The 230,709-nt window shown below is 41.8% G+C and overlaps 3 protein-coding genes and 2 long non-coding RNA genes across 8 annotated transcripts in view; 1 reads left to right on the top strand and 4 right to left on the bottom strand.

Moving 5' to 3' along the window:
- Window positions 1-9,476: 9,476 nt before the first annotated feature.
- On the bottom strand, window positions 9,477-112,238 carry GAREM1 (GRB2 associated regulator of MAPK1 subtype 1). 3 transcript variants are annotated; one of them, XM_084507571.1, is made up of 6 exons: window positions 110,536-112,238; window positions 87,987-88,127; window positions 33,128-33,258; window positions 24,266-25,444; window positions 18,717-18,883; window positions 9,477-15,565 (listed from the first exon to the last, which is right to left on the bottom strand). In XM_084507571.1, exons 1-6 carry the CDS (start codon window positions 110,654-110,656, stop codon window positions 14,650-14,652), a joined length of 2,655 nt encoding a protein of 884 aa, XP_084363697.1. In that variant the 5' UTR covers window positions 110,657-112,238; the 3' UTR covers window positions 9,477-14,649. The 3 variants fall into 3 exon arrangements, with proteins under 3 accessions (XP_084363697.1, XP_084363698.1, XP_084363699.1); XM_084507572.1 differs by lacking the exon at window positions 110,536-112,238 and adding an exon at window positions 98,524-99,225; XM_084507573.1 differs by lacking the exons at window positions 33,128-33,258; window positions 110,536-112,238 and adding an exon at window positions 98,524-99,227.
- LOC311430746 lies at window positions 76,387-77,071 on the bottom strand. Of its 2 annotated transcripts, none has more exons than XR_014689006.1 (2): window positions 76,854-77,071; window positions 76,387-76,605 (listed from the first exon to the last, which is right to left on the bottom strand). It is a non-coding gene; the product is annotated as an uncharacterized lncRNA (long non-coding RNA). The 2 variants fall into 2 exon arrangements; XR_014689007.1 differs by having other exon boundaries at window positions 76,387-76,602.
- LOC311430747 lies at window positions 109,670-149,224 on the top strand. Its single transcript, XR_014689008.1, has 3 exons — window positions 109,670-109,924; window positions 145,916-146,112; window positions 148,140-149,224. It is a non-coding gene; the product is annotated as an uncharacterized lncRNA (long non-coding RNA).
- LOC311430744 (ras-related protein Rab-10-like) lies at window positions 116,851-147,849 on the bottom strand. The gene is made up of 6 exons (XM_084507578.1): window positions 147,639-147,849; window positions 142,474-142,534; window positions 141,154-141,292; window positions 132,063-132,152; window positions 126,534-126,635; window positions 116,851-117,685 (listed from the first exon to the last, which is right to left on the bottom strand). Exons 1-6 carry the CDS (start codon window positions 147,781-147,783, stop codon window positions 117,611-117,613), a joined length of 612 nt encoding a protein of 203 aa, XP_084363704.1. The 5' UTR covers window positions 147,784-147,849; the 3' UTR covers window positions 116,851-117,610.
- Window positions 149,225-179,640: 30,416 nt separating the features above from the next.
- The window catches only part of KLHL14 (kelch like family member 14), a 64,199-nt gene continuing 13,130 nt past the window's right edge, over window positions 179,641-230,709 (bottom strand). Inside the window, exons 3-9 of the mRNA XM_084512089.1 lie at window positions 226,025-226,146; window positions 198,582-198,671; window positions 194,050-194,128; window positions 186,032-186,222; window positions 185,715-185,873; window positions 182,843-183,000; window positions 179,641-182,340 (exon numbers count right to left, since the gene is read on the bottom strand). Of these exons, the coding sequence (XP_084368215.1) occupies window positions 182,200-182,340; window positions 182,843-183,000; window positions 185,715-185,873; window positions 186,032-186,222; window positions 194,050-194,128; window positions 198,582-198,671; window positions 226,025-226,146 (940 nt within the window). The 3' untranslated portion in view covers window positions 179,641-182,199. The remainder of the gene's footprint in view (window positions 182,341-182,842; window positions 183,001-185,714; window positions 185,874-186,031; window positions 186,223-194,049; window positions 194,129-198,581; window positions 198,672-226,024; window positions 226,147-230,709) is intronic.

Here is a 230,709-nt window from a genome sequence, read left to right as displayed (position 1 = left end):
CTGAACTTCAGAACAGAAGAAAATTGCAAACAAATTAAATCAGCACCTTTCATTACTGCAGGTGCAGGAGCCTGCCAGGCTCCACCAGGATCTCCAAAACCACAGGTTCAGGCCATTGGAAGTAGACAAAGTATTACAGAGATACATGCTTGAGCCTTAAAGTTCCCAAAGCTGAAAGGCTCTTGTAAGAAATCCTTTGCATTTAGAGTTTAAGTTTTAGTTTGTTTTCCCATCATTTCCTCCCCAGAATGCTCCCAATTTTTAACAAACTTGAAAATCTTGCACTGCTGATTAGTTTCTAAATTGCATTAGCTAATGGTAAGGTTACACCAACACTACTGGAGTATAAGAAATATTACAGTTGCTCAATTTGGCCTCATACTAAAAAAAAAGGAAAGAAGGAGAAGCTGGCATTTCTAAGGTAAAGAATGTAAACATATATTTAAAAGGACCACAGCTGCTTTCTTAAGTATTTATCTTACTATACTATTTTTACGTAACTACCACCCCTCTAGACATCACTACAATACAGGTAGGTAGTACAGACTTCCTCAGAACCTGCTGTCTCAATAAATTGGAGAGAAATGCTTTCTATAAAACTATATATATGTTCACTGGAACAGGCTGCCCAGGGAAGTGGTGGAGTCACCATCCCTGGAAGTCTTCAAAAGATGCTTAGATGTAGAGCTTAGGGATATGGTTTAGTGGAGGGCTGTTAGCGTTAGGTTGGAGGTTGGACTCGATGACCTTGAGGTCTCTTCCAACCTAGAAAATTCTGTGATTCTGTGATTCTGTGATATTTTTCAAGTTCTTGCTTCAAAATCCTCCCAGAATAATATTTTTACGCTCTTTTTTCTTTAAGATCTCATTCCAAATTTTGAAGAGGTATGTCGGTGTCCAATCCAACACTCTGTTTTATTAAGGGATGAGCTTTTGGCTTTATTAAGCTTTACTAGATAGTCCTTTGGATTACAAAGCCCAGCATGTCATTGGGTGCCAGTCTATAAATGTGGCTCTCTGCACACTATTTTTGGAGACATGGCAAGGTAATTCAGGCACTCAGTGAGCTCTTTTGACATGAAGTCATTGGATAACAACAGATCATGGCAATTTCTGTCTGTACTGACATGTCTAAAATGTAGTGCAGAGTGGATAAAGAGTTGTTTCAGTGCTACCAGTAGGTCAGCATGTAAGTTGTTCTCTTCAAGAGAGAAAGGGAGTATTCAAATAGAGGATTTTGGTTTAGGTTTCTCCCTTTGTAAAGCAAGTTCTCAGAAATTTGACTGAATCTCAGTAGAACTTGATTTCTGCAGGGAAGCCAGTACATCTGCCAGAAGTTTCTCTGTTAGCAGGTTAGCATTGACAGGTTAATGTAACTCAATTATGAGTACTGAACACAAAGCATTTAGAAATGAAGTCACAACTGAACAGCCAACATGCCTACAAGTGACAGAAGCAGAACAGTTCCATCAACTTGAGCAATAAACCAAAGCCCATTCGTGAAAGCAGTGGGTGTCTTGCCCGAATAAACAGTGCAGGATTAGACTCTATTGCACTTCATGCCAACACTAGCTGGAAACATAGAACAGATGTCAAGTAAATAGGGAAGTGTGGGACAAAACAGAAATAATTGTAAAAATGTGCCCAAGGATAAAATAAATTGATCCTAAGACACTAACAAACATTCTTGTATGAGACAAAATGAGTCTTTGTACTGGTTTGGCTTTTATTTTCTTGCTAATATTGCATAACAGAACTACACTGGCATGATGAGGAGGGGGGATAATAAAATAACTTATCAATGCACTATTAACTCTACATGCTCTTACCTAATAATAAGATATTGATGTCTCCTTTAATGCGTGTCCCATTGTTGAGAACTTTCTCATTACCCTGAAGTAGCATACACAAAATAGCTTTTTTAATATACTCATGGCCATGAATGTTTGGTGCTAAAGACTTGCTTAAATGGTCAAAGATATCCTATTTAAGAAACAGCAAACACTTACATTGCACATTACCAACATTAGAGTGGAATCTCATTATCCATTAGCTGATATTAGTGCAATTTATAACTTACTTTAGTCTGAGCTTTGCAGAATTTCTTGATCTTTGCCACATCATCAGCTGAGAATGTGGGTGCTATTTCTTTGCTCATCAGTTTGATATTATTAGCCAGCATTATTGTCCCGGGTATTTTCCTTCGGATTAAGAGAAATGTCTTGAGATTAACTATTATATAGGTTAACTATTAAATAAATACTGGACCATTGTTTTCATGACACCGAAAGCTGCTTAGGAAAGAGAATGTACAAATGGAATCAAATTCAAAGAAATTATTAGGTTTATCCATTTTACTATGGCTTAGCAAGTGAAATACACACTAAAAGAGGATTTAATGAAGTTTCGACATCAGAATTCAAAAGAACCAGAACGATGCAGCACAACTGCAGAGTACAAGCGATTTCCTTCCTTCTGTACCCCTAAATGCTAGCAGATTGGTTATCTGTATTTGGTGAAGCATGGGACATCCCACCAAAGGATGTATTTTGGAGTTAGGGTTAACTTTGAGGGAATGAGAGAAGACAACTGATTTTTTGTTTTGTTTGCAAAAGGTTGATCGGGCTGCTGGGCTTTGTCAGACGCTTTCCTAAACACTGATTGGAGAAGTCTGGTAAAACCCGCAGGGTGAGAAAAAAATAATCATATTGGAAATTTAATTTGTAAAACAGAAAACAGGGAAATGCCACCAATGCCACCTCAGCTTCTGCTTTGTGAAACCATCATCCTGCTCGGGCACTGAGCTTGAGGGACCTGGCTCTTGGCATCCAGGTTGTCCCAGCCAGACCCAGCACGTCACCCTTTCGAACAGGAACCAAGCCCTGTTTCTGGCTACAAAACATATGGGGTCTTTGTGAGTGGGTCCTTAAGAGAAAACTCTCAACGTTTTTTGGTAATAATTGACCTATTTGACACCATGGTCCTCATGGAAAGCTGCTTTGCTGACGTGCCCACCTGCGATGCCATCCGGCAGTGCCTTGGGAAGGGCTGGTCGGCCAAAAGCACCTGCACTCAAGGAGATATTTGTGATCGTGTATTCCTCCTGCACATTCTCCTAAATAAATTTAAAGTCAGTACCTTCCATGCAGTCTGTGCAATGTGGTAAGCAGATCTGGTTGCTCTTGGGATAGGTGATATTCGGATATTTCCCTGCTTGTGTCAACGAGGGCGGATGTCGGTTCCCATAGTTGTGGTCACACATATGGCGAGGAAAGGAGCAGAGCACATGATGGCATTTCAGCTGCCTGTGTTGTTATTTCCATGCCTACATTACCCTGATCTGGAACTCACCCCAGGAACAAAATGGTCCCAAGCCTGTAGGATGCCCTCCCACAGGGACAAATGCCAGCTCCCTTCTTCTGGGTAGGACCAGCGACAGCAGCAGCGCAGATGGAAAGCGCCACACCAACACTCGTTGATTAAAAACCCCGACAAGTGGTGCATATTGCCTTTACACAGCTGAGAGAAAAAACACAGACGGAGCTACAACAAAGCTTAAATCCAAAATAATTACATTTTGTCACAATTCCTTCCACACGGCCCAAGCTACCAAGGAAGCGAGCTGCTGGCGTAGGAGGAGAGACATGATTTGCTCCACAGCTTCTTTCAATCCCAACACGACCATTTCCAAATGTTTGAAATAGGGAGAGACTAAATCTTTTAATGCTCTCTGAAAAGCAATCAGCTCACCGAATGCATCATTCAACAGCCTCCAATATAAAATAATTAAACCATGAAAAGCTGCTACAGTAATCTTACTTTAAAATCCTAAATTCCTTTACATTTTGAGGATCTGATGGCATTGAGCACAGTCAGGCACAGGCAGCCAGCTTCTCCCCACTCAGCTACACACACCTCTTCCACTCCCTGAGCAGAGACAGCTTAACTTTATGAAGATTTGTTGTTGCAGCAGAACTATCCAGGAGATACAGCTAAATCCAAATTCATTTCGTTTCCAGCCAAATTAGATTTTGACGCAGGTCGCCAGAAGCTAATCTTTCATCTCTATTTTTCATATGTGAAAATGAAAAAAAAAAAATCAGATTCAAAAGCATTTATCATACTAAATAGAATTAAATCAAATGGAGAATTGCATGAAGAAGCTCAGTTAAAACAATCAAATTAAAAAGCCCTTTACCTGTGTGAATGTAATCTTTGATTTCTTAGAAGAGAAAAAAACATTATTAAGCAAACTTGAAAGGGAGGCTGGATCAGCCCTTTCCTGTTCCCCTGCTCTTGAACTGTCAGTCTGTCTTCACAAACAGATTTTGCTTCCTGTCTGTCAGGCAGGTTCACTTGCTTGCTTTCACACACTAGAAAAACTCGTGTTTTCAGTATTGCAGAAGTGGTCGAGCTGCACAGCAAGTAGCAGGCAAGCAGCAGATGATTTTTTATTCATGCATTTCTTTAACTTACATGCATATGCACACATACGTTCAGGTGCACACACATACACACACCTGCAGTCAGCAATGCAACACAGCTTTAGCAGAAAATGAGCTAATCAGGGGCCAGCCAGCTTTTATTGATGCTCTGACTTTTAAAGAGCTCTCATGTCAAACAGCTTGTGGTAAGTATTAAAAATTAAGAACTTGCAAAGCCTTCTAGACAAAAACTATTTAAAACGATATCAGAAATAATATTTCAGCAAAATTGAAGGAATTATAATCCATTTTTTCAAAAAAAAAAAAAAATCCGAATCTTCCATTACATCAATTAAAATGCATTTATGAACTTGGCTTGCGGCAAAATGGAGAGCAATAAACAGTGGCTGCTATGGAGAATGGCTCTCTGGAAACAATTTTCCTGATGTATAACACAGGCCTAAGAGGTTCAATAACGTCTTGGGTCAGAATTTGCTGATGAACATTGTTTCAGCTTCTTGGCTGGAATCCCCTTTAGCTTCAAAAGATCCTATTTCATTTCAGGGTGAATTTTGTCAGAGGAAACTCATGCAGAAAGTTTGGTTTCACAAACAACTTGAGAAGTGCTGAGGTTGGGGTCTAGGACAACGTTTATGTTGATCCTTGTATTTGGGACATTTCCTTCAGAACCACATGAATAAGTGGGTATAAAGCACCTCTCTTGAGAACTGGGAGGGCTTTTTTCTCCCCAGTCATACAATCATAGAATCATCTAGTTTGGAAAATACCTTCAAGATCATCCAAACATCAACCTGACCTACTGAGTCCCAGCACTAAACCATGTCCCTTAGTGCTATGTCCATGCGTCTCGGGCTGGGCCTCCATTGCTTCTCCTAGGCTTGTTTTTCTTCTGTGTGGGGGTCCTTTGCACTCAGAGGTGGCAGTGTGGCAGAGAGGTCTCTCATCCCTCTTAGGAAGTTCCTCCTCACTGCTGGTCTGCCACACTTCAAACATAAGACTTTCCAAAAGAAATTGCAAAGTTGCACCTTGTATATGGAAGTCCATGGCTCCAGGAAGGTTCTGGATCAGCCCCGCGGATTCAGGCATAAGAATAAGAACCTGAGGCCTAAATATAACCTTTTCATTTATGTTTTGTCCTTTATTTTTTCTATTTAAAACCGTCAGTTGGAATGATATCAATTTTCATGGGTCATCTATATGGTTTTACTTCAGGTAGATATTTTTTCTTGTAAAAACACTGGTTTAAGGAAATATGAACACAAGCTATTTGGCCAAGTTACAAAAATCAAATTCCAGCTGCTAGCTATCAAAGATAAATGAAGTGATATGTGCTTGTGAAACTGAACACCATGCAGCTAGATGGTAGCAGGGGATGACTCGATATTCCCCAGAGTGGGGAAAAAACAAACTGCTTTCAGGGCGGTAGGAGCAAAAATATCATGCCATATAGCAGGCTTGGGGATGGGTTGATTTTTTACATGAAGAACTGGGAAAGAAGTACTTTTTTTTTTTTTTTTTTTTTTACTGTTTTGTATTGTTTTGTTGCTCTCCCAGTTAGAGGGCTTTGTATGCTTGGTCCACTGCACTCCTGCAGAGGTTCAGTTTCCAAGCCCTAGCTTTTGGCACTGCACAAGCAGATCAGATTGAGCTCTGTTAAGCTCAAAGCTCAGTTCATGGGGAGATCACACTTTCTTCTTTCAAGAAAAATAAAATAAAGCTGTAAAGCTGTATTAGAGAAGAATCAAAAGAATAAACAATATGTGCCTAAGATTTTTTTTTTTTCCAGGAAGGAAGGAATGGTTATTGCAAAGCTTACTGGATAGGTAAGAGAAGACTGCTTAACTGCCATTGCCTTTCATTTCAGGAAAGAGAAGAGACAAACATTCAAGTAATCAATAGTAAGGCAAGAGGACATCCATGATGTAGATGTAGATATGCTAGTCCCTATTGCAGTCCCACCAATTTGCTAACAAAGGGAGAAATGCTAATCCAGTACAATTTTCCAAACTGTTTGAGGAACAAGAATATACCCTTTGTCTTCAGGAGGAACCTGGATGGGAGGCTACAGGGATGGCCCATGCTTTGCCTGCCAGGAACAGAAGCTGTCTGGCACTAGCATTTGTGATCATTTTTATCTGTCAGATGTTTCTCCCGTTTGCAGATCTGCAGTTAAACAAATAAGGTTAGCCAAGATATATGCAGTTCTTCAGGGCTCTGCCAGTGTCAACCCATTAGAGTTTCCTCCTGCTTTCTGTTTGCATGAACCCACTGGAAACCCGTCCCTGGCATCCTGCCTCACTGACCCCTGTATTCATTAAGAATAATTGCTGGTGCTGTGTAATGGAACAGCAGCAGCACAATTAAAACAGATCCTTCTTGTGGCAGCGCATTTATGGGATTGGCAATGAGTCCTGATGAGTTCCCTGACCCCATCTGTCTTTTTCCACCACCCCTACTGCAGGTTTCATCTCCCGGCAGCCGTGTGCTGGTCTGACCCTGCGTGGTACGTACAAGTGATACATGAAGCAAGAGCACGCTTCCCTCCACTTCCTTGCCACCTCCTCAGACTTGGCATATATCATTTTTTCTTCTTCCTCCCGGTTTTCTGTTCTTTTGTTCTTCTTCCTCCTACCCCAGACTCCCTCAGAGGAATGGTTTTCATTTAATCCAAGAGTGTTTGGCACTAGATTTCTTTTGTCCCGCCTGCGAGTCAAGGGCATTTTGAGGTCTCGTTGAGCAATACATAAGGACTTGGGTCATATTTCTATTGCTCACATCGTGGTGGCCTGGATGCCCATCTTGAGCTTTCTACCTTTGAATTTCACAGTGAGAATGGGGAGAAAGACACCCTTCTGTCAAACCCACTCTTCATATCAGTTTTTCACTGCGTTGAGTGAAAATGGGTAGCAATGCTTTATCTTGGCAAATGATAAGCACTGGTTCCTGGCAACTGAATAAAAATATAAATACTGACGACGTTCAACAAAAACTGGCCTTATTTGAACATAGAGGGGGAAGAAAAAAAAAAAAAGGAGAAAAGGAATATATTAAAATTAATCTTGACTTTTTGAGCATCCACCGGAGTTGCCATTTCAATGCCCACCATACAGGCAGAGGCAGCATTTAGCAAGGGATCCCAAGGGAATCCCTAAAACCCATGCTGGAGTGAGAGCAAGGCTGCCAGGGAGCTGGTCCAGCAGCACCAAGGGCCTGGGCAAAACCACCTAATGGCAGCCGCCCGGGCAGCCCAGATTTTCTGCTGTTCATTCAGCAGCTGCAAATCCCACCATCTGCTCGTGGCATGGAAGAACCATAGAATGGCTTGGGTTGGAAGGGACCTCAAAGATCACCTATTTCCAACCCCCCTGCCATGGGCAGGGATGCCACCACTAGGTCAGGTGGGTCAAGAAGCAGAATTAAGGATCACTGTGTCCATGCTTGCAGCTATCAGTCGCACAGGAGAAGGCAGTTGTGTAGGCTGCGGGCGTCTGGAGGTATGCAGCATCTTCGTACCAGGGCAACAGAGCATGATGATGTGTGTCCCAGGCTGGCGATGACCTGAGGGAGCACAGTCAGACACAGAAGGGCACTTGAGCCTCTAGTCATGGCGTGGTATGATGGGACGGCTGGCTCCTGCCACATCCTGAAGGCCACAGCATCACAGCTCAAGGATAGGAGCCCCTGCAAGAGGGACAATGGGTTAACTGTTCTCCTGAGAGACCTAGAGGAGGTTTACTTAGCGAGTGTGCTGTACCAAGAGGGGAGGTATGCCCACAGGTGTTAAGCTTGCACTTCCCCAAAGGAAGAGGGCCACATTTTCAGGTCGCTCCCCAGCCTACAATCCCAACTGGTATTTACAGGTAGACACAGTGATGAGAGGCAGACAGGAGATTGGCGTCAGGGCTGATGACAGCCGTAACACACGTACACAGAAAATGCCTCCCTCCGAACAGCACTTTCCTGACAGGGAGACGGCCACATCTTGCAGCGGGTAGTCTTTCTACTTCATGCACCGAACACTTCCCATCAGACCCTTTCACACAAGCCTGGAGCAAACTGGTGGCAGCATTAAAAAATCTAAATATTTTCCTTCCCCCTCTTCAGAGATGTGTCCTAGACAGCTTTGCTCTTGGTGAGCAAAGAGGTTTTAGTTGACTTCCGAAAGCAGTTCTGCCTCCCGCCCCCACACTGCGCGCATCCTGCCTCCACACATGCTGCTCGCCTGTCCCAGATGTGAAGGTTGGAGGCAAGCAGACCCCATCTGTCTCAAATCTGAGGGCAACCACCGTGGCAGATCCTGCCCTGCTTTATTTCTCATAAACATATATTAACGGGTCCCACCACAAAACCCTCCACAACTACCGCTGTGCTGGAGAAAACTTTTCTTTTGGCCTAGCATCAGTGAGCTTTGTGCCGAAGGGGAATTTGGCACGACAAGCAGCTTATCCGCACGACACATGGATGGCTGTGGAATTGACGTTTTCCCCTGTTGCTGATATTGGAGGAAACGTAAACAGGCAACCTAGAGGAGAACATTGCTTTTTCTCTAATTCTCTCCCCAGCCAATACATGATTTAGAGACCATGCAAATCAGAAATACTTGTACATGGTCTCATGCTTAAAAGCGTATCCAAACTACAAATGAATACATTTTCTAAAATATAGATAATAGACCGAGGGCTCAGGAAAATACTGTTTTAGGTGAGTGTCTGCTAGAAACAGGAAAGCTGTGTGGCAACAAATTCTTCGGGGAACGCACAGCTCTTCTTGATGCGCAGGGGATCAAGTGAAATTAAAAGACAGGGAAAACCAGCGATGCGTCCTGAGAGGTTACACACAGAAGCCTGTTTGCGCTTCTCAGTTGCCCTCATCCTACTTTGTGAACTCAGTGTTTGAGAAGCGGTTATTTCTGACTTACATTGAGATGAGCAGGAGGATAAGCCAGTGAAATTACTGAAGGAAAAACCACCATTTTATGTAGCATGTGCAACCCAAATGATTTAGTATAACAAACTCAGTACACGTTTAAAGTATCATGAAAATAGTGTCTTTAATATACAGTTTATATACTTACAATACACGGTTTAAATTTGTTCATATACATTACAGGGATATTTATTTGCACCTGGTTTAAATAATAATCTGCCTTCAGCCTTACACAAAAGCCCAAAACAGCACAGAATTCCACAAAAACCATGCTTTGTTTTATAACGGAAATGTACTAAGCTGAAGTTTTGGGGCTTTCTCTTTTCTTTTTGTTCTTTTTTTTTTTTTTTTTTTTCTTTTTTTTTTCCCAAATGTTACTTTTTTGACCTACCCAAAGTGAATCTAAAGAACTAAGAACTAACAGATAATTTTAATATAATTCAGAAGATTGTCCAAGTCAAGAGAATCACTCTGCAGATTTTTGCTCTGAGAATTTGGTTATTATGCACAGAAACGGCGAAGTCTGAGCAACTTCCAGATTATCAGAAGCTTAAGACATAACAAACAAAGAGTCACTTATTGCTAGGTCTCGACAAGGGGCCTGAATTTCCTTACTGCCCTGACATCCCTAACACCACAAATAAAATGGACAACCCCTTGCTTCGATTAAGATTTCATTCGTACCTTCCAGTTCGCACACGGAAATGCTGCAACTTGCAGAGCATCAAAGAAACAAGACAGGAGAGCAGGGCTAAAGCCCTTGTCCTTCCCCAGATGGCTGGTGCTTGGATTTTAGGCAGCCTGGCCCATGGGCACCCCACCGGGAACTTACAGCCTCCACTCTCCCCCTGCACACAAGAAACTGGTGCCAGCACGCTTTATGTAGCGGGGAGGCAGTCGAGGAGTTGATTCAAGAAGAAGACAGAGGAGAAAACACTTCAAGTATTTACAGACAGAATGAAAATATGCTGTTTTTGAAACAGTATTGCTATTTACACTGTTTTTCTTGAAGCTGTTGTGGAATAAAGTCAATTAAAATGGCAAATAAAACTGTTGTTTTGAAAAAAAAAAGTGCGATACACATTTATTTCAAACCCTTGCTTCTAGCTGCAAGAACACCTCAAAACACATTTTCCTTCTAATTTTGATGGACCAAATGTTTTCTGTCTCTAAATTTCTAGCCGTAGGCAATTTGCACAACACAGCAAGAATGCAAATAGGCATTTTGAGTTGATGTCAATATAACTTTGGCTAGCCAGGCAGGCAGCAATACAAAGAATCTTAATCCTAGGCACGAGTGTTTAAAGGAAACAAGCATTTCCCCTCAAATTTTCTCCCCGTTCCTTCTCCCTGTTGCCCATTCTGTTTCCAATCCAGAAAAGCCCCTTTGCTAGAATCTGGCTTTTGCAGCTGAGGGCGACATCAGTACTTGTGCCACAAGAATGTTGCATAGAAAGGATGTGTTTCCTGGTGTGGGATAACGAGACAACTCCTTACATAATGACAGGCCAGAATTTTTGCTACCAAGCCCCCCAGACAAGCAAGAACCCTGACAAAAATACACAACTTCAGATACCACTAATGAAATAAGCACCAGAGGCCTTGCGTTTATTTAAAAGGAGGAAAGAAATCCAAAGTTAGGACTGGCAGGGCATCTCTAAAACATGAGGGATTTTCAGCCCACTGCGGCATGACAGGCATTCTCTGAACACAATGGCTACACCTCTAGTAGCAGACCAAACAGGCCGGAGCCCATTTTTGGACCCTGAGGACACCCAGCACAGCTCCCCCACCAACCTGGTTGAACTCCACTCTCTGAAAAGCAAGACTTATACCCCAGGGACCAGTGACTGCCAGCCCCGGGGCTGTGCTGCCTGGGATCACCCCGTGCATGGGCTGGTTGGCTCGCACCAAAGCCATGCAAGAGCCCACATCAGCACCTCAACAGCAAGCGGCTGCCATGAGGGTACCGCTCGGTTTACTGGCACAGATGTAAGCTGGAAGCACTGCTGGTCTTTGAGGTGAGTTACAGACCACTGGATGGCTAGGAACAGAGCTAGTACCACTTGCCAATGACAAACTGGAGTCATTAATACCATTATGAACTTGTGTTCAAAGCACAGACCTGGCTGAGTGCGCTATTCAGGTTAAACACCAACAGGGCCACAACCTGCATCTTGTTTAGACTCAAAACACGTCAGTAACTTGCATGAGTGCACGAATCATTAAATGCCTCTAAAATCATGAGTGCCCTTAAAGGCACGTGTGGAACTAGGAAGCAGACCGGCTATAACCAACACAAGGCGACCAACACTACAATCACCAAAGGCGAGTCTGATCAAATGTGGGGTGCTGTCTCCTGTACTCGCATCAGCTGGCAGAAAGTCCGTACCACAGGGATACTCCTCAGAGCCTGCAGATCTTTCCAATCACAGTGGGAACACTGAAGTGACTTTCCATCTTGAAGTACCGTAAGTAGTGCAGCATTTTGTACCTTTTATAGATTGAAGTCTCCAGGTTTTACACCCCACCTTTATGAAGAGACTGCGTGCTCCTCTGCTGCGGCCTGAAGGACTTCTCTGCTCCTCCCCCATCTCCAAAGTGCCACCTTCTCCTTAACACTAGGGACTTGCTGTAGGACTGATGTAGCTAAGTTGGGCTCCTGTATTCAGGCCACCTTTTACAGTGCCAAAGGCACCAGAACAGAAGCTTCAGTCCTGCCTGGGCATTTGTGCAGGTGGCACGATGCTGCAGTCCCATCATTCACACAACACACTGAGGTTGGGAACACCTAAATAGCTTTAAGGGGTTTGGAAAGTTAAGCTGATGGGCTGCTCAGGGTTACAGTAAATGTCAAATGCTAACACACTATGCATAAAAGTAAGTATGCAGTGCCAAGCCAGAACAAGACTACTGGGAGGACATCGATAGCAAGTGTGCAATTAGAGGTTTCAGCTGTAGTTTTGTAGCTAAGATCTGCTTCTGAAATCGTGATACACTGCTGTGCCTTTCTACAGGTCAGCTTTATTTTGGTCTGTGGATACAGGATGTCAGTGCAGCAAACTCATGAATGCAGATTCCACCAAGGCTCTTTTTTTTTGCATGTTGAATGTTCATTAGACATACTGAGGGTTAAAAAACAAATCGACTTTAATTTGCATGTGCCTACCAACAAGCACACACATCAGAACAGTACTTGAATTTGACTTAGTCTTAATTGAAGTTAAAATATTTTAGGACAGTAATTAAAAAGCATCCAGAAAAAGCTATCGATCTGTTGCTAAAAGTCAATACATTAACAAAAAGATTAAGATTATGAACTCTTGGGGTTTTTCTATTGGGATAGATTTTGGCTCACTGCCTTCTAGTACCCACATCCAGTTGTGCTTTATTCTCTGCTTGGGAACTGGTGGTTTGCATTATTGCAAGACAAATGATGCGTCTTGGCTTCGGCATGGAGACATGACATGAAATTTGCCCAGGCAACAGAAAGCTCCACTTGCTCCACATTTCTTTTAATGAGTCCACATTTTAATTGAGAAAACAGGCAAAATTAGACTGTCTTTTTTGTCCCTGCACTCTATTTTCTCTTGATGCTCCCACTGTGTGCCCTGGAGGAAGAGACACTCTTTGTCCTTCCAAACAAGAAAGGCAGGTGATGGTGTCACCCCAAGCAGGGCTCTGATCTGCAGCAGGTGAAGGAGCCAGAGCAAGGTGAAGCTGCTCCAGCTTCCCTGGCTCTGACTCCTGAGGACCTGGGATATGCAGCTGCAGAAGATGGACTCTGCAGACTTTCCTGAGGGCCTCCACAAATCCTTGCCTTCAGCACTACAAAGGCGGGGGATCCTGGGGTTCTGAGGTTATTTAGACATATTTCTGAGAGCTCTGCCAACCAACAGCAACAGACTATCAAAAGTCAATCCTATTTCTAGCCTTCTGCATGTAAATTCAGAAGGTCTCCAGGGGCAGTGTCATACCCCCTTCCCATGTCTGCCCTCGCTTCTGACTGCAACTTCTGTGTGGTGTCTATTGCAGCGAGTTTTTGCAACTGGGCAATTGAGTTGACACGTCTTAGTGATGCTGCAGTCTTTCCACTTTGACACCCGTGTTCTCCTAGCCCACTGCAAGTAAGACAGGTGAACATCACAAGCATTTCCCGAGGCATGGCCCAAGCTCTCACTTGGCCCCTTCTTATCAGCGTGGCATGTACTGCTTCTGTTCCTTCCCACCTCTCCAACGTTTTATTTCAAAGGCATCCTACAGGAGTACTATCACCTTCCCACACAGATCCGACTCCAGGAATAGCACAGCACATGGAGCACATTTTCAGATGACTGTAACAGCAGCAGAGGAAACGTAACAGGTTTCCTTTGGCCAGTGTGGAAGGGCCGCACTAACAGGCTCCTCTGATGGATGTGCTGGCAGCTGCGAGGGGCAGGATCTGCTGGGAAGGGTCTGTGCAGGGAACTGCCTTTCCCATGAGAAAGCTGCACGACCCGAAGTCGTGCTGCTGACTGCAGCCATCTGACTACAAAAGCAACTTTTGAAATCCACAGGTCATAAACTTTTAATTGGCCAGGGCAGAGTGGCTCAGTAGGAAAATCCCCCTTCTCCCTCCCCTTTGGGCACTGAGCTAAGCAAGACTTTTTTTTTTTTAAACAATTAACTCTTTTTGTTCAAAGAAACATGGAAAACATCCACATTACAGGTAGCCAGGAAGATACTGTTAATAAAAATATGCTGCAAGAGTAATGTATTAGTGGCACTTCACAGCAATTCTTAACATTTTCAGATGTAGTGTCAAAACCATGTTTTTGTATATCTGAACATGCTTTTTGTTAACAGAAAAGGAAAAAAGTCACAGCATGTTGCCAAATATTATTTGAACAGAAACAATCCTGTAAGAAATACATTTTTTTTGCAGTTAACACAAAACTGTAAACTGGATTGGTATGTGTCTTTCAGCATCAAATTGTTCAGTAATAAATACGAGTAAGTCTTAACAGACTACAGAGTAAGTTCCTTTAGTGTCCAGTTTTTAGCAGCTGTTGAATGTTCAGGGATGCACAAGGCACACCTCTGCAGATTCTCTACCTTTATTATCGACATACCAAAAAAAAAAAAAATCCATTCACCACTCAAAAACTTTTATCTGCATAGTAAGAATTTTTCTACTACTATTTACAGGAGGGGCTTTTAGTGCAAAAAACAGGAAGTGATGCATGAGCTGAAGTGCATCTAGCACATCTTGTACAGTTCCACTAAAAACTAGTCAGCATCACATCTTGGGCCTCCAGCCGTTAATGAACTGCAGTATTTTCTTCACCTGCAATTTGCTTAGTTTAAAGTCTTCTGACAGGATTTCTTCTGTAAGCTGAACCAGTAAATTGCCATCAATCTTCTCTGTAACAAAAAATGATATGACATCTTCTGACAGCCCAATGAACCTCAGCGATTTAGACACTTCCTCTATCGAGAGTCCAGAAAGGTCTGTGGGTGGCTGCCAGGGAGAACCATCCCCGCAAGACCTTGGTGCTAACTGGAGGTGGAGGGGAGACGAGAAGGGATAGGACACAGAGAATGTGTCCTGCATGCCCTTTTTAACGAGATACTGATCTTCCAACAGGTCCGGAGAACCAGTTTTCGATTCCTCCTCGGCACCATCTATTTTTAGTGGCAAAGGACCCATGTCTGTAACTGGTTTCTCTTCGCTCGGCTTCGGTGCCCGAGGAGGTAAGGCAGGACATGAATGACTCTGCTTTGTGTTGCTGACTCCCAGAGTTTTCTCATCAGTGCAGTCTAGAGAGTAACTTGCTGACTTTGGGCAGCTGGAGATGGTGTTAGTGAGCTCTGAGGGAGTCAGCTGGGAGTACCCCGCAGGGAGCTCACACCCATCGAAGTCAAAAGTCAAAGGTGCTGGACAGTTTCTCTTTGGCGTGCCTGGAGTCTTCTGTCTGGGGTAACTGTAGCTCCTGCTTGGATCGAGCAGGAAATCGCTCCTATTCAGGCCCTCCGCAGTTCCCGAAAAATGGTTTGGCCAAGATAACCTAGAAGGCAGAGCTTCAGTTGAAGGGCTTCCAAAAGGCATCGTGTTCTCAGGCTCTTTGGATTCGGTTTTCATCATGGTACAAGGGTAGCAGGAAACAGGTGTGCTGCTCTCGGCTGGGTTCGCGTTGTCGTTCTCTGTGACATTGCTTCAGGAACAAAGCAGAAAGGATGTAGTTAGTACAAAAAATAAATAAATGTGGCATTTGAATAAATTCATAAATCATCTGACAAAATCAGAGGGTGGCTGTCACAAGGAAAGAATCTTTTTTCCTCCAGCAAAATGTTTCAGATTTGAATTAACAATACGTTTGAATTCCACGCTGACAGTTCTTTTACTCTTCCTACAAGCCTGACAAGATGCTGATGTACCCAAAAGCCTCATGAGGAAGACTCATGTCTTGCTTCTTCAAGCTCAGAAAAAAAAAAAAGAAAAAGAAAAGATGTCTCAATTCAGTTTTGTGTCATCTCCCAAATATTTTTTCCGCTGCTCAACTCCTGAGGGACATCACTACGGTAAAGGAACAGCCTCATGTATACTGAAGATTTTTTAATCCTGCATTCTATATTTATACTCTGCAGATGTGTCACAGTAGACAAAAGTTCACCATAGGGGAAGTTTACCATTGTGCTAGACACAAGCTTGATTAACCTAAGAGATGACCAGCATTCTGGGGCCAGCATTTTCATTTGGAATTGCACCAGTGTACAGTACAGTAACGCAGAGGACATCGTTGTTTATTGCCAGAGGAAGATTTTTACCCAGAAGGGCAAGTAGACCTAGCTGCATTTGCTGAAATACCAGTCTTTAAGCTTAACCCACAGTAAGTTGTTTGTCCTCATCTTGAAAAAGTCATGACAAAGAAACACTTGCTTTTCAAAGGCACCTAAAGAAAGTTCGCCTGACCTACTTCCAGGCGGTAAATTAAGCTCAGCCTGTCCAAGGAAACTGATGGTTTATATCCAGGTTTTCCCAAAAGACTTAGATGCTAACAGAAGCATGCAATCCGTCTCCAAAAGCAAATGTTTGCTGCTTTTATGCCACTTTCTAAAAGAGAGTCTGAAGGATTTGGTTGGTCTTTGGAATTCTGGCCAATTAAGCCAGAACACCACAAAACCAATTAACAGACTTATAAAATCCTTACCTAACACAACAGAGGGAAAACAACAGTTGAAATAATTGTTTTAATTACTCACCTCTCTATCCTGGAAACTAATTACTCAAGGAATAAACTAGGCAGCCTTTCTGTGGCAGCTCAATGAAAGCTGCTTGAAGAGGGCAGCAGCTTTCAAAAAAGAGCATGGTTTTGAATAGATTGCCACAGCTTTCAGAGAGTGAAAGAGGAAGCCAACCTGGACTTGCCCAGCTCAAATGCTAAGGACAGACACATAAAAGCAGATCTAATCTTCATCACTGGAAAATTAGTCATTAAACTCAGCTCCATCATAGGCAGTTTTCCTCTCTAACCACTCACTCTCCACTCCACGCTCTCCAAACTTTTCTCTTTTTCTTGCATAAGGCTGCCAGTTAAAAAAGTTGAACATTAAGAATAGACCTTTTTTAAAACTCTTACGAAGGATACGCCATCCACTGGTCATCTCTGGCATTTAAAGGCCAGCTGGTGTAACATGCACATTCAAAAGCATTTTTTCACAGATCTGGGTATTGGGCTGTTCAATTCAGAGTAGATAGCCAATGAGGTGTTATAAACAACTAAACATTCAGAGGAATTAAAATGATTGATCCTGCTTCTGTTCTCTAATCCGATATTAGAATTGGGAATATTTAATGATTTAAAAGATTAATGGAATCACCAAAAACTGATGAAGTAACATAAGTAACATTTTCAAAGTGCTTCCTTACTCATCCTCCACCAGAATTAACCCACTGGGACTCAGTGCCAAAGGACACGAGAAACCTTACATTTACAGGCATTTTGGTTGCAACCTTTCATGATCTAGAGAATAAGATCACTGATCAAAATGGCAAGACTTGAAAAGCAACTTTCTAGCAGCTTCATCTGCAGCACTAGGTCAGTGCCACCAAAATGGAGATACGTGGACTGGACTGGACCCAAGCTGCAGATGAACATAATACAAATTTTGTGAAATCACAGGCAAATAATATCACCTGCATTCCTGTGAAACCGTACTTCTCATTGTTTTCCTGGTTTCTTGGGAGGCAGATGTACTGTTAGCTACGAGGAGAGAGAACAGCATTTGGTGGGCCCCAAATTCTGGGAGGTCTTGTGCTCAGCCTCCTGTGGAGTAGACCTTGACAGAACTACCCAACAGACTTTCATAAAAATAAACGAGTAGCCTTGATCTAGAGTGATCGTTGCCAGATACACAACACTAAGCTGCAAATATGCAGTATGGCTTAGAAAGGCAATTCCAGTAAAAGTTGTTATACCAACTGCATCTAGACTGAAACAACTGTAGTGGCACTTCTGATCAATTCATAATACTTGGACAGGCATTATCCTTCTACTTTCTTAGAGACAAAATTGAAGAGGTACCAAAACTAATGGCAGCAAGACATTAAAGTCTAAAAGGAGGTAAGGCTTCAAAAGGCATATACGCTTTCTCAAGGCAAAGGAAGAACACTGCAACGGTAAGGAAAGACATGCAGCCATATAATTCAAAATCCACCCTCAATTTTCGACTAGCCTGAGTGGATTTTCCAGTCTGTGGTTTAAGTTTGTCCTGAAGTGGGTTTGATCTACAGGCTGCGTGGCTGCATTTTGCTTTACCTCGCTTTGCATTCAGTGGTGTCTGCTGACCTCTCTGTACTCCATCACACTCACCTGTAGGTTCACATATAGCTGGCATTAAACATTTCCTGATTACCATGCCCCTCTGTGCCACCAGTTAGCAAGAGCTGGTTGCACTGGATGCATATAGGACTGAATTTCCTCCTGAAAACTACCTTTGAGCTGATCTGGTTGGAAGATTCATGCCATTCAAAAATATACATAAACTGCAAGGGATTTTCCACTCAAACAGTCTCTGCCATTGTATGGTGAGATTAGCTACAGCAGCATGTGCAGGTATTTAATATAAATTGCTATGTTGTATGTAATAAAACATAGTTTCTGCTGGAGCTCTGCTTCCTCTTCAGTTTTTAGAAGTAACATGATAGGTTAACCCACTTCAAGAACAGTCAACAACTCTGCCTCAGTACTGTGCCCTTATAAACAAGCGCCTTCAGGAAGATTCCCCCAGTTTCAATACTGCTAAATGTAACTTTCTCAAAATGCCAAGTGCTAGCATGAGGCTTCTCACAGCTCACACACATACATGTTGTGCAGTCCTGAAGAATAGTAGGACAGAGTAGGGCTGGGAGAGCGGGTCTGTTGTCGTGCAGGTTTGACTGTGCGAGGAGGGATGGAAGGACTGGTGGAGGATGGCTTTGAACTCCGTGGAGGGACAGGGGGAGCATTCAGGAGCCTGCATTCCTCTTTCACCTGTACAAAAGAAGAACACGTAAGTAAGCAGCTAGAAAATCTGGGCAACAGCACTCTCAGCCAGATGAAGCACATCTGGTTCAGGCTTATTCTATGAAAGGAAATAATTAAAAAGGGAGAGGAAAAGAAAAATGATGCTAAGTATATACATTTGCAACAGTATGTGGCTGTCATAAGGAAGACCAAAAGAATGCCTTATTACTAGCAGAGCTACTAACAGTCCTTTTGGGTACTTTGAAGTTGTTTGATATCCACTCATTTAAAAAGCAGCAGCAATGAAACTATATAAAAAAAACCTTCCAGTAACATACAAAACCAGACGGACTGTTCCAGATATTTTACATTCTGTAAGAAGCAATTCATTAAGCTTAAATTCTATTAGTGTTGTTTATTTAGATGTAATAAACCAAGCTTACGTAATGAAAAGATCTCAGCAGACTCCGATGTTTCCTGACTTATTTAACCAGTGATACGCAGCCATCCAGCTCTAGGATAACTCCCTGCATTCCTCCCCAAGGACTAGCACACGCATCACGTATTTACCAGATGCACCCAGGACTTATCTATCTGCAGGAGAGCGCTAAAACAGACTTGATCTTGGTGGCTACTCTCAATTCTTGCCCTTTGCTCCTCCTGAGAGTGCTGTGGTGGTTGGGCTGCTCCTCCCTTCCCATGGGCTGCTCTTCCCCTCCCAGCAGAGGCCACGGCACCACTGGCCGTGCTCCCTGCCCCTGGCATAATTCTAATGCCAACCTGATGTAGCAGGCGTGTGGAGCTGCTTTTCACTATGTAAATTATATATATATATATATATATATATATATATATAAAACACACCACACAACAAAAACAACGAAAAGTCCCTTTTCCTTCACCCCCCTCTGTGTGAGCTCAAACTGGGAGACTGCAGTGTTCCAGTTATTTGGATGCTGGCATTCAAATCTGGAGCTTCAGTCCTTCTGCCACTGCCAAAGCAGTCCAGGATAAGGTTAACTACAAACTGTACAAGGTAAAAGGTGTGGAGTGGAAAAGGCTGCTCAAATAAGGCACCCGAAAGGATTTCAAGCAGAAGGACCTCTTGTTGCTAGCCACATTTCCAGATCTCACAAATCTTGCTTCTTGGTAGCAGTGGATGGTTTTGGTAAAGCAAACAAAATGGATTGGGGACTACAAGGACTTTTGCTGAAAAGCTGTATAAAGCAAAAACTACTCGTGAGTTGCATTATGAAAATAGAGCAGGTCTTCAGTCTACATTCCTTCAGAACTGACTTTAACATTAAACACTAGGAACAGAGCCAACAGGTCTACTTACTGTAGCCAGCTAACTTTCCAGCTCATGACCGTAGACTACAGAAAATGTAGTTTGGTCCTGCCTAGGGAGGAACAAAATGCCAGGATCTATCCCCACAATAGAAATGATGAAGACCTTAATCTTGTCAGGACATACCAAGGAGAGCAGCTTTACTTAGCAGGGCTAGATGTGTGTGAGGGTACTGAGAATTAGGCAGCAGCAGATCTCCATGGTCTCCTTGGTTGACATCATCTCAGATGCACCAGAACGGGGAAACTCTCTTTGAGTTGAAAAGTTAGAGTTTATTTTTAAATTTAACAACGCTGCAGAACTAAAAGTTATCTTAGCAGTTCTGCAACACATAATTGGCGATTAAAGTGATTTAATTTATTTAAAAACAAAATAAATGCGGAACCTTTTGCAATCCACTTCAGTGCTTTCAGAATGCAACAACCCATATAGTGCTTAAGTAAAATGGAAAATCGGGGACTGGGACATTGTAGTACATTTTTCCCTAACTCAGAACAAGACAAAATTAGAGGAACTGCCTGACGACAAAAAATACTGACATAAATCTTGCTCTGAGGGTTCTTATTTGCTCTTTCAAGAAAAAAAAAAAAAAAAAAAAAAGTATCAATTTTATTCATGTTTGTTATTGAATTCAGGCATAAAACTCTTCAACCATTTTAGTGCTGTGCCCCAAGGATGCCTAAGGACTTTTTTTTTTCTTCCCAAGTCAGACTAGGCAAAGTTAATATTGCGTGCTATTGAATATATGCCCATGGGGTTACAGAGACCATTCAGGGGAGCTCTTGGAGCAGAGCGGACAGTCAAGGGGTTAAAGAAATTCTTTCCTGGGAAGACTACTGGCATTCAGAGGTACTGGCAGAGCGAACTGTGCCAAGCTCCTCCGCTGACCTAGATTGCAGATCAGAACTGGGCCGTAAATAATACCAGTTTGCAGTCCCAGTTGGTCCCTGTCACAAGACTGCAATTACAGCTGCCAGGCACAGCCCTCGGGAAAGGCAGCAGAGGATTGAAAAGGAGATTTTGCAGATTAAACCGACAAGAGCAAGGGGAAACTTCACAGGAGATCCGCGCTTGCAGGGTCCAAACGAGAAGTAAGGACACCGAGGAGGGAGAGGAGGGGAAGAGCGGCGGGGTGACATGACGACTGCCTGGGTGACTGCTGTTGCTACACCGAAATGCTCTTTCACCCAGCAGCACTCGATGCCATGCGGCTGCCAGACACAGATAAAGTGCATGTGCAACGATATCCCTGGGACTTTCACTCCCAGCCTCCAATGCTCCTTTCGGTGGCGATCCCAGTGATGGTGATCTATCCCGATGGCTCAAGCTGCTTCAAGGATTGTAGGCAGCACTGCAGCTCGTCTCATCCTCCGGGGTGCCACAAGTCCCCCGGGAGCAGTCTGGGTGACCCCCCCGCTGCTGACACTCGCCTGTGGGAGCGTGAACCTCCGGCACGGCATGCTCCAGCCCGGACATGCCGTAAATCCATCAGGAAAACAGCCTCTGGTTTTATGCAGATTAGTGCTTTGGGATTGCAGCAATTGCTGATTTATAGGCCTGAATTCAGAGGGCATTTTAGTTCTCTCTTCCTCCTTCATGCCACTTTGATTTTCTGAAAGGTATTTTGGAAATACACATTGTATCAGGCCGCCTCACCCAGCAGGTGAGCAGAAAGACAGAAGAGATCCCGAAACACCTGAACCTCCTCTTCTCCTACAAATAGCTCCTGCACGCATATTTTAAATTTAGTGCATTGCAAGAATACAATTGCCTGCCAACCTTTACACAGAAACACTATGGAATATCATTCTGGAGGGAGTGATGACTAAACCTCATGTTCACCAGCAGCTACCGAGATCTACTTATTCTATAAATACCCTGCAAGAAAAGCAGGCAAGCATCTTGTCAGCCCCAGCCCCCTGATGAACTCGGTCTGTCACTGATACTCACTCCAACGCTGTCCCAGGAAGCCACAGAACTGATTCTGAATTATTATCCCATCTACAGAGGCGCGATTCTTACTTCATTTTACGAGGTTACAGCCCTGCCCACCTCTAAATGCCATTTAATAGCGTTAGCAGAAATCAGTTCTCCTGCATGGCGAGGAAGCTGTGCAGAAACTGCTGACAGCACTCACAGCCATCACCTCATCTTTGGTAAGACAGACACGACAAAAATGCAGGAGACAGGCGTGTACCCCAAATGCCACCCTGTGCCCCCAGAAGAGCTCGCTGTGCTGCAAGCCACCGCCTTCCTCCTCGCCCTCCTCTCTGCTCCTCGGCCCTGGCCCTGTCGCTCCTGCGGCCCCACGCCGAAGTGGGTCAGCTCGCAGAAATCAGCGGGGAACTAATCGTTTTCCAGATCCAGACCTGGCTCCTTGCCCAGGCGCAGGGGTGCCAGAGCCAGCGCAAAACAGAAGCCAGGACCATGAGGCTGGGAAAGGAGGAGGAGGAGGAGGAGGAGGGTGGGATCAGCCCCGTGGCGGTTCACATCAGCGCAGGCTGCCGGGGAGCCTCGTCCCGACACGGTGCAAGCGGGCGCTCCTCCAAAACCATCTGGACAAAGCTTCGGCTCAGACCTGACCTCGAAGGCAAGGAAGCACTCTTGCGCTCCAGCACTCAGATGTAACACATAAACGCTCTTTGTGCTAAGAAGACGTAGTGTCTTGACTTCCCTGTCTTTGCTGAAGCTGCTGCGGATGCTTTTTGGGGAAGCTTTGAAGGGCTGCAGTTGTGCTTTCCCCACCTGTGCTGGCTGTTGTGCCTCCCCTCTCCTCACCGCAGCTCCCCAGCGGCTGCACAGCCTGGTGGTGGGAGCAGCACGTTCGTCCACTGAAAGCAAACCCAGCACAAAGAAATAAAACGGTTTTCAGCCACATCAGGTTTTCAGCCTGGCTGTGACCTGCCTGACGATGGAAAGGCTGCTGCCAGCACTGCCGAGACTGTGAGATTGCAACAGCAAAGGGATGGGGTCACCACAGTGTGCTGCGGTTTGGTAAGCCCCAGCTTATTGTTCAGCCATGGTTTTGGAAATAGTGCGAAATTTGCAAGCGGGATGTTTTTATTTAAACTCCATCAAAAAACTGCAAAATTGATTTACCGATTTGTTAAATAATAACTTCTGTCAAGATTCATTTGATCTGAGTGTGTATCATTTAATCTTGCTAAAGATCCCTAGACGCTCTTTTCTGGGGGAAGTTTTCTTCCTGTGTTTTTTTCTCTTTTTTTCTTTTAAAATAATGTGTAGGACAATACCAAGGGACAATGCAATGGGTGGATTTTCCACCAAACCCACACAAGCTCCTATAGGCACAACATTTTTATATTTTTGCCACTGAAGTCTCCAAAACATTTCAGGTTTGGAAAAGTGATTTCTCCCGAGTTTTCATTAGAAACCCTTGGGCAGGAAACACATTCTGTTTAAAACTGAGTCTTCTATAAGGCTAATTTCTGAACTCTGCAGAGTTCCTATTTATACATACTTTCCTTCAATAAACACTACAGAGTGATTATGTTAGCTCTGTTTTGGTAAAATGTGGTTGAGGGTAACGACACTTAGTATTTCCTCAAATTTAGCAGGGAAGACAATCTCTCATTGACAAACATTGCAAGTCTGTAAAAATTCTAGCTGTCATTATTACAGCCCGTTAATCAGAGACGCACACACTAAGGTAACCTGTGGCAGTTCCAAGTGGGTTCGTGTCCCACACACATATTCATGTCTCACACACTTCAGCCATGGAAAATATGAGAAAACAGAACACATATAGAGAGATGATGTTGAAAGAAAGGGAAGGCAGTGACCTTAAAATTCTTAGATCTTGTTTGTAGAAGCAAAAAAGCAGTAAATATCACTTGGAAGTATCAGGTTTAAGATACAAGATCACTTATATTAAATATAATCTGATGCTTTATAGGACTTACAGTTGGTAGGAGAGTGCACATCTCTTACCATTTCCTTGCCCTGCATGTGCCCCAACCCCATCGAAGTCTTCTCTAAAGAATTCCCAAGCAAACATCTGCTGAAAAAGAAACAAACCAACATAAACAACCCTGACTTACTGCTTCAGATTTGGGAGGCACTGGAGGTGGAGGTAGGGAAACATCCGAAGACTTTGTTGTTGCTCCGACGGTCCCAGGCACAGGAAGAGATGCAGTACCGCACTTTGATCGGAAAGACCCTCTGTAATTGTCACATTTGCTCTTCTCACTTAGCGAGCGAATGAGAGGCTGCTCTCCAGGCTTTCCAGAGCCTTGGTCCAACCACAGCTCTTCGTAAGGAAGCTCTGGTTTCGTAGGCAGAAACATCGATTCCTCGCTAACCTCAGGAAAAAGGTAGTCGCTGCTACTGTCCCCAGAATCCTGGTACTGAAGAGCATCGTGAGAGAAGAGGGCCCACTCGTTACACAGATCCCTGCAGCCATGCAGGTTTACCTCGCTATTGCCGTGCAGGTTGTTTCCGTAGACGCACACCGAGAGCCGATGGAAGGACTGCGTGAGCTCGTCCCGCGCGTAGCTGAGCGAGTTGGGCACGTGGGTGTGCCCGCTGCACCGGCTTTTCTTCGGGCTCTTGCAGTCCTCGTTCCAGTCAGCTTTCACATCGCGCACGGCCCGGGAATACTCGTCTATGTCGAACTGTTCCTGGCATATATTAAACCAGTGCTGGATGAGGGATTCATGCCACAGCTCCCCCTTCACAAGACTGTCAGGTAGGGTGAATTTTGGAAGCGTCAAATGCAAGGGAAAATGCATGGGAATAATTTTGTTGCCACGAAGCACGCAACAAACCACCACAGTCTTGGTCTGAATGTTGACGAACTTGTACCTGTGCCCTTCACGGATAAAATGCAGGTCGTAAGGGTTTCTCGGTGTAGGACTCGGCACAGTCACGTTAACAGGCAGCCTGGTTTTTTCTACTATATTGCGAATGGTGTGCTCACCTTCTTGCATCTGCACCTCCAGCGGGCTGCGGGTGCTGAACTTGCCCTTACACTGGAACGGGAGACTGATGCTTTCATTGGTCCTGTGGTTCATGCAGATGAGGCAGGGCATTTTGCCTCTGCCGAGCTTGCTAATTGAATTAAGTTTCCCAATTTTTTTGAAGATGGTGTTGAGTCTGGACTTCTCCTTAGAAGATTTTGCATAAAGGATTTCTGCTTGCCCCATTAAAGTCAGCTCATCCCCGGTGCTAAGGGTGATGTTGTAAACTTCAGTGTCTTCATTGCATTCACCTGAAGCCACCTGCAAAATAACAATAAAAAATTGTTTTTCCCTCACTGAAGACAATATTCCAAATCATATCAAACCTACTAGGACTGGACTTAGGAGAAACCAATTTCATTTGAACAGCTGAGTAGTCAAGCGTGAAGTGTTTAACCCAAAGCTTGGCCCAGTAACTTTTTTATTGTTTTACACTTTCTTGCTTTTTAGTTTAGGAGAAGCAGTCACCTGGAACTGTCAAAGAAGGCATGAGAACAAACATATCCAACTTCTAAAGAAAAGACATATCCCAGCAATTCAAATTCATTTGTATCACACAGCTTTGAGAGAGCCTGTCTGGATTCACTTGCATATCTTTTTCCACCCCCCTTGTTTTTGCTGTAACTTATTTGCCAGGCTCTTGAGGGAAGCAAACATTTTTCTTCCACCATCTTCAGCTCCCTGAGGAGCAGAGAAGGTGATCTCATCATTACAGATGAAGCATATCCCTTTGATATAATCTCTTCCAGGCTAGGGCGAATGACAGATGACATCTAGTCCCTGAAGGAGAAGTGAAAGATATTGGTTCTGTCCCACATGCCTAACTCCCCCTCTGCCTTGCTCTCCCAGTCATAGACTTCCTTCCTCATTTTTTGATCGTAATTACAATTTGAGAGATTAAACAACATATGCACAGCCATGTGTGTGCATTTCTACTATGGAAATTGTACTGGAAAGGAAAAAAAAAAAAAAAAAGCAAAACAGATGTCCAAGGCTCATTTGCTCCTGAAGTTATTTCCTTAACACTGGAATAACTCTTTATGCACAAGATTGCTCTGCTTCCTATTTGAGTGGCTTAATGTGAAAGGCCTTTTTCAGGGACCTAACAGAACTCGCCCAGCTCTTCCTCAGCAGCTGCAGCTGCTTAATCATAAAGGAAGGTGCATCAGATAAGTACTTCTGGCCTGTTACAGACTGTTTTATTCAGGAATACTGGCCATATTAAAAAAAATGCAAGTGCAAAAATAAGGTAGAATAACATATTCCTTCCTCATCTACACCACCACTAGAGACTTAATGTAGCTGTGTGAAGTCCAAATTCCAGCCTTCAGAATTGGATGTCATCACAGGCCAGCCACTGCATGAAATCGGGGCTGTAATTCCAATTAGTTAATAATTGAGAAGTGCTGTAAATAATCTTCCCCTTGTAAGACACGATCTGCATATTTGTAAAGTCATGGTTATCTTCCGGAGACCTCGCCCAGCAAATGGCCAGAAGAGGTGTGCCTCCCGAGCCGTTCAGCTTCAGCACTTCCTGACAGGAAGCCATTCAAGCCCTGAATTATCTAAACAAACACTGGTTGGTCTAATCCAGGAAACCACTAGGATTTTATCGTACATAATACCCATTCACAGCTTACACCACCGGCCAGACAATATATTGAAACGCGGAGACATGAAAGGAAGGGGCTCGGATGTCTTTGCCGATAACAGCGGGATGACGCTTATTGCTGTTTTCTCCCCAAAACCGCAACCGAGCGCTTCTGCTGGTGAGGTGGCCCTGACCTCGGAGGGCTGAGGACACACAGGGCTCTGTGCACGTCCCATTCAGTCCCCCCTTCTCCTCTTGCAAGGGCACGTTCTGTAAGAATAGTGTTTTTTAATAACTACAAATCCCCACAGGTGGCTTCTCCGGGCAGCGCCGTCTGCAATTTTCACACGAGCCAGCAATGTCCTGGCTTCTTCTCGCCCTCTGCATGGAGCGAGGGAGGTGTCACCACCTACAGCTTTGCTGCTCTGCTGCTCTGCTGACTGGTGGTTCCCTAGCAAGCCCCAAACAAACAGCCCCTGCACAAGGACGCTGCCGCGCAGGCAGCGAGCAGATCGACTGGCAGAGCTTCACCTCGAAGGGCTCCTCAAGCGTGGGCTTTATTAGAGGCATCCGTTTCTACCAGCTGGGAGCATGGGGATTTTTACGTTGGACATGTTTAAAGACAAAATTTCTCTAAATCCCCAAATCTGGAAAATATTATTGCTTTTTTTGCAATGCAAAAAAGGGTAATAAGCAAAATGTGGTTGAATGTTACCGTGCTGGAGCAAAAGAAGAATCGTGCCACTATTGTAGTTTGGCACGCTGAGAAAAATACTGTTGTGCACTCTTCTTAATGAACAAAAATCTGTTAGGCGCCAGCTGCTGTCCAAATCTGTAACAAAGAACTGAAAAAGTGAAACCAAAAGTCTACGAGTGCACAACTCTGATTTCACTTTGATTCCCAAAGCCTTGCTCTGCTGAAAGTAAGGCTACAGGTACACCTCAACAGGCCAAGGATATTTTAAAATTTAAGTCCTGAAAGTCCAGCAAGCTAACTCCTCTCTTCTTGTCCGAGGTTGTTTAATTTTTCATTTTTATATTTACCACATGTTAGTTAACATCTACAAACCATTCACGGTAGGTAAATATTTGTTGCAGAACATTAGCAACAAACACATCCCTCGTTCATACCATACATAGCAAACCCTCGAAAATCATCTAAAGACATATGAAAATCCAACTTGATCTGCCTTGCTCACTCAAACATTTTAATTTACTGGTGGCCACAAAATTTTCAAAACTATTAAAAATAGGGCCATGGACTTCAGCACAGGTTATTGGGTAAGACTTGCAGAATCCTCTAGGTCGGACAGGACCTCCAGAGGTCACCTAGTCCAACCTGCTCTTCAAAGCAGCTGTAGTTACAGCAGACTGGTCAGGGCCATGTCCAGTTAAATGTTCAGTTTCTCCAAAGATGGAGAATCCACATCTTCTCTGGGCAACCTCTTCCTGTGTTCGACCACCCTGATGTTAATAATTTAGCCTTGGGAGCATCCTGGAATAAACCCTTCCCCAAACATACTTCTCTTCCCAGTTGTTCTCTCTACAAGTGCTGCTTTACACATCAAACCAGTGAGTCTTTTAGTTTCACTCCTCCCTTACCTCTTTTTTGCCCTTCCCATCCAATCTTCACTTTCTGGTAATAGGTGAGAGCAATCAGTGCTCCTAGCTCTGAGGCAGTGTCTGCCACATTACCCTGCAAAGCCATTTAGAAATCACTAGACGCTCCGATCGATCAACCCCTAACAGAAGAGGGGACCCACACAACCAGAAGCAGCCTACTCCATACCATGTTTACCCTCCACCTTCCAGATGCTGATCCATACTAATGGTCCTGTACCGATGCCAAGATGCTGACCAGAAAGGTTGCTGGCTTACAGATGTCTTGTCAAACATGTTCCAAAGCAGCGGCGGGTTCAGTCACTATGATGCTCTAAACTTGCAATTCAATAACCATTCAGAAGCCAATTTTATATCTACTGCAGAAGACAGGCATCAGCAAAATGATGAATGATTATTTAGGCAACATGTTCTTTTGGGAAAGCTCAAGCATATTGTTTCTTTTGCTTAAGGAAAGGTTAACTCAGAAATAGATTTTGATAACACCTGAGTCAATATCCTGTCTCGAGCTCCAATTGTTCTAATTTGTTATAGTTTGAAGCAGAAGTCTTTAATCACTTGGGCATGTAAGAACTCCTTATAAAAATGATTTGTAGTTTTATACAGCTTGTTATACCTGCTAGATCTTATTAGAGCAACACAAGCATCACATCGCCAGTAAAAATCCACAGTTAGGACTTTTTCTTAGAGCTCTTTCTTTTTTAACTATGAAGCCTCTGATGCACAGTTACTGCATACAGTTTTTACTATTAAAGCCAAGGGACCAATTAGAACTTTTTTTTTTTTTTTTACAGGGCGTAAGAAGTGGATAAAGATTTTAGTTTAATATAAAATAGACAGTGTTCAGAAGACCTATAAGCAGCAAAAATAAGCAAACTTTTTCAAGGAAGATGATTAAACTCACTGAGACAGCATTTTCCTTTCTTTTGTAAGTGTTTGCCTCACAAGACAGAAGCAGCAAGCACAACTCTCTGTGGTAGTGTATGTGTGCTTCTCTCTCAGCTGGCAGGGACTTTGCCCTGATTACTATGTTAAAAGCTGGCTTTGGTGTTGTTTTAAGGGTGTCTCAAACAAATCAATGTTCCAAAATAATGACCTGAAATGTGACAGATAATACTGCAGAGCTCTGACATGACACATCTCTCCACGTGGGATGTCAGGAAGGCCAGCACAAGGCACCACAAGGCAATGGAAGCAGCAGCTCTGCTTCCAAACTGTGCACCAGGCCCTGGAGGAAAGAGGTTGGTAGGCTCGTGACGCTGACATGAATCCGCAGGGCGGTGAGGGGACTGAAGCACTCATTCCCAAGATGCAGTACTAACAAATACCTGCAAACCTGCACACAGGCTGATTTCATCAAGCCACTGTTGCAGCATTTCAGAACACCAGTGTAGGTTACAGTCTTCTGAGTATGTGCTCTTTGGAAGCTCAGGGCAAGTTTATTAGGGCCAGCAGGACTGCAACCAAATCAGGAGATCACCTATACACTGTACGGACCAGCACAGTCAGATGAGTGTGAAAAAAGGATTACATCAAACAAATCAGCTATCAAAGTTCACACCAGCCAAATATCTTTGATGGGAAAGAAAAGAATCCCGATAGGGCTAGTTAACTCAAACTCGTGTATCTTTTCCATCCTGGAAACGCTCTACAAACAGTTTCACAGTTTCTCTAAGGAGATGGAGTGGTATCTTCAGGACAAAAATGATATCCCAGAATATTTAAAGGATCCTGGTACACTGAGTGGGATGTTTAGAGAGCATCTTACATGACTTGTCTGATGTTCTGTCAGACATACAGTTCCTTTTTAGGAGAACTTTTTGTGAATTACCTCAGTATGATTTGCAGTTTTTGTTCTACCCCCGTCTTAATACAAATAGCTTCCTGGATATCTGCACAGACTGCTGTCTATATGGGACCCCAGCATCCAACCACAGAAACCTACTGTTGTTGGTTCAGCAAAAGCAAGGGCCCTGGGGTAGCTCAACTTTCTTCTTTCACTATTTTTCTTCCAAGCATAATGAATTAGAAAAACTTCATCTTTGTAGCGTAATGCTATTATGTAAACAAAATTCCCTGCAATTATGCATTGACTATTAACACAAAAAAGGCCATCAGCTATCTGTTCAGTGAAGAATCGACAGAATGCCTCTAATTTTCAATCAGGAATAGATCAAATACCTATGGACTGAGTGCCATTAGCTTATCCCCAGATCACTCTGAATTACTGTGCCTGTAGATGCCGCTGGCTACCAGGTACTTGAGGCAACCAATTGGGTATACAAGCACAGTACCGATATATATGCACATCCAAAGGAACTAACAGAAGTAGCTCTAGCTGTTACAAAAATGTTGGTTTAATTTAAAATTCTTGTTTGCTTTTTTGTGAAAAGTACTTGGGACTCTACCTTCTACTCCCAGCTCTGCTTGAGCATCCATTACAGCACTCCTTCAAAAATAGCACAGGTCCTAAATGTCCTGCCCCAGCACACTTTCCAGAAAGCCTGCCCAGCTGGGAAACAAGGAGGGAAAGGAGATTCATCTCCTCTGCCTCCCCTAGGGTAAGGTGGCTCGTTCTTCCCTTTAACAATGAATATACAAATTAAAATAAAACCATCCCCATAGAGAAGATGCCACAGCACGTCATAATGAGAAGGTAGGTCTCTAAACTACAGAGCTTGCTGCAAAATCCTGCCTAAGCAGCAAAGGATTTACAAGGAAGAGCAAGGTTCACACAGAGTCAACCACAGCAGTGGCACATTGCCATGTTCAGGCAGACCTCAACAAGCACAGACAAAATTATACAGTGACTGTCCGGTGGCATCCTGTAACTCTACAGGCTCTTTCTTCAACAATTATCCATGGAAGTTTTGAGTGTTTCAGAACAAGAAAGAATTCCCAGACTTCAGGGTTCCTCCTCACCTTAAGTGCTTCATTAGACGTCTTAGACATTTTTTGTTTTTGCATCAGATTAGCTATCTTCTGACATGCTTCTCTGAATTTAAACCAGCACACTGCATTGGACAGAAATCAACTGCACTCGGTATTCTTCCCTTGGCTCAAATCACTTTGACACCATCTCCCTTATACTAAAATTTTAGTGTATGTCATTCTGTTGCATATAAGGAGTTATTAAACACTTAACAAGTCTGGTTACGTTCATTCATTTTTTGGAAGATGACAACCTTGGAATAGACTTTTATGAAACTGGAAAAACTGTCAGGAGAAATACTGCCAAGATAACTGTTTAACTAGGTTAAACCTGGATTATTATTGCTGTTATTTACATGAAAGAGTATGACTATAATATCTTTTAAAATGGATTTGATATCTAACAGTAGGCTATGCTTAATCCTGAGCTTGCTAAATGAGAGAGATTTAAGGACACTTGTGCTAAACTCAAGACACAATGTTTTAAACTTTAAAACAGCCTTATAAAATCATAGATGTGTATTTTATTGTGCCACACTCTTGATTTGGTCATAGATCAACTGAGAAGTATTGGCACAGCACTGGATAGAGCTAGCAGCTCCAAGATAATACTGTTTTCCTGGGTAGAAATGAAATTTTCTTGTTGCCTTGATTTGGCTAATTATATCCTAAAATACAAAATAATTTTAACTTTCTCCTGGAGTCTTCATTTGTGAAAGGCTCTGTTACATGGCTCCAGGTTAATTGACAGCATAAATGAAAACAACCTACTGTCATGAAAGGCACGAGTCTGTGTCACCAAATGAATTAACTAATGAGCTTTTACAGTTACAGCGGTCTTCAGCAATCTTGTTTCACACCTATAAAAATTGCAGACTAGCTGATGTCCCCCAGCTCTAGCAGTGCAGGAAAGAGAAAAAGACATTAAAAGATTGTTATAAAACCCCACATCACTACACAGGAACGAGGAACTCTGTACTGGTTTTGCACCAGCAGCATCAGCAATTTTCCCTCGTGGAGTACGCAATGCGGATATGCACCAGTGCATCCTGGCTCTAAGATGCTGTTCAACCAGCCTCAGGTGGTGTAACAACAGAAGCAAAACAGGTGAATTTGAAGGCCACTCTGCTCTGTTCCCAGAGCTGACCTACCTCGTGTGGTGTCTTACTGGAAATATAGGTCAGGCAAGGGAGAGGAGCATGTTCTGTCATTGTCTTGTGCCACCTCACAACAATGTTTGGTGACAGGAAGCCCTCTCGTGGGCTTGCTGACCCTATGACAAGCCCAAGAGGTGTGTGTGCACAAACACACACACAGAACAAGCCTGTCTTTTTTGGAGTTGTTGTTTTTATTCACAATGCCACTTAGCTGCAGTGATTTTGAAAGAAGCAACCCCATCATTTCACTCTGCAGGCTATCTGAGAATAAGGCTTTCTGGACAGGGATTTGAGCAGCTGCTGCTAGCAGAGAATAAAATTCAGACTGCTGGAGGGGGGAGGAGAAAAGGGGCAACAAGCAACATTTGTTTAAAATCTGGCAGCAGCATCCCAATTAGATGAATTATTGGATAGATCATCAGGACTGCTCCCCGAAGTGCCATAGGATAGGAGAGCCCTTAGAGGACGTGTTGATTTAGCACTGCAAAAATGATCCTGAAGAGCACCACTGCAGAAGGCAGAACTAAAGACTCGTTTGTCTTAAAAATCACACTTCCCACACAGTGCCGTTGCTCACTTGCCATGTATATAAAGGTTGTAACAGTTAATCATTTAGACAGAGATAAATATTTATTCAGGGACTACCTTAACGTTGAATGTTATTTCCTCCATGACGTAAACTCGTTCAGGAAATGCTTTAGCCACCTCCTCCACACTGTTAAAATACTGCACTGGCTCCTTAATATCTCGGTCTTGTTCCAGCAGCTTAAACTGCCCTGAAAACAGATGATAAACAGAAGAGTTGTAAGATATTTACATTGGACAACTGTCACTGTGGCAACTGCTGGCTCAACTTCTTCACTATTTTGCTCGGTCAATTTTTCCGGTTATTAGCAGCCAAAATACGAAATGAAAGATTGCAAAGAGCCTTCTGAACCTGCCATGAAAGGCACCCAGTTCCACCAGGGCAGGCTGAGAAGAGCATGTGGGAGTTGAACTCAAATTTAAAAAGGCCCTTCTATCACATGCTGTCTAGAAATAGTAAATAACTATTGAGGCGTCTGTGTTTGTGTACTTAATTCCCTCTCGCAGTATCTATACAGATAGCATTTTTGGCCCCAAACATTAGAAGCTTTACAGAAAGAAAACACACCCATTACAATAAAACCTCAAAACAGTAAACATATTCCTTTTTTTTTTTTTTTTAATATATATTTTAGCATCATCAAACAGCTATGAAAAAATGTGGGGCTACAGCCCTTTTCCCTTAGGTTTCCCTAACGCTGGAACAGCACTGAGCTTTCCTTGGTCATGAGCTAAGGCCTTTGAGGACTTTTAACACAGCAAGAAATGAAACCTTACACGCTTAAAACTCTTTTGCAGGTGGTCACCTTTGGAAAAACATTAGGAAAAGTGTTCCTCACTGCCTTCCCCCCCAGCAAGGCCATATTCTCAGTGTTGGGAACCAGCAGGGAGGGAAGCACCATGGGCTCGGGACAGCAAGGTACTTCAGTCGCTCCTGGCATGTCATGAACATGAAGTTTAAAAACTTTCTTTTATAAATACAGTGTTAATGGAAAGCTCAGGCAGATACATTTGCTGTTTGTATGATACAAATCAGTGGAGGGATCTTCCCAAGTTCAGAGACATTAGCTACTACTAGGCTGAAGGATGATCTCAGTAATCGAGCACAGCAGGACTCGTTGTAAGAAATAACTTGAGAAAATGAGTAAAAGTCTGACTGAAATTTATGGTTTGCACACCTTCTGTAAATTGTGTTTTAAAATTAGCAAGGCACCCAGCCACTGGATTATTATTCACAGCGTTCAACTCCATTAAAATCCACCCAGTACGTCAGGATGCCAGCCACCTACAGAAATACCTTCTCGCTCCTTCAGCATTTTTGTGCACCACACTCTGCTGCTCCTACGTATCCCCATCAGACCTGAGGACTCACCCACACCCAAGGATTTCGGGAGCTCAGCAGGTCCCAAGGCCCCATGAGAAAGGCTTGTCCCAGCCCGGCCAGGCATGGGCACAGGCACGCACCCGGACAGGCCAGCAGTGCCCTGCTCCTCACCCAGCTCCAGCACCTTGCTGGCCGAGGCACACTTAACTGGTATGCCTGAACGCTGTGGTTGTAGCCTGAATAGCAGCTTTTAAGCCAAAAGACTTCCTTTAATTCCCTTCTCTACATTACTTCTTTCTGAAGTGACCACAGTAACTTTAAGGTATTATTAGCAGGGCTTGGGGTGCTGTATAGAACAGCTGAAGATGCTGACATCTCCCACTTGCTGTTTTGCAAATGTTAATAAGCTTCACCACACTTCAAAAATCAGTTGCCTTGGAGTTTTCCTAACTAACTCCGTGTCTGCTTCAGGACACGCTTTTATTTGAAGTTCAGCCAAGACAACTGAAGTACTTCAAAGACCAACGCTAACGCTTCTGTAGCAGGAACAGGCAGACCTTTGGTCTGACCTGGTGAAGCCATTCCTGTAGTGATCTACATCGCTGTAATACAGCGAGGAATGGCTTCACCAGGTCAGACCGAAGGTTTGCCTTATGCAAGATCTGTCTTTGACAGAGGTCATCAGCAGATGTGCAAGGAGGACTCTGAGAACAATTACTCCCTCTTCCATGCCTCTAGGAGGAACCTGTGGCTCAAGGATGCCCAGAACAGGGAATAGTTACCTTTGGGCTTAGTAGCTCCAGATTTCTTCCCTGTAAGCTTAATTGCTTACTGAAGGTGTCTAAAACTTTCACCATACACGGGCTCTCTACCTGAAAATATTATTGCAAACTCTTCTTCCACAGGCTTTACAGTGCCTCTAACATAGAGGGCAGAAACTTCAGGAGAGCTAATTCTGCCCAGCAGACACTCCAGATAGCCCAAGAAAATCTACAGCAGATGGGCACTTGAAAAAAACACCTCACATGCTCAGCAGAAATCTGTCAGCATCCTCCAGCTGAATTAGTGCACTGCTCTGAGCCTGACCTGGTGCAGAGCAATCGAGGGGCTGTACAGATGCACCCCTGGACAACAAGCAGGGAGGTGCTCTGGCAAGAGAAGCTGAACTTGTGGTGTGACTGATGCACGAGGCGTGGAGAAGGAGAGATGAAGCGAGGAGAACCACACTGTTTAATCTCCATGCCACCATACAGACAAGGCAGGCCTGGTTTGGGGATTTCCCTGTCAGCCACATCCTAGCTAGGAGGAAGATGCTTTCCCCAGCTCCGCAGGTCCTCCTCCCTCCAGGAGGGAGGAGAATTTCCTATAAAGGAAATTCAGGTGTGTGGGGGAACCGAGTGCAGGCACACCTGCATGGATCCAGGACATCACGCAGCAGAGGGGCTATGAGTTGCACCAGGGAAAGCCTGATAGCATAGAAAAATAACCACACCAGAGCACAGAGCCCAAGCCCATATTTCATGGATACTCACTAAGGGCAAGACATTCTTAAATGTTACAGAGGTTGTCACATAGCGGTCTCCATGGGTTGACCAGAGGCTGTTGCTCTTTCCTGCTTACATCTGAATTACTCTTCAGGGAGCACTGTTGTCCTCTTCAGCTAACAACCTGGCTGCGACCCTAACTGACTGCCCAGTTTGGGATCTGGCAGTCTGATTTGCAAGATTCCCAGCTGTAGCCACTATTCAAGGCAAGCTGTGATTACAATTTATAACAGTGTTTTATATTTAAAGTCCCCTGAGGAAAAACACAGACAACACCACTGCAAGTTTTAGTCACCTCAGACAGATCTAAACCCAGTGGGGTACCTCTGATTTAACACCCTTACAGACAGAACTGAGTTGAATACAAGACTGCATGGAAGCTCCAGAAGTTTTTGAAACTGTGAGATATTGCGGTGATAACATTTTAATAGTCCAGAAATGAATTAGGAAGTCTCACTTGGAAGTTGGAATTGAGTTGGGTGCAGTAAGAAGGAATTCACATGAATAATGAAGGAAAATATCATCTTGAATAATAGTATTATCCGAGCAATATTCACCCAGCACTTTGAATGAGGTCTTTAATCCTAGGTTTCCTAGTTCCTCTGTCTGGAAGCATACTAATATTATTTTACTACAACTGTGATGTATTTAACAATAGATAGTTCGGTGGCAAAAAAAAAAAAAAAAAAAAAGGTAGTCAGCCATCACAGCCCAAACTTCTCTACAGAAAGTCCCAAATTCCTCAACACAGAACAAACTCTTTAGGGCTGTGAGCAACTGGGAGCAGGGCCTGCTAGCTACCGCAGACTTGCACATGTCCTCATAAAAAAAAAAATCAGCTGGAGCTTTGCTTCGTTACAAAGAGATGCTCAGAACCATGTATGTAGCTATCTGTGTCATCCTCCCCTTCCTTCAGCTGAGCTGCACAAACACAAAGCTGTCTGTGCCTTCACTGCTAATAAGCAGCAGTTCACGAGGGGGTTGACGACAGAGGAGTACATACAGATCCCAAAGCACATAATAGAAGGGCAGCATTAATCTCCTCCTGTTATGAAATCAAGAAGCATTCTGTGCATGGAAGCTGTCAGGACTGGATGTTAAAATGCTTCGCCTTTGGAAAAGATCATTTATAACTCCAGATTTTCTATAGATGCTTTTTTCAAATTTATATCTTCACTGAAAAAGGCAGACTGTTTTATTGGAAGGAGAGAAAGAAGGGCAGAAGAGGGGCTTGCAACACACATTTAAGCCAGATGTCAAGTAACTAACTAATGGGGAGGAAGGAGACAATTTCTGATTATGTTCCTCCCCAGCCTCTACTCAAAGTGCCATAAAACAGTTTGAAATACAAGTCAAATGGACGCAAGTCTGTCTCGACTCCAAGCTGAAGTGAAATTTTATCATCCTTCACCAAAGACAAGGTTTCATCAAGAGACTTTACAAGACTGACAGCAAGCTTAAACAAATCACGGTACAATTTAACTGTGTCAATTTGGAATTTAACAAAAAAAAAAAAAAGAAAAATCTAAAATCTATACAATTATAGAAGCACCCCTCCCCACTCTTACTGGTAGAAAAAGAGTAATGAAATGTTCCTCTAGTAAATCAGGGCAGGTTCAGAAAGATCAAAGATTTGTTATATCTGCATGGTCCACTGAGCAGGTATGGCTACCCCTTTGCAGCCAAGTGCAAGGGAGTAATGAACTACTACTGCAAGCTTTATATCTCTTTATCTTTCAGTCTGGCCTCTGGCAGACAGGTTATTGGAACAGTTTCATTCTAGTATATATTATCTGCACAGATGATGAAATCTTATTTCCTTGTGAAGGTACTTACAGCAGAGATGGTAAATCCACTACTGATGGAAATGAATATGGAAAGATAAAATGTGGGTAAAGATCTAAACTGGGGCTTATCCCCCAGTTTATGGAAGTGTTTATTAAAAATGAGTAAGGAGATCAGTCCATCTTCCTTCTTGCCACAAGTCAGACATTTGTGAGCAGGATCTGCCCTGGGTCATTAACTAGCCTCTTCCAGACTTTTATTTGCTTCTGCCACTTCCACTGCTTAGGCTCTTGCAAGTGCAATCCATCTCATTCAGGTATTTCTGTAACATAAGGTCTGCTGGTTTTAGCCCCAATCTACTCTTCACACCCAAACAGTCCAGCTGTTATACATGCTCTCACTTGTAAATCCAAAGAGAAAATCGCCCTGTTCTGTAAATAATAAGAAAAAAAAAAAGTAGCTGCATGTCATCTGTAGAAAACATGGAAGGTCACCAAAACATCTGCTCAGCTGCGTTCATGGGTAAATGTTTCTCTAAGGAGGCAGGAGTTGTATTGTCTTTCAGCAGCTTTGGTTATTTAGCAAGTCTCACATCTCTCTATGTGAGACTACACGCACAGCCCCGTGCTTCCCAAGAATGTGCAGACAGCACAGCAGGGTAGCCAAAGTACTGCAGAGGTTTATGTTTCATACTATTTGTTGACTGCTGACTGCATTTCAGTATTTCAAAGAATAGCAGACTTGATTCAAAGAGAAAAGGCTCTCTACCTGCCAGAATACCACCATTTTGGAAAAAGACAATTTCTGTCTGCATCTTTTAGCATTCCCATGCATCACGATAATAGGAAATAACTGTCTTCCACTGCAAAAGGGTGATCTTTGATAAAACTCGGCAGATATAAATAGGATAAAGCTAGAGAGTAAATACGACATGGTAAAGGAGGGTGCACAGAGGTGGCTCACTAGATGCCAGGGAGAACGTCAGCTTATTTACTCACTTTTCACCCCATCAGCTGTCACATGTTAGAGTTATTTGTCCCTACCTAATCCTCAGACAAGGCAGCTGGTCAAGAATGAGCATGGCAAACCAAGACTTTAAAATACTAGACTGAACACAGTCTCAACCCCAGCCACTCCAGCCTCCTTATATAATTTTTAAACCTTTTTTTTTTTTTTTTATTTTAATTTGACAATTGCCCAAATGCTCCTGCACAGAGCCCACATGTTGTTGTTTCAAGGAGCGTTGGTGTGACAGCGGTTGTAGGTGTCTAGACCTTTGAAAAGGGAGAAACATAAAGAACCTGTCTCGATCTGTGATGCAGCTATTGTGTGATTGGAACCACAGTGTAAAGTTAGTATTGTACCACTTTTGGGGATGTGTTACTAAATGAGAAATGGTTTGGCAGACATGCAGAAGTGAGTGGGAAATTAATGCCTTTCTTTGACTCTGTCATCTTCCAGTTTGCTGTAATCCAGAGCTTGTTCACAGTTCCCCACAGGACAGAAGATTACTGCTGGGTTCAGGTGTTGTGGAGCAGAAGAGCCCCCAGACCCCACTGCAGAGGAGACAGCGGAGGGAGAAAAGACTCATTATGGAGAGGAACCCCAAGTATAAATGGAATTACAGAATGCTTTGTTCAACAACGGGAGCAGACAGTAGTCCTCAAGTCAACTTGTTCAGACAGGCTCAAAGCTCAGTGCCCACGGAGAGGACAGGAAAGCTAATCCCCTGCTGCCTCACCTGGGGTTCCCATCAAAGGAGCTACCAGCTTCACCTCAGACTGGGACCTGCCAGCAAACTAACATGGGTATGATGCTATGGTAAGTTAATTGCCTCAATTAAAAAAAAAAAAAAAAGAGGAAGTCAACCTAATGATATGGATTCATCCCTATCTGCCACACTGACAGGTTCTGAGAGCTATATTAAAAAAGGCAAGAAGGGAGGGTGCAAAGAGGGAAGAAGTTTTTCTGAGTTATTCATAAGAATTTATTTATTTGTGTATTGCGGCCTACTGAAAGCATGCAGGAGGCTTTGGAAGGGTAGAGGATACAGTGGGAAAAAACAAGAGTCTCAGGTACACAACTTCCAAAGACTAACAACCGGGCCGCAAACCAGAAAGCTACAATTGATTCTTCCCTTGTAATCACCATAAAATAGCTATCCAACAGGCTTTGAAGTACTGCCTCTGTTCTTCAAGAGCTGCCTGTCTGTACTTTTTCTTGAGGGGAGGAGGGGGTAGCAAAGGACTTCCTGTGTCCCCATCTGTCCCCAGTCTTTTGGAAATGTTGGGAATGGATTAAAAAAAACAACAACAGATGAAACATGAGCTAGGGCCATATCTAAGTAAACACAATACAATTAGAATTCATCAAGAGAACTGGAGCTAAACTTATGGCCCTGCAAAGCAGAGGGCAAGGCACAATGGCACATTCAGTCAGAGATTGTGCAACGCTTTATGGGGAAGGAGACCATTGGATGAATAGTTTTACTTCTCGGAAGTATTATCGAGATTTCGAAGCCTTAAATGCCTTTATTCCTCTCTGTGTTATGTCTGCTGTACAAATACACTTTCAACCATGGCAGAATGAGTCAAGCATCACAACCTAGTGAGACATGTCGAAGCAGAGCATCAGCACACTGACGCATCGCCTGCACGTATGCACACCGTTTGAGAGATCAAGGGAGGGAATCCAACCAAGTTTCCCACACAGCAACACAATGCTTGCATTTCTCATCAAAACCTCTAATCCTGTGCTGCTAAAGTGAAGGAGATGATACAGTCCAGTGTTTTTTTTTTTTTCCAAATCTTACTTCTATGACTCTTAAGTGGAATAACAACAACAAAAAAATCTGATTCTATTGGCAGCATAACAAAGAAAAATCAGTTCAAATGATGACTGATGACACTTTAAAGTAGATTTAACTAACAGATACTGCATGAGAGGGAAATTTAGGTTACTGATTATGTAAAAAGACAGACAGGGAAAACAAGTCTAACCTCTAACCTTTGTTTCGTAAATTATTATCATCACAAATACTAGATTACCACAATGAAACGTTCCATTTTGTGGGGCCACATGTTGGAGTGTCTGGACTGCAAGAAGTTAACTAAATTCAACTTACTCACTGGGTTAGCATCGATCTAACTTGTAATTAACATAATTTCATTCCTTTCCCACGTGCTGCCAACAGACACCATGAATGCTCCATAGGCAGCTTTCTGTCTGCGTGTGAGTTCACACACTCCAGTGGTCATGCAGAGCAGTCTGGTGACTACTGCACTGTCTGACTTTCTTAATTGTTACTAACAAAAGCTGTTGCTGGTTTCCTGTTGAAAAGTAAGATCGTACACACACAAAGATGGCATGCTCTCCTGGTGAACATCAGGGCGAACTCAGATTGCAGCACAACAAGGCATCAAGAGAAAAAGTTACAGAAAGCCCAACTGAAACAACCCAGAGCTTATGTGACACAGTGTTGAGATGACTTTATTTAGAAGCAGATGTCTGTTGACAAAAGCTTTTCTTATGTGACTGTTAGTGCTGCTCCTTCCATGCTGCAGTGGAGGCCCACCTACACCTCAGTTGTGAAAATGGTAAGTCACCAAAAGCTGACAGCTCAGATTACTGCAGTAGCATCCAGAATCTTTATGAGAATGTCTGCTGGAACTGCCTGCCACCAGAGGAGATGTGAAACGAAGGTAAAGACAACGTGTCCCTCACTTAACAGAAGCCTCCACCAAAAATTGCTGTCTTCTATTTGAAGGACTGGAAAATGACTTAGAACCAAAGGTGAAAAAGTATGTGAGAATAGTTCTTACTGTACTTTGAATCACTTGTCTTACTTAGCAAATACATCCTTTGTTTATACATTAACACTGATTTAGGGCTAAAGATCAGTCCTAACGAGTGGTGACTCAGCTCACATATGTCAAGTCGGAGTTTAGGATCGAACCTTGCATTGGATGGCAGACAAGTCCCTTAACAGACTCTTGCTTGGCTCAGAAAATTGAACATGACAGATATGACACTGAATGGAAAGAGAAGAAAAATCACCAAAACACACACACAAAACAAAACAAATCCACCAAAACCCTGTATTAATATTTATTGGAAAATATGGATGATTTTTGAAACTGTAACTTCAGAAACTATTTTTTGCATTATTCTGCCCAAGTAGATTTTTCAATTTTACTGAAAGAAATTACCTACATTTAAAGTTAAGGTGCAGCACAGACTTAATCTCCCTTTAGACTTGTTCTTAGCTAGGTGATCTCCTCCCCAGTCATCAGTATACACCAGTCTCAAGTCATTCATTAAAAGAACAGGGCTGTCTACAATAGATTAACATTTAATTAATGCACAGAAGAAAGCTAAGATGAGAGTAACAGAATAAACTCCTGGTTAACATTTGAAATGAATATTACTAGTTTCAAGCAGGCTTCAACAGGCCATATTAGAATACCTGTTACAAGTTAGCCAGGCATGCTGGTGGTTTTGTATCACAGATGCATCAAAAAAAAAAAAAAAAAATTCTACCTTTATCACAGATTTCCTCATTAACATTGATTTGAGCTGATACTGCCACCAGCAATGGCGCAGCCATAGCTCAGAATCTGTGTGACTCCAAGTAAAAAATGAGTGCAGAAACCCAGCTCTCTCCTTCCCTTCAGAGGACCCCTTCTCATGGGAAATCCACAGGGGAAGAAGTTTTTCTTCCCTTCCACTCTTACCATCTTGGTTGGTATAATGGACTTTGGTTTCTTATGCAACTGAAGTGTCAAGACGAGAAACTACAGTGGTTTTTAAAAGCAGCAGTATTTCCCGACCTGAGCTCAGTTTATTAGTGTTCTTCTACTTTTGGTATCTCAATTTGTTTAAAAAGTGTAAAGAGGAATTTTGTACTGATAGTGAATTAGAGTATTTTAAACACAGACTGTCCTTACAAATAGTTTAATGTATATCCTTATTACTAATGGACACAAGTAAGTGAGAATGTTTATTTGAGGCTAAGAGAAAAGACAGCATTAAAAAAGAATTTTGCCCACCACTGGCCGTGAAGATATCTTATATGGACATATAGAAGAGACATCATTCCCAGAAGAACAACTGAGTTTGGAAAGAGGGCTAATCATTTTAGAGGACCAAAAGTTTATTGCACTGTGGAGAGCAAACTTTTGCAATAGAAACTACCAGGTCCCAGTCGTCGTATGAGGCTTGCTTAGAATTGTATCACAGCTGCAGTTACAAGGAAGAAATTAAGATGTGCTGGAATGAAGAAGCACATTTTTGGTCACAACATGGATTTGAGAGACTCTAAACAAGCAACTTGTGGATTTACATCAGACGCAAGTTTCAGGATGTGGTAGCCATCTCTGTGCATTTGACAGAACTGAAGTGGCTTTTCCAAACCTCATACATGATCTTCTTGGCAAGTCAAAGCTTTTGCTGAAGTAACAGCAGCAACTGCTAAGCTTAATCATTAACTTCTTGTTACTCAAGAACGGTTTTTATTTATTTTACAAAGCTAACGCTCACCAACATGCAGCTACACTGCTATGAGTGTTTCTGCCCCAGGTCAAAGACACTGCCTGCAGTCACAAGCCCACCACCTTCTCTTTCCGCTCCTTTTTCCTTCTGCTACTCCCACACCAGGATCTCAATTTCTATGGCCTGACTTTAACTTCATTCATTGCTATCTCGCTTGCTGAGCAGCCTTTTGTGCCCTTCAGGTTTTGACCCCGTCCCCCTCTACACAGGCCGTGGCGCAAGTGTAGGCCGGTGCGCAGCAAGGCCTCCCAGCTGACAAGGACAGCCATGTAAACAGCCCGGCCTCTGGCAGGCACGTTCAGCGCAAGACACAAAGCTAAAGAAAAACTGCATTCACGGAGCAGAAATCTTGAAAATGTACATAGCCCAGTACCGTATAAAAAGTGCTTTTGTTTCATGTTCAGGAACAGGTTTTTTAATTAACTGAATGGGAGGAGTTTTAAAAACCAGGAACAATGACTGAGTCAGCAGCTCCAGCTCTTAGTAACTTACAGGGCTTTTTATGAGGCAGAATAAACATATTTCATTCAGAGTTAAGACTTTTTTTTTTTTTTATCAATGTGGAGAGAGACTTCAGAGCTTGGACTTGGTAGCCTGAAAGAATGTCTGTGCATTATAGAGCAGCTTATTGTTTCAAAGCTCGTATCTCATTTACTCGCTGAATACACATGTGGTTTACAATCTCTAGCAGAGTCTCTGCATTCCACCCCCCCCTCCACCGGACCCTAACTTAAATCTACCGAAATATTTCACGCAAATTACTGGAGAACCTGTTGCTCAAACAGTTCCCAACATTTGGGTATCAACAACAGAAGGCAGGCAATTTGTTTTTCTAGGCAATTTTCCTATGAAAGACACTATCACTTTTTATTTTTCAATGTCCAGCACAGCCTGTATCTTAGCTTATATATTTACAAAGTGTATAAAATAGGAGAGAATGCAATTTATTATAGTTCTGACCACCAGCAATCATGAGCAAACTCTGAAAAACAAGTTCACTTCACTTCTGGAACAAATTAGACAAAATATTTCAAACTGAAAGGAAGCCAATTTCCAAAGAAACTCCTTATTTACACAATAGATCTGGTTTATTCAGCTGAAGTCTTTTGTCAAAGAGAATATTCAGTGTTAAATATATTAATACTACAGCTAAAACTATATTACAGTGAATTTAAACAAGCGTAAAACCAAAATAATAGACAATCTGAAAATCACTGTAATGAAATACATGTAATAAAAATTATGCCCCAAATATTTTGTTATCCGTAAACTGTAATATCATCTATTAAGCATGCAATGTAACTTACAGCAAACATTTCTAACGTTTTTATTTACAATCAGCAGCCACATTTACTTTATCACCTCAGCTGAGAAGCAGAAGGTGCTTTGCCACCTTGTATTTTGCATGTGGTAAGCCATCTTTTCAATCACTCTGTATAGACGCAGTAGAGTCTGTCAGAATCGTTTGTCTGGTTTCCAGTATAAGATAACACAGATTCAGGGTTGTACAATTTATATACAAAGTCAAGAAAGCTCAATGAAGGCAGCTTTTAAGAATGAACATTTTGGCGTATGTTCACAGCATGTATGAAAGTGTCACCAAAAAAAAAATATTCATATGGGCTGAAAAGATGGGTGTAGAGATGGTGAATAAGAGCATACTGCTTCAGCACTGTCACCTCACTTAATTTCCATTTCTCCTTAAAAAAAGCAATGAAGACAATAAATCTAAAATTCAGATCTAGGCAAGATATGCATCTGCCACAGCTCTTCTGAATGCATTCCGTCACACACATTTTAGTTCATTACTTGGTTCAATAAAATTTCTTAAATAAGTTGGTTACCATCTAAAGCTCTCTTTTGCAGTTCACATGATTATAGCTGAACCCAAAAGGTTCAGCTACAAACAGGATGCCCAGCAAATTTTTCCTTCTTGTAAGATGTCTGCCAACTTGCTGAGAGACAAATGAAACCAGTGAGCAGAGTCAGCCTGGCCTAAAACTGCTTGACAGAAAATAAATGCTACAGACTACACACTGGGTGCTTTAATTTTTACAATTGCTTTTAGAAAAGCACTCAGGTGATTTTGCTTTTTCCATGTAAATGATAATTCATGATTTAAGAGTTGTACTATGCCTTGCTAATGCTTTCTGAAATTATATTGAATATTTATCTTGTCTGTATTTCCAATGAAACCTTTTCATTAATACTGGCTTGGGGCATCTCTGTCTGAAAGCCATTTTTGCACCAGTTCCATTTTGTAGTCTTTCCCAGAAAGGGCTGTGAAGTGGTAATTATCAAGGTGGCTGGTCCCCTACTTGTCTTTGAAATCACATGGACTTCCCCAGCTGCTAGACTATCATGAGATATGTTATTACATACTAATTTCTAAGTACACAGGCTAACATTAGCAGCTGCAAATACTCTACAGAAATTCTGTGCATTAAATTTCTATGAAAGAACTTTTCCTTTAAAACAAGGTAATCCTAAAGCTACCTCTTGGACTACAAGAAATACTATTAATACCTTTGGATTGCAAAAAACGTTAGTCATGGAACAATGAAACAAAACCAACACTAGGCAGTTTGTGTGAGCCCACAGATTTAAAGTGGTGAAGAAGCCATGAATGCAGAGGGAAAAAAAAAATAGAGTAGGATTTCAGACACTTAGAATTGGTTACTGTATGTGTTGTGAGAGAGAAAGAGAGAACAGGTTATGTTTAGAGACCAGAAAGACTGGTACATCAAGCTAAAAGCAACTCAAAACACGGAACTGTCAAAAGAGCAGTCTTTACTAGTGTTATCGCAGAGTATCATAGTTTCCTCACCAGCTTAACGCTCCTTTCAGGAAAATGACTATTTCAGTTTAGTTTTCTGAACATAGGGAGCAGAGCTGCAATGACACAGTAAGAAACCATATCTTTCAAGTGATATGAATTGCACTCCTCGAAGCAGTAATTTCATAAAAACGTCCTTTCCTTTCTTTTTCAAATACACTCCTGCACATCCAGCAAGAGCAAAGCCCAACAACACACGTCCTCCCACGCACTGAGTCTCCACAGACGTGCAGCAGTACAGAAATTACCATGCTGAAAATCATTTGGAGAAGGATCACCTGCTTCAAGAAAGCACCCCAACACTTTTCTCACAGTTTCATAGAATCACAGAGTGGTTTGGGTTGGAAGGAACCTTCAAAGACCATCTAGTCCACCCCCGTGCCATGGGCTGGGACACCTTCCACTAGATCAGGATGGGGCTTTGAGCCCCATTCAACTTGATCTTGAACACCAGGTATCCAGGGATGGGGCATCAACAACTTCTCTGGGCAACCAGTGTCTCACCAGCCACTGAAGAATTTCTTCCTTATGTCTAATCTCTTATCTTAAAACTGTTACTTTGTCCTGTTGCTACATACCCTTGTAAAAAGTGTCTCCATCTTTCATATAAGCCCCCTTTAAGTATTGAAAGGCTGCAGTGAGGTCTCCTCAGAGCTTTCTCTTCTCCAGATTGACCAACCCCAGCTCTCTCAGCCTTTCTTAGTGGAAGAAGTGCTCCAGTCCTCAGATCCTTTTTGTGGCCTTCCTCTGGACCTGCTCTAATATGTGTATGTCGGTCTTGTGCTTAGGGCCCCAGAGCTGGATGCAGTCTACTACACTGAGTAGCCTTGGCACCAAACCCTGCCATTGAAAGTTAGTCTACCACCAGTAAACTTGGCCAGCAGTACTTGCTGGGTTCACAGAAAGTAGTCAGAGGCATGGTAGTCAGTTAGCATGGCCTGTGCCTACGGCCAACAAGTTTATCAACATACAGTTTTGATGTCCATTTAATTGATTTAATTTTACAGCATATTTAGGTCGGTCACTGGACAGACAGTGACCAGCTCAGCTAAGTCAGGTACAGTCGGACCCGTGTCACCTTACGAGCAGGATGCTCTCTGGCTGAGGGAAGTCAAAGGGGGTAATTCCAGGGTCCTCACCTCTCTTCCTTGCAGTCGCTTGCTCTTCGTGCACATTATGCAAGCTTCCCCAAATACTTTTTAGTCTGAATTGCCCAAGTCATTGGGAGACTAAATACCTTTGAAGTTACTTAAACTCTTATGGGTTTTTCTTCATCATAGCCTGGTGTTGTGCTACAAGCTCTTCACAGCTGACCATGCATCTCAGTTGGCAGCTCCAAGAAGGCTCAGCTGAGCCAACGTTCACAAAGCTGTATGCCAGCTGACCCAAGATTTTTCTTGGACAGGAGTCAGGAAACCACTCTATGTACTTTCCATCTGATTCACATTAAACGAGCCTTATGATAGCCCAACACCACAAAGTGACAAACGTCTGCAATGTGATAGGAAGGTGGCTATTTTCCATTTTCCACAGCAGAGATGACTGGTGTATCTCAACAGATTGAAGGCATATAAGCGTCACATACACTATCACAGACATCTGCTTCCCTGAACTAGCATGCCTGACAGCAGCAACGCAGATACAGCAGCACGGACTTTAATCCTCAGCAGTGCAGTCAGTCTTCCAGGGACTCCAGGCATGCAGACCCTGGTTGCTACCACACACTGAGCTGCTCCCGCTTCACCACTATTGTGAACCAGGCAAGCCAGGACATGCTGTGATCTTCAACGTTCATTGTGCTGTGTGGGCAGACCCAAAATGCCTCACTTTCAGGTTTTACCAGGGGAAAGTCTAAGGCCACATCAGAAAACTGATCTGTAAAGCCTGCACACATCTTTGTGCAGAGCTGAAGGCTTATCACTGCCTTTTATATGCTACTTCTTCCCTGAAAGACATTATGGGACATGCCAATTGCCCCTGTTGCCCCTCTCCCTCATGCAGAATTATTTTCCTCTGAAGAAAATGAAAAAGTAAACAAATGAGTATGTTGAAAATACTGTCTGTGATCCTCCTCTAGAAGGTGTATATCTGGAAATTGGTATGACACAAATTTCATAGTGAAAGTATGTAAATGTATGAAATTTACAGTGAAGAAATCTATGCCACTAAAAAAGTTCTTTCTCATTTACTATTAAAAAAGTTTTAGAGTTATTATTTCTATTGAGAGTAATAAAAATTAAAAGGCTTTGTTCCCAGATAATAATAGAGAATGAGTTTATCTATGACCATATCACCCTGTAATGATCAACAAAAATAAACTGAGCCAGATACTAATCCTTCACAACAGAAGACCTACAGAATTAGCAGCTTACATACAACAGAAATAGCAAAACCACACAATTAAAGTCTTTATGCAAGATTATAGCACGAAGCACTATGGGCTAATCCAGGAACACCAAATAATATAATTACACTTTCTACTGAAAAATTAAACCATATGCATAGCTCATAAGATTAAGCTTTCTAACATGTTTCTGCTTTTGATATCCAACATCTGCCTGAAAATGAGATTTTCACTTCCCTTATGAAATCTGATCCCACCTCCACGGCTGAACTCAGACAGGGTTGATGGAAATTACGTGAGGGAAAATGAGCAAGTGCTGGATCATCTGATCTATCCTTACAGCAGAGTTCAACCTCTAAATAGTAAAAATGTGTTAGAGTAGGACAACTCTTTCTGTACAGGCGAAGGCACTATGGTGATGCGAGAATAATCTGAATTTCTTTCCCCCGATATCATAAATTTTCTTCAGCTTCTTCCTTCACAATTAGGAGCTCATTCCTCATTAAGTAATTCCTCCAACACTATATAGTGCTAGCTCATCAGTTCAGGCTGTGTCCTCGAGAAAAACATGTAGAAGGACTGCACATCTGCAACGTAAAGACAAGAAAGAGAAAACATTTCTGCTGGATCAGCTCACCCGTCATCCTCGAGACCTGCTGTCACTGACCAACTTTAGAAGCCTTCCCATCATGAGGGTCTGGGCAATGCACAGCACTCCAGCTCCTACGAGCTGAACACCCACACTAAGGTGAACCATATGACTAGATTCAACCAACAATTCTTTCTGTAAGTATTATTTTTACAAAGTTTCTACACCAATAAAAGTAATGTTTTTCTGAGGGAGAAAAACAAGCCTGCATATCTCATCTGTACTTTACTCTGGCAATTTGTTTGTCCAGTTTTTCAGCAGTGTCCTTCCAAAGGATCTTAAGCTTCCTATGAAAAATATTTTGCTGAGTGCACAAAATTCAGGAGCTCAGTTAAATGTTTCTGCCCCTTGTGCAGATGTGAAGTTTTAGTGTTCTGCTGCAGAAAACAAACTATTCTGAGATGCCTTCTCAGTCCCCACAGAAGAGATGCATACTTGCATGTGCACTTGGTGCCCCCAAGTAGGGCTAAATAACTTTAAAAATTGTTGAGCAAGTTGCGTTTGCACTACACCTGTACTGTTTGCTTTGAGATGGCAATTTGAATCTAGTCTCTCCCATCCCAGCTACAGAACCAATCTTTCTGCCCCAGTCAGAACCGTATATACACAAATAGGGAGGGAGAACTGCTCCAAATAATCCTTGGGGTAGAGCAGCTGATTACACAACCTTATGGTCAGGGAACCGTGAATGTGGGAAGCAAATTTCAAGGCACTGCTTCAAATGCAGCAGGGCAGGAAATGCCTGAGTACAGACATCTTACATGTTACATGCAGCTTGCAGTCACTGATTATTGTGTGGAATTTCTATTATGGATCTGAGAAGCCTTTCGATTAAGATGGAAACAAAACAAACAAACCAAAAAAAACAAACACCCACCCAACTTCAAATTGAACTCAATACGGTCCTTCAATAGTTTCAACAGGCCAGCATGCCCCCAAAAAGATGGTGTGGCTGAAATTAATTCTGCCAACTCCGATTTCAAACTGCTATGAAGAGATCATTATGTATGTTCACTCACAACATTCACCCATACTTACACGAATAGCCTGCATTTGACTACAAATTTCCTGGTGATGGAAATGCAATACAAAGCAACAGCAAAACATCTTACCCATGACGCTGTTGATTTAGCAGAAAAAAAAATTAACCTGCATCCCTCTGGTTAAAGAAAAGTTTCATCAATACATGTCAGGCAGCAGTATCCAGAGCTATGTATATGTTCTTTTAATGACTTTCAAGTAGTGTTTGCTCATTACAGTAATTAAAATAATAGTTCAATCCTCTCAGGGTTGACAGTTTTCTAAAAATTAAACTGCTTTATTCCAGCACCATCCATTATCCAGAGTAGGAGATCACTCTTAAACCAGAAGGGGGTTCCTTCTCACCAGGCAATGTACAGGATAATCCTCGGTTTTGCAGCGCGAAGAGCAGGCAGCCAGCACAAGGGGGACATTGTTAGAACCCCCCTGCCTCGCAGGGGCACTCTGGCTCCCCTTGGGGCAAGGGTTCAAAGGCCTTGTACAAAGCAGTGGAAGGGGCAAGCTGCAATTCATCCTCAGCCCTGCTTTTCTCCTTGCTCTGGGTGCCAGAGCTGACGCCTTGGAGACAGGTTTCAAGGACCAGGTCTCGTCCTCGACTTTCTGGGCTCTTCTGACTGGACGACAAACTCACCCCAAGGCTGGTGGCAAGGAGAGGGCTGTGGCTGCATCTCCCACCCTGTCAGGACTCGTCCTGCAGGAGCAGAGACACGGTTATGCTGTTACACACACCAGAGTTTTGTTTTCACTTGGCATCAGAACTGATATGGAGAATCAAAGGGAGGAACAGCACTGAACATTTATTTGTGTATCAAGGGGAAATCCAGAAGCCACCGAAAAAGTTTAAAGCAGGCTGTAAGAATAAAAAAAAGAACAAGCATTGCACTGACAGAGAGCATTTGTAGTCTAACCTCAATGCCTTTACCCTAGTTAAGTTTCATTAACATTTACATATCTTCCCAGAATTTTATTCCTAATATTTAAAATCACCAAATAATGAAGGTTTCAGAGAAACACGGGTCATTGTGACTGACTGCCACATTCCCCCCATGCCAACTTTGTTCTGTGACTGAATTAAATTTACCTGGCAAAGCAAAACAAGGAGAGACACTTTTTATTTATTTATTTAATAAACTTTGAGGAAAAATGTTCAGGGAGCATGCCAAGTGCAGTCACAACTGCAGGGAAAAAAGCAGCAATATACAGCAGAAAAATACAGACAAAGAGGAGAACAGAGTAAAAGGTGGAAGTAAAGGATGCTGCTGCACATCCCCAGGGCTTCTGTGTGACCGTGCTCCACAGAGTCCCTGCAAAGTTCCTGGCTGCCAGGAAGAGGCAAGGGAGAATTTTCAAAAAGGCAAAACACCTCCAGTAGGAGAGAGTGTGTCCAGCCATGAAGTCCATCACCTTTTATCCAATCACTTAATTCTTCCAATTCCTCCTACATAAACTCACCCTGGCAACGGCGATACTCATTTGAAAGCCTTGTGCCTAGGAAGGTGATGACAAACCACAGCAAGGCATTTTTCCATACCAGGTACAAGAGGAAGCCAGAAGAATGTGTAAAGGGAAGGGCTTTCAATAGTCTGTAGACTTGTTTTAAGACAAAGAGCTATGAAAGCTGAAAATATCCATCCAGCAATCGTATGAATTAAGAGTTTACCAGGCAAACACTCTCTTTCCACTGTCTCATTTTGTGATTTTCTTTACTTCTGTATCAATGCATTACCTGCTACATCACTGACAGGTCTTTTCATGCACTAGGTATGAACAGTGTAGAAATACTTCACATTTTCCCCATCCTTCATTATAGCCACCTTTTCATTCACCTTAGTGTAAGGTCTGTATCTCAGACCTGTTTGATACTCTCATCCCTCAAAAACAAAACAAAACAAACACCACAAAAAGGTTGGGGGCAGGAGATGGGGAAACCAGCAAGTTTTTGAGTCTGGCCTTTTGGGTTCAGGTGTCGTTCATGGGACCCAAAACGCAGCATTGCTGGCAGCTGCACATCCAGGAGTGTCAGCGTGCACGTTAACAGCAGGTTGAGACTTCGGATAAGATGGCTGCTAATACTCACATCAGGCTACTCACACAAACATCCCCTGCCAAAGAACACAGGGCTACAAACTGAACCTTCCTATCTTGCTGCAGGAGGTAGGAAAGGACCAAAAAGCAGCACCAAATCTTTTGCTTTTGTGTAGTAGCACTGAAGCTAAAAATAGATTTATATAATATTTATAATCCTTAATCTCCCTTCAAATCAAAGTGATGGCTAGATTCACTAGCGATTAGAGACCCCCAAGAGATTTATTTGTAAATGGCTGGCTCAGATGCTGCTAAGTCCTCCTTGCTTCTATTTAGCCAGTTTGCTGACCTGGTAAGTATGCAAAACATAAATTTTAATGAGAAAAATATCCAGCTACCTCCACCACAGAAAGCCTCTGTAACAAACATTAATAAGGGAAAAAAATAAGGTGTGGGTTCACAGAGCACTACTGGAGGGGGAAGGGAGAGCTTTAGCTGCAGTAGCTGAATTCAATGTTGAGAAAAGGCCCAAATCTTCCATATAGGCAGTGTATTTAGTGGTTCCCTGCACAACTAATCTGTTGTTACTTATTCTTTTTCGTTCAGTATAGATGGACCCTGTGTAGCAGGGAACGGGCTCCGGAGAACAGCCCTCATTTTGTTCAGCACAATACAGCCTTCTGAGGCCTTCGCTGCCACTTGAACTGTCAAGTTGTACGCAGGCGAGAGAAGGACAATTTTGAAAGGAATGAAGCAAATAACTCATCTTAGTCCCATTGGGGCATAACGCCTCGTTCCTGCTAAGGGATGGTAAAAACTTTTTACTTAATTATTTCCACTCCTGGTAGTTTATAGAAGCATGCAGTATGGGCATTTCTTCGCTTTCCAGGAAAGAGACAGTTAGCAGCATACCGAGCAGATTCCCAGTCAGACGTTGGGTGAAGGTCGGAGAGGAAGGCACCAAGGGTCTGCTTCACAGGGCTCATTAGCATCCACTGCAGCCTAGTGGATAGCTGCATTTGTCTGAGCACAAGGTTTTAGGGTTCATCAGTGACATTTTAGATGACAGTCAAGGGAAGCTTGCTGATCTCCCATGACTCACACAGATTAATATTCCCCATAGCAAAGTCAGTAATACAGAGAGAAATGTAAAAGCACCCACAGGATCCCAGAGAAAAATTCCCACCAAAATCCATTTCTGGTGCACGTCAATAGTTTTATATCTAACGCCCAAGGACACAATTCACATACTAAATGTGTTCCACTTCGATAAAGTTTTAGCAGATTTTTATCCATCAAGGCCCAGAGAAATGCGAGCGCAATTCCCAGATGATGAAGGAATTCTCATTCTCAGAGCTGGAAGTGAAAGGAGTGGGCTGGAGAGGGAAGTGCCTGTAGTTAAAATTGTCAAGGAGCCTCCAAGAATGAAAATGCATTGCCTGACCTGAACCTATTCCAGTTTCACATGGTACGAGAACAGAACATTTGTTTCCAGCTGAAGAACAAAAAAATAAAATGTTTCCATGGCTTTGCTGGGTAAAGCTATATTTGAATCTGTTTTGTGATAGGACTTTTAGTAAAATGGTTCAGTTAATATTAAATAGTTCAGGGCACTTCTAGACGGTAAAGGCTAAAATTAGACTGCCGGCTTACTAAAATGACACTGCTTTCAAGTACCGTACAGTAAACAGGTAAAAAATAATAATCTTAATTTCAAGCAAAGAAAACAATAATTATCAGGAGATCTCTGTTCATACGTCATTAAACAAGATGGAAGGTGCTGCTCAACAAAAAAGTTCAGGATGTCACACTTCTGCCATTTGCTGCAAAGCTGGATTTTGGTGCACAAAGCAGGTGTGAGGCAGTGAAGAGCTGTTCAAGCATGCTTAAAGCAAGCATGTCCCGTGAACGCCTCCTGAACACCGAGAGTTCACTTAAGAAGCTTGTCATCTTAAAGTGGTGCTTGTGAGCTCCAGGTTTCAGAGCCCAAATGTGCCAGAACATGGTTTTGGCACTCCACACACTCACCTCAGAGGAGGATGTATGTCTAAGCGACCCCATAGCTGTGAGACATGGGGCAGCACTCCAGAGTTCACTCTGCACTGAGAGATATTTTGTCTTATTTTCTAACAATTTTTAGCAAGTGGTGTTACCAGCACTGTAACAAAGAAATCGTGGAAGATAAAAACAGATAAAGCAAAGATTGGGGATATTATTGGTAATACCCAGCAAGGAATTAAGTTCACAAACTAGAACCTTTACTATGAAGCTCTGAAATAACAATCCTTCAGCTTACAAAAGGGAAGTCTACACTGCCTGGTGGCAGTACATCTATCATATCCCAAGGGACAGGGCTAAAAGAGAGGTGAGGACTCAGAGGAAGGAAGCTATTTGGCATCTCTTCCAGACGGCCACTGAGTCTTCTCCTTCCACGCCTGCCTGAAGCCCCAGGCCGCCAGATCACACTGACGGGCTCCCAAGGAACTATGTTATGTCCTTGTTTAAGGGAAATACAGAACAGCAAGGAAGAAAACCAAGCTCATCGGGACAACTGCTCGGGTGAGCCTGAGTGTTCCCGAGTTGGGTGCTGGAGGACGTAAAGCCGCAGGATCCAGCTTTCACAAGTTAACAGCCACGAGCACCGAGACCTTTCGGAGAGGAGGGGAGGGAGGGGGAGGAGAGCAAGCAAGTTAGCCAAGGAAGGCCATCTGTTGAGTGAACCTCAGCTATGAACTCGAGACCTGCCCATACTAGGCTTAAAACATTCATAGAAATGGCTGGAAAACACCAACGGCTAAGCAGAAAAATTCCTTTACATCAACAAAAGTGACTAAAAATCAAAGCATCTCATTTCAAAATAGTTTCGCCATGTGCAATAGCCAATTAGTCACAAATTACATAGAAAATAAACCTTACAACAAACTTCAAAATGAGAACATTCTTAGTATTTTTAAAAGCATATTCCTGTCAATTAGGAATAAGCGAACAGCTAAATTATATGCATATGCCAAATTTTCTCCTGGCAGCATTTGTAAACTTTAGAAAGTGCTATTTGGGAGGGATACAAGGAAGGAGAAGGGAGGGGGAGAGAAACCTCCCACACAAATCCCCAGCTCCTAGCAGAAATAGAGAAAGAAAGTGAATCTGAACACAGACACGTTCTCATGCATCACCTCTTCACTGCGCACCTCTGAGAGGAGCCTGACTTGGCTTCTCTACAACCCCCCTTTGGCGGGTGGAAGACCACCCCCGACCTTCCTCTTCTACAGGCTGACTTTCCTCTGGCTTTCCTCAAATTTCACGAGCTACAGCCCCTGGCTATCCGACTGACTGTCCTGGGCTCTGTGGGTCACTAATCCCAGGCACACTAAAATCTGTGGAGAGCTCTCCATGGCTAAAGAAGCTTGCCAACGAGATTGTTTCGAAGTCAACAATCTTCCTGGACATCCCCCAGTTTCCTTTATACAGTATGTTGTTGCCATTTCCCTCAGGATGAAGTGGTCATAATTTCATGCTTCTATCTATAAATGGTTAACAAACACTGGAAATGTAAGCCAAGCCTCCTCTACCCCAAAATAAGTCATGATATATATTTAACATGAGAAATATCCACACCACTGACTGCTTGGTTCCAGGTTTTCTTTAATAGTTTTTTATTATTATTATTATTATTTTTTTTTTTAGCTTTCATGGTGCATTTGTACAGTATTTTCTTGCTTTTCTTCATTAAGAATGATTTAAAACTTGTACTGGTAGTTTCGTGACTCCAGAAACTGTGGTGTTAGACAAAGTAAAGAATGAAACAATTATTGAAATTAAAAATAAAATAAATAAAGCAAGAGAGCTGACAGGAATTTCTTTGATGGTAACTGAACAATCCCCTCCTTGCTCTAAGAAGAAAAGAGCGTAAAGATGCTCCTCTGACATCGCAATCAAAAAAAAAAAAAAAAATTACTTAAAAGTACAAGCAGAAAGACTGAAACAGACACTTTTAGAGAGATATTACAGAATGCCAGTCATGGGAAAACCCTCTTTCTACTCTCATGAGAGCTCCTAATCTCTCATTTAACTCCCCCACCATTTTGCAAAATAAATCATGTAACCAGAAGGAGCCAATGTAATCATCTAAGTCTAATCTCTTTGATAGCAGAAGCCATAGGATTGCAATGAATTATTTCTTCGGGGTTAATGCTTATGGATTTTTGCTTTTTCCAAAGTGGAAAAAAAAATTCCTCCTTCAATTCTGATTGAAATATTTCCAGGGAAGGAAGTTCTACACTCAAAGTCACATTTTTTTCAAGTTCATTGCTAACATTTTGTTCACTTTCACTACTAGTTCTGCCATGACTTGGTGTAACAGGCACACTCAGCTCTTACATTACATAGCTTAATTTCACAGCTTTGATAAGGGAAAGCACTTGGAGACCACAGCTAAAGAAAACTAACTTCCCTTCCAAACCCCTGGAGTCTGCAAGCAATGTATTATTTTCCAGCCTATCATGTTTATGCCTCTTCTAGGAATCCTGCTTTTCCCCCAGTGTCTCTTCCACTGTGAAAATCAGCCATAAATTGTATGCCAGTTGCAGTCACATTGGTCCTAAAGAGAGAAGGAGATTTGTGTATGCCTCTGTTTTATATACCCATTGATTACATTAGGGCCACTTACCACAGAAATCAGACAATGTCACAGTGGGTAATCAAGCCGTTTTTGGAACTGGTGCTTCTTAAAATAGCGTTCCACTATTCTGTAAGCATAACTTGCATTTCTTTGTTCCTGGACATACAATTTTTATATTTGTCTGTACTGAAATAAATACTGTTTTAGTGCAGATCGATATGTAACCTGATTTCATTTACTTCTTACGTCCTGTTCCCCAGCCATTAAATTCATTCATAAAAAATACTAAAAACACAAAGATGAGAACGAATGGGTATAAACGCATCTTTATAGAACCCCAGTTCTTAAACAACAGAAGACTAGATGTCTACAGGTTCTCTCTTCTATCCTTTCACTTCCCTCCCTTCTCTCACTTACAATGCAGAATTTATTGTCTCTAAATTAATTCTGGTAAAAGTTGGACCTCTTCTTAAAAACATCCAGTATGGAGCATTTCTCAAACTGTCTAGACAATTCATGCCAGTATGCTGCATCATCACATTTGGTAAAGGTTTTGGAATACCTGGAATAACTCAGTTCCATCTCCCTTGCTAGAATTTAAGTCCTCTGTGCTGTCTTATGCACAGCAAAAGGAAGGGGTGGGGGAATAGTTCCTCTGACATCCTTGAAGCCTCTTCACAACTCTCTCCTTCTCTAGAAGGAGCAAGCCAAAATCTCCCTCAGAGGTTGCATTTCCTAGTCTGTGATTATCCCTGCTGCTGTGTTCTGGATTTTCAGTTCTCTGCGTTTTTCTGGAGGTTAAGTGTGCACAGTGAACACGCTACTGAGCTGATGCCTTGCCAACAGCGAAGAGAGCAGAATGATATCATCCTGCAAACCAAAAGTTTTATCTCAGACACGTCACCCCTCCCCTTTCCTTGAGGCAACATCACGACTCCGTTGACTCATGTTCAGATTTATAAACAGAAGTAAACTATTACTGAATTTGTTTTCCATACTTAAATATCCAGCTTAAAATAAGGTCTTTGAAGTCTGCTGCCAGCAATGTTCTTGAAGCCTGCCTTTCAACCTTTTTTCACGCTCTCGTTCTAAAGTGGATTCCCTCTCAGCTGTCAACAATTTTCCAACTGCAACCATCAGTGACTGGGACGGCTGATTTTCAGACATATCAGAGGGTCATTTTCTGAATAAATAAATGCATAGCAGAGTGGTAGACACACACCACAAATACTACTTGCCTGAATCCCAATTCTCTGCATGGGTGAAAGGGAAGGATTTACTTTTGGTTACCCGCAATCAGCTCAGCATGGCCAATGTCTTTGACACTTCTTAAGGAAAAAAGAAAATTTACCATTTAAAACAAACAAACAAACAACTAACAAACCCAACAATGCAGCAGCTGATGGCAAACACAGCTTAAAAACAAACAAACAAACAAAAAAACTCAAGTGTTGTATGAAACAGGAAAAGAAATGTGTTATTTGCCCTATTCTTTGAAGTTTCAATGAGGTAGAACATCTTAGAGAACTGGACCATAATTGGGAAAAAAGTCACCTGCAATGATCACTCTGGTAAACAAGCAAATGGCTCAGTTGCACACATTGATTTCCGTCTTTGTAGCAATACAAAAATAGACTGTAAAAACCCAGTCAGGGAGCACTCAGACTACAACTCCCTAAAACATTCCTGAGTTTAGACAGCTTCCTTATATAGAAGAACAACTGTCTTCATCCCACAGATACTGCCCATCTTTTAGAAAAGCTTATAAATAATATTCACTCCAAAACTATTTGGTAGAATAGATGATATCCTTGATGAGTATCGCTACAATAGTTTTCCATACGGGGTGCCGACACACAAGAGCAGTGAAGGCAACACAAGATGTGTAGGGAGCTGAGGAGGAGCCAAAGGAAATGTTCCAAAAATGTGAAGCAATTGGGCAGGAGAGAGATTATGCATCTGTTAGTGCAAGGGTCCTGAAGACCCTAAAGAACAGATGAACAAAATCTAGGAGGCAAGTCTTAATTTTAATAAAAAGGTTCCTAATTTTTCTGAGTGCAGTTGGACAGACAGACTGGTAGTGAATGACAATCTGTTGCTTGAAGTAGTCAAATATATGTCTTTACTTGTCACCTCCTAAGATACACTTTAAGCTCGGACACAGGCCTTGAATTTCACAAAGTAAATTAATAGAAGAAATCAAGAAAACAAAGAAAGCTCTGTTAATATCCTCCTTCTGAAAGGTGTCAGGCAAATATGTTTCTTTTTCCCCTCCTAAGGAAAGAAGTCACAAGCAGCATTAAGAATACGTAAGAGTTTATAGAAATAAACACTGAAGTAATACCATAAAAGGCAGAAATGAGCCAGAAAATTAAGAACTACAAAATGTGACATCTCAGTGATGCCTCCCAAGTAATGATTAATCTTTTCCTTGCCTCATGTATCTATCGAAGCTTTGGAAGGTGCTCTGTGCCAGGCTGTAGCCTTCTTTCTGTAAAGAAATAAAATCCCTGTATTTCTCTTTTAAAAGCAGTAAGCCAGAGGAGCAGGAAGGAGTGTAAGTGAGTCAACTCCTGCACTTGGTACATTGAGTGCAGAGGCCATCCTTAAAACAGCTTGCATCTTCAAAGCTGCTTTCAAATATTAGCAATTAGGGTCGTAGTCCTCTCGATTCCAGAAAGGTACAGCATTTAAGAAACAGTTCAGCCCGGCTGATTTCTGAATGGCTAATTAAGGCAAACTTCATTGAATAGCTCCAAATAGAGTATTTCATAACAGCATTCAAATCTGACAGGGCAAGGAAGGGCAATTTTAAACCGTAGTAAATCCCATTAAAACCATACTCATTCATAATGGAAGATGCTACTATCTTACGTGAGAGCAGCAGACATGAATTGCACTTTCTGTCAATGAATGTCATTTATCCTTTCTCTCAAACATGTTTTTCTGCATGTTACTAAACACTGCTTTCTACTACAAACATAATTTTTCCAGTTTGCTTCTTGTGTTCCCAGGCTCAGCTGTAGGACAGGAATGACCTAACTTTAGCTAAGGTTTCAGAGTCCTTCATGGAAGCAATGTTATTTTGCTAAGTATACCAAGAGAAACACTTTACTAATTTCAACAGCAATCCTCTCTAGTAACAACATACTAAAGTGCTCTGAGTTATAAATATTTATAGATGGCTAGCCAATATTCTTGTAAATCAAGCGATTAGCCCCCCTTCTTTCACCTCAAAATCCATCAACAACAAGCATCTTTAAGAAGCTTTAGGCTCATCAGATGTTTCAGGATGCTGCCTAAACTTCAATACGACTAAACCTACGACTCCCAGTAAAGACTAATGAAAGAAATCTAGAAAGGTCAAATACTTGCTTTCTGGCATAGACTCACGGCTGTGCTTTTCCCTGTATGGATACGTTAAGTAGCTCTATATGCCCATAATGCATCTTTACACACTCATCTTCTACTGCATGCCCAACATATCATCATTTCCTTCATTCCCTCGTACCTAACGCTTATCACAGCTATAGTGTTTCCATTTGAATTAAATCAGAAGTAAAACAGTGCTAGGGTGCTATTTAGAGAACTGAAATTTTCTTACAGTAGATTTAAGTTCAGACTCATTAGAAGACACCAATAAGGTTTTTCACAAGGTTAAAGTGCCTAAATTAAACTCTTGCATTTGTGGCCTCTTTAATCCAGATTAATCAAGAGATGATGAATGCATGCAGTGTAAGATCATGCACCTAGCTCACTCTATGAGCCCTTCTTTTACTGGTAGCTAGTAAATGAATGCTTTTGAGAAGTCCTTGAAGAACAAAAGTCCTCTTTAACCCATTCTCAATCAGTTAAGTGTAAAATTAAACTGTAAACAACCATCTTCAACCTTCTGAAGCAGGAAGTGGTTTAGATTAGAGGTTAGGAAGGTACATCCAGTTAGACCAGGACATATTACAGTACAGAGATAGACTAGTGGTTGTTCCCCCTCCACTCCCCCAAAGCTATTAGAATTAATGAAAAAAAAAAAAATCTCTAACTTCAAAACCAAAATATAATGTGGTTATTTCTAAGAAATCTTCACTGTATGTTTTTACTACAGCCACTGGGTCCCAAATCCTACCACATCCTTCCTCGCAGTACTTAGATCTGAGACTACAGGCTACATCCCTCTTCCATGCCTCTAAAACCAGGCAGTCAGTAGGCACACCTGCAATACAAGAGGTCTACGTCTCCAGCCTGCCAGAGCAGGGACTGTGATGTAGATAACTTGTGTTCAGGTAAGCACTGCTGGCTACTCTCTACAAAGGTCTCTAACAGGGCTTTTTTCCTGCCCATAAAAAAAGGAAGCCTCCCTTTCTCTCTTCCTCCCTCTCACAAAAGAAAAAATTCCCAGATGTCAGAGCACCAAGAGTCAGAGAAATCCATAGCAGAATGCACTACGACAAAAATAAGGGGGTGTGCAGAGCACTGACCTGAGCTCTTTCCAAACTGCTGTCTGTTCAGTAGCAACAATGACCAGTTACACAGAACCAGCGTCAAGTCTTACCCTTTAAGATGGAGATTTAATTTAGGTATCTGAATTGGCAGCAGGCACGTTTCATTGCCTCTGCAAGCTGTACGTACCCACTGGCACCACCACGCATTCCTCCACTATCTGACACCAGCTCTCTGCATGCACATTCCCAAATTTCCAGAGGTCCCCCACGTACTCCTTGTCTCCCCCACCATGCAGTAGAGGCTGTTAGGAGCTCTTAATCTTCCTAAGCCCTCCTTTTCCCTCTGTATCAGAGGCTACGTGCAAGCACCTCTTTTTCCATCTCCTTAATGCTTCCATCCTCCATTTCTTCCTTCCACCAAGGACTCTGTGTGCCTCATCCCACCCATGCACAGCAAAAATAGCTGTTCCTCCCTAAGGACTGTGTGCCCAAAAATCTGCCTGCTTTTTCCAACTGTATCTTATGCAATTCCAGCTGGTCTAACAAAAATATTTTGCCTCACTGCCTAACTTGTTGTTGCAGAGAAACAACGTACCTACAAACACTACAGCTACCAGCCCTCTTCTGCTTGTATTTTTCCTTCCTTCTCACTCTTTCCACAGAGAAAGAAGAAAGAAGTTGTTCCAGGGTATCCACGTTTTAACTTTGTTAGGGCTCAGAATGCTATGCAAAAATCTGTCAGCTATTTGACCAGAGAGCATGGACCAAAGCTGCTCAGAGCGCTACCCAAAGGCCTTCTGCCAGCTGTTACCTCAGGCATCCACCAGCTAGATGCAGCATCCACAGAAACACGGGGCTGAGAAGAGTCACCTGAGCCATTAAAAGTTCAAATCTTTGAGCAACTATGGAGCATCACAGCATCGTAGCACCTGCTTCTCTAAGACCAGCAGAGAACTACCCTATAGTTTACAGAAGGATCCAAATGATTCTCCTGGTCATTTTGTTGGAAAGCGTTACCAACCTCTGTTTTCCACAGAGGTAATTAGGGGATGTAGCTCTCGAACAGGGAAGTAAATGGCTCAGGTTTATGCTCCAAATTTCAGAAGTGTATCCCCCCACATTATCCCAAGGAATCTCTTTGCCTCCCAGAGAGGAGGAGCACTCTCCCTGCAGAGCCACAGTGATTTCACGGCCTGCCTGTGAGCAGCCTGCCAACCCTAACTGTGTGACCCTTCAGAAGGGGGAGCCGACCAGGGTTAGAGGGTCCTTACGGTAGGGTCCCTACGGTAGGGTCCCTACCACTGTTACCAGACCAGATGTACCTCCCTAAGCCTTATTTTCACACTGACATCACTCTTGTCCTACAACCAGGCCAAGTAAGAGTAACCTGTCAGCATCCTGAAGTCTCAGCCCCACACATAGGGCTGGAGTCTCTCCTGTGACCACAGCAGGCCAAGACCTCCTCACCTCTTCCAACAAGGTGGTGGCCACCCCTCAAAGGCTTATTTTCCTGTTAATATTCACTATGGCACATATTCCTCAATCTGGTTCACCTGGACAGGATCTCCAGCCTAAGTGCATGAACCAATGCATCACTTTCAAGCCATGACCACCCAGTTTCAATTCAGACTGAGGACAATCAGTGAATTTAAGCTCTTTGTGGATGCTCTAACAAGTCTACTTATATTTATCCACCCATGCAAAATTGTTAGACATCTTTCTTATTTGCTGCAAAACAGTTGTAATTACCTATAAACCTTAGGTCCTTAGATAGATTTTAATTAAATGTGTTTATAAACTGATTTATAAGACTACAGACACCATTTCAGTCTCCAGCAAAGCCCTTAGCAAGCATTTAGTAAAGTAAGAGAACTCACAAACAAAAACACACCTGGAAAAAGCTAGATAACAGTGTTTTGGCTGGCCCCCAACAATTCCTTTTACTGGCAGCAATCAACATACACCACAGACTGCCTCATCAACTACACCTTGAAAGTCATAAAGCCAATCCAGTATCCACAAGTACCACCTTCAGCTAAAACCCCTCTCAAATGATTTTTCCAGAAAAACTCTGAGCTAGGAAATGTACCCTTCTCCATTCCTGTTAAGTAAAAGCTAGCACACACACTACAAAATCTTTATGCTTCAGAGTACTGACGTGACAAAAATCAAGTACTTGGTAGTTAAAGCTATCCTTGATTAGTCCGGAAGTAATATGCAAATACTTTAATTTGGTATAGTGTCATCTCAATCAGCTAGGCATAACTGAGTCAATATGCAATCAAGAATACTCATAAACAAAAGTTTCATGATCCAAGACTAGCGTAATCCTTTTCTTGATGCAGGCACACTTCAGCCTGCACAGCAGCTACAGTTTTGATATATTAAATACTCTAAAGAAGAATGAACTCTACATCCTACTCCCACAGTAAGGAAGAATCAGACTAGCAGAGAGCTTGACAGCAAACAACATATTTAGCAAGTGAAATCTGGTTCTGTCCTCCTACTCTGCCAGGCTTCCTATTCTCACCATGTCAACATTTAGTATTGCCAGTTTTTCTCCATCTCCATCACTATCTCAACTTGATTATCATTTAAATTCTCACTTTGATACAGTACTGTAGTGAAAATCTACCCAACGGACACAGCTGGGGATGGTTTTCAGGACTGTCTAAAACTAAATAGCTCACACCTACCACAGGAGAACAGGGGGGAAAATACCCTACTTAACTGGCTTGAGGATGGGCTGATGAGTATCATGTTGCTTAACGATAAAATACTTGTTTCAAGTATGCTTAATCAGTGAGGTGTGACCCTTAATTTTTGCTTTGTATTTAATTTTCTACCAATTACCTATATTCTGCTGCAGAGGCGTAGAGAAGATGCTAGATGGGAGCACGAACAGTTCAATACACAAGTGAGTTCTAAGGAAAAGGGAAGATTTCCAAGTTTGTACTGTTTGCAACAAAGGCTTTTAATGGTCCATTGGCCACATTTAAGACAATTGTGAAAATCAGTTTTTTTTTGTGTCATTAGGCCTAAACTATCCACAGAAATACCAGGATCTTCGCTGAAAAATATTCAGATAGGTCAACAAAGACACAACATTAAGAGGAGAATCCTGTACAACTTCAGCAGCAGGTAAGAGGTCAGGCCATGCTGGTGAAGTTACAATAGCCATATCCAACTCCACAAGTCTGCCCGCCAACTTAATGAGTTTGCTGTACTGAAACAGCCTCCTGGGTGGCCCTCACGGGTTTGATGAAAGATGCTTTTCCTTAGAAGGGAAGACAGGCCATCCATGAAGGATTCACAGGATTAAAATTATATGCATGAAAGTCAAACAATTCACTAGCTACATTGGGCAATGGTGTGCAATCGTCTTACAATGGTAAAACGGGCCAATGCCACAAAATGGGTAATTGCTGAATGTAGAAAATTATCCCAGACCAGTTTCCTATTGCTATCTTGTAGAATACAGCAAGCATAGCTGCCACTTACAGGTAATGAGACAACAGCACTACTATTAACCTCCAAATGTTAGGTAAAGTTTGGAAACGAGGAACAGAATGGTGTCACCAACCTGGTAACTCTCCAGAGACCACCAAGTCAGTGGTGCCACAGGCTGTAACTTGAAAACCTTTTGCTTTGGAACCAACACCTCCCAGAACTAGTTAACTTGGTAGATTTGTGAAGAGTAGCAATGAATGAACGAAGTCTAAGACACCCGGTTCCACATAAGCATAATTAATGTATCCAACTATCATGCTTAGGACTGACATTATCTTGGAAAAACTCCAAGGGTCACAGGCGTGATACAGGAAAGGAAGCTACAGAAGGAGCCACTGTATTTGCTTACTAAATCTACTGCATAGACTGCTGTCAGTGGATTTTGTTCCAAGAAACTATACAAACAAAACAGTCTTTACAGACAGAAGAGAAGGAAGGGGGTGGGAGAAAGGCAAGAAGGATTTGATCTCGTGATCTCTAACAAAGTTGAACAGCTGAGCCATTCACAGACAATGTCTGTGGAACTCACGAGTTTTCCAAATTATTGTGACAAACTTCAATTTCACAACTTGGAGATGAAGACTACCAAGATTATTTTTTTTTCTTTTGAAAGATGTCAAGCAAATGCCACAGTTTGTCATTTAGGCATGAGGATGTCAATTAAAATAACACTTATATTTTGTTAAGCTGTTTGCATTATTTGGTATATTTTCCATCTTTTTTCCAAGTTAAAAGTCATTCGCTCACTGTCTTTAATAGCTTTCCTAATGGAATAAATGGACAAATTTTATACAGTCACCTTTAAGACCGGTGGAGAACTTGAAACAATCTAACATATGGTTTTTCACATTACTTACTCAAATCATTTCAGTTTAACTAGTACACTTAACCTATGTTCTCTCTGCACAGAAAAATAAATGTTAAGCATAAAAAGGTGTCTTCATCACAAGACTTCTTCAATTTAAGACCGCATACACTGCAAATGTAAGGGTGTCTAAAGACTAAAAAAAAAATTCCTCTTCAGTCAGCTGTAGAAGTGACAAAAGTGCCAAAGAATAATCAGTTTTCATTATATCATTCAGCTATGCTGACTTGCAGAGAAATTTAGCTAATATACCCCCAAATTGCTACTTTCATATCAGACTTGAAAGTCTGTTTGTAGGTGTGACTCTTCTAGGAGTCACTGAAACCCAGCCTTTAACCTTTAACTAAATTAATTTTGTACAAATAGGGTAAGTGCTAATGGCTCTCCCAAAGTAGTGCTGAAAAAACACTTCAGACAGAATGCTCAGAAGTTCTGGTAGATGGCAAAATTCTGCGTACTGCCAATTATTAATTGAGGCTTACTTTACAGAATTAAGCTCATATCCAAGTGTCTTTTGTAACTCAAACTGTCTGCAACGAGGCTTTAGCATGTGATTCTGCTGCTGATTACCTTCCCAACAGCTTTAATTGTTTTACAGAAATACTTTTTTCCTTCACTTGTTATTATTAAGGAAGCTCTTGGTATTACTACCCTGTTATTTGTCAGTTCTCTGTAACAAAAAATTGGTCTTCAGCAGCAGCATCACACAACTGCAAACTGCTAAGGATCGCTAAAAGAGGTTGCAGTAATTAGTAATCATAGTTACATATATATATATATATATATATATATACACAAACTTAGATATTTTTATATATGCATAAGCATATATACACACACACATATATATAAAAACATAGACCTAGCCCTTCGACCAAATATCCGACTTCATAAAACCCTTAAAAAAAAAAAAATCCCCCAATTTTTCCCACCTCCACACCCACCATGATATGCTTAATTCATCTGTAGATGTCAGAATAGCATATCCCTCCCTCCTTCAACACATAACCCTGACCCACTTCACTGCAGCAAGCTAGTGAAACAGGCTCCAAATATTTCACTCTGCAGCTGGTCGTTAAGCCCTAATAACCAAGGGAGGTTGAAGTCACTCTCTAATCTCCTAATGTGTAAGAATCAACAGAGCTCCCCTTTGAGCACCCAGCCTACGCCAGAGCACAGAACAGATTGTGTCAAATGACAGCTGCTTTCTGGCAGAACACACAGATTCCCTACCAAGAAAGGGAGGCAGGAAGCATCACTCAGTTGTTGAAGAGGTTGCCAGCTTTAAAAAAAAAAATATTTTTTTTTTTTTATATCAAATTATACAGGCACTCAAACAAGATCTGCGCAGCACCCAGAGCACTACATTGATGTACTCTGTTGCCACCTCCTCTTCCATGTCATGTGCCTTTAGTGGGGTGGACATTTCTCACAAGGACTATTTGCCTGTGTATCTGAGTGGTGCTCAAGATACGGCTGCTCCACAAGGACTATTTGCCCATGTATCCAAATGGTCCTTAAGATGTTATGACTGCTCTGTGAAGACAAATAATAAAGCTTTGTCCAACTCTCTACTAAAATCCAGTTTGAAATCAGATGTGATACAGATGCTCACTTCTCTTTAAAAAGAATAACTACATATTATGGCACAAAGGGTCCACACGTCGTTAAAAACAGCTTCATAGCTCTATCTTCTAACCCACTTGTGAAAGTACTATTTTAATTTGAAAATTGCCACTACATACAAATTAAGACCACTCACAGTTTAATTAAAGAGGTTTCTGAAGGTACATAACCATACTTTTCCAGGCAGCCTTAATTTTTCACAGCACAAGGTTAGAATGTTTTCAACACTGTATTTGTACTTCTGGGCGTATTAGGTTCCAAGCTGGGGGGAATAAAATCTAGCCCAAACACCTTTCCCGTTAAGGATAATCCTGAACTTTCTGTTGTAGAAATAAAGAAGTTCCTCAAGAAAAACTTGCAAGCAAATCACCAACATTTTTTAAAGGGTTATTTAAAAATTACGACTACAACTTGACACCTTTTACATTCATATACTTTAGGGTATGATTTAAGCCCTTGTTGGGTAGATTTTAGCACTGCTTAAAAACTTTGTCAACATGTTTGGCATAAGGCAGGCTGTAACTAACTGCTACATCAAACAGTTTTTTATTATTTTTGCAAGTGCTCCATACAGACCCGAAGGCTTTTTACTGGCCAGCTTCAGCAGGAGGAAGAAAGGGATGGAAAAGGGTCTGGAATTAAGTATTTTTAGAAGAAATTAACTGTCTAGATTATTTGTTATTCTGAAAGCAGAATGTCTTATATATCAGACTCAAACCAGTTCTGAAGCTACGTGGTTGGTGGACAATGTTAAAACGCAGACTGGAATCCTCCAAGAACTCAGAAATGGCAAAATGGGTGTAACCTAAACACACTAGACATTAACAGTTTAATTTGTGGATGAAAGAAAAGTTCCAACCCTTCAGAATAAACACACCTACAAACAGATGCTGTAATAGGAACAGTTTTGCAATACAAGATAATACTAATAAAACAGGAAGCACGGTTACAAAATCCCCTCTTGTATGCGTCCTCATTACATCATGAATTCAAGATTATAAATTATTGTCTTTACTACTTCCTCTAGTGATTTACATTCTGTTTACCAAACAGAAATAGCACACGAAGGTTTTGTAACAGGTGTCCTACTCCGGGCACCTCTGCCGACCAGTTGCTGCAGGATGCCGATGGAGATGAGGCGCGGCAATGGAGCTCCGATCCAGACCCTGGGGCTGCACAGCCAAAAGCTGCTGCTGCTTTTGAGATGTTGGTGGCTGGACAGACATTTTCTTTCTCAGCTATGTGATGACAATGCTAGTTTTTCATTTGTGTCCATGAATGCTCTGTGACTCGGTGCCAGATTGTAACTGCTCTCACAAATATTCCCCTCTAGACTAAGCGCTTCTACATCAGGTCTCCATTCAGATCAGGCTAGTTTAGTTGCTATCCTTAGTTCTGGGTCTCTCCAGCACAAGCACACATAAATACTTCAGTTTAAAGTCAGAAATTCCTTCTCATCTTTCACCACCTGCTGTACAAAAATACAGCCTCTCAGCCTCAAGAAGCCACATCTCTAGATATGGGTTATGACCCTCCCTTGCTACAAAAGTCCAGCCTTAAGGGATTTCAGTTTCGTCCACCCTCTTGCTTCCCCTCGAAGTTCTCCATCTCCTCCCACTGGCTGAGACACATCCACATCCAAACCTCCAAGGCAGGCTCCCCGTCAGGAAGCAAAGCACCCGGCAAAGAGCATCGAGAACGACCCTGTCCCATCCCTGCAAGACTGCACCAACAAATAGTCTCTTACTGGAAAGCCTGACAAAACTGAACAAGCCACGGGAAACCTACTGACAACATCTTGGACCTGAGCAGGTTTTATTCTAACACAAAGCACCCTTTAAGACCATATGCCTGTATTTATTTATTTATTTTTATTAGGGAAGTAATAATGACCTTTGCCCAAATAACCTACAGGTCTCGTTAACTGCACAGTGAAAGGGGGAAGTGTTTAATCTTTTTACACGTGAGAGCGGCCTAGAAACCACTCTCACACTTAACGGCTATTCAGAAAGATCATTAAAAACTTCTCTAATCAGCCACAGTGTAAAGATATTATTTAATCTGTGACCTTTCACAGTTCTCAAGGTAATGCCTTTACTTAAAACCTAACCAGTAACGTACTGAACGTGCAGGATGGTGGTGCTTAAGAGATCACAGCAGAACATACATCCCTGAACGATTTCAAAACAAACAGGAGAGAACAGTCTAAAAGTGACTTTGCTATATTTAGGAATAGCACAATCGATACAATACAGACAGCAACTCCACAAATATAACTCGGGTCAGTCGCAGATGCCTGAAGGCAATACAACTGCAGGGAAAAAAACAAAAACAAAAACAACAACAACAAAAAAACAATCTGATAGCATAAGGTGGAAAAATTCTAGTAAAAGGGTCTGCCAAACAGAAAAGAAAAGCTTTCTTTCTTTCGAGATATTTTACCAAATTTCTATACAAAGTCTAGCAATCTTTTAGCCATTCTTCACATCTTTAGCTTTGTATTAGTTAACATGAGGTTGTTGCACAGTCAAAAACGTTCACGTGATACCACACACATGCTCAAAATGACAGTAAAAAAAAAAAAGCGATAATCTAACAACCTCTGCAATAAAATAATTCTGAGTTTGCAGCTCAAAGGGGTATGTTGCATTATAATCTGGATGTAATCAAATTTTTGGTGGGATTGTAAATCACTACAAAGAATAATCTGTCTGGCTGTTTACACAATTTAAAAGAATACTGGTGTCAACACCCAAAGCTTGATTTTCATGTTAGTGTGAACTCCTGCATCTGTGACTGTTTGCAGACAAATTTGTCATCTTTATTAGTCAGACATTCTGGAATAGTCAAGCACTGTATTTATTAGGTGTCCACAAATTGAAACTCCAAAAGATGTTCCTAATATAATAAAAGTTCATAAATGAAACTGAAAATATAAACCCAAAATCTCCATCCAAAGATCTATCATCAGATTGAAAGAGGTCTATGGAAACAGTACTGTGGGATTTTACATTTACTGTCTAATAACTTCTGTATCAAACACATTCCCTTCATGATAAAATTTGTAATAATTTACATGGCCATGAAACAAGCAGATTTGACTACTTATGTAAAGCACCATTCTGGCATGCCCCCCCAGTTAAAGAGATACATCGAAATAATCTTTATCACCTCATTTTAATATGTGCAATTGCATCAACTGGAAGAGAGGAGCCACAACAGGGGAGTGCATCTGTTTCTAAATATTTGATTGGATATGGTTTAGTCTGCAGCCCAACCCTTATGAGAAGAGGTGCTCTTACTAAATAATAAGAGTCCTTTATACATGCTGTTGCACCTGCTCTTTTCCATGGAAAATACATTTATTCTTCACTCCTAAGACATCTCCAAGCTGCAGAAGCAAGAGTAAGGAACATAGATTTGGTGCTCCAGAACGTAATACCCAAAAATCCATGACTGTGGGTTGTGGGGAGTCACTAATTCAGTGCATTTAAAAGGAATAATTGTACTTAGTTTGTAGGCACACGTTTTTCTTGTTGCCACTATATCTGAAATGCATTTAGCATGGAATCAGCTGAACAACTGTATGTGTATTTGCTACACCCTTCCTTATGCATTACACTGATTAGCTACAACTTATTTCTACACAGATACAGATGGACATTCTTTTGTAGCTTCTAGATTAGATCATTTTAAACTTTGAAGTAGTAATCTGAAACTTCAATTAAGTTTCAAATCTTAATAGCTTCTCAAAAAGATTTGAAAACCTTCTCATTCATAACCTCTGCCCTCCTTTCATGGCAATAAGCCCCCAGATCCAGGGCAGCGTGTTCAAATAACCGAAAGGCATCCACATTGCTTCCTTACATTTCTCACTTTCTGAACTGTAGTAGTATCACCAGAATGCCAGAGAACTCAAGTATTTTCAAATACTCAGAAAGAAGTTCTTCTTGAGAGCCCTTACTGGTGACCTAGCTCTGCTCCCAGGGAAAATAGAGAGACTTTTCTTACTCTATTGAAAAAAAAAATATCCATGGCTCAACTCAGGAAACATACTTCTGTAAGATTACTTACAAGAGAGGGAGTACAGAGAGCTTTCCTCTGACCTGAGAAGCCAGCTAAGAGCTTCATCTAATCACTCCCTAATGCTGCTTATTTTTTCACTTACTCCAAATATTATCCAAGAGTTCTGCCATGAAGCATGAACCATAATCACTCTCCTCCTACAGAAGAAAAAAGAAGAATTTTCTCCTCCAAAGAGGAATGACCAAGATAAAAGACACATGAACTATTTAAATGAAGATTATACTTCATGAAGAATTACCCAACGAGGGTTAGTAAGCCCTAGAACTACAAAAACGATCATTCGATTTCTGAGTTACAGCATTTATTAATTGTAGACAAATCATTCATGAAACTTGTCTAAGAAACCGTGATATGGCATGTGCTATCATGCAATAACACAGGGCTGTGGCTGCATACAGAGAACAAACCTCAAATAAAAGAAATCAGCACACAAGGTTATTTTAAAATCAGTCTCAAAAAAACACAAACACATTTGAGGACACTGGTAACAACGCATCTTTGTATTCATTTTAATGGTTCCTCACATAAAAGGGCACATTTCTTTAAGAAAAGCATTTTTGTTTGTTTGTTTGGTACAGAGAATTCCTGGAGGGGAGACCACCACTTATAGCAACACTAGTCACAAGTGTTCTCAGCTCCCAAGATCATCCCTCCAACCAAGGAGAACAACAAACAAAAACTTCATCTGCCAAAACCAGCTAAGTCATTTCTATTGTTAATTTCTTTTGAAGTCGATGACACTGCAGCCTAAGGCAAATATTAACCAATTAGTTCCCACATTTTAGTCTTCCAAATAGCTATCCAGGTAAGATTTTGAGCTTTGAAAACACCTAAACCCACGTTTAAAAAGTTTGCTTTAACCTGATCCAACTAAACTATGACCATGATCAAGTATTACTCTAGTGCTGCCTTTCCAAATACAATAGCTGAAACTTGCAATTCAGATTTTAAAGGCTTTTTTTTTGTTTCCAAGGTAAGACCTCCATCTGTAGTTGTAATTTTTCTCCTCCACGTTATCCAGTATGCTGAACTATTAAAAACAATCAGTAGTAACCATCAACACAGATAACAGTGAATATCAGATGGCACACATTTGATTCCTATGATGCCCATAGCCCCCAAACACAGTAATTAAGTTCTTAAAGTTTTTTGACATTAATGAATTTTAGGATTTCATTTAGCTCCAGGAGTCTGAAGAACTGTAGTTTTACTGAAAACTGCATATCAAAGAGACTTCTTCTGGTTATTTTTGAGTAACCACAGATACAGAAAATTTAAAAGCCTGTTTTTGTATTGCATTAAGTTTATCCTGCCCTTTTCAGATTAATTTAGGGCAGTGGAAATAAACTACTGAAGCTTCCTGATTAGTTTATTCCAGAGAGGAAAGAATCAGTCACTACTAAGACTTTCTACCACTTAGGTTACAGTAAGGATGTAGCAACTCCTCCTTGATCTTATTTAACTTATCTTGCTATCAATGTGTACATTCCCTTTATGGTTTACAATGGAACAAGAAGCATTTTTTTAATAATAAATAAAAAAAATCCTTACATGCATCCCAGCAAAAAAGCACAGTTCATCTCAGCCACACCGGCAAAATTATGTATTGCTTTGTCAATTTTCCCTAAAAGGGAAGTGCGTAACTTCCTTAAAAACAAAATTATTATTTATTTATTTTTTATAAACACCTGCCCCCGTCTCAGTCCCCCAGATCTCAACCCACTGACACTGGATGTTTTTTACTGTTCAAGCATGAAGAAAAGGTATCTGGAAGCAGTCCGCTTTCTGGCATACGGATACCTTGGAAATCAAATCACAGCGCGATCTGGCATTTGTGTGTGTGTGTATATATATAGTGGCTATTACTCACACCTTACTATGATAATATGACTTGGCAAATAGACGGAGTCAAATGCCTTCCCCCCCCTCCCCTCCGTGCTGCCCTGCTGTAATCGGTCACCAGAAGTTTGAAGCAGCAAGGGCTGCAAGTACGCGCACAGCTGGCCCACAGCCAGGCAAGGTCTGGGGAGGCAGAGCTGAGCAGCACACAGAAGTCACATGCAGCTAGAAGAAAAGCCTGCGAGGCTGCAGATTAGCAGCCTCCAAGAAAAACAAACAAACAAACAAAAAACAACAACATACCCAGACGGTGTTGGCCAGCTGAAATCTCGTCCTCAGCTTTCAAAGCGGTCTGTCAGACGCTAGCCCTGGCAGCATCTGAGGCCAGCAGCACAGCTCCGTTCGCAGGCTGCTCGGATAACAACTACAGGGCTAACAAGATGGGCTCAGAGAAGTTATTTTGAGTTGCAACAGCTAGTGCCTATCTTATCAAGGGAGCGGGATGCGCACAATCACCACTGTTAATTGCTTCACATCTTCTCGTGAGGGAACAAAAAGCATTTTATTCATGGCGCGTACTCACCAGTCACCCAGCTCAACTCCACACCTCTCCTTCTTCTCACAGGCAGCTCCACTGACACAGGTTTGAACCATAACTCTTGTTTTCTTGTAAAAATACCCACCCAGGCTCTTTCCTAGCAGTGACAAAGGACCCAAGTGAACCGCCATGTGGTGGCACTGCTCAAAGCTGCAGCCTGCAAAACAAGTCCTCCCTTTGTAGCCGAGGGCTGGGAAGCCCCCAGCTGCAAGCAGAAGGTGGCAAAGTACTTTGCACTTTCAACACAATCCTTGAGAGGCAGGGAGAAGTGTTAGAAACCACAACCAGAAGGAAAAGTGACATTGTTGAACCTTGGATGAAGCTGTGCTTCGGAGGCAGCAGCAGGGTGACGGAGCATGGCATTCCCTGTTTGTTCCACACAAACTCTCTGCACTTGGAGAACAAACTCAGATCCAACACTAAAAGCCATTGCCATAGCGTGTGGCATACTGAATATTCCTCACCAGGCAAGGTTAAGCATTGAGGGACAGCCTGACCTTGCTACAAGTTCAGATAAAGTCATAAGGCCGAATGAGGAAGCTTGGCATAAATAAATAAATACGCTGGTACTTGCATGACTCCTTATGCAGCTACACCTTGGCAGTGGATTGCTCTTAGCTCAGTCACCCAGCTATTACCAAAAGCAAAGAATGGTCATCATAAATCTTATTCTCCCATACTGGTGGCACCTATAGTTTAGGAACAATGGTCCCATCAATTTTCCACACCCACTGCTGTCTAACAAATACCATATTTTCCATTAAGTACTTCATGAACTGATTTAATATGATTCGATAGACCAGCTGCAATCCCATAGCCCTTTTGGACTACCATGACTTTCAGAAGTCAGGCATTATGTTACTTATTTATCATTAGAAAACCCCACGTGCTGTAAAAAGGTACATACAGTACCTGACCATCAGTAAGAGGTAAAGAATAGGTGCTTTCCAGCTTTCTAAACTACACTCTGGATTTTTTTTTTTTTTTTTTTTTTTTTAAATAGTTTGGGTAGTGAATTGCTGAAGAAGCTAGTATGAGGCTTTGTTTCCCTCTAACACATGTATTACGATCTGTTCCCCCTCTTCCCAAAAGAAAACCCACCAAAAGGTTGCAGGATTTTTTTTTTTTCCTGGCAATAAGACACTGCTCTAACAGTGCCACACACAAACTGGATGAGCAGCCAACTGCTGAGTGGGAGGCTCATTAAAAAGGGCCATTTGCTTGCCATATGTCTCTTTCTTCTAGACGAGACTAATTCTAGTCATTAGAGCTCCAACCAGAAATAGAGATTAGCAAAGCCACTTTTTGTTAAAATGGTACCAGAAAAGAGCTTCAGTCCCACCACCTCTTCCTGCTCCTGTTCTCCATCGCCACCCAGACTGCTGCTTTGTCTCTTTCCACCACCACCACCACCTCCCTTTCATCCCTCTCCCTCCCCAGTACCGCTGTAGCATTTCCCCTGCTCTTTCCCACACCCTGCACGATGACTGCAGCAGTGTAAGCCAACAGGATCAGCTGAGCTCGTCTGCCACCGAGCAGCCTGCACACTGTGCTCCCAGCTTGGGAAGGCAGCACAAACACATCTGCTCCCAACCGTGCACCCAGAGCAGCTCTGGTGGGCCTTCAGGTCCCCCCTGTGCATCTCCAGCAGCGTGGGTACCACCACAGCAGCGGGGAAACACGGGTAACTCAGAGGCATCCATAGGATTGCTGCAACTGTCAATTATCACAAATAAGTGTCAAAAAGAAAAATTAAAAAATTAAATAACAACAACAGAAAAAGCGTAGAAAATCCACCCTAGGATTTCAAGTACATCTCTAAGCCTCTTTTTTAGATTAAGACAAGGCAGTTTTTCAGATAGGAGCATATGCACGCTAGATCTTATTATAAATGTCAGTCTCTTCTATTTACATACTGTTTTAAGACACTGCCAGTCTGAAGTCAAATTCGGGTTCTCCATCAATTTTCAGTTAGCAAGTTTGTCTAAATTCCTGTTATGTCTCTATAGCAACTGTCCTCCTGGAGGATCTGAAAGTGCTTCACAGGAAAACCGATACCATGCACAGCTACAAGAAACAACCACCTCACCCATCTAACATCTCAGCAATGTCTAGAGAAGCCGAGAGCTGATTTATTGTCACACTGAGACTCCAACTCATAGTATTTCTCATCGCACACCACAGGATACACTGCTCTCCCTCCCCTCCTCTGTGTGAGGAGCACATCCTTCCTAGTAGCTGGATCTGGGTTTCCATGTCACACCCCTAGTAATCTCTCAACTCAGACACCAAGGTCAAAGGCAGCACTGCTTCATTTTTCTTTGGCGATGCCATTTGTACAGCAAGCGTCACAGTGTCGTAATTCCCCACCCCTACTCCCCTTTGAACCCCAGCAATGAGCAGGAACACAGTAGCTAAAGAACTGGATTATGCAAGCTCCCCTGCACGCCCATCTCACCAACATTTCGTTTTTCCTATCAAGCTTTGCAGAAGTCCCACTGAGCCTACACAGCCCTTATTTACATAGCAGGGGCCTGGGCAGCGTTTTATCAGAGATGGTTTGTATTTTATCAGAGATGGTTTCCCCAGTTGCAACTTCCTCCTTCCTTTCTCCCCCACAGATATACATCCCATACTCGCTTCTGCTTAAAAGTTTATTAATGCAAAAATAAAGTAAAAAATTTTCTCTTCCAGCAGAAGATGACAACCGTGGTTCCCATCATTTCGATGAAGACCTTCAGAAACCTTCAGGTGTGACTGTGCACCCTAATAGCCTGTTCCTCTTCTTTTCTTCGGCACGTGTGCAGCCACTGTGACAAAAACAGGACCTTTCACGTGGTGAGCTGGTCCACACACCTGCTAGGAGAGGGATCAGGTGAGCACGGTGCTACAAGGCAACAGTGAACAGCCTTGAATTGTTCCAGCCACCCAAAGGCAGCCAGCCCTGGCTGGCTATTCCCAGTCTATTGCAGCATGAAATTCGTGTGAGATGGACCAGAAAAGGTTGAACAAGTGACAAAGAGACTGCAATGAAGGTGACTCCCCTGAAAAACATAACCTTTCTGGTAGATGGTCCTTCTTACTCCATGTAGGCTACGGTGGCTTACCAGGCAGGCATTCCAAGTTTGAGGACCCTCGTGAAAGCCCCCATACCATATATACAGGTGCTTTGTGTTTCCTTCTTTGTCCTGGCTTTGCTTTCCTTTGGGATCAAACCGCACACTCTGGTTCACAAGAAAAGTTAAGTCCCATGGCAGAGGAAACAAGGCACAGGCTGCAGTTTCCAGCTGTTGCTTAGGTCCCTCAGAAGTAGAAGATAATTACCTCTGTTGCTCCCAGTCAGGTAAAAACGGTCACCTTTACTAATAGCTTTAATAGCTTCCCCTCTCCCAGCACACCCTGGAAACAAGTTAATCTCTGCCACCTGAGAAGAGCGAGTCTCCACACAGCGGTTCACAGCAGAGAAAAAAGCCAGTTCTTCCACTCCTCGAAGTGTCAGAGCTCACAGCAGTGCCTTTCCCTGACACAGCAGAACTACCGCCTTGAATCACAGGCTAAATTAAACACACAAATTACATTCTCCATATAAACAGAGTTATACAGGGCTTAAATAGCACGGTTTTATTTTACTGTTGGCACCAATAGGTACAGTAGTTCAGCCGAAGCCCAAGCCGTCCGTGATGTCAGTTGCTTTAATAGGCAGCGCTGACGCGACCAGTGTTCGCTCCCAGACATGGAGTGTGCTGGTTTCCATGGGGAGGATGCTGACCGAAGAATTCCTACCACACTTCCTATCAGTTGTTTTGAGCGGCAAATACTGGCTCCAGGGAAAAAAATAAATGCCTTTTGGCATCCCGAAATTCACAAGATGACATCATCCTGTGCAGCATTTTTCTCTGCTGCTCCCCCCCGAGCGCGCACAACCTATCGAGAACCCTGCTGCAGATTCCTGCCAGCTGGGCTGTGTATTTAAGGAAGGGAAAGACATTCATATTTTCTGGCTTGCTTATTTGCCATGTTAGCTCAGCTACAACAGTTCCTCTCCAAGCCTGAGGAGCAAAGGGACACTCAGTCTATAGGATCTCCTAGACTAATCGCAAAGCCTGACGGCAATTTCTTCCATCCCAAATTCCCATGCAGATTTAGACTGTGCAACAAATCAGAATATCAGCAAAAGGAAAAGAGGGGACAAACCTGAGGCAAAGTAAAACTATGTGCAGAAGAAACAGCCAAATAAAGTTATTTTTTGTTTGTTTAAAAAAAAGAAGTATACAATAAACCATATCGCAATCCCCTAAACATTAAGGATTGTACTTCTCTGCAAAAATTTTAATCTGTGACCAGCATGCAGTATGATCCAGGTAAGATTAAGAGTCATGTGACAGTCGAAATGGTGACTGCATCATTCTTTGCAAGGATTTTACAGCAGTCATGCGTGCTTGCTTTCTTCAGTCTGCACCTGCTGCTCTAGTCATACAAAAGCACAGAACCCAACTTCATGCACTGGAGTTAAGAGATTAACAAAAGACATCATTATCGAGACAAACTATCAACTCAAAACATACCAGTTTTCAGCTGAAAGTCTTTTTTAAAAAACAAACAAACAAAAAACAAACAAACAAAAATTCAAGTTTTGCACAGAAGAGAAGGTAAATGTATTTTACAGATTAAACTGTGACTGTGCCTTTACAACTGACTTCTCTTCATTCTCTTCTTTCATCAAGGGCCATCCATCTTTGAGGCCAGATAGATGGTATAGAAAAGTTAGGTGCCTATATGAGTCAACCACGTGCCCTCATGGCCAAGAAGGCCAATGGTATCCTGGGATGCATTAGGAAGAGTGTTGCCAGCAGGTCGAGGCAGGTGATCCTCCCCTCCACTCAGCCCTGGTGAGGTCTCACCTAGAGTGCTGGGTCCAGTTGTGGGCTCCCCAGTACAGGAGGGACAGGGAGCTCCTGGAGTGAGTCCAGCAGAAGGCTACGAAGATGATCAGGGGAGTGGAGCATTTCTCTCATGAGGAAAGGCTGAGGAATCTGGGCATGTTTAGCCTGGAGAAGAGAAGACTGAGAGGGGATCTTACCGATGTATATGAATATCTTAAGGAATTGCATCAAGAGGATGGAGCCAGACTCTTTTCAGTGGTGCCCAGTGACAGGACAAGAGGCACAAATTGAAACACAAAAAGTTCTGTCTGAGCATGAGGAAAAATTTTACTGCGAGGGTGACAGGGCACAGGCACAGGTTGCCCAGAAAGGTTGTGGAGGCCCAGAAGGCCTCTTTCTCTGGAGATATTCAAAGCCTGCTGCTTGGACCTGATCCAGTGAAACGTGCTCTAGATGACCCTGCTTGATCAGGGGCGTTGGACTGGATGATCTCCAGGGGTCCCTTCCAAACTCAGCCATTCTGACTCTGTGATACATTATACAGGCATGCACACACACGCGTGCATGCACTCTTCTACTTTAGGAAAACTAGTGTGAATTACAGACTAGCTTCTCTCTTTGAGCTTCTAATTATCCTTCAAGTTTTCTAACAGTATGGTTAAACCTGCCTAAAGATCTACTTCAGGGTAGGAAAGGATGAAACAGCTTCGCACTTAGTTCATGTCTAGTTCCCAAATGACGCCTAAAACAGACATTTTTTCCACCTATCCCACTCCCAGGATGCAGGAAGGAGGTATTATGGCAAAGAACATAGGGTCCTGCTTTGCAGGTGTATCTCCATCTCCAGCTGTCCTATCTGGAAACCTATGCACATCCAGAAATGCTTGTCCCTCCCCAGCTTAACCAGCAGGAGGTTAACAACCAGGTAGGCCGCAGTGCTCACGTACCTCCTCCCTTTTAAAGCCTTAATTTACAGCTCACGGAAGAAGAGAACAGCTTCCTCTTGGGAACTCAGGAGCCACATTCCCAGCTTCCTTGTAGCCAGTACTTTGGGTTGTCTCAAGTGGTTGGAAACGTGGGAGCAGACCGGAACCTCCAGCATAGCCCTAAATACACCCTGAAATTTGGCATGGATTAGCCTTTTCCCCTGAGCTTCCTAGCAGTTGTGTTAGGCAACTTTTAAGAGCACTTCAGCCTTTCTGTTGCCATGCAGATGAGCCCAGTGCTCCACCATACCAGCCAAGAGCTAGGGCAAAGTAATTCAAGCAATGCTGAGCAAATCCTGTGTGATTTAGCCCATCTCCCAGTCTTCTGGGAACCAGTTTCCTGGCTGCTGTTCTAACCTTCCCTCAACTGCAATCTTTTAAGAAGTCATCCTCCCCAGTTAATTTCTTTTGTATAAGCCTCTGGAGTTCTCTCCTAATTGATGCAGCTCCTATCAGCTTCTTTGCTGCCCCCAGAGATCTGAAGCAAACAAACAAAAACCTCACAGTGAATGCTTCTAAGGTCACAGCTGAATTTCAGCAAGCAGCTAGTTTGCAGACTTGGAGTAACAGCCAAGAAGCGTGCAAGTCTGAGAAGAACATGTGATACTTCAAATCAGCAGTTGTAAAAGCTGCAAGTTTTCCTCTCTCCTCCTACTCCCTTTCCCTCTCACCAATAAAACATGAAGTTCAATGCCGAGGCAAACCTCAGGCTTTTTAAAAAGGGTAAGGTTGCACTCAGAAGACAAAGTGGAGAAAAGGAAAACGGCTAAAGACAAACACCTCTTTCTGCCTAATATGCCACTGAAACACTATAGAAAAATATCACTATCATCACAAGTCTTTGTTTCTTTTGAGGCACAAAGCAAATCCCATGAAACAAATTAAATTTGATACAAACTTGAGTCTACAAAACACAAACTCTTCTCCCAGGTTGGAAAGGAGGACAGAAAAATCAGGTGCTTTTTCTCTGTGAACTTCTGGGACATAATCCGACTCTCCGTCCATCCCTGGCAGAGATCCCACCCCGTGAACTAACCCGATCTTTTGGATTGCACCGCAGAGCAGCGATGGCTGCAGACTCCACAGCAGTTTCAGATGTTTCAGCTGGTCCAGGTAGCAGGACTGGAGGTGGATGGGAGCTCAGGCAGAGCTGAAGGGGGTTTCACCAATATGCTGAATATGAACTTTGATACTTCCATCAACCACCCTGGAAATCAAGTGAAATCTACAGATTCTGTAGGTGAGAGACTCCACAAGTCTCTCATAGAAATTAGATTGTATATATAGAAAGAGAGAAGCAGTCTGTGTCACGGTCAGCCGATTTTAATAAGGATGATAATTTTAAGGAAACTGGACACTGCAAAAAATGCTGGCTGACTTCAGAGATGTGAAGTTGAAAGTACTTCAGAAGATTATCAGCAGTTCAACCTGATGAAGAATGGTGCACTGCTGTTCCACTAGAAGCTGCATTTGAACTATCTCCCCACACAGAAGAGGTATTTCTGATCCACAGAAATACCTCTGCGTGCATCCTGGGAAGCTGCCAGCACACGATACTAGAAAGCTAGTACTGTACATGCTTAGAACTAACTACTCGGGCTCAGGACATACAACTGCTCAACAAAAATCAATCCAGCGTGAAAATGTAGTGTTAAAACACCTGTACATACTCTTAATAGGTAAAAAAAAAAAAAAAAAGAGATTCTCCAATAAAAGTGGTCAGACAAAAGGGGAATATTTCATTAAAACTTTTGTAAAATACTGCTACTTCATTTGCCTGGGTGCTGGTGGGCCGGGGAAGGATGATGGAACAGGGAGAATACGATCCTGGAGGTGTGAAAGAAATGGGAAATTTTTGCCAGAATTTTCTGTGCCTGCATTTTTTATCCTGTGACTTGACATTGCACTGATGGTCAATGGAGAAACATCTGCCAAAGGTTAAAAGGCACAGAAATGTAGAATAACAAACAGATAGGGCTGTGGTGAATCATGGCAAGTCTGACATCAGCTTAACTTTACGGTAAGTCTATGGAAGAAAAAAAAAAATAACACCATAAAAATTAAGAATATAGAGATTTTTTCATGTATGGAAGAGCAATTCGCACATTATTCCTCAATGACAGATTTAAAAAAACAGGAATATGAAAACAGTTGACAGACCTCAAGGCCTCGATTCCCTAGAATAGAAAAACAGAGTCTTTGGCAAGGAAAAAGAAGAGAAAAACTAAATAAGAAAACTAAGTAGATAAATACAGATTAAGATAGTTATTGCCCTGTCAGAGAAAGCAGGGAATGGTGCTCTGTGAGCAGTGTTTTGGAGACTGCTGTTCTCAGACTAACCAACAGAAGAGACAAACTCTGCAATACCCAGGCACCATTCTACAATGACACTTTTAAATGGATAAGGAAGATACATTTTTCTCTTCAGTTATGGGGATAAAAGGGTCGCAGTTCTCAGGAAACTTCACAAAATCAAGTATCTAGTGTTACAAGCCTCCTATTTCTGTTTTAAACCCATGAAGACCATGTGCTGGTGGCAGTGTTTTTATTAGCAGTACCTGTGAAAAAAAGCTTTCATACCTCTGACTGCTTTTAAGATCAAACAACCTTTTTGAAGAAAACAAAACGAAAACAAAACTTGAGTACCGGGAGGGGGGGGTTAAACGTGGGGGTTGTTTTTTGTCTTGGTTTTCTTCTGAGGACACACACTCATTAATCATTCACCAGCCCATACACACATGGCAGCCTGCCTCTTTCAGAGCTGCTGAATTCAGGCCCTGTTCTCTAGAAGCCGTATGCCGTTGTACAGCATAAAAGCCCCAGAACTACGTAACAGTTGGGTGCCAGGTTAAGTTCAAAGCAAAACACAAATTAAAATGCAAAACACATTTCATATCAGGGAGTGGTGTACCTGTTTGCTGGAGAGGACTCACCTGAGTAAGTTCCCTACTCCAAAGCAGTGTCCCTCCCTGTTCCAGCTCTCGCCCACTTCTTTGAACTTAAAAGTTACCCCATCAGAGCTGTACTCCCCCACTTACACAAAAGAACAAGCTTACCTCTTCCTGACACCATCTTCTGTTTACAGTGAGGCAAAGGTGAGTAAAAGGGCCCTATGTCCATCACTACCCGAACTGAACTTAGGCCAGCAAAGCACCCCATCTGTCCCCAGAGGGATTCAGGCTGCCAATAGCTACCCTAAAGTCATTAAGCAATGAATGTTCACCAGTCTAGAGTCTGCTCTTCTCTCCAAAGCCATGAAGAGAGCCACAGAGCATGAATAAGCAGAACTAACATACCACTAAACACCTAACAGCGTTTGGCATCACAACACTCTTCCACATCTTGGGTAGAGGAGATTCAAGGGTTGACCTGTTGTCAACACCTCAAGACAACTAGGAGATGCCTAACTCACACCACACTTCAGCACTCTCCTGTGTCCATGTCCTGACCATCCCAGAGCAGGCAGCAGGCTTGGTGGCACTGCACAACTGCCTCAGAGGCGGGCATGCCTTGGGACAGGAGGCAGGAACTGCTGCTGCACGTTGCAGCATCTCAGGGAGTCCTGCAGCTCTGCAGCTGCAAAGGCAAGTTCACTCCTGAGAAGACCTGCAGAGAGAGCCTTCCTCCGTGCTAACAGGATGCAGCGAGGCACAGCCATGATTAACAAATCAAACTAGTAGGAACAGGTTTCAGTAGGATGTTCATTCACACTGGTTCAAAAACCAGAGAAGGGATTTCTGACTCATTCCCACCAGCTGCCCCACCTGGGGAAGGCTCACACGATGAGGCCGTGTATTTCTTCATGTAAAAGACATTAAGAAAGCTATCGGTATTCTTAGGCAAGCAGCCGGACAGGGCACAAGTGATTACTCTGTATTAGTAATTGTACACCTTCACTTTGTGGCTGGGAGGCATGAGGTCACAGGAAGAGTATTTCCAACACCCCGGATATGTTACAACACGGCACACCCTGGAATAGGGTGTTACTTTCTAGTGTCTTAATAGAAGTATTTTCTTTATTACTTGCCTTGTACGAACACACAGATGGCAGCACTGATGCAAGAGCTATTTCCCTCCAAACTCTGGACAAAGCTGATTAGAAGAAAAATAAGTGGTAGGGAGGCTGAATTTTTTTTTTTTAAAGTCATCATTTTGATTGACAGAAGGGAAAACCCTCTAACAGACAGGACAAGAGGGCAAATGAACCATCAGTTACAACAACAGAGATAAGGCACTAGAAAACAACAGTAAAGGCCCTGTTATGATTTGATTAAACATGGGAGTATCTAGGGCAAAGTAACCTCAGTGCTGCCAGCTCATCCCACAGTATTTCTTCTTTCACTGCATATGGTCACCAATATTAGTTCAGCCTCTGAAAGAAAAGGCTGTGCTCTGTAGATAAGAGTACGGACATGCTCGTGTCTCATTCCGCTGCCCTCCGTGCTGCTTTACCTGTACAGCAAGTTCAGGTAACCACATCCAGCCCCATCCAACTCCGAAGCAGTGATCTGCACCCAGTACAAACTGTGGCCACGTAGCACAGGCACATACAACAGCCTGAACCTGGGCTCTTTAGAGTCAGAGCAGGGGACCTCTGGGGCTTGAGCTGATAAAACCTCAGCTTAGGGATATGGTTTAGTGGGGACTGCTAGCGTTAGGTCAGAGGTTGCACTCGATGATCTTGAGGTCTCTTCCAACCTAGAAATTCTGTGATTCTGTGATAACGCTTTTGGTTTGAGCTCTGTAGCCCCAGAACCTGACACAAGAAGGATCAGACATCACCTGAGGCCCATGGTGTTCAAGCCCTCTGACGGAGGCTTCAATCACTTTCAGTTATCACAGAATACATGCAAGCAGCAGCCACGAACGCCTGCAGCTCCCCACACAGATACCTCTGCACAGAGGATAAGAGGCATTTGTCTTGACAAGAAGCAGTACAGCGAACTTTAATTCTGTAAGATACCAAATTCAGATCATACAACAGCATTTTTCTGAGGTTACTACAGGAGACGTTTATCTGTGCTGCCTCAGCCTGAACTAGTGGTAACATTTGTTGTCAGCTGGAGGGTATAGATGATGCACACATTTCTGGAGTAGAAATTTAATATTAGGGATATAGTAGCAGGAACGATATAAAGCTAGCTCAAACAGCGAGCAGGTAAGGCCTTGTTAGAAGTATCAGGTGTGAATTACGGGAACTTGAGGAGGGAAAGTAAAGGACACCCAAGCAACGCCTGTACGCCGCAGTGGTTTGCCATGGACTCTTGTGAAGTCTGCTCTCTTACAGCAAGGCAGGAGACTACCAGGACAGTAATTTTGATCCACTCTTCATATCACATACACGTGAAGACCTCCTTTGTTTTAGGAGTCAGAAACACGTTAGCCATTCATTTTTAATTACATGAGAATTGAACTTGATGCTACATTGACTTTAGCTTTTACTCTAAAGAGAAGCAGACTGGAAAGAGTATTCAAGAGGGAATGCTTAGACTAGCAGCTGTCATATATGAGTCTTCTCTGACAGCAACAGCAAAAATTAACTGTATGTAAGTCACCCCCAAATGAAACAACTGGGGTAGTAGCTTCCCAGTAACAGGACTGCAGAACAGAGGTTCTGCTAATGAAATTTCACATAAATGTGAAATACAGCATTTTCTTTCTTTAACAAGGCTTTATTATATTTAGGTCTAATAAATGTACCAAAACCCGATTTAGCAAATAGCAAAATAAGATTTACGTTATACTAGTATTTATATATGAGACTGACGACTTTGTGGTACTTAAACACATAATCTCAGGGGAATAAAATCAGTTTCAACTTCCCTTTCTGCTAAACAGTAGCAACCACAATGATGCTACGATCTGCTACTTTAAAATCTGGAGGGGAATTAAATTATTGTATTAAATATAAAAGAAACCTGGAAGGTCATTTAATAAATGTTTATGTTCAATGTCTAAAGACCTTTCTGGTAGGCAGTATAAGCAACAATGCCAACTGCATGTTTGTAGCTGATGTCTTACTTGACAGAAGTTTAAAGTGAAAGCGTGCAAAAAAAAAATCAGCAGTCATAATCCAAAACTTATAGGCAAATGTGTGTAAACTGTATTGTTGTATGAAGACAAAAATCCCACCCCTAAAACCAGATACTAATGGCTGAACCCCATAAAAACAGCTTGTCAACTGTTCCAGTTGTGTTTTCTTCAAAGATGGGGAGTTCTTGCATGTAAACGGAGGGCTGTGTCAGCGAGCTCACAAGGCTCTGGCCAGCTGAACATCCAGCCTTTTGGTAGCAGCACATCCTGCTCAGATCCTGTCCATGATTCTGGAGCGCTCCCACTGCCCAGCCTTCTCATGGCTTACCACAGAGCAGATGCCCAGCCTGGCTCCTGAGCTAGAAGCATAAATGTATCAGGGCAGTCCCCAGCCTAAGAAGCCTTCTGCAGCAGCAACATGAAGCGTGGCCGCTTTCTTGTGGGGTTCTGGATCCCAAAACCATGCTGTGAGGCACTGCACAATGCAGCCCTGACAACTCACTTAGCGTTACCTTACAGAGCCCTGTATCATATTCCACGACAGCATAAATTTTTAGTGTATGGAAGATACCTCTAAATGCTTTTGGAGGTTAGCACCCAAGCACCTGGTTGCAGTGCTCTTCTAGCTCAGCCTTCACATCCTTAGACACATCTCTCCTTTCTCAGAGGCAAACTTGTATTGCATGATCTGATACCTCAAGTTAGCCCTGAGCATTTCTGTGAGGTTCCTTTGGCAGCACCGGATCGCACCACTTATTTAGTATGAGCCTTTACTACATGGCAACTTCTGAAGTTTTCCTGTATTTTTGTCTCATAAATGAGGAGTTTACAGCAGGGAACTTTCTGGAGATCGTTTGACAGCAAAATGTGTTCTGTCAACTAAACACACTCTTCCTGCATTAACACAAGCCAGGAAGAAAACCACATCAATGGCTTTTGCAATATCCTAAGGAACAGACTTTGAGTTTACATAGATATCAGCAAAATCAAGCCAAGCATGAACGAAACACGAAGAACCAGGAAACCCTGCCTCGCAGATCTTTGTTAAGTTCTTTACAAATTAAGAACCAAGCTTTAGTAAACCCCTTAAAAGTCCAGCCTTCTTCTACACCAAAAACCAGTTTATTTTCTGTTCTTCCAGGAATCAGTGAGAATTTTAAAATGCACCATTCAGTCTGAAAGAAGAAAGGTGTTTTTCTGGCCATGGCACTGAAGCTTATGGAGTCAGGAGGTGTGAAAAAAGAATAGTTACTAAGCACATACACTAGAAACTGCTTATACTAAAAAAGTTAAATTCATAGAATTTTAATGTCCATGTACATTATGACGCTGTGTGCTAACAGACCGAAGTTTTTAAACATGTCTTAAAACATTTAACTTTCCAGAAGCCAGCTCCAAGGAAAAACAGTGCAAGTTCCATCACCGAAATACAGTGCATCACTGCAGTTGCAGCACTGGTGCGATTAAAGCAAATCTCAGTCAGCTCTCGTACAACTCATCCCACCCTCATTACACCAACATCTAAAAAAGAGACAGCAAGACAACTGAATTGATTAATCAATTGACAACTGGCCGTATGGAAGACAAAGAGAAAGCACAGTACTAAGCACACACCTTTGCTCTGTAGCCATGGCTCCGTGAGTTTACACTTGCCAGCCTTTTACATTTTTGCATCTTAACTGCAGCAAGATAAGTACATCCCAATCAGACAGTACTGCTCTATTCAGCTTGTCAATAAGGACATTAAGCAGTGGGAAGTTATTAAAATAATTTCTGAGGAAAGGAAAACTAATTTGAAATTGTAAAATAAATATTGATTAGTGGTGCCATACCTACCTACTGGGAACAACGGTATTATTGCATCATCCAAAAAGGCAGGCAGCAACAAAGAAATGTCAAGGAGCGCCCTGCAGTACTGTTATGAATGCTCCCTACCTTTTAACACAGATATATTAAAAAAAAGTAAAAATCTCCTCCAGCTCGAGTATGTAATTAATCACAACCCCCATTCTATCTATGACTGATATTTCAGTGCATTTTCAAACTTCCATACTTTTGCTACCATGTTCACAGATGAAAAAGGCTGGCAATTTGTTATGCTCAAGTTAAACCCGATTACTCTACATAGCTGTGTTCTCTAAGCATGCTGCCCAATGACAAACATCTATTTAGTATCTCTGGGAGTACATCAGTTTCTCTTGTGCTCAGTAGCATTATCAAAAGGTCATGGTCACCGATACCAGAGACTTAGCTTCACTCCAGCAATTAAAGTGACCAATGTAAGTGGTAGGTGATTCACTCTCTTTGAATTTGTATTTCAAGTTAACAACAACTTTACCTGCATAATGTACAGGGATTTCTATCTTTGGCCCTATGACATAGTGGCCCTCCTCCAGGCTGTGAGCTGTGATTGTTGTCCACTGCCGACACGAATGAATCAGAAGGTAATCACTCTCTCGAAGGCCTTCTACAGTTTCTCCTGCAAAACAGATGTATTTTTTTTTTAATTAATTACATATAGAATTAGGAAAACTTCACAAGAAGCATTTTATATTCTTATTACTGCACATTTTTCAGACATTTTGATATTTAAAAATCCAATTAAGTTTAATTCTAAGCAGTATTCATTTTGCAGTGTAAGCATTTTATCTTAAGAGAAACAAACCCAACACAACACAGTGCCTGCCTACAAGCACCACAGAGATGTACTCTTGATTACTCAGCAGTGGCTCTCAGGCTACTTTTTCAGTTTTCTGCATGAACAGACTTTTCATATCCCTGTTTATGTCTGCCTATCTCGCTTAACACATACTCGAGACTTCTTAACTTTCAGATAAAGGAAAGCTATAAATAAACATATCAGTTATGAGGTTTTGGAGGTATCAAGAGGAAAGTACCTTTTTGTATGTTAAAAGATCGGCACCACACTAACCTATAGCCACCTGAAGCCAAACCTTGTTCATCACTACTAAGAAACTGGGTACCTAACCTGCAGATACAGCGATCTCAGCTCTGTCACTAGGTAGTCAGCTGTTCGCATATATCTAAAATTAATTAAGGGGGCTTATAAAAAGATGGAAGGCAACTTTTTGCTCGGTCAGATAATGATAGGACAAGGAGGAGCAGAGGGGGAAATGTTAACACACCAAAGTCGAGATAAATGAGAGATAAATGCAACCCAGAGCCGCCACAGATCATGCCTACCTCACCCCTGCAATGCCCCTTCTCATGCTCTGGTGCCTGCCAAGTCCATCCCAAGCACCACAAGACAGAGGGCTCTCCTTTATACCTATCTGTCCCAAATCTTTTGTATTTCCACAAGCACCTTCCTCTTCTCCTCCACTGACTGCAGTGCCTAACCTGGACAACACTGCTTCACTTGGCTTTCCAGTGACTGCAAGGGCCACGTTAGACTATTCAAAGTACTAGATATACATACCAAGGATGATACAGGCGCAAAATTTTATAGAGCAGGGGATACCATAGCAGAATGCTCTCCTGCATTCCTGGTCTTTCACATACAGACTACAGGACACCTTTCTCAAGGTGTCTTGAAAGCACTCACATGAACTTTCAGAAACACTTGGTAGACACTAACCACAGGCCAAGAATAACAAAGCCTTAGTTTTTATTTTTGCTCTCCCCCACCGACCCTTTGCTGTTGCAGCCAGAAATAAAGCAAGCGGTTTAGCCCTGGCATCACAGTTGGACAAAACCCATTCTCTTCAGCTGCCACAGCAAACTGCACTTCTTCCTCCCTGTCCTCCCATGTTTTTAAGGCAGAGGAAGAATCAGGCTTTCTGTCTCAAGCAGCAGACGTTTCCCCGCTCGGGCTCGACACCAGGAGAGAGACTTCCCATTGTGCTCCTTCTGCCCACACCAGGCAATCTTTTCCCCCGCGTGCGGCGGTTACTGCACCCTCCATTCCTGCCTGATTTCATGCTCTCATTCTACCAAGAAATGCCCTCCTACACGAATCAAAACACGGCAGCTGGCGGGTGTGAGAACTGCTGGATTTCACATCATGAGAGACCACTGCCACCGACTGCTCTGCTACCCGCGGACCGCCAGGTTCTGGCTGATTTCTGCAGAAACGTGGATGGGGGTCACCTAAGGGCAGACCCGTCTCAGGGCTTCCCAGGCTCTGCTAGACCTTAAAACAAGTTGTTCCCATTTTGCACATGTGGGGCTTCAACTTAAAGGAGTGGGTGGGCAACCCCAAGGCACATGGAGCTCATCAGTTCCAGTTACTCTTTGCCCTGTGGAGGTCCCACTTCCAAATTTGCTCCTTTTTGACAGTGCAGCTTCCAACAACACAAGCACAATATTTCATGAGCTGGTTTCCAAGAGCTATTTGGGACCATGTCTCCACACCGGCACCCTCACCGTGCTGGGAGCATGGAGGGGACCTCGGAAAGCCTAGGGCTGAGTGACAGAAGGGCTAGGCAGCACAGGAAAGCTCTGCAGTCCCTCCAGTATCTGGAAGGACGGTCAGGTACTTGTTAAAGGAGTCACACACCTGCTACATTTCACCAAATCACCTGCCTTTGAGCATCTTCTGCTCTCTGCTCACAAGGCGACTCCTAATAGATATAAAAAGTCTCCTCGTCTTACTGCAGCACAGTCGAAATTTTGTCGGAAAACACAATGATAATAATACATGGTGTTACTTCAAACTCCTGTTTCAGTTCAGAGACTTACGCTCCTGCTTTCTATAATCCATGGCAACAAGTAATTATTCCATCCCACAACAAAACAAAACCAATGACACCTAAGGGAAGAACTAGTATTTTACTAGTTTCACTGACAATGGTAAACAAATTTTGAAGAAAATACAAAGCATCTCTGGTATGCTTTTCCATGCCTTACAATTTGTAGTTGTAATTTCAGGCCATTACCTAAAGAAAGGCTGAATTGTACCAGCCAGGATTGCAGGGAAATAATTATAGTATGGGTCATCCTCCAAGAGTCTGAGAAAGACGTTCTCAGGAAAAACAACAACAAAAAAATACCCATTATGAAAAGGAACTTCCAGCTGTGGCTCACAAGCCATGATCTGCTTAAGTGGTTACTCTGAAAACTGGGTGGGACAGGTGAGTGTAAAAAGATATTAACAAGGCAGGCCCACGAGTGACTACCTAATGAAGTCTGCAGCTGGAAGTAGCTGCATTTTTTTTTCCTGTTTGAACCCTGGAAACCACAATTCCTGTTACAACAATCATTCGCTCACGCTGATTAAGTCGGAAACGAGTTCTGCACTTTGCCATGGAGCTGGAGCGGAGGAGGGGGGTGGATGCAAGCCTCCTGCACAAGGGCAGGTCTGTCAGTACCACGTCCTGATATCCTGTAGCTGTGGGTGGACCAGCTGCCTGGGGTGGCTTTATAGAAAGATGCTCCTTGTAGGGATTAATGGACTAGCAAAACCACAAGTACAAGGAAGAGTTGAACATGAATGAGACAACAGAGTGTGGCGGTGCAAGCTCTTCTGTTTTCTTCCGTTGACTTGCTCAGTGCCTTTAGACCAGTCTCCTCCCAGAGAGATGAACCTTTCAGGCAGGAGATGTCTCTGAAGCAGGCTGTGCTGTTCAGGTCCCGGCTCAAGCACAGCCCAGGCTTCGCCCTCTACACTTCTCTCAGCAAACCGTACCTTGCAAAACAGCCACACGCATCCAATCTGATCTTCCCCCGTCTCAGTAGCGCAGGTTATGCAAGCCTTTCATTAATCACATTTCAGCTATGTGGGAGAGAAGTCAGCAGGCTTCCCATCCACAAGCTATGCAACTCGGCTCTCACCTATTCAACATCCTCCTACACGACTGCTTACATAAAGCCAGACGCCATGAGAAAATAGAGCACAGGCCACTCATCTTTAGTAACAGTTTTGTCTCTTATGATCAAATATGGATTAGCTGTATCTCCTCACCCTCTCCTCCCCACCCCGAATGCCTGCAATATAATTAAACCACTACAAAGAATCTACAGGCAAATACTTGAGTACTTTTTTTTCTCCCAAATAAAAGTCAGAAGCAATGAATTATCACATGCATTTCCCCACCCCTCCTCAAGTTCCCTACCTTTCCAAAACATGAGTCACCTATATTCATAATAATGCCCGACACTAAGAAACCCATGATTCGCTAACACTGTGTAAATCCTAAATAAAGCATCGACACCCAACTGTGCCTTGCAATAAGAGCCTCACACCTCTGAGCTGGGAAGTTAGCCGGTGTTCCTAAACAAGCTGTCATCCTATAAGCGCTGCGACTGAGAGCAGGATGCAGGCTATTTCATCACAGATCACCTAAGCAGCATCGCAACAGCTGCTCATTTATTCATTCTGAATCAGGCATGTTGCCATTTTTAGTTATATAATTGGCAAAACTTCATTTCCGCACAGTTCCTGAAAACCATAAATACTGCAAAGCACGCTGCTGTTCAAAGGCTACTGCAGAGGGAATGCTGACCACGGAAGGAAAATTGTTCACATGTTGGCACAGTTGAAAAACGAAATAATAATAATAAAAAAAGGTAATTGCTTAATCTAGATTCCCATGCTTATTAAATACCACCTACATTAAATGCCAATACACCTTTCATAATTCTTTCCAGTTCCAAAACGGTATCATCCGCGTTTGCCAAAGCTTGGCTCTGTCACTGTAAACACTCCACTCTCAGATGAACAGTTAAAAGCTGAGCTATCCTGCTCCAGGTCTTGCTACAATCTACAAGTTCAGAGATGAATTTCTGTTCTCACTTGCAGTTTTTCAGAACCAGATGAGGAAACAGTAGCTGGCTACGTGCTGGGCCTGACCTTGTACGCAGCAATGCTGAGGCACACAAGGAAGCACCGACCTCCCTGCAAGCTGTAGCAACCACTTACCCTCTGAGGATGTGCACTTTTATTTCCTTTGGCATTTCCCAATTTCTAAATGTTTAGGGTAAAGGCTCTGAGGTAGAGCTGAAGACCCGCCAGTTTTGAAGGGTCTGAGCACCCCCATCTCTTCTTCACCTCCCTCTGGATCAGCAACGGGCCAAGCTTTAAATAAGTCCCATAAAAGAAAATTCACCCTGGTTTCACATAGTCTCATTTGCCAAAGATAGCAGTGACTTTTCAACACTAACCACTAAAGAAAAATAATGAAACAAATGAAAAACATCAAACAAAAAGCACCAGAAAAAAAAAAAAACAACACAAACTTTTAGGGTTCTCATTCTAGTATTGAGAGGCTGACATTTAAGTCACTGCAGAATGTGCAGAATACCATGACTCATTCACTCACAGAAACTATACTTCTAAAAATAAGCAGCAATCTACACGAATATAAACATTTTTATAATGCCACACACTGCCATCCTGGCTGGGAGTTGACATCACTCCCTTTAAAACACAAGCTTTTCATCAGGAGGCATGAGAATAGTAGGTAAAGAGCGATTCAAAGAAAGAGGAAGTCCATGCAAGCTTCCAGCAACATAACAGATAGCATTTACACATGCCAGATGAACTGGATACCATCAGCTCCTGCCAGGAAGATGGTTACGGAGACATTCCTCTCATCTCATTCATCACAGAGGACTGTAAAGCGAGCTTAATGCTGTCCCTTGCACATTAGTTCAAGCATGCAGAATCTGCTCTTCCTGGAACAAAAAGGCTTACAGAAAATAGCTCGTGACAATCTTAAGATCACTTCTGTGAAATAGGTGGTGAAGAAGATGCCTGCTAAACCCCAGGGAAAATTCATCAAGACTTGGTGCCATGTGTTTTCATTAAGTGTGAACTCCATCTGCATCCAGGTAACAGCTGCTGTACAATTAAGTGCATCACCCAGGCTGCCTTGGTCAGTTAAGTAGGTGGTGGGTTTTAATTACCCCATCTAATGTTCCACAATCACATAACATAACATTATACAGGAAAATCTCAGCAACATTAAAAATCACTTCAGTGGGTGCTCAGCCAGGTAACTACAAAAAGACACGCAAATGAGCAGCTTCAAGTGTCTCTCGCTGGAGCTTGTACCAGCAGTTGCTAGGACGGAGGGGTCAGTTTGAGGAAAGCGAAGAGGTGGCTGCCTGGTGAAATGTGGTTAATGTTTGGACTTGATGATCTTAGAGGTCTTTTCCAATCCAAATGATTCTATGAAATCACTAGGAAGACCTGTCAGCACGTGGCTAATTTCATGAGAGACGATCAAATAAGGCTTATTTTGCCACAATTGGAAGCTAACAGAAAGCAGAATGATTAGAAACTGGGAAAAAAAATAAAAATAAAAAGACAGGTGTTTATTTATTTATCATGCTATTATAGCACTGAGGAGCATTACTTGCACGGTATCTGCTGCACTGGACAAGCAGAAGGGACTCCTTCCCTGGCTGAGGGCCAAACAAGAAGCCATGTGTTAATATACACCTCAACTTTATCCTACAGCACCACGGAAAAACAAAGCATAGCTCCAGCCAGGATAAAATGAAATTATAATCCATTGTTATTAAAAAAAAAAAAAAAAAGAGAGAGAGACCATTATTGACTTCATGGCTCTGCACAGAGATGTTTCAGGTCAGAGGGAGGTCACACTGCTAGCACAAATAGAAATGCCAGCCCTGCTTTTCCACTCCAAAAGAAAGAATCTACAATACTGTACGCCAGTCAACTAGTAAAAGTTGTCTTGTTTTTTGAAAAGGCCAACTTGTGTTTCTGCCAATATTTGCTAGTCACATAGCTCCTACAGAGGCAGCATCCTAAGATGAACTTGGTTTCTTTTTAAGTCATTGGCAGATTCACAGCAGGTAAAAGCTGCAGCTCCTCCCAGCACACAAGCACAGTGCTTCCCACTCCAAAGATGGTTTAAATACATGCAATGGAGGAAAAATAAAAGAAATGAGACGTGACAACTCAAAAGACGAACTAAACTACATGCTACTGGTTATCCAAATACCTACAGTGCTGTGGTGCATGATGATCTGAAGGCAGCTGTCAACAGACCATGAAGGTGAGGAGAGAAACAAGTGAGCAAATGTCCTCTTTGCTTCAGAAGCACTGACTTCACCTGAAGTCATCTCACGGTCATACAGTTTCAGACAGACTGAAGCTGTACCAGCACATGGGACAGATCAATCCAACCTGCAACCTACCACAATGCTACCACAGCATATATTCTTTCATCCCCAACTCTCAGTCATATTACTTTACTGGAACAGGTGCCTCTTCTCCTACAGTTAAAGCTTTCTTCTTTTGTAATGCTGAGTTTGGTCTTTACATTTAGGGGAAGAAACAGAGACTCCTTGTTAAGTCTGAATATTCAAATTAGGATAATGACATATACATACACATATATATTTATTTAAATACCAGATCATGCAACCTGCTCACCGAAATACTCCTCATGGCAAATAACTTCTATCTGAACTTTGAAGGAGGGTTGGGGAAGGAAATCAAACATTTTGTTTTCTGCATGCTGCATCATACTCTAGCCTATCTGTTCGGAATACACCTATAGGGACATAACTCAATGTCAAAGAGCAGTAAGTGTTAAGTTAGGGTGGTTTGCTTGCTTTAACTTTGGCAGTGTATTTGGTTACTGAGTCAAATCTCAATGAGCTGTTCAGCCTGCCAGTGCTATTCTTTCCGCAAAAATAAAACTTGTCTAAATGTAGGTCAGAGAAAAAAAGTTCAATAGGATGAGAACAACGTCTGAATTTTCCATTTTGAAGCAGCAATAGGGTTTTGTATGGAAAAATTTCACATCCTTCTAATTTTTCTTAACAAAGGAATGAAAGAAAACCTCACAACTATTTTGGTACATGAAGAACTCCACTTTTAACAACAGTAGCGAACAGGAAATCTACAAGGATTGAAAATGTTACTTTTTTTGTCACTATGACTGAACAGAGGCTTGGAAGAGTTACTGTTGCATTAAATGTGTAATAGAAGAAAAGTAAAAGAGCACTGAATTGTAGAAAACACTACTACTGGGAAAACAAAACAAAAACACACCTTCCTTGAAAGCCTCTCCATGTTATCAGTCTCACTTTGTCATTCCATACAGACATCAAAAAAAAAAAAAAAAAAAAAAGTAAGAATTATCTAGCTGATCAGATAAACTTCTTTGTTTAAAGAGAAGCAAAACAACGTGCATGGGGGTGGATCATGTGTAATCTTAATGCAGACTGCCAGTGAGTTAGAAGGGTAAATATTGTAGTTTCTGGGAGCAAGGTGGAGAAAAAAACACACAACAACAACAAAAAAACACATTAACATTTAATCATCTCTGGGATATAAAGTGTAGTATACTAAATTTTTAATTTAAAGTGGGCCAATTCATTAGGGAAGCCTGACTGTGGTCTCATCTGTGTCTGAGCACAGTGGATGGGAGTAGAGGTCTCTGTCCCCAGCTGCACAACCTTCTGAGCAAGCAACACGGAGATCTGGAATAAAATTTGCAGTTTTATCAAGGACTGTTGATAATCAACCTCACTCTTCAGCTTCCTTTCTTAATTTGCTGAATAGTTTTGATGATGTTTCTGTTCAACTGTTTCATCCCAGCAGCACATTCATTTGTGCTGGTTCCTGTTACCTGGACCAAGCACTATTTCTGTCATGATTCAAATTCCTATCAAACCCCTCTTTCTCAAAAGAAATACAGTGCTGATTTGAAGTGTCGTCAACTGCACAGATCCACATCTTCCAGCAGCTCTTCCAGGCTTCCCCTGACAGCACAAGAGCAGCACGGCCCGGTACCAGCAATGACGCTTCCCTCGGCCTCGGATGGCGGAGGAAGGGAACCTGTGTTCGTTTCACAAGCAAGGCACAAATAAGCCAAGAGCTCAACAAGCTGAATGCCAAGTAGTGCCTGGTATCCATAATCCCAAACCCAATTTTAGCAAAGGCCACAAAGCTCAAACACTGTGCTCGCTGCCAGGGAGGCTATGGAGGGAGTGCAGCAGGCCAAGGCCTGGCCCACAGTCAGTCAGTGCTCCCAGCACACCGCTCCTCTGCAGCACGGTCAGACAGCTCCGAAGCTGTCCACGGCAGGCTGCACCCACAGCACAGCTGGGAACAGGCCACAAAAGTCTCTCTGTCTCTCTCTTAATGCTGGATCAACCCGGCTTCAAGCACCACAACACACAGCATCAAGGTGAACGCACACCGCACAGCGATGCTTCTCTGTGGGAGGACAGGCGCCGCATCTTCCTGCTGCTTTAGGACAAGCTCCCCAGGAGTTTTGCTTTGGCTGGAACAACTGTTGCTGGCTACAGGCGGCCAAATTGCAACAATCTTTGGCGGTATCCCAAGAACAGGGCATCCAGTTTGCCTCACTGACCCTACCTGCAAAGCGAGGGGCAAGGACAGCCTTGCCCTCAGACTGCCCAACCACTTCTCGCAGCGCTTCCTGCGTTTCTGTAATCCCTCAGCCTCACAGCACTGTGATCAAACACTGCTTTGGGTGACCACTAAATATTTCACAATCAAGAGAAAGGAGATAAGGCTTTGCTTCTGCAATTTCCAATCCCTCTGCAAAAGACAGATACAATCAAATTGCTTCAATCCAACTGATGCTGAACTCAGGCTATCATCCACTAATACCCCAAAAGAGAGCAGAGACTCCCATCCCCCTATTCTTTTTATGCCTGCCAGCAAGAAGACAGATTTATTTCTTCAGGATTAGCATTTTGCTATTGGAACAACTAGATATACCAGTACTGTTGCAACAAATCAGCATAAACCATAATCTTGTTATAAGGCTACGGGACAGATTAATCCACTGAAAAATCCAGTTTGTTCCAATACAAGCTTTCCTCTAGCTGCAAATGCAGAGAGGCATCATCTCAGAGAGTCTCAGAAAACCTGTTCGACCTACTGCGGGGAAGAGGAGCACAAATACTTCAAATAAACACAAAGCTGAATGCTGGTGGCACTGCCACCGGTGAGGAATGCTCCACTGACTTCATCACTCCCACAGATTGAACCTTGGCATGGTGCTTTCTTTGTGTTCAGAAAGAACCAGTGGAAAAAAAGAATAAGGGTAACACCACAGATCTCACCGAGTTTTGTTTGCGTTTGTTTCAAGCCTTCAGAGCAAACATCCCAGAACAAGAAACCTTACTTTTTATGAACTGCAGCCAAGCAAGCCAAAGCACATCTTTCAACACAGCCTGCTCTCCACCCCCACACGGGGGAAAAAAATAACAACAAAACAACACTCAGAACAACAATTTCTTCACATGTGCATTCCAAAACACAGTAACTTTCTGTCACTATCGTAATTACTCTTATTAATGCTGAACATCAAACATAACTGTATATTTGTTGTACCTGCATCACAGATTTAGCTGTAAGATTGATCCAACAGAGCAGCCCATTACCCTGGTTACTTATGAACTACTGTAGAAAGCCTCAGCAATTCTTTAAAATGCTCTAATACCCAAAAACATGTGAAGAGTGCTAACTATTTATCATTGTATTTTAGACTTGAAGGGAAAAAATGATCTGAGAATTACCCAATTAATTGAAAACCAAGATTCTTGCGGAAGAAAATTTTCTGTTTCACAAATCTGAAGCTGTAAGACTAAGAGCAGAGAACCCTGCTTTAACTACACTTAAAACATTCACAGGTTCATAGTACTGAGAATGAAAAAGCTGAACAATTTTCACTGCATGCAAGGCAGGCTCCAGCCTACTTTAGTGTTAGTATAGAGACAAGGAGACAGGAATTTAAACGTAGACATAACATTTAGTTTATTTTCCCTTTTTAATTCTCATTGACAAAGGAAAGGAGATTTAAAACATTTGCTTTGCAATCAGGCAATCTATAAATTGAGACCCCAAACAGTAACTTTCACAAGCGATCTGATCAGTATGGTTAAGAGAAGGACAGCACTACCTGACCAAAAGCAAAGCACGGCAGCAATGGGACATCTGAGCAGCACGGTGCCATCCAAAGCAGCTCCTTTAAATACCTCATTGAGAGAGCTGAGGTTTTCCTTTACTAGAGGCAAGCACTCCTCATGCTAGAAAGCTCCTGCTCGGAAGCATCTATAAATATTGAGAGGGCCACTGGAGGATACACTTCCAAGTGCCTGTTTAACATCGGCTGCCTAGTTGGAGAAGCTTAATACTTAGAGGTGGGAGGTCAGCATTTAGCATTGCACTACACGCTTTCACTAGCTTCCTATTTATTTCCAAGTACAGCAACAAAATGGTTGCTTTAATTGAGGAACCAAAGGCAGCTGCACAACTTTGCTGCTGCAGAAGCTGTCTCTCCCCAGGTGGGATGGTTGGAGCCTCGTCAGGGAAGTCTGGCTAGAGCTCTCTAGGTTCAGGGTGCCCACAAAGAGACCTTTAACCCTGCCAACCTCTTGGCTTTAAGATCTAGAATGTGATTCTAGATTGCCCTGGCAGACAGAAAAGCAGCCTATTCATTCAGACTTTTCCTGGGCACAGCATGAGAGCCAGGGAGCTGCCTATTGTCAGTTATTTATAATTAGATGATATTTTAAAATACTAGCCAAGTAGGCATGCTCAGTCCTCTCATTATCTATCCAAGCCCTAAAGAGACACTGTACTTCTTTGTGCTGCACGGCAGTGATCCCTGTTTGAACTTCGGGCATCTTGGACAAACTCCCAATTAAAAAGCAAGTAGCCAAAACGCAGGAGCTGCTCATGCATAGTTTGCTTTGGCTTTGAAAGAACTCATCTTCCAATTTGCCTCCGATTTCTGCATCCGGGCTAGGGACAGGAATAAAACCAGCTGGAAGAAAGCAAGCAAGAAGTTCAGCTCCATGCCGAAGCCGGGCTGCCCGCTGGCCGCTCTCCAAGCCGACCGCCTCGTCTCCCCGGGCATCGATCGAGGGCACGGACGCGGCGCCCGCTCGCTGGGGGCTGCTCTCTATCTCTGTGCTTCAGCTCCGTCAGTCCTGCTCCTCCTGGTAAAACACAAGAGTCACCAACAGCAGGGCAATGCCTCCTCTTCAAACCCGGACTGACCGTGTGCAGAGACTGTAGGTGTTCGAGGGTAATTAGGTACCCACCTGCTCGCTTTGGTTACGTGCGGGTACAGGAGTATCTGAGCGATATGGGAACGCTAACGTGAGAAAGGCAGTCAGAGCTGCACCTCCTTCTTTCCCGGCCAAGAACAGTCCTAATCCTGAGCACAATTAATTCTTATTGTGTCAGAGAAACCTACACCAACTGTAAGGCATAAAAAGAATGCTTTTTTTTTTTTTTTAATAAAACATAAGAGATAAGAGAATGCTGTCCCTTTGGTGATACCTTGATCATCTTCACAATGCACAAAAAGAAAGAATGTACCTCCCGTGAAGAGGGAAAGCTTCTAGGTTTGGCAAGCAGCATACAGAAATGACAGCGAAGAAAACCCCATCATGCCTCACTTTCCCCTTGAGGATAAATTTATCTTTGCCCACAGGCTACACAGTCTTAAGATATTTCGTTACATATTGACAGGAACACAAATGATACTTGACAATACAACCCATAAAGCACGCAACAAAGATGATCTTTTCCTCTGGATTGCCCTACATTCAGCTGCAGTGGTACTGCAGCTTTGCTATTTGTCTGCAGCCACATCCTGGGTTCGCTGACTGCAACACCATGCATATGTAGCTGGTCACATTTTGTATTTTCATACACAGCCCCAACAGCTCTGCGACTCACATATACAGCAGGAAAACACAGGATGTATCAGTATAATGCAGATCCATATTTGGAGACAAGGGCAGGAATAGTCCGACCATAAAACAAATGACATAAACCCATCTCAGATAGGAGCACGGGAATTCGCCAGTATGTGTGTTGATAGCCTCTTGCAGAGGGCAAAAGGGGCGTTTTGACCTTTTGCTAAATAGATGCCTGAGCAGAACTGTTAGGAAAGAAGCAGGAATAATTGAATGTTTTAGTAACCGGCCTCTCAGCAATGAAGAGTGGTGGCTTACACACACCAAATTCTCCTTCCAGCCAGTCACACCACATAACAAATGGACCAGGATTAGTACTGCTCTTACAAACACACAGTTATCTCCACTCGCTCACTGCAGGTCAAGCAAGCAGCCAGTGCTGGCTGAGAAAAGGAAGCACAACATGCAAAACCTTCCAACTCATGCTTGAGTCCTGCCAGCAAAATCGCCTTTACTACGTTACACCAAACAGCAGGTCAACATATGAAAAAGAGTAGAAGCCAAGGGAGATCCCATGTTATCTGCACTGATACATACCGCCTCTCTGCTGCAAGGTCCAGAATACTTGCTTCCTTCCCACAGCAACCAGTTGAAGGTTGAATTTCTGGTCACTGGGACTAGAAGCCTTCAAGTTTCTAGCAGTGTCTGAAAGGACTTTCCCTGCACGCTTTCTCACTTGTGGTAGCACAGGCACAGCTATCACCCCTGGTACACCCACAGCCAAGCACCATATTGCTGCCTGGGCCAAGAAACAAGTTCTGGATGCTCATCCCTGATCTTATCAAAGCTGGAGGAAAAGATGAGGGCACAGAGGGAATAAGAAGCAGAGTTTGCACAGGAGCTGTAAGAAGCTGGAGGACAGGACAGGACCAACAGCAATGTACCAGTACTGCTGGAAGAGGTGACAAGGAGGAATGTCCTATCTGGAAGCAAGAGAGGGCAACAGAAAACCTGCAGCAGCTCCTTGCACTGCTCCATTCTGCTACGGCTAGACTGTACTGCTTGTTTTGTCTTACAGCAACCCTGGAAATGCCTGCAGATATCTCCTAACACCTACTGGAAGCCCACCAGTGCAGGACAGTAACGCAAGGCATAGGTTGAATGGTGCTGACAGGAAAGCCAGCAGCTCCTGGAACCCAGCCATGCCCTGAGATGGAGCCATCAGAAGAGGCAACAGGATCTCTGGACAAGAAGGAAAGATCTGTGCACATATGGCTTTTTTTCTTAATACCTATTAAGGAAAAAAGTTCTTGCTTGCAAATAAAACGTTTCCTTTAGGCATCTTCCCACAAACACAACCTTCCCTCTTTCATCCTCAAAATGCTCAAGTGCCAGAAAGCAACACAAATATTCAGTGCATGCTTTTATTGGGACAATTATGTGAAAATTGCCACTGGCGGGGGGGGAAAAAGGCAAAAATAAAAAGGTGCTAAACAGAAAAACTAATGCATGGCAGGGGGTATCTGAGGATGTATGGATTACTTTAAAATAGTTCCTGGAAGTAATCTAGTAATTAAGTATTTAGACTACATGATTCTTACAAACCTAGATGTAAAGAGACTGTGTTCTGTTTGGGTCCAGCAGCCCAGCAGCAGGCTCAGCAGCCGAGTGAGGGGCACAGGCTCCTGGATAAGGCCAGCAGGCACAACTTGGAAACAGCTGCCGAAGGCACACACAGCTACCTTTCTCCACTTACACTCTCAGGTCAGTTTTGGGCATGCACGGTCTTTCTCCTCAGGAAAGAGGCCAACAAAGTTTCAAAGCGATTGTTCTTGAAAGGCGGACTCATAGTACAAGGAGATTTTCCAGTTCACAGAGGCTGAACACTTCTTCATTCCATTCCCAGCGAGCTCTGGACATACTATCCTGTAAAGAGGCCAGCACGTGCAAAACTATGGCACGTCCACAAATAATTAAAAAAAAATCTGATCCAGGACCACAGTGACCCACAATGAGCATAGTTTAATTTACTGTACTCATTACCCAGGGAAGCCAGTCACTCTCCACTCTCCTACAGAGTTGAGAAAGTGTTCTTGAACTGCCCTAAAGGATGAGAACCACTGTGCAGTTATGGAGTGGCTTTTATTTTATTACTTTTTTTTTTTTTTTTTTTTTTAAAAGCAGAGAACTTGTCCAGAAAACCACGGGCAACTTTCTCACCTGCTTCGTTTGGCAGACAGCCCTTTAAATATCACATCACTGAGACGTTCCTATTACATGCTGCTCAAAAAGCAACCTAAGACCTCCAAAAAAGAAACAAAAAACAATATGGTCAAACACGTTCTTTTCTCTTTTTGGGACTCTCAAGGCCTCACAACACTGGGACAGAGGCCAGGGGAGAGCAGGACCCGGGGTGCACCCAGAGACTCACCCCGAGCGCTCGGCCCCTCCATGGAGGAGGGAGAAACACACCATGTGTGCCCTGAGCACCATCCCAGCACAGCAGGATTCAGCCTTTTAGCACTTTGAAAGAATTTCTAGAAGTGGTTAATGTTTAACCTAAATCTGAATACAGCTAAAGCCCTCTCAGTTCCCTGTGCCATCCTACAAAGACCAGTTTATTCTTTTTTTTCCTGTACCAGCAGTGCAGAAAACATCTTGTGAATGAACAGCTCAGGGCTGTTACTTCCCCATGCTCTCCGATCAGCCCACATCCTCCCCAAAATATCCCAGTTGCCTGAGTTGCAGAGCGGAGCCATGACCCGGCACCGCATGCCCTTGCACAGCACCCCGGCACGGGCAACTGCTGTTCAGCCAGCGAGCAGCCCCAGCCCCGGGGTCCTTTTTGGAAAAGCTGCAGCCTAGCGAGTTATTTCCTCGCCCAAACCAGTTGCAAGTTTTGTCCTGACTGCGCAGACACAAAGTGGAACAATGCGTGATCCCAAGGGATCTCGGTCTCTGGGTTTGCTTGGGTTCCCCCATTTGGGCTGCCAAGAGAAATCCCCCAGCTCCCTCGCTGCCACCACTAAAGCTTCCCCTGCTCTCTTTGCAGGTATTCTTGCAGCGTGCTGTGTTTTAGATAGTATCTATGTTTGTGTCACTGAGATTCAGCCAACTTGTGAGGCAATTCCAGGATCAACTTCAGCAACCAAGCGAGCTCTCAGGCATTTCCAGCCTCTGAGACAGCGTTTAAATCTTCTAAAGAGAACCAAGGATTCATGTCTCTTCTCAATGGAGCCCAATGACATGCTCACAGGTCACGGAAACACACGTAAGTCCAAGCTCTCTGTGATTACATCTTGCACAAATTAGAGCAGGAAGGATAAACCCAACAAACAACAAGCACTTTTAAAACAATTTTGCATTTCCTGAAGATGAGCACTTGGAGGAAGCTCCAAGCAACCGTACACTACCACCAGAGCACCTTCCCTGTTGTTCTTCCAAGACCAAACCTGCCCCTTTTGGCTACGTACCCAGAAGCAAGGTCTGGGCGCAGGGGAATAAAACAGGGATCGGAGGCAGCCCCACGAGAGCAATCGGCACACGCCTTTCCGCACCAGAAAGCCCAGAGAGCAAAGAGCACAAGTCTTCACTGCACACCTTGCCACACCAAAACTCCTCACAGCAACCTCATCAGGTCCGTGCCGGGGCCCGATCCAGATGCTGAGTGTGTTTTGCAGGGCTTGGAGGCATCGCTTCTCAGACAAGGGATATGGTCCAGAGCCAAATCTTGTAGGATACAGGATTTCTTCCCCACCACCTGCAGCCTCCGTAACAGATGCACTCGCGGGGTGCTGCAGGTCTGGAGGCAGAGCAGCTCTTCTGGCTGATGCCGTGCCTCACCCAAGAGCTCAGGTGCTCTGGCAGAGACACAGCATTAAAAGTTTTATGCTGACATGCATGCACCACCACGAAGACTGCAAGGCAGACGTGGCCCTGACTCTTCAATCTGCTCATCCAGCTCGATTTCATGCCCCTGCACCGTGCCTTCAGATCCCAGCATCAGCTGCTCTAATGAGCAGCCTTGGCTTACAGGTGAAGGTGCAGCGAAGTCAGCTCCCCAGGCTGCTCCTGCTATAAATGGTATGAAAAAAGCAGGCTGAACATGCCACATAAAACTCATTCCAACGGGGAGCATCATTCCAAGCCCAAATTTCAGGCGTGAAATATTGGCTCACTGCGTTTTAAGGAGGTTGGTTTTTGACTCATATGCAATGCACACTAAGCTGATGAATATTTTCCTATAGGGGAGAGACTTAAGCTTCCCTAATCCAACCGACTTACTGCTCCTAATGCCAAGAGGAAATGCAGCAACACCCATGCCCTTTGCTGCTGACAAACCACTGCAGGAATGACTGGAACACAACGCAGCTCTCCTCCCAGGTCACATCGAATCCTGGAGCACCAGACCACGTTGTCCAGTATCTCTCAGCACTACTTCTTGGCATACTCCCTTGGGATGCCTTCACTGGGCCATTACAGGGAGTGCCAACCCGTGTAATCACTGAAGCAGGAACACCTAGTCCCAGAACAGCATTTACAGACAAAGCATAAGAAAAAAAAAAAGCACAACAAAGCCCTTCTCTCCTACACCAGCCGTGTACCATTCCTCACTAGCTTATTTTGTAACAACAGCGTATGATTCATCACACCACATTTGTTTTAAGATTAAGGGTTTTAGTAATCATTTAGGACACTTTAATTATTTTCATTTTATGTACGTCTTGTGCCTTATCTAAAAGCTACAAGTAATTTAAATTGAAAAAAAAAAAAAAAAAAACAACAAAAAGCCAAGACACTAAGCTTCCCCTAGGACTTCAGCCAAGGATTGAAAGACACGGGTCTTGAACTCTAGTTAGGAAAAGAAGAGCAACGCTTCACCAGCCAACACCTGAACTGCTTAACTGTCCAGGAAGAGTTTTCTCTGGTACATATGCAGAGGCTTTGTCTAATTGGGTCAGAAATCTGGAAGCCAATATCAAGATCATCATGCACATCAGTAAGAAATCTGGACATTTATTAAGTCTGCCACAAGAGGAAGGCAACTGTTTGCATCTTAGCAGCCCTACAGCACGACCAAAGACCTGGTGCAGTGCAAATGGCACAGTGGCTAGAGAGCACACAGTACACGTGAAACCAGTGCCAAACATGAAAGCATCTCAAAAAACACCACAGATTTTTAGGTGTAAAACAGGTATGCTGCTGAATTGTTGTTTGCCTCACTTGGAAGCCAGCGTTACTCCTGGGAATGGGTGTTGCCAAGTTACTGGACTCCATCTCCAGGAGGGCACGGTAATTTTCTCAGACACCGTTCGGTAGCTGCAGATTTTAAATGAATTAAAAGCTTTTTCACTAAAATGTTTCTGGAACACATCTCTGCCAACCGGAGAAAAGGGAAGGAAAAAAAAAAAAAAACAAAACAGTAGCAGTGGTTAGTGGCAACCTGTCAACTGTTTTTTTCATTCAATTGTCTTGATGGAGACACAACAGACAACAAGGTAAAGTAGGAAAGAAGAGAAAGCAAGAAAATGATGATCCGAAATGATGCTTTAATGGCAGAACATACAGAGCAAGCAGGTGGAGATTCAAAGCTGCTCAGCACAACAGGATGAAATTGAGCCTTATGGATAAAACATACTGTGAGATCAGAAGGCTACAAAAAAAACAAACAACAACAACACAAAACCACCACACAGATAGGTATTTTGTCCATCTGCACAGTATACGAGAAGTGTCACCTACCAAGATAACAGACAGCCATACCCAGAGTGGGAAGTCAGATCGTGGCATCTGCCCCAAGTCTGAGCATATCTGAAACCTTCTTTTGGTCTACTTGAAAGCCTCATCCCACCCCGGCGTGATTCCTACCCCCTTGTATCAACAGCAGGCATACTGAGACACTCGGTAACAGCTTCTCGAAAGAAGGAGGTCATTCAAGACAATCAGAGCACGGACAGCAGCACCCAGACCTTAAAAGAATAAGATTCTTTGTAGTTTCCAAGCATTGTTCAGCTGCACAGATAACCCGCGTTTGTGGAGTCACGCAATATGAAATTTTCATTATGTGCACGGCCAAGCTGTCCTCTGTAGTACGATGTCTTTGATAAGATGCAAGGGTGCTTGGTTTCAAGATATTTAGAACTGGAATAAGCCCTACAATAACGTGCTGCAGGGAACAACGAGCCACTGAAAATGCCTGGAGTAGACAGATATCACAGTGAAAGGAGAGAAAAAGGGAACCTGAATACCTACAGTAAATATAATCTCTTTGTGGCAAGCAGCACAAACTCACTATTCACCCCAGCACTGCTCTTCACAAGAGGTTAGTGAGGGGTAAGAAAAAGAAGCCACCTTTTAAAAAATAGATTGTCACCTATTGTATAGATCTTTTCTTTTTTTTTAAATAGCCACTATTTCTGTCATTTCGTCTTAAAGCAAGCACACATTTATGCCGCAGAGAAAAGAATTTCCTTTGGAGTCTTAATGGCTTGCAGTGATCCTCAGTCTCCCTTCCAGAAAAATTCACCGTCATTTTTTCATAGCGCACAGCAGGGAATCACTTCTCCACAAGCTGAGGTCTTCCCCTAGGCAGCTGAGTGCCACAGCGTCTGATCCCTACAGCACTGGTTTCCCAAGCACATTTTTAGGGCATGTACAAATATGTTTAAGCCCTGTGAAAAAAATAAAATACCAGAGGATGCCCTCTTAATCCCATAAACTTTAGCCTTCATACACAAGGCCCGAACTCTTCGTAGCCAATCTGTGGGTCAAAACTATCTTCTAGCAAAGTCTGCTTTTCAACTGCTTACAGAAACAGCAGCAGTGGCAGGGTGAAAGGGAATCCCACCAAGTACAAGAAAACAGACTCTTGGAGCCTGAAGCAGGGAGCTTACAAAGAAAAGTTTGGCCTGAAGGTCAGCTCTGTGCAAACGACATTTTCCAGATCTTAACTGTGATAGCATTTCTCTTTTACCCTCCAAAGTTATCCTTAGAAAAATAATCATCAGAAATTTAAAGCCTTGAGATAATCATAGCCAGCATCATTTCAGCATTACAAATTACCAAAAAACAGTCATGTTTTCACTTTTTGCCTTTCCTGCCGACAACCTGAAGACAGCCAGCCCAAGCCTGCACCCACGTCCATGCCTTCCCAGGGACCAGCTACATGTACCTTCTGCCCTCCTGCAATGGCCAAGAGCTCGGACAAGAGCTCTTTTTGCTGCAGGATCCCAGAGCAAAATCCTTTCCCTGCTGACCCTGGACACAAGCCTCTCAGTGTCACTGGGGTGGGACTGCGCTGTGACAATGCAACTCGGGGCAGCCGGGGGAAGAGGGCAGGAAAAACACAGCACAAAGCTCGCTCGCCTCTCGCTCTTTGGATCTTGCTTCTTTTCATCTGCAGCAGCCCGCTCTGAATTATGCAGTGTTACATAAAGTTCATTCATTTTCTTTCGGATGGTGCTTAGTACTCTTTCAGCAGCTTTGTGTTTGAGCCGTCCCCTGGAAATATTTAAGTTGTTTATATGTTGGAAAAATATTTGCTTCCTCTCAGGAGTGACAGAATTTTCATTTTGTACTCTCTTTGCCCAATTAACATAACGATATTCACCAGCAAAATAGCGAAACACAAAGCTGATTCAAACAAACTTGGAGGCAAAGGCCGTCTTCAAAATGGCCATCTCAGAAACTTATCTTGGCATCCAAACGAATAACCTGGAACCCAACTGTACAGTCCTAAAATTTCACCTGAAAAACAGCAGTTCACGTATTTATCATTTATAGACAGATAGGTAGGCACTGCTGCCTAATTACTTCCAACTGTACCTTCATGTAGCACAAGAGAATACTTCCTCCCAGTCCTCCCTTATCCCATATCATCAAGAAAAATCCTCCCTTCTTAGCAGAGGACCAAATTTAGTGCACATAAATATTTCATAACTTCATTCTGTCAAGAAATCAAACTGAACTACTTAAGGGCATTCTTCCAGGAGCTGCACATCCAGACTCGAAGTATGAAACTGCATTCATCATACCCATCCTCCCCCTTCAAGCTGAAAGGCCTGAAGGTGAGGCAACGGTGAAAAAACTGAGATCTTGCGTGCATATTATCCAAGAACATTACCCCTACACTGCTAAACTCCGTTAAGTATGGAAACACCACAGCAAGGCTGGCCTCTTCTTAAGAAAATATGTCTCCAGTTTTTCAGTCCCTGTCTACACCCTGGTCCTCCACAAGAAATAAGTTCTGACTGTCACAAAACCTCACCATGACTGAAACAACCAGTCTCGAAACAACCTGCTGCAGCAGACAGGGTAGCCAGCTACAGCACCGAAAGGTGACTGAAGACAGACATCTACAGGTGGTTTGACTTCCAACAGCACCGAACACTTGCAGCGTCCGCTGGTCTCAGCAGGAATTCAGTGCTTAAAGCACAGACAAGGCCACTTCCACACAACTAAAACTCAGGTGTGTTGGTTATCTGCAAGCTGTGCCTTCAGCAATGTGGAGACCAGGGCTGTACCCCGACAAAAGCCGCAGAAGACACTACTTTGTTAATAGGGGTAGCCCTAAACTGCTGAAGCATTGCATGACATGCACCTGGAATGGATTTGACGTGTGTTTCCTTCAGTACTGCACCAAGCAATTCCCAACTTGTCTCCTTTGGGACACTATGCGCTGACTCGTGGCTGCTGCCTCTTATTGCCAGACAGCCTCCTTTGGAAATGGGAAAAGCATCCCCTTCGCACCACCGAGACCACGGCGCCTATGTTCTCTACGAAGTATTGATTTGTCTGCCGTCTGTAGTCCCTTGGGTTATAAAGGTATGTCTGTACAAGTAGGTAAAAGCAGACCCGGGAACCTCTGCCCATGCTCTGAACCGGCCACACCTCGGCCAGCTCCAGCCCAAAGCCAAATGTCACGCTAGCTCCATGCTCTATCCTAGCAGGGCTTAGCATAGGGTCAAACTTCATTCACAGGACAGCTCACCAACAGCTGCCACCCGTCTGGCCATCCCAGGACACAGCCAAAGAAAGCTAAGCGTGCTTTAAGCGTGGCACACCAGGAGCAAACAGCCCATACACAAGCTCAGCAACATCGTGTCTCGGTTCAGAGACATTCCTCTCACTGGGTCTGACACTAGACCACCCCCCCCCCAACAAAAAAAAAAAAAGGCCATGTAAGGGGCAGAGGGGAGAAATTCCTCTCCTCAAAACCCACACAAGGCTCTTCCAGGTCCCTCCCAATGAAGGGATTCAAGAGGAGTGGGGAGACTGGGAAGAAGTCTAAGACACAGAGAGGCAAATTAATAAGTCATCAATATACATACACCCTGTCAAAGCCTGAATCACTGCCAGGAATCTCAAGCGAATTGACAGCCTGAGTGCAGTGACTGGAGGCCATCTTAGCTGTTTCCAGTGACAGGAGGTTTTACCAGGAGGTCCTCCTTGATACGGCAGCTTGGCCGCTATTGCCGGACAGCACAAGCTCACCGATGTGCCAAAACAGCCGGCTGCAGTTGAGATGGCAAAGACGCCTTCCTTTAACCTGCTCCCGAGCACCAGCTCTGAGGAAACACCAGTACTGCACAACCCAGGGACAAAGTCACCAAAGCCCTGGCTGGGATCGCCCACGGATGACGGGAGCTGCAGGTAGGCAATAAACCAGCCCAGGGCTCGCTGGCACAGCGGGCAGCAACAGGGGACAATGCCCACACTCTCCTGTCACTTTGCAAATGAAGAGAAAACTTTATCAGGGAACCGACCCACGGCAGCGGGCACCGACAGGGCCACTCCATCGGGTACCCCCCATTACCAAACCCGGCCAAAAATCTCGGTTTTGAGTTATCGTCAGCTTTCTCGCAAAGACGGGAGGGCCGGAGGGGTTTTGGGGAGCCGCCACGCAGCGCTATCGCCAAGCGGCCGTCTGAGTTTTTGGGGAGAGCCCCCCCAGTCCCCCGGCCGGGCTGCTTCCTAAAGCAAGCACCCGGGCTGCCGGCTTACGTCCTGGAGCAGCGAGAGAGACACACGCAGACTTGGAAACTGCAGGTGGGCAGCCACGCCACCGCCGACAGAAAGTTCCCGGGGGCTCCTCACGCCGCCCCTGCTGCTTTACAGCCTCCCTCGGTGCGGGATCTGCCGCCCCCCTGCAGCATCCCCCGTGCAGCACGGCGGCTGCCGGGCACCGCTGCCCCCCGCTGCTCCCCCCCGGCCATCTCGGTGCCCGATCCCGATCCCGATCCCGACCCCGGCGCCCCACACACCGCTGTCCAGCCGGGCGAGCTGCGGCAGGCGGTAGGTGCTGACGAGCAGGTCCAAGGGCACGGCCACCGCGCTCCACTTGACGTCCTTCAGGCTGAAGCCCGGGCAGGGGCCGGGGTCCATCTTCCCACCCGGAGCAGGGCGGGCAGCGCCGGCGGGACGGGAAGGAAGGGAAAAAGGAGTCGGGAGTGGGGGGGGGACGGAGCTCGCCTCGCTCAGCTCCGCTTGATGCGGGACATGCCGGGCTAGGGGAAGGGGGAGGCCGGCCGGGCGGCTGCCGCTGCTCCCGCCGCCCCTCGGCACCGGCTGGGGCCGCCCGCTGCCGCCGCCGCCGCCGCGCCTGGCCCAGGAAGCGCCATCCCGGCACTGACTAATCAACAGGGTGCGAGCAACGCCTGCGCAGCTGCCGCTCCTCCCCGCTCCGAAAAGGAAAGGAAAGGAAGGGAAAGGAAAGGAAAAAGTGCCGGCCCGGCCGCACGGCGGGGAGCGCGGATCGCCGCCGCCGCGCTGAGCCCAGCCGAGCCCAGCCCAGCCCTCTCGCTCCACCCTCCGGGCGCTCCCCCGAGGCGCAGCCCCGCGAGTGCGTGTGGGGGTGGTTTTGGGGTGTGTGCGAGTGTTTTCGGGCGATCCCAGCGCAGGTCGTGGCCTCCTTGGGGCTGGTGGAAAGCCCCCTGCACGCTCGCATCTAGCAGATGAAGCGCGTTTCAGGGCGATCGTGTCAGGAGCGCTGCGCCTCGTCGCCTGGCTGCTAAGGAAATTTAGCTGCCTGGTGCAGGAAGTTGACCTGTGAGATTCACCCTACCTTCAGAAAAATCCAACCACAAGCCAACCTTGATTGCTAGTTTAGTTTTCACCCATGAACCAAACGGATATTGCAGGTATGAAGCACAGAGGAAGGAGCATCTTTGGCTTCTCTGTACCACTATTACCGCACGTGCAACTATTAAACATATTCCCTATTTGATGCTCTTCAGGCCATAGGGAAACTGAACACCAGCTGCTGGTTCTCCTTGCAAGGTGGCTTACGTGAAGAGGTCTCACAAAGCGCTCTCTGTCACCATTTTTTATTGCCATGCAGGATCCCCAGCAGAAACCGAGGGTACTTAAACAGGAGCGAATAACTCACAGGTGGCTACCCTGTACTGTGTTCAAGTTTACTTTATTCACTTTTGTGTCAATGCTATTTCACGGCAGTAAAACACTGTATTTAAGGCTATACATACGTATACATTTAATGGCTCTAGGTGAGGCTGTACCACTGACTAGAAACGGCGCCTCCCAGTGATTTGCAAGACGACAGCAGGCATCCCCAGCTGAGGTCTCTCTCTGGGATCCATCTCCCGTGGCACCTCTCTCCAGGATGGCTGGGTGAGCTCATGAGGAGCCGTGGCAAGCAGCCCTTCAGCCACCTGTGCCTCCTCATACCCCTTAGTAAGGGGCTGACTGCCACTGCCTGCTTTGTGGCGCCGGGTGCCAGCATGAGGAGGGCCAAGACAGATCCACTCTTGTTCTGGTCTGCTGCAAACAGGCCTCAAATGGACTGTGGAAGCCGGAGAGGATGACACAAGCCCAAGTTAGCTTGCTTTAAATGGGTCTGGGTTGCTTTGAACTGCATACTGATGTGGGCCTGTACTTCAGCTATGCAGTCTGTCTCTGGGATTTCCCAGCCCTATGAAAAACCTTCATGCTCTGAACTCAGTCATGGTGCTGTTAGATCCTACTTACCAGAATTGCTAGCTTTAAAAGACAATGTGGATGATTTTTTTTTTTTTCAAAGTCGATTCCTCTTTATGAAGTTTGCAGAATGCTTTGAACTCCTTCAGTGAACTGAGCTATTGAAGTGCAAAGTGATATAATAGCTAAAAGCACTGCTGTTGAAATATGGAAAGCCAAAGAATGGTTTTGACTTGTTCAGGTTTGATGAGGTTACTGGACGCAGTGTGCAAGGTAAAGCAGATCAGGTCAGACTGGGATTCACCAGGACCTGGAGCACTAGTCTGTCGAGATGTGTTTCTAAACGCCATCTTAGCCAGCATTAATTTCAGGATAGATATGGCCTCGCGGCGTATGCTGCTCCCAGGCATCATGCAGTTCTGCTATCTGGGAAGAAACATGTCTTTCACACCTGAAACAGTTACTGCTGATTTTTCATTAAAAAATCGTTCCTTCTTCTTCGGTGTAGTCACACGTCTTTTAAGCCTGTCTTCAAATATAACCCTGTTTGTGTTTTCCCTCACCAGTGGAAGGATAGCCTCCTCTAACCCATTCCATTGGAGCAAGACACATTTTTTTAAGTGCAATTTCTAGATCCTACCTAAATTTCATTTAGTTATTTCCAGGCAAAGAGACATCACAAAGCCTATTATTATTTAAATGTCTCACTTGAGCTCTTAAATTGACTTTGTAATGTGTCCTATCTGTACTATAGCTGAACCTTTTTGAAAGATATTATTGCACACACAGTATTCAAATCACAAGAACATGCGAATCTCAGACTATTTCGTACTTTAACTGTACCTTATGTATAATTAACACTTTAGATATAATCATTTCTCTGATGTTTAGCGATGCCTCAGTCCTTTAGTATGATCTCTTACTAAAGTCTCCTCCTGTGCAAAATACTAATGAAGCCATCAGGCCTCTAGAGAAATTAATGTTAGCAAATCTGCTTCAGGATCAGGGCCTCAGTTACGCAATATCATAATTTTTCTGCATGGTGTTTCAGGTGGCATTCTTTTTTTTTTTAATGTCTACAGGAAATTGTAGCCATAAAAGCGTAAGCATAGGCAGGGGGACTCAGAATAATTCCTAAAACTAGTCTTAAATGCATTTTGAATTGATTGGGTCTCATGTTGATTTAATAACACATTTACGCAGCAGGCTGCAAAATCCCCAGTATATTTATTCTATTGCTAATAAAATGATTTTTAAAGCACTTCAGATCATCATCAATTCATATCTACGCTAACATTTGAATTGGATGTGTATGAAAAAAAAACAAAAAACACCAGTAATTTTAGTATGAATCTGCTAGTTTGCTTTACACTGTAGAATGCATACACCAAATAAAATTCTGAGCCTTATACAGTATGCCTCATCTGAAGCCATTCTAGTCAGCATTTCTTTAAACTCCCCCATGAATTGGCATTCCTTCTTCCCATATGTGACTTGCCTTTATATGAATGGTCTAATTTTCAGAATAAATATTTACAAATCCAGTGGAAAACAACAGGAGATGCAGTGATCATTTCAGAATCAGATGCTAAATACCTACCTTTCTTTCAGGTGAGGGGGGAAGTTGAAATAATATATTTGGTACAGGTGACATCTGTGCATCTCACATTTTCAAAGAGAATGCAGTTCCTGCCTTAGTGGTAAAATCCAAACAATCTTTGCTTGTGCAGGGTATTGTAAGGAGATCTGAGCATCCTGGAAACATTTTTTGTTGCCTGGGAACCTAACTATCTGCACCTCCCTAAGGTGGGCCAGCGACTGGATAGTACCTAAGCCACAAGTAATAGAAAACGCTATAAGAAGGCGTAATGTATAGAAGGAATTCCTATTATACAGAAAAGCAAACAAATAAAACCCTACAGATCAATCTGACCCCCTTCTATATATTTGTTTGCACTGTTAGGAAAAGGAGGAGGAATTAAATAGAGACCTAAACACGGAGAATCAGTAGCAAAATTTGTGTGAGTTCAGGACAGCGTAAGAGTTTTTTCAAAGGTCCACTGCTGAAGGCAACACTGCACAATTTGGTAAACACACAGGAAGGTGAGGAAGTGAAATAACAGACTAGCTTGGCTGAATCATACAATCTTCAGTGACATGAAAGAAGTAAAAAGTAGGTCAAATTACATATAGAACATGTACAGACAACACAGAAAGATAAAGTCCCAAAATGTTAAACCATTGGAATTAAAAGCTAGCAAGGAAGCTGGAAAATGGCATAGTGAGAAGACCAGGGAAAAAACTGTTCTGGAATTCCAGAGAGGGAGAAATCTATTTAATCATCATCACCCAATCACTGATGATGCTGAGACACCTGTATTCCTAATGTTATTTTTTAACCTTGGTCTTCAATTTAAGAAAGCAGATGTGATTTCACTGCTAGCACTATTGACAAAGGACTAAAAGCTTAGGCAAGGAAAATGAAGAAACTGCCTGGAAGATACTTAGATAAGTTAAAGCTTTTTGGATAGACTGGACCTGATGAAATTCCCTTATGTTTCAAGCAGTGTTAGAGCTGCAGCTTGTTTTATCTCTGAGAATAAAGAAGAATGAGGGAGGTTCCAGAAACAAACAAAAACAAAACTGATTTGGACAGGCAATCCAACCATTTTTAAGCATACTGAAAGTAAAGCTATAAAATATTAAGCTAGATACATAAAGATATAAAGATATAAAGATATAAAGATATAAAGATATAAAGATATAAAGATATAAAGATATAAAGATATAAAGATATAAAGATATAAAGATATAAGTAGCAGCATGGGTTTGTCAGTAACAAGCAAGAGCAGATCAATCTAGCCCACTTCTACCAGATGGTAACAGGCTTCATGGTCACGGATAGGCTGGAAAAAGTGAGCATCATAGGGTTTCATATAAGTTGCTCTTACATGAAAGGGAAAAAAAATGGTTTAGAGAAATACATCATTTGAGTGCAAAATGATTGGGAAATAATTGGTACTCCCAAGCTGAAAGGATGTTTTGAATGGGATTTCATGGAGATCCATCTTGAATCCAGAGCTACACGGCATTTTCATCAATATCTCGGATGACTAAACAGAATGTACTTATTCACATGCAAAGACTGTATCTACAGGAAGAGGCTCCAGCTATGCTGGCATACAGCATTACAATTCAGACGGATGCTGGCAAATTAGAGAAGCTGAAATGCCACTGAATAAGGAGAAACAGAAGGTTCTACACATCCAGAGGAATAATCAACTGCATAAATACCAGGATGGAAAAGCAGTCCTTCCGAGGAGAGATTACGGATCACAAGCTGAACAGTTAGCAGCGTTAGGCTGTCTTACATTATGCTGATGCTGGAATGCAGAAGTAGGTGTATCAAAGATAAGATAACGAAAAAATCATTTTGATCTCTCCAGCCATTGTTACTTAAACTGGAATAGTTTGCTCAGTTTTCAGTCCTGCACTCCAGGATAGTTGAAAACCAGCTCGAAAATAAAGAGGAGAGCAACAAAAATTGCAAAAGATTTAGGAAACCCATCCTACAAGGAAAGGTCAAAGGGACTGGTGTTCATTGGCCTGAAGAGGAGAGAGAGGGCAGACAGAGGTATTTCATGTACGTAAAGAGGAAAGAGAGAACGAACTTGCTTTCCATGTCTACCAGTTAGGTTAGGTATTAGGAAACTTCCTGCTTGCAAAACCAGTTCAGTAAGGATTGTACATTACTCAGAGGGACCAAAATCCCCGTCACTGCAGGTCTTTAAACATCTTCCTGCAATACAGCAGGGACAGCTGATCCGCACTTGAGATAAGAGGAGGAACTAGACAGCCTTTCAAAATCCCTTCCAGCACTATTTTCTTCATCTGCCCTGGCTGTAACTAAGGCAGGGATTATCCTTTGTTCTTTGTTTTCAGATTTTGCTCTAAATACTAGGTTTAGCGACAGGCCATGAAGAGTAGTCTTAGGAGCAGCTGTAAATACGTAAATCTTCTTGTCTTTCATGCCCCTTCTGCAAGCCTATAAACTGCCTGGTGGCACAGTAATTTAACAGTACGCATACTAGATCCCATGTGCTTCAGAAAGCAATTGCCATTTAAGCTCCCTGTCTCGATACCAAATTTGATTGGAGACAATCTGAAGACAGCCTTCAAAAAAGAAGCCCTTTCAGAAGGGTAGTGGCATTCCACAACTGTAAGCCGATGGAGTTTGTTATCCCAGATGTACTGGGATGGCTCACCACACAACCTTGCACACCAGTATTATCCATTCACAAATGGTGGTAGAACAATTACATTTAATAATCATCAAGATTCACATCTCCCAGACCAAAAAAAAAAAAAAAAAAAAAAAAGACAATATAATCCCAACACTTCTTCAGATTTCCCAGCTAGCATTTGCTTTGTGTGTCTCCAGAAGGTTTGATTTGTGTTCGGTTTGCTTTTAATTAAAGAAAAAGAAAGTGGCATCATGATTCTGCCCTCATTCAAATTTAACTAAAATGTGGTATCCTCCCCTGAAATTAAAGCTATTATACACCAGTGTACACAGATCCACATGAGCAGGATCAGATCCCTGATGTATTTATACTTTACGAAAATAACATAAATACCTCACATCAAACAAACACTGCATACCCTTTTAATATAGTGATCATTTATGACAAAAGAACTTGGAAATAAAGGTATGCTGCTAAAACCTGCATAAATTATTCAACAGAACAATAAGGCAAGATAATTATCACTGGATTCATTCAATTGTTCCGTGTTTTCTGCTTTCCAAAGAAGGTTCTGCAACATATAGAAATTGTTTATTCTTTTATCTCAGCCCTCATCTTTGCAGTCTCCCTGTTCAAGGGTTTTCAAGTAACACATACATTTCTGAAATGGACAGAAAAGAAGCCAAGCAAAAAATTTTCAGAAAATTATCTTAGGAGACTACACTAAATATCAGCTGCCTGAAAAGATGTTATCTTGTGAATAGCATAAGTGAGTTCTTATACCAAAAGCTTGTCTGTGTGATGTCAATGTTCATTACATTACGAATCTGATATAAATAACACAAAAAATGTTAAGGTAAATGTTTTTAATACAAGAAAATTAGTGCACTTAGATTTCATTTGTACAAACATTTGTATGCAAATGCAGTCCTCCTGAGATGCATCTAATAATTCCAAAGTCAGGTAATTGTTTTAACTTTATATTAAAACTATGAAAATATAATATAAATGTGTCAAAACATTTGGCAGCAACATTTGTGTAATAAAAAGGATGCTTAAATACTGTGTTCTGTGATTACAGGCTCCCTTTTACAATCTTTTATGTTCCTTTGCAATAGTTAATATTTTCTGAAGAGGAAATGAAATAATAAACAATATTTCAGAATGCACAGCAGGTTCTCTTCTTACTTTCATTTAGATCCACAACATCTAAGTCATATAATACACAGGACTTCTGTAAAACAAATAAAAGCAAACATTTAATTAAGATAACTGCAGTACAATAGTTGAAAAACTTGAATTTTCACATATTTTAATATGCAAAAGACTCGATGGGGTCACTGGATATATTTTTCCTTTAAATGTTTAAATAAAAGATTGGAGTTTTCTAATAAATTAGAGGGAGACTGATGCCCATGCAAGTCACAGCTCGATGTATTTAAATTCTATAGCTGCCTCAAAGGTCTCTTCTTATTCTGAAGGTGACAGAGGATAGAAAACATCTTTTGAGGAGACACTACATACCATATGAGCTGATCCTGTAAATTTTTACTCACGTGAATTATTTAAGAGGTACAGGTTCTTCTGATGACTGCACTGATTTTCACTGATTTGGTGTTAACTACCCTAATCTTTGAAGTATTGAGCATGAGGTGCAAAAATCCAATTGAAAGGAATAGGGAAATATGGATCAACAGTACTCATTAGAAAAAGGCATAGATTATTATTTGTCAAAAATGGTATTGAACTGGTTTGTGAAATTCACTACAGTTCTCTACTTTGTTACTTGTGTTTTTGTTTTTTTTTTTTAAACAAACAAACAACCAAAAAAAAAAAAAAAACACAAACAGAAATGGCTCCAAATGGAAGCAACCTAGTCTTTATCAGGATAGAAGCATCAAAATAGCACTCCACCCTTGTAAAACATTTATTTACAGATTGCAAAAGAAGATTTAAAAAAATAAAATCAGCAAAACCAGCACTCTTCCTTTCGGCAATAAACTTAACTAGATAATTAGTGCTGACCAGAGAAACAATCAAAACCAGTTGTGCAATAGAGTACTAGTAAATGTTGCAACTTTGGACTCTAAAAATATGAATATTGAATCCTGAACTCACGGACAAAGACATTGAGATTACTGTCACATGCTTTGAAAAAGGAAAAGTCCAAACTTTTCTACTTGCCATTCTGCTGTATGCTTCTTGGCAGGTTTACCCAGTGTATAATGATATACAGAGAAGTAAGCGCAACCACTGGAATCACTGCATTCCTCTCTCAAACCAAACTCAACAGCCATAAACAACCATTTCTCACAATAACAAGAAGGTTCCAGAAAGGACAGATATCTGAGCTGGAATTCATGAAATTCAAAGAACAGGAAAAAAAGGAAGAAGAAAAAAAATTGCATCATGTAAGACAATGGCAGTCATGATTTACAATCCAGAAATTCCACATACAGTGTCACAGAGCAGGCTGACTATATCCAGAAAAGTTCACCGAAAATTATTTAATTGAATCAAAATGAGGGGAAAATAAAAGTTTCCTCATGTTAAAATAAGTACTATTCCCCTATAGCTGAGAATATTTAACACTAACTAAAATTCCAGAGAAGATGCATAATTTTTTTTTTGTTTGTTTTCTGCTATGTAGGATGCTTGAATACATACAGTGGCGATTAGGTCTTGTGCTAGGTGGAGACTGTATTTGAGAGTTTTCATGTGTAGACTGTAAAGTATGAAATCCTTTTCAAAAGAAGGAGCAAGGCAGAAACTAATGTAACCAACCATAAACTTGTCACCTCAAGAACATGACACCACTCTGGTTCAGAGATAAGATAGGGAGAAAAAAAGATCTGGAAGATAACAGTACAAAAAGAAATTTAAAATGTGCTCTGTTGAGAGCAAGCAGTAACGCTGAGTGTTGATTACCGTGGACATAAGCTAAGGAGGTTTCATTTCACACCTTTCTCTTTGCAAGGAAAAAATCAGTCTAGGTAGTAAGAGTGTTCCAGAAAAATAAATATTTGAACAATTCTACTATTCAAGTTTCACTTATTTAACTTCAGAGGAAACAGATAATTTTGAAGTGTTGAGGGTTATATCTAACTTCATGCTTTCAGTTAAAGGGCAGTGATTTGCATATTCCTTAAACACTGAAAATGCTTATTTGCAAATATTGTACTGCTGGATAGTACTTTTGGGTGGCCAGTAATAGGTACAGCAAGGATCCTCAGGTGATTAATAATGTTGAAACCTATTTCACAATGAAATTGTTCATACCACCTGTAAAATCATTATCTGATAGTAGTTAATCAACAAATTATCCAGGACAGAAAGACAAGAATGGCCTCTCCACCAATAAAGAAGAGGTGACAATTTTGTTTTAAAAGTCATTGAAATGTTGAAGACTTTAAGGATCACTTCAGTTTGATAAGACTCGTAAAAGATCTTCATCAAGCAGACAAGCTTGGGATTCATTTAAGCAAATATGCTAGGCACACATTTTAAAAGTACATATTCATAACCCAAAGAGATACGAGTCCTGCATGAGGAGCTGAAGCAGAGACAGTAGTCCTGCGTAGTGCTGAGATCCAGTCAATCTCTGTGAGAGGTGCGGCACCCTCCTCTCATGAAATTAAGGAGGGCAGGTATGCAAATTTCCCCCATCTCAGAGAACAAGGCAAGCAACATTCCTTGCTCTGGGCTCCCTCCCTCTCAATACATCCTCCTAGATCACATTTCAGCTCAGCCTGTTGAAACTCACTTCCCTACAAGGAAGCCAACAAACAACAGAAAACAGTGAAAAGGTGAGAATAACCAAAGCGGTATCGAGAAGCTCAAGTTTCTGCTGCAGCATCTTGGGCAGAACAAACTTTTGAACATACCACCAAAGAAACAGACGCCATTCTACTCCACAGTGATTTCAGTAAGACATTGAAACCTACTGGTACAAAACACTAGTTTTTCCTGCTAAATACCATAGCAGACATGTCTCACCCAACAGACAGGCATCTCTTTAAGTGTTTTGAGCTCACTGCCGAATCAGTGGAGAAAATCAGGCAGAATCAGGTGCTGCCCGCAGCCATCTGTCTCTCCTCACTTGCTCTAAGCAGAGGTTGTATCACTCACTGACTTACAGTACCTGACCTCGCTGGAAATCTGCTCAGATTAACAGTGTTAAAACAAGTTGGATTCCCCTACTCTTGGCAACAGTTCTTGATATTTTTATGCTTTTTTAGGTATTTTGGAGACGGGGTTCACCATGGGTTTGAAGAATGATACCATTTTTCAACATTTCAATGCCTCTAGTGTGTCTGTGGAAAACTATTGGCTTTAGAGAAACAAGGACAAGGGGGAACAGGCTAAAATTGTGCCGGGGCGGGGGAGGGTGGTTTGGTTGGATATTGAGAAAAACTTCTTTACTGGGAGGGTTGTTAGGCATTGGAATCGGCTGCCCAGGGAAGTGGTGGAGTCACCATCCCTGGAGGTCTTTAAAAGACGTTTAGATGTAGAGCTTAGTGATATGGTTTAGTGGAGGACTGGTTAGTGTTAGGTCAGAGGTTGGACTAAGTGAGCTTGGAGGTCTCTTCCAGCCTAGATGATTCTGTGATTCTGTGATACACAGAAGGGACTGTAATTGAAGATACTATTACTTGTAACTTCTTGAAATTCTGACAAAGATTGGCAAAGCATAGCAGAGGACCTTGTGCAATGAACTTCATTGGACTTCTGCACCTACACAGCCAAAAGAGAGAGCTCAGTTGTTAAGATCTGTCCTACTATCTCTTTAACCTGTCTTTTCTGCAATTCTAGATTTGAAATTGCTTGTTCAAAATTCAAAACAGTCATCTCCCAACAGGAAGGGCACAAGCAGTATCAGCAAGAGCTGGAGATATGTTAGCAGGGAGAGTGATCAATGTTGGGGCAGGGACAGGAGTAGGAGAGGACCAAGAGAGGATAAGACACAATGGGATTCCACTTCTGCAGAACACCTTCAAGAGATGGGAATGGAAGTCCTTGTTCCCAAATCCTACTATTCCACAATGTCCAGGACACATCTAATCCACTGGCAAAGTGTGGATCTCTATCTCCCTCTTCTGTTAATAACACATAGACTCTAACAACATTGTACTGCAATTATTTCACAAGCTTAAGAAGACAACTATGCTGTTACTCTAAGAAACCCCAACCCTACTGATATCTGTGTAAGGATTAATATCATCCAACCTCAAAAGCCCTATTTAAGAGAGCAATCAGGTTGCAAAGTCACGATCTTGCAGAAGCAACAAATTCCAGAAGTAAGCCAACTGTGTAACTTTACTTTGGTTTACTTGAATTTATTTAACTTCAATCATATGAAACCATAAAGGCTGTGATACAGAGTCCTCTACAAAGTCCTCAATGTAGAGAGAAAGGCACCTCCAGAACACAATTATATCTGAAGATGTATTTCATTCCATTGAATATAGATGATTTGGCCTTTGAGCAACCTGGTCTAGTGGGAGGTGTCCCTGCCCATGGCAGGGGTGTTGGACCTAGGGGATCTTTATGGTCCCTTCCAACCCAACCCTTTCTGTGATTCTATGATTCTAGACTACATCAGACTTGTCATTTCAACTGCCTAAGGTTGCTCACTAAGATGAATCTCATCCTATATGCTCAAACACTATGATTAAGATCCAGAGATTAAGACTCAACATTTGATTCACATGACCTAATTACACGTTACTGTTTCCAGAAGAATACCTGGCTCATTCAATGTTCAGAACAGACCTTTTTGAATTAAAGTAGGTGTAGAGCAAAATTAGTCCTTACATTGCTCCAATGCTATGTGAGTTGGTACCATTTATCCTTTTTGCTTTAATATCTGTACCATGGTTCCCATGTGTGCAATGCTGAATATACTACCTACTGTTACTAAGAAGGTTATGAAGATAAAAATCTAAAATAGATCTCAAATACAGCATTAAGAGCATTATGAAAAACCTCACAAAGAAATTAATATTCTGTGGTCAGTACAAGATAAATAAAGGGTAAATAAAGCCTTGGGCTTCGTGCATGACTAAGGATAATAAATAAACACTGAATGTGCACTGCTTGAGACACAGGGATCTTTAGGACACACTAACAATTCCCAGAATCTCAGCAATAATGAAGCCTGATTTCCTATAGATTTGTGTCCTGCACTGAATTAAATTTGATATCTACAATGCGAGCTCCAGCTGGAGTAGCTGGTCAAAGCATTTTTCAGTCTCTCTCTGTGTAGTTACCTCTGTCTAATACTGTATGAACTATTGCCGAAGACCTTCTTTCTGCAGAGTGCTCTGACTCTCCTTCACCCAGCACCTTATTTTCAAGGAAGTATAATCTCAAAAATCTTGTTGCCTTGGAAAGGAAACTAAAGAGATCAAGGAAGAATAGAGTTGAGGCCCACCACCTTTGAATATTCATCTCAAATTACATCTAACTGTTACACTTTCCGTGTTAACCTCAACAGCACAAGGAAAGTTCTTAAATGGGTTTTGGCTGTTCTGTGCTCAGAAGATATGTATTTATTTAATATAACATTAAAACAATCTTAGCAGTTGATCGATTTTGGGATGTAGGCAGAACATAAGTTTCGGATAGTTTTATAGCAGTCTTCAGAAAAGAGCAAGAACTGCATTTTTTTTCTTTTCTTTTTTGTTGAATACAGTTTCCATCCTTCTGCTCCTAGTTTAGAAAAATACCAACCACCACACCCACAAAGACAGAAACACAAAGGCTTGTTACATTTTTTTAAAAGCTAGTTGAAGAGAGTACTGCTCGTCAGCCATGAAACCAAACAACACAAAAGCGCAAATGCTAACTGCATTCTGGGTGGTATTTCGGGGCTTTGGTTGTTTTTTGAGGACTGACTCACAGGTACAAATAGTTCACTGGCAACCTGAAGAACTGTTAAGGAACAGCTGTCAGCAATTAATAAACAGGTTTAGGCAAATCTTAAACTTGCAAGAATTGTGAATAATAACAATAAAAGTTATTTGTCAACGTGTCTAAGCAAACCTCTGGAATAAGTTGTAAGTGCCATTAACATTTGTTTCCACTACAGCCTTTCCAATACAATCAAATCAGTTATTATTTGGGGTTTGGAACTAGATGATCTTTAAGGTCCCTTCCAATCCAAGCTGTTCTATGTTTCTATGACTCTATGTTTTTATTTTTATTAACTGAGAATGATTGAAAACTGAGTTAACTATTCTCAAAAATATGTCATGACTCCACACCTGGAACCAACGTAAGCTTTCAAATAATATCTGATTGTTTTAATGAGATTTTCCATGCAAATTAGAGCTGTGGGTTTGAAACTCATCAGAGAATGTTTTTCATGGATTATAAATATCTGAAAAGTTGACCAGTGCTTTAGCTATATGAATCACTGGGACATGGAAGTCTTCTCCCTCCCCTAAACCACATAAAAGTAAAGCCTCAAAAGAAGACATAGCATGGTCTTATGTAAGTAGTCTGTAGGCTTAAATCCACACTCTACAAATAGGAAAATACAGGACAAAATAATGACAATATAAATCTGCCCTTTAGGTCTGTCACATTTTAATGTATATATATATATACATTTAATTGGGAACTCCTTCGAACTGCAACTTGTTCTAAATTTCAAGAGAATAAAGAAGCTCATTACTTCTATATGACCTCTACATTTCCAGACATTGATCTTCCCCATCTACATGTGTATTTGCTATATAACTAGTTAATAAAGAAACGCCTAGATTGTAGATGGTGAACAAGAATGTATGTAGAAAATCCTAGATTTCCCAAGATTAATGTAGCCTACTACAATGGATCTGAAAATGGTCTATTGTCTGCCTGTCTGCCTGTCTTACTTCTGAATGGCCTAAGCCCACTTCCAAAAGACATGGCCATACTAGACTTTTTAAGAGAGCTCCTTCAAACAAGTTTTCTGGTAAAGCAACGGCATGCTTCCACTGAAGCATCTCATCAGTCTGGGATAGATGGTCCTACCACAGAAGTAAGCAAGGCCCTGCTACCTCAGATATATGTGTCTTGGGCCAAAATACTGTGCAATGATGTATCTCCTTTTTACAATCAGCAACTACGTATTTTAGCATTGCAGAATGGATGTATGACTGAAATCTCAGACTGGCAGCTATCATGTCATTTTTCACAGCTACTAGTCACACTTCCTAGCACATTTTTCCTTCTCCAAAATTTCATCAGTTAGAGGAAGTTAAAATTCAAGTAGTACATTCAGATTTCACAGTTGTGTGAACAAGCAAATTATTTTGTTGAACCTGAAAACCGTGATGAGACTGTATGGTAGATTTATTTATTTTTTCCCTGTGAATTCTTTCTTATCAGGCCAGTGGCAAAACCAATTGGGCTAAAGGAGTCCTTGTTTAAATCAACAAATGTCTTTCACTACAAATAACAAATGACACATCAAAGTAATGGCAAGTGAGGCCCCAACAGGGATTGCAAACATTTCTAGATGGAGCAAAATGTTACTACAGACAAACTTGACAAATTCTCATGGACATATTTTCCAAACACGTGTACACAGACTGTACAATTGTATTTTCAAGCAGTTCTAATTCAAGCCATGCTGGAGTACAATGGTCTGAATTTGTTTGCATGTCCACACTATAAGAGCCATGGATTTTCATGAAGATTAGTAGGAATACTAAAATTACAACTAAAGTATAATGAATGCAGACAATCTTGGAGTGAGAAATACCCAAACACCTTTTCTGCATGCTGCAGAGAACTCTCTCAGATCTTATCCAAATGCAATATGCAGAAATGTTAGCTTTGCAGATATTTGTCTTTGCAGCAGTTATGATCATAGCTATTGCTTTGTATCTTTCATGCTGCATACTAACAAATATACTATTTATTTACAGTAGAAAGTGTCTTTTTCATTTACAAGAAATTCAAAGTTATCTTGAGACTTTTTCTCAGCTATTCAAAGACCTGCCATTCTCCTCTTCTAAATGATATTTGGCAGTTGAGTTTCATTTTCATGCTAAGGGAGTCAAAATCATGTATTTTAAAAACAAAACAAAACAAAAACAAAAACAAAAACAAAAACAAACAAAAAAAAACACACCCACAGCTTGTGTTATTGTATATTGTATAGTAGGACAGGACCTTGATTTAGAAGCAGTCCAGCCCTGAGCTATTATTCTGACCATCCCCTATGGCTATTTAATCAAAACACTGCAACTTGTGACTTTGTCAGTAATTTTGCTCATTTATCTTTATTATGCCTTCAAGAGTATTCGGAATGGAAGGCTAGTTTTGTATAACTAATATTGGTGATGAATGGCAATGATAATGCATTGCATGAAGAACATCCATTAATGTCTAAAATAATATTCTACTGTCTAAAAATAAATTGCAATGCAAAACATTTTCATAGCTAATTAACAATAATTCAGTCCTACAAAAGAGTTTTGTATGGCAACTCTGAGTAGCAAGGACCTTTACACCAACACAAGCTAAGTGGTTAGAGATGCCAACTCTGACAGCTACAATATTGATTCTACCACTAATTAACTCAAATCTTTAAGTTCTAAGATCTTCAAAAGCACTAGTGTAAATCATCCAAACAAACAACTATGATCTTTGGATAAAACATTTGATTGCTGTACATAAAAGGTCTGCTCTTTCCATCTGCATGTGACCTCTTCACAGTATGCATATTCTGAGGAAACCTACAGAAAAAAATGAATCTTCCTGGCACAGAAGTGGAACTACAGTGTAACACTCCCCCCCCCCCCAAGTATTAACACTTCTGTTGAAGGAAACTGTGGGAAGGAAAACCACTAATGCAGATTTCCTGAATTTTCACCTTCTCCTTGAACAATATTATACATGTTTCCTTCTTCTGTTCTCTCCTCCCACAATTCTTCTTCCCCATATCCTCCCCATACGTCTACAGTTACAGGATCCCCCCCAAATATAACTACATAATGCAAAAACAGTCCTGGTTGTGCTTTGCTAAAGCTATCCTGTGTTTACAATCTTGTTTACCCGATCTCCCCTTTTCTTTCTGCTCAGCCTACCTTTTCCAGTATCTCCTTAGTCAAGAGTGAAAATGCATCCTCAATGTTCACATTATCTTTGGCACTGGTTTCAAAAAAGTGTATCCCATGTTCCCAAGCAAGCTGAAAAACAAATGTAGGCAACAGGATAAAGAGTCTTTAGGAAAAAATAAAATATTTACTGATACCAATAGCAATAGATATGTAAATGCTTCTGACAGTTTCTAACATGTTATATAAATGTTATATTTAATGTCATGTTATATTAAGTAAATGTTATATTAAGTAAATGTCAGCTCAGTGAAGTACACTGTATTCATTCTCATTTCATAAATTTCAGGTAAGTCTTAAATCAGTCTTCTTAAATTTCTCTATTTTCAAAACAACTTTTTGATCTATCTTGTAAATAAGAACAAACTGTAGTGGGTCTCTTCTCAATGTTTTGACTGATTTGGAAAATGAATCATCTCCTAGGCAATTATTTAGAGGAAATTAATGGAATGCCTGCAGAAAAGGATAGATAAAAATGTGACAAAAATGTATAAAAACAGTCATGATGAAATAAAAAAAGAGATGTAGCATTTCACTAAAGAGGCAGAATAGCACACAGATAACAGACACACAAAGAACTGATGTGTATGTGAAAATATATTATGGTAATAGGAGAACCAAGAAAATACTTAGAATAAATCTACAGTACAGATATTATGTTGGTTAATTTTATTTATTTATTTATTTTTAATTATTTTATTTTTATTTTTATTTTTATTTTTATTTTTATTTTTATTTTTTGTGTCCCCTCAATTCCAGCATACCTCTCTTACAGCTGGATGGATACATATTGGCATGAGGAAAAAGGAACTACAAAATTCAGAGCTTTTTAAGGTCCTGAACTTCTTCTAATTTATACTGTCAAATACATGGAGAAAAACAGTTGACCATGGGGAGAGGCTAAGTTGAGAATATTTGCCAGAAAAAAAAAATAAAATAATAATAAAAAAAAAACTTAGTAGAAGGCCTATTTTATTCCCTTTGCAATGAAAAATCTCTAACTACACATCTGGAGAAGGCAATCTCAGTGAAAGAAAATACTCCTACTGCTTATACTGTATACAAAATCCTGTAATTACTGACCACTTAATTTATTTGTAATGTTCTTCATTAGGATAAAAAGTCTAATGCTGGCAGTTATACTTGTGTTCAATGTGCTCTAGAGCTAACTTTAAAAAATTCAAAAATAAGGCATGAAAGCATAAGAATTGATATGCAGAATTTTAGTAATGTTATAATGAAGGCTATTTTAAAGGTGGAAAAAGGTTAGCAAAATGGTTTATTTTCCAAAATACTGTAATGAAATATAATTTTGAAAATGAAGAACATTTCTGTTTCTTAAAACAGACTGCTTCATGAGAGATTCGAAACTCCTGCTGACTGCAATGAACAGTTTTAGATACTGTAGCAACTTGTAGCAAAAAAATAAGATCACATTACTGTTAGCAAGTGTCAATGGTAAACAATGATTCATTATGGTTCATAAGGAAAAATACAGGTAGTTAAAATACTGGGCTAATAAAATGGGGAAGACTGCTTCATAATTTATAAAGTACATGGGTTCTACTATTAAATATTCCTTTTTTCTTTCTTGTGTCATGTAATAGACATCTACAGTCTACCTATGTAGAAACTCTGATAGACACACACCGTTTGAATCGCGGAATCACAGAAATCAGTTGGAAAGATAACCCCACTTGAAATGGGACTACTGCCCATATAACATAGGGTCAACCATAGCTTTGCCTACCTGACCCTTGAAATCCCCCAAGGATGGAGATTCTGCAAGTTTTCTGGGACGCTCTTCCATGGCTAGACCACCCTTTTAGTGAAATTGGTTCTCCTCATCTCCAACCTGAACTTCCCAAGCCAGGATCTGTGTCCATTGCCATTTGCTTTATTGTCTGCCAGTATTCAGAAGAGTCCTTTTCAGCCATCCTTTTAACTACACGTCAATTGCTGTAGACCAGTAACTGCTCCTCAGCATCCTCTTTACCCAGCTCCCTCAGCTCTCATGCGTTGCTTCCACTGGACCTCAGTTATTTGTCTGACCTTCTCTACTATCTCAGCATCATTCTTGAAACGGGGCAGCCCGAACTAACTCAACATTCCATGTGGTTTTGACAGCACTAAAAAGACAGGGGTAATAATTTCTCCAGATCTGCCATCCATTATCCTCCTAACTGTAGTCCAGCATGCTTTTTTGCAATGCGAGGATACCATTGACTTATATTTGAGCTGGTGTTCATTGTACATTGTCAGTGCTCTGAAACAGAGCTGTAATTCAGGCAATCACTCCCTGCTTGTACTGATGCCTGCGATTATTCCCTTCCAGGTGGCAACCTTTGTACTTCTCTGTACTGAATTTCATCAGGGTCCTAGAGAATTGAAGTTCTACCATTTGGTGTGCCGGTAACAACCCTAAATCTCATATCACATGCGAATCTCCTTCTGTCATCAGATCACTGATGTAGATGTTGAACAACCAGAGTCCCACCACAGACCTCTGATGTACTCTGCTCATTAATACCAACTACACAGCCTTCAATTACTACCTTTTGCATCTAGTCCACATTTCCTAGCTTTCAAGTGAGAATGCCATGCGAGGAAGTGACAAAAGCCTTATTAAATTCAAAATGTATCAAAACCACTGCTATTCCCTTATCCACATCCTCATTTCCTGGTATCATAAAAGGCAATCAGGGTGGCTCACAGGATTTGCCCTCTGTTGAACATTTCAGATCACATCCTTGTCCTTTAAATGGTTGGATAAGGATTTAATAAATCAAGAAGAATGAATAAAGAACACCGAATAGAGAAGATTAATCAGAGAATCACAGAATGGCTGAGGTTGGAAGGGACCTCTGGAGGTCACCTGGTCAAACCTCCTTGCTGAAGCAGGGCCATCTGGAGTAGGTTGCACAGGACCATGTCCAAATGGCTTTTGGACATTTTTGAGCCAAATGGCTTTTGAGCCTCTCCTCCAAAGAGGGAGACTCCACAAATGTATGCATTAATGTATGTACTGTTCCAATTCTACTAAGTATAGTGGCAAGCAAGTTGTCTACAAATGTACATAAATGAAAAAAAGCAACCCACACCATCAGCCCAGTATTAATGCAGCAGCAAGTATGAGCTTTGGCTAATCTACCTCAAACAACCTGGAAAGGCACACTCTAAGAATTTTTACCTTTTTTTTTTTTTTTTTTTTTTTTTAACTGTCAGGAATATCTTGAATAAATCTGTAAATAAAACTAAATACCAAACTGGTGGTGATAATGCTACTTGGAAACATTATTTTATATCATCCTTGAGAACAGTTTGGAGATCTCAAGTGAAATAAGCTCATGTCTCACAAAATAAATAAACAAACAAATAAATAAATAATTGCCAGTATCTCTTCCAAAGCTAAGTTTAATTCCAACTGTTTATTTCTTTTAACTAAAAATATGGTAATTCCTAGTAAAATGCTGCTATGATTTCTTAGTGTTGAATCACAGAGATTTGTCTGTAATATTCCTAGCACTGTGGAGTATTTTTTTTTCACGCATATTTACCTGTAAAATCAGTTCTGAAGTCAGGCACATGAAGAGCAAAAAGGAAAACAAACAAGCAAACACATTTGTCTATTTCTGTTAGAAAGATGTGACAAGAAAAATGGGCACATTCTACCAAATTATGTAACCTTCAGCTTTTTTACTTATTTTTCAATGAGAAAAATAATGTTATTGGTTTGGGGAAGAGGGGAATTGGAGGAGGAGCCCCAAAAAGGTTGAATTCAAACTTTTCTCAAAATGAATAAATAAAAGTTATTAATCTAAGAAAATACTTCATAGTGTTAAAATTAAGTATGTCAACTTATGAGTGACCAAAATGATACAATTACAAAAACAAGCTTTAAAAATATAATTTCTCTGTATTAAATTAGTTTTTACACGGGCATACCATGACCACTCAGTTATGACAGCTTGTTACGGAAATGCCAAAATCCATGGTAAGATTCCCGGAGAATCCTTTGATCTGTGCAAAATTCTGAGCAGAACAATGCTTACAGCTTATACTCACAGGGCAATAAGAAATATATAAGTGCGAATTATTATGTGGCAGAGTTTGCATTAAACCATTTTCCCCTCTTAATATGGTATTTCCTTTCTCGGAGTGAGAGAAGAATATTAGCTTACCCTCTGCTAATGCAATCTTTCTCCAGCTAGCTCAGTCAGATTCTCTAGCATTTTAACATCACATTAAAAGAAAAATAGTATAACTGAAGAGCTGCCTCAGAACACAGGAGAAATCTGGAAAGCAGACACAGTGGTGAGGGGGTAATGACTTGTTTCTCAACAAAAAGACTGCATTAAGAGAAATTTTGATTGCATCGTTAAGGATGCAGAAGTCAGAAAAAGTCATTGTTAATACCATATGCAAAACCCTAATACTGCCCTCTTGTGCACATGCATCCAGTGAGCCTTCAGATTTATAACATTGTATTCCTTGAGTTAGAGTATACATATATTTTTCAGCAACCTTTTTCCGTGTACACAGATACAGTACACCTTATGCTATTCTTTAAAGTTTCTTAATCTGGAATTATATAATTGGCAAGAAATTATCAGTGTTCTTTTCCTCAAACACAGTATAACCTGCTGACTCACCGTGCCTAAATGCATAGTAGAAGGGTTTGTTCCAACATACATACAACAGATGCATACAATTTTCAGCTGCAAAAATTACTGGTATATACTCCAAGCTAAACTGCAACATTAAGTCAGCACCACAGTTTCTTCTGCCACTGCATGCCTCCTGGATTTCCTGACAGGTTCTCAGTGACGGTCATTTGCCATCGCCTTTAAAACAGTACTCCCCACTTACCAGTTCTTCTTCTATAGTCTAAACTATATTATACTATAATTAAACTATAATCTCAGCTGTACAGCCCACACAATTAGAACTAGGAGGGTAGCTGGATGTCCTCTAAATGTATCTGTACAGTATTATTTAGAGCTATTTATAAACAATGAAGATCACAGTGCACAGGCTGCCAGAATAGCTCTTTACAGTCAGACTGTAGCAAAAAATCATTGATAAGTACATCAAGTACTATAAAAATGATGCAGAATGTACTTTGCATTATATTTTAGCATTCCACATTACAACAGTACTCTGGAAATGTAGATTCTAAAATCTTTGTAAATATAATTTGAAAAATACAATTTCTACCATAATGCCTGAAACTATTTAAGTTCATTGTAACTTTTAAAATAAGAATCAGTATTCTGAAGAGAGCAACTAGGAGATATTTAATGAATTTCTGTACATATATTTAAAAACAAACAAACAAACAAACAACAAAACACAAAACACAACGAATGACATTGTTCTTCTGGAGCTATTTCTAACAGAGTTTTTGGAACCCAGGAGCCTTTTATCACTTTCAGTGTAGTAGTTCATAGTCACATACTAAGATACTCAGCAGAAGAAAGCACCAATGATCAATGATACCTTTTCTCCTTTACGTTTTGGAACTACACGTTCAGACTCCTTATCACACTTGTTGCCCAACAGTATTATGTCCACTTCATCACCTGCTTTCTGAAAGAGAACCAGCATTAGTAAGTGTCATGTTAGGAAAAAAGCAAACAACGTAAGCCTTTCACCTTCAACTCACACTAACCTTCAGCACTATTCCCTTGAAAGTAAAGGCTAAATTCTGTCCTGACCTTTTCATCTGTGGAAACATTTTTCATGAGTTCACAGGATTCTGAGGAAAACATCAAGACTGCACGGAGCAGAGAAAAGCCGCTTACAAGCACAGGGCATAATTTGGAACATCTTTCAATGCGGTATAAAGTATATGGTGCATGGGTGCTGTCTTCTGATGAATGCTTGATCTTGAGGTTTTAAAGTGACTGGAAATGCCCCAAAGTCGCAGACACTGCCCTCCCTGAAGTAACGGGTTCATGGATTAGCATGTTAGTCAGGTCTACATCTGGCACTCAAAGGGAAAAAAGGAAAGAATTTGCTGCACCTGAAAGAGCACCTCTCTGTACTTCACTTTTGCACACAGACAGTAAAATTACATTCAAGGTGCTCAAACTCAACATAAAAGTTTGATTATTCCAAGACACTCAGAAGAAGGCAATAGATTTTTAATGAAGTAAAAATTTTAAAACCTCATTGATTTCAGAAGGAAGAAAAATCTAGCTTTTTGACCTTGCCTCTATCCTTCGTTCCACTAATCCAGTTACGTACATGATGACTCTGGATGCTTTACATCAGTGTTATTTTAAGATAAGCCACTGTAACTCTACATGACTGGAATAATGACAGGGAAACGGAACAGTTCAGCAACAGAATGTGGAAATTGCAAACTGACAGTTGTTGTGAAAAACACAGTATTTAAAACCACTTTTGATGCTTCAATGGAGGAAGCTGAGGGTCTTAGTCTAGAGACAATGCACATGTGATCTGATCCCATGACATATTCTGAAAGTAAATGCTCTCACAGCTCCTCTGACGATTCAGATAGTTTGATCTCATGCTACAGATCTCTCTACAAGGATGCTGATGAAATCTCTGATCCCTAATAAATTCTTAATTTTTATAATACTAATAAAGCCGTAGGGTGTCTCTATCTCTTTCAGAGAGGATTAAAACTAGCTAATAGCTTGAAAATTTTTCTGCGGAAAGACTGAAAGGAACAGGTATATGTAAGTATATTCACCTACCCAATGTGACAGAAGATGCCTCATCTCCAAATAAGCAACAAGAGAACACTGATAATTCATCATTACAGCTGCACTACAATTCCGGTATCAGAAGAAGCCAAACACTTTGAGCATTCACAACCACAATTCTCAGAATCTGTACCATAAGACAAAAACAAGCACAGACAACCCTCTTCCCCAGAGCACTCACAGCTGCACATGGACACAAGTACCCCCGACAGAGAAATTTAAAGAAAAATCTCTATTCATTAAAGGATGACAGAATCGTTATTTTTTGTCTTTTTTTCCCCTCTCTTTTACAACTAAGTTGCCTCATTTGAAGAGTACAGCAGTGGGCACAATTTATTATTAAGGAACACCATTTCACTTTTTTAATCCACTCTCATTTTAGAGTCAGCTAATCTCATTTCATAACCACAGCTGATGTTCAAGACAATGCAGTATTAAAATGAAGTAAGCTCATCATAAGAGTATAAAGTACAGGCCAAAAATAATGAATCAGTCTAACCTGGATTAATAGACCAAAATGTTGGCTGTTCCAGAATGCGCTGGAGCTTTACTCATTAAGGTGAATGGTTCTCCTACATAAAATTGCATACATCAGTCCTTAAAATAGGGTAGAGTAAATAGACAATTTAATCTCATCATGTAATCAACTTTTTATTTGAAAGAAGGCTGTATGCAGCTGAGGGTTTTACCAGTGACATTTGACTTCACTCTGAAGCAAAAGGTCAAAAGAAAATGCTAGCATCCTTTCTGTGCAAAAACATGAAATCCATCCTGTTGTGTATTTCTGCACAAACAGCACAACTTTTTAAAGTGGAAATGTTCTTTCTACACAATTTCAAATAATAAAAACATCTGAAGGGTCTAAATACCATGCCTTTCAGTATTTACTTTCATAAATAACTGTATTTCTACATTAATACAATTTCATTATGAATTTTCACTTTGACTGGATTTTTTTTTAAGTTAATATCTTGAAGTTTCTTCCTTTTAGAAAACTAAAGGATATAAACAAAAATTACCTTAATTTTAAATTTTGAAAACTGATTGTGCAGATGAAGTCTTAAAAAAATACCTCAATATGAGTAGGCAGAAGCTTGACCATGTGCTCAGTTGGCATAAAAACTGCAGAGGTACACTGATTTCCATTGGCCAAAAATATGGCTCTTCAGTGCTTCTAAAAGCTCACTGTGTATTTTCATCCTCTTTTATTTATAGCGTAGGAATAAGCCTTGCAAATGCAAAATCTATAGCTAAAAAGAGGATGATTATTTTACAGTTGTTAAGACGCTATTATGTAAGCCAGCTAACGGAGTCAGGAAGCATTTCTCCCATGTCATGGAAAAGTACTATCAAAATTTAATCAAGGCAAAAAAAAAAAAAAAAAAAAAAAAAAAAAGAGAAAATTTCTTTTTTTGAGCAGTGAAAAAAAAATGTTTTGTCTTGGTATTTCAAAAATACATCCAGAGTTTTGGTTGACTCTCCTCAGTTTTTATTCTGCTTTTAACATTTCAAAGTTCATATTCCACTGAAAATTCAAATTAAAAAAGTACGAACTTGGAGAAAACCTAGACTATATATATATATATATATGTAAATGTATTTTATGTCCAAAAAGGCTACATCAACACCCTATTTTTCTTTGAAATTTGAAGTTGTGAGATTTATTGAGGCCAACCAAGTGTTTTGACTAGTTTGGAAGAGTTTGGAGTTACCAGGTTTTGGCAAAAGCTGGAGTCAGGCTGCTGCTTGCCAGCTGCTGTGTTGGGTGGCCACATGAGGGAGCAGCACCATAGCCACAATCTCAGTGGTGCCACAGACCAGACTAGGAACACGGCTCACATCAGGTAACACCATCGTGTGCTCATGCAGCCTGCTCCAGCAGCAGCCATCCATCCCTGGCCCTAAATAACTACAGGACCACTTAACTTTTACCTAACCTGTGTGTTCAACCTGGTAAATGCATATTCTAAGTCACCTTGACTATGTAGGTAGTAAGAGAAACCAAGAGTGCAATATGGAGAATGCCTTGCTCATTCTTTTTGTATGTATTCTTTTTTCTTTGATGTTTTTCTGCACTTTTTCTCATTCTGCAGAGAAACTTTTCACAGACGTGTTGTGAATTTATACGTCAAAAGTAGCACAAACATCTGTTTGGAAAGAGAACGGCATCACATGTGTACTTACAGCTTACTGGGAGACCATCCCTGCACTTAAACGGTGAGCACAGACCCTACCGTGAATGGGTGGCCTCAGCCTGCCCCCTGCAGCATGCTGAGCATTATTAATCCAAAGCTCATCCAGACTCCTCTTTGCATCTATCCGGTGAAGCATTACTTTTTTCTCAGAATCACCACCTTGTCCTTCCACCATGTTTCCACAGCATAGCTGTACAGGGCTGCACTGTTTTGGTAATCACTGATTACAGCTTGAAAGGGAAATGGAAGTTTGCTTGCAGGTCCAAACAGTGAAACAGAACCCAGATCTGATAAAAACACTATTGTAATGCTTCACTAGTTTGTATGTAAGGAAAATGAGTAGCATTAATGTAATTTTTCAGATATGAAGATGAGATCAGCATGCAGCGAGATGAAGGCAGAGCTGGGGAAGGTCATAAGGCAAGGAAGTTTCTTCCTCCTACTTAATAGACAACGATACAAAGAACTTACCCCTTCTACTAATGAAGAATAATTTGTTAAGAATACAGTGTCCCCACATTCTCTTTGACAGTATCATTTGCAGTGTTCAAATGACGATTCTCACAGATAACTCTTTCCACATATTTTTCCAAGGGCCATGTTTTGACCTCAGTTACAAATGCCTCATTTCTGAGTTTTGGTGGAATTGTACAAGTGGTAGAATTGGTTTATCTATTAACAAACTTAGACTTGATTGGACATAAACCAATTTATCCTCAAACCAATCTGGGATTAGAGATAGAGCAATTTAGCAAAATGACAAGGACAAGAAATTTTCAGTTCTAATCAGAGTCGTAACAACAAACTCATCTACGAATTCAATCCTTTTGGCACCAGGCTTTCCCATCTGAAGAAGAAAAACTCAGAGCAATTTGAAGTCAAACTAATTTACATTTGCAAAGCATTTTGCTGTGGAGCTTTTATTTAAATATGATGCAGATATACTTTCCAAGATCCTAACTCTCAGATGCATCGCATTGCACAGAACCAGAAAAGGTTCTGTTCACCACACCCATACATCCAATATCCTGGTTGAGGGGTCACTTATTTCAGATACCACAAGAAGAAAGCCAGTGTATTATAAAAACACCAGATTACATCAACCAGTTCTTGAACATGATTTCCAGCACAAAGGTAATTGTTAGGAACTGGTAATGCCATCTTCATGGCCACATCAGGAAACTAGCACAAAGAAAACCAGGGCCTGCCATCTATGTCAAAGTTTCTGGTGACCCATACCCCATGTGTGAATCATGGAGTGATTCAGGTTGGTAAGGACTTCTGGAAGTCATCTGGTCTAACCCCGTGCTCAGAACTGGCCCAACTTTGAAGTCATGTGATGAGGTTGCTCAAGGCCCTGTGGAACTGAATTTTACACATCTCCAGAGATCCAGATGCTCTCTGGGAACCTTTTTAAGGATTTACTACTGGGAGTAATTTTTTTGCCATTATGTTAACTGGGATCTTCTTCAACACATCCTGAAAAGAACTGCTTTCTGCAAATGGATTTGGTACACAGTTACTTGTATTTGATTTTTAACAGCCAAATAGAATCAGCCTTTCTGAACTCAACAGTCTAGAGGAAAAAAAAAAACACAACAAAACAAAACAATAAATATGGTATCACCTATGAATAAAGAATGGTTGCAGGTTCTAAAGTAATTTTCCTGCAATGATCATGCTCCTAATGAGTGCATTACAAATCCAATATACCTGTACTGGATTTGTCAATGAAGTCCTACAATGCTCAGTTGTGAGTATATTATTCTAGTAACCTTTTTATATACAATCCTGTTACTTAGTTCTGCTCTAGTACTGAGCACAAATGTTAGAACAATACAGGTACAAAACTATAGTTATGTCTTGAATTTCCTTAAACAATAATTCATTTTTAATAGGAGAGTTGCCATATTCCAAACTTAAAATAATTTAAATACAATGATAACATTACTGGCAATCTGATTGCAATAGCACTGACTGACCAGTTTTTCTAAAATCAGTGGAGTTTCTAAGAATGCTAAACTGCTTAGATTTTTACAGCAGTTGAAAATAAAAATAGCTTAGCGCACTGAACAGATTTTTAAAAATCCTTCAATTTAAAAGCTCTGTGTAAAAAGAATTAAAAAGCAAGAGTGCAATTGTAATAACTGAATCACCTCAAAAATCCTGTTTGATTGGTTCAGGTATAAACTTTACCTAACAATCTGTCTTTTAACAAAACCTGTACCTGTTTCCTTTTTTATTATTTATTTTTTTACTATTTTTATTTTTAAGGATGCTGTAGTAACAGCCACTTTGATACTGGGCATCTGTGGGGAATTAAATACTGGTTTGCATGTACAGACCAAAGCAAATTCAAGGAATATTGATATGCTCCAGCAAGTAATTAATTTTCATGATATGCCCTATGTTGTAACAGTTATTGCTTAGAAACACTTCTTTTACAATGAAAAGTCCCACATATTTACACCAAGACAGTTCAGAAATTGATACTACACTATGATTAAATTATTTTTTATTATTATCTAGCTCCATTACAACACTCACTAACTGCTAGTTTTAAGATTGGTACAATCAATCGTGCAATTTACATTCCTAGAAATTGTTTGATATATTTTTTTTTTATTTTAAAATAAGGAAGTAATTTTGGGGGTAAGATTAAACAATGCAATTATTAATAGCTTGAGCATGTTTACATGAAAACTTTTACATGTCATGACCAGAAAGCAGGCTCATGCAGGTGTGATTTCCTGATGGATTCGAGCAGATCTAAGCTTTACCACTGTAGGACTCTGGCTACAAGTGCTCTTCCCATCCTTCCCTCCCCTTGTGAATCAACTATCTTGTTGATGTATTAAAGATGATAGGGCAAAATGACCCCTTTGGAGGCAGTATGAAGTTAGATAAATATTTCATACATATATATGTGTATATATATCACAGAATCACAGAATGGCTGAGATTGGAAGGGACCTCTGAAGATTATCTAGTCCAAACCCCTGCTGAGCAGGATCACCTAGAGCACGTTGTGCAGGATGGCATCTATGCTGGTTTTGAGTATCTCCAGAGAAGGAGACTCCACAACCTCTCTGGGCAATCTGTTCCAGTGCTGTCACCCTCACAGCAAAGAAGTGCCCTGCCATATTCAGCCAGAATTTCCTGTGCTTCAGTTTGTGCCCATCGTCTCTCATCCAGTTGCTGGGCACATGACCGGCTCCATCCTCTCGACATTCTCCCCTCAGATATTTACATACATTGACGAGGTCTGCCCTCAGTCTTCTCTTTTTCAGGCTAAACAGGCCCAGTTCTCTCAGCCTGTCCTCATACAACAGGTACTCCAGGCCTCTCATTGTCTTCATAGCCCTCCTCTGGACTTGCTTCAGCAGTTCCATGTCCCTCTTGTACTAGGGAGCCCAGAACTGGATGCAATACTCCAGGTGAGACCTCACCACAGCTGAGTAGAGGGGCAGGATCACCTCCCTTCACCTTCTGAATGCAGCCCAGGATACCATTGGCCTTCTTGACCACAAGGGCACATTGCTGGCTCATGGTCAGCCTGCTGTCCAGGCTGCTCTCTCATTGGGACTGCTGTGTCAATGCTATCCATGGAGATATATCAATGGATATATATGGATAATCTACACTTTCAGCTTCAGGTAACAGTAAGCCTACTGTCAGATTGTGTGCTCAGTTAAATCATAGCTCATCCAGTTGTTACTTTTGTTGGTTTGCCTAACAGAAGGGAACATGCTTTCCTTAACATAATGATAAAACATGTGTGAAGTTGTGTGCAGACAAGCCACTTAGGCTATTTTCATCAAGTCTCCTTTGTAAAACATTATTTAAGTTACACTCTGTTGACAGTAAGACTTCTAAGATAGCCATAAGGTCAAGGATAATATTGTACTAGGTCATCATAGATAGTAATGTTCTTAATACTGAAGCAATGTAAATGCAATGTCCTACCAACAGTATAAGATACCCAAAGTACGTATTATGGGATATATGACCATACATAGTTCATTAATTCATCTGTATACTGAAGGTGTGACAAGAGAAAAGGATGTCTTCGATGTTTTTCTTTCAGAGCCTGCTTTTCCAAGATGAGCTCTTCCATCCATCCATCCATCCATCCATCCATCCATCCATCCATCCATCCATCCATCCATCCATCCATCATGTCATATTCCTACCAGTTTGCAGAGGCTGTAAGTATTATAAAAAAACCTGCCTGAATGTTTACTTGATTTTAATCAACAAAGAGCATTATCTTGTTTGGATTCTTACGCAGCCATACTAACTATAAACTTTTTGTGTCAATACATAGAAAATAGACCTATCTCTACCCAACAGCACACATCAAGAGGGACTGAGAAATATTATTCAGGCCGCTAATGGCAGAAAAAGGGGGAATGGTTTTAAATTAAAAAAGGGAAGATTTAAATTATATGGAAATTAGGAGGAAATTCTTCACTCAGAAGGTAGTGAGGCACTGGAACAGTCTGCCTAGAAATGTTGTGGATGCCCCATCCCTGGAGGTGTTCAAAGTGTTCAAGGATGGATGAGGCCCTGGGCAACCTGGTCTACTGGGAGGTGTCCCTGCCCATGGCAATGGAGTTGTAGCAAGGTGATCTTTAAGGTCCCTTCCAACCCAAGGCGTTCCATGATTCTATGAATACAGGCTCCTGGCACTGGTTTACAGGCAGCTCAGTGATCTGATGCCTGACAATTTCCTCCCTAGCTCCTTCCTGACCTTGTTCCCACACATTCTTCTCCCAGCCTTCCTATTCCTCTCCCTTATGACAACTCCATAAACTGCCAGACCTTTCTATGAACCTCTTAAGCTCACTAACACAGCGGAAAACTACACAACTGTTTTTGCTGTGTTAATTTTTCACCACATTAGTGAGGTGGAGTGAAGCTCAGAGGGGTCTAACAAGCTCCAGAAGCAGCACAACAGGAGCAAACTTTCACATGCAGGCAAGTTTGTAGGAACATGCTCCCTGCCTGGCAGTCATGCACTGCTGAATCCCTTCCTATGTCACATGCAAACAGACTTTTCTGGCTGCAGTACCACAAGCAGATGAACTAAACCAACAGTTTGCTGCACCAAAAAAGGGCTGACCCTGCTCTCTGCTATTTCCTCCCATTCTCACATGGGAATATACAGCAAAGAAAAACAGGATGTTTCATTTGATTTGCTTAATATGATTTTTGGGATGAGGTGATGACATAAAAAGTAATGAAATTAGGAAACGGCAATCACTGATTATTATATGGAATTTTGACATTGAAGCTAATTAAAATCCTGGGAGAAACTCACGGAGATTGGCTTGTAGGTCTTGTGAACAGCCACACCGGTGACAAGAGCACTGTAACATAGTATATGTGAAACTGGATTTGAAGATGTGTTTTAAACGTACTTCAGAAAACACTCCTGTATCAGCAAGGGGTTGCTCTGGATAATCTACACGGTCCTTCAGTTTCACATAACATTAAGCTTACTATCATACCATGTGCTGAATTAAATATAAGAAATTGTGGTTAGAAACATACAGCTCCAAGAACAACAATAAATTTTGTGCAGTCATTTAAAACATTAACTGCAGTAATTCATTAACTACCTTCATTAAAAGGTCAACTGCTGTGAAATATATTTACCTCATGGATATCTTTCATCCAGCTTGTGATGCCTTGAAAACTGTCCATATTTGTGATATCATATACAAGCACAAAGCCTTGTGCTCCACGAAAATAGCTAGTACTAAGCGTATGGAAACGTTCCTGGCCAGCAGTATCCCTGAAAGAAACCATAAAAAGTCACCAATAAATGCATAAATAAATTTAAAATCAATGAATAAACTGTAGAACCCCTCCCTTCAAGAAAAATCACTTTGTTTTCCAGAGCTGAATACATTTTGAACCGTGTATGGAAGGAACAAGTGAATATAAGGATGGGAGGAAATCTGGGTGCCAGGTTTCAAGTATGTTTAGCAGTCAAAGAAATACACTGAAGTTTAGGTTGAGTAACACAGCCCTACTAGGAAAGCTAACCCAGTGGCTGAAGTCTGAGTGTAACTTCAAGCTCACCACTTTATACACAGTTCAAGTTCACTTCCTTGTACATAGTTAATCAGCAAGATGAGTTCAACTCAGGTGGCAAAAAAAATAAATAAAATCTGGAGTACAAGCACTGCAGGTGTCAGATGACATCCTACACTCTGACTAGTACTTTGTAAACTGTGACACAGAAAGTGATCTGGTTTAGATGGAAGACAGGTATTTGGAATGAAACGTAATATACTGGGATGCAGAGATTCCTACACACAATTATGCCTTGAGAAAGCTGCCAACAAGCCTTCAAGACTTTTGTATTAGAAGCTGAGATGGAGTAACTGAATATCTAACACTGGTCAGATAATTCAGATACAGAGTTACTCCTTGAGAATTAAATACTGATAACTATAGATAACTGTCTGTATTGGATGCCTGTAGACATAGCTGTCTGCATTCCTATATACCATTTAGAAAAGCCTCAAAAACAAACAAACAAAAAAGGAGTGTAAGTTCCCAAAGATTCATCTGAATAGTTTTCAGTCATTTGAGCCTGCATTTGTTGGGTAATGAAACATAACATTTTCTTGCTTTGTCACTTCCCTCAATGTTCTCATACAATTAAATATACTTAATATGGTTTGTAGATCTGCATTGTGTGCATGCTGTTAACAGCAAAGTTTTATTGCTAAAGCAATCTAGCAACAACTCTTTTTATCTTACTTTAGTTAAAAAGAAAGTTAATGCAAAAAAAAAAAATTTAGTTAACGCAAAAAATATGCTCCCCTATCCGAAATTAAAATTTTAAAATGACCTGCTACATAACAGTTGCACTTAAATGCAGGCACACACATAAAAGCAGATGAGATTTTTCATGTGGTAATGCACGTTAATTGGCTTTCATTTGTGATATAAATTAAAACTTACCATATTTGAAGTTTCACTCTTGTATCATTAAGCGTTATAGGCTTTACTTTAAAATCAATGCCTAGAAGAAAGAAGAAAATCTGTAACATTTCTTGTAACATGGATTTGCTTTTGAAGAATGTTTCTTAGCTCTAGTTATCATGCAATTTTGAACGGAAGGTGAAAAGGAACTCTATCAAACGAAGAAAAACTAACCATATACATTCAAAATGGAAGTTGTAAAAGGAAATTATTCAGTGGTGAAGACAACCACGTGCCAATAAATACAATGGAGGGGCAGGTCAAAGCAAAGGTGCAGGTATTCTGAAACGACATGTGCTTATTTCCATTATTAGACAAATGACAGGACAGCAGTTGCATGGCTTATGCACAGTAATGCTTGGCAAATACATTGGTGATTTCAGTTGTTTCCAGTTTCATCAAAAAGGCTATATATAGTTGGCAACAAATGCTTACAAAGCTGTTACACGCACAATACCATTTCTCAGTCTTCAGTCCCAAATCCCTAAAAAAAATAATCTAGGGTTACATGAACAGGAATAGAAATTATTTGCATTAGTTAAATGCAAAGACAAGCATACACTGGATTTCATTCAAATCAACAACTGTCTCTGCTTTCTCTGTAGTCTTTATCTCTGTGTATCTCAAAGCCAGAGTGTTAATGCTAAAATCAGCCACTAGCACTTGAAATCACTGCTGAATATCATCTCTACATACATTACAAATCCTTCCTCAAAGATACTTTCCTTATAATTTATAGTGCTTTATTATATTATCAAATTAGGATGACAAGTGTGGGAAATCACACCTGGATTCGTGCCTTGCTGAAGCTCCAAACTTAACATTAGAATCTGTTTGCTATCACCTGCTACCTTGGAGTGATGTATTTCCTCACTATCCTGCTGAAATTTGAAATACATTTCACTGATTTCTCTCTTTCTCTTTTTTTTTTTTTTTTTTTTTTTTTTCTCCCTGAAAATTAACCAGGCAATTCAGGCAATTACATTAAGTCAATTACATTAAATAAAGGTAAGGTAGCATTGTGGTAGCTGGCCCTACTGCATTCTCCATGGCCAAGAATCCACAAGGTCAATACAAAAGGAAAGCATTCATGGCAATAAAATATCAATGCAGTGAAGGAAATGTTCCCTTCTTTTTATTTCTGAAAGCATTTTGTGCAAATCTTTGCAGAGTACATGTTCACATGCAAGATTCCAATGGTAGTAACATTTTCATGTGCATGTGGCAAAAGAGTTTAAAATTATTATGATAATCATGTCCTTCACTTGATGAATTTTTATTGAAGCTTCAATAGCAAGGGAAGATGAAATAATATAATTGGTATCTGTAATTAATATTACACAAAGCTTCCTTGATGGAATTAATAATAATGTCTGGAAAGGTAATTTAAGCCAGATTTGCTCATGTGCTCATGTCAGTTGAAATTTAAACGTTACAGAAAACATTTGCTCCTGAAATTCACATGGTTTTGTTTAATTATCTGTATCACTTTCTACAATTGATGTTAGAGCACTTGAGAAGGACAAGGCACTTACTGGGAGGCTGGAAAGTCACTTTCAAATGGTGCAAAAAATTACACTCCACCTAGGGATTCCCACACCCATAAGAAACAGTTTTTATTTGACATACACTTTAATAATAAATTGATATAAGATTTTTTTTTATTATTTATAAAAAGGGAAGCAGAGTGCTGAATCAGACTAAAACTTAATCTAAATTAAAATAAGGCATATTGACTTCTTAAGTCAACTTCAAAATTTATTGACCTAAAAGGTCAATGAATGTTAGTGAAAAACAGAAGTCAATATGTTCTGCATGCATGAATTGTTCATGTCTTTATATGAAATTTCATGCAAACTTAGCAAATTGAAAAGACAAAAAAGAAAAATGAGAAATAAAATGCCAAAGACAGCTCACAGATTTCAGATGCTTTTAGGCCCGTGTACTATACAATATGATCAACATAACGAAGCTAGCATTGATTACTGCTCTTGAGATGAACGTTATTTGAATACAACAGCTTGTACTTGCTTCTTCTAAGCTGTCAAATAAAACCAAGAATGGGTACACGGGGTACAAGCTCAAATTCTAGTTGTTATTTCCAAGTTTTATATGCGTATGTTTTATAGCCATGAGAATAATTTCTTTTCTTTACTTGCAAAATAATAAATGTGGACGTATTAGGACTGAGAGACCTTGAAGACAACTAGGTCTAAGAAGCATTAAAATAGTTGTCCACACAGGAATTCAGCTGTGAATTGCCCATGTCCTCCCTCAGCATCTACGAAACAGTCTTTGACCATGTGCAAAAGTCCTCCTCAGAGACGTCTTCTGCAGCTGGCCTACAAAATTACAAAACACTTTTCATCCCAATATAGCTGGCAAGGTCCTGATATAAAAGGCACAAAAATACGTTTATACAGATTAAAATGTGAGTTTGAGCAACTCAGACAGACAGCAGTGTACACCCCGGTGCAGCTCCTAGCCAGTCATACAGCATCTTCAGCTTTCTCTGGGAAGAGATAAGGAGCTGGTATCAACTCCCAAGCTCCCACTGAGATAAACATAACGTGTTTACCTTCAATGTAATTAATTTCTGTTGATAAACTCTACTTTGTTTCCTTGTAAAGTAAGAATTGGGGTATCGACACGTCAGAACTGGCTGTCATAGTGCATTGAAAACAAATGCATAAATCACTTCAATTTGCAATTTCACTCTTTGGTCTTGTATTTTAGGCATAACAAATCTTTATTTATTTCTTTATTTTTTAATATGAGCATTTTGCATTTTAATATAAGCAAAAGTTGTGTTTTGAATAAAATTTCAAAATGAAATTATCTTTTTCTTTTTTTTTTTTTTTTTTTTTATCCTAAAATGGGAGTTGAACCACTTTCAACTATGAAAGTCTGGAGTGACTCACAGCTCTACAGAAGTTTTTCCCTTCCTGTTTGACCACAGCCACTATAATCCAGCAAAATAAAAACCTTACAACTGGTGAGATCACAATCCTGTTCACTTGTATACAAGAGGGTTTGTTTTTGTTCATAAACTTTCCCTATGCCGTTATATGCAATGCCATTGTTTAAACAAAAACATTTATTCTTTATAGTCTACCATTGCCTACTATTCATAATACAATGCATCTGCCTTATGGTGCATATAAGTTTAATTAGAAAACTATAACTGCTTATAATTTACCCAAACTGCATAATTGAGGAGGAGGAAGGGCACCCATCCTTGAGCATTTAAGTGCCACATAAACTGCTTTCAATGAAAATTTACTGTGGATACATTTTTTGTTTCATTTCATAAAATACATTATTTTAGAAAAATTCACTACTGGAGCCTACCAGAAATTTTGTAATTTTGTTTCCCTGCAGTAACAGTAGTTTTTGTTTTTGTTTTTTTTTTTCTTCCTAGTAATACAAACCCGTGAATCATGATGACAAAGAAATGAGACTCTGCAGTTCCAAGACAACCTTTAACTTCTGTGAGTATGACCCTCTGTTGCCCAGGAAGGAGGTGACATATGATTTTGTCAGGAAACTCAGATGGCTGAGAAACCGAACAGCCTGGATAATCTTCCCTCTACTCTAACCAACGTTCCAGCTGGACAGGTAGGGTGAAATATCAATTAACATCAGACGAGCGTTCAACAGGCTGCATGACAGATAGGGTTCATTTGGCTGAGCTTGTGTGAGACAGGCATGCAAGTGAAAACAGTTATTTTGATAGCATAGAAAAAGAGGAAGAAGACATCATGAACAAAAAAATCTGAAATGTTGCGATGAGTCTTCTTCCTTTACACCATTACCGACCACAACCATGATGCAAAGACTCAATTTTCTTGGTCGTAGCTGTCCTTGTGAGCAAGGAATTTCCACCTTCAACATCGCCACTTCGATAGCCCTCACCCACAATCATATTGATTTTAAAAGTCCATACTCTAACATGCTTCATAAAATAGAATTAAGTGGGATGCCATGTTTCAGAAATAACTTGAAAAATCACATGGAGTTAACAAATACTAAATTTGGATGATTCATTTATATTTCAAATAAAACGCATGCTTTAGAAGTTTTTAAATAACTCAGGAATAAGTTTTAGGAAGAAGTTTTATTACTATAAAACTAAATAAGGTTAATCCTGGTCCATAATGGTTACAAAGCTGTTTTATCTTTGCTATTCTTTATAGTCCTTCAACCCACAACTGGGGAAATATATTCTTAATATCATGATATGCTGGGGTTTTTGACTCTGTGATAGATTGGATTAAGAGTACAAAAAAAATCTGTATCAAAATTACAATCAAAAATCTGTATCAAAATGTATCAAAAATCTGTATCAAAATTACAATCTCACGGTTACGTATCTAAGTTCCAATAGAAAATGGATTAAGAAAACTGATGTTTATGATGTCCATGATGTTTCTCATGGATGTTCCGTGAGACTCTTTCTTTTAAACCTCCTGTAAATTATAAGGATCAATTTCACTACATTTCTGCTAGTTGCATACTTCTCGTTTTGTCAGTGTTGATTTCAGAAGATGCTTTGCAAGAAGATGCAGGAAAATAAAGGGTGGGTTTAGCTTCGTCAGTGCTCATGTGGGCAAGTCAAGTAATTTCATGTAAGTCCAGTATTCCCTGTTACAAAATAGGACCAAATGCTGCCATAGATACTACCTATTATTTATTGAGTTAAGCAAACCCTTCCCACACTGAAAAATATATAGGGCTGGGGATGTTTGAAACATAGGAAGACGCAATTTCTTGTGCACACTTTCTCTTAAAGAGCACAGAAAATGGGTTAAAAAAATAAAATACGGACACAAAGACTTTTAAAAACAAAAATTTCCTGCTCAAGGGACCCGTAAAATTTCTGTAAAAAGCAAAACCACTGCAGCCCCATGCAAGCCTTCGCACCGATGACCACCTGCAGCACGAGGAGGGCCAGCTTTGCTGCTCCCCAGGCGCTGTGAGCCGGGACCACGGTGGCAGGGGATGGCTCCTGGCACCCTGCTTCTGTGGGGGTGCAGGGTTGGTAGCATGGGGACACAACCCCAAATCCCCTGGGTCTACCAGCGCCAACTGCTGCCGCCTACAGCGCTGGCTCCGCTTTAATAACTGGGCGGGCGGGCACTCACCGATCGTGGCCAGGTAGGAGGAGGAGCAGGCAGGCGCGCCGGGCTCCGTGTAGCTCCGCACGATGGAGGTCTTCCCCACGCAGGACTCGCCGGCCATCACCACTTTGACCAGCAGCGCCGGCTGCCCCTGCCCCAGCACCGCCATGGCACGGCCGGGCCCTGCGGGGGCCGCGGCCGCAGCTCGGCGCCGCCACGGGGGCGGGCACCGGCGTCCCTCCGCCCGCCGAGCCCGTCAGCGGCTGGGGGCCGAGCCGGGCCGGGAGGAGGGCCGGGAGAGGCGGGGAGGTCGGGCTGAGGGGTCGGGGGTGCTCCCCGTGCCCCCAAAGGGCTCCTCTGACGGGTCGAGGTGCTGGCCATTGGGGTGGTGGTGCCTCCACCGCGAGGCTGGGCTGTGGAGCAGGGCTGTGTTAAACCTCCTGCCGGTACCACGCAGCCTTGAGAGAGCATTATGAAATTCTGGAGAGTTGTTGTGATTTATTTTGCCATGTGGTTTCATCACAGGGGATGAAAGAAGGAACTTTCACAATGCCCCGTAACACTTCCTCAATGAAGCGCAGAAGTACACTGTCTGGTTTGTCTTTGCTTCCTAGTGTTAGAGACAGAGGAAATAACGTTTAAAGAATTTCCTCTCTTTCACTTTTGATTTGTCTGTCACGGCGGCTTGTGGTATAAAGAACAAACATCTATCGACCACGTGGATTTGCTGTTTATGTCTGGATGTTTTAACTCCCATACACACTGTCCTAATAGCAAGGCCCTTAGCCGCTTGCTGATGCACACACGGGTGTGATAGACTGAGGAGTGGGACATGCTCTGGACTAAAAGTGCTGTTTACAAATATTTGTCTTTATCTAAGCCTGTAATAACTCCTCAGACATTTTCATCTTCACCCCTTCAAGCAACCTGCAATCAATTCACATACCACTGAACATCAGATTCAACGTACTCACTTTTTTTTTTGTGGAGGACAAATTAATGAAGCACACAAATTAATAAAGCACAGTTTGGGAAGTCTTCTTATCAAAGGCCCCATCGGCCCCCTCTGAACCACATACAAACCTGTATCTCTGCTAGCCAGAATCAAACTGGTTCGCCACAAACCTTTAGGACTTTGTGGTAGCAGATTTCTAAAGGGGAGCAACAGCTTGTTTCTTGATCTGTGCAGTTCCTGTGATTGCTAGAAGAATGAGAATTTCTGCAGTGATTAGCAAATAATCAGTAGGAAATGACTGATAAAAACAACTGCTGAGTTAGCTGGTCTTTTCAGGAGTCATTTCTGAGACATGACTGTGTAAAAAAAACACCACTGCCAAAGAAAGTATCTGTCCAAGTGTTTCCATGGGGGACAGAAAAATACTGTGCATTGATAAGACATTCTTGAATGACATTTCTGGGAAAAGTCTTTATGGGATACTTTCATCTGGCATGGTCATATGATGAAAGCATTTGTAGAGCTCTTGCAGTGCAATAAAGCTGCAAGTATATGACTTGTTCAACAAAGTGAAGACTTGAGGAGAACAGGATTTCTGTCTATCAGGGATTAAACAATAAGGATAAGAAAAAAAAAAAAAAAAAAAAAAAAAAGCTGTTTAAACAAAGGATAATAGAATGAGCAGATACACAGTGACCATGAATGTGGCTGAACTAAAAAATATGAGGTTTCTAATGAACATTCTTTCAGCTGAGGTAAGCAGGAGATATCTTGGTAGACGGAACATGATGGGCCTATAAAGGATGTTATAACTTCCAGCAATAGGGGAAAATTGGGCTTCATGAACCAACATACTTCCTATGAGAAGCATCCCCTACTATCTAAGCAGTTTTGTAAAGTTCTGCTTCTTCATTCAGAGATTTGAAGCTGCTGTTGATTGTCCCAGATCTGAACTATGGTGGGGTTCTAGCATCTTCTGGTAGCTCTCATGGACCAGAGACGGTGATGTGTATGGGGAATCTGTAACATGATTCTATGATTTGTGGATAATTTAACGTTTGCAACACCAGCTACGTCTCTAGTCAGCTATGAATCAATACCACTTCACTCCCTCCACCTCCTGTCTGGCAGGGATCGGCAGGGAATTCCCCTGCCATCCTGCAGTAAAACTACCTTGCTGCATTAGAGCAAATTTGCCCAGAAGCGGAAGAATTTAATCCACCTGTGCTAGATGTATAGCTTGCCAGGAGCAGCACTGGCCAAAAGCGAGGAATCTTTAAGACCACAAGTTCTTCTGCTAAGTGGTCAGAGTGACTAAAGGTTCTTCTACAGCGCTGCCGAGAAGAGCAGGACGGTAGGGCCTTTCACTTTGGTTTCTGGATCAGTGCCTACCCAGCACCTCGGTTCAGTGGTGTGCTAAGGGTCTCCAGGCAAATCCTCCTGAGAATCAAGAATAACTGAACAGAGCCATGCCAAGAGCTGCTGGAGGGGCTGCAGAAGCGAGGACAAGGGTGGTGAGTGCTCTGCCATGTAGACTGATGCGCTGACATGATGCATGACACGCCTGTGTGTGCAGCACATTAGTTTAGAGATATACCTGAAGACTTTGTCTTTATGGTGGAGCCTTCTCCAGTTCTCTGCTCTGAAGCTGTCCACAAAACTGCCTTCTCCAGAGGAGGGTAATGCTGCGCTGCCTGAAGCAGCTAGGTTTAGATGGTAGCGTGGACTGATGGTGTTAGCGGTGATGTTACGTTAGCTCATTCTGTACCCTGTGTTGTCTGTCATGCCAACCTATTTAAATTAAAAAGTATCTCCAGAAATTTTGCACTTTCGAGTGTTGATTTATGAGCAATATACAAGGCTGAATTCTAATTAATTTCTTAATGAACTGCCTAATGCCCAAGGTTACCATTGCTGTCAGTGGACTGCACTATAGCTTTCCTCACATTCCTATCCACAAGGGGACAGTCTTTCCATCTCTTACCACCGACTAAAACAATTTAAAAGTTAGCTCCTTGAAAAGCTACCATGAAATGAATTGAATCTCATTTCTTTTAAAATAGATGTTCATACCTTATAAAACATTCCACATCTTCGTCAACTATATGAAGTTACTGAATTTATCGAACTAGTCATAAGTAAAGTTAGTTTAATGAACCTAATGACTTGAAAATAATGAGTGTACAGCTACAAGACAATCAGTGCAAAGCACAAAATAAAGTTGCCGTGATGTACTTTGAGATATTCTTGGAAAAAGATGTCTTTTCCTCTCATTCATCTCTTTTTTTGGATGGGTTACATACATTTCTTTGATGCTATCTTCCCAATAATGTGATAAATAGTAATAATAATATCAGCAGATTTTTTAATAGAATTTTAATGGGAGACCTTTTCATTTTAACACAGAAAAATGACTAGAATTATTAGAAATTAGTTTTATAAAGTGTTAGATTATCATGATATCACTTTAATTTCTCATTAAATACTCATGAATTGTTCGTATTAATAACAATGATACTTATATCTTTGTTTCTTATAGGAAAGGTTCAGTTTAGGAATATCTTAGTTTACTCCCATAGTAACAGCAGGCTTCTGGCGTATTTTTTAATTCTCAGAATGCTTACATACAAATGTTGGGATTCACCTCCTAGTTTGCCTTAGAGTTTCCTACTACACAGAATGTGCACTAACACCAGTCTCTTATGATGAGCCAGAGACTTGTTACAATAGCTGATTTTTAATATAGCCAAATGTCCGCAAAAGGTGGGCTAACTTTTCACTGCAGTTACAGAAAGTACTGTAACTTGCTCTGAATGTAAGGAGGAACCTAGTGGTACCATTACAGATGCCACAGCCTCCTTAATGAAATAAAGCTTACCAAGTATTGCAAAGAGGTTAAATATTATTTTCCATTTGAGATTATTTTGGTGTAATATTAGAATACTAATTCAATTAAACAAATTAGCAACATATTCATGTACTTTTCCCTGAGCTCAAGGTCTAAGATACAAATGGTAATGAGAAGAAAGAGCAAGGTTTAATTTGGATTTTAAATCCTCAGTTATAAGTCACTGCTCATTCCAAGATTACTCACTGAATAGATTCTGTTAAGTGACAAAAGTGAAACTCTTTGATTTCATTAGTGTTAAGATAAAATCACTTCTGAGTGGACAAAAGTGAGGTAAATTATTCGTGTTAGGCAAAACAGGGTTCACTAATCCCTAAATTAAATTTCTGGGCAAACTGTAAAGTATCTTAGTTATTTAAGAGACAGGATTCATTCTTATACTGGAGCATAACTGGAGTATAATGTTCAAGATTTCATCAGAGAACAGTACGTCTCTCAGTCAGAATGACTCGAATGTTGGGTTACTGATGAAAACTGTTGAAAAGTGATTACGGTGAGATACACGTTCTTTATAGCTGCTTATGTCCTGTTGTGGAGTTGCAGGGTCTTTTAATTTTATTTTCCTTAATAACAGAAGTCATCGTTACTTGTTGGGTTAGCTTATTACCCTCAGTTAGCCCATCTCTTGATACCTCCTGGTTCAAAGTCACAGGTGTGACTTAGTGATAAGGACAGATATTAACAGAACAAAATAAAATAGTGCAAGACCCCCTTACATCAGGGGTCCTGACCTCTTCAAAAACTTAGAACTGAGACCAAAATAATGTTGCCCTCAGTCTAGACTCAATGCCATTTTTCTTGGGCCCACAAAAGTTGTTACTTACAGATATTTAGGGAATTGCTAATAACAGCTTCAAGAACTGCTTTTATAGTTTCCATATTAGAAAAAAAAAAAAAAAAAAGAAAGAAAAAAAAGAAAAAAGAAAAAAAGTACTCTTCCTTCTGCAGCTCCTCTTGCAATGTATGATTTTTTTTTTTTTTTTTTTTTTTTTTTTTAAATCTGGAGTAGCAGAAGGACTAGCTGTTTTAGGAGAGCATAATGACTGCTGTCTGTGTAGTTAATAAAACCCTGATTGTACCTGAGGTTCACTCAGAAAAAATCACAACATTATGGTAGGTAGAGGCACAAATGTTTTTTTTTTTTTTTTCTTAGCTTGAGCCTGCTTCACCTCTAATATTGAACTATCAGGACGTGGTAAGTGAAAGCTGAAACTTCTGACCAGTTCTGGTGTCTCAGTGATGGACAGCTGTCAGTCACTTACTCACTGTCAGCCTTGCTCATTGAACAGCCTGAGAAGTGAGAGCTTTAAATATGAACACTACTTCCAGAGTGGCTTGGACTTCCCTGTTACTCTAAACTGTGCTTTCTGTGGGTCATGGGTTAATTATCTGTCAAAAGATTTTCAAAATCATTGTTTAGTGTTACATTTCTAAATTAATTTATAGGAACCTAGGAAGTTATCTAGCTGCACAAATGGTAAATGGAAGCTGCTGGATCCTCAGAAATTCTGTAATTAATTTTGCTGCCTACATACAGCTTTAGAAAATAACCTATTAGAAACTAATTCTTTAAAAAATGTAGTTACCAGAGATGGCTATACTTTTATTAGATAGAAATGTTTGAAATTTTCCATATGCTAGGTTACCAGTAATTATCTCTGTGCAGGTGCTTCCCTGAGCAGCAGGAGCAGCGTCTCAGGGCAGCCAGTTGCCCATCGTCAGGAGTGAGCAGCTCCAGCAGCCGCTGCACAGCCCTGGTGAGCACTTCCAATTACACACTCCAGAGTCCCCACACCACACCGCACCGCACCGCTGATAAGTCTTTCAGGTGTCTCAAGCAATATATGTACGTCTCATATATATTATATCATATTTGCTTTCTCCCCTCCCAGGAATATCATCAGAGTGCATGTAAAAACACACAAAAATACAAGGAGTGTTGTCTGGGGTGCTTTCCTGTTCAAGTGGCCACTTACTGTAATGGGAAAAGGAAATTGTGTTTGATATGACTTGTCCTTGGCAAAACTAGGTTTTCACCCCTAAAAAAATATTTATTTCCATTTTTTGGATGTTGAAAGTGTCAATTATCTATAATTTGGCATTTTCACTCTTAGTCTTTTTTTAGATGCATACTTTGCCCATCTATGGGATGTGAGTTAGCAGCTTCTGTTTTATCTAAGTTTCTAGGGAAGTTAGTTAGGTTGTTCCTCCTAAGGTCTGCACTCAGTTCTCTGTATTTAATAATAATTAAATGTTTTGTTAAGAATTACCAAATAAGCATTTTGAGACTCTTTGAAACAAAACATATTGTAGTAACAACAGGATTCACTTGGAACAACCAGGCCTCAAAAATTTGGTGAGTGCTAGTGTTGTGGGAGGAAATACATTTTCAGAGAGAAATGCTGACATGATCATTTGATGCAGGGTTTCTTTGGGTATTTCCAGGATCATATTCATCCTGAAAATGATTACTACAATAAGGAAACTACTACAAGAGAAAACTCAAAGACAATTATTTAACTAATACTGATGAAACTGTGTGGTATCATGCTAGAAAAGTAGTTGAGGTTTTCACAGAATGTTTATGGGAGGATCACAGGCTCTATTCCTTACTCTGTAATACCAGTTTTATTAGATGGTTAAATAAATTATATTGGCTCCGAAGTAATAAAAGGCACTTCCTAGCAGAAGTAATGCTGCAAAACTTTACAAAGTACAGTTTATTTGGAAGGCAAATGAATCTGAGTAGTTAAGAGAGTTAAACGCAAGGAATTCAGTCTGGTTCTGTAATAGGCATGCAGTGCACATTAATATTGTCTCCTCAGTGCTTAGAACGTGCTCAGGTCTACGAGAAGAAATAAACACCTCTCGTGATTATACAGTTTACGGGCTGAAACCCAGAGACAAGGGGCTGTGGTACATTTGAGACAGAGCTGCGTGTGTGTAGGAGCAGAGCAGGTCAGAGCCAAGCGAAGCACGCTGGACACATCCCAACACACGGCTGCGGGAAGGATGCAGGGGAGATGAGAGCTCAGTGGAGCAGAAAGCCATAAGGGCTATTTGCCCTTGATTATTTCAGAGGGACCGGGAAGTGTTATTAAAATATACATGTGTTATTAACGCATTCCTCTGGCCATAGTGAAAGCAGTGATTTTTTTAGGAGAGATTTGGTGGGTGAGTGGCTTAATGAACTGGAGAAAGGAGAATATTTTGCATAGAAAGTACTGTTAGCAGTAGAATGCAAAGGGTTGTGAGAACAGGGCAGGTTAGAGGCACTTACCAGTTCTGTGGAGGCAAAGTCAAGAAGTCAAAGCTGATAAACCAGGGAGAGTTCCTCATTGTGTTCAAAACAAGTACTGCAGTGATCACAGTGACAGACAATTTCAGCTGATTGAAGAGAAGTAATACGAATAAATGAAAGACAGGAGGATTTCTGTAACCAAAGTGAAAGACAACCGAGGCAGAGAGAAATTAAGAAAATAATTTAAGGTATAGTAGGAGTAATTTATAACCATGTGAATCCCTTAGACTCAAACAACTACAGCAATTTATTTATTTCAGCAATTCAGTTTATTTTGGGTTTATGCTGATGTGTGTGTATTATAAAAGATAGTTTAGGACTAAAATTATGCATTAGTTTGGCTTGCACATTGAAAGTTACCACCCATATTTATCTCCCACGTCTCCTTAAATGAAAGTAAATGAAAGTATCCTGATAAACAGCGTCACTGCCTGTCTTCGTGTCATTATTTTTTAGCTAATTCTCATATGTCTGACTTCCAGGTAATGCTGGCTATGAGAAGCAAAATCTGAAAGTGTTCTTACTTATGCAGCCAAAAACATCAGCCATCCTATCCCAGTCTTTTCTTGTAGAAAATGTCTGCTGAGGACTTTGCCACAGGAATATTCATTATTTGTGGGGAAAAAAAGGGGAGGGGGGAGAGAGGGAGGGGCAACAATCAGCCAAAGAAAAAAAAAGGTGGAATAGTTTTCATTTTATTTTTAGATGACTGTTTTCTGATTTAATGGATGCTGCTGTTTTTACACGTTTTCACCAGTTTGAACATATTTTGCTGTATATCAAAAGCACACAGAGTTGTGGCTAGACCTTCATTATGTATCATATAAATCTATTTAAGTGAATAAATAAATAAACACTGCCATGATGGACTAAGAGTGAGAGATTGCATTGATGCTATTAGGAGTAAAAATGTTTTGGAAGTACCACTATCAAATCATCTGTGAAAATGTAATATAGGCACATGCACACACAGCACCTGCAGAATTTTTTCCTTAAGATAAATGTCAAAAACACAGAAGTCCACTTTCATTTGAGTAACCAACTGACATGTTCTTCAAACCCACAGAGAGCCTGGCAGATAGCAGTGCATCTTCCATTACTCCTTAAATTTTGAATATCAGCTTATTTAGTATTCTGAAAGCACAGTAAAAAACAATATGAGTATTCAATGTCTAGATCTTACAAGGTTCTTCTTAGAAAAGAATGCTGTAAGAATAAGGCTAAATCAGTATCAGCTAAATCTGTGGTAGATAATGTAATTTATGTTGCTATGTATCATGTTAACGACTCCAAAACAATGTGCACATTATATTTTTTTCATTTGCAATTTAGGATTCTCAGCATAGTGATGCAGAGACAAGGATAACCCATGTTTTCCATGAGAGATTCATGGAAACTGAAAAATAAGGTCTTTTAATAGTTCATGATAACTGTTTTTCTTGGCTTAAGTGTAGGTTTTAAAAAATGGTGCTCATTGTTTTGCTTGTAGTTCTTTCATGCATGGACAATCATGCTGATGATGCATTTACTTCAAGTGAATTTTCCAATTGAAAAAGTGCTCTTGAGTAGTTTAAGTACTATGAATCACCAAAAACTCATCTAAGTCCCATAAAAGCGCTGGCTGCAAAAACCAGCCCTGAAAAGAAGACATATTGGGATTGTTCTGCATGATTCAGCTAAACAGAAATATATTTTGTCGACACAGAAGAATTTGAAGAATTTGACAGTTCTGTAAAAATGAAATTATAATCTGCTAGAAAGACAGAAATTAACTCTTCTGGAACCCCCTGGTTATATCCCTCAGTCATTCCTCACTGGTCTGAAGCAGAGATTCTGGATGTGAGGACTTCAGCCCTTGAAATACGGCATTTGTATGGGATATATTTCATTCCTTATGTCTTTCTCTACTTTTTAATTTGGTATGGTCTCTCTTCTTTCTCAGTTTTCTTTGGCATAGTCTGATTATTCGAAGTCTTTTTTTTTTTTTTTTTCCTTGTGATCATTGCCTGCACCATTTGGATAACCAATGTTTCTGAGACAGTGTCTGGTTAGTATGAATGCAATTTATTTATTACATATATGATAATATTTCCACTGAAACAACTTTGAGTCATAGGTAGTTGTCAGGGAAACATTACTGATTTTCAAGTTATTATTCAATTCTTTTGTAATTTTTACTTAAGACTACCTTTGGAAGCAGATAAAATTAGTAAATTATAGCACTCAAGCCTTTCAAAAATGTAAAATATTTATTAATAATTTCAAAATATTAAGCTCTTGTCTTAGATTTTTTTAAAACTTATGAAATAGCTTAAAGTTGCAATTAAAAAAAAATAAAAGCAATTTAAATATACCGAGAATTTTTAAAAAGCTGATGAAGCTTTACGTAGCTCGGATAACACTGTGTTACCTCAGGTGAGCAACGAAAGTGCAGGGGCTTCCTCGTGGTTGGAGTCTCTGTCAAGATGAAGGGCCCTGGGCCCTGCATCCAGTCACAGACTGCTGGGCCCATGTGGTGCTCCTCAGGGCTTAGATGGTCGCGGTGGTTGCAGCATGTTTTCTGCTTGCCCTCACTTACACAGCTGTAGGCCACCTAGTATTGTGGATAAGTTTATATATATATGTATAAATCAGTCCCTGGGGGCATTTAAGGAAAGGTTGGACCTGGTGCTTAGGGACATGGTTTAGTGGGTGACATGGGTAGTAGGGGAATGGTCGGACCAGATGTCAGCGAGGGGAAAAGAGCTGTCTCAACCCAGTTCTGCAGGCTTGGCGTTCCTCAGGTCATGAAGTGCAGTCCCACAGAAAGAAAGTGCTCAGTCCTGAAGCACGGGTGCTACTGCAGGGATTGGGAAAATTCTCTCATGCAGATATATCCATAGGCAATCACAAAGCCTCTGATAGCTGCCATCAGCACCACTCCCGTTGCGGTAGGCAGGGCAGGTGGCAGGAGCATCCCTGTACAATATGGTGCTCTGAGGGTTTTGATCCATACTGTGCCATCAGAGGGAGCCCAGGTGGGCCACAAAACCCACGGGACAAGGAGCCTGAGCTCACCAGCCGTGCCGAGCCTGTGGCCACCCCAGCGTTGAAGAGAGGTTGAGCCCCAGATGGTTCGTAGCAGATATTTTCCCCAGGAGTATTTTCAAGCCAGTGTTTGTTGTAGATGGCTTTTAAATTATTAATCAAGTAGCCAGGAAAGGCCTAGATGAAGTTTTGGAACTGAACTTTGAACTTGAGGAAGCTTTGGAACTTTTTTGAACTTGCCGAGGCAATCAGCTCCAGGGCAGACACGTTCTGAAGCGGAGCAGAGGATTGGACAGGCAGGGCTAATTTTTCCGGCATCGAGCCCACTCGAGGGAGCCACCAGGACCCGGCAGCCCTCACGAAGGAGGCAAATGAGGCGTGAACGAGGCGTAGGCGGAGCCAGCATCACCCCCTCCCTGGCCATTCAAAAGCTGCCCCTAGGGAGCGCGGGCAACCAGGAGCGCAGTGAACAGGACGGGCAAACAGGGCATGGCGCAGCAGAGGGCAGTTAGTGCAGGCAGGGCGAGCAGGAAGGGCAGAGCGCTCCCCCCCGCCCATTTGAACACCTCCTCTAAAGGCAGTCTACCGCTAGCTCAGCTGCAATGGTCTCCACCAGGCACAGTGCGCTCTTCTGGAAGTCTGTACACACCCAGACTGACTGCACACTCAAAACTGCGTCAGTTCAGGTCTCTGGGTGCAGGGAGTGCCTGAACCTGTTGCTACCACCTGCAGGGGGCACACAGACTGTGTGCGTGAGGTGCGAGCAGCTGGACGACCTGGTCTGCCTCATGGCAGAACTCAAGGAGGAGGTCGAGAGGTTGAGGGATATCAGGGAGTGTGAGCAGGGTTATCAGAGAGCGGGAGATAGACTTGTGGAGCAGCTCCCTGCAGGGCCTGAAGGACAGGTACCGGGGTGAGACACCCCAAATGGGGGTGGGCCCCCTGCCCTGTTGCTATCGGGCAGAGGGAGGGGACCTAGGGGTTGAGGAGGAATGGAAACAGGTCCCTGCTCGACATCTCAGGCGATGTCCCCCCCCACTGGCCCCACCTTCCCAGGTGCCCTTATGCAACAGGTTTGAGGCCCTGGAGCTCGAGAGACTGGTAGCTGAGAAAGAGGTAGAAAGTCTCCCCAGGAGGATGCCTAGGGCGAGGAAGTCAACTCCATGCCTCAGGACTGCCTCCACCAGGACAGAAAGAAGGGTGATTGTTATGGGTGACTCCCTTCTCAGGGGAACAGAGGCCTATTGTCGGCCTGACCCTACCCGTAGGGAACTCTGCTGCCTCCTTGGGGCCAGGTTCAGGGACATTGCCAGAAAGCTTCCCAACCTGGTTCTCCCCTCTGACTATTATCCTCTTTTAATAGTCCAGGCTGGCAGTGATGACATTGAAGAGAGAAGCGTGAAGACTATCAAATGGGACTTTAGGGGACTGGGATGGTTAGTGGATGGATAGTACAGAGAGGACCTGGAAAGCCCACCTGATAAACACGTGGCTCAGAGGCTGGTGCCAACACTGAAATTTTGTGGGTTTTTTTGACAATGGGGCGCTTTACTCGGCACCCAGCCTGCTGGCCGCAGACGGGTCCCTATATCTAAGGGGAAAACAGATCCTAGGCCAGGAGCTGGCGTTGCTCATTGAGAGGGCTTTAAACTAGGTGAGAAGGGGGAAGGGGCTGAAACAAGGCTTGTTGGAGCTGTGCCAGGGGGAACAATGGCAAGGCTGGGAGAGAAGGCAATGGCCCAACTGAAGTGCATCTACACCAATGCACGCAGCATGGGTAACAAACAGGAGGAGCTGGAAGCCATCGTGCGGCAGGCAGGCTATGACTTGGTTGCCATCGCGGAAACGTGGTGGGACCACTCTCATGACTGGAGTGCTGAAATGTCTGGCTATAGGCTCTTCAGAAGGGACAGGCAGCACGGAAGGGGTGGCGGTGTGGCTCTCTATATTAGAGGCACTTTTGACATCGTGGAACTTGAGGCTGGGAATGATAAGGTTGAGTCCCTATGGGTTAGGATCAGTGAGAATGGCCAACAAGGGAAGCATCCTGGTGGGGGTCTGTTATAGACTGCCAAACTAGGATGAGGAGACTGATGAGGAGTTCTACAGGCAGCTGACAAAAGTTGCGAAATTGTCAGCACTTGTTCTTGTGGGGGACTTCAACTTCTCAGATACATCTTGGAAGCATAACACAGCCCAGAGAAAGCAGTCTAGGAGGTTTCTGGAGAGCGCTCTGCACCTGGGGCACAACAACCCCAAGCAGCGCTACAGACTGGGAGATGAGTGGTTGGAAAGCTGCCTGGCAGAGAAGGACCTGGGAGTATTGGTGGATAGTTGGCTGAATATGAGCCAGCAGTGAGCTCAGGTGGCCAAGAAGGCCAGCAGCATCCTGGCTTGTATAAGAAGCAGTGTGGCCAGCAGGGCTAGGGAAGTGATTGTCCCCCTGTACTTGGCTCTGGTGAGGCTGCACCTTGAGTACTCGAGTAGTGTGTTCAGTTTTGGGCCCCTTGCTACAAGAAGGACATCGAGGTGCTCGAGCGAGTCCAGAGAAGGTTAATGAAGCTGGTGAGGGGTCTGGAGAACAAGTCCTACGAGGAGCGGCTGAGGGAGCTGGGTTTTTTCAGCCTGGAGAAAAGGAGGCTCAGGGGCAACTTTATTGCTCTCTACAGGTACCTTAAAGAAGGCTGTAGTGAGGTAGGGGTTGGTCTATTCTCCCACGTGCCTGGTGACAGGATGAGGGGGAACAGACTAAAGTTGCACCAGGGGTGTTTTAGGTTGGATATTAGGAAGAACTTCTTTACTGAGAGGGTTGTGAGGCATTGGAATGGGCTGCCCAGGGAAGTGGTGGAGTCACCATCCCTGGAGGTCTTTAAAGGACATTTAGAAGTTGAACTTAGCAATATGGTTTAGTGGAGGACTTGTTAGTGTTAGGTCAGAGGTTGGACCCGATGATCTTGAGGTCTCTTCCAACCTAGACAATTCTGTGATTCTGTGAAGAATGTGGAAATTTGGCTGGGTAGTTACAGTCCCAAATTCTGGGAGTTTGGTTACAGTTTCTTGCAAATCTGGAGTAACAGTGTCTGAAATGTCCTTCAAAGGTGAAAGAAACTTGAGAAAATTTGAGCATTTATCCCATGTTTTATTATTTGCTAAATAAGCCAGTTAGCCATACTTTGAGTATTAACATTCTCATGCTGTTCTTTGAAATAAAACACTCTATGAAGGTGAAATGTAATTAAGTAGCTCACACCCTCTGATGAGCTATGAGAACAGTAACTGTAGAATAAGCAGGAATAAATAAATAGTCTTTTGGCCTCTACAGCTTCTTAAGCAACACAGATGATGTCTTCCTCTTCCCCACTAAAAAAAAAAAAAAAAAAAAACGTTTTAAAAAAAATGTTGGGGGAAGATATTGAGGGAAGGAAAGCTATATGAAATGAATGGTTATTACCCCTTGAAGAGACAAATAACAGAAGATGCATTTATATCACAAAGTGAAAATGATCAATGCTCAGTTCTAACTCTGCTTCATCATCTTGAAGACATGACTCTCTTAAGTACAAGCTCTGTTTTAAATCAAGAACATTTGCTTTGATTTGCAGTTAAACCAAATCAAGCTTCCATCTAGGTCTACAACGCACCAACCCCCTACTCCTCCCCTCCTCCCCAAAGGCAAAAGAGTGATTTTGCATAACATTTGAAATATTGATCAAACAATTAAATGGTATTTGGGGAGAGAAAACAAAACAAAACAAAAAAAAAAACGTTGAGAAAGGCCCATATGAATTGTTCTGCAAAACTCCTACACTGGGGCACAGATTGTGCAACTTTATGACAAACTCACTTCCCTTTTCAACATAGAACAAAGAACTAAATTTGTTTTTCTAAAATGTTTCTCTTTGCAGTTTGCCTGTTAAGTTTGAATATTGGCACAGAATATTCAAATGGTATCAAACTAATGCTTTTGGAGAGAAAAACTTTTTTTTTGGTTTGTTTTGTTATTTTTTGGTGGTTATTTGCACATCAGGAATTTTGAGGTCACTGTTAGGACTTTCCGAAAGTCGAATGGCCAAGAACTACTTTTTGTGCTGTCCAGTCACGTGCATATTCCCTCTTTCCTACTCTGCACAACTCTGATTACACTGTTTTCACAGCTGCCTCATCCGTCATCTCCCAACACCCTTCCTGGGGTTTCCACCCTGCTTATCTTGCCAACATTGTGCTTCACAGGGCCAATAAGGTGGAAGAAACCAGGATGGGTGATGTAAGGGCTGGAAGGAAGGGGAGGATCCTCAGTACTGATACCTGACATGCTCCTCTGGATGAGCAGGGGCTTCACGGTAAGCGTATTATGGACTGACATCTACATGCAGGACTGTACTTTTGTATTCCCAGTCTTCCTGCCTGAGACTTGGTTTGTCACCTGTTCACTGTCCTGCTTCACTGCTTTTCCTCTCCACTACACAGGCCTGCTCCCCAGCACCGTATATGGGGAACAACTGTGAGTTAGAAGGAGAACTGAAGCAAACTGTGAAACCCCACTCTGCTATTATTTGCAAGCTGGAGTTGTTTGTGCTATGTTAGGGACATGACTTTTCTTAAATTAAATCAAGACCTGAGAAGTGACATACCCCAGAGATGACTTTGTTTGAAATTTGGAGTTTGTGGCTGCTTAAGCTGAGGAACAAAATTACTCCAGACTGCTTCAGGTTGTGGCTAACCAAATCATTGCTGACAAGTCAATGGTGGTGCTGTGGTTGTGGAGACTGAGGCAAGTATGGTGGTAGTTTATCCACAAGCGTTTGTCCACAGTGGTTTCACTGAAATAAGAGTAGTTAGCACTAAGGGTGCACTTCAAAGCTCTTCTGGAGCCATTTGTAACACACATTATGCAGGCCATAAGAGTGTGTCAGCTTAAAAGAGTACTGCAGAGAGGCTGACCAAATCTCGCCTTCCAAATAACCTAGAGATGAAAACAAGTAATGAAACACGTAGCAGGTAAGTTACAAGGGATAAGCCTGGAAAATGATAAATACAAGGTTTATCTTTAGAAAGCAGGGAAAGGAAGAGCCAGAGACTTATAGAACAAATAATCAAACTAGCTGCAAAGACAAATTGGGTTATTCAAGTATACAAATTGTACTAAACCAGCCTAATTTCCTTCTATGACGGGATAACAAGACTTGTGTATTAGCAAAGAAGGAATAGAGTCCATAAATCACAACTTTGCTGAAGCTTTTGTAATGGCTACATATGGAATCCCCTTGAGTATATAAGGGAAATATAGTTTAGATAAGTCAGTGCTAATCCATTTTGAAACCTAAAGGATATGGTTATTAATGGTTCACTGTCAAACTCGAGCCTGGTTCAAGGGGGAATGTCCCAGAGGTCTGTCATGGATCTGGTAATACTGAGTTGAATATTCATTCAGAATAAATTTCAGTAACGACATTGTTGGTGAAATAAAGAGCATACTTGCTAAGTTTGCAGCAGACAGCAAGCTGAGGGAGCTGCAAACACTCTGAAGGGCAGAATTAGGATCCAGACTGTACCTGGCATTTTGGGGAATGTGATAAGAACAAAACACTGTATATCTTCATAAGGAAAAACCCTACACTTATCAAGGAAAAATTGTACTCCAAAACCATAAGAAAGGGAATAACTGGCAAGGCATAAAAGCCACGGGGAAGATCTAAAGTTAAGTCAAAAAGTTAAACATTGTACTGGCCCGTATAAAATAAGGCATTTTGTCTTCAACATACATGAAGTTTTCTTCCTCTGCTCAGTGCAGGTGTGGTGTCAGCTGGAGAATGGTGTCAAAATGTTTTCAACACTTCAAGCCCTTATAGAAAGATGCAGGTGAAGTGAGCTGGATCCAGCCATTTTCCTTTTCGCTCATCTGGACTCACTGACAAATGAACTGGGCTTGTTCAATCTAAAGAGTAGAGAAATGAAAGCAGACAAATTAACCATTTTTAGAAACATAAATAGCAAAGCGGGCAGGAATAACCTCAAAGAGGTCAAACATAACCTGTCAACAAGTAGTAAAGAGTCTACAATGCATCATGAGAGATTTACTTTCAGTGTTAGGAAATGTCTGAGAGCTACAGCAATGAGCCAATATTATACATTATCTAGGCAGATGCTGGCATCATCATTGTAGGGGTTAGGGCCTGGTTAGAAACTGCTCAGGAAAGATTAGGTATAGCTGATGAGTGGATAGATGGCCTTTCCAAATCCCTTCCTGTGTACTATGACCCTATAAATGTGTTGGATTAAATATCAGTGTAATAAAAGCAACTCAAAATAGTCTTCAGCCAACAGATGTGATAATAAGATTTCAGCATCCCAATTTCAATGTTGTTCTTTCGGGTCCTCAACAAAGCAGGTCAGGACTGGCCCTTGGCATAAGGGCCTGTCTAAACCATCAGATCACTGAGACCAGCAAAACAGCACAGTCCTGCCCTGTGTCCTGCTTATGCCTCAAAAGTCAGGTTGGAAAGTGTGAGATCATTAGACCAAGCTCATGTTGAGGTGAAGAAACCTTTCCAGGAGCACCATCTCTATCCTCTGGAAGAAGAGAGAGTGGCAACACCTTGGCTCCAATCCAGCACTGCCCTGTTCTTTCCCTTTATTTTATTTTATTTTTTCTGAGGCAGGAGTAGAAATGTGCTTGCATTTTGCTCACCCTATTGAGCCTGTGCCATCCTTGCAGAAGAGAGCGATACCAGTCCCAGTAAACTTTCTGTGACTATCTCAAAAGCCCAAATTTTAGTAATTCTTTAGCTAAAGTCACCTTTGTCTGGGGAATACAGACATCTCAAGAGAGAATTTGAGGATGTATAATGAAGTCCTTGTGATCATCTGTTATAAGCCAACTGGATTGTGAATTGAAGATAATTGGATGCACTGATATAATGAGCTGAAGACCCATGTGACAATTAATAATTCTATCTAAATAAAGTTCTAATTCAATATTTTTGGTAATGTAACACTAAGTGTAATAGAAGAGAATAATATCTTCCTTCTCAGTTTTTCACAGATGAGTTAGACTGCAAACTCCTGCCTGCATGCTTAACCTGACTTTTCCAGAGCTGTTGGCACATATGTGGTCTTAAGTGGATGGACAGGCAGGGATTTAGAAGGGACACTGACAGGTGTCAGTACAATAAGGTAAGCACGTTCTTGTGCCCTGTAATGTGTCAACAGTCGTATAGCCATATAGCCCCTTTGCACTTCCCCTTTTGGTCAGAGGTGCAAGTCTTCATACGTACAGTAAATTTACTTAAAGTCTAGCATCACTAAGCTGTGATCTGAACACCTCTCATCTCTAAATAAAGTGCAGGCTTTTCAGCAGAGTTCTCTCCTCTCTTCTGTAGCCACAAACATGGTTCATGTTTGTATTGCAGTAATATGGGATTCCTTGGGTCAGAGTATTGCAAAGAGGGATAAAAAAGGGATCCGAAGCTCATGGTTCTAGTGGTTCCCTGGTGGAATCACAAGACAAAGAGTTTAAAGCCCGAATAAATTTTAAGTTTTTGAAGTACCTACTTGGTGATTAAACATTTCAGGTTTTCACTAAAGCTGTGGATAATATTTCTAACATCAAAACTCTCTGAGAAAGATGGATATGTAATGGATCAATAAGAGGAATGACTGTCACATTGCCAACCTGTGCTTTACAGTCACATGCTAAAGATGAAGTGGAGATATTTTCTATCAATCCATTGCTTTTGAGAAATTGCTCGGCCTCCACTGAGTCACTTATCTTTGTGGCTGTCCCATCATTAATAATTATATGTAAATAATATAGATGCTTCACTCATGCAAAAAGAACCCCAAGAGCACGTTAAGCCTCTCCAGTATTCAGTTCCCATCTTCTATCATTTTATGTGCTGTGTAAATAAATTCTGTTCCACATAAATACAAGGTTGAACACATACAGTCCACGATTCAAAGATGATCTGAGGTGCATGCTTCATACCCAAGAGTCCAGCTCTTGAGCAGTATTCCTTCCAGCAGACCCAGATCACGTGCTAAGTAACTAATAGCATGATACATTTCTCCTGGCAGCTCTGCACCCGGGCACGCTGGATGGCAGGACACATCAGTGCTTGCTGCTGGTGCCTTCTGGAGGGCCATGAGGAGCCCGTGGTGGCTGCAGTCCCACCAGATATGATGGGAGCAGGACAGGGCAAGGAGAGAGCAGCAGGAGGTGAGTGGGGAGAGGAAGGGAAAACACTCACTGCTCCCCCACCTGTAACCCCTGCTGGGCTTTAATTTGCCCTCAGTCCTCTGGCACCCCAGCTGTGCTCCTTGTTTGTAGAACCTCCTTGCTGCCTCTGTCTGCAGGAGCCTTCAACCCCATTGCTCTTCTTCTATCAATCACCATGCCTCCTACATCAGGCAGGCAGCAGGCACCCAGCGATCACCTGCTCTGCGGGTGCTAATTATCAGCCATCACTTTCCACCTATGCAAAAGGTAGGAGAAGGAGCAACACCACAGCTCTTCGCTGAGCACAAGTTCAAAGCTGTTCTTTCCAGGGAAGCACTTAATGAATCAAAATCTCAAGCAGGAGAGACAAATTAAGCAGAATGAATCGTATTGCTGTGAAATTGGTTCAAAATTGCAAAGAAAGGCAACACAAAATACAAACATTCCTTCTTAATGCTAAAGTAAGGGATTAATATTATGAAAGGAGTCTAAGGAGCTATTTAATCCAGGGCAAGTTTTTAAGTCACCTGTTACCATTGAGAGTTTGGTGACTCCACCTTCTGAACAGTTAGCTCAAGTCCAGGAGAAGCACATCAGCTCCTGCATTAACAAGACTTTATTTTGATAAAACACAGTCTAACAACCACTATTTTGATCTCTTTTATCTAGTTATTTAGACTTGAACTTGTGCTAAATGTAGAACTGGGAAAATTTTAAGTGCTGAGTCAAGTTCATAATGAGGAAAATAACAAAAGTAGTAAAGAGGAAGAGTCCTCTCTATTGTTCCTTTGTAGTAAAACTTTACTTTTACTTACAGTAAAGACTGGGGGTAAATGATAATGAGGATGTAGCACTGCTGTTTTGTGGCATGGCTGGGTGGGGACAATGCAGCTGGTGCACAGAGACTTCTTCATCCTGTGGCTGCTTCCACCTCTGTCTTTCCCTTTGCACCGTTCTGGGGTGATGATCCCTAAACAAAATTATCAGTTTCTACAGCAAGCTGATGCCTGAGGAACAAGGCACTTCACAAGGCGGTGGTGGTGCTCCAACTATCTACACCCTGGGGACTGTTTTTGTGGAGCAAAAGGAGTCATCCTGTGCCCAGAGTAAGGGCTTTGCCCTGTGCACAGCAGCTCAGCGTCCTAGCTGGTGCCTGGCTCCTCCTATTCTAGGAAGCCAAAGCAATATTGCTCTCCACTGGTCCTGAAACTAGTTTAGCTGCTAATGTAAGTTGTACAAAATCATTGTCTATCCCATCAGGGGTGCTTTGGAAGCCAGGCTGGGCTTCCCGAGCTGTGCTGGTGCTGTTCTGTCTCTGCTAGGAGCTCTCTCTTTTTAGCACCAGTTGCAGCAGTGGCTGTGGCATGGCAACGCCACTGGAGTGGGCACCCACACTCTGCAGGAGGCTTTTGGTCAGGGGATTTGTTGCTCAGCTTCTGCTCAGAGCAGGTGGGAGCTTTGTTCAGAGTGAGCTCTGCAGTTGTCCACCACAAGCCTCTCTAAATAATGGATTTGCTGTCATCAAACAGCAGTGTCTCTATCTCAGGAAAAACCCCCTAATACTTCAGGTCACTAAGGCCTGCAGTATTATGTACGCCTTCATTTTAATGTATTACATCCGTTTATCCTCACTGGTGGCAAGGAGGAGGTGAGAGCTTACCTGTAATACCTCTGACCACACCCTGCTGGCACTGGCTCTAAGGCAGAGCAAGGCCATCATCAGCTTTGGCTCTGTGCAATTCCCGAGTAACAGAAAGGAGATAGCTGCATGCTAAGACCAAGGGAGATGAAATATTTCCCTTGTTGTACTGGAGTCTTTCACTTGCCTGCTGGTGACACTGGGGAAGCAGCTAGATAGGTATTTCTGGGATGGTGATCCGCAGTGAAATGATTAACTGTCCTGGCATTTAAGTGGTCATAATTAGGCTTCCTGAGAACAACCCTTGGAGATAAATAATAGAAATTCACACCTATCTTGGTCCTACATTTTTTCAGCCTATTTGGAGGCAGGCTCAATGGGAGAGTGGGAAATTAGGTGTGTAAATCTCCTAGAGCACCTTGGGCACTCAGCACTTGTCCTAAGGAGCTTTGGCAGTCGCTATCTTGGCCTCACTCATTCAGTCTTTTAACCTGCTGTTCCCAGCATCACCTCCTTGAATAAAAATGTTCCTGCCTTGCAGTGCATGCTTCCCTGAGGGCTGCTCTTCTAAAGACCAACAAATCTTACTTCCATCCTTATGTGGATGCCTCTGAATATGGCTTGGTACACCTAGAATATCAGTGGGAAATGAGTTCAGGACCACAGTGTCTGGTTGAAGTACAAAAGATTTTAATATCAATACACTTACTGGAAATCACCACACATAAGAATAACTTCTTTAATTTCCACCATCATTTTTTTTTTTCAGTGGAGTTTGAAGAGATGCATGAGAGCAGCTTGGATTCCAGAGAGGTTTCTTGCAGAGTCGAGGACTTAATTTTAGAATAATTTCCAATAAGTCACCAGGAAAGATTATGAGCTGTGAGGTCTTGCAGGATATTAAGAATTATATCACTCCTTCCAAAGTTATAAACAAATCCTATGTTGGTGTGATAAATAACCCTATGGTTAACAAAAGACAGGGAGCAACAAATGTCCTTGCAAACTAGAAGAGGTCTGTTTTCCAGACACTGAGGTAGTGAGAGCTACAGTTGTTGTTCTAATGCTGTTAATGGGCGACAGTATGCTAATTAGTCAGATTAACTAAGCGGGTGAGTCATGCACTAACCCTTCTTGAAAGAAAGTGCCCATTTTGAGATGCTAAATGAGAACATAAATGCAATCAGGCATACAATTCTTGAAAGATAAGACGAGTGCAGACCTGCTTGTTAATGTAGCCGGTGAAATTAATTCTGTTTTGAAGAGGGGTGCACTTTTTCATATTCAGGGTTCATTTTAATGGGAAAGGGTACAAAACCTTCAGATACATACAGTGCATTTCACTCAGGTCTAAGTGTCTTTAATGACTTAACATTACAAAGATATTTCTGATATTCTTTGCTGTTTGCACCTTCAGAAAGACTTCCTTTTTTTTTTTTTTTTTTTTTTTTTTTAATTAGAGGCATTCAAATGTTTCAAATGAAGACAAAACTATAATATCTGAAAAAACACAGAGCCCTCTCATCCATAATTGACTCAAAAATCTTAAAAATGTTTATTGTGAATGCTCAAGACCTTATGCTGCATAAGTGCTGTCTCCCCACATTTGAAAAAGTGGCACTGATGTGTGCAGGGACTGAAGCCGTGGTATGGTCATGGTGCCGAGTGAGGAAAGGTGCTGAGTGCCACCCCCACAGGGAGGATTGGGTTGTCCTTCTGTGGAGGAGGTTGGTGCTGTTTTTTTTGGTGTGTGAGATCCATCCTTTCTTGGTGGCCACCCACTACCACTACATGCATGTTAGCCTATTGTAAACTTTCTCTTCATCGCTCACAGAATCTCAGAACGGCTGAGGTTGGAAGGGACCTCTGGAGGTCATCTGGTCCACCCCCCTGCTCAGTCATGGCCACCCAGAGCAGGGTGCCTAGACCCATGTCCAGGCGGCTTTTGAAAGTCTCCAAGGAGGAGATCCACAGCCTCTCTGGGCAACCTGTGCCATTGCTCCATCACCCACACTTAAAGTGCTGCCTGGTGTTCAGAGGGAGCCTCCTGTGGGCCAGTTTGTGCCCATGGCCTCTTGTCTTGGCACTGGGTACCACTGAACAGAACCTGTCTCTGTCCTCTTGGCACCTTCCTTCAGGTATTTACAGACTAAGGGGGTAAGCTCCCCCCTGAGCCTTCTCTTCTCCAGGCTGAGCAGTCCCAGTTCTGTCAGCCTCTCCTCATAGGAGAATTGCTGTCATCCCTTCATCATCTTCATGGCCTCCAATGGACTCCCTCCAGTAGCATAATGTCTCTCCTGTATTGGAGAGCCCGTAACTGGACACAATACTCCAGTGCTGAGAGGAGGAGAAGGGTCACCTCTCTGGACCTGCTGGTGGTACTGTGGCTAATGCAGCCAAGAAAACACTTGTAATGGTGTGGGGATCAAGAAAACATATAAATGTGTCGTGGTTTTACTCGGGTGGGAAGCCAAGCTCCACTACAGCCACTCTCTCACTCCCCATCATCAAAGGGAAAGGGGGAGAAAATACAATGCAAAGGGCTCAAGGGGTGAGATAAGGACGGGGAAAACACTCAACAATTATTGTGACCGGCAAAACAAACTCAGAGCAGGGAGACAGTAAGATGTTTGCCTATTACTAACAAGCTAGAGAAGTGAGAAACAAAGGAAAGAAACCAAAAATGCCTTCCCCTCATACACCCTCTTCCATCTCCTCCACCCAAGCAGTGCAAGGGAATGGGGATTGGGGGCTGTGGTCAGTTCCTAACGCTTCATCTCCACCACTCCCTCACGGTCCCTCTCTGCCCCTGCTCCCCGTGGGGTCCCTCCTATGGGATGCCGTCCTTCCCAAACTGAGCCTGCGGGGACTGCCCACAGGAAGCAGCTCTTCAAGCACTGCTCCCACACGGCTCCGTACCATGGGGTCCATCCCCTAGGAGCAAACTGCTCCAGCACGGGTCCCCCACGGGTGGGCGGCAGCTCCCCCCAGACCCCTGCTCCTGCGTGGGCTCCTCTCTACGGGCTGCAGCTCCGGCCTGGGGCCTGCTCCTGCGGGGGCTCTCCATGGGCCGCAGCCTCCTCCAGGTCACATCCACCTGCTCCACCGGGGGCTCCTCCACGGGCTGCAGTGTGGAGATCTGCTCCATGTGGGACCCATGGGCTGCAGGGGGACAGCCTGCTCCACCAGGGGCCTCTCCACAGCCCACAGGGGAACTGCTGCTGCATGCCTGGAGCACCTCCTGCCCTCCTGCTGCACTGAGCTGGGGGCCTGCAGGGCTGCTTCTCACTCCTCTCTCTCGGCTGCTGTTCACCAGCTTTTTTGTTTTTTCTTTCTTAAATCTACCTTCACAGAGGCACAAATAACATCACTTATTGCTTCAGCTCCAGCCAGCAGCAGGGCCCTTACCCAACACGGGGCAGCTTCTGGATTCTTCTCACAGAAGCCACCCCCATGGCCCCCCTGCTACCAAAACGTTGCCACATAAACCCACTACTAAATGGCACTAGCAGCCATCACACACTGTCAATGCTTGAACTAAACACGGTATCCAGACAGAAATCTCTGTCAGTTTTCCAAGCTTCTGGCATGGAGACGGGAGGAGGCACCTGCACGCAAAACTGTGGGCCCAGCTCTTAGCACCTCTTCGGCCATCACACCTGCAAGTGGTGTTTGCTTGTGCCAGCACCTGCAGTAGGCCTGCTTCCTGGTGGGGTTGGCAGAAGGACACCTTTTGGGATGAAAGCTGTGTCTCTGCATGGGCTGGGCAGTCAGACAGTGCTGTGAGGAATATTTACACTGTGCAGCTCTGTGGGAACAATGCCTGTGAGGTTTCTGTGGCCATCAGGACCCCCAGAAGAAAATGAAGGCCTCACCAGAGCTCCAATAGGCACCGAATTCACTAGCAAAATATTCTGCCTCACGCTTGGTTTTGCTTGTGTTCTGTCACTCATCATTTGCCAGAATTGGTCATTTTTCTTAAAGATTTCCTGTACTTCCAGTCTGATTTTGAGACAGCTACTGGGCAGTAGGATTGCAGGAATGAGGGCTCCATCAGTCTTCTTTGCCTCCTAACCCCAAATATTTCCAGTGCCGTTGTAATGGCTACTGTTCCCATCCTAAAGGTGGCTGCACTTAGGTGACTGGCGAAGTGATCCCCATATATTTTTGCAATTCTCTGAAGTGCCTTGAGGCTTGCAAAAGGCACTATATAAATCAATTAATAACAATATCAGAGGTCAGTCAGCCAATAAGAATACAATTTAGTTTAATGAGAGATAAATAAGACAGACAGAGTGAGAGGGGAAAGGAGCTACAATGCTCCGTGCTCAGTGCCAGGCTCTAAATATGCTAGCTCCTCGCTTTATCACAGTGATCATCAGAAACATGAAAGATAATTGTGTCATTGCCATTTCTTAGTCCAGTGTAATATCTATTACTGGTTTTGATGTCTTACTCAGCTCTGTGCCAGTATGATTTTAGGAAGAGTGTACATTATTTTCATGAAAACAAATATGAGCATGAGGAAGCATTTTTCCCTTGCGTGCAATTCCTACTAAAGAATTTACATTCTTCTAATTTACTGGTTTACTGCACCACTTAGTGCACTCCTGAGATGTGCAGAATGTCCTCGCAGTTAAGAATGTGCAGATGAAATTTACCCTTTTTGCACTGAATCACTCACTCTTCCCTTGGAAGTCACCATGCTCTTTCCTCCCTCTAAATCTCCTTTAACTGTTCTAGTGAAGAGTAGATTATTCTGCACAGTCACAAAATGGATCCAAAACACTGGCTGGTGCTTTATCTGGAATTTAAGACAGATATTTTTGCGACCAATCTGGTTTTAACCAGGTGAGTGGAAAGACATTGCTTTACATTTGATTCTTCCTAATATATGGGACTGCAGATGTAGAAATAAAAAGTCTCCACTCTAGCCTCAAACAAAAAGCTGGGCTGCACCATCCTCATCAAAAGCACTGTTTGGTTGGACCAGATGATCTTGGATGTCTTTTCCAACTTTAATGATGCTATGATTCTGTGATTCTGTGATTTAATAAGTTGTCAGATGCAGAGGATATGGGGAAATATTATCTAATGGGCTAGGGGACAGGATGGAGGAGGCCTGCGTGGCAAGAAGTGGAGGTGCTTTATGTTCGTGCCCCACCAGCACACAAGCTGCAAAGCCTCTCAATGTATCCATGTCCGCACAGACCTGGTGGGATGTGCTGGATGATGCTGAAGAGCTGCTGGGGAGGTGGCAACTCCTGCCCAGCTCCTGCACGTGCCCTTCATGGGAGCACCCTGGGGCCCTGACAGGGTGGGAGCTGAGAAATGTTCCAGGGCTCGGTGTTACAGAAACTGCCATTAGCAGCAGAGCATGAAACGTGTGTCTAAAGCAGAATGAAGCAGAGAGTGAGCCCATAGCTATAGGGCAAGGCTGACTTGGGCTTAAATTTGACACAGCTTCATGTGGCATCATTACGTGCAGCTCTGCTCACCTGGCTGTTCGCAGAAACCTCTGCCTGTCGCTGCAGCTGCGCTCACTGCAGGTCTCTGGCAGATATTGCTACATCCTGTGATAACAGGGGTCTTGTTCACACCCTGTGGCCATGGTCAAAGGAGGCAAAGAGTGGAAGAGATGTTCCTAAAGCTCTTTGGCAAAAGGTAAAGCCAAATGGAGCTCACCATATACATTAGCACTTCCAAGGTTGCATGACACAAAATGCAACTTTTTATTAGTGTATTTATTAGTGTCTTTTCATGTGCCACAGAATAACTGCCCATGCAGACATGGGGGGCCTGCTTCACACTTACTTAATCCACATGCAAGCAGCTCAGATTTAGATATGAAAGCATTGCTTCTGCAAGAGAGGCTGCTTTTTGTTATCTGTCCTCTATGCCCCCCTCCAAAAAAAAACAGCTCCTGGAAACTCTAACAAAAGATTAGCTCAAGCTGAGGCCAGGCTGTAACGTAAATAGCCAGACAGTGAACAGAATGGCTTCTTTTATCAAACTTAACATCCCAAAGCTCTACTGATTTCACTGTCATTATGGTAGTGATTAATTTGACCCAGAGTACTGCCACCCACTGCTAAAGCCTTCACTGCATCCCTGTTGATAGCTCTCATGACAGAGATTACAGTCTGCCACTGTGCTGTCCATAATTAGTACTTGTCAAAATGAGATTTGCCTGTGGTAGCCCACTGCCCATGAGAAACCCATTCAAAATTAGACCATGCTTTGGAAAATAGAGGACAGTTCATCCTCTAATTGGAACCAATGAGTAGAGAATGAAGACTCTTTTTCTCATCTATCAAATGTTCTTCCAGATCTCAAACATGATATTTTTGAGTCCTCTCTGTAGCTGTCAATACCTGTCCTCTGGCCCAGGGAACACCTCAAGCAGGGGTCACACCACGTGGGGCACTGGGGAGAGCTGCACATTTCCAGGAAGTGGAGGAGGGAGGGGAGAGGGAAGCTGTGAGGTACCCACTTGCCTTCAGTGCTAGTATAGGAAGGTAAGGGTCATAGTGACTGGGATGTACGAGTCTGAGACTTCATTTGTCAGCATTTCGGGCTGGACTGGAAATGGAGTTTGATAAACCATTCACTACAACCCTTTATTGCTACTACCCACTGCTAGAGGAATGGGAAGTGCTGCAACCCTGAATGCAAAGGGTCTGTAACTACAGTCAGTATCTCTAAGGGCTGTGACAAAAGTCTTTTGTTATACTTTGAACTGCAGGGATGGCGCATGGTAGTTGCCAACACGAAACATGCACTGAGGCAGATGTATCTGGTCTTGCTATTGGCAGGTCAAGAAGTTCACACATGGTAAAACAAGGGATGAACAGAGAAGGGAAAACAGGAAAAAAAAAGCAAATAAGAATAAAATATGATTCAGCATCTTGGTTACATGTAACTCCATTTTTCTCTAGTACAGTAACTCAGCAACTACAAATGTACTTTGGTCTGACCCAGCTTGAGCAGGGCTGGGCTTTGCTTTATCTGAAATAAAGCTGTCCCTTGGAGAAGGACGGCTGCCTTTCCCTGCCAGACCTTGGGAAGGGAATGGAGAGCAATGCAAGCGTTGGCAGGTATGTGCGTGAGGCTCTGCTGGCATCAGGCACCATTTCCTTCGAACAGCAATAGTTTACATTTGATGGGAGGAACTTGGGATGGACACAGAACTGGTAAATGAATAAGCAACCACAGTGGGATCAACGTCCAATGATGTTTTCCACAGAACAAGCAGGACAACTGGTATTTTTGTGATCAGAAGCATAAATCCATATGGCTACAAGACTTGTTCTCACTCGAGACCCAATCTAAAAATAAAAAGAAAGAACCCAGAGAATGGCAGCCTTGTGCTTGCCAAAGTAGACTGCTGTCGGGAAAACTTTCTGTCTTTTCATTTCAGCATTGACAGTGCTCAGAAGCTCTTGAAACAGATGAAGAATGTATCATGGCAAAAGTGAATCCTTGGAGAGTATTTCACAAGAGGTGGTGGCGTGCCAGACATACTTCTTCACAAATGTTTTTCATATTTTTTCCACTAAAAGAAGCAGAAGAGCTCAAAAGACAGCAGTATTTTTTGCTAAGTGCCAGTATTTTTTTGCTAAGTGCCCAGCCACTGATGAAAGTGCCACACTTCCCCGCAGCAGGTGAATCAATCTTTGTGCAGTCCTGTACGTAAACACCATGCATTAAGCTTATCATGCTGGACTCTGTTCCTGAATCCTGCACAGCCAGATGATGGCTTTCACCCTCATCACCAGTAGAAATGCTCTTAAGAAGAGGATGTTCTTCAGTGCCACCATATCCTTCTGATCAGCTCTGACCCAGGTGAGTTACAGGGAGACTCACTGCTAAAGCAAAGAAAGCCCTCACTGCAAAGCTGCAACCCATCACAGCTCTGCACTGTCAGTGAGACAGAAACCTTCTGGCCAAAGCGCAGCTGAAGGTGTGGGCCAGCAGGACATCATCTAAAAAGGGAAAAATCAGACTGCTCTCAGATGTAAAATTCATAATCGGGGAGCAGAGACTGAATCACAGAGAAAAGGAAAGTCTAGAGAAAAGCAAGGTCTGGTAGTCCTCAGGTTTGCAAAAAAAAGCTATTGCAAGAAGAGTTGGAATAAGTTTCCTCATCCACTGAGCTAAAGTAGCTTTGAAAGTTGTGCCATTTGTGCAAGTTTTAGATGATTTAATTGTGTGCTTGATTTTTTTTTTTTTTTTTGAAAATAGTTGTCTTCTCTTTTAGTGTTTTCCTGGAATCATCTCTTTAAACTAATGAGACATTAAAGCCAGACATTAGGAAGCATTTTCTAACGATGACGCCGCCTGTATCCTGTCACACATCGCTACAGAGGCTGGCGAGTCAGCAAACGTCTGCCGGGGCTGCTCCGGGTATCGCCGACCCCACCGTGGCGTGGGGAGACCTCGGCGAGCCCCAGCCGCTCCTTTCCCTATCGCTTTGGCAAGTCCAAAGATTTACTTCCACCCTGAAGGCAATCACTCAGTCGTGATTTTGACCTACAGCTTAATGTGCCCCCTCGCTATAGTTACAGCCGTCCTCCTTCTGGTTATGCTCCCTGCTGTGACTAATGGGATCTCTGCAGTTAAAGAGGTGATTTTTAAAGAAAAAGATCCAAGTTGCAGGGCTGTTACCAAGTTTACAGTTTTAGTGAAAACAATGGCACAATACTAACGATAGCAGTCCTGACTATGGCCTATGAATTTGACATTTTTAGGTGTTCATTTATACACCTCTCTCCAGACCTACAGACCCCTAAATACACAGGAACAAACGATCTTTTGTTACTGTTTATGCTATGGACAGTGAGTACCAGTTTAGGTATTCACTATTCACAGTGAAATATGCTTAAAGGAGACATACTCCTTTCATATAAAATATTCTTAATCAGCCAAAGTCTTTTTTTTTTTTTTTTTTTCTTTTTTAAACTGAGTTGCTTTGCACAAATGCACACAAAAATGGAAAGCAGCTTGCAAAGAATCGTAAAATACCACAGGAGAGCCTGAGATACAAAGCCAGCTTTACAAACATGATTCTTCCAGCACAGTTTTCTCAAAGATGTTTAAGGGTGCTACAAAAGGGACCATTTGTTAAAGACGAAACCGTAAGGACTATGAGGGTATTTTGCAAAGTACATCTTACCTCAGCCTTTAATAAATATTCCTTTTGAAAACACGGCAATGATTGAAGAGTTTTCCAAACAGAAGAACATTTTTTTTGGATTAAGTGACGATGCCACTTTAAATAAATCCAACTGATTTTCTGTGTGCGTGCGTGTGTGTGTATGGTGAAGGGAAAGAAAAAAATGGGAAAATTCTACCTTTGTTTAAATCTCCTTCCATTGTTTTTACTTTCTAAATAGGTTCCCTGTATCTATTCACTTGTAGGGACAATTAAATTCAAATGCAACGGATCACAGAAGCAAATGCTACCTGACCAAGACCCTGACCATAGCGACCGCACGCTGTGTGGCAAGAAATTTGGGAAAAAATAGCTCAAGTTTTGCTTTTCTGTGCTCAGTAAAGCTGCAGGTGTCAGTTGGATGCTAATTGGAGTCACTGTAGAATCGTGTTAGATGCCCTGTTCTCGTTCAATATCGTAGCAGGTAACACAGTACCTGTGTTCTTCAAGAAGGGATCAATGACACGAAGGTAGTTCTCTGCTGCAGGGAGAAAACAGACAATTAGAAAATCACTATTTGTATTCAATTTCTGTTTACACTGGTTGACCACATCTCTTGTAAGCGCACATTTCTCTCCAGCTTCAGAAATACACAAAAATATCAGCACCAGAAGTCTCCTCTCGTTTTACTTTGCAATTCAGGAATGCTTTATTAATCAACGCAAGATGCATTCATTGAACTGGATTAATCCTGCATAAGTAATTTTGAAATTTCCTGCTGAAGTTATTTTTCATTTCTGGGAACAAATCATTTATTTGGATTTTCATATATCAGGATCACAGAGATTTGCCACAGTCAGATTTTAATTTTAGTTACATCTGAGCTGGCTTATATATTAGGGCATATAGTTTTGCATGAGAGCATCTTCTAAAATCTGTAATTGGTGTGGAACACTGACATGCACAGAATACATCTGACAAGGTTCAGAGAGTTAGGTTCAGTTTCGCTGATCAACATCTATGCTGCAGATTAACTGAATCTTTTATGGCATTACAACCCCTCCAGAATTCATTAGTGTACTTTCCCTTCCCGCTAACCACTCTGACCTCCAGTGCTGCCATCGCTCCTTCCCCAGGCTGAATGTCCGGGACTGGAACACTGACGCTTTGCTGCTGCTGCACTGGCGACAGAAATGAGGACGCGTGTCTCACAGTGCTCAAGAGTTCATGAAAATTACCACCTTGCCCTCTTCAGCAGTCATGTCTTTGTGATTTCTGCCTCCTTTGTCTGTACCTGGAAAGCTCAGTGTAAATAGGAAGCTGAAACACGGTCTGTGCCTTAGAAACAAGGCAACTGTGGTATTCTACTGGTGAGTGATTACAATATAATATAAAGGGGTAAATATAATGAGGTCTGGCGTGGATTTTTCTCATAAATTGGCTCCCAAATGCAGTTTAGCATAATCTATCATTGTATTAAAAGCAGGGAAGAGGACAAACAGGAAGGAAAACAATGCCAGCTTTTGGGAGGTGGGGGGCACAGTGCCTCTGAAGACAATGCTATCATCACCGAAAAGCCTATTTCTGAATCTCTGCCCTCCTTAAGGATAGGTGCATGGATTCGGAGTCAGCAGCAACCTGACCTTCTGACGCTTCTTGGGCTGTGGATGGGAGCAGCACTCAGAGCCGGGCACAGGGAGACAGCTCCATTCACTAGCTTATGGTTTAGAAAAACCCAGCTCCACAAAAGTACTTAGGCAAGTTTGTCATGCTGAGGAGGAAGAGAAGATCAATGCTTGGCAGGAGTGGTGACAGAGCAGGAGGAGCACAAGAGGAGCAAACCAGGTGTTTAACTCCCAGAGAAGACTCTCAGCTGTGAACCAAAAGTGGAAAAGATGTTCCCCTCCAGCCCAGTTGAGAGCCGGACTTGAGACACATCTGCTCTTCTTGTGTCTTCCTACCAGAGGGAGCTCTCCTCCCTTGCCACAGATGCTGGCTTTAGCTGGGTGCTCATCTCACCCTGAGCACCACAGACTCAGGGCACTCCACAAGAACTTCCCACTTCTCCTCTTACACACTCGTTTTCTAACCTTCATTCTTACCTCTTCTTTCTCACGTAATTCCCTCCCTTTGTAAATCATATCTCTGCCCGGTGCTTCTAGCTTCTCCCCTTCCTTTTTCTCCCACATTACTTTAAAACATAAGCACTGATCTTTCTTCCTTCTTTAATAAATTCATTAAAGAAAGGCCCATTCACTGTGCTGCCTTACTGTAGTTGCTGCTGGCTTGCCTCTCCCTTCCCCTTAAGAGATCTGAACTGGGTTGATCCCCTCTCTTTAGTGCAGACACTTCAAACTCCTTCATTACGTCTCCAGCCATGCCCCAGCACGTCTTACCTGCTACAAACAAGGGCGTCAGGACTGCCTTTGTGTTTGCTCAGTCTACCTGCTTGGTCTGCACAGGAGGGCTGTGGCCCATGGCAAAGATACACGCGTTCAGCACAGCTGATAATGTCCCACTTGCTGCTAAATGCCTTTACCTTTGTCTCCTCCACCATGACTAGCATTATCCCCCCAAAGTATGACTGCGTTTGACCAGGCAGCGTCCTTTCCACAGGCAGAGCAGGGCATGTGGTGCTCCCCACAGGCACACAGCAACACCTGCAGCCCTGAGGTCTGCCCCTGCCCGTGCCCAGGGGAGGATGCTGCTCCACTCCATTGCCACTGCGCCCCTGCAATACCACGCACAAAGTAATGACACCTGGAGAACAAACAGGCTGTTATGTACGGCCACAGAACAAAGGAAGTTTACACGTCTACATGATAAAAAAAGTTCCAAAGAATTTAATGTAGATATTATTTATACATACACTTTATAAGTAGGAATATGGCAGACAGTTGAATTAGTACATAAAGTTTTATTTAAAGTTTCCCCCCTACGAGCAAGCTTCATTTACACAGCCTAATACTGTACAAAATTTACATTCTTTGTGTGACTTATTCAGTTTGCACTTTCCTTGGTCATGCCTTCCTGAAAGATAGAAAGATTTACATACAGTCCTCATAAATCTTTAAATTATCTTGGTAAAAAAAAAAAAAAAAAAAAAAAAGAACCATTTAAAAGGACAACAAATATCCTTTAAAAATGGTACGTTTTAGTAGACGAGTGACAGTCAGTGTTCAATGGCAGACCTTATCCTGATCTTAAATGTCAGTCGAATTTTCCTCATTTAGTATCTTAACAGTTTCCTTTTTATATATATTTATATTTATATACTTTCAACAGGAAAAAAAAAGTCATGATTGCACCAAATATATTTTACAAGGGATCCCTTGGATCTGAACAATATAAATAAATACAAAACCAACTAAGATTGCACTATATAGTAGAAATGGATTGAGATTTCAGGATATACACTCCACCTTTATGAGTTCCTTAGTGATGCTCACTGGAAAACTCCCCAACGACACATTCAAATATTAGCATCTTCAGATGATTATTTTTTTAAAACATTTTTTTTTCCCCACGTGCAGCTACCCCATCAATTGGTTTATTGCATTTGTATGGTATCAGTCTTTACTGCATTACTCCAGTTTTATAACTGTGTAATTCTGCTGCAAGCACAGGAGTTGTACTGCAATAAAACTGGACTGATGCCAGGGAGAAACAGTCCCATGGTATTTGCTCTCCATTATTTATATTGCTCTCAAGCTTCAATATATAGTGTAATTTCTGAGTACATTCGTCCTCTTTCTATTTTGCAAAGCAAATAATGAATTCTTCCTCCCATCTACTGCCTCTGCAGTAGAAACCAACCTCCAGTAGTCTTCTCCTCCTTGCTTAATGCACTAGCATTAAGTCCTAACATAAAAGATATGCGCAAGCTTGAAAATACAGGATCTGATTCTGCTGTGCCTTTTATCTGGTGCAGCCAGTTACAACTAAGCAAATTAAAGGCCTGATTCTTAGCTGACATAAGCCAGAAGTACACTGAAGCTCGTTGGCTTCAATGGAGCAATGACTCCGGCAAAAAAGACGGTCCTGAGGGTAATGAATGCAGCACAAGTAAACCACAATGGAAGAATTCTGCATATAGTTTGCTGGAGTGTAGACAACTATGTTAAATACAAGGTGGTGATGAATCAGGCTTCAGATTTTGTCACTGCTTCTGCAATGCCAGCACAGAAAGACATAAGCTTAAAACATGGACAACCTGATTTGTGCAAGCAACTATGAGTTCATAAAGAGAATCCTAAACGCAACCGGTCCCACGTGGTAGCATTCTGAACTCACTTTGCATTGTGTAAATAATTACACAAGCTGTAAGGCAGTGGAAAGTCTAGCCTCATATTACTTTGGATCAGTATTAAAAATCTTTCACACTACATTTTAAGATCAGTCACACAAGAGTACTTTAACTACTTAACAGTGTCTCTCCAAAATTGTATGCAATCGTTTAAGAGTCCAAAGTAATACATTTACAGTTAAGTGCAGCCTTCTTGTCTTTGGAAGCAACTAGCACATGTGCCTCTACCTAACAGGTGAGTGAAAAGTAAGGAAGGGTTCTGGTGCTTCGTTAAATGGTCATAGAAATAACTTACTGTATGAACCCAGAATTTATGGTGTAGGACCATATTTCAGTGAAACTACTTTGACGTTACAAAAGTGTGACTAGAAGAATTTGATCCTAAACCCTGAACTGCTATTGCAAGAAGTGCTCTGTGAAACACGGATTTCATTGTAGTCCACTCTTTGCTACACTTACATGTGGGGGACTTTGAAGGCAGAGTGTATTAGATGCCAAGCTGTGCAAAAAATGAATGGTATTTCTTTACCTTTTATCATCTTCTGATCCTGGGTTGCTTGCAGAGCATGTGAAGTAGCTGTAGGTTAGGATTACAGAGGAGGAGACAATTCTGCAATGCAAAGTGAGCTTTTCACTATCTGAATTCTGAAGCATTCATGACAACAACATCCTCATGACTTCAACACAGATCACATGCAGGTAGATACAATGCACAATACTGATCTTGTCTCTTCAGGCTGTGTTTGAACATGTAGCCTTCATTTTTTTTGAAGTTAAATTTGATGTGAGGAATCTTTCTGCAGCAGGAAAAAGTTAAAATCAGTCTGAAATGGCAGTCTGTCAGCATGTAATATTCGGTGTGTTTTAGCTACTTGCTTCATAAGACACCGGCATCTATCTGAGATGGGACAACACTTCGTTTTTGTTCTCTTTTACTTTGCTCCTAAAGCATTAGTGTGGGATAAGGGGTCAATTATGGTAGCTTTGTTTTAACAGGAATCCTGTTCTAATAAAATATTTACGTCACCCGTCATTGTTTTCCCAAATGCAATCAGTGTTCATGTCAGTGCTCCTTGACTATCACTTGTTGTACGGTACACAGGCTGGCAGTATGACAGTTGAACAAGCAGGACCTGCAAGTGGCTCAGCAACATCTCCTTCTAGTTCTGTCCAAGTCCCTTTCTCAGGACTATAGCAAATAGTGGAAGATTTGTAGGCCCCCTGTAACAAAAAGAGAAAAGTCATGTTAAAATTGGCTCATGTTAAAAGTGAAGCTCAAGTCACCCATCAGCACTAAAGATGAAAAGCCACTTCTTTTCACAAGTAACTCATGGCTTTGGGCCCTGATTTAAGAGCCCTTAAAGAGGTTTGATTTTCATAGAGGCAGAGCACCCAGCCTCTGCATATCAGGCTCCTTTACAAAGTACCTGATCAGCAAAGCTATGGGCATACAGTACCATCAATCACTTTGGCCAAATTGCATCTAATTTATATATTACCCCTTAACGGTGAGTGCAATCTGATAATAACTCATCTAAATAGAGAAGCACAAAGGTAAAAAAAATACTACGTGTTCTCCACAAGTTGAAAACCAAACCAAAGCCTGCCCCTACAGCTATTTCATCCCTTACTACTTCATCCTCTGTCCCACCTGAGTAACATACACAGTGGCTGCAAGAGCTTAGAAGGAATGGAAGGGTCGCTGCAGAGAGCAGGTACGCACCATACTCCAGCTGTAGCCTCCTACAAGGTAAATACTGTCATCAAGGACTGCACAGCCAGGGCCACTGCGGCCCTCCAGAATAGGAGTCTGGAGGATATTCCACTGGTCACCTTTTGGATCGTAGCATTCCACCAGCATTACATCGAGATGAGAGAAACCTGAGTAATGGCATCGAGAAAGGAGAATGTGCATTATGGCATACCAATTAATGGTATTTTATGATTTGTTTTACTGTTAAATTTATTAACCTACAGTAAAAATTACATTATTACAAATATAACATCGTTGTTAAGGTTTCTTCTAGAAAATATCACCATATACGCTTAAGCCATCTTCTGTAAAGTTAATATCCCATTATTTCAGTTCAAATAAATCTATTAAAAGCTTTTACCATTAGTTCTATGATTCTCTACAAATCATAAATACAAGTCCATATAAAAGTCGAACAGATCAGACAGTAACAGTCAGTAATACCCTAACAATGAAGAAAGCAGATTCAAGCTGTATTCCTCATATATCGGTGCTAATATGAGTTTGAACATGTAGGAACAGGCTGTCCTGGCAGTCTTTCTCAAAGGTCAGCAGACCTAATCTATCCAAAAGTCAACAGATTAAATCTCATTTAGAAATCAATGTCTCCCAAGTCCAGGTGGAGTTTAGACAGCTGGTGCCACTCGGTTCCAGAGGGACATGGTGCTTAGCATGATGTATGTGATGTTCAGGACCAATTTCAGTTTTCAAGCTGTTTAAGGTGTACCCTAAGCACGCAACTGTGATGTGACAACATCCTTATGGCAACAGAAATGTAATCAAAAGAACAGTGGTGACAATATTCCCTGTCTGAGACAGAAAATGGCTCCAAGCAACAGCTGCTTTGTAATCACCAAAGGGTAGATACGTCTGAAGTCCCTCAAACTGTGTCACTCAGTGAAAAGTAAGTGAGCTCAACATAGACACAGAACCGTTGAGTCCTGGTTCCTGCTCAAATATTTAGACATTTCTCTATCTCTTATCAGAGCACTCCAAGAAGATTATGGCTTTCTTAATCTGCTGTGATGCTTTACTTGACATTAGTGTCTTCTTCATCAAGGTCAAAATGGAAAAGAGAAGTTCGATTTTCTGCAAAAGGGCATTTGGTGATATTGGTACTTCGAAATGAAGCCGCTTGTAAGAGTATTATTTACGATGGGAATGAATAGCTGTGATGAAATAATTTTTTGTTGCTGGAAAGTTTTCAAGGGGCCATAGAGAGGCCACTGCTGCATGCCCAGAATCTGTCAATGAGCTCTGTAATAAACTACAGTGTACAGATGACTAGTTGTGTTGCAGCAAATGCACTGCTGACACTGGCATACAGACACAGCTTCACAAAGGAGACCTTGGCCATAGAGCCATCAGAGAGGCCTGCTGTTCCCACCTGGTGGAGAATTTACTACTTCATCTGCACTTCGGTCCCCTCTCTGCTCACTTAACTTGCAGTTCCTCTCTTTGCTTCACTTTACAGAAGAAACTAGTTTCCCAGACAGCCCTTCTTTCAGAGAACAGAAGACTTTCCGGTAGTCTAGATGTTAATTAAATACCTCTCACAACAGCAAGTGCTTCAGAGGCAAAAATGCAATGCTTATTAGAAGTCCCTTCTTTCCCAGAGGATGTTAGGTGAAACTGGGTGAATAAAGGAGAATGCAGGATGGAAGCAATTCAAGCCTATGCAAACCAAGGCATGTGCTTTACCTATCAGAGAGCTGTAACGTGGAAAATTTGTTACTTTAGTAAGAGAAGAAGCCAACACTATGGTGCTCTGCAACCTCTACAAAATTTGCAGATGTTCTGTCAGCAGCTTTTACCCTCTTCTCTGTTTGAACACCCAGGAACACCCATCACAATTGGGTGTGGAGGATGGAGGCACAGCAGCCCAGCTGCAAGGGTTTATGCCCCAGTGCTATTCAACAAGGCAACTTGACATCTGAGACTTTGTCCCTTATAAGCACCTTGGACACTCTGATCTTCAAAGGCAGAACAACATTTCAGAGTTTCATTTGGGATTTGGGTGCCAGAATCATTCAGGCACATGGCATGGTATCAGTTAACATCACTCTTCCTTTTGCATTACAATTTTCTCTTTTGTTGTTGTGAGGCTTTTTTTTTTTTTAAGAAAGAAAAAAAAATAAAAAAAGAATATAACCTGTCAAATATTATCAGAGGACAAAGAAGCAGGAGCTGTGTTTTTTGCCTAACTGGCTGGATTAAACAAAATCTCTTTACTTTAGCAGGAATAGCAACAGCATGTAAGTATTAAGACAAAAATACCAGGTGCCTAAGCAGTAGTTATTTTAATATGAGACCTTTTCAGAAGATGAAAATAAGAGACCTCTAAAAAGAATTATAATTAACAAGCTATACTTAATATTAAAAAGGGATCTAAAGGGTCTAGTCCTAATATTTAATGGCTTTTTTTTTTTTCTTTTAATATTTCATTAAATAGGGAGCTTGTTTTTGTGCATTGCTCTGAATAAAGCTCTCTCTAACTGCACATTTTGGAAAATGATTTACAGAGGAAAATATTGCTGGTACTTTCGGGTCAAAGAATAATCTGTTTGTTTCATTGAATTCTTGGTAATGACAAATTGTCCATGCCTTTGAGTAATGGAAGCTCCCATTTTTATTATCTAAAGCATTCATTACTCATATATTTAATGTACTGTTATAATTTTAAAATAATTTGCATAAAATGTTTTTAAAATTGCTGGCTCAAGTGTCCTGTTAAATTGTGTTGCCTGGTTTTTAATGTATTTAACAATGACTGTCTAACAAAAATATTCTTTATCAGGAGATGGGGGACACTGAAATGCTTTTTCGCTATTAAAAATGTGACCTTTCAAATGGTTTCCTCCAATTGCATACAGTCGATCATTCATTACAGCCAAAGTGTGGATTGCTCGCTTTGTGTTCATGTCCTGTTTTCGGGCCCAGACGTCCATCACAGGGTCATAGCAGTACAGCCAGGGGACATACTCTCCATTATGAACACCTCCTGCAAAGTAAATGTACCTCTGTTAAGTAATGTAAATAAAGACACTGCTCTGCAGCAGGAATTTAGCTCCATGTTGTTTTTGTTTGTTTGTTTGTTTGTTTGTTTGTTTTAAATATACTTGTATGTACAATATATAGCAGGAATTATAAGACACTGGCCTGAAATGTATATCTTGCCATTGTGAACGGCTCCTGCATGGGCTGCCAAAGGTTGTGGTAAGGAAGACACGTAACGCCATTCATTTGTCTCCAGGTTATAGCATTCCACACTGGACAAATAGCCAGTTTCGTTTCTTCCACCAATTACATATAAGTTCTTGTCCAGGCGGCAGGCGTAGAAACTTGCTCTCCTGAAGGACAGGGTGAAAGAAAACAAAACGAGCCAACAACAAACAATTAGCCACTTCAACCATTTTTTAAAATGCAGCAAACTCCCTAAACTAGGACGGCTGCTACTCCAAATGCTACTTTAGACAGAAGTCTCCAGAAGCTTCACAAGCTTACATCTATCCTAAAGACTGTCTGCTTTGCTAATCAAATACATGTTCTACATCAAATGAATACTTCATTTTTGGTGTCAGAACGATTAAGCACACATAACTCTGGCAGAAAAAAACCTTTTTTCAAAGCCGTTTGTTGCTTTTTCACACCCGTGAAAGATAAAAAGGTGCTCATTAATGTTTGGGGTATTACCTTGTAAGGGATATAACAACTCAGTAAGACAAAGTGAAAAATGAGGTAGATAATGTAACAATAATAAATTATCTTGACATTCACTTTCTTTATGGTCCTTCAAGGGTCATTGTTCCCAATTTACTAAGAGAACCACATCATCAAAATTTTTCTTCAATTATCATTTTTTTCTTCTTTCTGCAGTACTGCAAATAGAACAACTTTCCTTAAGCTAGGCGCAATATTACATTTCTGCCCTTTAACTCAAAAAAAAAAAAAAAAAAAAAAAGGTCTAGCTTCATTCAGCTAACTATGGAAAGTTTGAGCCACCTGTTTGTTTTCACATGCAACTTAGGTATGTGGGGAAATTTTTACTTTTTCTGGTAAACATTACTAGACACACAACACCTTGTCTTTCTTGTGACTCCAAAATTACTGGTGTCTGTTACTGAAGTAAAAATAGAGCAGAAAATGGTTTTGAGAGAGCCTAATTGGTTGAGAGACACTGCTTGGTGTAATCCATGGTCAGGGAGTGCTCCCCCAATTATTCAGTGGTAGGAAGATTTCCTAGGGTAGAGGCCTTTAATTTTAAGTTGTGATACTATAAGAAGAAGACTGAAAAAGAGCACAACTAGATGAAGACATGTACAAAATGCTGAGTGACAAAAATCAGAATAGAATCACAGAATCATCTGTTCTGGAAAAGACCCTTAAGATCACCAAGTCCAAACATCAACTAACATAACCAAGTCCACCACTAAACCATGTTCCTAAGCGTCACATCCACATGCCTCTTAAATACCTCCAGGGCCGGTGACTCCCACTTCCCTGGGCAGCCTGTTCCAGTGCTTAACCATCCTTTTTGTGAAGAAATTCTTCCCGATATCTAGAGTAATACCCTGCCCCCAGCACAACTTAATCACAGAATCACAGAATCACAGAATTTCTAGGTTGGAAGAGATCTCAAGATCATCGAGTCCAACCTCTGACCTAACACTAACAGTCCCCACTAAACCATATCCCTAAGCTCTACATCTAAACGTCTTTTAAAGACCTCCAGGGATGGAGACTCTACCACTTCCCTGGGCAGCCTGTTCCAATGCCTCACAACCCTTTCAGTAAAGAAGTTCTTCCTAACATCCAACCTAAAACTCCCCTGGCTCAACTTAAGCCCATTCCCCCTCGTCCTGTCACCAGGCACGTGGGAGAACAGATCAACCCCCACCTCTCTACAGCCTCCTTTAAGGTATCTGTAGAGAGCAATAAGGTTGCCCCTGAGCCTCCTCTTCTCCAGGCTGAACAAGCCCAGCTCCCTCAGCCGCTCCTCGTAGGACTTGTTCTCCAGGCCCCTCACCAGCTTCATCGCCCTTCTCTGGACTCACTCGAGCACCTCCATGTCCTTCTTGTAGCGAGGGGCCCAAAACTGAGCACAGTACTCGAGGTGCGGCCTCACCAGAGCCGAGTACGGGGGGACGATCACTTCCCTAGCCCTGCTGGTCACACTGCTTCTTATGCAAGCCAGGATGCTGTTGGCCTTCTTGGCCACCTGAGCACACTGCTGGCTCATATTCAGCCGACTATCCACCATCACTCCCAGGTCCTTCTCTGCCTGGCAGCTTTCCAACCACTCATCTCCCAGCCTGTAGCTCTGCTTGGGGTTATTGCACCCCAGGTGCAGGACCCGGCACTTGGCCTTGTTGAACTTCATGCAGTTGACCTCAGCCCATCGGTGCAGCCTATCCAGATCCTCCTGCAGAGCCTTCCTACCCTCAATTAAGGCTGTTTCCTCATGTCCTATCACTTGTCACCTGAGAAAAGAGACCAACACCCACCTCACTGCAATCTCCTTGTAGAGAGTAGTGGGGCCTCACCTCAGCCTCCTCTTCTCTGGGCTAAACAACCCCAATTCTCTCAGTCACTCCTCATAAGTCTTGTTTTCCAGTCCCATCACCAGCTTTGTTGCTCTTCGCTGAATGCCTTCCAGCAACTCAGTATCTGGGCCCAAAACTGAACACAGTGTTGGAGGTGCAGAATTGTTGGTCCCAAACCTAAAATTCTTGCCTGGGCAAAACGTGATTTGTGTGTGAGCCCAGAGCCTGGCAGGCAGGTCAGGTCTGACACCTCCCAAGCCCACCTCTGTAGCTAACACAGTGTTCTCTAGTTCCTGCTCAGGCACCCAAGTTTGAAGTGGGGAACCTCTGAATATTGCACCAGCCATCTCCTGAATCATGCTGGGCAAATCTCAGGGTCTTGATAGTCACTTGCACTGCCAAGGGCTTGAACGGGAAGACTGCTCAAGGCTCGGAGGATGAGCAGTGGATGTACAGAGCACAACACCCAGCAATGAACAACTCCTGTGTGTCCCAGCTTCTTCACAGGCTTCCCTACAGTCATACCATGGCCGGGTCAGCTAAAGAAGCCTGGTGTGCTGTATCTCTAATGTGCTACCTAGCAAGGCATGCATTTTCGTGGGTGTTCAAGGAGCAGATCTGATGCGATGCTACCTATTTCTGGTCTTATTTCTAGATTCAGTGCATACCTGACAGGGCCCTGGCTGGTGAGGAGCTGCGTCACTGAGCACCTCCTGTCTTTTTGCTTTCACCTTGGCTGTATACAGACAAAGTGGATAGAACAGGGTGGCAGACCTTGTTGAGCAGGAATAGAAACACTGCCCCAGGAACAAGGCTACAGGAAGAAAAGATGCAAACAGGAGGACAGGAAAGCTGCTAAATGCCTCCAACTAAACTGACGAATTAAATAAGATCATTTAATTTATCTGTCAATGGGTAGATAGAAGCTGATGACATATATTGCTCTGCATGGTCGGGCAGCAAATTGTGCATCTATGTTTTTAGCCCGATTTTCTATGGAAACAAAGCTTATTTGATTACACTGTATGTGCATCCATGTCTGTCTGAGTGTTGTTCTCTCAACAAAAACCTGCTGGCTGATTTCACTCTAATTTGACGGCGGGTAAAAGTGTTAGAGGCAAACAAGTGTCTATATGCTTCCTGAGAGTACATGACAGGCAACATAACTTGCATTTGTTCACAAAGGAGGAAAAGCTGCAGAGGTCACATCAGAGAGCCTGCACATGCTGAGAAATGCTCAGCCAGAGCTCACATCTCCTCTGACCCTCCCACACCCAGCACAAACCTGCAGGGCGCCTGGTGGTGATAGTTGGGCTGCTCACTTGTCCACTTGTCTGTCCTTACCCACCTCCTCTTGCAAACCCGTGAGCAAACTGCTCTCAGCACAACTATTTGGTCTTTCCTCAATGCTGCTGACCAGTGAACACCTCACTAGGAGCCCCTTCTTTTCCCAACCTGCAGCACAGCATCATTTAACAGCTTTACTGGGCTGTGTGCAATGTGGAATAGGAGGTGTTTGCTGCCAGTTTTGAGGGTTTCAAATTTTAACAACTCCTGACATATTTTAGTCACATTTCCAGTAATAAACCTAATAAAATGTGCAAAAAAAAACCAACGAATTTTCAAAACCAAACTCAACTGTATTAAAAAGATATATACTATTTTATATGAATATCAATTTCTCTCTTTTATTTAATTTTTTAGTTCAAGTTTAATAAACAGAGATAGATACAACTGACAGACACTGCTATTTTAACTATGATTCTGTTAACATTACTCTGTATGTGTACTCCTGGTTTCATCCACACAGTGTCACTATAAGGAGCAAAAATGAAAGCGTCAGCATCCTTCACTCTTCTGCTTGGACATGGCTATTTACCCAGTAGCTCCTGCCGCAAATATTTTAAGGTTTTTGGTTTTTAACTTTTCAGTGATACAGTGTGTGAGGGATGTGCTGTTAAGTGAAAACCTTTTAAATTGCTGTAAAATATGATTCAGATTAAAATGTAAGAGGCCTCACATGGCAACTTTTCCCACAGAACTGGGAAGAGACTCTCCATTCTAATTAGATAGCAGGAATGCACCTTAGGATGTGAATATAGACAATAAGACAATTACTTTTGGATTTTCTTCAGAGCATGTAAGTATTTGACATTTACTGGTCTCTGAAATACTTTTCCTTCACCACCCCTCACTCAGTAATCAACCTACCTAACTCTCTCATATATAAACGAAATGGGAAACATTTCTAACATTTCTTTCTAATTTCCACAGAAAATGAACTTATGCCGTGAAACATGAAATACCAGTCTGAGGTTTAAAACTGTGAATGCTACCAGTGATCATTATGGTGTCTGGACCTTATTAAAGGGATCACTGTTAGAGTGCTCATTCTGCTTTTAAAAACCTGAAGTCATCTTAATAAAGGTTAATGTTATCATTAAATAATAGAGGATAAAATAAAATATGAAATTGTTTTATCTCTTTTCTTGTGGCTTCTTTTATCAGTTCAATCAGCTTCAGTAAAGATGGTGGCCTGCTCAGATCCACTTGTGCTTGTTCATGCCCTGGTGCAATGCAGTATTTTTTGCAGGTCTTTAAATAAAACCTTTTAAATTGGAATGTAAGAAAAAACAGAAACATATAAATGTTCTGCATCCCTTGTCCAGCTCTGGGCTGGCCCGTTGTGATGGGACAGTACTGGATGGAGGTGTCTAGCTACAGCTCACTCCAGAAGTTCAGGTATGTCTCCTACAAGGATCAATCATTTAGTAGGGATGTTGGTCTAACTGAGCTGCTTTAAAAACCATCCCACTGTTAACAGCAGCAGCACTGTTGCATGGTTAGGCTGGTAAGTATTTCAATACCTGGTAAGTCATTTGTTGTTTCTCTAAATGACACACATCTGAAAACAGTACAAACTTATCCAAGATGACTATTTTTGAGATGTGCTTCAAACCAAAAGAAGCCAAATTTGGCTTTAAAGAAAAATACGCTGACGGCTCTGAATCCATAATGGGATTAGTCTTTTCTTTATAGCTCAAACAGTAAAATCAATCAGATATGGATTTTACCCTACGAGATAAAAGTTTACTCATCAAATATTTCATACAGATTTTCAACTTGAGAATATACTGCCTGTGAATGAGACCCACATTTACCTGACAGTCATTTCAAAGGAGCTATTACAGTCTATCCAGCCAATTATTCTCAGACTAAAATTCCTAAGTGGGTTTTGACTTGATGGACCATAATGACTCAGAAGAACCCATTAAACAGTCTGTCTTGTCAATGGTGCCTGCATTTTACCAGCAGATACAGGGCGTGACCCTGTACTCCTGAGGGGGGAAGTAGCCTATTGACTTCAATGGAAACTTTGACTAAGGAGCTGGGAAAAGAGACTGCATAAAAGCTCCCTCTTGTTTGTATGATCTTCTTAAAACTGTATGGGCCAGACCCTACATCTAAAGGCTGCAGCAATGCTAAGGAAGTCACTAGGGATGAGCAAATAAACCTTTAAAAACATTTCAGAATTTTGAAAATCCCTGTTTTCCAAAAACAACCCCTATAATTAGGAGCCTTTATAGAAAAATAATGGGCAAGTCTATGAGCTATGTATCCTGAACAGAAGAGGTGACAACTTATGTTGCCATAGGAAGGCCTCTAGCTGAAGGAACTATGTACAAGCGGACCATTACAATGAAATAAAACCGTAATGTGCCAAGATGTTAATACATTACAGTTTATTGTTGGGCAGCTGCTAAGCAATCATAAAGCTCAGCAGACTTTCTAACTCTTGGCTGAAGGCGGCAGCTTCCACCAGAAACAAGCTGTATTCAGCACCTGGGATTATAAACTGTATTTTCCAGTACAACACAACTGGCCAATGCAGAGGTGAAAAAAATTCTACTGTCTGCTTTCTCCAATCCTCAACCACCTACTTCTGCCTGCTGAGCTTTGTCAGCCAAACAAACCCAACTGTTCATCCAGCCACACATGTCCCTTGAGAGTTTTGCTTGCAGATAATCATAGAGCCTAATCAAGACACAGATTAAGCTCCAGAAGAGCATCAGCCTCCATAAAACCACTAGTCAGGCCCCCTGGTTCACTGAAGAAGACCTACATAGCAATATGCAATTTCTCCCATACTTCCTGCTCCCCCCGTGCCAATGGCTGGGCTGGCAGTGACTCAGTTTGGGGAGCTGAACCAGAGGTGCCCTTGTGTTTTTAGGTAAATGGCCTGGTTGTGGGGTTGCCCTGCAGTGCTGGCAGTAGGGAGGGAACAGTGTGGGGGCTGCCAAAGCCTGGCTAACTCAATAGCAAGAGCTTGCTATTGGCCTAGCCCTGCTATTGACTAAAAAAGTAAGAAGTATTTTAATGCAGGATTTTTAAAGGATGATGCTGTTAATGAAAGCAGACTATAATGAACTGTGAACGTCTTTTCTGTCTCTGTTTATATGGCTAATTTTATCAGTTCTCTCTGCTCTAACAAGGCACTGACTCACATCTGTCCCACTTGGGCTTCTCCATGCACTTGGGCTTCTCCAAGTGCTGGTACAATGCAGCACTTGGTGACGAGCATCATGCACAGGTCTGCACATGGACCTATGTCAACCAAACTGAATCCTGGAAACGGGTCTTTCAAAAACTCTACAGACTCGTATTTTGCCTCTGAAAATTTGAAAAAACAGTCACATTTCTATGCATCTCCTAACGCACACCTCCTTCACTGGGTCGCACTGAGTTTAATACATTTATGACTGCCAGACACCTGAATACTGTAGGCAGATGACAAAAAAGGGACAATACAGGCAGAAAAGGGTATCAGGAGAGTGTCTCAGGGAAGCAGTGTCAGATATCTTGTACATTGGATCCACAAAAAGGTGGATGCTGAACTGAAGGACGGACAGTCCTTTGAACATTTTTTCATAAAAATAACAGGACTTGTACCTTCTGCCTGTGAGACTCTTCCTATGAAACACACATCATTCAGTTCAGGTTTGGGGGGCTTTTTTCCTTTCAGGGTCGGACTTGGGATCCAGAGTTAAGTTTATGCCATCTTTACAGGTCATTGCAGTTCACATGCAGCTGTGCTCTTTGATACACAGCAGGATTAAAACGTGTGCTACTCTAATTCGCATTGGCTGACAGCAACTTCATTCGAAGACCACCTAGAATTATGAGTCCTCTGACAAGATAAGTCATGTTGAGGGGAGCTTTTCATGGCTGGTGTGGTGAAACAGGTTGGAGTCAACATGTGGAGGCTTCAGTTCTCTGTAAGATACCTGACTATAATTACTGCCTGTTTACTGCAAATTCATCATGACGCTACAGTGTAACATGACAGGATACTATGGAGACTTCAAAAAATCCTTCAAACCGCGCTCAGGCAACCAGTAATTGCACAAAGTCCATGGTTATTTTGCATGAGTTAGCACTGCAGGGTTTGGCGTGTGGAGTTTTGAATTTGGAATGTTTAAAAAAATTAGGAGACAAACGGGAAGCAACAATACGGTGCAGTTTTAGCTCAGTATTTCCAATGCTTCTGTAGGCCTTCTTACTCCCAAAACTAACCCAAACTTTTGTTCCTAGGATGATAAAACATACATTGAAAAACACATAGTAGGTTTTTACCTCTCTTGCATGGGTGGAAGTTGTATCCAGCTGTTAAACCTGGGATCGTATCGGCTAACAAAGTTTGTACTGTGTTTCCCTGTAAAGATAGATTATTTTGACACTCAGCTGTTTGTTTCATGTATTTAACATCATGATTGTAATATATATTACATATATTTCACAAGTTGACAGCTTTTATGAAGGGTTCCCCCTTTTACAACAATGTATGATTACGCTATGTGTACAGTAATAATTCAACAAATGGGGCACTACAAGGTTTGAATTAGCAATTGTTAGCAGTAAAAGCGGATAGAGATTATTCTTGCTCTCTGTAATAAGATCTTGAAAATGTGTATTTAAATTTACTTATAGATGCTGTGGAACTTTCACAGCCACAATAAATCATAGCACTAAACAAAATTACTGCCCAAAACAGGGCTTCCCTGCAGTACTTTTATGGCTAGAGCATTTTCTGTCACGTAAAAAAATCACAGGGAGAACCTGTGCATTTCTTTCTCTTCACTTCATCTCTAGGTGAACACAGTAAAAAACGTGCAAACAATCAGAAGCTGCATAAGCCATCAGCATGGGGTATGCTGTATTTGCACTAGATGGCTTATTCTACCATATACTTTCAGTGCAAGTTAGGAGGAGTTACACATGTGCATCGAAGGGGGAATACACTCTTAAGAGTCTTATTCCAAGTGTGTTACCTAAAATATGAAACATGAGCAACATACATCAGCTAACTAGCTTATCCATGCTGTCAAGCCCAAGAACTGTATTCATGTCTTCACGATATTAAGATTTCATCTTATTTTACATGCAGATTGACAACAAAGCAAGAAAACTGAAGCAAGAGAGTGTATGGCAATTTCCTGTAACACCTGAGACTTCAACAGATGAGGACCTCGGAAAAAGAAACCTTTGTTTATGTAAGTGTGACTAAAAAATTGAATTAGAGGCTTCAAAGGACAGCAGAGTAACCCAACTGCATATGTCACAGTTCTACAGATGGTCACTGGATATTGTACAAGGTGAATATTTTTGCATCAGAAAAGCCTCTGTTGGATTGGCTCGCTTTGCTTGTTTCATTCTACACTTAATTCAGCATGTATAAATAGACCATCAAGACTGGAGAGAAGAAAAAAAAAAGATATAGCTAGAATTTGTATTCATAAAAATTTAAGATCATGCTTTACAAGAAAGCAAAGAAAGAAACCATTGACCACTCTGTCTGGAAACAAACTCATTCTCTTGCCATGTGTAAGCACGTTCCAAATCCAGTGTGGTGCCTAATGAGGACTGAAATCCCTGCATGATCAGCACTGCTCAAACACATCTCAAGACACAGGGTGAGAGCCCCAAATGCTAAGGGCAACTGGGCATTTTGCACTGGGTTTAGAGAAGCCTGACTTTGCTCTTGGTCCCTATCTGAATTCTTTTAATATATAACAACAATTTAGAAGAACCGGCATTGGTAGCTAGAAATTCAATACACAGTAAAACAGAGGGCAACTGACCAGCTCTGGGTATCACTGTTTAGGACATTTATTAACCTATTTCAACTGTAAAAATCAGGATTACAAAGCAATGCCAGTATTGATCAAAAGTTTGGACTTCTACAAGATGGTTTTAATGCTGCTGTATTTTCTGCATCTTCAGAGTTACTTGGGGCTTCAGAGGTCATTGGTTACATGGCAGCTTCTTCACTGGTGTCTCACAAACCTCTAATCTGAGGACTGTGGTGACCCAACATAGTGTGCATAATACACATCTTTGCTACAAATATGTGTGTAGAAGATTGTATAGCATGGTGTAGAAAGTGAAGATGTTAGTGGGAACAGGGTGGGAAAACAGGATACAGATCTGGTCACTTCACAGGAAGGGAGATGAAATCAGACTAGAACAGGCACAAAGAAGAGCTGCTAGGATGATGGGAAGAACAAAAAGGTTGTCTTATTGCAGGAGACAAAGAACTTGTCTTGTTGCACCCAGCAAAACAAAACCTGAAAGGGGACATAAATGCTGCATATAATACATGAGAGGAACAAATATCCAGGAGGGAAAAAACTATTAAGCTAAAGGCCAGTTTTGGCATGAGAACAAGGTGATTTAGACAGTCAAAGAATACATCTTACTGGAAAGTAGAATAAGGCTCCTAGTCACTGGGAGCAATTGGATTCTGTAACAGCTTTCCAACAGGAGTAGAGGGGGCTAAAAATCCAACTGCTTTTCAAATGGAGCTTAGAAAATTTACAAAATGGGACTATATGATGCCTGTGATGGCAGGGAAAGGACCTGATTACCTCCTTAAGCTGCCTGGTATAACTGGTTTTATTCCAATCTCATTTTGGAATTCAGTTTAAAAGACAACTGTATCTATTATTTTGCCTTGCTCATCAGTCAGGAAGGTTGCACATGTTATAAAGCACTTGTCAGAATGTAGGAAATGTGAGAAGCAAATAAAAATCAGGATTAGCAAATCAAGATAATGGGAGAAAAGGAAGCAGATGCTGCTCTGCTCTCTGCAAGAAAGTCTCTGCACCCATGCCAAAAAGGTGAAGGGCTCTGAAGGTTATGAAAGTTTGTCCTAAATCCATGCCAGTGTTCTGCAACCTGCTCTCATCAATATTTACTCATTCAGGAATCCCTTGTGACTGGAAAGGAAAAGTCATAAGAGGATGTTAAAAATGAGAAAAAATGTCTCCCATGCTCTCTGGGTTGTCAGGAAGGCAAAGGAGCAGCACGGAGTGTGCCTGGGCACACCTTGTGGTCGACTTGGCTTTTTGAGAATCAGCACAATCCCCAAAGAAATGCGTAATGCTCCTTCCATGCCCCCATCTCAAAGATAATCCTTTTCACTGACAAGAAAACACTTGTCACATTTTCATTCAAGTTGTAATCTTTGAAATGTGTTTGCAAAACAGCTCCAGTTAGGTCCATTTGAAGTCCCTTCTTTACTGCAAGGACAGCAGGCAAGGGCCTTTACAGAAATATAAGTGAGTATGTGTGAGTAGTTTCCGTGTAGCTGCAGATTTAGAGCAAATCAGTTTCAAGAAAGAACTATTCCAACACAGAATGTAGTTTATGATTTTCAGGTCCGCTTTTTATGACAAGTAGGATCCATTTCACTTGGGGCCAATCTGTAAAGCGATCAGTATCGGTAACGCTCCTACCTCTTTCATTCATATCTTCTCTACAGACAAACCACAGCTCTCTGGTATTCACAGATCAAGGAAGCTGTTTGATGTCTGGTGCAAATGTGTTCAGCTCAGGAGCTGATCTAAGCAGCCTCAGAATTAAAGCCCAGTCCACGTCATGAACTGTTGTGCTCAAGTCCTGTCTTGGTCACAGGGTATTCAACCCTTACGTCTCTCCGTTAGCTTGTGACTCAGTTTCCACATCTTTCAATCGTGGATAATTATACTTCTTATTTCTTTCATCCTTCATATGACATGGCTATTTAATTATAAACTGCCTGGAACAAGGTCTGCCTCTTATTATCTATGCGCCTACCACCAAGCACAACAGGAGCCCTCAGTTGCTGGCTGCGGCTGATACTACTACTGCTAATTGTCATTAATGATACCATGCTACCTCCTGCTTAATATAAAGGAGGTTCAAAAAACAGAACTGAAAGGCTCTTCTCCTAAGACATTTAGTGATATTTTTAACCACACCGGAAATATGCTTATAGGGTGGACTGGATTGTTTGTCTCAGGTTTTAGGAAGTGAACAGATGTAACAATTTTCTATAATTTGGTTTAGTGCAGATGCTGAAATGGGGCATTCACAATAAAATATATGCAGTATATGTAATTTCAGCTGGATCCTCTAGTGTTTTAAAGTAAAAATGTGTACCTGCAAGCTGTTTTATGGTTTCTCAGTCATAATTATCTCTGTTACACAGACTGCTACAACTACAACTCTTTCTTCGTGTGCAAGCTTTTTAACAATGTCTTGACAATTCTGTGAATTTTGCAAGACATGGTATTCTCCTTTTGCTTTGCTCAGAAGCCTGTTAAATTGTTTAATTTCTCTTTGCGGTAAATTTATGAAGTAATCAAATCAAAGAAGGTAGCAGCAGATAATCTATATGAGAAGCTCTTGCACAAGACTAAAAAAAGGACCAGTTTAAGAATCTCAGTCTAGATAATTAACACATTAACAACTTTAGCTGCAAGTATCTGGTTTGAAAACAGAAAGGAAGCATTCATCTACTGCAATTGCATTATTATATTATGACTGGAAGGAGACTGGAAATGAAGGTTAAAATTCTTAACAGCTGCTGCCTGGTGCATGCACTTGAAAGAGTCTGTTCTGCTGCCTGTGGCATTTCTCAAGGGATGTGGGAGCTGATGAATGACGGAGATGTTAATGCTGAAGTACCAGATATTTATTACATCAATATGTAAAAGTAGCCTTTGGTAGTTCAACAATTAGGCTACAGGTCCTCAAAATCACTTACTAATGACCACATCAGCTGACTTGACAGACAGACACAGGAAGGAAGATGCTGCCCACGCCTTTAAATATTCTATACTTACCATTAGGGTTCCATTGGTCTTCTCCTCCAAGCACAAACAAAAAGTTTTCCACTTCCACAACACAATGATGGGCACTGTTGTATGGCATAACTGCAAGCAAAGCAAGAATTCTTTATCAGCTCAGGGCACCGATTCCACAAAAAAATTCAAAGGTACAAAACACAACACTGGCATTAAATCTGTATGAAATAACAGGGGAATGCATCACCCCAAGCATGTATACCCAGTGAATTAACAGCAGAAAAATCCACTTACTAGTAATTTCACATTATTTGACCTTGCAGGTATTTGAGGAAAAAAGCTGGAATTCCAGTCCTTCAGTGCCCCCCAGAACAACTGGCATATATGTTGCTCTAAAAAGAACTTGTAAAAATGGGTGAAGTTGTCTCATATTTTCCTGAGAATAAGCAGATGCTAGGGATCCTAGCAGGCTAGGAAACATTAAAAAAAAAACTCAGCCCAGCTTTGTTCTGTTGGTAATGTTTCCACAAGAAGAGTCAGTGTGTTCAGTAGCTTTCTACAACACAGCAATGAACAAGCTGCATTTCCATACAGTTTTAAGTTTTTAAATTAAGGTCCTGCTGATTTAATGCCTTTTCCAAATGTATACGCTTAATTTCCTGTACAATGTCATTAGCAGCACAATCACACATTTTCTATTCATCTAATCAGGAAATCCTTTGTTAACAAAGATCAAAAGTGTGGCATTAGGTTTGCAATATCCTTTTTTTTTGGAGGTGTTGGGATTACTATAGACCAACCACAGTTGCAATAATCTATTCTTTTTTAATTTACATTTCCCACTGCAAGTATTAAAACACAAAAATAAGGGCTTTTGTATACAGAGCATGCACTTCTTATTGTGCTGTGCCATACAGCACCATTGTGATGTTATATGGTAAATGTAAACTTACACAGCATTAGTTATCATACCACATACAGTAGTTTTGGCCCAGTGACACCAGTAGGAAAAATGATGTCCTTGTTCAGCTCATCATATGGGCACCTTAAATCTAGGTGAGGACAAATGGGGAGGTGATGTGCATGTACAGGCAGGGAACTTATTGCTTGACACGGATCAACAGAGCACTTAGGAAACCAGTGCAGTGGGAAATCAATATGACTCAGGGCCAGCTCTTACTTTGTGCTCTTTTGCCAATGCCAAAAAAAAAAAAAAAAAAAAAAAAAAAAAGGCAGCCTATCTCACACTTGGATTATTTTGGGTGATATATCTCTCATTTCATTTGTTTTATTATCTTTTATTTTTCTCAGAATGCAGTTGTGCAGTATAGCATATGCAAATAATAATAAGAAGAAATACGCATAGCTTTGTTATTTAGGACACATTTTCTTAAAGATCAAGTGGGCTCATTTAAGCTTCTTACTGAAGTTTTTGCCAAGGCAATGATGAATAAGTAAGGTTCGTTTTTAGTAAAGGTCGAATATCATTTTCATAGTCTGTGCTCTTATAAGTCACGTAAGTGAAGCAATTCTTAAATTGAGCAGCCAGGTACAATGGAAGTTCATTAATTACAGTTATTTGTTACCAGTAAACTTTACATAACCGGGAAGTAATCCTATACTAGGCAATGCATAAGAATTTACACTACCTACAGATTCCTACAATGGGATCAAAGAATGAAGAAGATTTTTTATCTTCAAGCCCCCACAGAACATTTCTCTCAGTCTTTAATCTCAAACATTTTCCCATCTTGAAATTTCTCTTGACCACTGAATTTCCCTTGATTATGTGGAAGCTTGGACTACAGAATACACGTGGGTCTTCCACAAGAAATCTGCTGTCTTCCTTTGATGCCTTCTGGGACCCCTCCTTTGACAAAGAGGTTCCCCAGGATCAGTCTGCAGCATCTTCAGTTCTTACCTAATCCAATGCTATATTACATTTTCAAATCAGGTCCAAGACAGTGGTTGAACCCACAGCCAGGCTCTTCCCTTAGCCGATTTGAAGAGACAGCTTATAGCAAAGAACTGTGCAGAGACAGCACACATGCATATTTTCCACATGCTGTGTCTCCATTTTTTGCAAATACTTTTATTTATCTTCCATATTGACACAAACAGGGCCAGCAGAGGAAGAAATTATATTTTAAGCTTTTCTGCTGTTCCCATGCATATGAACTATGCAATAAGACTCTCACACTTATGATGATAATTAAACCTCAAAAACTAAGGGCTTAATCCTGGCTCCTACTTAACTTGATGGCAATGTTCCCACTGATAAGGGATGGGGCCCAAATGTCCTGAACCACCACCCGTACCTCACAGGGAAGCTAAAGGGAAGCTTGCCCAAGGCAGGATGGTAGTATTTGGGCCTGAGAAGGAGGGTGACTGCAATAAAATCCTGCAGACCTTTATCACGACCTCTGCTTCTCAGAAAGCTTTGGGCAAAGCTCTGTTCTCAGTCTCATGAATCTGCCCACCACCGACGGGTTGGAGGGAGCTGGGCAAAGCAGAGAGGACAGAGCAATGCCGTGAGCACCTAAGAGGCAGTTTCTGCATTGAAATAGTGAAGTCATCAACGGCACAGCCTTTCCCCTTGATCATTTTCAGGGTCCCTCGCAATCATGAATTACACACAGCAATCAAAACTATGGGAGTGAACAAGACTGCTATAAAATGAAAGTGCCTGAAAACTTCTGTTGTAAGTCATAATTCCCTATTAACACACATCTGTACAGGATCTACCTTTTCATAGCTACAGTCAAAATTACATGGCAATGAGCATGCTAAATTCAGCTTCTCCTAGTGACAATCTTCACAGGCTCCCTGGGCTTGCCAGGGTGTAACGGGCAGAATTTGGCCCATCATGCAGGCTGCCCAGATTGCTGCTTCCATTAATTTTATATGAGCCTTTGTCTGCTGTTTTGCTTTAATCATGTGAAAATCACATCCTCTCATTTTTCGATTCCCAGCCCGTGGAACACCTGCCTGCCCCGCAAAAAGGGTATTTGAAGAGAAGTTTGTACGCCATGCTCAGACACAGCCCAGTGTGAGTTTTTAGCGTGTCAGTCAGTGAGTTAGAGGGAAAGGGTAAGGAGAAGCTAATCAGGATGAAATGAGATTAAAGGCTGTCTAATTTTACAGCAACTGTGATCCATCAGCCACTGTGAAAGTGACAGTGGAAATGAATGATGGAGACAGACAGGTGGGGCTGTACATTTCACTGATTTATCCTCAAATGCACTGGGCCTTATTTTATTGAGTGAACATGACCGCATTTATCATGACTGTCATCTAAACCCACTTCCCTCCATTTAAAAAGGTCACTTTACTAGGAGGGAGTAGGATAGAGGCACTTTCAAAACAGATTTAAAATTTAATAACACATGTTTATAAAACCCTGTGCAAGAATTCTCAACTTTATTAAAGACCGATTTAAAAAGAAGAAGAGAAGACTATTAAACAGAGGAAATGATGAAAAAAAAGCCATGGTCATCTGAGAAACATGCTTAGCCACCAAGGTGATAGGCGCCAGAGAATTCCTTGAGACAGACTGCCTACATGGATTAGCAGGACTAGGCAGAAACCACCTCTCCTAAGCCCCTGCCCCTCACACACCTTCCAAAGCTGGAGGCCTGCGGTTGACAAACTTGTGCTTTCCTGGACCAAGAGCAGAAAAAAGTCCAAGCATTCCTAGAAAAGACACTGTCTCCACCAGCCCCCTTCCCACAGCAGCACTCTGCACAGAAGGATAGCCTTCCTGGGCAAAAACTCCTTGCATATGCCAAACCTTAGTTAATAAAAGGCACCAGATAATGTCCTGGGACCTACTTTCAAAAATAGAGTCTACAGCTTATAGCCATGAAAAAACCCTCTCAGCCATAATGGCTGTGAGGTCAGCCAGATGCAATGATGCTCCAAAGGCACCTCCAGCTTCTGAGTGGCAAGGACAGTGACATACCTCACTTAGCTAACAAACAATAATGCACACAGTTTGCCTTATCTATTTTTATTTAGTTTCTGCCAACAATTGCACATTTAGGAAATGGCACCTGTTTGTTCTCCATACATTACCCAAGGGGTCACTGATTGCCTCGTCTCCCTACAATTCACCTTCTCCTGTCTATCCTCACTGTAACACTAACTAGCAGGGGAGAAGAGAGTACAGGAACGGCATTTCTTGAGACAGAAAGAAGGATTAGCTCTGGTCCCAGGAGATCTGAAAGTTGTGATACGGTCCACAGCCATTCCCCCGCTCTGCTGAAAACTCCTTTCAGAAACTGTATTTGATTCTTCTGTTCAAAGTTAAAAAAAATAAAATCCATAGATTTTTCACTGCCTTCAAATGTTCAGCTGCTTGGGATACAGGAGGTACTGTGATGAAAGCCAGGAAATCTCTTTCTAAACTACTGCAAAGCTGAGTATAGCTCCTTCAAGACTCAGCACACACCAAGAAGTCACGCTTACCATCTCTAATGACCTGTGCAGATGACACAAGAGAAGTGTGTTTCCAGGACCAGGATGTCATTACCAGAAGATATAAGGAAACAATAATGACCTTCCACAATATTAGCTGCCTAACTTGTTGGCAACATAATATTCAACTACTACTGCTTAAAACCTGGGTATTTCCACAGCTCTTCAGTGGGCAGGGTAACATGAGAAGACATTTCATTCCAGTACAGAAGGCACCTACAAACCCACTTTGGAAGACTGATTTGCTCAGGGCAGAGACATTTCATTTCCAACCGTCTCCCCAAAATGTTAGCCAGAGTACAGTTTGTCCAATTATTTGCTGTAAGCAGAGTATCAGATATTGTTTGCCTCGTCTTTGGTTCATAAATCATTTGCACAAAGTCTATACATTTACTACTGCATGTTACTTGTTATTACTCACCAAGGGGGTTATATAAATAAATGCTAGAATTCCTCTGAGAATTGTTCACTTCAATTGCTGGTTATTTAATAACTGTGGGGAAAGACTGACCACAATAAGTACGAAATTCTAGCCTCAGTGAACTGATTTTAAAGGTATCGGGTTTTCACCCACTGGTATTTTCTGAAGCAAATAGCTGTAAGTATTTCTTCTAGTCACACAGCGGTGTCAACCTTGAGTCTGAGCTTAACTCAGTGGAGGAAGCCTGGGACAATCCAACAGCAGCCACCAAAAGCAGAAATCCTAAGATCATCAGGATCAGGAAGCACTGTGCCTCAAAGTCACTTTCTAGGGTAACTAACAGGAATAGCTATGGTCCAGCTGTACCATAGAGAGCTCCATCAGTTCAGCTAGACACTTCACAACCTCTTCATACCCATGCTGGTTCTGAGCCAACTGCTCTCAAACCATCACAGGTAAAATGGGCAGAGGCCAGTTCATCTAGGATACAGCCCCTAGTCCAACTGAGGCTGCAAGTAAGCAAAGGTAAAATGCTACTCAAACCTACCTTCAACTCAAGATAACATAAGGATGAAGAAAAAGTTATCTGAGTGGGTGGAAGTCCTCTGAACCATTCTCAACATAGTGAATGATATTTCATATTAACAAAGATATTTCATATTATAAAGTTATTCCACATTAATGAAAACTTTTTTCATGCAAATTTCAGGTTATAATTTTGATACTTTCTTTGGAATAATACTAGCCAGGCTTCTTCAGTAGGGTTCTCAGTTTAATGGCTTTAATAGAGTAAATCTTTCTTAAGTGAGCATCTAAAACAAGACACATTCATATTGAAGCACCAGATCAGGCAAACATAATATCAGGAATAGCTCATAGCATCATGTACAGTTCCCAAAAAAGCAGATTGTTTTAAAGTTACCTGGATGCAAGTTCTGGGCACAGACCTGTCTATGTCCACTGAGTCCTACAGCAAAAAGGTTTGCTGGGTTTTCAGCAGCACATATATTTGATTGTTTGGAAGAGCAAGTTTTATCCATATATTTTGAAAGCTGCAAGCATTTATTTGTATTTCATTTGAATAATAAAGTAAAGCTGTCTACTTGGATCAAAACAGTCTGGAGAAAGTAGGAAAATACTGCACCTCCACCTTAGTAACTGTTCCTGTACACAATCCTTGCTGTGCAGCATTTACCAAATGCCTGCAGAGGCAGTGCCCCTCTGCTCCCTCTGGAATGAAGTACATCCCTGCAGCTGAACCACCGATGCGGCATCTGAGAAGCACACGTAAACCAATACACCACACTTCTTGTCATGAAGTGGAGCGGTGGGATATAACGTACAGTCCTGCGGGAACGTTAAAAATGACAGTTTTAGGAACCATGAGAAGTTCCTCTTGCTTTGTTATCCCCTACTTACGTGCTGACCTGCTGAAGGCTGCCTGTGGCCACCCAAGTCCCCTCACTGACTCATGCAGCCTGGCGGCAGGCAGTTTATCACACGACACTTTTTGTCCACCACAATGAGTTATGCAATGTTACCTCAGTGACGGTTGTTCCCCAATAGAATATGCTGTATACTTACTCAGGCCTGGATTTATGGTCTCTGAAGTAGAGCCCAACATATATTACTGGGAAATGACATCTCGTCACATCGTAATAGTCTCATGATGAAACATTCATGTGTGACATTTCGCACAACAAAATCTCCTCCTGGAGGAAATGATGAATAGTCCCTGATGGGATAAAACCACAGCAGAGTTGCGAGAAAGCTCCAGAAAGAAATACTATTTTGTCCCACTGGAAGCTTTCAGATACTCCAAGATAGCTGCTCAAGGACATGCACTCACTTTTCTAGCAGTGCCACAGAAAGAAAGACCTTGACCATGAGTGGCAGCTTATTGCCCAACTGCTTGTGTCTGGTTTCATCTGTTTGTGCCTCAATTTCTATCTGACCTTGAGATACATACATACTCCTAGTTTCCTCTGAAGGTATTGTTCCAAGCTCAGAACAACCACAGCCACTCCTAGTGTTTTCCTAGGGGGATCCTGTCAGTGCTGTTCTTGGACCTATGTCTTCAAAGGAACTCATTACATGCAGAAAGACCTTACTCAGCCTCCACTGTCCCAAAAGTCAAATCGTTTACTATTTTCTCCTCTGTCTCTGTATGTCCTATCCTATTCTCCACTTACTTTCTACTAACACATTTTCTGGAAGACCCTACATTTTCTTCTTTCTGCTAGATCTTGAAGTTATTCTAAGAGAAGAGGACATGGGAGAGGGGCATGCTGCTGTTTTATCATATTAGCACTGTGTTTTTCATACACTTTATTTCATTCATCACAGTTCGAAATCTTCAGAACAACACTGCTAAGAATTTTGGGAAGTCAGATACCTACAGGTATCTGAAGCAAAGTCTGAAACTGTCAACTTCCCGCATGCCTAAGCACAGTATGCAAAAGCAGAAACATCTATGTAGCTTCAAGTTAATGTATCTAGGCTGCCTAAAAAAAAAGTTCAGGAATCCCTGCCAGCAGCTCACAGGAATACTCTGAGTTTATCTTTAATGGGCAGGCTACTCAGACAACATACTGTTAGGGTGCTGAGGGCACCGATTGGACTTACTGGCCCTGAACAGCCTGGGGTCTCCACTAACATGGCTGCCCATGGGCCGAGGAGCCCCATTTCAACCCAGGTCTGGGCACACAGATCTGACCTGGGCCTCGCAGTCAGAGTGCTTGCTTCCAGTCTCCTGGATGGACCTCAGACCTATGCTGTAGGTAGCCCATGTCCTGGATGGACCCTGTGTAGGTAGACGTTGTAGCCTGTCTCCAGTTCCGTGTTTAGCCTTGTCTCCTGTGTGGATTGGACTCATGTTGTGGCTTGTCCTCATGGAGCCACCAGCCCTCGCTGCACCCTGACACGTACCCCCTAAGCAGAAGTCTTCCAGTCTGAGCAAGGACTGCAGCACAGACCTCCTGGTTCTGCACATCCCTACTCACACCATGAAAAAACAAGGCTCTGGAAGAACCTAACATCCTCATCACCATCAAAATCAGGTTCAAACACCTGAAAATGAGCATCTTACTGTTGACACTTTTTCATGTCAGACAGAAATAAATATAATTTTTAATATTCTTCTTGTTCAGGATGGATAAAAGAGCCCACTCTAAATTGTACTAAATATAGAATGATGTACAGGAATCAACCCACCTTCAGGGAATGTGAAAGACTTTTCTCCAACAGAAAACAGGTAGAAATGTTGCTCTCCTAGACCTCTCCCCCCAGATGGGATCCAAAGGATGGCAAAATGGCAGACCCATGGATAATTCAGAGAAGGAAATTCGACATGGGTAGCAAATTCATTTAGATAAAATTGGCTGAGTCCACTTATTTTGTAAAAGAGAATGTGAAATGAGAATGTATATCTGAAAAAATCCATGAACAGATTCTGACTAAATTTATGTTAACTTTATTTTGCTTTCTATAATAACAGCACTGTTTAACATTTTCAGAAAAACTGCTATAAAAATGTGTTGTGATGCCTAATTGTGAAGATTAGAAAAATTCATTGCATATAAGCATTCATTCCAGAAATTGTGCTCTGTCACCTCAAAGACTCTGAATGGATTTAGAAATCTTCCAGTCAGGAAACAAGCAAAACAAGGTTTCTTAAAATTAAATACCAAGGCTGAATATCACAGCACAAGTAGCTGCTATTTAAATCAAGTGGTGTCAAAATTCATGGACTGAACCATGTTCACATAGAATCACCAATAATTCACAAATCACACACTAGTGCATGGTCACGGACTGTTGACAAATAGGATAAAAGGTTAGGTTAATTTAAATCACTGACCATGCTGGGACTGCAGGATTGGACACACACAGTATAGTAAATTAAAGTCATTTGCTGTGATTAATCACAAATACTTGAAAAATACATAGCTAAGGATCCTCATGTGGCTTACATTCCATGTTGAAGAAGCTCATTTTGCAAACTTGTTCATAAAGCTATGATTTTTAGTTAGTCTGGTGAAGGGAAGAGAGGACTGAGACACAGAGACTGCAGGAATGAAACCAGGACTCAGTCGCTGATAATCATGGCTTGGACTAGGTGCTGGCAGAGACTGAGATGAAACTCAAGAAATGAATGAAATTGAAAAGAACAGAAAGGGAAGGGTGAAGGCAGGTTGGAGGGCATGTGGCAAAAGGGACCAGGACCAAAAGAAGAGATGGCATATCTGCAAACACAGCTGCAGGTACTGAGACAGAGTACCCGATCCTGGACTCCAGACCCTCCTCTGCTGTCAGCAACTCTTGGGGAAAACTTGTGTTGCTTGCATTCTCTGGTTTTCAGGGCATATAGCATCCATCCACTGTCACAGGTAACAGCCTCAAATCAGAAACCAGAGGTGTGTACAGAAGATCTACAAAACCAGCCTATATGGTGCACCTGTTCCTCAGCATACACTGAGAAGGCAATTTCACCTTCAGGCCTACATACATGCTGAGGAGATGTGGGGCCGTCAAGTTACTGACCCATTATGAGAGGCTGCAATGCACATTTCCTCCAGTACCTCTCTATTTATGCTGATACAGTCCTTGAAGAGGACTGTGATACCCCCCAGTTGCCCATCTTGCCGAGGACTCAGTCCCACAAACACCAGAGACATGCAGAAGCTGCAGAAACTGCCACTACAAGAAACATTCTTGTCCTCTCTTGTTCCCTGACCCCACATACTGTACCTCTCTCCTGTAGTTAATGCATGTATGCAGCTAAGCAGTAAACAAGCAGGAAACCACATCTTTTTATTAAGGTGCATGGAGTTTAACACAGATCTGTTTCCCAATAATTTTCCCTGCCTGGCCTGACAAACTGGACAAGGAGGCACCAGAGCAGCAGTGAGGCCATGAGAAGAAGGGAAAGACAAAACTATGTGAAACTCCAGCCTCATCACACAATACCAAACCTTTCAAATGGACCTCACCCAGTGTTGTTGTGGTCCTGTCTTTCTCACAGCCCAAGCAATCTAAGGCCTTCCTCATGCCAGCACAGTTTCTCCTTGGCGCCCCTCAGTGAGCCCTGTCAAAGCAATAATCTGGTAGAAAAATATCCCAGAAAACAAGAGAGTATATTTTCGTTTTGGTTTAATGCCCTAAGCAGGCTCACACAGGAGTTGAACAAGTTCCAGCACTGACGCGGAGGAGACAGGATCACGGGATGGGGTTTGAGTGCAAAGAAAGTAGAAACAGCAACAGCTTTATCTACCATATAACCACAGCCCATGTGCAAGGGATGGGGCTACCTTATGAATGAACCAGGTAATACTGAAGAAGACTTCTGACTGAAAGATGTTGCTTCACTTCTGAAGGGATGGGACTATGTCCCTTGCCACATATTCTTACTGCGGTGCTAGACAAGTCCCATAAGTGGACTTTTCCCATAACAACCAGCTTCCCTTCTTCTGAGAACACCCACTGTGTGCGTCTGATCCTTGTGTCTGGTATGCTGAGGTACTCCGTGAAGTAGGTGGGAGAGGCAACTTAGAAAGCAAGGTCTGAGGGGGTTTTGAATTGCTCCCCCAAAATAATGGATACCTTTGAATTGGACATCAGTGCACCTCTGCTCCTTGTCTGCAAAATGGAAACAGTGACAGACTATACAAAGAGGATGATGCCAAAATACAGTAACAAGTGCCAGTGAAGCAGTCAGACCCTGTTGTTGTGAACACTGGAAAGGAAACCTTGGGAAGAAAATCTGTCTTCAGAAGATTTTAGTTGCATGTGATAGACTGGATCTACTTGCTGAACAACAGAGAAGAAACACTGAGAGCAGAAACTCAGCACGGTCCCTTCTGTGCACTGACACATGACCAAGAATACTGTGTGTTATCAGCAGAGATTGTATCTTAATGCTTATGCAAACAGAGGCTGAATTGAGGTTGCAGAAGCTGCTTAATTCTCACATTTCCTAACTCCAGAGGGCTCGATGTCACCGGCTTTCTCATGTTCATTTCAAGCCACCAGTGCTCAGTGCAAGTCATTTGTGTGTGATACACCCTTGGTTTGACAGACAGCTGACTCCTTCTGTATCCTGCAGCTGCTCCAGCTTTTCTGGATACCCACCTAATGCCTACCTAGTTCACAGCAAGAGTTGCAGGAGCCCTCCTCCTCCTGTCACATTTCTTTCCTGCCTCCCTTCAGGCCGGTAGTTGTATGCTATGCCACTAGATGGTGTGCACTGTTCTCGCCTTCCCCCTCCCCCTGGGAAAGCATTTCCATCATATTTTGGCTTTAGGTTTCACAGCCAACCAAAAACAAAGAGGTGAAACACAGCACAAAAAAAAGACATAGCCAGCTTCCTCCCAAGCAGTTAACTTCTGTTTGTTCCTCATGTTCATTGTGAAAGGGAAGAAATCAAATGGAGTACAGACAAAAAAAACAACAAATGCTTTGCGCATCGATCCTGATAGATGCTGAGTCCTTCCACTGCCACTGGCTGCAATGGGCACTGGGAGTGCTCAGCAGCACTCAGGCTTTGGCACAGTTATCAGTCATACCTGCTTTGCCTCGTCTTGTCTCAGCTCCCCGAACCCAGACTGCATGAGAATCAGTCAGCGATTTCTCTGGCAGTCCACACACATCTGCTTTTCTACTCCACACACCAGTCCCAGTGAAATATAGCAGGCACAGTTCCCTTCCCTGCCAATACACCGCCAAATCTCTCTCCCTCTCTCTCTCTTTTAATAATGATCTGGAAGCCGGGTAAAACAACATGCTTGCTTTTGACAAAGAGGGTGCTTCCTCATTGTAAGAGTAAGGAAGGGGAAAGAGGCTGTAAAGGAGATTGTGAGACAAAAAAAGTAACCTGCTGAATTGCTGGGGGAAAAAACAAAACAAAACAAAACAAACAAACAAAAAAACCAACACACAAAACCCACCCCTCTAAGACAGTCACTCCTTTCCAAATGAAACATGGAGCTGTCCTGAAGGTTAATCCCAAACTGGATTGCATAAAGGTAGCCATATTACACCTATATTCTCATCTCCCTTAAGAACATTTCTGCTAAGGCACTCAAAAGCTGAAGTGTGCCTGTTCCATAAGGAATGTGGAAAAGGAATGGTATTTTCTTGTGCACGCACTGAAAATGCAGGTATCCTGGATCCCACATTCGGCACCATATCCCAGGCTAGCCCTGCAAGCTCCTGCAGACCCATCTTCTGCATGGTCAAGAGAAGAGGAACAAAAAGCCATGCTTATTTTGAAGCCAGTCTTTTCTTTTTCTTCCTCTTCCCACTCAGCAGAGGAAGGCTACATGTACCAGAGGGCAGCTACTGGGGTCTCTACCACACAGCTGCAGTAGGGACGGGGGTAAGCACACCCTCGGTTCTTCTCTTGACCCCAGTGGTAGGATAACTTGCATTTTTCATCCTGGCACAGGTGGCCCTGTGCTGTCCCAGATCCATGCTAGTGTCTCAAAAGCAATCTTTAAAGAGCCACACAAAGGTGCACACCCAGGTAGCAACACAGCACTTTAAGAGCAGGATTGCACCGTAGCTGTGTTCTGGGATATGCGCATGAGCAGATTTGTGCTGTCCAACAGCATGTCCTCTTCCACATGCCCTGCAAGTGAAAACTCAACTCAAGCTTCATCCCTGATGAACTTGGATTTTTACAAAGAGGAACAAATGAAAAATTGGGCAGAAGAAGAACCACAAAGGAAATACAATAAAAAAGTGCGCTTGAATTCTTTTATTTCAATTTGTTGCAAAAACACTGACAAAACGCACGTGCATCATTATCAGATATTAAAGCAGACTGACCCTGAGAAGTCTGCAGTTTTCCCATGAATTACTAAAACCAGGATATAATCCCAAATACTGTGCATTTGGGATTATATGTTCACATGGCCATTGGTCCGTATCTGGCTAAAATAAATATTTTTACAAGAATTAGGTTACCACTGATACAAATGGTTTTGATTCATCTTACAGAGTATAACAAGATGATCAGTGCAACTGCTTTGGTTTAGCATAATGCTTGTGAAAGTCAGCATTTACCAGCTGAACTGCAGTAATTGCTTCTAGACTCTAACAATTAGAAAAAGACACTAGCTTAAACTACCTTAAAGCTCTGATTAGATTGTTTAAAAGAGCACATTTTACCTTACATTTGTAACCACCTAGGAGCATGAGTACTAACAGGCATTGTGGCTCAACTAGTGGCTGCTACCTTGAAGAAAAATAGGTGAGATGGATCTCCTGCAATCCTTTGATGATAATATAATTATCAAAGGATTTAGACTCAGAAAAAATCCACAGATAACAAACAAGCAGTAATAGCAAATACTCTGAAAATGAGCTAGTGAAATCAGCCTATTCCTCATGCCAGTGTACAGCATTTCTACAATGCAAAACCACTGGAATTTTACACTAACATATCCCAAGAAACAATTACAAAATATGTGAGCAATTACAAAAGCCCATCTGGGACACTTGCTGACATCAGTGTCACTGAAGGTTCAAAAACACATTTATTCCTATTGCACTACCTAGGGTATATACAGGTTTGATAAACATGATTAATATGCATTTTTTGCAAGAATTTTGTCTTCAAATCACATCACAAATCTTGTGGGCTTAATCATTTGCTCTTTACTCTATGGTACAAGTGCTGATAACTCAGAACATTTTCAAAAATTACAATCCAGATCACTAAATGCAAGACACTACAGATGCTTGATACCCCTTCAATTTACTTTCAATTTACTTTCAATTTTCAACCATAAGATCAAAGCCTCCCATTTCAAAAACAATCAGTTGAATTGCAAAGCTTTGTCTTAATACACTAAATGTGCAAGATCAGAGATAAAACTGTTGGCAATGCTGCTAATTTAACTCAGCTGCAACTTCCTTTAAATAATCAGAATTAGGCTCTCCGGCTTTATTTAGACTCATGACAAAGGGCAGTATTATTGTTGCTCTGTGAGGGGATGCTCCCAGGGTAGAACTGTGAGTACTGAAATTGTTACGGTATAGCTTATCTGAAGAAATTCCGTGTGACTGACTTAGCTCTAACCAGTGTACTCCCAGGTTCTTCGTTGTTTTAAGGTCCCAGTCAGTCCAGGTCCCAAGTTTAATTAATAGAGGCCACAGGTGGCAGAAAACAACATGCTACAAAGGCATATAGAAACAATCAACAGATGGGCAAATCAAGTACTTCTTTCTAGATTTTTAGTATCTGTCTGCGGGTTGCTCCAGAGGATGACTACAAATCATCAGGTATTTTTCATTCACAGATTTCACTCAGCAGTATGAATTTGGTGCATACAGTTTACTTTTATTACCTCCAGAAGCTCAGACTCTCTTGTGCTTGTGCTTTTTTCACTTGCATGTTATTTTTGTACCAGTCTATACTGCCTATCCTGAGTAATTCCAGCTGGGGACTCAGAAGGAGGCTCTGGGATCTGCCCTCCTTGGGGCATGAAATCAGCCAAGGACTAGTATCATGCCTCTACATTTGATGGAGGTTCCTTGTACCCAGAAATACTGTCAGCAATCTTTCAGTGCTTTGGTGCTACCTTTACAGCCTTCTTTCTGCAAAGAGGAAGAGACTTTCTGCACCTGTACCAGTAATGGGGTCCCAGGCAAGCCACAGGCACACGAGCACCCATGGACAACTGCAGGACACTGCTCCTTCCTTGTTGCCACCAGCCTCCCACAGAGCATCCTTTTCTGAGCCTTCTCATGAGTGCCAAGGAGGAATTCATAGCACTGGGGAGTGCATTTTGTGTAGTGCAAAAAGGTAGTTAGTGATTTCAGAAGAAGAGACAAATAACCATGGTGCTTTATGTTTAAATGGCCAGCCCTGAACATGTTTTTTTTTTTTGGTCAAAATCAATAGAAGCAGATAGATCAATTGAAGTTTTCTGTATAAAAATGTTTTCTCATGAAACAGCAAGTTTAGCATTATTCAAACAAATTATTCTGTTATTTAAAGATGTATCTTCATTTCTGTTGAACACTGCTGTTTTGTGCCTGTGTAAAACTAGAGTTCTAGTCTCTAAGGAACCAGTTATTTTCTCTGAGCACAATGAATTGTTTTCTAATATTAAAAATTTCAAATGAAAGCCCTCAAGTGGCTGCAACTACTTAAGGAAGGCACTAGTGGTGTTTTACCTGGGGGAAAACCCTTTCCATGGCAGCCCTTCCTCTGTGAGAAGAGGCCAGGCTGATAAAATGAAGCAGTTGGGGTGAAGCTGAATCTTTCCTTCAGGAGAAGGACTTTATTGCTGTTGTAAATCTTTGCAGTTAAGAAAAATCAAACTTCCGAGTGCTTTAAATGATTATTTCCCTGTGTGTGCGCTGGAGACTGCCCATGAGTTGGTAGGAGAACAGTGGCTCCAAATTTGCTGTGTGAAACTGGCTCTGGTGCAGAAAACCCCTTGAAACAAGACCTAAGCTGGAGGCTTGAGCACTATATAAACCCTTATAGGGCACACCTGTGCCCTGGACATGTCCTTCTTTCTTGGAGCTGAAGTTACTGGGAGCCAGTAAATGCACAGCCAATCCCAGCAGCTGTGATTCTGCTGAATAAAACTGAGTTGAAATGAGCTTGTGCAGACATCAGTGGTCCTTCAGCTGAGAGATGAGGGCTGCACAGGGACCGGCCAGAAGGCTGGGCTGTGGACACAGCTCTGTACTCCTGTCTGCCACAGCTCTTAAAACAATATTAGTCTTCTGGAGATAGTAGATAGATAATCTCTGTCCTATGATAATGCGCAGTCGTATAGAGATGTTTACAGACGGTACTTAGTAAAGTACTTAAGCATGTATTTAAACACACTGCTGAACATCAGTGTGATTAATACTTTGCTGAATTAGAGATATGACACGAATACATTTTTCTGCTGTTGTAATTTTTCATTATATACGCTTATAAGCTGGTCATAAGGATTTTCTTTCAGTTTTGCATCCAGCAAATGAGTTAATTTGGGAGTCAAATTGTGCCTTAGTTATGCCTGCACAATGCCCTTCACATGCATGAGGGCAGAAAACTGCTCCATGACGTTTAATTGGACTTTTCTGTTACTCTTTAACAATTCATGTAGAAAAAAAAAATCTGGTTCTTTCTCATCTGGCAACTGTTTGACATTCCTTTCATGTTATTGCAATAATCAGAAAAGTATATCTTACATATGGTGCATATTCTTGTTAAGGCTATGCATATATAGCAGCTATAATTCCTGACCAGTAAGCAAGCAGCTGCTGATGAGTGAAGATCAGACCCCTATGCTCGGTTCTTATGCGTGCAAAACTGGGGGGAGAAAGGTGGCTAGTACATCACTTATCATGGTAATTTAATTAAAATCTATTTTAACAATTACTATTTTAACGATTGTATTTCTTCTATTTTAATGATTTCTATTAACATCATTTGCCGAGGCTCCCCAGGTGAAAGTGAAAGCTCAAGTGCAGCTCTTCCTGACTTTGTCCTTTCCTGCTTAACCCAAAGAAGAGCATTTACCATCTCCTAGTTTCAACTTTTCAAGTCTAACCTTCTGTGTTTTTTGGTTTAAGTAGAAACTGAAAGCATTGGACTACCCATTTGCATTAAGATGCTGGTTATTGTCATCACTGCAAAACAGTTGCTTCAGTCATATTTATGTAGCTTTCACACACAAGAAAACAGGCTTGATTTAATAGTGTAAGCTCCTGGCACACACCACCCCATGGCCAAAGCCACCCCATGTTGGGCTCTTCCACTTGCCTCCCTACGTAGGCCGCGTGCCCACACTCTCGTTACACAATGTACTGCATTCAACACCCTGCCTTGGTGCCCAATAAATAGATACCTCTCTGGGAGACTGTGACAGCACCCTCCCACCCTGTGTCACACACACTGACTTAAAATGTCTCCTAAAAGCATTGAAATGTCCTAGGGCAGCCCTGGAAGAGACCCAGGCAGAGGGTGGGCCTGAACACCTCCCACAGCAGAGCCCCAGGCCCAAGGTCCCAAGCCAAGGCCCCTGAGAAGTCAACCCAGTGATTCTTCAGGTCAGCTCTTGAGGGGACTGAAGCCACAACAAGCTTTATTATTTCTATTTATTTATTATTATTATTATTTATTTATTTTTTACACCTGGGGGTGATCTATTCACTAGCAGATGGGGCGCAGCTATGGGCAGCTATGGGGCAATGTAGGGTAGCTCACCCTACACCTGTCCTTGTTGCTCCTGCTCTGCTCAGTGCATACTGGAGGGCATCACTTGTCTAGGTAGTCAGGAAGGCATATTTTAAAAACATTAATTAATTTTCCCCAGACAATTGAGGCCAGGCCAGGATTTGCACCTTCCCCAGTGCTCAGTCTGGTTTTAAGCAATGGGATTTCCACCATTTCCCGTGGGGGATTATTCCACAACCTAATAGATCTCAATGTCAGGAAGTTTTTTCCTGATACTCAGCCATAATTCATATCCATGAATTATGAGCTACTGTCGACATCACACCCATTGAGGCATTCCTAGAGCCTGCTTCATTTAAAATTATATGCTCTAGTTATGCAGGGTTTCTGTGTACTAGGGCAAAATGCTTTTTCTGCAGGTTAATTCATTACTATTCAATTTGTTAACACTTTTTTGCTCAGTGTGAACAGTCATTTTGCAGTTGCATACCCTATAGTAGCACAATATCCATTTGAGAATAGAATCACAATATATAAATATGACAAAACAACATAGCAAAATCCATCCCTGTAAAGACATATTAGTCTGTTCCTGCAGATACTTACTCCAGCATTCAGTTAAATGAAAGCAGTAGCTCATACAACACCTGGTAAGAGACAGAAAGCTTAGAAAAAAAAAACCTCTCAAGTCCATAATGAATTTTATTTCTGTCCTTAACAGAGGGAACAGGAGGGTAGGGAAGCAAGTTGGGAAGGGAAGAGGGAGGAGGAAGGGAAGGAAGAAAAGAACTTAATCCAGCTGTGAAAAAAAAAATAGAGGAAAATTGAAAAGAGAATGACCTCCTACAAACAGTAAGCCACCTCAATGCAACTGAAACATACAACAGTGAAAACAATAAAGTTGAGGATGCAAAATGTACACCTCTTCCCATTAATACCAATTATGAAACTGAAAAAGCTAAGGCAGGTTTCTGAAATCTGTATTGCAGAAAACTGTATACAAAACTTCTTGGAAGGACTCTGCCTTTTCTGTTAGGAACATTTGAAAGAAGAAAATTTGCAAAGCATGTATCTATTTCTCAAAAAGTCAGAGGATTTCTATGAGAATTGTTTATGATTACATTTTGCCCAGCAAGTGGTGCTTTTGCCATCCTGTTTGCAACCCATTTGTACATAAATAAAATGTCACAGTAGATACCAGAAAAGGGATTGCTTTCTAAAGTAAGCAAATAGGAACACACCAGAGTTCATTTTCATTTCCATACATGCCTAGCTCCCATTAATGCTACATAAATCCCAGTGCAACTAGATGAGAATAAACTCATAAATTTTACCTGAAATCATCTAAGAAACAGAAAGCCATGTTTGCAGTGAGCTCTGAATTCACACAATGCCACACAATTTTGCATGGTAGCTGTTCCAAGTATTTCATTTTTTAGAGACAGCGGCCAAATAGCTTTAAGGGACATACACAGAGCTGGTGAGAACATTTTTGGTGATATTTCCTTACACTACAGATGATGTGACTTCACTGAAATCTGTATCTAGCCAAATGGGGCACTTTCTTTGGTCAGAGGACAGGACAACATAGCTTCCAGTCTCTACTCTACCTGGACCATGGCATGTGCATCTATAGCAGACACAACACATCCACAGGCTAAGATAACTTGAAATGCTGCAGATTCTTTAGGACTGCATTAAGCCCAGGTAAACATGCTGTGCTACCCACTGGTACCCACTGGTTTACTGGCAAAGGCATGGTAATTTGTTATTTGTATCCGTGTTTCTGGTCTACAGCTAGCTTTGCACAAATCGTGGTCAAAGCTCTCTCTGGTGGGGCTGTGAAATACCCATTGGGTCATATTTGAGGGACTCAAGTTAAAAAAATTGTTCCATCTTGGGCAAGGTAGGAAGTTGAACCTCAGTTGGCTGCCTCTTCCCAGCCCCACAAGAAGTGTTGATATGAGACAGGATATTCTGATACAATTCTGGTTTTGCAAATAAATAAATAAAGGAAGGAATTTGTTTTCATTTTGCTTTGGAGCTCATCGTAGAAGTTGCTGCAAAATGGAACTGTCATCCTCAAGCCATCTGGAAAGATGAGTAACTCAAGTTGAAAGATGAGGTAGAAAAAGGTAAGTTCTGTGATCCAGGAGGAGGGTTGTGAGTCAAAGGTTTTGATTTACTTGCAAGGATACAGCAGGGAGCAGCATCTCCACGTATCAGCAGCTTTCTTTGTAAGACATCTCCACAGAAGCTTGACATCAGCATCTACTGTGGAAATGGCACAGATCATTTGGTAATTCATGTTGTCTTACACCTGTCACCTTCTAACTTGGAGACACACACCTCATCTCTGCACTGTCTCAATCCCCTGCCTAAGGATGTTTTGGAACAGGTGGAACAGGGTTGTGTCCTGTTCTTCTGTCCCAGTCAGGTTTTCAACCACAAATGGTCCTTGCTTAGCACAAGCAGGGAACAGGACATTCAGGTAACAGTTCGGGACGCTACCTGAGAGTAACTGCTGGTGGAGTTTCTGAGGATGAAGATGAGTAGATTTGGGCATGCTTGTGTATACAAAAGAAAATAAAACATCTTGAAAGGCATCTTTGTATATGCAAAAGAAAATGAACAATTTCATACATCCACGTTTCCAGAAAGGTGGGTGTTCAGAAATCTGTAATAGAGTGCAGAAGGCAGCCAACAGAAGCTGAAAGACTGTTGAGATCTTTAGCACAAACAGACTTCATCTGGTCTAAATAAGATTTAATAATCTTATTAAGACTAGCTGTTTCAAAGATATCATGTAGAAAAATATAAAGTGACTAGGAATATAGGAAGAGAAAGCTATCCACTACCTATGATGCACCACACTTATAAACAAGGGGGGGATATGCAGAATAATATGCTTTATGAATAAGCAGAAAGACTCAATTGAAATTTCACAAAAAATTGTGAATAATTTATATTAGCCCTTCATTCCCTGAGGGTTTCAGCTGAAAGAAGGCAAAATGAAGTTAACAGATTGCTTGGTCAAGCCAAGCACAGAAAACGGAAGTTATCACAAGATACACAGTCAAAAAACACCTGTGTAAAAGCAGACGCTAACAACATTGTAATGAAAAAGAAAAATACACAGAAAAAGGGTTAACATTTCTTGAAAGTTATGTCAAATAACTTGCACAAGAAAATAATATTTAACAAATGCAGCATTCATTGTGAGAACATGCTACATTTTCACTCATTCTTAAAGCTCTGTCTTGCTCTTAGATACGCAGGCATGCATCATTAATGGCACTTGCATGGTTGAATTCCCATGCATCATCCTCAGAACAGGAATTGCGGCTAACCTCTACTATGTCACATACAAAAAATATTCTTTACTAAATTTCTGCTCGCCACTGTGCTCTCATACTTCCCTGTATGTGAAGATCATGTATCTTATTGGCAGTGTGTCTGATCACATTGAATAAATCTCCTAAATCCAGCCTTAATGTTGGATAGTTGTACCAGTCAGTCAACGTTGTGACCTTATTTCCTGTTCTTTAACTTTTTAAATGGGGATAAATATGGGGACGGAAAATACCAATAGAATTTATGTTTAAAATTATCTTTTAATGCAATACGTGCATCTAAAAAGTAGAATAAATATGAGCATGTGCATACGTGTATATGTACTTGCACAGCTTCTACACATACCTGCCACGTTTATTAAATCTGTCTAGTAGATAATATCAAGACTTCTTCTGCCTTAGTAATATGCTAATGCTTGCTCAAGCTTTTCAATGCAGTGCTGAAACCATCCTTGACACAGCACTAAAGGAGAAGCTGCAGCATTCCAGACTGCTGGATAAATGGAGTAAGAGGGAGGAAATTTATTAGGGCTGCCAAGAACTGTTCATCAAGACACATTTTTGATTAACGTAAGTGTGTACTATTTTCACAGGTGACAAAAGAGGGTGAAGAGATTATAACTGGCATATGTCAAGAGATTTAACCAGTCCATCTGACTCAACTCACTTTTTGCAAATACCACTTCTTTTACACAGTTTGCCTATTGATTAGAGACAAATTGAAGGAGGAAACTCCTGCTTCTAACACACTAACCTTCTTTTAAAAAGTAAAACCTCTACAGTGGATGAATTTCGTACTTAAAAGAATTAAACATTTCCAAAGCCAAAATATATGCTAGGCATCTAGCGGTACATAAACTAACATTTATGCTTTTGAAAATGTCTCCCAAGAACCTCTGATGTATGCATATAAATCATACTGTCTGTCTTGTAGTATTTTCTTGTAGTATCTGTCTTGTGGTATTTTCTTCGAAAAGAAGGGAAAACTGGTTTAAAGCACTCAAACACGGGAAGGACCAAGGAACTCTTAGTGATGCCAAAGCTGTTTCAGGAAAACAGCAGAGCAAAGGTTTTGTTATGAACATGCCCAAGAAGGACAGGGCACCATTCTGCATAGGAATGGCTGACACAACCAGGTGTTACAGAATTGCCAGAGGAAGCAGGAAAGAAGAAAATACCACCTATCCCTGCAGAAATGGTGTGGGCTGGGAAGGGGGTGACCCAAGTTCTCTGATGTTATGACATGAAGCAAACCAGCATACCACTTAACCTTTCTATCATTTGACTTCTCTGTATGTAGAATGTGTAAAAAATAATGCTTGTGCAGCTCTGAAAGGTTTTGTAGAACCACCAGCACGTGTAAGTTCTGATTGACATTCAAAATGGTGTTACTGAAGATGGAGGACTGTTGTCCATGAGGTTGCACTGTCACAGAACACATTCAAGGGAAATTTGAAAAGTCGAAATGACAGAAGCAAAAATAATGTTGATAAGACTGCCTGAAGTGGGGACTGCCTCGTGTGAAAACGGAAACACAGCTAACTCGGGGAAGGAAGATGGACAACCTTTGTGAGGGCATCATGCATGAAAAGGTTACTGGCTACTTGTTACAATCAGTCGGAGGAAGACCCGCAACTGACAACACCTTGATGTGTCAACCACTTTGTGGTTGCTGCTGGCATGGAGAAAGGTGGAGAAGGAAATTGAAGTGCCCGATTCACTGTTTGTCCTTACACATTGACCAAACACAGCATACTGAAACAGACCTAGTAAAGAGCAGGGAGTTCACAAAATTCAAGATGATTAAAATAAGATTACAGGATAACTAGGAAAGGAGGTAACCAGAAGTGAGTGCTAGTTATTTTGACAAAACTTTTAAGTTTGGTGACCTTCAAGACATTTCCCCTTCATTCCTAACCAAATATATCACCTATGCTATACTTCTCATTAGATAATGACATTGGTTTTTACATTGGTTTAAAATCCAAATCTAATGCAATACCTAAGCATGAATATATTATCACCTATAAATGTATTTTGATGCTTATTGTATCCTCTTCATGGTTTACACAGATGATGTGGTTATATCTAGGGAGGTTAAGGAATGTTACAATTAGCATCTTCTTAAAAAACAAAGTACTGATATGGAAGAAAGAACTGCTGCAGCTTCACATGATGAACATGCCATGTAAGAGCTCAGTAACATTTCCAAGTATTTTACCCCTTTGTGCTTTAGATAGAAGAAAAGTTCTGCATTGAGAGGAAGATTCACTATATACCTAGAAATCTGTAAGAGACAATTTTTCTCCTACTTAACACCTATAATCAGACAGATGGATACATTGTGATGGAAAAAAAATACCAAAAAGGAAAAGGAAAAAAAAAAAAAAAAAAAAACAACCTCCAAATAAAACAATGACTGCATCATTTTTATTTATTTCTTTCATTCTCTGTTCAGGTAGCAAGAAATTTAATTCCAGTTGGATCAGTCTCTTGTGATATTTTTTTCTTTCATTTAATATATTTTTAAATGCTCAGAGGCATTATGACAGAAAAGCATGTATTTTTTGCCCTGGTTTATACCCATCATCTTTACTATTACAACAAGACAAAAGCATTAAAGTAAAATTAATCATGTCAGAAGATTTTAGCAAAAAACAAGTGAGACCATGCATAAAGCATCGCTTTGTCTAGTGTGAAGTCACGCTCTGATTAAAAACATATAATGAAAGTGAAAGTAATACATCATTGCCTTAGCAGTAGGGTTTTTGGGAGAGCTATGCAATTCTGAGCACAAAAAATCTTTATAGGCTCTGAATTTCGAAACTTGCAAAGATTACAGAATAATTCTAACAAACAAAACATTGTTTCACTTCTTTAATTAATCTTAAACGTTGTAAGTAAAGCAAACAACCAAAGGAGCTCCATGATTAAACAAGGACTCCTGGCAGAACTGTAACTCAAAATTAAAAGAGAAGTAGCAATAGCTGGTTCTGGCCAGGGAGGGATGAGGTTGTGACATGGAGACACCCCAGCTGTTCCAAATCCAATAAGTAGTTTTGAGGACTGCAAAACATCATGGAATAATGAAAATCCCTTAACAGAGCAGAACTTTCACTGTTAATACAGACCCATCAGCTTCAGTTTGTGTCACTGCCAGTAGCATCCTGGTGCTGTTATGTGACATAGGTAGCACCCAGTTAAAAAATGAACTGGGGCTTGTGTATGTGTAAGCAAGACTGAAAAGAAATCACGCAGTAAAGAGCTGTTCACTCTACTTGGCCATAGAGTCTATAAAATTCTCTACTTTGCTCAGGCATGACTGTGCAGTAAGAAATCTTTCAACTTGTACAGCCATGTGCACCTTATGAATCTTAGGTTAGGACTGTGACCCCATCAAATAAAATTAGGCTTGTGAAATGCCACTTGCTTTCTCTCTCTTTTTCTCTCTCTTTTTTTTTTTTTTTTCTTTATTCTGTCTCTATCCTTTGTTGCCAACATTGAAAAAATAACTCCATGAGAAACACCAGACAGGAAAAATACACAGTAATACTAGACTGTGAAAAATCTACTGATCCCTTGAGCCATAGCATTCTTGCCTATAGATGATGACATTAAAAAATTGGAAATGGCTGCGCGCTTCCCCTCCTCTTCTGGATCTATGAACAAGGCAAGTTGTTTTCCTGATTCCTTTAGAATTACGCCCATTAGTATTGATGCGTTTGGTGCTTTGGGTAGCCAGGCAGAGAGAGGTGGGCAGTATCCTCTGCCAATAGATCTAGTCTCGCAGTGGGAACAAAATGAGATTGCTACTCTGCTGAGCTGTCATACTCAATAGCTTGTGCTGTTCCACCTGTACGGCTCTGAGTGCAGAGCCATGGCTTACATGGAGGCAGTAGCTCTGGTGGCTGATGTTCTCGTGTTCCCTGTGCATCACACAAGGCAGGGCACAGAGCCCTAAGCAAATGAGCCACTCTCATTTCAACAGCCACCATCCACATGGAGAAGAAAGGAAAAAACACAGCAGGCAAGCAGCTCCCTTTCACACTAGTTTGCAGTTCCTGATGAGTAACTTCTGGAGCTCCTCTCAGTGGAGAGTGATGAGAGGAGATCGAATCTCCTCCTCAGTGGCTCTGCTGCTGCACCCAGGACTAAGCCTGTGAGCTTCTTTCCCACTTTCACTGCCCCTAAATGCCACTGGCACAAAGAGCAGAACATAAGTAATGCAGATGGAAGAGGAAATGTTTGCTCGTACACGAGGAAATGAAATACACCTCAGGTGATAATGAGATACAAACACCCTGCAGTACCAGACTACAAGGACTTCTTTTCATCACAGAGCCTCACGAGCAGGACATGGTTTCTACATGGCTTTCCCTGTTCACCAGGAAGAAACTCCTCACTTACCCTGAAGAGTGGGGAGTGATCTGCAACCTCAGGACCAACAGCAATGCCTAAACAAGTGAAAAAGAAACAAACAAACAAAAAACCCTTTCCCTCCCTCACTGCTGACTGTAGGATAGAATAGGATAAAGACAAACAGATCAATTTCCAAAACTGTTGACTGGGACAGAGCTAACAGTAAAAGGATAAAGGGTGGACATTAATGTACTTCTTCAAAATTACATCAAAACCAAAGATAGCATTATGTCCCCAAATTCCCACATATCAACTAAATGTCACAGTACGTAGATTTAATACCAAGAGTGCACTATACTGTTACCATGGTATACTGTGACTAGGTTCTAGTCTTCCCTAAAACAGCTCAATCACAGTTCATATCTTTAAGTCCAAGCACTCTGACACTATAGAGTCATTCAATGTCTTATGGAAAGGACAGGACAGAAGTTCTATGCCAGCTTGTCCCTGCTTCCCATCCTCCTTTATGGTAAATTAGAAAATAAAGCAGGAGAATACAAAATCTCCATACTTGAAACTCTTAATTCATCTTTAAAAAAAATAATTATTGCTACTATTTGGCAAATATTAATATTTTCCAGAAAATCGTGCTTGTTAACACTGAGTCTTTTTCAGTGTGAAAAGAAATGCATTCTTCTCAGTGTATCTACAATACTAGCCCAGGCAAATAGGGCATCCTTCCTAGATATTTTTTTGGTAAAAACATAATTGTTTGTGTCACCAAAGGGCTGTGTATTTGACAGTCATTGTGTTGGCCAATACTGAGAAAGATCCGGGGCTGAGCAACAAGTGCTTGAACATGAGCTTGAACATGAACTGTAACAGATGCAATACCTTTTAATAACAGCACAGAAAGTAACGTACAAAAACCAAGATGGAAAGAGAATTGTTGTTTACTATCTGTTACAGTAAACTAGAAAAGACTGCATTATTTTGATAAAATTATATAAAATGGTTCACAAACACCTTTTAACACTTATAACAATAAATGGTTGTGTTATTCAAATACAATGAATTCAATGAATTCTTGAAACTTGAATTCTGTGAATTCGAGTCATTATTTTTAAGCACATTTAGGTATCACGTTTCCAGGTAGGTTTTGCCACAGTTTTGGAGACAGCATCACATTGTAAGTAACCAAGAACTGAATAAAGTTATTTCTTACAAAATCTTACATATCTATAGATATCTAATTCAGAATAAAGTTATTTCTTTAATTCAGTGGAGGGTTCAGGTCTTGAAGCAAGAGTTGCATTTCTCTTGCCTATGAGGGTGAACCACTGGATTAGACACAACAAATTCAAAACTACAAAACACTTTGGTCCTACATAATATTACTCATTTTTCACTGACCATTTTTAGAATTTTCTTACAGTAGTGTACATAGGTAAGCATCCTATTTCATGATTCTGAAAAATGTGAAGTGTAGCATATCCCACAGTATAGATGCTATAGACTTTTCTAATAGTTCATACAAACTTTTATAATTGCCATTCTTACATTATACCCTCAACTATTAATCCTGGCATCTATATCAAAGAGGTCTTTATGTTGAAGCATTTTGAGAAAGGCTCCTAAATTTTCTGTGGGAGAAGGCAATTTGCAGAGGCATTATTTCAAGTCCTGCATCACACCGATCTTAATTCTTTTTCATCCTAACCTGTGCATATAATATAAAGGTGGATGTATCCAGTTAAGAGGTTTAAGATAAGTGATGAAGAACAGAATTCTGTAAAAGGTATTTTATTGGGGAAAAAAAAGGAGGTCTATCAGAAAAAACAGGTTTTACCAGTTGTCCAGTTTTAGAAGTATGGCTTTGATTTATGGATCAAAATTGCTCATTTATTATTTTATCTATACTGCTTTGGGCAATTTTGACAGTTAAAATTTAGTTTTATTGACCAATGCAGCCAGTTTAGCCACAAGGGGACTAATGCACACATAGCCTGCTGCACTCAAGAAGTGATGATTTGATTCCATGACCAAGTTAGACTGGGAATCGCAACCAACAAAACACTAAGTTCCAAATCTCAATGCTCGAGGCAAAATACTTGCTCTAAAACACAACCAACCTTTAAAAGAAGGTGGGAAGGAATTTTGTGATAAAAGCCTCCATGCACTGTTTCCTGTAGCTGACATATTCCACCAATGCTTCTGTCAGCAGTGGATTCAGAGCAGTAGAGAAGAAACCTTTCTTTAATGACTGTGGACAACAGATAAAGCTGGAAGAAGGAAATGAAGATGCAGAGGAGAACTGAAGATGTGCTCTAGTATGATGGCTTACCACAGATCTGACAGAGAAAACGGTCCAAGAATTGTCTTTTTTTTTTTTTCCTAAACTAGATTTTATTCACATATACATAAATATGCATGTATTCATGTTGCAGGATGAAAGACTTACAAGTTTACTTAAAAAACTTACTGGAATGATTTTAAGCCAATGTTAATTTAGGCCTATCCTATTATAAAATTAGCATCTTCTGCAATCTCAATTTATTGCTCCATTGTGAAGCCCCTTGTGATACATAAACAAATCTCTGAAGAGAAACAAATCAATAAAGTGTCTAATTTGATTAACCATGTTTTTAAATTCATCAAGACAACTGCACAAAAATAAACCACTTACTTGTCAGTATTTTCCACGTCTTCTTTTCATCATCATAATACTGAACCAAATTGCTGGGTAGCCGGTCAGGTCCGGGAGGCAATCCTCCAACCAATAACAGCATTTTCTTATTGGAACGAATTCTTCACCCAAAACAAGAGGAAAGATGAACAACCACATTACTGAAGAGTATTTTTAGTGGCAACAAAATCATAACCATCAAAAGAATGTTCACTGCTTGCAGTTTCCTATTTCATTTTTTGTGTTTCTTTCCCCAATCGTATCTTAACAATTTTTTGAACCAAGCAGAAAAATGATCAGAAAAGCTGCATATCTCTCTACTCACGGAATAATAAGCTTCCTTTATGCAATTTGTTAGAGGTTCATTCTAGAACGACCTTTTTCTTATATTATCCCTTTAAATCATCACTCTTTACAGCTGAATACACATGAAATGCTCTGGAGTTGTACTAAGGTTAAGCATTAAAGTTGCATGTCAAAAATCGTATTAGTCAAAATCATTATTATAAGCCATTCTACACTCAAAGAACCTTGAAAAAATTAAGGTTATGCAGAGAGTTTGTGAGCCAACTCTTTAATCACACGCTGAACTTCGGATACGTAGTTTAGCACAATTAGCAGCACTGGGCTAACAGTTACGGGTTAAATGCTCCTTACAAGCACTTTTGTTTGTTTAATTTAGTCCAGGCTCTTGCTTTCCCTCTCCCCCACCTCTCCCCCCCTTCCCCATGCTCTCCCCCTGTGCACCACTGGCTATAGCAACACCAATTGGTAAAAATGAGACTGTGATGTTGTTGTGAGCCTCCCCAGAGTGGAGCCCTGCCAATGCTTGCCACTGATCCAGCGGCATGAACCTGCTCAACTGTGCAAAGTCACTCTAATTCCCTCCCTCTGTTTTTCTACCTTCTCCCCCAGGGGGCAACCACTGAAAGGAGTGACTACCCACCCATCAAGAGCTGGCAATTCGCTGCTATTAACCGTGACCGTGATTCCCAATCTGCCTGGCAGTTCTTAAGAACAGGACTGCAATGTCTCATATGCAGTAAAAGCGGTTATCTGCACCCTGGCCTCCAACACTCTACCTGATGAATGTGCGATTTCTTTGCAACATTAAGGGATTGAGCACAATTGGAAGCAAAAAGGGGAGGGCAGGCCCAGACCCCCGGATGAGTCCCGGTGCTTTAATAGTCACTTCACATACAATTGAACTTTCATCAGTAATACTGAGCTTGAGAGTGGTAACACTGAAATAAAGGTGTAGGCTCAAAGCGTTCCTGCTGTGTAGGAAGGTGTCGTAGCCTGGAAAATTTGCACCAATACAAATGAACGTGCAGGAGGACCGTGCACTTGGTGGAAAGCACCCTCGCCAAACACCAACATTTTTCCAGTCAGAGCAACATCACCGCAGTGATCTGTACCTCAGTGTGTAGGAAACCTTCCTGGTCAAAGAAGGCTGGAGAAGGCCACTGAGCAAAGCCATGAGCACAGCCTTGCGTGGTGCTCGGGCGCTGCAGTCTCAGCAGCGCACTCAGGAGAGGATGCTCGGCCACCGAGACATACCAGCGGCTCAGTGCCACTTACTGCTGAGAAAGGGCACCAGCGACAGACTAATCCATGTCTGTACCAGCACTGAAATGAACTGAGTTGTGCTTTAGAGGCGTGCAGCCACACAAAATGACCTTAATTCAGGAAGGGAGCACGCAGCTTGGATATCTGACCCAGACGATGCTGAGGAATGAAACCTTTCAAATGGCTCTGCAAAGGACAGAGACAGACTGCAGCTCCATCTATCACAAGGATGGCCAGGGAATTCTCTGGCAGATGGCCTTATTTGTTTTTAAACGAATTTAGGGCTCACAGAAGGTCCCGAACTGGCCGTGGGGGAAGTGGAGGCCCTCATGTGGCAGGCAGGTGTCACACTGCACAGGCAGTGGCACTGCAGTGCTCTCCAATGCTGTCCCCACACCTCGTCCCTGGCTTGCAGGGAGCCCCTGCAGCCCTTCAGCCTTCCCGACAAGCCAGCCTCTGACCTCGGTACTAAAGCTGCTACTTGCTGTCAGATGATGACTGTTACCTGCCCACCAGACTATGTCTGGGTATGGGATCGGGAGCTGTCTCGCGATTGCTGTCAGCACGGACTCAACGCACTGAGACCAAGCTCTGGGGAAAGCTTTCACAAACACTGCCAGCCTCTTGAAACGTTCAATCTCCTCAGTAAAGTTTTTAATGAGAGAGCATTTGATAAAAACTACGCAACACAGGAGCATGATAAACTATTTTTGGTACGAGTTAGGGATGGCTGCACATGTAACAAGTGGCGGAGCAAACCAGGGCCATAACTCAGTTATGCATGGCCATCCCTAACGATAGAGAATAAATTGTTTATTCCAACCCCCTTGTGTTGTACGTTATATCACAATCAACTCCCTGCGTATTGTAAAATCCAGAATGCCCTTGCAAGGTTTACTTGATAAAGGAGTTTATTTTGATTTTCATCTTTCATCTGTGAAACTCCCTTCTAACTCCAAAGCACTGTGAAAAACCAATGAATGGCCAAGGCTCAATAGTTAAGGTGAAGAATGAAATGTCAGATGTAACTCTGAGTTTCCAGACTTTGGCAGCTGCAACTATCCTTAACATTACTTTCTCAGCTAAACAATCTGAGAATCTGCTATGCCCTGAGAAGGATTGGCACTGCTATATGGGAATGTTTAGAAATACTTAATATTTTTAAATATTTATCGTGGGAAGTAGCATGAACAGAAGTCCTTAATTAAAGTTTGATATGAAATTAATAGCTAGCATAGTCTCTACCAAAAGCACCGGGAATTCTCACATTACGAACCAGAGATGAGTTGTCTCACTCAGAAACGTACAGTATCTAGCTAATCTCTATCAAGAGCTTTTCCAGTGAGCCACGTAAAAATAATATGGTGACAAGCTATGCATGTTTTAAATTGATGCATTTCCTTGGAACCAATTCTGCTTTTTAAGTTTTGATGTGAATGCCTACACTTTAGGTTTTGAAATAAAAATTTCTCTATTACATTCCATTATGTCTGTGTTTGATAACACACTGAGCAGTCCTGTTAAATCTTAGTATACATCTTAACACACATATTAAAATATGAAAGGCATGGAAATGATCACTGCTCATATGCAGAAGCCTTTTCCAAACATTAATAAAAAATGTAATTCAGTGAAACAGTAAGATAAATGCAGAACTAAAAAATACGTGTAAGATAAACTTTCTCCCCTTCTTGCATTATTACATATTTGCTGTTTGGATACCTCGATCTTGCCCTGTCAAACACTTGGTGTTGTATCTGAAACACTCTCTTTTGATAGTCCTTACTTCACAGTGTAATATACAGCTTGGTCACATACTGTGGTTCACGGTGTCCCTAGCAAAGCTATTATGATCATCTTGTGTTCAATTAACAGTAGCAGGTTTCAGTCAGGGAAGGCTAAAATAATGTTAACCATGAACATGCAGGCTGATGACACACGAAAAGCTGAGAAACACTTATTGATATCTTAACCCAAAAGTATTTAAGTATTTCTTCTACCAAGAACGCAAAACTCTGGTTCTCGTTGGGGTACATACACGTTATTATTCTGCACACACTTTGCAGGTTTTGTTCTGCAAAGATTTTAGAACACTTAATTCACCTTAATTAAGTTTCTGGGTACCCCATGTGGTGTGAAATTTGTCTACTTAGAAGGCTGTAAAACAAAATATATTTTAAAGTCAACATTTTCCAACTTGTATGGTTTCATTAAAGCACACAAACCTAGGAATTTAACTCAGGTAAATGACTTTGCTGTCAGAGATGTTGAATACCCATCAACATACCTAAATGCTGCTGATTTCCAAGGTCACAGGAGATGTGCATCAGCTCTAAAATTCAGGTCACTTATTCTACAGTCTAAACTAACTGCAAATACACTGGACAAAATGCTGAGCCCAAGGGAATTTATCATCTTATGAAGAATCGGTAGAGAAGACAGTGACAGATCTCAATAATCCTGACAGCCTTGTCCACCCAAAGCTCTTTTGCAACCTTGATAGCTTCATGTTAATGGAAAACGCATTAATGGGAAATATTCTTCTTGTACATTGTTTTTCTTTATTAGCATATCCATCAATCTTGCACTGCTGGGTTTTCCTCATCTAGGGCACTTAGTTGAAGTTCATTCTGCAAAGGCAGGCAACAAAACAAGCCCCACCCATGACAGCTTTGCTCCAGATTCTTTAAATTTTTTAAACCATACAGTAAAGCTCCCCTTTCTGCATTGCTGCCTGCACAGAGAATAGAACGCAAGAGAGGAAAATGTGGTTCTTCATTCCTTCTGTGTAGTGCTACACCAAAAAGAAAAACGCATCTTAGACATGAAGGTGATACTGGTAATCCATGAAAAATATGAAGACTATTTGAAGTCTACTTTCCTGTTAACTCGAGACTACAAACACCTGGACCATTCATGCTCTTTGAATATAGGCTGCCACCATGGCTTGAGCCAGGTGACTCTTAGGACCAGGAAATTCACATACATGGGTTGCCTTGCTCCTGCTTGAGCTCTGATCTTTTATGCAGCAGAGCCAAACCAAATTGTAGATGTTTTCTCATTAAACAGGGGCTTGAGTGCAACTGCCAAAAGACCAGCTCACATTCAGCAAGAAT

This window comes from Aythya ferina (genome assembly GCF_964211825.1).
Source record: "Aythya ferina genome assembly, chromosome: 2".
NCBI lineage: Eukaryota > Metazoa > Chordata > Aves > Anseriformes > Anatidae > Aythya > Aythya ferina.
Note: the sequence above shows the minus strand (reverse complement) of the source record. Positions and strands in the feature narration are given on the sequence as shown.

Excerpts from the sequence above, each read along its gene's own strand:
- GAREM1 (XM_084507571.1), bottom strand. The coding sequence starts at position 110,656 with ATGGACCCCGGCCCCTGCCCGGGCTTCAGCCTGAAGGACGTCAAGTGG. Across the intron at positions 25,445-33,127 it reads AAATAACATTCAACGTTAAG|GTGGCTTCAGGTGAATGCAA; the intron begins GTAGTCCCTGAA and ends GTTATTTTGCAG. Across the intron at positions 15,566-18,716 it reads TCTTCAGGACTGCACAACAT|CAATGTCACAGAGAACGACA; the intron begins GTATGTGTGTGA and ends TTGTTCCTGAAG.
- LOC311430744 (XM_084507578.1), bottom strand. The coding sequence starts at position 147,783 with ATGGCGGTGCTGGGGCAGGGGCAGCCGGCGCTGCTGGTCAAAGTGGTG. Across the intron at positions 142,535-147,638 it reads CTCCTACCTGGCCACGATCG|GCATTGATTTTAAAGTAAAG; the intron begins GTGAGTGCCCGC and ends TCTTTCTTCTAG. Across the intron at positions 126,636-132,062 it reads CAAAACGTAAAGGAGAAAAG|CTTGCTTGGGAACATGGGAT; the intron begins GTATCATTGATC and ends TTTGTTTTTCAG.